This window comes from Schistocerca serialis, chromosome 1 (assembly GCF_023864345.2).
Source record: "Schistocerca serialis cubense isolate TAMUIC-IGC-003099 chromosome 1, iqSchSeri2.2, whole genome shotgun sequence".
NCBI classification, from domain to species: domain Eukaryota; kingdom Metazoa; phylum Arthropoda; class Insecta; order Orthoptera; family Acrididae; genus Schistocerca; species Schistocerca serialis.
This window is the reverse complement of record NC_064638.1, coordinates 233,806,478-234,094,835: the sequence shown is the minus strand read 5'-3', so window position 1 is coordinate 234,094,835 and position 288,358 is coordinate 233,806,478.

The window sequence follows — 288,358 nt, the reverse complement described above, 5'->3', positions numbered from 1 at the left end:
CCCTGCAGTGTACGGTTTTAATTTCTGTATTTGGTTCGAGTACATTTTAGAAGTATCCACAAATGTCAGGAATCATTAAACTGGAATGTTCTGTAGCTGTATATATACTGTATGTGACCTGGCTGGAGGCAGTGCCCTCGTATGTGCAAGCTATGAATAAACCTTCGTTCAGTGACGTTAGTGTTCGTGATTCATCTAATTACACCTTTTTGTAGTGGCACCATCGTTTAGAATAGGGAAAGTTAGTTTTGTGCAATATTTTTAGCACAAGTTACATCCAAGTGCAGGCCTAATTGCAGTGACTTACGCATAACAACAGTTGCGAAGCAGAGTAGAGGCCACAGGGCCGTCAAATTGCTGAAAGAGTATACATAACGGTTTTGCATGTCGATACTCACCACTGGACAACCTAGCATGTTATCAGTATGTGATGCGAAGCAGCATGTATGGCAAAACAGAGGTGCACAGATGCACATAAATAGGTGCAGGTTTCTAATGAGATTCATTCATCTCTCCTGGATGGTGGAGCTTGTCACACCACCAGCTACACGCAGCAGCAGATGGGGCGCCTGCGTTCCAGTCTACAGCAGGTCGCTCGTTCCACCCTCTCAGGCCAACATCGGATCCGTAGCCAACCGGCGGTGGTCCACTCCACAGCTCGCTACCGCGGGTAGGAGTCCTGGCTCCCAACACATGCCGAATTCCGGGCGCTTGTACTCGCCGCTATCTTAGTCACGCTGGCGAGAAGCACGCAGCTGGCCCCGTTCAGCTCACAATGAGCGGTGCTGAGTCAGCAGGGACGCTGAGTCGACTGCCGGCATCCTGACGACGACGCAACTCCGCTGGCGTACAAGGCCGACGCAGCAGGCCGTGCATAGGTCGCTGAGGCAGCCATTTCGCAGCAAGCCGTTTCGCAGACAGCCAGTTGGTGTCCTCAGCTTTGCAGGACCAAGTGACGCAGATCAAGAGGAATGGGCCACTGTAGTTGAAAACAATAAATCACTTGGAAAGCTCGGCCGAGTCTTAATACAGTGCCTTCTTCTTAGCTTCGGAAGAGGCGAGGGAGCCATGGAGAGATAGTTATGTAGGACCCCTTCCGAGTTTGAAATGTGGAAACCGTTACATCTGTGTTTGCGTGGATGCATTCACGCGTTTTTGCTGGCTGATGCCTACCCACAACGTAACCTCGCAAGCCTCCATACGGTGCATACAGAAAATGTTTGGGGTGTTTGGACCCTGTCGTGTGTTGGTTTCTCACAATGCAACGTCCCTTAAAAAAATGTGTGTGAAATCTGATGGGACTTAACTGCTAAGGTCATCAGCCCCTAAGCTTACAAACTACTTAACCTAAATTATCCTAAGGAAAAACACACATAGCCATGCCCGAGGTAGGACTCAAACCTCCGCCGGGACCAGCCGCCCAGTCCATGACTGCAGCGCCTGAGCCTGCTCAGCTAATCCCTCACGGGGCAACGACCCTTAAGTCCACTGCTTTCGAAGCCGGAGTAGCTCACATTACCACCACACCAAATTATCCGAACTCGTCTATGACAGAACGGGAAAACTGGAACTTGAGCGGTTCTAGGCGCTCAGTCCGGAACCGCGCGACTGCTACGGTCGCAGGTTCGAATCCTGCCTCGGGCATGGATGTGTGTGTTTTTCCTTAGGATAATTTAGGTTAGTTAGGTTTAAGTAGTTCTAAGTTCTAGGGGACTGATGTCCACAGATGTTAAGTCCCATAGTGCTCAGAGCCATTTGAACCATTTGGAAGTTGAGGGTAGCTCTGGTCGCATTCCACCATAATGATGATGCTCGCTGGGATAGTTAATTTCATGGTCAGGCTATGCCTTCAATACTGCTATCCATGAGCCCCATGAGACCACCCCCGTGAGATTAATGTTTGCCTTTAAATCTAATTCGTCCCTTGCGAATTTGTGGTCACTTCATTGCTTGCCTTACCAGTCCACTTGATTTTCTTTACTCTTCTCTAGCGCTACATCTCAAATCCTTTGTATCTCTTCCATTTCAGTATTCCCAGAGTCCAAGATTCACTACCTTACAATGCTGTGCTCAATACATGCTTTCTCTTTATATTAAAGCCTTTGTTTAATATTAGCAGACTTCTGAGCAGGAGTGCCTTCTTTGCCCTTGCTGGTCTGCTTTTTATGTCCTCCTTGCTTCGACCGTCATTTTTCTTCAAAGGTATCACAACTCCGTAACTTTATCTACTTTGCGCTCATCAGTTTTGATGCTAAGCTTCCTGCTATTCTCATTTCTGCTGCTTAGTGTTACTGTGTCCTTGTGCAGTTTACTCTAAATGTTTAATCTGTACTCATTAGACTAGGGGTGTGCAAATGCGCTTATCGAGAAGAAGGCGCCCGTGCACTCCCGCAGCACTCGCCGCGGGCGATGCCAGCCAGCAGTTCTCTCTCCATCTTCCTGCCGACGTCGTTCCTGTATTTCCAACGCGCACGCTGGAAGATGGGCCTGTGTACTTCATGTTGTTAGTGTTGTGTCTGTATTGAATAGTTTTTTGAGTTTGTGGTAGGCAAGAATGAGTGCGAAGAAAATGGCTGAGGAGGAGCTAAGACCCTAAAAATGAAAATCGATAAAATCCCTATCTACATCTATACTCCGCCAGCCACCTTACGGTGTGTGGCGGAGGGTACTTATTGTACCACTATCTGATCCCCCCTTCCCCGTTCCATTCACGAATTGTGCGTGGGAAGAACGACTGCTTGTAAGTCTCCGTATTTGCTCTAATTTCTCGGATCTTTTCGTTGTGATCATTAGGCGAGATATATGTGGGCGGTAGTAATATGTTGCCCATCTCTTCCCGGAATGTGCTCTCTCGTAATTTCGATAATAAACCTCTCCGTATTGCGTAACGCCTTTCTTGAAGTGTCCGCCACTGGAGCTTGTTCAGCATCTCCGTAACGCTCTCGCGCTGACTAAATGTCCCCATGACGAATCGCGCTGCTTTTCGCTGGATCATGTCTATCTCTTCTATTAATCCAACCTGGTAAGGGTCCCATACTGATGAGCAATACTCAAGAATCGGACGAACAAGCTGCAGTGTTAAGAAGATTACATTTTTCCGAGTGTCTCCTAGGTAATGCTTTTATATAGATGGGGAGAAAGTACAAAGTGAAGAAGCATATTCAAAACCTTCGAGAGAAATTGGTGATTGCTTTGGCTGCTGAGTAAGGGAAGGCCAAACTTCTCGAACTAAAAGAGAATATCTGGTACCGCGCGCAGCGCAATTTGAATCCCCGCCAGATATCATGGACGTCGACGAGCCCTAGAAGTCTCTGCACCATCGCGCTGTAAGCTATGGCGGCGCGCGCCTCCTGGCCCACATTTAGAATGAGGGCGCCAACGAGGTTGCAGCGGCCAATAGTGGCGTCCCCGATAAAGTACTTAAGCACTTGCCTGTCGTTCAGCCTGCCATCTCCGGCGGTAATGCGAAAGGATACCGCCCTTCGATTGTGCCTTCCCGGCTCTAATCGAAGCGATAGGTCTATTGCAGGTGCCAGCCACCCTGCAGCAGTCCAGCCAGCAGCCAACAGCCAGAAGCCAGCAGCGGTCCCAGCCAGCAGCCAGCAGCGGTTCCAGCCAGCAGCCAGCAGCCGGCAGCCAGCAGCTGGCAGCGGTTCCAGCCAGCCGCCAGCAGCAGCAGCAGCAGCAGCAGCAGTAGCGTCCCTACCAGCCAGCCAGCCGGATCGCCCCCCCCTGCCAGCAGCAGCAGAGTGGGGCTTCGGCCCCAGTCTCCTTCATCGTTCTCCGTCCCTTTTACTCTGTGTTTCTCGTCACCTTGCCCATCCCTCGTTTGCTTCTTTGTCCTGTCCTGTGTTTTTCCCCTTACCACCATGTCAATCCCCACCACCACTATTACAGCCACCACCACTGCCATCATATACACATCTCCCTCCACCGCCGTCACTATCACATGGTGTGCCCAATCACCCACCCCCCTCAGTCCATCCCTCGACTCCTCACTCTCCCATCTCCCTCACTTTTTGTTGCCCCATCCCCGGCTCCTCCCTGCCGCACCTCCTCTGATCCCTTCCCTCCACACCCTCCCTGTGATCCTTCCATTTCCGTAGCCCCTGATAGGGTAGTGGCCCCTGATACGGTGGCCCCTGATAGGGTGGTGGCCCTTGATAGGGTGGTGGCCTGGAGGGCCATGGCCCACGCTCAACTATCCCCTTCACCCTCTTCATCGTCTTCATGATCGCCATTGCCATCGCCTTCGCCCTCACCATCTCTGGCGCTGGCTCCAGCACCGGGACATGCCACTCCACGCCACCTTCCAGTTGCTCCCATCCCCCACACTTCCTCCGCCGCCGTCAAGCGACCCAGTGCCACTCTTGCCTCTTCTGCATCTAAAAGGGCTCCTCCTCGTCCCCCTTCCCCTGCCCAGGATACCATGGATGTCTCCCCGCCTGTCCCTGCCCTCTGCTCCTCCTCCTCCTCCCCCTCCTCCTACCGCTACCTCCTCTCCCGATCTGATCCCTCCCTTCTTGAGGCCCGGAACCTCACCCTCTTCCTTCGCCAGCATTTTCCCGGTGCTCCCTCTACACTCCTCACCGTGATTCGGTCCTCATCTCCTCCGCCAGCCCGACCCTTCACACAGATCTCCTTTCCCGCATCCCTGTCACCCACTTTGGCCCTAATGCCTCCCTCACCCCTGCTCCGTCCCCACCTCCCTCCCACCAACCTCAACCTCTGCATCGCCTGCCGACCCTCACCGCCGTGATCACTCGGCTTAGTCCGACGATCACGGAGGAGGAGGTGTTGGCAGAGTTCAAGGCGCATCCCCATCTGGAGGTGCGTGCAGTTCACCACATCCATAGCTCAGCCGGCTCCATCTGCCTTATGCGGCTCTTTTCCGAACACACCCCCTCCATAGACTGTCTCCTGAAGGAAGGTGCCCTTCTCTTTCACCAACACTACCACATTGACCCTTCCCGTTCCCCTCCTCAATCCCTCCACTGCCAGAGGTGCCTGCGGTATAATGCACACCCAACATCTGAGTGCTGCGAGGCCCCCACTTGCCCTCACTGTAAGCAAGCCCACTTCTTACGGCAGTGCCCCAACCTCCAGTCTCCTCCCTCCGGCAATACCTGTAACGTCCCTCCTCCTACTTACTCCCAGAAATGTAAGGCCCAACCCCCTCCTACCACTCCTGAACTCACCATTCCCGTCTGTCCTCTGGACGCCGCCACCCCTCCTGGCAATTCCCTTCACCCACCCCCTACCGCTGAGGACATCATCAGATTCCTCACCATTGTCCTCCAAAATGTTCAACCATTCCAGCGCCCCCACACCCTCCAACAGATATCCTTCGCCGCCCGTTCCATTTTCCACATGTATGCCACCTACTCCAACTACCAGGACCATTTCACCTTTTCCCGTCTTGACACCATTGTCTGAATCCCTGTCATGGCACGAAAGCACCGTATCCTTTCCAACAACATCCGCTCCCTTCCCGCCAACAAGAACCTCTTGCTGCACACCCTTTCCACCCACCGTGTGGATCCCTTCCTCTTCAATGAAACCTTCCTCCAACCCCACCACACAGTCCACACTTCACCCTACCTCCTTCATTGCTCCGATAATCCCCTCCCAATTGCGCGTGGCGGAGTTGCCATTGGTCACCACCGCCAGATCCCAGTTCGGCTCCAACCTCTCCTTCCCAACCACACTGAACACCTGATCCTTAGGCTCTTCTTCCCCAACCTTACCGTCACCTGCGCCACCATCTATGTCCGCCCTAACGCCCCTATTCCCTTCGACTTCCTCTCCCACATTGACCATACCTTCTCCTTCTATGTGATCGCCGCCGACCTCAACATCCATAGTCGTTCCGCCACCCAGTTACGGCGGTGGCATCGGTTCCTCTCCTCCCGTCAAGGCGACCTCATCCCCATTCCCCAGACACCCGTCCCGAATCCAACTCCACTCCCGATGTTATCCTTTCCTCCCCTAACCTCCTTGGCCACATAACGGTGGATGTCCTGGAGCCTATTAGTAACGACCATCTCCCTGTGCTCCTCACCGTTTCAGACGGTTGTCGCCTCTGCCACGACCCTCGTAACGACCCTCCCCAAAAGTACGTCCATGATTATTCCGTGCCAACTGGAATGCCCACTGGGATACCCTTTCCACCCAGTTCGATAGCCACCCATTCACCTACCACCACCCTGTTACCCATGCAGCCTCCTTTCTCCCGCAGACCTTCTCCGAGGCTGTGGAGGCCCATGTCCCTACTGTCGCCATCCACCCCCACCATCCTACCTTACCCCCACAGGCCATCCTCCTCCTCCGTGAATCCCGCCGTCCCTATTGTGCCTTCCTCCACACGTGTGGCCTGGACACACTACGACGCCACCGGCAACTCCAGCGACACATTCTAAATTTGCTCACGGCTAAGAAATGCTGGGACTGGCGACAGACATGCACCCGTTTAAATGCTTGTCCAAGTTCTGGTCAACCTTCCGTCGCCTTACCGGAACTAAATCCTCCCCCTACTATCCTCTTCTCCATGATGATCACCCCTTCCCTGACACCCTCAGTAAGGCCAATCACTTTGCTTCCTACCTCTCCGATATCTTTTCCATCCCCGATGATCCCCAGTTCCATTACTCCCACTTCCCGGATGTCCGCGATTTAACTGACACCTCTGTCCCTCCACTCGCACCTGGTTTCCAGTACTTGGACAACACTGCACACATGGAACTCAATGCCCCTATCACTACATGGGATCTCATTGCTACACTCCGCACAAAACGCAACACCGCTCCTCGTCACGATTGTGTCACCTACTGCCACCTTCGTGAAGCTCCTGTCTCTTTCCTCTTCACCCTGACAAGGCTCTACAATGTAGTCCTGTTCACCGGCTACTACCCCGACCTGTGGAAAACCTCCCATACCCTGATGTTCCTTAAACCTGGTAAGCCGCCGTCTGCTGTCTCCACCCACCATCCCATCAGCCTTACCTCAGTCTTCAGCAAGGTCCTGGAATCCATCCACACCCAACGCATCCACCAGCATCTCCGCCAGCACCGCCTCCTTCCCATTACCCACTGTGGCTTTCGGTTATCCTTCTCTTCCGATGACCTTCTCCTTCACCTCACTCATCTGCTTTCTGAGCAGCTTAATTCCCGTCGCTCCGCAATCTTCCTCTCCATGGACCTCAAACGTGCCTATGACCACGTATGGCATTCCAGTCTACTCTTCAACCTCCAAACCTTCGCCCTTCCCATTAACGGCTCCTTTCTCTCCCACCCTCCTTCCTACGTCACCATCCATAACACGGATTCCTACAACTTTTTTCCCTCCGCCGGTGTGCCCCAAGGCTCTGTCCCCCCTTCTGTACCCTTTGTATACGGCGGACATGCCGCCGCCGTCACCCCTCATCCACCTTCTCCAGTTTGCCAATGACACTGCCTTCCTTGCCCTTGCCCCCACCCTGCAGCGCTCTTAACACCTTCTCCAGTCCCATCTTGACCGGTTCACCACTTGGTGCAACCAGTGGTTGCTCAAGGTCAATCCCAGGCTATCATTGTAGGCAAAACCACCCCTTCCTTCCGCCTCCTCGATGTCTATGTAACCATCTATGGCCATCCTATCACGCTCACCCCCACCCTTAAGTACCTTGGCGTCACCCTAGACCGTTGCCTCTCCTGGACCCCCCATCTCTAGACAATTCAAGCCAAGGCACGCTCCTGACTCCGTCTCCTCAAGCTACTTTCCGGCCGTACATAGGGTTGGACCCCTTCACCATACTCCACCCTATAAATCCCTCATCCACCCTATCCTTTGTTATGCCCATCCGTCCTGGATCTCCACCCGCCCCCCTACCTTTTATAAATCCCTTCAGATCCTTGAACGCCATGCTCTCTGCCTTGCCTATCGCATCCGTCTCCCCTCCCCCACATGGATCCTGTATGACCTCATTCCGTTCCCACACCTCCTCCTTTTCCTTGAAAGGATACAGATCCTGTACAACTCCTGTAAACTCGATCCTCCGCACCCGCTTGTCTCACCCATCCTCTCCCACCCCCACCCGCTGCCGCACCTGTATTCCCAGGCGCCCCCCCCGGTCTCCGTCTCTCCACCCTCCTTACCCTCTCCCAAGGTGGCCTCCGCCAGCTCCCCTTCCCTGATTATGTCCTCCTCCCCTCCATCTACTCCTCCTATCAACTTTGATCCTCCCCTCCCACTTCCTGTCTGTTTTCCTTTGGGCACCCTCCCTCCCTTGTCTCTTTTCCCCCTCTTCCTCCACTCCTCTGCCCCCGGGCTTCCCCTCCCCTTTCCTCCCTTCCCCCTATCTCCCCTGCCCGTATCATCTCTGCTCTCCCCGCTCCCTCTCCCCCCCTCCTCCTCTTTTGGCAGGTCCCCGGACTCGTACACGCTCAGTGGACATTCGCGCGCAGGAGATCGTCGCCATCAGTGTCTAGTGTGTGTGACTTCGTTTTGTGTTTTTTGTTCTTTCGCCGTCACGCCACCACTGATCACCTGTGCCGTCGCAGTCGTCCGTATTTTGTGCGCCGTGTCATCGGGTTTTAGTGTTTTTTTCTCGTCCAGCGTGAACGGCTTCATGTTTATTGTTTTTCGTGTGTCCAGTTTTTGCCCGCCATTTTTATTGTCTTATCTGTACCACCTTTATGTCATCTTTATTGTACCACTAGGGGATGAAGAGCAGCGTACTATGCTGCTGACAGCCCACCTTTGCACCTTTGTATAAGGTGCTTAAAATAACAATAAAGAAAAAGCTCAGCCTTTCAGTCTAACCTTGCATACGTCTCAGGACACATGGCCTCGCATTAGACAGAGTATTTACTTTCGTCTTTTGTTTACGAGTGGATGTGGTTGTCTAGTTAGCTTTTGTTGACTCTGTTGTTTCGTACTTGTTGTTGTCGTAAGGTCCTTCGTTGGTCATGTCCGTCCTCTCCCGTTGTGTTGTTGTTCGTGGGCTGCTCCGCGGGTCCCGCCGCGTTTTCCGTCACTTCAACCCCGCGACTGTTCCGGTCGCCGTTACAACAGAAAAGAGAGAAAGAAGTTACTTCATGTAGATACGTGTCGTTTCTTGAATATGTAACTATTATTTATAAAACATTATGTAGTTTTTCCCTCAATGTTATCTCCTCCCCCCAAACGTATTTACAGAAAGTGAACCATATCACTCAGAATGATGGTGCCACGACAGCGAGCTATCACATAGCTTAATATACACTCCTGGAAATGGAAAAAAGAACACATTGACACCGGTGTGTCAGACCCACCATACTTGCTCGGGACACTGCGAGAGGGCTGTACAAGTAATGATCACACGCACGGCACAGCGGACACTCCAGGAACCGCGGTGTTGGCCGTCGAATGGCGCTAGCTGCGCGGCATTTGTGCACCGCCGCCGTCAGTGTCAGCCAGTTTGCCGTGGCATACGAAGCTCCATCGCAGTCTTTAACAGTGGTAGCATGCTGCGACAGTGTGGACGTGAACCGTATGTGCAGCTGACGGACTTTGAGCGAGGGCGTATAGTGGGCATGCGGGAGGCCGGGTGGACGTACCGCCGAATTGCTCAACACGTGGGGCGTGAGGTCTCCACAGTACATCGATGTTGTCGCCAGTGGTCGGCGGAAGGTGCACGTGCCCGTCGACCTGGGACCGGACCGCAGCGACGCACGGATGCACGCCAAGACCGTAGGATCCTACGCAGTGCCGTAGGGGACCGCACCGCCACTTCCCAGCAAATTAGGGACACTGTTGCTCCTGGGGTATCGGCGAGGACCATTCGCAACCGTCTCCATGAAGCTGGGCTACGGTCCCGCACACCGTTAGGCCGTCTTCCGCTCACGCCCCAACATCGTGCAGCCCGCCTCCAGTGGTGTCGCGACAGGCGTGAATGGAGGGACGAATGGAGACGTGTCGTCTTCAGCGATGAGAGTCGCATCTGCCTTGGTGCCAATGATGGTCGTATGCGTGTTTGGCGCCGTGCAGGTGAGCGCCACAATCAGGACTGCATACGACCGAGGCACACAGGGCCAACACCCGGCATCATGGTGTGGGGAGCGATCTCCTACACTGGCCGTACACCACTGGTGATCGTCGAGGGGACACTGAATAGTGCACGGTACATCCAAACCGTCATCGAACCCATCGTTCTACCATTCCTAGACCGGCAAGGGAACTTGCTGTTCCAACAGGACAATGCACGTCCGCATGTATCCCGTGCCACCCAACGTGCTCTAGAAGGTGTAAGTCAACTACCCTGGCCAGCAAGATCTCCGGAACTGTCCCCCATTGAGCATGTTTGGGACTGGATGAAGCGTCGTCTCACGCGGCCTGCACGTACAGCACGAACGCTGGTCCAACTGAGGCGCCAGGTGCAAATGGCATGGCAAGCCGTTCCACAGGACTACATCCAGCACCTCTACGATCGTCTCCATGGGAGAATAGCAGCCTGCATTGCTGCGAAAGGTGGATATACACTGTACTAGTGCCGACATTGTGCATGCTCTGTTGCCTGTGTCTATGTGCCTGTGGTTCTGTCAGTGTGATCATGTGATGTATCTGACCCCAGGAATGTGTCAATAAAGTTTCCCCTTCCTGGGACAATGAATTCACGGTGTTCTTATTTCAATTTCCAGGAGTGTAGATAGAAGAGCTCGTTCTTTAAGAGATGAATAATTTCTTAGTTTTCTTGCCGCTGCAACAATCTCATTTCTAAGGACTCTTCCTACTCTCGAAAGAGTTCCTCGTTGATGGAGAAGAGTTTGTAGACGCATCGAAGAAATGACAAACGACGTACAAATGCGACTGAAAGATTAAACATTCAGCTTTCGTTTTGGCTGAAAGCACGTGTGTAACGGACGTTGCTCAGATTACTGTATTTGCGAGAGGTGCTGGCGCTGAGTGCAACGTCATGTGGTCCCAGTGGAGGTTCGAATCCTCCTTCGGGCATGGGTGTGTGTGTGTGTGTTTATTCTTAGGATAATTTAGGTTAAGTAGTGTGTAAGCTTAGGGACTGATGACCCTAGCAGTTAAGTCCCATAAGATTTCACACACATTTTTTTCAACGCCATGGAGGAACTCCGTGATTTAGTGCCATTACTCGATACAGTTACGGCGGACGACATATTTTCTTGATTAGAAAAACTTATTGACAAATATGATCTTAGTTGTGTGAAACTTTTCGTCGATTGCAATGATTTGTCAATAGGGTGATATCTTTGCCTTAATAAGAAAAATGTGAAAGATGGAGGTATCCATCAGGAATTAACAGTGATACACTGCATCCTGGCACTGCTTCTCTGCTGCCAAACTGTGCCAGAGTAAGTGGCGTGAGGGACGTTGTTGTACAAACCGTTAATGAACTGGGATCGGACGGTTTGGGACATCGATAGTTCAAATCCTTCCTTTCAGAGCTACACTGTAGCTATGGCGATATGTCACTCTGGCTATTTGCTATACTTTTGTTAAGTACGCTGGTTGAGCCTAGATGTTGTTTTTGGGACTTGCATAAAGGACATAGCGTTGCCGATGGACATGACAGGAACACCAATTGAAGAGTTTGATGACACCCTGTTAATAATACATCTTACATTCTTATTTGACCTTAAAAAGTATCTAAATGTCTTGAGTACAACTTCGCATTGGTTGTTCTACCGCCTGCTGCTGTCATCTGAACATGCACCATCCTTTCGCTTTATCGAACGGATTGAGCACGGTACATTAGAACTCACAGGAACTTGGAACACGATGTACGAGCCGGTCGCACAGAAAAAAAATAACAAAATTATGATTTCCATCAAAGACAAACGTAGGAAAACATAACGACTGTCTTACAACCTATTAACTGATGTGCAAAGCCTTGTGTGACGAGATGGCGCTTGAAAAGCAGTACACTAGCGCAAATTCATCTGGTTTTCTTCACTGCGCCATGGCGCCGTTAAGTTAGTAGGCTGTTCTGTCCGACGTCATTAGCTCAAGGGTAGTATCGGCTATCCCTCTTGCGGACCGGTCGCCGCTATTTGTTCCCTAGTAAGAGAATGCGATCTGCGTGCGCATCGTGCCCGCAACGCGATACTAACGCCTATGTGTCCGCTGGTAGCTTCGCATGCAGCTAATGCGTCCAGCCCTGCAGTAGACTGTTCATTTCATTCAACAGACCCCTTTAACTTCTTCACCTTCACTCAGGATACCAATTTCATCAGATAATCTTATCGCTGAAATCCTGTGACCCTGAATTTTAATCCCACTCTTGAACCTACCTTTTACATCATCCATTGCTCCTTGATGTATAGAATGGACGATAGGTCCAGAGAGTGTACCACTCTCTTAGACAATTTTTAATTGGAGTACTTCGTTTCTGTTTTCCAGTGTTATTGTTCTCTCCAGTTTCTTGTACATATGTCCGATTATCCGCCTGTCCCTACAGCTGACTCCGTTTTTCTCAGAATTTCGAAAATTTTGCGCCATTTTGCACCCCGGCTGACTGTAGATTAATTCATCGCACCATATTTTGACAGGTTACCTGCCAGTCGCCTTCAGGTGAGCTATCGAAAACTGATGAAGACCTTTTCCTTTCCTTTACTGCTGTTTCATCCCCCTGCCCTGTGTGGGCAGGGATGGAGTGGCAGCAGCACGCTGACGCCACTCTTCACCTGAGCGAAACTTACAAATATAACAGAGAGAGATTTAGCCACACTGGATGAAGACGTCGAAGAAACACTAGCGGCACTTGTAACACTATGAAAACGCAGGCCGTAGCAGTACAACCCATATGACATGAAAACATTTTAAAAAAATGGCTCTGAGCACTATGCCACTTAACGTCTGAGGTCATCAGTCGCCTAGAGCTTAGAACTAATTAAACCTAACTAACCTAAGGACATCACACACATCCATGCCCGAGGCAAGATTCGAACCTGCGACTGTAGCAGTCGCTCGGCTCCAGACTGTAGCGCCTAGAACCGCACGGCCACTCCGGCCGGCAAACATTTTAAAACTCCTGTGCTTGTAGCACACCGCAAGTTAAAATGGGTAGGACCCGCGAAGGGTGGGGAGGCCAGAAAGAGGGAGAAGAGAAAGTTGATAAGGGTGGAAGAGCAATCCGGGAAGTAGGGCAAAGACAGGGAAGGCAGTAAAGGGAAGGGAAGGAGAGGGGGGGGTAGGAGGAAGGATACAGTAAAGGGAGTACAGAGTTGTAGGAAGGTGGGTAGGTTATAGAGGATTCTCGTGGGGGATGAAAGATGGATATGGAAGGTGAGGTGGAGTGCATAACATTCAAGGATGTGGAGGGATTTGCAGAATTTAGGAGGGGTGGAGATTCAGGCGACATTGATATAACAAAGAATTGGTCAGATCAAAGATTTGTAGATACGAGGATGGTAGGAGGATGGAGCCCTCAAGCCCGACTGGATACAAGTTTCAGAATGTGGAGTCTCTTGTGGGCTTTATATTGGATGGTAATGAGGAATCCAGGTGAAGAGGGAGTCATGGATGATTCCAAGGTATTTCAAGGTGGGAGTAAAATGGATTGGACAGTCATAGACAGTAAGGCAGAAACCAACGACCTGGAAGGAACACGTGTGTAATGTATGATGATTGCCATGGTTTGGGAAGGATTTATCTTAGTAAGAGCCACTGGTTACAACAAAAGGTGAATTGGTCAAGGTGGGTTTGAAGAGAGCCCTCGGACCATTGAAAGGTAGTGTAAGGGCAAAAAGGTGGTATCATCAGCATACTGAGGGGGATGTTTGGGGGGGGGGGAGGGAGGGGGGTTGGTTTGGGAATATCAGCAGTGTACAGGAGATAAAGAAGATGAAAATGAACAGATCTTTGGGGCACACCTGCAGTGGGGAAGAAGATAGAGAAGATGGTGTTATGGATGGTGACTTAGGAAGGACAGTATGAGAGGAAGGACATGATGATATGGACATAACTGACAGGGGGTCGTATGTCTGAAGTTCGAAAAGCAGACTGAAATGCCATACATTGTCATAGGCATTCTGAAGGGTAGGGAAACAAAAATGGCAGCCGAAGGGTGTTAAGTAGGAGAGAGAGAAGATAGGTTAAAGAGCTGGTTGTTGGCCAGAAGCATCTCCAGGTAATAAGAAGGAGGTGGTGCTGATGTAGGTGGTGATGGATATGGCAGAAGTGAACGGATTCGAAAACCTAGCACATGGGACAGTAGGAGGAGGTGACAGAAGGGGGTTTGTTGGGTGTAGGGAATAGCAGGATGCAGGAGGTGTTCCACAGGTCGGGGTGAAAGCCAGTAGAGAGGATGGTGCTATACAGAGGTGGCAAGGGCGGTGAGGAAGGAGAAAAGTCACTCCTTCAGATGGCTGTAGGTGATGCAATCATGACCAGGGGTGCTGTTGCATTTGGTGTAGATGATGAGTTGAACATCAGGTGCTATAATGGGAGTGTTTAATTGTGTCTGCAGCATATGATCCAAGTAATGGAACAAGTGGCAGTACAGTGGTAGCAATAGATTCTTGGATGGCAGGGAGGAACAAGTAGTCGATGTGAGGTTCGTCAGGGGTGGAGACGACGGTGGAGAAGTGGTATGCAAAATGATTAGCCTTACTGAGTTTATGAGGGAAGGGGAAGCTGTCGTGGAGGAGTAGTTAATGTGAGGTGGGGTCGCTGCCAGGAAGACGATGGAATACAGACAAGTACAGAGAGACTGTCGATGAGTGATGTACATGTCCAATAAAAATGTTGGCTTTTCTTTTCTGTAAAAAGAGTACAGATACGTCTCTCTATTTGCTTGAGCTAAAGGATCGTGTCTCTGTCGCGAGTGTGGAGAATGGATAGATGTGCTGGAGGAGGAGGACAAGACCCCTTGCATGGAGTCAATAAACTGGTACCACTGCTGGAGGTCTGTGCTGTCACGACTATAGATTTTGACGTCTGCGGAAATCATATAGATGGATAGGGTGCAATCAGTGGGGGTCAGTAAGTCATGAAGGATGGGAGTAGTGGGACAAAAAGAAATGGTGATGCAGGCAATTATCAGGGTGGAGAGAGAGATGCTGAGGATAAGGTGCTCAGTATGGTTGTTAGGTAGGGGTTGTGGCCAGACAGAATACGCTTGAGATGGCCAACAGTATCTACATCTTACACAATGGGGCAGGGATTGTCAGTACGGTGGTGGACGTATGGAGATGTATCGACAACGTGTTAGGAATGAAGGAACGTTTCATTGAGGATGAAGGCGTTGAAACGTCACCATAGAAAAATTATACATGACTGTGCTTAAACTGACACACAATATTTTTTTTAGCGCAACGGAATCTGACTTTCAGTAATCCCTACAAGAGAATTGCCCTGACTAAATTAACCTATACGTTTCACAAATCACTTACCTCACAAAAATCTTCGTTACTCGAACTACTGCAATACAGCGAGCGCCACTACTGCTAGCTGAATAAAAGATTCAAACTACGGAAGGCACTAACTACTGATAGGCATAGTTAGTAAATGAAAGATTTTAATAGAGAACATACAATGTATTTACCTTAATAGTCATAATATATATAGCAGTTCATGACATCCATTCTTACAAATGTACTGTTTCTGATGGACACACCTCCAGATTATCCATTCTCAAAAGTCCGCCATCTCACTTCCCCACATCCACCACTGCTGACGGCTCGCCTCTAACTGCGCAACGCTACATGCTGTTAACATCCAGCTGCCCAACACTACAATGGCAGACAACAATGCAAACTAGCCACAGACTGCACACAGCACAGCCAGTGATTTTCATACAGAGCACTACGTGGCGTTACCAATAAGAAGACCTAAACAGTCTACTTACATAGCCCCCATGCTCCCTACAAAAAATTTTACAAATTGTTTTGGGCACTGGCCAATACCTATTTGTTAAAAATTTTTTCACAATTACAATAACAAAGAAATTATATGCACACACTTATTGATACAATGTTGGTCAAAAGCTAAAATTTTCTCACAGCCCATAAAGACAGTCCTGATCGTTTATCACAGTAAAATTGCAGTGTGTTTCTCAAAGTCTGAGCATATAATGAAAATGCACACAGAAGTTGTGGATTTCCATGCAGTCTTGAAAAAGTAGTGTTGTCCTTCCAACGGAAAGACAGTGCTGACTCTTGACATGCAGACAGGAAATGGGCCACAACAGAGCAAACCCACCGCAGAGTCTGCCGAAGTTTTGAAGAATATTGGTAGGTAGGTCATCACAGAGCAGACCAACTGTAGTCCTGGTAGAGATTACGGTACTGGTGGGCCATCAGAGATGCAGACCCACTGTAGTCCTTGTAGAGACGGCCAGCAGCCATCTGTTGCGACTGGCAGGTGCACAATCACCATCGAAGAGTCTTGCTGACAATATAGCAAGTCCATAAACCACTACTTGTGCACTCACAAAGTTTTTGGAATTGTCCTTAGAAGCAGCAATGCTGTTAACCAGTCCCTTGCTGAATTATTAACACATGTGCAAACACTAACAGTCCTCTTTTTTTTCACATATTGTGCATATACTATGACCAACAGAAATGTGTGCAGTGAAATGAATCCTTACAAGTTACTTAATTTGATGAACTGGTGTCAATTACAATTTTATAACATGAGAATACAGTTACAGAGATATAGAAAACATCATTAAAAACATAATAATACAGATAACATTTGTAGTACAAAAGAATAGAAATAAACACGTACGTCAGTGTTACAGGAATTATGACATGAATAAATACATAAAAGATCAGAATAACTTTTGAAAAATCAACTTCACACGTGAGCATTAAAACAAAACAGAATAAATACTGTCTAAGCATCTTTACAATGAAAATAACATATTATTAGAAAAATTCCACAACATAACTCATATCAGGTAAACACATAAAGACAGGAAAAACACAAATATACAAGAGTACACAAACACATAGCAGAATAACACAGGAGGAAGGGGCAGGGTTTGTTTTGAGTGTAACATTTGGTACTGCAGTCCAACCTAAAACTTCATTCCATAGACCTTTCGTCTTATTTCAACATTTGTTTCCACCAAAAAAATCCTATGCAAGCATGCTTTCTGGATTTATGTGTTCACATAGTTCTTATCTCATTATTTATTTTTCATTATCTTACCTCATCATTTATTTCCAAGAAAATCCTACCTAAACCTGTTGTCCCTAAAACCTACTTTTTTGTTCATATCCTCTTTCAAAATACTTTTTTGGCCAAACCATTTTCTAATAGCTTCTCAATGCATTTCTTCCAATTCAGCACAACTCGTTCTCTTATATAGCCTACCCCATCTTAAGCTAACTTAAATCTACTGAGCTCAGATGCTAAACTAAGAGACGAGGCAATGCAGCAGCACAAAACAATTAACACAAACAGCAATGACAAAAAATTGGAAATTGACAAAGCAAGCAGCAGTAAATGTAACAACTTAATTCGAAACATGACAAACCCACAAGCAGAAAAAATAGTACACTAAAAACAACAATGCAGATAAGGGAAATTCATATTCACATCTTAATGTCTATCTAATTAAAGTGGTGCACCACAACTTATTCTACGAGAAATATTACCAAGTAGTTGAAAAGAAAATTATGTATGCAAGTCCTGTGAAGGGGAAATGTCTTTTTGTGCTACTTCGTTTTTTTTTTTTTTTTTTGAAGTAGATCATAAAATTATTATTTACTGGATCTGTAGGCATAAAATATCTATATTAGTATATCTATTAAATTTTTTTTAACCAATGGTGCAGTGCAGCTAGGAACTAGATATTAAACGAAATGAGCAAATATATACAAAGCAATGCGTGAAACGTCATTCACTACGCAAATGGCGCTTCCAAAGGCAGTAAAAAATCTCTCAACTAGAAAGACAATAGATGTAAAAATATTTCTCATCATTTCATTAGGCAATTTAGTAATTATCATAAATTAAGAGCTCCACAGTGTAAGTATACGTTTTCAAGTTTGAACGTGTCGTATTTGCGATGCTTTCTACAAAGAAATGTCAATAGCGAGGATAATGGCCTCTTTCTTCTCCACCTAATAGCTTTTTCTCAAGGCGGCTGGTACACCCGGCCGCTCACAACGCAATACGTCACGGTCACTTATCTTTCTTACCGAAATATTTACGACACCAGTTTGCACTACAATGACAGTCTCATATAAAAAATTTCACAGGTCGAGAATTTGCGTTGCAAATGTGTAGAAACAAAATCCTATGAATATAACAGTGTGCAAAAAATTTTCGCCTTCATTGTGATACATTCACGCATTTACACACATTTCATAACTCTTAAAGTACGATTCTCAGCTTATTGATCATAAACATTTCTCAACAGCATAATACACATTGTCATCATAATAATTTCATAAAAACACAGCAAATCATTAAAAACGTCGTAGCTTTCTGCAATAATTTAAAAACCTAAGAAAAATTCTCTGCTCATTTGAATAGTGTCATCTACATCAAACGTACTTTAAAATCATGATCCCATACCAAATACATCATTCAAAGCTCTCATAGTATCACAATGGTTCCGAAAAAATATGAACAGTTCACAAAGTACAGACAAAATACAGTTTCATAAGTATGAAGTTATCCAACTGTGTAATTATGTAAACATCTGTCACTGATGTAGTAAAATAAATGTCTGTCTCTCCAGTTAAATGATCAGATAGCTGTGCAATTTATGTGTTAGAGAAATATGGTACCGATGTGTAAAGTTGTATAAGCAAATACCATATTAGCTTTGGCTCCTTGTTCTTGCCAAACACATGGTACACAAAGTAAGCGTGTACCCCCCTGAGGATTAATGGAATTATACCCTCAGGTGTTACAGATTACAGCAATGGAATCAAATGTATCACGGAAAACCTTTGTATCTTTGTAATTCAAAAATATTTAAAACTAAATGTTTTAAGTACAAAATTAATCACTCAAATACGTGTACTGTAGCGCTAAACCGTGCGTCTTGTTGTAAGATAATCTCTGAAATCAATGTACTTACCTCATTATAAACGAAAGTGAACTGCTCTGCGTATAGATATCGTAGTTATTACGTACCTTACCGCGATCAAGGAAGTACTATAATGTAACGTATTGTTATGCTATCAAAAAGGCTGTCTCATTGTAGCTATACCACAAAAGTTACTACCAAAACACGTTTTACTTTCCAGAAGAATTCAGAAAAACTGTGCAGACATAAAACAGAAACACCTCAAAAGCAACATTGTAAATGGTGAATCATTAGTAGCGTCGTGATAAAATCGTGTAGCTGTGACATAAACTAACCACTGTGTCATCTGGTATCTCACAGAAAGTACTTTAAATCCAGAATGTATTTTCAAGTAAACCAAAATGTTGCATTAAAATTTCATTAGCAGTGCCAATATATGTTCTAAATATGTAAGCCTGATAGTCATTACGTAATTGTGCAACTAATAAGCAAGAATGTACGCACACAATAACACTGTGTCATCTGTTCACTATAACAATGCATTCGTAATTACTGTCTAAGTATGTTCCCTAGGTTCTAGACTGAATAGTTAACTTTAAAACATAGTTGCATGTTTACAGTTTCTAAGTCTGACGAAGCGTACTAGTAACGTGAAGTGAAAAATTTTATAGCAAAGACTAAGTTAAAAAGCAGATTATCTCTCAATAAGCGGTTTTACATGTGAAGTGTGGTGCAATCCTTTACCCTTCATAGTACTCAGAGTTTGAAATTGAATGCAATTATCATGCGGTATACGTCAGTAAAGAATACTGGAATTTTTCTCAAGGTTAGCATCTATGTTATTTTTCTCTGAACCAGCCGGCGCACGTGGCTGCCTGCGGTGCGAGTCATTGTCTGTCTCTTTGTTGGTGCGCGTCGTTATTGGGATTAGGAAACCTAACTTCTACAAATTCACTTTGTCGAGAGGCCCCTGCCCTGTTTGAATCCCGCCAGTTCTGATGCAATTCAGGTGTGTCGTTACGGTCATATTGTCTGTCGTCATGTCTGTAGATTCCATAGTTTCATTCTTGTCGGTCACGTGGTGGAGAATTTCTCCCAGAATCGTAACTGCGCGCTGGACTGTTGTGTCTGAAGTTATTCTGTCTCCCTTGATAATAATTATTTTGGTTTCCATATTGTCTGTTTCTCTGATTGTCTCTGTGATAGTCATTACTGCGGACAGTTGACCTTTCCCTGTAATTATTACTACTCTGCCAACGGTTGTCATATGGTTGGTGTCTATTTTGGTAACGATTTACGTTGTAAGAATAGCCTTGTCGTGTCCATTTATTATTTCTGTCATCGCGGAATTGTGACGGATGTGACCTGTAATTGTTGTGTTCCTGTTTTCGCGTTCCGCGATTGTCAGTGTCAATTTACAATTCTTGTAAGAGTCCCTGAAAGGCTTCAATGCCATCTTTGCAACGTCCTGCCAAAATAATATGTCGTAAATATTTAGGTAATTTGATTAAGCAAATGCTAATGAGTTCTGAGTGGCTGTATGGGTTTGACAGGTACTGATTCTTGTGCAACATGTCTTCAAAATATTTCACAATACTGGAAAATTCAGATTGTTCGAAATGTTTCATCATTATGATGCTATGTTTTACTCGGTCTTGTGTAGCTTGAGACCAACATGCTGAGAGGAAGGCATGATAAAATTTTCCTTCACTGCGACAATCGTGAATGACCGATCGCATTCCTTCAGCTGGTTCATTGTCTAAGTAGCCACACATAAATTCTAATCTGTACTCTGATGATCAGTTGGGATGAAAACAATGAGAGAATTGATGGAGCCACGCTTTGGATGAATGTCATTGCCGGAATTCTTAAATGTTTTGAATTTACATGTAGTAATGAACAGCTTATAGTCAAAATCATCATGTCGGCGAGTGGCATATCGGTCATTGTTACGTCGTGTTGGCGGTTCCATCTCAAAATTCGGTGCACCTTGCCAATTTCTTTCATAATTTCCGAAATGCCCTGTGTTATTATTTTGAGGCTTTTCCGTATTTCTAAGTCCCTCTTCCCATGCTGGAGCGCGAGTGTCCTCTGAAATATGTAATTTTTGTGTTACTTGTGCCAACTGATCTTGTACTTCCCGGATTTCTCTTTTGTGTTGCGTATTAATTTGATTCTGAATTTGTTTGAATATCTTAATTTCTTCATACTCTTCTGTTTCAGTGATGGCTACAGGTCTTGTGTCATTCAGATCATCATCTACCTTTGCAGATAAGTTAGTGAACTGATCCGAAAGTTCGGCTACTTTCTCCGATAGTGTACTTATTTCCTCAGTGTGTTTTTCTGAACCAAATTTCTGAGTGTCCATTTGTGTTGAAATCGTATCTACTGTGTCCTTTAAGTTTTCCTGAGTTTTTGCAAGTTGCGTAACCGAATCGGTAGATGCACATGAGTCAATTTTAGCTTGCAAGGTCTCATGATTTTCATGAACAATACTTTGCAGTTCTTTTATTGCTAATTCGCGATTCTGTAATGTATTTTCATGCCGCGAAAAAATAGGTTGGAAATGCTCACAAATTTGTGTTTTTACGTCATTACAGACTTTTTGACATTTCGATTCGATTTTATGTAACTCATTAGTTAAATCTTCACGTGTTTGTTCAAGGGTATGTTCCACTGAGTCTAACTTTTGAAGCTTTTGTTCCATTGTGTCTAACTTTTGAAGCTTGTACTGTGTTTATCTCTGATTTTGTTCCATTGTGTCTAACTTTTGCTGTGTTTGTCTCTGATTTTGTTTCATTTGTTGCATTAATTGCAATAATAATGTATTAGTGTCTGGAATAAGTCCCTCTATGCTTTTCGGCAGTGCATTTGCACCGGCAACATTCACATTTTGACAAGCAGAAAATGTGTCTTGACTTATTTGAGAAAGTGGTGAGGACGCAAAACCTGAATCTACAGTATTTGCTAGATTGTGTCCTGTCATTTCGGATTCCTGAGACGAGCTGTTGTCGACCGATCGATCGGTAATGCTTCCCTGTTCACTAATTGTTTCACTGTCTACACAATTATTTGCAGCCCGCTACATTTCCCTACGCACAATTACCAAATTACTACTTTGAACATTAGTTAATTCATTACTCGGCGGCGCTAACACACTGTTTTCGTCTTCACTGTCATTTCTCAGTTTACTTTGGAGCCTAGTATTATATTTTTCACACGCCATTATTGTCACAATATTTCACACGACAACACAGAAAACCACAATTTGAAGAGCAAAATAAGAAAACACATTACCATAGCACTGAAAATAATATTTCGTTAATTGCAAGCGCAGCTGCGAAATTCTTGGTGCAAATCTACATGCATGCCGCAATTGTTTTACTGTACAAGAATGAAAAACTACAAGTACAAAGGAAATTCTCTCTTCTATTACGCGCTAGCAGTAAACAAAGGCTGCACTAATTACACAAACTACAAGAAAAAATCAGAAGATTCCAGTGAGGTATCCTCGGCTAAGGGGCGACATATGAAACGTCCCCTTAGAAAAATTATACATGACTGTGCTTAAACTGACACACAATATTTTTTTTAGCGCAACGGAATCTGACTTTCAGTAATCCATACAAGAGAATAGCCCTGACTAAATTAACCTATACGTTTCACAAATCACTTACCTCACAAAAATCTTCGTTACTCGAACTACTGCAGTACAGCGAGCGCCACTACTGCCAGCTAAATAAAAGATTCAAACTACAGAAGGCACTAACTACTGATAGGCATAGGTAGCAAATGAACGATTTTAATAGAGAACAAACAATGTATTTACCTTAATAGTCATAATATATATAGCAGTTCATGACATCCATTCTTACAAATGTACTGTTTCTGATGGACACACCTCCAGATTATCCATTCTCAAAAATCCGCCATCTCACTTCCCCACATCCACCACTGCTGACTGCTCGCCTCCAACTGCGCAACGCTACGTGCTGTTAACATCCAGCTGCCCAACACTACAATGGCAGACAACAATGAAAACCAGCCACAGACTTCACACAGCACAGGCAATGATTTTCATACAGAGCACTACGTGGTGATACCAATAAGAAAACCTAAACAGCCTTCTTACAGCGTCTGTGCAGTGATGGGAAGTGGTATGCATGAAGAGGGGTTTATTTGAAGGGAAGGAGCGGATGTATTGGTGATGGATGCTGTACTGCTGTTGCAACATGAAGGACGATGGAGGAGACGGAGGGAGGAGACAAGATTAGAGAGTGTCAAGCAAATGAAGACGACATGTGCTTCATTGTGGGAGTAAGAAGCGAAAGTCTTAAGATGGAATGGACAGCAAGGGAAGTCTGCTGGAAGGGGTGGATGTTCTGCATGGAAACACTGAGGAAACGGATGATTTCTTCAATAGTAGGGGGTGGGCAGAAAGAATTCTTGGGATGGACTGGCTGATCTATAGGACAGATGGGGTCTGTAAATTTGGGTTTGCTGGAAGTGGGTTTGGATTTACCTTCTTTAGGAAAAGGTCAGGTGAATTTCGCTGCAGGTGTTACAGGAAGGAAGGGGGGTGAGGTTGGGACATTGTTAAAGGATGTGTGCTGCATTGCAGTGAGGGCAGATGGGTGCATTTTTGCAGGCAGAGGTGAAATGGTTATTGCAGTCAAGATACTTCTGGAAATGGGAGGATTGGGGAAGAAAATAGGATAGGTCAACTTTATGGTGGCAGTTGTAGGCGAGGGGACCCAGAAGGTCAGTGAAGGAGGCAGACTCAGTAAGAACTCTCATAAGGAAGGTGGCACTTGAGTCGTTGTAGATGGTGTTGGTGGAGCGTTTAATATGGAATGGCAATGGAATACATTAACAGACAATCTCTTGGCAGAAATAACACAACCCTTTAACCAACATGTTCGATGAAAACTTAACAGAGTAGTTGGACATACACGAGTAAGCATACTTCTGTATTATGATAGCGATATTTGTGTAGTAGAATATGAATTATTAAAACAAAACTGTATGTTGCATATGTTTCCAAGACTTCCAGTAACAGTAGTTAAAATCACAGGGATAACAGCAACCACAAGTAAAACAAATTGTCAACAATTGTTGATTATGTTTGGATTTGTTCATATACATTTTACTACCCAATGTTTGTGATCACAGGGTTAAATATGCCAATTGTTCTCGGAGCAGACTGGCTTACAGAGCACAGAGTCAAATTCGATTTTCAAACGAGCACAGTACAGTTTCCATATGGACAAGACGAAAACATAGTCACATTACAGTTTGATCCACTGACTAATCTACAGGCGAATCTTACGTTAGTATTAGAAACTAAGATAGTCAATGATGATGACAGAAAATAACATTATTACAGCCTACTGACAAATCAAGAGGACATAGTTAACAATGTATGTAGATCAGTGAATCTCAACACAAATGAGAAAGAGCGGTTAGCTTCTTTATTAAGTAGCCACATGGATGTTTCTGAATGAGACCAGGAATTATAACAGACTTCACTCGTACCTTACAGATTAAGGCACACAGTCCACTCTTTATAAGAGCATATCCAATATCAGTTTCTATGAAAATGTTAGTTCAAAAGGAAAATGACATGATGGTTTGTCGGAATATAATTGAATTAGATTAGATTAGATTTACTTTCATTCCAATTGATCCGTAGTGAGGAGGTCCTCCGGGATGTGGAACATGTTAGAAAAACAACAATACATGACAAATATTTACAACTAAAACAAATAAGCTAATGTACCATTCCACAGGTCCCAAGTGGAATGATCGTCATTTTTTAATGAACACTATATGAAAGTCATTTTACAAATACTAATGAACTGAATTTAAAATAAAAAAGTTTTTTATTTATTTATTAGGTAATAAACATGTAATACAACTACTATAATACTTATTTGCAATGAACACATTACTGCACTGAAATTGCGCAGAAGGTATATTGTACTTAAATATATACACACAAAACAGTTGGTTTTACTGAGAAATTCATCAATGGAGTAGAAGGAGTTGGCCACCAAAAAATCCTTTAGGCTTCTCGTAAACTGAGTTTCATTGGTTGTTAAACTTTTTATGGCTGCTTGCAAGTTATTGAAAATTTGTATTCCTGAATAATGGACACCTTTTTGTACAAGACTAAGTGACTTTAAATCCTTGTGAAGATTATTCTTATTTCTAGTATTGATTCAATGAATTGAGCTGTTGGTTTGAAAAAGTGATATATTTTTAATGAAAAATTTCATTAAGGAATAAATATATTGGGAAGCAGTACTTAGTATCCCTAGTTCCCTAAACAGGCTTCTGCAGGATGTTCTTGAGTTCACACCACATATAACTCTTACTGCACGTTTTTGTGCCCAGAAAACTTTAGCTAAGCTTGATGAATTACCCCACAAAATAATCCCATATGACATTATGGAATGAAAGTAATCATAGTATGCCAGCTTTTTCATTTTTATATCCCCTATGTCTGACAAAATTCGCATTGCAAACAGAGATTTGTTAAGACACTTCAGCAGTTCTGTGGTGTGCTTCTCCCAGTTGAATTTATTATCAAGCTGTAATCCCAAGAATTTAACACTGTCCACTTCTTCTATCTTCTTGTCATCGTATGTTAGATATATACTCTTGGGACACCCCTTACAAGTTCTGAACTGCATGTAGTGTGTTTTTCCAAAGTTTAGTGACAAAGAATTGGCTAGGAACCAGTTATTAATGTCCACAAATATTTTATTAGCTGATCTTTCTAAGACTACACTTGAATTGCTTTTTATTGCAATGTTTGTATCATCGGCAAACTAAACGAACTTGGCATCTGGTAATGTTACTGGTGAAAGGTCATTAATATACACAATAAAAAGTAAGGGCCCCAAAATGGAACTTTAGTTCCCAGTTGGATGATGCCTGATAGCTTGATACATGTCTCTTTCCTAATAACACCCTTTGTTTCCTGCCAGAGATATAAGATTTGAACCATTTTGCAGCATTTCCTGTTACACTATAATACTCTAATTCACTTAAAAGGATATTGTGATTTACACAGTCAAATGCCTTTGACAGATCACAAAATATACCAGTAGCCTGCAATTTTTTGTCTAATGAATCAAGCACATTTTCACTGTAAGTGTAGATAGCCTTCTCAATATCAGAACCTTTTAAAAATCCAAACTGTGACTTTGACAATATGTTATTTGAGATAAGATGGTTATAAAGCTGACTGTACATTACTTTTTCGAAAATTTTTGAGAATGCTGGCAACAGTGAAATTGGATGGAAATGTGATGCCATTTCTTTATCTCCCATCTTAAACAGTGGCTTAACTTCAGCAGATTTCATCCATTCAGGAAATATTCCACTGATAAATGACTGGTTACACAGATAGCTTAATATGTTACTTAGCTGAGAATCAAATTCTTTCATTAACTTTGTTGATATTTCATCATACCCACTAGATGTTTTTGATTTTAAAGATTTTATGATGGACATTATTTCTGTTGGGGTAGTGAGGGTCAAATTCATATAATGGAAGTTGCTTGAAATTTCTGGTCTGAGGTATTCCATAGCAGCATCTACTGAACCTGACAACCCCATCTTTTCGGTAACGGTTATAAAAGGTTTATTAAAAAGTTCTGCAGCACTATACACATCTGTCACCAATGTATCATTTACTCTTAATGCTATTTGTTCCTCTTCATGTCTGGTTCTACCCGTCACCTCCTTCACTATATCCCATATTGTCTTTATTTTGATATTTGATAGGACTATCTTTTCCTTGTAATATATTTGCTTTGACATCCGTATTACAGTCTTTAATATTTTGCAGTATTTCTTGTAATGTGCTATAGCATTAACATCAGAACTGCTCGGATTGACAGATACAGTTTTCTTTTTGTTTTACAAGATACCCCTATTCCTCGAGTAATCCATGGCTTTTTTGTAGACATTGCTCTAACCTTGGTAAGTTTTGAGGGAAAACAGTTTTCGAATAAGGTAAGCACTTCATTAGCAAAAGTGTTATATTTTTCATTCATGCCATGAGCACTGTAAACATCAGTCCAGTGAATGTCTCTGAGGAGTGTCCTAAAATAATCAATTTTTGGCTTATTGATTACCCTCTTGAGCTCAGATTTAACAGATTTTATATCCTGTTCAGTATTAACATTTAACAGAAGGAACTGCATGTCATGGTCTGAGAGGCCATTGACTATTGGTTTTGTAATATAATTTTGTTCATTGGACTTTTCTATAAAGATATTATCAATGGCTGTTTGTGAGCAAGAGACTATCCTAGTGGGGAACTTTACAGTGGGAATGACGTTGAATGATAGTGTTACTAACTCAAATCAGTTCTTATTGGGAGAGTCTTTAAGGAAATCTACATTGAAATCACCAGCAACCACTATTACTTTGTTGTTGGTTGTTAAATGTGCCAGTACAGCTTCAAGGTGGTTTACAAACAGATTAAAGTTACCTGCGGGTGCTCGATATACACTTAATATTATGAAGGATTTTTTATGAAATTCTAATTCTGTTGCACATGCTTCCATATGCTGTTCTAGGCAAAATGTATGAATGTCTATGTTCTTAAATTTATGAAAGTTCCTAATGAATGTGGCAACTCCTCCTTTCTCCATTTCTGATCTACAAAAGTGAGATGCTAACCTAAACCCTGTAACACTTAAAAGTTCTATACCAGTGGTCACATGATGTTCAGAGAGGCAGATTATGTCAGCTGGGTTTGAAGACTCTAATTCTTCTATGCAGATAGTTAATTCATTAATTTTGTTTCTCAGTCCTTGAATATTTTGATGCAATAAAGATAGCTGACATTTCATATTGACTGAGTTAAAATTTGGTAGAGTTATAATAGCTGCTGTCTGTTGAAAATTCTTAACCAATAGCTGTTTATGCTGATGTAATAAGCTGGAATTATGTTTTTTGATTTCTTTCTCAACTTAAGGTTTGTCTCAGTTCTAACCTCTCTTAAAATTTGCTTTCTTTCTGTCTTCCCTACCCTAAAAAAGGGTCTTTTCTGAACCCTATAACCACTGGTATTTTACCACTCATGACAGTGCCTCCCTCCTTTAACTTTCCTACTATTTCCCCATCCAATTTACCCTTCCCCTTCCTGTTGACATTTGCTGTATAAACACCTTAGTTGAAGTTCAAAAACCCGATAGAATTGTGAGAGAAGTATTAGATGCAGGAGGTGTTTATAAAGAAATTGAATGTGACAGAGACAGACCACCTCTAATAGAAGAAACCTTAACCGAATTTACAGAGTAAGATACATCAGTACAATAGATGTCACTAGTGGATATTGACAAATACAACTTCATAAAGCCTATAGAAAGTGCACAGCTTTTCTATTTGAAGGATAATCATATCAATTTCATGTAATACCCCTTGGACTGAACGTTTCAGAGTCAATGTTTGCAAGAGCCTTAGGCGAAGCCATTGACAGCAACTTAAGAGATAAGAATTTAATGCACATTGATGAGATTGTAGTTACATCTACCACATGGATTGAACACTTACAGATGCTAAATGGATTTTTCAATAGACTAAGATAACAATGATGTATGATTAAACTATCAAAAGCACAATTTGGTAGGAATGAGATGAAATTTTTGAGACATGTAGTGAGTACAAAAGGAATCAAACTCTACCCAAGTAGGCCAGATCCTATGAAACGTCGTCCAGAATCTACAAATAGAAGACAACTAATGTCACATTTAGGAATGGTGGGAATTTATGGAAAATTTCTTCACAATCAATTCTGAAAGTATCACAATTATTGAAATTATTAAAAGTAAACACATCTTGGAGTTGGGATGAGCATTGTTCAGAGGAGTTTAACAATATAGATGAAAGTGTAGGGAATTTACCTACACTATTACGCCCTGACTTCATATTACCGTTCTGCCTATCATCAGATTCATCTGATTGCAGCCTGGGATGCTTCATATTTCAGGACCAAATTGTGAAGCAGCCAGTGGACCATACACCAACAGATTTTGCCAATAAAATGTTCATGAACCAGGAAAGTAATTATACTATCAAAGAAAGTTTAAATACTTGTTGGTGGGCAATGAAACTACAATACATAGTGACTGTAATATAATAATCTTTCCACTAACAAGTAGACTTTTATGCCGTAGACTCTTTTTGCAGAAATTTACATTTTCCATAAGGCATGTAAAAGGAACAGACAACTCAATATTGCACTGAAGAGCCAAAGAAACTGGTACACCTGCCTAATATTGTGTAGGGCCCCCGCGAACACGCAGAAGTGGCAAAACACGAATTGGCATGAGGTCGACTAATGTCTGCAGTAGTGCTGGACGGATGTGACTCCATGAAACTTGCAGGGCTGTCCATAAATCCGCAAGAGTACGAAGGGTTGGAGATCTCTATTGAACAGCATATTGCAAAGCATCCCAGATATGCTCAATAATGTTCATGTCTGGGGAGTTTGGTGACCAGCGGAAGTGTTTAAAATCAGAAGAGTGTTCCTCGAGTCACTTTGTAGAAGTTGTATCAACTCTGTAGGCGTGTGGTCTCGCATTTCCCTGATGGAATTGCCAGAGTCCGTCGGAATGCACAATGGACATGAATGGATGCAGGTGATTAGAAAGGATGCTTACGTACATGTCACCTGTCAGAGTCGTATCGAGAGGTATTAGGGGATCCATATCACTCCAACTGCACACGCCCCATACCATTACAGAGCCTTCACCAGCTTGAACAATCCCCTGCTGAAATGCAGGATCCATGGATTCATGAGGTTGTCTTCGCACCTGTAAACCTCCATCCGCTCGATACAATTTGAAACGAGACACATCCGACCAGGCAACATATTTCCAGTCATCAACAGTCCAATGTCGGTGTTGACGGGTCTAGGCGAGGCCCAAAGCTTTGTGTTGTGCAGTCATCAAGGTTACACGAGTGGGTCTCCAGCTCCGAAAGCCCATATCGATGATGTTTCGTTCAATGGTTCGATTTGCTAACACTTGTTGATGGCTCAAGATTGAAATCTGCAGCAATTTTTGGAAGGGCTCCATTTCTGTTTAGAACGATTATCTTCAGTGGTCGTTGGTCCCGTTCTTGCAATACCGTTTTCCGGCCGCATCGATGTCGGAGATATGATGTTTAACCGGATTCCTGATATTCACGGTAGTCGTTCGGGAAAATTGATAGATAACGAAGGAATTTTGCTTCATAACAACAACAAAAGGGATAAAAGGTTACTATGAATGCCTGAAGAGAGCATAGAATTGCTTACATTGTATGTGCACTTAGATTATGCACACTTTATACCACTTACATTTATCATGCATGTGAAGAAATACTGCTACTTTAAAAATATGAATCGACAGGAAAGGAAATATTACGCTTCTCTGAGATACGCCGGAAGTAAAACTAAATACTTCACGAGTAAATTTCTGTAACTCATTATTAAAGCAAAAGTTTGGGAGTTAGTGCCATAGGATTTCTCTGGCCCAATGCATAGAGATCATGGAGGAATGGGATACATCCAGATCATTTTAGAACGTTGGTTAAAGTTTGTACAGTTGTTCCGTCTACGAAAAGCTGCAACCAATAGCAAAATAAAATTACGAGATCATTATTTTAAAAAAGTCAGTAAACCTAAGAACCTGTTAACAGGCGATGGGAGCCAGTTTACGTCGAAGAACTTAAAAAGTGTTTTTGACATGGGAGAATGTAAATCATATTTTGATTGCGCGCTAATATCCGCAAAGTTGTACATGAACTGGGGCACTTGTTTCGAACTTTCTGTACGGCTAAACTCTTGAAGTTAACAGAATTATTAAATGAATTGGAATTAGTGTTAAATGAATCGCCACACATGGTCACTAAGAATATTAAAGATGACTAGGGAAGCTGAAATATGGAAAAAGAGATGGGAAAAATGCACCCCTACATTGCACAACGTGGGAGATGTAATCTTGGCTAAAAGTCACAAGAAAAGTGACTGGTGTGGAAAGACAATGAGCAAGTTTTACCTACTGTATAAGGAACCATTCATGACAACCAGGGTTGCACATACAATGGCAGTAATACTAGCCAACCCAACAGCTGGCGACGGAAAGGGCATTTATAGTATGTAGGATTTTCGACCATTCATAAAAAATGGAAGCGTTATTAATTAACAATTCATTTCTTTCATAATTTATGGTGTAACAAGCTTATTAGGCAGTTTCTAACAGATTACATAATTCAAAATGGCATATAGTTAGTGCTCAGTAGGGTTTGTATGATGATGGTAATACATCGTTTATAACGGTAGGGTACAGGTAAGGCTAATATGTGCTAATACTATACTATAAAGTGATATATGTTGTTTTATGTGTCTTAAATTAGGGGCAGCAATAGGAAGGTAATTACGTTATTAGTGGTGATGTTGACAATGTTAGGATTGAACTCGACTTGAGCAGTGAACTCAGCAAGAAATGAAAGTTCTCTATAGGAGTTTCCACACTGATAAAGATATTGATATTGCTGCATGTATTTAGTGAGCTAAGTAGCTGTTCCAAGGTGAGGAGTCTGTTCTTGAGTATGAGGGTGTTACATATGCTTCTGGTACACCAAGCTTGTGTATTATAATGAAAGAGATGCTGAATATCTAAAATAGTATTAATACTGGTAGCATTATGATTGAGCAGAAATTAAACCTTTTCTCATTTCCTCCACTTGTAACCATTTTACGAATCGCTAAATGTTGCTTCTGACCCTGAGAAGTTTTATAAGGAATGGATTATGAGCAATTAACATAAACGTGACATAAATGGTTTGACAAGTTATTTTGTTTTGTTTATGACATTTTACATCGTTTTGGGTCTGATTATAATGGATTTTACAGTGAAAACTAAGCTTCATAACGACACCGAAAAAGGTGGTCTACGAATCTTTGCATGCAAATACAAACAGGATTTCTTGCGTTGTAATATTTCTTCAGTGCATTTTTTAACGAGAATTATACCACTGCTGTACTATATAGCGGAAGTATTTTAGCTGATACGTTGACTAATCAGCTTAGGTTGCAAAGGTAAAAACGTTTCAGACCGCAACTACAGCGGCCTGTTACTTTTACAAAGCGTAAAAATGTAAAATAAATAAATAAAAGGTTGACTTATCGTCTGCGAAGATAAACTGAAAAAACGGTCGAAGTCCCTCGCATTCTGCATTTAAAAATGGAGTTCCACTGATGTGTAAGAAGTTAGTAACCTATTGTTTTAAAATATTGTAAGACTAATTATCTTTTGTGTACACTTGTTTTTCGGTTTTCCTTCCTTTCTTGCCTGTTCGCTTATAAGGGGCGGCATATGTAAGGGTACAAACTCTTCGCTTATTAGGGTACAAAGTCTCCCTTACATATGTTAATTTTATATCCATGTTGTGTAGGTTTAAAAAAATGAATAAGCAGAACGAGTTGAGAATCAGGATGTTTCTGGTTAAGGAGATAATTATCTTTATTTCGTTTTTAGAATTGTTTCTTTTTCTTAGCCTGAAGTTGCTGTATTCTTGTCTGAGATGTTCCATTCGAGCTACGTGAGACGCCAAGAGCCGTCGGTCTGCCAGTAATATCATCGGTAATAGCAGCAAAGACAGTGCAGGCTGAGCGTAGCTCCCAAAGAATACCGAAGACCGGAAGTTAGAGCTGAAAGAAGGTCAATGTGAAATTCAATTCTTTCTGCTTGTCTGTCTTAATGAAGAAATAATAAATGTTCATTCTGTATTTGATGAATGGTGCTACTCCTTTAGTAAGAAATGCAATACACAATAAAAACGGATTTCGTCGAGAGTCAGTCGACATTTGTTCCACTTAAGATTCAAGATGGTCTAAGTTCCTTGCACTCTGAACTTAAAAAGTAAGTTCAACGGAACTCTTAATGTTGTCACCCTTGATTTTAATTTCACCGAAGGTTTTTTTTTTACTTTCCTATACGCTGAATCTGTCCTTCCGACAATCATTTCTTTTTCTATTTTTTCACGTTTTTCATACAGCAATTTCCTCTTAGCTTCCCTACACTTCCTGTTTATTTCGTTATTAATTGACGTGTATTTCTGAAATTCACTGGACATTTTTGTACTTCCTTCTCTCGTCGATCTGCTTAAGTACTTCATGTCTTATCCTTGGTTTCTTCGCAGTGTCCCTCCCTGTACCTAAGGTTTCTTTCTAAATACTTTGATTGCCCTCTTTAGAGATGTCTATTTCTTTTCAACTGTACTGCCTACTGAGCTATTCATCATCACAGACTCTATATCCTTACCGAACTCCAAAAGTATCTCTTCATTTCTTAATAATTCCATATTCTAGTTCTTTGTGCATTTATTTTTCCTGAGTAGTCTCTTAAACTACAGCCTATTCTTCATCACTACTAAATTGTGCTCTGAACCTATATCTGCTCCTAGGTATTCCTAATAATCCAGCATCTAATTTCGGGAATTCTCTGCCTGACGATGATGTTATCTGACGGAAATATTCCTGTACGCGGCCGTTTACAAATATACCTCTTCCTCCTGTCATTCTTGAGCTGAGTATTCGCTATTACTAACTGAGATTTACCGCAGCACTAAATTAGCCTTTCTCTTCTCTCGTTTATACTATCAAGGCCATATTGTCCCCTAACCCTTTCTTCTCCTCTGTCCCCTACAACCGCATTCCAATTCCCCAAGACTATTAGATTTTCATCTGCTTTTACTTACTGAGTTACTCGTTCAATATCCTCGTATACATTCTCTATTTCTTCACCTTCTGCTTCCGCCGTCGGCGTGTACCTGGAATATCGTTGACGGTATTGGTTTGCTGTCGATTCTGATGAGAACATCACTAAACTGTTCATATAACACACTCTCTTTCCTACTTTCCAGTTCATAACGAATCCTGGCCCCATTATATCATTTTCTGCTGCTGTCGATATTATCCTATACTCATCAGATCAGAAATCCTTGTCTTCTTCCATTTCACTTCAATGATCCCTTTCCAGATTTTCTAGTTTTTCTAGCACGTTCAGGCGTCTGACACTTCGCGCGCCGACTAGTAGAACATTATCCTTTCATTGGTTATTCATCATTACCCCATGGTTACCTCCCCCTTGGCAGTCCCTCATGGAGATCCGAAAGGGGGCTATTCCGGATTCTTTTGCCCATGGAGAGGTTATCGTGACACTTTTTCAGTTAACAACCATATGTCCTGTGGATATACATTACGTGTGCTGCAAGCCGGTGTGGCCGAGTGGTTCTAGGCGCTTCAGTCTGGAACCGCGCGATCGCTACGGTCGCAGGTTCTAAGGCTGCCTGGGGCATGGATGTGTGCGATATCCTTAGGTTATTTAGGTTTAAGTAGTTCTAAGTTCTGGGGGACTGATGACCTCCGCTGTTAAGTTCCGTACTGCTCAGAGCCATTTGAATCATTTGAACGTATGCTTGATGCAGGGCTATTGCCTTCTGTATTCTCATGACGCGGGTCATTGTTGATTCTCCCCCCTTTGTGGGCATTTATTCACCCCAAGAGAATGTGCTGAACCTCTATTGGCTTCGCCCTCTTTCGCAAGGCTGTTGGCAGAATGAGGTTGACGCCTTTTTCCGGAAGTCTTCGGCCGTAAATACTGATGAGATTTGTGATGTTTAAAGCTTTCCCGGCGTACTGATTGTTTCATAAAAACACGGGAGAACTGCCGGATATCAGTAACGTCGACCCACGATATTTCGGCGCAGTGTCTTCGGGCCATCTTCAGGTGAGTGCCACTGTAGCAGTACTGGCAAGTACGCGCTGAGCTCCGCTATTTAAAGCCGTACTGAGGTGACATTGCGCATGCGCTGCTCAGCGTGCGCGTTCATAACGGCTCCGTGCGCTGCGGCTAGCAAAAAGTATTTCTGAAGAATGGCTTTTCACCTAGGCAAGTGAACAGAGTGATGAAGACGATAAACGACGGAACAAGGAAGAGGAAGAGGTCTTCAGGTCGACTGTATATCTACCATTTATTAGGAATATTTCTACACAGATAGGCAAAATATTGAGAAAGTATCAAGTGAGAGTCATCTTTCGCCCTCCTTCCAAAATTTCATCACTGGTGGGATCCGTTAAAGACGACTTGGGCCTCAGTAAATCAGGTGTTTACAAAATTCAGTGTGAATGCGGCAAATCATATATAAGGCAAACAACACGAACTGTGCAGGAACGCAGTGTGGAACACCAACGGCATACTCGCCCTCTCCAACCCACCAAGTCCACAATCACCAAACATTGTATTTCCACAGACCATTCCCTGAATTACAACGACACAAAAATTTGGGCCCATACATCACACTTTTGGAGCTCGATTATCAATGAATATGTGGAAATAAGATTGTCTGACAACGAGACTCTCATCAATCGAGATAACGGTTATCAGCTAAACTCTGCTTGGAATCCTGTTATAGAGAAACTTCGTAGTCGACGCAGTTATCTGCTTAAAGATGGAAACCGATACGCCAGGCTTTCACAGTGGAGGGCGCGAGGCGCAGCGCACAGAGCCGTTATGAACGCGCACGCTGAGCAGCGCATGCGCAATGTCACCTCAAAAGGCTTTAAATAGCGGAGCTCAGCGCGTACTCGCACGCCACCTACTCCAACAACAAGGCCCATTTCACCTTCTCCCATCTTGACACCCTCGTCTAACTCCCTGTCATGGCGCGACAGCAACGTATCCTTTTCAACAATATCCGATCCCTTCCCGCCAACAAGAACCTTTTCCTGCACACCCTTACCACCCACCGCGTGGATGCCTTCCTCCTCAATGAAACCTTCCTCCAACCCCACCACACCATTCCACACCTCACCCTATCTCCTCCACCGCTCCGATAATCCCTCCCAATTGCGCGTGGCGGAGTTGGCATTGATCACCACCGCCAGATCCCCGTTCGGCTCCAACCTCTCCTTCCCGACCCCACCGAACACCTGATCCTTAGTCTCTTCTTCCCTGGCCTTACCGTTACCTGCACCACCATCTATGTCCGCTATAACGTCCCTATTCCCTTCGACTTCCTCTCCCACATCGACCGTACCTTCTCCTCCTACGTGATCGCCGCCGACCTCAACATCCATAGTCGTTCCGCCGCCCAGTTACGGCGGTGGCATCGGTTCCTCTCCTCCCTTCAAGGCGACCTCACCCCCATCCCCCAGCACACCCGTCCCGAATCCAACTCCACTCCTGATGTTATCCTGTCCTCCCCCAACCTCCTTGGCCACATAAAGGTGGATGTCCTGGAGCCTATTGGTAGCGACCATCTCCCTGTCCTCCTCACCATTTCAGACGGTCGTCGCCACCACCCCGACCCTCGTAATGACCCTCCCCCTGAGTACGTCCATGACTATTCCTGTGCCGACTGGAATGCCTACCGGGCTACCCTTTCCACCCAGGTCGATAGCCACCCCTTCACCTACCACCACCCTGACGATGTCACCCATGCCACATCCTTTCTCCAGCAGACCCTGTCTGAGGCCGTGGAGGACCACGTTCCTACTGTCGCCGTCCACCCCACCATCCTACCTTACCCCCACAGGCCGTCCTCCTCCTCCGTGAATCCCGTTGTCTCTACCGTGCCTTCCTCCGCACGCGTGATCCGGACACACTACGACGCCACTGGCAACTCCAGCGACACATTCGTAATTTGCTCACGGCTAAGAAACGCCGGGACTGGCGACAGACATACACCTGTTTAACTGCTACCCTACCTATCAACTAGTCCAAGTTCTGGTCAGCCTTCCGTCGCCTTACTGGAACTAAACTCTTCCCCTACTATCCTCTTCTCCATGATGATCACCCTTTCCCTGACACCGTTAGTAAGGCCAATCACTTTGCCTCCTATCTCTCCGATGTATTTTCCATCCCCGATGATCCCCAGTTTGATTACTCCCTCTTCCCGCATATCCGCGATCGAACTGACACCTCTGTCCCTCCCCTCGCTCCTGGTTTTCAGTATTTGGACAACATTGCACACATGGAACTCAATGCCCCTATCACTATTCAGGATCTCATTGCTACACTCCGCACAAAACGCAACACTGCTCCTGGTCACGATCGTGTCACCTACCGTCACCTTCGTGAAGCTCCTGTCTCTTTCCTCTCCACCCTGGCCAGGCTCTACAATGTAGTCCTGTCCACCGGTTACTACCCCACCTGTGGAAAACCTCCCGTATCCTCATGTTCCTTAAGCCTGGCAAACCGCCATCCACCGTCACCTCCTACCGTCCCATCAGCCTTACCTCGGTCTTCAGCAAGGTCCTGGAATCTATCCTCACCCGACGCATCCACCAGCATCTCCGCCAGCACCGCCTCCTTCCCGTTACCCAGTGTGGCTTTCGGCTGTCCTTCTCTTCCGACGACCTTCTCCTTCACCTCCCTCATCTCCTTTCCGAACAGCTTAATTTTCGTCGCTCCGCAATCTTCCTCTCCCTGGACCTCCTCTTCAAGCTCCAAACCTTCGCCCTTCCCATTAACTACGTCCGTCTGATCGGCTCCTTTCTCTCCCGCCGTCGTTCCTATGTCACCATCCATAACACAGATTCCTACACCTTTTCCCTCTGCCGGTGTGCCCCAAGGCTCCGTCCTCTCCCCCCTTCTGTGCCTTTTGTACACGACGGACATGCCGCCGCCATCACCCCCCGTCCACCTTCTCCAGTTCGCCGATGACACCACCTTCCTTGCCCTTGCCCCCACCCTACAGTGCTCCCAACACCTTCTCCAATCCCATCTTGACCGGTTCACTGCTTGGTGCAACCAGTGATTGCTCAAGGTCAATCACTCTAAAACCCAGGCGATCATTGTAGGCAAAACCACCCCTTCCTTCCGCCTCCTTGATTTCTACATCACCATCTATGGCCGTCCTATCACCCTCACTCCCACCCTTAAGTACCTTGGCGTCACCCTCGACCGTCGCCTCTCCTGGACTCCCCACCTCCGGACAATCCAAGCCAAGGCACGCTCCCAACTCAGTCTCCTCAAGCTCCTCTCCAACCGTACATGGGGTCTGGACCCCTCCACCATCCTCCACACCTATAAATCCCTCATTCGCCCTATCCTTTGTTATGCCCATCCGGCTTGGATCTCCGCCCCCCCTCCACCTTTTATAAATCCCTCCAAATCCTTGGACACCATGCTCTCCGCCTCGCCTATCGCATCCGTCTCCCCTCCCCTACACGGATCCTGTACGATCTCATCCCCTTCCCCCACCTCCTCCTTTTCCTTGAAAGTATGCAGATCCTGTACACCTCCCGTAAACTCGATCCTCCTCACCCGCTCATCTCCCCGATCCTCTCTCACCCCCGCCCGCTGCCGCGCCTGTATTCCCACGTCCCACCCGGTCTCCATCTCTCCACCCTCCTTACCCTCTCCCAAGGTGGCTTCCGCCAGCTCCCCCTCCCTGATGATGTCCTCCTCCCCTCCATCTACCCCTCCTATCAACTTTGACCCTGCCCCACCCCCCACTTCCGGTGTCCTTTCCTTTAGGCACCCTCCCTCCCTTCTCTTCCCTTCCCTTCTCTTTCCTTTTCCCCCCTCCCTTCACCCCTCTTCGCCCGGGCTTCCCCTCCCCCTTCCTCCCTCCCCCCCCTATCTCCCCTGCCCGTGGCATCTCTGCTCTCCCCTCTCGCTCTCCCACTCCCCTTCCTCCTCCTCCTCTCTTGGCAGGTCCCCAGACTCGCACACGCATAGTGAACATTCGCGCGCCGGAGGTCATCGCCATTAGTGTCTCGTGTGTGTGCCTTCGTTTGTGTTGAGTGTTTGTTCGCCGAAACGCCGCTACTGTTCACGTGTACCATCGCCCTCATCCCTGTTTTGCGCGCCGTGTCGACTAGTGTCAGTGACGTTTTCTCGTCTGGCGTGAACGGCTCCGTGTTTTTTGTTTTTTGGTGTCCACATTGTTTTGCCCGCCATTTTTGATTGTATTCTCTGTGTCCCCTCTATTTATTACTTATTGTAAATCTCAAGGCTGTTCTCCCGTGTTTTTATGGAACACTGATGAGTTTTATTTCAAATTAATGTGGTGGTGGAATAACAGGTCTAATAGGAGGGCTTCGAAAATTTACACTGACGTGTAACGTTCCGCCTCGCCCTGCAAGGCTCCTTCAGCCTTTTGCAGTGGTTACAGGAAGCGTCCAACGTGGACCACACCATTATTTCTTAGGTGTAACTTTCTTAGGTGTAACTAATAAAACTTTTTATTTTAAAAGAAAAGATCACGAAAGTCTTCAGTTTTTCTTGCTTTCGAAGACGGCTACCCGCTTAAACTTTCTCCAATCTGTATAATCATTAAAGATGTGCCTCTACCGTTACATATAAAAGAAAACTGAGATAAATATTATATTTAGATTAAAGTTCAGTCTTGATCACGTAATGTCTGTTTTAATGAGTAACCGGTTTCGGTTTTTTCTATAAAACCATCATCAGACCCATTGGCTCCCTTGGGTTGGTAGAGCTCCACCTACCAACCCAAGGGAGCCAATGGGTCTGATGATGGTTTTATAGAAAAAACCGAAACCGGTTACTCATTAAAACAGACATTACGTGATCAAGACTGAACTTTAATCCAAATATAACAATTAATTGATCACTGTAATCCAAAAATGTTTACCAAAATTGAGATAAATATATACTTTTGACATTGTGTGTGTATTGTATTGTGTATTAAACCGGTGACCTAGAAACGACGGAGAGGCTTCGTCCCGCCATAGGCCCTCAGTGGTTCATAACCTAACAACAGGCCACAGCAGTCTACCCACCGCAAGGCCACCCCACATCGAACCCAGGGTTGTTGTGCGCTTCGGCCCCCAGTTGATTCACCCCCAGCCCCCATCCCCCCTGCGAACGTCTCATACTAGGCTAGTGTAACTCCAAATGCTTCAGTGGCAGAGTAACAATGGTGTATGGAAATGTGGAGACTGTTTGGCAGCTATCGCCGACATAGTGTATCTGAAGCAGAATAAGGGGAACCAGCTCGCATTTCCTGAGGTAGATGGAAAACCGCCATAAAAACCATCCAGAGGCAGGCCGACACACCCGTCGTCGCCACTAATCCGCTGGGTGGATTCGTGCTGAGGACCGGCACACTTTCCTGCTCGGGAAGCAGCGCATTAGACCGCGCGGCTAGGTGGGCGGGCTACTTTTGACATTACTCCACACACTCTCAAAAGCTTATCAGCCAGCATTAATTTCAAAGCATCTGTAATTGATGTTGTTGGAATTTGGGTACAGAGAACGTAATAAACGCTTAAATCAGTTTAGAATTTCTCTGTTGCAAGTCTGATTTATTATCTAGCTGTCAGCGAGCTGTCAAAGAAACACCAGTATGCTCCAGCGCCCCACAGCAAAACGGACAACAGCAGTTCTATTAGTCAGATTATATGTCAGTGTGAAATGCAGTTTGTTGCTGATTAGATTGTGATGAGCCTGCTCAGTGGCCGGTAATTAACTAGTGGAAATGCTACGAGATTGTGATATGAAATGAACTGTCCATTACTAGGCAATGAACAATGCTGAATAACTTTTGTTCTGTGTTACCACTAAAAGGACTAATAAGGCACCTTTCCGGCACAATTAGAGCAGTGTGCACACTTGAAACACCTAGTACTTTATCATAAAAGGATAAGGCCCTTAAGTTTAAAATACGTAAGGGAAAGTTCTTCGAAGGACACACAATAATTACCAAGGTAGAAACATATTTCTTGGTGTTCTGCAACAATTTTTATATATCTGTTCTCAGACACCTTACCATAATTATCCTGGGTTTCCGCCTGTCAGCAAAATGACGTAGGTAATGTATGTGTCCTACATTCACAAATGGAAGTTCCATACAAAATGAGATTGTTAATTTAAGAAATAAATCTAGTGATGTTGAATTGTAGTTACAAAGACAGACTAAATACACCTATAATGACGTTTCCGATTTTACAGTTTGATTTTCTCATTTATGCATAAATGAATATACTAACAAAACTTAATGTAAATGCTGGAAAAAAGAATATCCTATGCTGTAAGACACGAACTACCAGAATGGGATGCGTATCGATGGATGTGATGCATATATACGGAAGACAAACAGTTGATTACAATTTCAGAAAAACATAATGGTTTATCCAAGATACTTTTGGTGTGACGTCACGTGTGCTGGACTGCTGTTGAAATTGCTCGTCAATATTTTATAAGGTTTTGGTCTTCAGTTAGTTATTGTAAAGTTTATTTGTGTTAATATTTGCTGTGAAAGTAACTTATTAGTGTATTTTCATTAATCTTAGTGTTTCTTCCTGTGTTATTGACTCGAGTGGTTTGTTACTGGAGAGTGTGCTTACGTCGTTCGTCCAAGTCTCGCCCTTCAGTTGTGTGTTTACATTTCGTGGCGTTCAGTGGCAGCTGTAGCGGATATAAACTTAAGTACTGATAAAGTTATTTGTGCACTGTTATACAGTTGTTAAATGTAACATTTTCACCGGTTTTTTGTGCTGCTTGTGACGAAATAACGATTTAATACACTTTTGTAAACGTTCTCTCGCTGTGTTTTTAGAGTTGTCTGTCTGTTGAAGTCGTTTAGTAAACTTCGTGCTTTAGTTTTCAACTATAATTTTCTTATTGTTTGTAATGAAATATTTCAATAAAATTTTCATTCACTGTTTTAACTTGGTTGAGTGTTTCTGTGGTCGCTTGTTAATTTTGGTTTTAGCTAATAATTTTGTGAAATTTTGTTGGTATTGGTATTAGCTATGATGTGGTAGTATTAATACAAGTAGTTGCTTTCTTAGTATACAGAGTTTCGAGACCTCTATTGTTAGTTCTATAAACAGCTCTACTGGTGTAACTAAACTTAGGTAATGTAGACATAGTTTTCTTTCAGTACCTGTAAAATATTACCATGACTGAGAATTGCGGGCTTGGTCGTAGGTTTGTGAGTAGTGGGTTATGGTGTGGGATTTGTGCAAAGTATTTTCTGTGAGGGGAGGGGGGGGGGAATGCAGTGAGGAAGCCAGTGGGCATTCTAGCGAGATCCTCTCCTGTGAATTCAGAATCTGTAGTGGAAATAAGTTGATAGAACAGCAGGAGCTTAAAGGGCGAAGAGTGGTGGGAAATGGGAACTGGCAGTTGGCAAGAAGGCAGCTACGAGAAGACGGTTATCAGACAGTTATACTTCATATGCAGTAGATCTGACCAACTGTTAGAGTTGAGTGGAGAGGAGCCTCTTGTAGCTGTAGATTTAGGGAACATGCAGCAGTCCTCAGCAGTTAGGAGGCCTAGGTTAGTTGCAAAGTCTAACAGAAAGAAGAAGTTTCTCCTGCTAGGTAGTTCGCACGTTAGAGGTGTGGGCCAGCAGTTGCAGGAAGTGTTGAGGAGCGAGTACCAGATCACCAGCATTGTGAAGCCTAGTGCAAGGTTGGCTCAGGTGACTGACAGCACAGCGGAGCTATGTAGCAATTTCACGGAGGAAGATCAGGTAGTGATAGTTGGTGGAGCAGGGAACAGTCTTGATACAACCGGGAATATGATGTAGGTAGTGACATGGTAAAGATAACTACTGAAACTGGTACCACTAATGTGCAGTTCGTGCAACTTTCTCAACATCATGACTGGCCTCATCTTAAGGTTGCTGTTAGGCACTTTAACATGGGGCTGGGGAGGGTACTGATGGCAAAGGACATGGGTCCCGTTTCATTGGTGTCAGTAGATCGGGTTACACTAGGCATGACCTGCACCTCAATAGGTATGGGAAGAGGAGGTTGGCAAAGCTTATGGGTAACAGTGTAGTTGGTGGTGATGGGATCACTCATGGAAAAATTTCTGTAGTAGTTGTCGTTGGAGCTGTACCTTTTCCACATTGAAGTCAGCTGATAGGTACCTGTTTAAAGGCAGTAACCATAAGGGCTCACCTTCAGAGGACGTCATGTTTTCAAGTAGACAAATGGAAAGGGTATTAGAGATAAAGTTAGTGAACTGCTTATTGATGTTGACCCTGAAACTATTGGTATATCAGAATACAACTTAAATAATTTGGCAGTTGAGAGGCTTCCTTCACCAAGATACAGATTTGCTGGCTGTTTTTCAAGGAGTTCCTTGTGGGATGGAGGAGTGACTATGTATATAAAAACCAATATTCCATTTGAATCCGTAGGCGTATCATGGCACTGCACAGAACAGACATTTGAATGTTGTGCTGGGGCAGATGAATTTAGTGAAACTTAGAATTATTGTTCTTTATAGGTCCCCTGACTTCAGAACATTTCTGTTCAAGCTAGAGAGGATTCTTGATTCACTTTGTCGGACGTACCAAAAATTAGTTACATGTGGTTACTTCAATATTAATTTTGTATATATTTGTGCAAGGAAAAGAATGTTGGTAAATCTCTGAAATTCATTTGATATGATGTAGACAGTTCTTTTTCAACTAGGGTGCAGGTGAACAGTAGCACAGCCGTAGATAATATTTTTATTCAGTCTTCATTACTAGATGGACTTCCTGATAGTAAAAGGGTGAATAGCCATTCAGACCACAATGCACAAATATTAACATTAAAAGGCTTTTATACTCAAACAAATGTCACTTATAATTGGAAACTATGTAGGAAATTAATCCAACAGCAATAGAGAGATTTTTAGACCCTGGCAAGAAATAATAGTGGCAGAATCATTATAATACCAATAACATGGACGATAAATATAATGCTTTTCTTAACACATTTCTCCTGCTCTTTGAGAGTTGCTTTCCATTAGAACGTTCTATATTGTGTACTAGAAGTAATAGGTAGCTTGGGTGGTGGAGTAGTGGGATAAGAGTATCATTGGGAATTATATAAAAGTGTTAGTTTTCACAATCAAGCTGCAGAAACCCATTACAAACAGTATTGTAAGGTGTTCAAAAATTTTACTAGGAAGGAAAACAGTATGTGGTATGCAAATAGAATAGCTAGTTGACAGGACAAAATTAAAAACATATGGTCAGTTTTGAAGGAAGTGTCTGGTCAGCAGCACAAGGTCGACTATACGAAGTCCTTTCATAGTAAAAATATTTCTATTAATGATAAATCATGTATATGTAGAGTATTTAACAATCATTTTCTGAGTATTGCTGGTGAATTTAATAAAAGTTTTGTTTCTACAGGGAATCATATAACTTTCTTGGGAAATGCCTTTCCAAGATTGATGTGATACAGACAGGGGAGTCAATAATAAAATCACTTACGACTAAGGACTATCATGGTTATGATGGAGTGCGTAGCAGAATATTGAAGTACTGTGCTGGCAATGTTGGCCATGTATTTAGCCTTATTTGTAATTTTTCCTTCAGGAATGGTCAGTTGCCTGAACGATTAAAGCACTCAGTAGTAACGCCGCTTCATAAAAAGGGAGAGAAAGATAATGTAGTTAACTTTAGACCTATTTCTATGCCACCAGTGTTTGCTAAAGGCATTCATAAGGCTATGTATGTAAGGATAATTGATCACTCTATGTCACACGATTTGCTATCAATTGTACAGTTCGACTTCGTTTAACAACTTAAAATGGTATATTCCCTTTTCTATGTATTGTACTGGATGGGTTAAACAAAAGATTTCGAACGCTAGGCATATTTTTTAACTATGGCATTTGACTGTGTTGGTCAGAAAATATTGCTCCAGAAGTTGGACCATTACAGAATATGCAGAGTAGCTCACAACTGGTTAACATTTTAGTAAAACAAGACAGCAAAAGGTGTTTATTCACAGTGTTGAGAATGGCTGTGATACGGTGTTGGAATGGAGTACAGTCAAGTGTGGGGTGCCCCAGGGATCAGTGCTGGGGCTACTAATGTTCCATATTCATGTAAGTGATATGCTGTCTAGTATTAAGAGTATCTCTAAAATATTTGTGTCTGCTTATGACTCTAGCTTGGTAGTAAAGGATTTGTGGGCAGCACTGGCTCGATTTCAAATAGTACAGTGCACAACCTAAGTTCATGGCTTGTAGAAAATAAACTAACGCTAAATCACAGTAAGACTCAATTTTTACAGTTTCTAACACACAATTCAACAAAACCTGACGTAGTAATTTTAAAGAATGGGCATATGATTAGTGGAACTAAACAGTTCAAATTTCGAGGTGTTCAGATAGATAGTAACCTGATGTAGTAATTTTAAAGAATGGGAATATAATTAGTGGAACTGAACAGTTCAAATTTCGAGGTGTTCAGATAGATAGTAACCTGTCGTGGAAAGCCCACGTTCAGGATCTTTTTCAAAGACTTAATGCTGCCATATTTACTGTCCGAACACTACCTGTAGTTACTGATCGTTCGACACGAAAATGTCTACCTTGCTTATTTTCATTCGCTTATGTCATATGGTATTATATTGTGGGTAATTCTTCCCATTCTAAAAGCATATTTTTGGCACAGAAACTGTCGGTTTGAGCAATAAGTGGTGTAACTTCACAAATCTCTTGTCGATCCCTGTTCACGAGTCTGGGTATTTTGACATTGGCCCCTCTCTCTCTCTCTCTCTCTCTCTCTCTCTCTCTCTCTCTCTCTCTTTCTTGTATGTATAATGTATATATAATGTATAATGCCATTTCTTGTAAACAATATTAGCTTATTCCCAAGAATAAGTAGTTTTCACTCAATTAATACTTGGCAGAAATCAAATCTGCATTTGGATCAGACTTTCTTCTCTTGTGCAGAAAGGTATGCAGTATACTGCTGCATACATTTTCAATAATCTACCACTCTAATTAAAAAATCTTAGCAGTAATCCATGCGGTTTCTTATCTAAACTGAAGACTTTCCTCATGGGCCACTCCTATTCTGTCAAGGAATTCCTTGAAAAATCAAGCTGATTCTTGTTGTATTGTTGATTGCGTTTACTTAAACTTATGGACTGACTTTTTTCGGGTTTATAAACATTTTATTTTTATCAGTTATTAGTTTTATGTTGTAATTTCATGTATTGACACGTTCCATGACCTTGGAGATTTTATCCTCAATTCGGTACTACGGAACATGACAAGTACATAAGTATTTAAGGAAGGTCTGTAGAGGCTGAACATGTCTATTATGCGGCGGTCCACCTCTGCCACTTATGAAAAGAGTTATTCGGCTTGGCATTTCCTCACAGACGTGTTGGCTGTCCTTATGAGGGATATCGCTCCAAATTCTATCCAATTTGCGTGTTAGCTCGTCAAAATTCCCAGGGCTCTGCTCATAGTACTCCTAATGTCCTCTTTTTTGGGAGAGATCCGAAGATCTTGTGGGCCAAGGAAGGGTTTGGCACGCACATGGACACACTCTCCCCTAACGAGGGCGGGCATTTTCTTATTGAAATCTAAGCTCGATATAGCTTCACATGAAGGGCAACAAATCGGAACGTAGAATATAGTCGAGGAACAGCTGTGCTTTAAGGGTGCGACGGATGACGAGCAAAGGGCTATCTTCTGTCGGGCCAAAAGGGTGGGAGGGGGGTACATCTACCCTACATGGATACTCTGTAAATCACATTTTAGTGCCTGGCAGAGGGTTCATAGAACCACCTTCACAATTCTCTATTATTCCAATCTCGTATAGCGATCGGAAAGAATGAACACCTATATATTTCCGTACGAGCTCTGATTTCTCTCATTTTATCGTGGTGATCGTTCCTCCCTATATAGGTCGGTGTGAACAAAATATTTTCGCATTCGGAGGAAGAATTTGGTGATTTGAATTTCGTGAGAAGGTTCCGTCGCGACGAAGAACACTTTTCTTTTATTGATGTCCAGCCCATATCCTGTATCATTTCTGTGACACTGTCTCCCATATTTCGCGATAATACAAAGCGTGTTGCCTTTCTTTGAACTTTTTCGATGTACTCCATCAGTCCTGTCTGGTAAGGATCCCACACCACGCAGCAGTATTCTGAAAGAGGACGAACAATCGTAGTGCAGGCCGTCTCCATATTAGATCAGTTATATTTTCTAAGTGTCTTGCCAATGAAACGTAGTCTTTGGTTAGCCGTCCCCAAAACATTTTCTATGTGTTCCTTCCAATTTACGTTGTTCGTAATTGTAATACCTAGGTATTTAGTTGAATTTACGGCTTTTAGATTATACTGATTTATCGTGTAACCGAAGTTTAACGAGTTCCTTTTAGCGCTCATGTGGATGACCTCATACTTTTTGGTATTTAGGGTCAACTGCCACTTTTCGCAACAATCAGATATTTTTTCCAAATCGCTTTGCAGAGTCTTTTGATCTTCTGATGACTTTATTAGACGATAAATGACAGTTTCATCTGCAAATAACCGAAGACGGCTGCTAACATTGTCTTCCAAATCGTTTATATAGATGAGGAACCTCAAAGGGCCTATAACACTACCTTGGAGAACGCCAGAAATCACTTCTGTTTTACTTGATGACATTCCGTCAATTGATGTGAACTATAACCCCTCTGACAGGAAATCACAAATCCAGTCACGTAACTGAGACGATATTCCATAAGCACGCAATCTCACTACGAGCCGCGTGTGTGGTACAGTGTCAAAAGCCTTCCGGAAACCCAGAAATACGGAATAGATCTAAAGTCCCTTGCCAATAGCACTCAACACTTCATGTGAATAAAGAGCTAGTTGTGCTTCACAGGAATGATGTTTTCTCAGCCCTTGTTGACTGTGAGTCAGTAGACCGTTTTCTTCGAGGTAATTCATAATGTTCCAACACAGTATATGTTCCAAAATCCTGCTGCATATCGACGTTATCCATATAGGACTGTAATTTAGTGGATTACTCCTCCTACCTTTCTTGAATATTGGTGTGACCTGTGGAACTTTCCAGTCTTTGGGTACTGATCTTTTGTGTAGCGAACGGTTGTATATGATTAAGTATGGAGCTAATGCATCAGCATACTCAGAATGGAAGCTAACTGGTATACAGTCTGGACCAGAAGACTTGGTTTTATTAAGTGATTTAAGTTGCTTCACTACTCCGAGGATATTTATTTCTACGTTACTCATGTTGGCAGCTGTTCTCGATTCGATTTCTGGAATATTTACCTCGTCTTCTTTTGTGAAAGCATTTCGGAAGCTTGTATTTAGTAACTCTGCTTTGGAAGCGCCGTCGTCGATCGTATGCCCATTTCTATCGCGCAGAGAAGGCATTTATTGTTTCTTGCCACTAACATACTTCACATACGACCAGAAACTCCTTGGATTTTCTGCCAGGTTGCGAGACAAAGTTTCGTTGTGGAAACTGTTATAAGCATCTCGCATTGAAGTCCGCGCTAAATTTGGAGCTTCTATAAAAGACCGCCAATCTTGGGGATTTTGCTTCTGTTTAAATTTGGCATGTTTGTTTCGTTGATTCTGCAACAGTATTCTAACCAGTTTTGTGTACCAAGGAGGATCAGCTCCGTCGTTTGTTAATTTATTTGGTATAAATCTCTCAATTGCTGCCGATACTATTTCTTTGAATTTAAGCCACATCTAGCCTGAACTTATTAATTTGGAATGAGTGGAGATTGTCTCTCAGGAAGGTGTCAAGTGAACTTTTATCTACTTTTTTGAATAGGCATATTTTTCGCTTATTTTTCGAGGATTTGGGGATTACAATATTCAGTCTCGCTACGGCACCCCTGTATTCACTAAACCCTGAATCGGCTTTGATGTTCGTTATTAACTCAGGATTATTTGTTGATAAGAGGCCAAGTGTGTTTTCACAACCGTTTACTATTCGCGTGGGCTCATGAACTAACTGCTCGGAATAATTTTCAGATTATGTGTTTATCACAATTTCGGATGATATTTTATGCGTACCTCCAGAATTAAACATCTATTTTAGCCAACATACCGAGAGTAAATTAACGTCACCACCAACTATTATCGTATGAGTCGGCTACGTGTTTGAAATCAAACTCAAGATATCCTTGAAGCTTTCAGCGACTGTATCATCTGAACTGGGAGGTCGGTAGAAGCATCCTATTATTATTTTATTACGGTTGCCAGCAATGACCTCTTCTCATATTAACTTTCAGAGAGTATCTACTTCAATTTCGCGACATGTTAAACTACTTCAAACAGCAAGAGACACGCCACCGCCTATCCTTCGCGAAAACTTCGGGTGAGCTTATATCCGGCGTTAGCCAGCTTTCAGTGCCTATAACGATTTGAGCATCAGTGCTTTTTACCAGCGCTTGGAGCTCTGGAACTTTCCCAACACAGCTACGACAATTTGCAACTGTTATACCAATGGTTCCCGTACCTACGTTCTTCCTATGTTCAGCCTGCACCCCATGTGACTGAAGCCCTTCTTGTGTTTTCCCGAGACCCTCTAGCCTCAAATACCGCCCACTCCACGCCACACAGCCAATGTTAGCCGTGTAGCCGCCTCCTGCCTATAGTGGACACCTGACCTATTCGGCGGAACCCGAAACCCACAGTTAGGTTCGTCTCCGACTGCTGACCAGGTCGTCTCCAGACAAGTCCTCGCTGGTTATCGGGGCTCTTTTCGAAGGAGGACTCATCACTGAAGACAATTCTACTCCAGTCAGTGAGGTTCCATGCCGAATACGTGCCTGGAGACGTCCTAGTCAGCTGTGGGGCGCCAAACGGTCTGTCACCCTTCATACGACCCGACAACCAGGAGTGTGGTGCGCCATTCCTTTTCATAAGATAACCTATTTGGATCTCATCTACAGCACCATTAGAGCACAGCAGTACGTCGGCGATCTTCTATATCCAGTTTTTTGCCGTTCGTGGCTCGCCATTCTAGGCTTACATGTCAGCCAGTTAAAACCCTCCCACACAATGCGACTGGTTGTGCTTGCTGAACCCTATTTTGGCCAACAAAATCTCCGGATCTCTTCCCAACAGAGGACGTTGGAGCATTAGGGGCAGGGCCTTCCAAGCACCTTGGGATTTTGACGATTTAACACTTCAGTTTTACAATATTTGGCACGATATCCCTCAGGAGGGCATCCAACAACTGTGTCAATCAGTGCAAAGCCGAATAACTGCTTGCTTGAGGGTCAGAATTGGACCAACACGTTACTGACTTGCTCAATTTGTGAAACTCTTTCTCATGAATGAACCATACGATTTACCTGAAACCTTTCTCTGTACATGTACGGCAGATCTACCGATTTCCATCCCATTCGGATAGTTCCTTCATGGTGCATAAACTTGAATTCTGTGCTACGTTTTCGATGATTCTTATCGTATCCTGTACTATCGTGTTTCTATCTTTCTTGGCTGAATGTAGAATGTCATATTCACCCAATATCAACGATTTTATTGTAGAATATATTTAGCAGAAGTTGAACTACTTGTAACTAGCATCCAAATTTTTTAACATTGTGATCGTCAAATTACCAGAAATTAACTGTTCTTGCAATTGATTGAACTCACAACATTTACTGCTGAAGGGCTGATTCGTCTTCAGTAAAATCCCGGATACACTTTTTCTCTTCTCTGTTTCTGCCTTGGTTCTAACTTTCCTCTGAAATCCCGTGTTGGGGCAATACATTTGACGCCACTGTGTCATTCTCTGTAGCACAATCAAGATGTAATTTTGCGAATTTATTATCTGCAGCTTTAAAGCGACGTTAGGTTACACCCATAATATAGGATGGAACCGTCACAAATAATGCAACGTCATACTGGCTCTTAGTGTAGGAAACTAGCGTACGTTAATTTAGGAGGGTATTTTCCTGTGAAAATGCGGTGACTTTCGACGTTGGTGTGTCTTGTTTGGAGCTAGTAAATCAAAAACTGCACACTGGTTGGAGCATCTAGTGCTATAATTTGTGTCAAATAAGCATCGCAACGTGATGTCATTGGCGAGAACCATAATGAGTTCTTCAAAATTTTCATCATAAAAAGTTTTGTAGGAAAATTACAATCTACCGTAGACCAAATCGATGTTATATCTTAAATGTCCATTTGAGAAACCCGTTTCCTTAATTTCATCTCTGCGAGAAGTGCAGACAGAAATGGAATATCAGCTGCCGAGTGGCAGTTGATGTGTGGTACCTTATATCGCTCCTGTCTAGAGCCTGTGTATAAGGAGAATGGCTCGTGTGCACAGTGACAGATGGTATGAAGCGGGTTCAGTCAAGTACGTAGTTGTAATTTTCATTTTCTAGAGGACAGTAGCGAACAGGACTAAACCGAAATAACTATAATGTAGTTACGAATTTGACCACCGGAGTCCAGTAGTGCACAGAGACAGTCAATAAACAGGTCAAGATAATGTTTTTTTTTTAATTTTGTTTTTATTTCTTGAAGGTTTTTTTGTGTGTTTATTTATGTTCGTACACTTTTGTATATGATTTCAGTAGTGTGAGTGATGCATAATGTGGTCTAAAAGAAATATGTAACTCATGGTCTTCTTATGAACGCTGTTTGAACTAGCGTGAGAATGTCTTAAGACAGTGTGACTGCATATGACGGGGAATTTTGTATCATAATATGTTAAGTAAGTTTATGATAAAAGTAAAGCTAATTCGAGTGCAAGGAAAAAAAGTTAATAAGGTAAGGTATAAACAAAATATCAGAAAGTTAAATATTTATTTCAAGAAAAAATTCATTTCGAAACAGTGGTATTTATTGATGAAAAGCGCGGATTATTACGAGAGAATGTTTTTCTATTGGCGTGAAAGAAAACTGACTAATCTACATTAGTTACTTGGAGAGAGTTCAGAAGTTGTAGCATGAGGAGGAGCATGCATATCGTAATGTCAGACCACCAAATAATACAGAACCGCGGGAGAATGAAAAAGTTAACAGAAATGGCGTGTACCGTGGAAATAACAGGAGCAGAGGAGCCGGGAGGTGGCGTTATCCAGAAAATGATTGGCGAAATAATGGGGAGCAGGTTTACAGTTATCGACCGTATTTCCCGATGCGAGAGGATGAGGTTGCGCCAAGTTGACAGCAAACGAGGGTACACGTAAGAAATGGTAGAGAATCATAGAACCCGTCAAACTAAATGCCGTCTGTGAAGGGGCCATCATTTACAAGATGGGACGCAGTAAATTGAAGCCGCAAGCAGTTTCGTGTTAGCAGTAAACAGACAGGGATTATAAGTGAGGAGCAGAACGAAACGTGGTACATAAAAATCTGTACATTTAATGCAGGTTTAGGAGATGTTTTGGAGAGACATAAGAAATGAGTACTGTATTGCAGACTAAATGGGTGATATATTTGCAGAAAATGTGACAGACCCTGATTGCCAGAAAGTCATTAGCAACTAAGTTGAAGCCAGCTTTGAGGTAAGGAGAAAGTACATAAGCTGCAGAATTACGTGAGATAAGTGATGTCGCGTTGAAGAAATACTAGCCTCTGTAAATGAAAACATTAGTGAGGCTAGAAGGGACAGACAGGAAAATGGTGACCAAAATGGGGGTCAGTCAATTAATTGTGGAAAAAGGAAGAGAGAGAGAGAAAAGGAAGAATGGCGGAACTCCAAAAAAATATTGGAGCTGTCATTAGTGAACAGTTATGAGGCTAATTCTGCAAAAATTTGTGTAATATCTCGAAACAGAGAAGATTTGTTGGGGGGGGGGGGGGGGCGGGGGTGAGGGGGTTCTGACCTAGTAGATAGTGTCGGACGTTCCATGCGGCTTTTCGCGGACGATGCTGTAGTATACAGAGAAGTTGCAGCATTTAAAAATTGCAGCGAAATGCAGGAAGATCTGCAGCTGATAGGCACTTGGTGTAGGGAGTGGCAACTGACCCTTAACATAGACAAATGTAATGTATTGCGAATACATAGAAAGAAGGATCCTTTATTGTATGACTGTATGATAGCGGAACAAACTCTGGCAGCAGTTACTTTTGTAAAATATCTGGTAGAGTGCGTACGGAACAATTTGAAGTGGAATGATCATATAAAATTAATTGTTGGTAAGGCGGGTGCCAGGTTAAGATTCATTGGGAGAGTCGTTAGAAAATGTAGTCCATCAACAAAGGAGGTGGCTTACAAAACACTCGTTCGACCTATACTTGAGTATTGTTCATCAGTGTGGGATCCGTACCGGGTCTGGTTGACAGAGGAGGTAGAGATCCATAGAAGAGCGGCGCGTTTCGTCACAGGGTTATTTGGTAAGCGAGATAGCGTTACGGAGATGTTTAGCAAACTCAAGTGGCAGACGCTCCAAGAGAGGCGCTCTGCATCGTAGTGTAGCTTGTCGTCCAGGTTTCGAAAGGGTGCGTTTCTGGATGAGGTATCGAATATATTGCTTCCCCCTACTTATACCTCCCGAGGAGATCACGAATGTAAAATTAGAGAGATTCGAGCGCGCAAGGAGGCTTTCCGGCAGTCGTTCTTCCCGCGAACCATACGCAACTGGAACAGAAAAGGGAGGTAATGACAGTGGCACGTAAAGAGCCCTCCACCACACACCGTTGGGCGGCTTGCGGAGTATAAATGAAGATGTAGATGTAGACACTAACAATCAAAGGAAGGTGTAGAGTCTGCCAGTAATTAGCCTGCAGGTGTGTAACGAGGAAGTACAGTACAATGAGATTTTCACTCGAATGCGGGACCTTCACCTTTCGCGGGCAAGTGCTCTTCCAAGGGAGTGACAGGAAAATGGTGACAAAGACGGGGGTCCATCAATTAATTGTGGAAAAAAGGAAGAGTGAGCCCTTGCCTGCGAAAGGCAAAGGTCCCGAGTTCGAGTCTCGGTCCAGCACACAGTTTTATTCTTCCAGGAAATTTCAAGAAGTACAGTGTTTAGCAGATAGTGGTAGTGATTTATGTGCTATGAGTAAAAGTTGGTTAGAATCGTTACCGAATAGTAACGAACTTTTTATAATGTCAGCAATGTAGGACCATGTATTTTTAGCTGCAGGAGAAGTTTAAAAACCCATTAAAAAGTTCTGTTGTCAATGAAAATAATGGTGTGCAAGTACTCCATAACTCTCTTATCATACCTCATCTGTGTATAAAAATGCTAATCGGTATAGATTTCTTTAAACAGTACAAAGGGAGAGTAAATTTTAATGAAAAAGCGATGTTTCGTCGATGTTATTATCATCGTCGTATGCGTCCAAGTGTTTTTAAGGCATGTAAGAGTATTAATATGGTTCCGAGTACTACTGGTGAGGCCCAGATTTTGTCAGGGGCTCATAGGTGGATGGGATATGTTGCAAGGTTTTCTTTGAGGAGTAAAGTTCAGGTTGTAGGTAATGGATGGATTACTATTGCTCTCGTTCGTTCTTCCGATGCCAAGAAATCGTCTTTGGATTCTTTTCCTACACGTGATGTAATTTCGTGGAAGACATTTAATATTATTCAACAGTCGAACAAGGATCTCGGAGGGTCCTATCTGAGCAGTGATGAGCCTATGGTTTTTCGAGAGCTACAATAAGTATTGGGATAATGCAAGGGTGGACCCTGAGGAAACGTAGATTGTACAAGAAAAAATAGAACAAAAAGTAAAAGAGGACCCAGACTTTAAGGAGCATCAAAGGGACAAATTAAAAGAGGTGTTGCTAGATCACAAGAGTGTTTTCTCTGATCAACTTGGCTTTTATAGACCACCCGGGTAAGGATCTGTAGTTGTAGAGCGCTTGAGACAGAACTCGGAGAATATCATTATTAATTTTCCTGATGATACCGTTGTAATAGAGGTGACTTCAACTTGACAGGTATAGGTTGCAAGTGTTATGCCATCAAAACTAGTGCCGGAGACAGGAAATCGTGTGGCATTGTTCTGGATGTCTTGTGAGAAAATTACCTTGAGTTGATAGCTATAGAACCTATTCGTGACGGTAACGTCTTAGACCTCCTGGCAACAAACAGCCTGAACTTATCATATCAGTTAACGTAGAGGAAAATATCAGTGATCATAAGCCTTTGACAGCATATATAACGCCGGGTCCTACAAGGAATGTTAAGAAAGGTAGGAGGATATATTTGCTCAGCAAAGGTGACAGGATACAAATTTCAGAATATCTCAGCAGACAGCATCAAATACTCGATGATGACGACGAGGATATGGAGAACAAATGGATAAAATTCAAAGGCATCTTTCAATATGCCCTAGACATGTACGTTCGCAGTGAAAGATCCACCATAGTTTAATAGCCGTGTTAGAAAAGTGTTGAGCAAACAGAGAGTACTTCTCATCTCAGATTCAAAAGAAGTAAAAACCTAGCTCACAAACGAAAGCTGAACAAAGTGATAATGAGAATAAGGAGAGAAATGAGAGAAGCGTTCAATGATTTTGAAAGTAAAACGTCGTCAACTAATCTGAGTAAAAATCCTAAGAGATTTTGGTCGTATGTAAAATCAGTAAGTGGGTCAAAATCATCTCCTGATTCTCTCAGCGACCACACCGGCACCGAAACGGAAGATAACAGAGAGAAGGCCGAAATACTGAATTCGGTCTTCCGAAGTTGTTTCAACGCGGAAGATCGTAACACTGTCCCTCCTTTCAATCGTCGGACGAACATCGGAAAGGCACATACTGAGATAACCGATCACGGAATTGAAAAGCAGCTACAGTCGCTTATTAATGGAAAGGGTACAGAACCCAATGAGATGCCTATAATATTCTATAAAGATTTTTCGAAAGAACATGCTCCCCCTGTAACAGTAATTTATCGTACAACGCATCAGCAACGAAAGGTAACTAACGGCTGGAAAAACGAGGAGGTCGTTCCTGTTTTTAAGAAAGTTCGAAACACAGATCCACACAACTATATACCTACATCGTTGACGTCAATGTGTTGTGGAATTATGGAACATGTTTTATGCTCAAGAATTACGACATTTTTGGAAAATGAACATCTCCTCTATAAAAATCGACATGGATTCCGAGAAACAAAGATCTTGCGAAACTCAGCTCGCTCTATTCCTCCATGAAATCCACAGCGCCCTGAACAACGGTGCTCAGGTTGATGCCGTGTTCCTTGATTTCAGTAGGGCATTTGACACCGCCCCAAATTGCCGTTTAATGGGAAAAGTACAAACTTACGGAGTATCAGGGCAGACCTGAGAATAGATTAAAGGCTTTCTTGCAGACAGAATTGCACACGTCGCTCTTAACAGAGCTAAATCGACAGATGTAAAGTTAATATCCGGAGTACGACATGCCTCGTGATGACTGGGTGTTGTGTGCTGTCATTAGGTTAGTTAGATTTAAGTAGTTCTAAGTTCTAGGGGACTGATGACCATAGCTGTTAAGTCCCATAGTGCTCAGAGCCATTTAGCCAACCGGAGTACGACAGGGAAGTGTGACAGAACCGTTGCGGTTATATATATATATATATATATATATATATATATATATATATATATATGTATATATATGTATATATATATGTATATATGATCAAGTAGAAAGCGTCGGATGGTCTTTAAGGCTATTCGCAGATGCAGATGATACAGTTGTCTACACCAAGGTAGTGACGCCAGAATACAGTAAGAATCTGCAGAACGACCTGCCGAGAATTGATGAATGGTGCAGACTTCGGCAGTTGACCCTAACGTAAATAAATGTAACATATTGCCCATACTTAGGAAAAGAAATCCACTATTGTACAGCTACACTGTTGATGACAAACACCTGGAGACAGCGTCTGCCGTAAAATATTTGGGCGCTCTGGATAGTATAAAACAGAAAGTGGGAAAAGGAGACACCAAAAAACGCAGACACCACACTCAGATTCATCGGAAGAATCTTAAGGAAACGTAACTCATCCACGAAAGAAGTGGCTTATAAGGAGCTTGTTCACCCGAGTCTTGAGTCCTATCTGGGATCCCTGTCAGTTAGGACTGATAGAGAAGATCCAACGAAGAGCGGCGCGTTTCGTCACGGGATCGTTTAGGTTCAGGAATCACAACAGGAGGAGGTCTTCTTGGAAAAGACCGGGTGATACGGGAAGAATCCAGTTAGGTTACATAATGATCAGACAGAGATTCCGAAATCAGATACTGGACTGTAAGGCGTACCCAGGAGGAGATATAGACTCAGATCCCAATATAGAAGTGATGAAGGGTAAGCTGAATTTTAAGATATTTGTCAGGAGGAATGAATACGGAAAGAAGTGGGATATAGAAGTACTACGGAATGACGAGATACGGTTGAAGTTCTCTAAGGCTATAGATTCAGCGGTAAGGAATAATACAGTAGGCAGCACAGTTGAAGATGAATGGACCTGTCTAAAGAGGTCCATCATAGAAGTTGGGAAGGAAAACATTGGTACAAAGAACGTAACTGCGAATCAACCATGAGTAACAGAAGAAATACTTCAATTGATAGATGAAAGCAGGAAGAACAAAAATGTTTCGCGAAACTCGGGAATACAGGAATAAATGTCGCTGAGAATTGAAATAAATAGAAAGTGGATTGAAGCAAAGACGAAATGGAAACAGGAAAAATGTGAAGACATCGAAAAAGATATGATTGTCGGAAGGAGAGACTCAGCATACAGGAAACTCAAAACAACCTCCAGTTACATTAAAATCAAGGGGGATAACATTAAGAGTGCGACGGTTATTCCACTGAAAAATGCAGAGGAGAGAGCGGATAGGTGTAATGAATACATTGAAAGCCTCTATTAGGTCGAAGATTTGTCTGCTGTGAAAGAAGACGAAACAGGAGTCGATTCAGAAGAGATAGGGGATCCAGTATTAGAATCAGAATTTAAGAGAGAGCTTCGGAGGAGGTCGAATAATGCAAAAGGGATAGATAAAACTCCATCCGAATTTCTAAAATCATTGGGGGAAGTGGCAACAAAACGACTATTCAGTTTGTGTATAGAATGTATGAGTCTGGAGACATACCGGAAAAGCTTCATCTACACAATTTCGACGACGGAAAGAGCTGACAAGAGCGAGAATTATTGCACAATCACCTCAACAACTCACGAATAGAAAAGAAGGGTGCGGTAGGTTAAGATCAGTTTGGCTTCAGGAAAGGTAAAGGCATGAGAGGCAATTCTGACATTCCGGTTGGAATCAGGAGCAAGACTAAAGAAAAATCAAGACACGTTCATACGATCTGTCGACCTGGAAAATGTCTTAGACAATGTAAAGTGGAGCAAGATGTTCGAAATTCTGAAAATAGTAGGGGTAAGTTACAGGGATAGATGGGTCGTATACAATATGTACAACAGCCAAGAGGGAATAATAAGAGTGGACGACGAAGAACGAAGTGCTCGTATTAAAAAAGGTGTAAGAAAAGGATTTAGTCTTTCGCCCCTATTGTTCAATCAGGAAGGGAGCAATAATGGAAATAAAATAAAGGTTCAGGAGTGTACTTGAAATTCAAGGTGAAAGGGTATCAATGCTACGATTCGCTGATGATATTGCTGTCCTGAGTGAAAGTGAAGAAGAATTACACCATTTGGTGAACGGAATGAAAAGTCGAATGAGTACACAGTATGGAATGAGAGTAAACTGTAGAAAGACGAAGTTATTGAGAAGCAGTAGAAATGAGAACAGAGAGAAACTTAACATCAGGATTGATGGTAGTGAGGTAGATGAAGTTAAGGAATTCTGCTACCTAAGCAGTAAAATAACAAATGACGGACAGAGCAAGGAGGACGTTAAATCAAACCAGTATTGGGGGAAAAAAAAGAAGGTTCAAATGGCTCTAAGCACTATGGGTCTTAACAGCTGAGGTCTTCAGTCCCCTAGACTTAGATCTACTTAAACCTAACTAACCTAAGAACATCACACACATCCATGCCCGAGGCAGGATTCGAACCTGCGACCGTAGCAGCAGCGTGGTTTCGGACTGAAGCGCCTAGAACCGCTTGGCCACACCGGGCGGCAATGGCACAAAGGGCACTTCTGGACGAGAGAAGTCTACTAATATCAAATATAGGCCTAAATCTCAGGAAGAAGTTTCTGAGAATGTATGTCTGGAGTAAATGATTGTATGTTGTGAAACATATACTGTGGGAAAACCGTAGCAGAAAAGAATCGAAGCATTAGGGATGTGGTGCTACAAACGAATGTTGCAAATTTGGTGGACTATTAAGGTGAGGATTGAAATTGAGGAGGTTCTGCTCAGAATCTTAGAGGAAATGACTATATGGGAAATACTGATAAGGAGAAGAGACAGGATGACAGTATATCTGTTAAGACATGACGGAATGACTTCCATGGTACTAGAGGGAGCTGTAGAGAGCAAAAACAATCGTTTTCTGAACACTGCTGGCGAATTAAACAAAAATTTAGTTTCTACAGGGAACCATATAACTCTCTTGGAAAATTCCTTTCAAGATTGATGACTGAAATACTCCTCTGTGATACTGACAAACGGGGAGCCAATAATTAAATCTCTGAAGACTACGGACACTCATGGATACGATGGAGTGTCTAGCAGACTATTAAAATCTTGTGCTGCACACTTTTTCCTTTAAGAATGGTCCACTTCCTGAACGACTGAAGTGCTCAGTAGTAAAGCTGCTTTATAAAAGGGGAGACAGAGATAATGACAATTTTATGCCATCAGTGATTGCTAAAGTTATCGAAAAGGCTGTGTAAGTAAGGATAATTGATTATTTTATTTGCTATCAAATGTACAGTTCGATTTTAGAAGTTGTTTAACAACAGAAAATGCAATATTCTCTTCTCTCTATGAGGGACTGGATGTATTAAACAAAATGTTTCATAAGCTCCGTATGTTTTGTAGATTTAACTAAGGCAATTCATTTTGTTGATCACAAAATATTGCTCCTGATTTTGGACATCATGGAATAGAGGAAGTAGCTCACAATTGGTTCACCTCTTACTTAAACAAGAGACAGCAAAAGGTCACATTATTCACAATGTTGAGAATGGCTGTGGTGTGAGATATGACTGGAGCATGGTGAAATGGGTGGTGCCCAGGGATCAGTGCTGGGGCAACTTCTGTTCCTTATTTATATAAATGAGATGACTTTTAGTATTACAGGTAATTCTCAAATATCTGTTTGCTGATGACATTAGCTTGGTAGTAAGGATGTTATGTGCAACATTGGCTCTGTTTCAAATAGTGCAGTTCATGACATACATTCATGGCTCGTTGAAAATAAACTAACGCTGAATCACAGAATATTTTACAGTTTCTAACATACAATTCAACAAAACTCGACGTTTTATTTTCACGGAATGGGCATATGATTAGTGAACTGAACAGTTCGGATTTCTGTGTAGATAGTAGTCTGTCGTGGAGAGCCAATGTTCAGGATCTTGTTCAAGGACTTAATGCTGCCATTACTATTCTAACGGTATCTGAAGTAAGTGATCGTTCGACACGAAAATTAGTCTACTTTGCTTATTTTCATTCTCTTATGTCATATGCTATTATACTGTGGGGTAGAGTTACCCATTCTCAAAGGATGTTTTTGGCTCAGAATCGCGAAGTTCGGACAATAAGTGGTGCGAGTCTCGAACCTCTTATCGACTCTGTTCACTAGTCTGTGTATATACTCCATTTTCGTTTCTTGTTAACAATATTATTATACATCTGGTTTTAAACTGTAGTTTGATCCGAATACATGGCTACAGTTGCAGCAGTACACCGGTAATGAGATATCGTCGAGAATGTTAACATTCTCTTATTGCCTTAGTAAGTCCAAGGCAGAAATTAGCTGTTATAATTATCTATTTTATGTTCAACGTAACAGCAACACCATTCAGTCATGTTTTGCTCATGATCAGGCGTTTATGCCCATAGTTGGTAGTCACTTAACGATAAATTGTCTTTGCATAGGAGTCTTCTGTTCACTGTTCGCCGCTGTAACGGGGGTTTAGGGAAGCGGTGCCAGTGCGTTACCAGAAAACGATTGCGGTGCGTTCTGTTGGCATGGAGCTGCGTCTCGTTGTTTGTTGTGATTGAAACCATGGCCTGTGTAAGTTGCGGATAATGTTTCTTCAGCTGTGTGGTGCGATATCATGTGATACAGTTTTTATAAGGTAGTTGTTCAGTTATATCTTCGGCATTCCACGCTTTAGCTGCATCCATTGCATACTGGATGAGTGATTTATGACACTACACTGCATCACTGCTTCATTTGACACTCATTTGGATGTAATTATTCCAAACAGTCGCGGTCCTTATACTTACCTGGCATTGAAATAATGAATTATAAAGAAAGAGAAGTTTTCCTTACTGCAAATTATTCACTCGTAAAATGACCACCTTGGTGGCTAGTCGAAAAAGTTATTTGTCCTACGCTCTGTTGTTTATTACTCAAGAATTACTCGGACCTCAATATTCCAAAAAATATCTAGTGAATTACGTTCATTCAGAGCCACTCCTGCAAGTCTGTCAACTATCACTGTGTTACCGATTACTTTACAGACGACATTTTATATGTAACTGTTTTTCAGATAATAAATGTAACGAGACCTTAACGGCATACTTTTGTTAGTCATTGTCTTGTGATGGAGCCAAAACATGTCAAATAGTTATGACTCGAAGTGGGAAGTCTGTTGATTCAAATCACTAATAGTAAGTAACTTTATAATAGTGGAAGAATACTGCATCAAACTGGTCACTTAATAATCTTTAACATATGGAACCTGTGTAACGACTCTCATTTCTGTTGCATAAAAAGCACTCCGTCTTCAGGCCACGAGTGGCCTACCGGGACCATCCGACCGCCGTGTCATCCTCAGAGGAGGATGCGGATAGGAGGGGCGAGGGGTCAGCACACTGCTCTCCCGGTGGTTATGATGGTATTCTTGACCGAAGCCTCTCTTATTCGGTCGAGTAGCTCCTCAATTGACATCACGAGGCTGAGTGCACCACGAAAAATGGCAACAGCGCATGGCGGCTGGATGGTCACCCATCCAAGTGGCGACCACGCCCAACAGCGCTTAACTTCCGTGATATCCCGGGAACCGGTGTATCCACTGCGGCAAGGCCGTTGCCAACATTTCTGTTGCATAGCAGAACGGAATCTTCGTAAGTAGTTATCTGCACAATTAATGTATTTACCGCCGGCCGGAGTGGCGGAGCGGTTCTAGGCGCTACAGTCTGGAACCACGCGACCGCTACGGTCGCAGGTTCGAATCCTGCCTCTGGCATGGATGTGTGTGATGTCCTTAGGTTAGTTAGGTTTAAGTAGTTCTAAGTTCTAGGGGACTGATGACGTCAGCAGTTAAGTCACATAGTGCTCAGAGCCATTTGAACAAATGTATTTAACATAAAAATTAATTCTGCACCTGCTTAGTACTAATGGAATAGGTACTTCGCATATTGGGCTAAGCAGATTATATGTGTTTACCTTCAAACTTGAAGGGTTTATGGTTCGATTCTCTGCTTGTTCCTGATGGAAACGTGGGGCGGTATAGTAGCGAATGTGTTCTTGTCATAAAGCAGTGCATAGTTTGTAGAGTAAAGTGATACAGGCGAAGCCTCATAAGAGCCGCTGATCATTAGAAGAGAAGACAACACCACACTACCTTTATTTTTCAGTGCTAGCTTAAGTGCGCTAACATTAATGTCATGCAAAGCCGGTGGACAGCGTGTCAGCGCCCCACTGTCTGAGCATCTATACCATTCTGATTATACTGCTGTCACTGTCATGTATTAGCGATGGTTACAATATAACTGCAACTGTTGCTTTGCCAAGAAACGTGAAAACCGTCTTAGAGATGAGAATTTACATTTTCAGTGTGCCTCGTTTCTTGCGTATGATCTTAAGAAATTGCCGACAGTTTAACACTAACGGGTGCCTTCACTCATAGAATTATGTGTATGGGAATTATCTAAGGGTAACTGCTGGACCACTCGACTGCTTTCTGTAATACTTTATTTTGGGATGAATATGGTTCAGAAATGGACGTTACTTTGATTTTCATTCCATGTTCTGTCGACTTGTTGAATGCCGTGTGAATGATCTGACAAATGCGTTGCCTCATGCGTGAATTCTGTAAAGTGTTGTGGTAACTGTAAGTAAGTGCTGAAAGCACACACTTGCACACACAGGCGTTCACTGCTGTAAGGGGGTGAGGGGACTGTCCATCCTTACACATCTCCATACCACAATGAGTAAGGTAACACATGGTTCATTCAGAAGAAAAACTCGACGTCAGCAAATCCATAAATAAGAATTTGTGAGCCGTAGTTATGCATAAAAGAAAAAGACTCTTGGCTCTTAACATATTTCCGATTGGGACTGACATTCGAATCTTGTATCGTATTATGTTTCACAAACCTAAAATGTTTCCTCACCTCTCACTGAAACAAGAGCTTCGGTGCAACAGAAGTAAATGATATGTATGCGTCTAGAAGAGCAGTAACGTGATCATTGTCCAAAGGTAGTGAGAGTAGCGCAGTGGCCATAGTTCACTGTTGTCCTGCTAACGGTACAGGTTCAAATCCAGTTCGTGTACTTTCCTTCTCAATTTCATCGTACACTATATCTGTCATGCAAAATTAACTCAAAATAGTGGTTTCTGTCATAGTAATTTCATTAATGAAGGAATATGTACCGGAAACGTTCTTCAAATGAGTATTCTATTGTGGTCTATATTTGTTATTCGAAATATTTAGATTACCTTCTCTTGATACATGGGGGGTGCAGACTGTTCAGTTTCGGTTAAAATCTTTTTGATGAAAGAGAAGCAGACACTTGCACTGCAAAAGTTATCCCTCGAACATGTAATCCACTTTGCCAGACCTGCGATATTTCTTTTTTTTTTTTTTTTTTTTTTTTTGCAGGCAGGTTAAAAGTTTCACAAAAAAAAAAAATTCAAAATGCAACCAACGTTCTAAAGGCTAATATGGAAATTCTGTCGAGGGTGGATTCCATAAAAATATATCCATCAGTGCTGCGCCAGTTAAGTGCCCTGCTTTGACAGTAATGACCTAATATGTGTGGTTCACATCGAAAATGTCGCAGTAATAATAAGGTCCGGAATTCAAGTTAACTGTTTCCCAGTATCACTTCTGAAAAATCTGTGTTCCTGGAAGGCAGTAGCTTTCATCAGCTATGCGTGGTACCAATTTGTACTTAAGTTGCCTCTACGACAAATACCGTCAGTAATTCTGTACTAGTGCAGCAAGCCATAGTGAGTAAGAAGATTCTATAATCCATTTCGTAACAAACGAGTTACACATTTGAATGCAGTTTCCCGTAATGATTGTTTTATTAATGACGTTACTACGTCTAAAAGGACTATTTTTGGATAACTTTGCGTAACATATACCATTTAATGATATTCTACACGATTAAATAGGAAAAAAGTACACGGGCAGAATTTGAACCCGATAAACTCGAACTATAGCCGCTGAGCTGCTCTCAGTCGCTTCACTCAGAGATCACGTTACTGGTAAAGACAGTGCGTGAAATACTTCAACTACAAGCCGTTTGATGAAAAGCCACTAGCCAGGTTTTTAGGACTGTTTCCTTCACAACATGTCTAAGACACATCGGAGTCTGTCTTTATTATGTCCGATGGTTTCCTTGTCAGTTCGATACCACATCGTTTGATCTGATTCAGCCAATCTCTCTCAATCTGGTTTCTCGGCTACAATTCTCATCATATAAGCAACACAGTAACATACACTCCTGGAAATTGAAATAAGAACACCGTGAATTCATTGTCCCAGGAAGGGGAAACTTTATTGACACATTCCTGGGGTCAGATACATCACATGATCACACTGACAGAACCACACGCACATAGACACAGGCAACAGAGCATGCACAATGTCGGCACAAGCACAGTGTATATCCACCTTTCGCAGCAATGCAGGCTGCTATTCTCCCATGGAGACGATCGTAGAGATGCTGGATGTAGTCCTGTGGAACGGCTTGCCATGCCATTTCCACCTGGCGCCTCAGTTGGACCAGCGTTCGTGCTGGACGTGCAGACCGCGTGAGACGACGCTTCATCCAGTCCCAAACATGCTCAATGGGGGACAGATCTGGAGATCTTGCTGGCCAGGGTAGTTGACTTACACCTTCTAGAGCACGTTGGGTGGCACGGGATACATGCGGACGTGCATTGTCCTGTTGGAACAGCAAGTTCCCTTGCCGGTCTAGGAATGGTAGAACGATGGGTTCGATGACGGTTTGGATGTACCGTGCACTATTCAGTGTCCCCTCAACGATCACCAGTGGTGTACGGCCAGTGTAGGAGATCGCTTCCCACACCATGATGCCGGGTGTTGGCCCTGTGTGCCTCGGTCGTATGCAGTCCTGATTGTGGCGCTCACCTGCACGGCGCCAAACACGCATACGACCATCATTGGCACCAAGGCAGAAGCGACTCTCATCGCTGAAGACGACACGTCTCCATTCGTCCCTCCATTCACGCCTGTCGCGACACCACTGGAGGCGGGCTGCACGATGTTGGGGCGTGAGCGGAAGACGGCCTAACGGTGTGCGGGACCGTAGCCCAGCTTCATGGAGACGGTTGCGAATGGTCCTCGCCGATACCCCAGGAGCAACAGTGTCCCTAATTTGCTGGGAAGTGGCGGTGCGGTCCCCTACGGCACTGCGTAGGATCCTACGGTCTTGGCGTGCATTCGTGCGTCGCTGCGGTCCGGTCCCAGGTCGACGGGCACGTGCACCTTCCGCCGACCACTGGCGATAACATCGATGTACTGTGGAGACCTCACGCCCCACGTGTTGAGCAATTCGGCGCTACGTCCAACCGGCCTCCCACATGCCCACTATACGCCCTCGCTCAAAGTCCGTCAACTGCACATACGGTTCACGTCCACGCTGTCGCGGCATGCTACCAGTATTAAAGACTGCGATGGAGCTCCGTATGCCACGGCAAACTGGCTGACACTAACGGCGGCGGTGCACAAATGCTGCGCAGCTAGCGCCATTCGACGGCCAACACCGCGGTTCCTGGTGTGTCCGCTGTGCCGTGCGTGTGATCATTGCTTGTACAGCCCTCTCGCAGTGTCCGGAGCAAGTATGGTGGGTCTGACACACCGGTGTCAATGTGTTCTTTTTTCCATTTCCAGGAGTGTATGATCGTAATCGGAATGTTTAACTTTCAATAGACATCTGACCTATGACTGGACTTGAATTCTTAGATACTATAAAAAGCACTCATGCAGTGTGCAAATGACAAGTACGGAACGTTCTTAAAAAATAAGTAAATGAAACAATTAGTTACACATTTATTTACGGGATCAAAGCCCCATCCATAAAAAAGCAGGGCCCTTCAGGAATAGTTTCACGGCCAAGACAGAATAAAACTAATGGTATTCGTTCCTCGGTCACAGGACCTCAAACATATTGAGAACATGAGAACATGAGGGCGGACGTATCGCGGTCATTGCCAGTTGGGTCCAGAAATGCAAGCGACCATCGCGAGAATGTAGAAAACACGTGGTGGGAAGTAAACCATCAAAAAATAGACCCATTGGAGAAATCCTACGCAATAATGATGGATGGGTCGGTTACTAGAAGTAAAACCTTAAGTAAAAGCCATGCAGTAGCTGTTCTCATTGACAGTCAAGCGTTGCTTTGTAGCATCTTATCGTCATAAAAGTCCATCTTCCCGTTTTCTTCACATAGTTCTTGTACTGCAAGGAAACAAAAATTTTTCTTAGTTGACGGCAATTGACGAATGAATTGGTGCCTATGTTATCGAGCAGACACTGGATGTCTCGTAATGAGGGTAGGCGGAAGTAAAGCAGTGAGGAGGGGTCGTGAGTCGTGCTTGAGTAGCTCAGTCAGTCTCCGTAACAGAAGACACTTAGGTAAGGGATCTTCGACGAAATTGAATGGGTGTCTTTCAACGTCCGCCCCAAGCGAATGCAAGGAACAAAATGGATCTAAAAAAAAGTAGATTGAGCATTTACACGCGAGAGGCAAAGGTGCAGAGTTCGAGTCTCGGTCTGTGTGATTGTGTGTGTGCGTGATTAGAAGACGAGCAACAAAATATAGCATTAAGTCTCACATTGGCCTGTTTTAATGCGTCGGAAAGCTACAAAATATTTCCCAATCCACGTTATGCACATTAAGTTAATTAAATTCATGGGGCATCTATTACGTATGTAATATATTTAGCAGAACTATTTGAATCAATAGAAGTCACAAGCTTTACACCTCTTTCAGACACATCACAAGACAATGTCAAACGAAAGGATCCCGTTAAAGTCCCATTTCATGTATTGTCTGAAAAACAGTGATATATAAAATACCGGCTGAAATGTATTTGATAACTCAGTGATAGTCGACGGAGTTTCAGGGCTGGAGCTGAATTATCGTACTTCATTAGAATCTTTTTGAAACACCGGTGCCTGAATAATTTGCGGGTAAAAATCAACAGAGCTTTCGAAAATTAACGTTTTCGCCTGGCCTACAAAGTGATCACTTTATATTAAATTACGTCTCTCGTGATGTACTGTACAGAAAACGATCTTTTTTCTTAATTCATTGTCACTGTGCTGGTTAAGTTTAAGGACTGCGACTGTCTGGAATAATTATGTCCAAATCGGTGCCAAATTAAGCAGTTCAGTGGTGTAATGTCATAAACCACTCATCCAGTATGCCATGGATTCAGATGAAACGTGGGATCCCAAAACTGTAAGTGAACAACTGACTTATAAAAACTGTATCACACAATATACCACGACAACAACTGAAGCAACATTAACCCGCAACGCGCACACGCCCAGCTCCACAACAACAGAAGGTATCGCTGGCAATCGATTTCTGACCACTCACTGACACTGCTTGCCCTCAGATACTCTGACAGCCACTACAGCGACGAACAGTGAGCAAAATAGTTCTATGCTTAGGCAGTTTATCTTTAAGTAACAAACTTGAGTATACGTAAACGCCTGAGACGAGCAAAACGTGATTAAAACAGGATTCTATTACATTAAACGTAAAACAAAATATTACACTACTCGCCATTAAAATTGCTACACCAAGAAGAAATGCAGATCATAAATGGGTATTCATTGGACAAATATATTGTACTAGAACTGACATGTGATTACATTGTCACGCAATTTGGGTGCATAGATCCTGAGAAATCAGTACCCAGAACAACCACCTCTGGCCGTAATAACGGCCTTGATACGCCTGGGCATTGAGTCAAACAGAGCTTGGATGGTGTGTACAGGTACAGCTGTCCATGCAGCTTCAACACGATACCACAGTTCATCAAAAGTAGTGACTGGCATAATGTGACAAGCCAGGTTCTCGGCCACCATTGACCAGACGTTTTCAATTGGTGAGAGATCTGGAGAATGTGCTGGTCAGGGCAGCAGTCGAACTTTTTCTGTACCCAGAAAGGCCCGTACAGGACCTGCAACATGCGGTCGTGCATTATCCTGCTGAAATGTAGGATTTAGCAGGGATCGAATGGAGGGTAGAGCCACGGGTCGTAACACACCTGAAATGTGACGTCCACTGTTCAAATTGCCGTCAATGCGAACAAGAGGTGACCGAGACGTGTAAACAATGGCACCCTATACCATCACGCCGGGTGATACGCCAGTATGGCGATGACGAATACACGCTTCCAATGTGCGTTCACCGCGATGTCGCCAAACACGGATGCCACCATCATGATGCTGTAAACAGAACCTGGATTCATCCGAAAAAAATGACGTTCTGCCATTCGTCCACCCAGGTTCGTCGTGGAGTACACCATCGCAGGCGCTCCTGTCTGTGATGCAGCGTCAAGGGTAACCGCAGCTATGCTCTCCGAGCTGATGGTCCATGCTGCTGCAAATGTCGTCGAACTGTTCGTGCAGATAGTTGTTGTCCTGCAAACTTCCCCATCTGTCGACTCAGGGATCGAGACGTGGCTGCACGATCCGTTACAGCCATGCGGATAAGATGCCTGTCATCTCGACTGCTAGTGATAAGAGGCCGTTGGGATCCAGCACAGCGGTCCATGTTACCATCCTGAACCCACCGATTCCATAGTCTGCTAACAGTCATTGGATCTCGACCAACGCGAGCAGCATTATTGCGATACCATAAACCGCAATCGCGCTAAGCTACAATCCGACCTTTATCCAAGTCGGAAACGTGATGGTACGCATCTCTCCTCCTTACACGAGGCATCACAACAACGTTTCATCAGGCAACGCCCGTCAACTGCTGTTTGCGTATGAGAAATTTGTTGGAAGCTTTCCTCATGTCAGCACGTTGTAGGTTTCGCCACCGGCGCTAACCTTGTGTGAATTCTCTGAAAAGCTAATCATTAGCATATCACAGCATCTTCCTCCAGCCGGTTAAATTTCGTGTCTGTAACACGTCATCTTCGTGGTGTAGCAATATTAATGGTCAGTAGTGTATAACAGCTAATTTGTTCCTTAGCCTGTATTAAAGCAATGAGAGAATGTTCACATTCTTGACATCATCTTACTAGCTATATACTGCTGCGACTTTAGCCAATATTCAGATCCCGCTACGAACGTATGTTTAAAGCAAGATACTGCCCCTCTTCTTCTGTTGTAATTGAATACGACACAACGAAATCAACTACAGGAATCCTATGAAACTCCAGACTTCGTAACTGCCAGTTGACAGAGCTCGGCACACTTTACCAGTTACTACTACAGTATAGTTTAACAGTCATAAACGCTTTTATGCCAGTTTCACTGCTGTTTTAGTGATGGAGATGGAAGAACGCAGACACTGGATGATCACCACAATAAAACCTTACGTACTGATCTTAAGAATAATAGCAGAACAAGCTGACAACAAAAGCCCTTAAAGTAGGTATGAATCTGCATACAAAGTCAGATTTTAAGAAACGTAGGCTATGATGTTGTGGTTGGGCAGGGAGGGACCGTGTGTGTATTGTAGTGTATCAGACTGTAAAACAACTGTTTACCACTTCGAAATCGAGATGACAGTTACTGCAAAAGCAGAAAAAGGAAAAAAAAAGGAGTAAACGACGCTGCCAGAAAGATGCGATCGTATGCGATTCCACTGAGAGTAATTGGCATATTATGGGCCTGTGGGGCATACCAAGGTGTGTCAGGCCCGTGTGCAGGCCTGCAACCGCCGTTAAATGGCGATGCCACAGACATAAATACTGAACCAGGTCCATTCGAGGAACAGTGTCAGGTCGCATCTGATGAAAGTTACGAGCTATGTTACCGAAATATCGTGTAAGTACGTCGCTGATATCCGACAGAACACCCGACAACTCAAGATGTCATTAGATGACAGGGAAAGCGTGAAGAGTTACAACAGTGGTTATACTTTAATCATTATGAGTAGATACTTGTCATTCCATCTGTACCTATAAGTATAATAACAGTTCGTTTGAAGATGACTTATTCCAGGTATTACTGTAGGCATTTGGTGCTCCCTATTCCTTGTCCTATTGGCAACTACTTCTTCTTTCAGGTTAGCAGTAGTTTGAATAGAACTAACATTGCACTGGTGTCAGTTTTTGTATAGCTTTTTGTGCCTGCTTTTCAGCAGACTCTCCTTGGGTGATCACCTTGTGCAGTAGAAGCTGAGTTCTTCGTTCACTTGTGTTTCTCTCACTCGAAGACAGACTTCTTAACAAAAACATTTTCAAAGTCTGCAACGATCGAAACATAACGTATCCAGTTTAGCCAATCGAGACGCTCCGAGCATATGTATCGCGTTTGATGGATTAGCTTTTCAGTTTTCAATGTGCTTACGGCAGAAAAACAGAAATAACTTTGGCAGTTACTGATTCATGATATTTAGTCTTTAGTCGGAGCATCTGAGTATTGTTAGTGACTACGCTGTAGTTCAGACACATGAATAAAATCCATTTCATTTTAGTTTTGGTATTGTGGCCTCATTAGCTCTGTCTTTCAGACACAACAAGTGCTAACTTCAGCATCAGGCGTCGCATCGTTTGGTGAAACGAATTCTACCTGCTAATTCTGTCTGCTCGTAGTAAAACTGAAACTTGGTAACAACGTAGAATAGGTTTGACTAAGGTGTGATTGCAAACGTACTTCGTGGATGACAGTTATCTTGTCAAATGGCTCTGAGCACTATGGGACTCAACTGCTGTGGTCATAAGTCCCCTAGAACTTAGAACTACTTAAACCTAACTAACCTAAGGACATAACACACATCCATGCCCGAGGCAGGATTCGAACCTGCGACCGTAGCGGTCGTTCGGTTCCAGACTGTAGCGCCTTTAACCGCTCGGCCACTCCGGCCGGCAGTTATCTTGTCAAATTCACCTGGTATTTGCTTGCAAGTTTTGTTATAAAATCTGAGTTATTTTCTATAAAGGTGTGTCATCGGTATACAAAAAAAAATTGGTTCAAAAAGCTCTGAGCACTATGCGATTTAACTTCTGAGGTCATCAGTCGCCTAGAACTTAGAACTAATTAAACCTAATTAACCTAAGGACATCACACACATCCATGCCCGAGGCAGAATTCGAACCTGCGACCGTAGCGGTCGCTCGGCTCCAGACTGTAGCGCCTAGAACCGCACGGCCACTCCGGCCGTCCATCGGTATATCACTTTAAGCTTTTGAGTCGACGGAGATAATTCCACGCGGAAACTGCAACTATTTACGCCTTTTCGTTGCCGTTTATCTGTTATAGTGATCATTGGGACAATAAGGACGAGACACAAACAGCAGTTCTTCAGTACACTGAGGTATCGTGTTTGCTTCTGAAGTGTGGGCTGCTTTTGACCACAGTTCCAGTCTCGCAGATGGCCAGATTTCTTTGCCGTTTCGTGAGAGACCTATACGCACCCACAAGTAAAATCAGTAAATATATTATTTCATACGGTGTATGAGGGTGTGTACTTTGCATACCAGTGTCACTCCCTATTTGTTCTGTTACAGTCACGTTTGTTCCCAAGAAATGTGAATGTTCGTGAGCCTACGTGTGGGCTCAAATCACTTTGATTTTATTTTGATGGTCTTTCAACGAGATATACTTAGGACGCAATATACTAGCTCATTCTTCTGTGAATGTACACGCTCAAATCCTAAATGGTGATGCAGTGATGTAGTGATTGCGATGCAGGACGCCTCTCATGGAACGTCTGCCACTGGAGTCGCTTGAGCAACTCTGTGACGTTTTCAAACATAGCAAATCATTCGGATATATAAATGAAAATATTCACATGTTTCTCGTGATCACATTAGTTTAACGACATGTATCACTAGGATTGACCCCATAATTTTTAAACAAAGTATATTGTAGTAGTTTTGGTTTATTGATTTGTGTATAATAAATGTAATTTCTAATAAAGACCAGTGTTACCTTTTTTAAGCATGACATTGTTCTGAAAATTTGCTCGTCATTTCGATGTACTATTTAGATTTAGGTTATTTCCCGTGTATATTCTAACAAGGGAACCTCCCCATCGCACCCCCCTCAGATTTAGTTATAAGTTGGCACAGTGGATAGGCCTTGAAAAACTGAACACAGATCAATTGAGAAAACAGGAAGAAGTTGTGTGGAACTGTGAAAAAATAAGCAAAATATAGAAACTGAGTAGTTAATGGGTAGATAAGCAACATCAAGGACGCAGGGATCCCAGGAGCGCCGTGGTCTCGTGGTAACCTGAGCAGCTGCGAAACGAAAGGTCCTTGGTTCAAATCTTCCGTCGAGTGAAAATTTTAATTTTTTATTTTCAGTTTATGTGACAAACTCTTATGTTTAAATCAATTTTTTGGATGTGATTATCACATCCACAAGAAAACCTAAATCGGGCAAGGTAGAAGAATCTTTTTACCCATTCGCCAAGTGTACAAGTTAGGTGGGTCGACAACATATTCCTGTCATGTGACGCACATGCCGTTACCAGTGTCGTATAGAATATATCAGATGTGTTTTCCTGTGGAGGAATCGGTTGACCTATGACCTTGCGATAAAATGTTTTCGGTTCCGATTGGAGAGGCACGTCCTTTCGTCTACTAATCGCACGGTTTTGCGATGCGGTCGCAAAACACAGACACTAAACTTATTACAGTGAACAGAGACGTCAATGAACGAGCGGACAGATAATAACTGTGCTAAAATAAAGAAAGTAAAATTTTCACTCGTGGGAAGACTTGAACCAAGGACCTCTCCTTCTGCAGCTGCTCACACTTCCACGGGACCACGGCACTTCTGAGCTCACGTTTTCCTTGATGTTGCCTATGTACCCCATGGACTACTCCGTTTGTATATTTTGCTTATTTTTTCACAGTTCCACACAACTTCTTCCTGTTTTCTCAATTGATTTGTGTTCAGTTTATCAAGGCCTATCCACTGTGCCAAGTTATAACTAAATCTGAGGGGGGTGCGATGGGGAGGTTCCCTTGTAAGTACAAGTAAACATCATTTTAATTCTTCCATTTTTATGAAACAGATCATGATGGTTGTCGTTTAACTCACATCCACACGTCGGTCTCACGCACTGCTTCCCGAGGGGGAAGGCGTGTTGGTCCCCGGCACAAATCCGACCGCCGGATTAGTGTCGAGGTCCGGTGTGCCGGCCAGCCTGTGGATCGTTTTTATGGCGGTATTTCATCTACCTCGGGGAATACGGGCTGGTTCCCCTTATTCCGCCTCAGATAATGTCGGCGATTGCTGCGCAAACACTGTCTTCACATTCGCGTACACCATAATTACTCTACCACGCAAACATTGGGGTTACACTCATTTGGAATGAAACGTTCCAGGGAATGGGGGTCCGCTGGGGGCCGAACCGCACAATAATCCTGGGTTCGGTGTGGGGCGCAGGTGTGGACTGCTGTAGGCTTGTTATAGGGTTGTGTGCCTCTAAGGGCTACGGCGGGGAGGAAGCCTCTCCATGGTTCTAGGTCCCCAGTTCAATACATACTTCCATACAACCTAACATTGGGCGACGAATGCGAACGCGAACATGGTATTGCTATAGCTATAATTATAAGTGGTGTTACTGTGTTCAAAGATGGTTAGTTTCTTATATTACGTGCTTGGTACTGTTTCCAAAAAAATGAAATAAAGCAAGTCTATAGTCAGGCAATTACGACGAGAAAATCGAATCATAAATACGAGCATTCGGATTTAAATTACAAACATGATACAGATTGCACCATAATTTTGATGTCCTTGTTTGAAAACCACGTTCTTTGTAAGTTGTTGTCTATATTTAACATACTGCGAGCCTCGTTATTTCTTCTCTCCCTAATATGCCATAAATATTTCTATCCTACAAACTGTACCGAAGTTATGGATTTTAATTATGTATAAAACTGCCTATAATTTTCTGATTTGGACTATATCATAACGTAGATGCAAATTGTCTTTAATAATGTATTAACAATTATATGGATTTACATATCTATATTTCATGCTATGTACAAGATGATAATCCAATCAACTGCCGCAGTGTCACCTAGAGAATACGTTCTGTTTACACCACTTATCTGGCACTAGCGAGCTATAGGTGAACATGAACATTTGTAATCAGCATAGTAGTTATGTTACTGTTTGTACACAGTAATTTTATATTTTACATACCGATTTGTAGTGATCTTCATTATACTGGGAAGTGCAATGTGCAACCACTTGCACCACTGATGGACAGTATTTTGTAAATTTTAAAGTGTAAAATATGTCGTAGTTTTCCATAGATCGTGTTACAAAATAATTTATCGAGTTATATCATGATGGTAAGTTTCTTTTTTCAATCAATTGCTGTTCATTTTCTTGGAGACCATGTGGTAGCAGAAAAGCTCTCTCAAAGCCGGTCATCCCGTGAAAAGGTGTTTTACAGATTGTGAATTCTTCTTCACTTACGATCCACATTATGGTAAAACGAAAGTTTTGTAAGCTACTTCGTATGTTGTGGACTACATTTTATGATAATACCTCCGATGGATCTCAGCATGGCACCTGTCTTACTCACGGTTAATTTAACGTGCTCGTTCGACTACAAATCACTCCGTTCACGTTCTCCTAGATATTTCATGAAAGTAGCTGCTTCCAATCATTACGCTGGAACAGTGTTATCATATACTAACGGATATTTCTATGTCCTCACAGGGAGTTACATTTCCTAATGGTGAGGGTCAATTGCAAATTGCTGAAACAAGTGTATTCATAAATTTCGCCACAGTTTTCTAGTGTCACGTCTTCACTGTATACAATAGCTTCAGCCTCGAAACGTCTCGTGGAACGTACTAGTAGGCTATTTACTTTCATTTAGCGTCATAGTAAAAATGGATCCGATCGCAATTTACGCACACAATTTAAGTACTTATTGGAATTATTTGTATTCATATTATCAGAGACAAAACGGCCACAACATACAATCAAGTTTACTTTTACCTTCATTACAAGGTGGCCGTTTATACCGATTTCCTATGATCATAAGATTTCTGAGTGACACATTGCCAATAATAATAATAATAATAATAACAGTAACGATAAACGTAAAGTAACCAAGTCATGAGGCTGGTGCAAAACGGTTTGTCACAAATTTCATATATCTTCAATAGCTCTAAATAAGTGGTCCTATTGTGCTTCATATCAAAGGAAATGATACCAAAAAGAAGTCAGAAAGAATCGACTGTCATTTTCATGCAGGTCAACCGTTGTCTGACAACAATATTCGGTTCAGTAAATGAAAACCCACAGTATCATTTCTGTACATGATTACATCACTGCCTGTGATTGCTGCTTCAGGATCATCATACTGAAAATAATACAAACAGTTAAATATTTGTAAAGCGGGTCTCTCATATACACACCACGTCATCCAAAAATTACGTAGCACATAAGACAATACCAAAAATACACAAATATATTGCAGTCTTTCAGCTGACAACACAACACAAGTAACTGTAACGATTCTTTCCTATTACAGCGTTTTCCCATAGAGACACCGATTTCACCTTCACAGTGAGCGAAGCAGATGACGCACACAAACGTGGCATTGCGATAGAATTCACAAATATAACTTTAATATCTGTCATATGTTTGAAATATCTAGTTTTTGTATTGTTTCATACTACGTAGGTAATTTCACCACTAAATCAGTTACTACATCACAGGCAAATCATGATTATGACCATCAGCTGAAACCACAGAACCACAGGACATAATAAAAAAGAAAGTTCCAGCGCAAATGTTTCTACGTGATTAATAAAACTCTCATTAACAGGAACTATAGCGGCCACGAACTCTAGCTCTACAGTGTAGCAGTTTGCGACTGTAAAAAGTATGAATGGAGTAAAATCTCATTCGTTATTATATTTCGGCAAGTAAATGCGCTACTTCCGGCAAACACTTTCAGAAACCTCATATGTTCGAAAGACTCTGCAGCTCTCAAAGAGAGAGTTGTAATCAACTGTGTAATTCCATCGATCACCTTACTGAGTGTAGGATATCAAGAAATCTGTACAGAAAGCAACGCAGCACATCCGCTTCAGCAGCGGCAGACCGAGTCGTGGCCCTGTGCCTTAGCACGACATGCGTCTCTCATCGTATCTCATGGATTGAAATATTAGACAATGGTCTGAACTGTTCCTCTCTTACCTAACTCCAATAACTGATTATATTTATAGGGGTATCTCTGTTTGAATCGTTTTCTTAGTAGCGTGTTTCACACCTGATCACCCCAACAGCTTTAGCGACGGATCATTATAATTACTTCTCGAGACACGTTTTACATTGGATAACAGTCCTCGTCTTGGTAACTGACTTCCGGCCACTGCTGACACAAATTTTTCACAGCTATATATGTATGTATATATGTATTTATTAACCCGGGGAACTAGAAAGGGCGGAGAGGCTTCGTCCCGCCATAGCCCTCAGTGCTTCACAACCCCAACACAGGCCACAGCAGTCGACCCACCCCACCGCCGCCCCACACCGAACCCAGGGTTATTGTGCGGTTCGACCCCCAGTGGACACACTCCAGGAACGTCTCGTACCAGACGAGTGTAACTCCAGATGTTTGCTTGATAGAATGATTATGGTTTACACGTACTTGGAAACTGTGTGTCACAGTTAAGCACCCCTCCCTAGGTTTTATCTCAGAGCTACACACGAGTAAGGAATTCACCTGACCTGAGGGATCCACAAGCAGCCTCACGTCGGTGCAATGTTCTACAAACAATTCTGACGCAATTTGTGGGGTTTAGCGCTGATGCCCCGTTGTGCTGAGAGTTCATATTAGATAGGAGGCTTCTGTAATGTTAGCCCATTTGAGGTGACATCAGACGTGCCTTCTTTGCATGTCAGAATGATCTTCAAAGCTTCACTATAAAATTACAAAAGTCCATAAAAATTAGAAAATACATTAAAGAGAGATTAAAGTTTAACATCTCGTCCACAGCGAAATGTAGACGGAGCACAAATACGATTACGGAAGGATGTGAAAGGAAATGACCATGCCCTTTCCATAGAACCATCCTTGGCAGATATGCATTTGAACTGGTGTCCTTCCGAATTAACGTCTAGTGTCAAATTATTCATGTAGTTCTGTATTAGCAAGTTGTAATGCATTTCCGCATGAGTGTCAGTTTTTTCTCTTTTATATATGGGCATCATTGTTATGATGTCATGTAGTAGTTCATTTTCCTGTCCACTTACTTCTTCATACAATCTGGCATTATATCTGCTCCTTCTAGTGGCATCTTATGGTACGGTCTTATAAATAAAACAAAGATTAGAAAGTAAACATTTATTGTCTATAATACAAAATAAAATCACCTACAATCTTAATCTTACAATTGCCATTACCTACTTCGGCACAAATAAACACGTACTTGTCAGAATTAAGCCACTCCTTTCTTCTAGCTGAGATGTTAAACGCATTGTCTGGAACCATGGTACCATAGAGAACATTCGCTAGTAGATTGAGAAAAGTGCGTACGAAATGTCATTCACATCTGTGGGGTCCTGCCCACTCGTCGCTTATAGGGTGCCTAAGAGGATGCTAGATTCTCGGAATGCTATACAATAATTCAAGCAAATCACATTAACAGTTTTTATCACAATAAAGAATATAGACAATACTTAACTTTGAAACTGCAACGGTGCCGCAAGCGAGGGGAGACTTCACAATAATTAGTGCCCTTCGCTACAGTCAAGCTCCAAGTAAGCAATGGATATGCGTAACACGTCACTGCTACCGTAATGCCGCTCTGCAACTGTGCTGGTCTGCGAGTCCCGGTCTGGTACTGTCCGAAAACTGTCGGGCCGAGGCTGGCAGGAGCGGCGTTTATATTCTCTTCAGCTAGAGGGCGCTTCTCTCATGGTGCGGTCCTTGACAGCGGGCTATTGGCTGACGACTCACCGCCTTCTTTACTCTTGCGATCTTCTTCTTCGTGCCGGCGCCTGTCGATACGCCGGAACAACGCAGAACGCAAAGTAATTTCGCCATGTCAGAAGTATATTGTATTGGCTTGGTTCAAATGGCTCTGAGCACTATCAGACTTAACATCTATGGTCATCAGTCCCCTTGAACATAGAACTACTTAAACCCAACTAACCTAAGGACATCACACAACTCCCAGTCATCACGAGGCAGAGAAAACCCCTGACCCCGCCGGGAATCGAACCCGGGAACCCGGGCGCGGGAACCGAGAACGCTACCGCACGACCAAGAGCTGTGGACACGCCTGGAGGAACTGCGGCTACTGCAACCATTACGAAATACATGTAATATGTTTGCAGTTACGAATTCACGTCTGTGGGGTCCTGCCCACTCGTCGCTTATAGGGTGCCGATAAGGGATAAGGGGATAAGGGAATGAGGACAGTGAAAATCTGTACGACTGAGGCTCGAACCGCTTTACCCTAGCGGCCGCTTAACTGACGTGGAATTTTGGTTCTGGCCGTGTGTTGTGCACAGATAATCAATGCGCTTAATACAACCGCTCGCGTAAAGTGGGAAATCAGGGTTCGAGTCCCAGTCTGACACAGATTTTCATTGTCGTTATTCCTTTATATACCAATTGTTTGTTCGTAGTCACAACTGCGAATGCATTTCATATATTTATTCCGCGAGTCTTCTGTACAGAAGTTATCTCCGTGGCGTGTCTTGTCATTCAGGCAGCGGTTGCTACCTCAGCCTAATTATCAGCTGCTTGTTCACGTCAGTACACGTGCACGCAAGGCAGTGGTACTTGCCTCAGCAGAAGGCCGTAGCTGGCCCGGCGGCTGTGCTGATGTAAGGTAGAGACGCCTATGGCAGCCACCGGGTTTAGACCACACAGTGTCTGAGAAAGGCAGGTCTTGCGCACCGACGACAAGCGCTGAACCCAGCACTCTTGCAGAATCCTGAAGTGCTGAATGAAGAAACGCTAGAGGAGGTCGCCTCTTGGTGACCTCAGCTCGACCATGTTACGAGCAGCAGGCTGTAGACCAGCGACCAGCTTCGCTAACGCTAGGTGAAGTTGAAGCTGCTTGGTCCCGCTGTGTCAGCTGTAGTCGGAAGTTCCAGAACTAGTAGAAAAACGAATAAAAGCGCTGTTAGACGTTGAGATGCGGGTACTTGCAAGCGCTCTTCCCAGCTATGTCGTTACAGATGACCGCTTCAGGCCAGTGTTGTGCCACTCTCTCTCCGTCCGAACAGGCCTTGAAACGCCTAACCGTACCAACCGACCACTGAATGATTCCTCACCGACAGGCGTTATTGGATGCTGGTATGGAGGGTAATGTGGTCAGCACACCGCTGTCCCAGACGTTGTCAGTTTTTGTGAACGGAGCCGTTACTTCTCAGTCAAGTAGCTCCTCAACTGGCCGCACAAGGTTTGAGTGCACCCTATTAGCAAACACGGATTCACAGACACAAATGGATACCTATACAAGTCCCAGCAACTTCGGTCGTCTGACGGGAATCGGTGTTATTTCTGAAGCAAGGCCTTAATGTTGTGCCAAGGCATGTGAAAATTCATTCCCCCACTCCTGTGGTATTGCAGCATGCTGTGCCAACAGTATTCCAGCACACAGCGGCAGGATTTCGTAGGCACCTCCATTGATTACTTCACATCGGGTTACGAAGTCAGAATTATGGTTGTTGGCACGACAACATATCGTGCCATACATGACTACACTCCATACAAATACTTTCAGAAAAGACTTTCTGACACTTAAATCCATACTCGATGTTGACAAATTTCTCTTCTTCGGAGATGTTTCCTTGCAATAGCCAATCTACATTTTATATCCTCTCTACTTCGAACAACATCCGTTATTTTGCTCTCCAAATAACATAACTCATCTACCACTCTAAGTGTCTCAAATGTTCAAATATGTGTGAATTTCTAAGGCACCAAACTGCGGAGGCCATCGGTCCCAAAGTTACACACTACTTAAACTAACTTATGCTAAGAACAACACACACCTACCCATGCCCGAGAGAGGACTCGAACCTCCGGCGGGAGGGGCCGCGCAGTCCGTCGCATGGCGCCTCAGACCGCTCGGCCACATGCGCAGCTTAAGTGTCTCATTTCCTAATCTAATCCACCCCAGTATCACCTGACTTCATTCGACTACATTCCATTATCCTCGTTTTGCTTTTGTTGATGTTCATCTTACATCCTCATGTAAAGACACTATCCACTCCGTTCAGTTGCTCTTCCGGGTCATTGGCTGTCTCTGACAGAATTACAATGTCATCGGAAAACCTCAAAGTTTTTATTTCTTCTCCACGAATTTTAATTCCTGCTCCAAATTTTTCTGTTGTTTCCTTTGAAACGTACCCTTTTTTTTACAATTCTACATGACTGTGCTTAAACTGACACACAATATTTTGTTAGCGCAACGCAATCTGACTTTCAAAATTCCCTACAAAAGAATGGCCCTGACTAACATTAAACTATACCTTTCACAAATCACTTACCTCACAAAAATCTTCGCTGCTCAAGCTACTGCAATACAGCGAGCGCCACTACTGCCAGCTAAATAAAAGATTCAAACTACTGAAGGCACTAACTACTGATAGGGATAGTTAGCAAATGAAAGATATTAATAGAGAACAAACAATGTATTTACCTTGATATCATCATATATAAATATAGCAGTTCATGACAAATTTCAAAACTCCGCCATCTCTCTCCCCACATCCACCACTGCTGGCGGCTCACCTCCAACTGCGCAATGCTACGCGCTGTTCACATCCAGCTGCCGCTGCCCAACACTACAATGGCAGTATTACAACAATGCAAAGCAGCCACAGACTGCACACAGCACAGCCAGTGATTTTCATACAGAGGTGGCGTTACCAATAAAAAACCTAAACAGCCTACTTACATAAGAACCTAAACAGCCTACTTACATAAAGAAAACATAAACAGCCTACTTACACAGCCCCCATGCTCCCCACAAAAAATTTTACAAATTTTGTTGGCCACTGGCCAATACAGATTTGACAAAAATTTTTCACAATTACAGTAACAAAGATATAAAATGCACACACTTATTAATATTATGTTGGTCAAAAGATCAAAATTTCTCACAGTCCATAAAGACAGTCCACATTGTTCATCACAGTAAAAATGCAGAGTTTTTCTCAAAGTCCGAGCAGTAAAAGAAAATGCACATAGAAGTAGTGGATTTCCATGCAGTCTTGAAGAAGTAGTGTTGACCTTCCAACGGAAAGACAGTCTGACTCTCGACATGCAGACAGGTAATGGGCCACAACAGAGCAAACCCACAGCAGAGTCATTCGAAGTTTGGAAGAATATTGGTAGGTAGGTCATCACAGAGCAGACCCACTGTAGTCCTGGTAGAGAGTATGGTATTGGTGGGCCACCAGAGGTGCAGACCCACTGCAGTCCTTGTAGAAATAATGGCATGGTGGGTCATCATAGATGCAGACCCACTGTAGTCCTTGTAGAGATAATGGTAATGGTGGGCCATCAAAGATGCAGACCCACTGTAGTCCTTGTAGAAATGTCCAGCAGCCATCTGTTGCGATTGTGCAGGTGCACATTCACCATTGAAGAGTCTTGCGGAGAATATAGCAAGTCCATAAACCACCACTTGTGCACTCACAAAGTTTTTGGAATTGTCCTTAGATCCAGCAATGCTGTTATCCAGTCCCTTGCTGAATCATTAACACACGTGCAAACACTATCAGTCCCTACTTCTCACATATTGTCCATATACTATGACCAACAGAAACGTGTGCAGTGAAATGTAACTTAATTTGAAGAACTGGTAACAATTACAATTTTATAACATGAGAATACAATAACAAAGGTACACAATACATCATTAAAAACATAACAATAGATATAACATTTGTAGTAATAGGGGCTTTACAAAAGAATAGAAATAGACATATACGTCAGTGTTACAGGAATTATGACATGTGTACATACATAGAAGATCAGAATAATTATTGAAACATCAACTTCACACATGAGCATTTAAACAGAATGAATAATGTCTAACATCTTTACAAAGTAAATAACATATTATTAATGCCAATTATATTTGAGGATAACAGTATTCCTCATCATAGTGAATGTAGCTTAATATTAAAAGAAGAAAAAATTCTATGAAACTACACAGAGACAGGAAGAAAACAAATACACAAGGGTACACAAACACGTAATGGGATAACACCAATAGGAAAGGACAGGGTTCGTTTTCAGTGTAACATTTGGTACTGCAGTCCATCCCAAAACTTCATTCTATAGATCTTTCGTCTTATTTCAACCTTTGCTTCCACCAAAAAAATCTTATCCAAGCATGCTTTCTGTATTCTGTTCATATTTCTTTCAAAATAATTATTTCTGATTGTACAATACTCATTTGGGCCCAAATCCTTTTTATATAACTTCGCAATGCATTCTTTACCTATTCTCCATAGTCAGTTTCTCATATAGTCTACCCCCTCTTAAGCTAACTTAAATCTACTGAGCTCAGATGCTAAACTAAGGGACGAGGCAATGCAGCAGCACGTAAAACAATTATTATAAACAGCAATGAAAAACTGGAAAATTGCAAAGCAAGCTACAGTATAAATTAGCAAAAGTCAAATTCAATAACACTATGCCTGGCAAACAGCAGCAACTTATACCTAAACATGACATAGCGCAAGCAGAAAAAATATTACACTAAAATGGCCATGTCTAATACCTATGTCACATCTTAACATTAGAGTGATGCATCACAATTTATTCTACAAAAGAAATTACCAAGTACTTGAAAAGAAAATTATGAATGCAGTTCCTGTGAAGGTAAATGTCGCTTTGTGCTCCCTCATTTTTTTGAAAAAAATTATAATATACTCGATCTGTAGACAGAAAATATTTATATTAGTACATCTATAAAATTTTATTTTAATCAATGCTGCAGTGCAGCTAGAAACTTGATATTAAACAAAATGTGTAAATAAATACATAAAGCAAGCCATATGGCATTTTTCTTAACTAGCAAGGTAATAGCTGTGAAATGTTTCTCATCGTTTCATTAGGCATTTCAGTAAATATCATAAATTACGAGCTCCACAGTATGATTTCAACAAGGAGATGTCAGTAGCACGGACAATGGCCTTCCCTTTCTTTTTTTTCTACCTGTGCTTCTGACGAGGTACTCACACTAATAGCTTGTTCTCCAGGCGTCTGACACACCTGGGTGCCCACGACGCATTATGTGCAGGTGGTCACTTAACTTTCGTACGGAAATATTTACGACAGCAGTCTCCGCTACAGTGACAGTCATATATACAAAATTTCACAGGTCGAGAATTTACTTTGCAAATGTGTAGAAACAAAATCCTATGAATATAACAGTGTCCAAAAAATGTTCAGTGGCATTGTGATACATTCACACATGATTCACACATGTCATAACTCTTAAAGTACGATTCTTGGTTTCCAACATCCTTTTTCACAAGTCAAGAGTCCCTACCCACTATTCATTACTCCTTACCTTATTACACATATACGTATCCATCGACACTCGTCAATATTTCGTCATTATAAATATGAAGCATAATCAAATAACTCATATAGCCTCAGCCTATTAATCATAAACATACCTCAGCAGCATAATACACATCGTCGTCGTAAAAATAACATCATAACACCTCAGTCAAATCTCAAAATCGTCGTAACTTCCTCCAATAATTTCAAAACCTAAAAAAAATTCTCTGCTCATTTCAATAGTGTCATCTACCTCAAACGTACTTTAAAATCATGCTCCCTTACCAAATACATCATTCAAAGCTCTCATAGTATCACAATGGTTCCGAAAAATATGAACAGTTTACAAAGTACAGACAAAATACAGTTTCATAAGTGTGAAGTTACCCAACTGTGTATTGCGTAAACATGTGACACTGATGTAGTAAAAAAAATGTTTATCTCTCAGTTAAATGATCAGATAGCTGTGTAATTTGTGTGTTAGAGAAATATGGTACCGATGTGTAAAGTTGCATAAGCAAATACCATATTAGCTAGGGTTCCTTGTGGTTGCCACACACATGGTACACAAAGTAAGTGTGTACCCCCCTGAGGATTAACGTAATTATACCCTCAGGTGTTACAGATTACAGCAATGGAATGAAATATATCACGGAAAACTTTCTTTGTAATTCAAAAATCTTGAAAAATAAATGGCTTAAGTACAAAATCTCTCAAATGCGTGTCCTGTAGCGCTAAATGTGCGTCTTGCTGTAAGATAATTCTGTGGAAGTGTCATAGTTATCGTCCTCCGAAACCTAAGTTCTGCAGAAGCCAATGTACTTACCTCATGATAAACAAAAGTGAAATGCTTTGCGTATAGATATCTTAGTTATTACACTTATTGGCGTGATGAAGAAAGTACTGTACAGTAACGTATGGTTGTGCCACGAAAAAGGCTGTCTCATTGTTGCTATACCAAAAAAGTTACTACTAAAACATGTTTTACTTTCCAGAATAATACAGAAAAACTGTGCAGATATAAAACAGAAACACCGCAAAATCAACATTGTAAATTGTCACTCATTAGTAGCGTCGTGATAAAATCGTGTAGCTGTCACATAAACTAACTATTGTCTCATCTGGTATCTCACAGAAAGTACTTTAAATCCGGAATGTATTTTCAAGTAAACCAAAATGTTGCATTAAAATCTCATTAGCAGTACTGGTAAATGTTCTAAGTATGTGAGCCTTATAGTCGTCACGTAATCGTGCAACTAACAAGCAAGAATGTACAAATACAACACTGTGTCGTCTGTTCACTACAACAATACATTCGTAATTTCTGTTTAAAAATGTTCCCTAGGTTCTAGACTGGATATTTAACTTCAAACATAGTTGTATGTTAACAGTTTCTTAAGCATACTAGTAACGTGAAGTGAAACGTTTTATGGCAAAGACAAAGTTAAAAGGCAGATTATCTGTCAATAAATGGTTTTACATGAGAAATGTGGTGTAAACCTTTACTCTTCCTAGTACGCAGACTTTCAACTTCAAAGCAATTATCATGTTGTTTACATCGGTAAAGAATGCCAAATCTTTTCTCAAGGCTAGCGTCTTTGTTATTTTTCCCTGAGCCAGCGGCCGCACGCAGCTGCCTGCTGTGCGAGTCATTGTCTGTCTCTTTGTTGGCGCGCGTCGTTATTGGGATTAGGAGACCTAACTTCTACAAATTCACCGTGACGAGAGGGCCCTGCTCTGTTTGAATCCCGCCAGTTCTGATGCAATTCAGGTCTGTCGTTACGATCATATCGTCTGTCGTCATGTCGGTAGATTCCATAGTTTCTTTCTTGTCGGTCACATGGTGGAGAATTTCTCCTTGAATCGTAACTGCGCGCTGATCCGTTGCGTCTAAAGTTATTCTGTCTCCCTTGATAGTATTTATTTTGGTTCCCATATTGTCTGTCTCTCTTATTGTCTCTGTGATAGTCATTACCACGGAGAGGTGATCTTTCCCTGTAGTTATTACTACTCTGCCAACGGTTGTCATACGGGTGGTGTCTGTTTTGGTCACGATTTGTGTTGTGAGAATAGCCTTGTCGTGTCAAGTTATTACTTCTTTCATCGCGGAATTGCGACGGATGTGACATGTAATTGTTGTGTTCCTGGTTTCGCGTTCCGCGATTGTCAGTGTCAATTTCTATTTCTTGTAAAAGTCCCTGAAATGCTTCAATGTCGTCTTTGCAACGTCCTGCCAAAATAATATGTCGTAAATGTTCAGGTAATTTGATTAAGCAAATGCGGATGAGTTCTGAGGGGCTGTATGGGTTTGACAGGTACTGATTCTTGTGCAACATGTCTTCAAAATATTTCACAAGACTGGAGAATTCAGATTGTTCGAAATGTTTCATCATTATGATACCATGTTTTACGCGGTCTTGTGTGGCTTGAGACCAATACGCTGAGAGGAAGGCATGGTAAAATTCTCCTTCACTGTGGCAATCGTGAATGACCGATCGCATTCTTACAGCTGGTTCATTCTCTAAGTAGCCACACATAAATTCTAATCTGTGCTCTAATGACCAGTTGGGAGGAAAACAATGCGAGAATTGATGGAGCCATGCTTGTGGATGAATGTCGTTGCCATAATTCTTAAATGTTTTGAATTTACGTGTAGTAATGAACAGCTTATAGTCAAAATCGTCATGTCGGCGAGTCGCATATCGGTCATTGTTAGGTCGTGTCGGCCGTTCCATCTCACAATTCGGTGCACATTGCCAATTTCTTTCATAACTTCCGAAGTGTCCTGTGTTATTATTTTGTGGCTGTTCCGTATTTCTGTGTCCCTCTTCCCGTACTGGGGCGCGAGTATCCTCTGAAATACGTAATTCTTGTACTACTTGTGCCAACTGATCTTGCACTTCCCGGATTTCTCTTTTGTTCTGTGTATTGATTTGATTTTGATTTTGTTTGAATTTTCTAATTTCTACATACTCTTCAGTGTCAGTGAAGGCTACAGGTGTTGTGTTATTCAGATCATCATCTACCTTTGTAGATAAGTTAGTGAACTGATCTGAAAGTTCTGCTACTTTATCCGATAGTGAAATTATTTCCTCTGTATGTTTTTCTGAACCAAGTTTCAGAGTATCTACTGTGTCCTTTAAGTTTTCCTGAGCTTTTGCAAGTTGCGTAACCGAATCGGTAGATGCAACTGAGTCAATTTTAGCTTGCAAGGTGTTGTGATTTTCATGAACAATAGTTTGCAGTTCTTTTATGGCTGCTTCATGATTCTGTAATGCATTTTCATGACGCGAAAAAATAGGTTGGAAATGCTCACAAATTTGTGTTTTTACGTCATTACAGACTTTTTGACATTTCGATTCAATGTGATGTAACTCAGTAGTTAAATCCTCACGTGTTTGTTCAAGAGTTTGCTCCAATGAGTCTAACTTTTGAAGATTCTGTTCCATTGTGTCTAACTTTTTAAGATTCTGCTGTGTTTGTCTCTGATTTTGTTCCATTGTGTGTAACTGTTGCTGTGTTTGTTTCTGATTTTGTTCAAGCGTTGTGTCTAACTTTTGTAGCCTTTGTCCCATTTGTTGCATTAACTGTAATAACAATGCACTGGTGTCTGAAACATGTTCCTCAGTGCTTTTCGGCAGTGAATTTGCACCGGCAACATTCACATTTTGACAAGCGGAAAACGTGTCTTGACTCATTTGAGAAAACGGTGAGGACGCAAAACCTGAATCTACAGTGTTTGCAAAATTGTGTCCTATCATTTCGGATTCCTGAGGCGAGCTGTTGCCGACCGATCGATCGATAATGCTTCCCTCTTCACTAATTGTTTCACTGTCCACGCCATTGTTTGCCGCCCGCTCCATTTCCCTATGCACAATTATCAAATTACTACTTTGAACATCAGTTGCTACGCGCTGTTCACATCCAGCTGCCGCTGCCCAACACTACAATGGCAGTATTACAACAATGCAAAGCAGCCACAGACTGCACACAGCACAGCCAGTGATTTTCATACAGAGGTGGCGTTACCAATAAAAAACCTAAACAGCCTACTTACATAAGAACCTAAACAGCCTACTTACATAAAGAAAACATAAACAGCCTACTTACACCTTTACTGCTTGCTCAATATACAGCTTGAATAACATCTCTAAGTCTATAAATGTTAGAAACGTAGGTTTGCGTTTCCTTAATATAAGTCGTAGGGTTAGTATTGCCCCACGTGTTCCACATTTCTACGGAATCCAAACTGATCTTTCCCGAGTTCAGCTTCTACCAGTTTTTCCATTCGTCTGTAAAGAATTCGTGTTAGTATTTTGCAACCATGACTTATTAAACTGATAGTTCGGTAATTTTCACACCTGTCGACACCTGCTTTCTTTGGGATTGCAATTATTATATTCTTCTTGAAGTCTGAGGGTATTTCGCCTGTCTCATTCAACTTACTAACCAGATGTGAGAGTTTTGTCATTGCTGGCTCTCCAAAGGCTATCAGTAGCGCTAATGGAATGTTGTCTATTCCCGAGGCATTTTATAACTTAGGCATTTCGGTGTTCCGTCATATTCTTTATCATATTCTATACGCAGTATCACGTCTCCAATTTCATCTTCATCTACGTCCTCCTCCTTTCCATAATATTGCCCTCAAGTACAGTCGTGGACAAAACGAGCGAGACCCCTCGCCTTTTCGTTATGCAGGTCCGCACAGCTTTAAAGTCTGCTGCACAGCATAACAGGCAAGGCGACGAAGTGCTACCAACATACTATGCAAAGGCGTGACATTGAAAAACTATCCGGGCTTTGTCAGACTGTTTTCAATCATGTGTAAGATTATATTAATGGTGACTAGTGTATTAAACACAACACGTAAATATAAGATATAAATGAAAGAAGAAACGCTAATTAGTATGAACTGTACTAATAAAAATGAATTTCAGCTTATCGAGACAGCATAACTGTTTCAGTGAGACAAAGTACCCCAGATCGTTATGAATTAGCAAAATATTATGCGCATTCGGCCGCGAAACGGTCTGTGTCAACGTTCAGATCAGTCACACTGGATTACCATTGCTGACGTACCCTGAAAGTGTGCAAATTTAGCAATGCGTGAAGATTCATAACGAAATTCAGTTAAAAATCATTCAGCGCCGCATTCAATTCAATTACTGGCGTCATATTGTGGACTGCGTGGTTGCTTGCGCCGTCAGTTCGAATCCTTCCCCGTCCAAGGATATGTGTTAGGTTAGGTAGGTTTAAGCAGTTCTAGTACTAGGGGAATGATGACCTAAGCAGTTAGATCGCATAGTTCTTAGAGCCATTTTTTGACCTTTCGCGTAAATTTTCTTTCATATACGGCCGTATGTTTAGATTGCGTTGACATAGCTCACTTTTTTACACCACCAAGGGACCGCATACCGCAGAAAGTGCGATACATTTCCGTTTATTATGTCTGCCCGTACTCGAGGTAAATGGGTTTTAATGGTTGGGTAGACAGATAGACGGTCAGGAAAGTGAGACTAGCAGGGTTCCGTTTTTACCGATTTAGGTTACGAAATCCTAACAACGAAAATAAAACCGAAGATGAGGGCCGCATAAATAATTCCCCCTACTCTTTATTCGAAATGTTCTAGTTGCAGTCGATACATCAGCATATTAATCGTAGCTACCCTTTCGATCCAAATCACGTTTACAAGAATGCACATAAAATCCATTTGCCTATACACGTGGTAATTCAGATCCCAGTATTAATGTCACCGCGTTCTAGAAGTGCGAGCATTTCCATTGCTAGCTAGCTTAAGAAACACTTCGGCTAACGAACGTTTTCTGGCTGTGGCGAGTTATGCTATCTCGATAAGCTGAAATTCATTTTTCATACTAATTAGCGTTTCTTATTTTATTTATATCTTATGTTTACGTGTTGTGTTTAACACAGTAATCAGCATTAATATAGTCTTACACACGATTGAAAACAGTCTGAGAAAGTTCGAATAGTTTTTCAATTTCACGCCTGTGCATAGTATGTTGGTAGCACTTCATCGCCTTGCCTGTTATGCTGCGTAGCAGACTTTAAAGCTGTGCGGATCTGCATAACGGAAAGGCGAGGGGTCTCGCTCGTTTTGTCCACGACTGTACATTGCCCTTGTGCAGACCCTGTATATACTCTTTCCATATTTCTGCTGTCCCGTATTTGCTTAGGTCTGGTTTTCCATCTGAGCTCTTGATATTCATATACGTGGTTCTCTTTTCTCTAATGGTCTCTTTAATTTTCCTGCAGGCAGTATGTATCTTACATCTAGTGGTACATGCCTGCACCTCCTTCCTTTTGTCCTCTAGCCATCTCCGCTTAGCCACATTGCACTTCTGGTTGATCTCATTTTTAAGACGTTTGTATTTCTTTTCGCTTGCTTCATTTACTGCATTTTTATATTTTCTCCTTTCATCTATTCAATATCTTTCCTGTTACCCAGGGATTTCTATCACCCCTCGTCTTTATACCTACTTCACCCTCTGCGGCCTGCACAGTTAAATCTCTCAAAGGTACCCATTCATCTTCAATTGTATTTCTTTCCCCAGTTCTTGTCAGTCGTTCCCCAATGCTCTCTCTGAAACTCTCTATAACCTCTGGTTCTTTCAGTTTACCCTAGTCCCATCTCTTTAAATTCCTACCGTTTTGCAGTTTCTTCAGTTTTACTCTGCAGTTCATAACCAATAAATTGTGGTCAGAGTTCACAATTGGCCTTGGAAATGTCTTACAATTTAAAACCTGGTCTCTGAATCTCTGTCTTGCCATTATATAATCTATCTGAAATCTTCCAGTGTCACCAGGCCTCTTCCATGTATACAACATTCTATCATGATTCTTAAACCAAGCATTAGCTATGATTAAGTCACACCCTAAGCAAAATCCGAGCAGGCGGCTTCCTCTTTCATTCCTTGCCCCCAGTCCATATTCACCTACTACTTTTCCTTCTCTTCCTTCCACTACTATCGAATTCCAGTCCCAAAGACTATTAAAGTTTCATCTCCCTGAACTATTGGAATAATTTCTTTAATCGCATCACATATTTCTTCAATCTCTTCATCATTTATGGAGCTAGTTGGCATATAAACTTGTGCTACTGTGGTATCCGTGGGCTTCGTGTCTATCTTGGCTACAGCAACGTGTTCATTATGCTGTTTGTAGTAGCTTATCCATGCTCTGTTGTTTTTTATTCATTATTAAACTTACTCCTGCATTGGCCCTATCTGTATTCATAATCCTGTATTCACCTGAACAGAAGTCTTGTTCCTCCTGCCACCGAACATCACTAATTCCTACTATATCTAGTTTTAACCTATCCATTTCCCTTTTTAAATTTTCTAACCTACTTGCCCGATTAATGTATATGACATTTCACGCTCCGATCTGTAGAACGCCAGTTTTCTTTCTCCTGAGTAGTCTTCGCCTGGAGATCCAAATGGGGCACTATTTTACCTCTGGAATATTTTACCCAAGAGGAAGCCATCATCATTCAACCATACAGTAAAGCCCCATGCCCTCACGAAAATTTACAGCTGTAGCTTCCCCCTGGTTTCAGCTGTTCTCAGTACCAGCGCAGAAGACAGCTTTGGTTAATGTTACAAGGCCAGATCAGTGAATCATCCAGACTGTTGCCCCTGTAACTACTGAAAAGGCTGCTGCCCCTCTTCAGGAACCACACGTTTGTCTGGCCTCTCAACAGATACCCCTCTGTTGTGCTTGCACCTACGGTACGCCTGTGTCACTGAGGCACGCAAGCCTCTCCATCAATGGCGAGATCCATAGCTCATGGGGGCAGACGCCCTGTACTAAGTGATACGAATACTAGACGCGTTATTGCTGATATGAGTTAAAGGTCCCAAAAGAGCTAAACTTAAGGCATGATACCTATAGGCTTGCTCTTAAAGTAAAGGATATTTTAGAAAAAGAAAAAAATTGTATATAATCATGAGATAGCACTTGTTAAAGCAGTCAAGACAAACTTACTATGTATCAGTCGATAATAACGAATGCGGATGAAGGCAATACTCTCGGTTTAATCACTGTAGGTGACTATATCTGGAAAGTCACAACATTTCTCCCAGAAAATAATATCAATGGAGTAAATAAGGATCCACTTCAAAAATTCCAAGCAAAGATTAGGAAACTAATTAATGAAAATGAAGAATTATTTTCCCCAAAAGAAAAGCAACAACTAAAAATAATGAATCCACAGATGACAAAACTTAGGGCCCAGATAAAGCTTCATAAGAAAGGTTGGCCCATTCGTCCAATAGTGAACTACATTGGTTGTCGCTCATACAATCTCAATAGATAACTCAATGAAATTTTAAAAGGGTTCTATATTTTTGAACAGAATATCTCCATTAAAAACAGTTACTAATTGGCAGCTAGTATATATAATGTTCCAATCTCTTCAGATGCACTCTTTGTTTCGCTTTACGTAGTAAATCTCTACACAGATATTCCGATAGCTGAAACTATTAATATCACCAGAGAAAATTTTGTAAATCACAAGCTGCTTAATCCTGATGAAATCTCCGAAAACATTGACCTTCGAGAGGCATCCTTGAATTTTAATTACTTTTCTTTCAATGACTTAATATTTTTACAAATGAAGCTCTAGCTATGGGGAACTACTTGGCTGGAACCATTGCCGGCATCTTTGTCAATCACATTAAATTTTATTTTTTAGAGGTAAACCACATATACATAGAATAATATGCTTCCAAATCTTGTTTTTACTATTGAACATGAACAACAACAAAACCATTAACTTTCCGAATATAACAATTTCCAATAATGAAAGGCAACATACTTTTGCCATATACAGAAAACCTACCGCAACTGATGCAATTATACATGCTAAGTCATGTCAGCCAAACAAATATAAAAGAGCTTTTATCTGTTCCACGTTCATTCTATTGAATGAATAAGCTACCTCTCGCGTCAGATCAAAAACCAAGGGAAATTTCTGTTCTCAAACAAATTGCAGTAGCTAATGTTTATGACACTAAAATGGTTGACACTCTTTTTCAGAAGATAAAGTTGGAACCATCGCAAGCAACTAGAAAAAAGTATTTCTCGCAAATGATCTACTAGGGAACTGCATCTGATAGGATTAACAGGTTATTTAAAAATACTGACATGACGCTCGCTTTCTCTACCACAAATGTACTTGCTGATTAGCGTAAACACAGTACTGGAAATTCCAAATATCGATTCTAAAGATTTGAAGTATATAAATTAACATGCAAGGGTTGTCATAAGATTTGTATTGGACAGACTGGTAGGAGTTTCCAAACAAGCTTCAAAGATCATATGGAGGTTTCAGCCCGCAGAAATTCTTCATTTGGACAGCTGACGAGTACTAACCATTCAGAATGTGATATAGAACACGATATGCAAATCCTACATATTGTTCAAAAAGGCTTTCTGTTAGATACCTTGGAAGAACTTGAGATTTTTGTCCGCCAAAGAAACTATCCATCCCTTCTCCTTAACGAACACATAGATTTTCAGGATAAATCATATTCTGAACTTTTTCAGAAAATAATTTGAACCCAAGGATGCTGCCTTCCCTCTTTTAATTTGCGACTCATGCCATATCTCCTGTCTGATCTTTTTTTTGTTTTTAATGAATATTTATCATTATACCTTATTTTATACATGTATCCCAACTTGTTATAAACAAGTTTCTTATTTCACATAACATTCATTTTAGAGTGTACTTTTGGGCCATCTGAGTTAAAATGTACTGACTCATATCTATGTGTTAGATGTTTTATATTTCGATTCCTGTAAATTAATAGAATAAGATTAATATATTCTAACGCTATTAGCCCTTTACACGATGTCATGTAGGTACTGAAGTTCTTATAAGCCCACTCCATTATAACGTCCACGCACGTTGCTACTCTGTCACTATAGCACCTTGACAGCTACTATCGTGGGTAGTGTATCACCATATCTAGTATCAATAATGACGCTGGAAAATACTAAGTAACCTTTCTACAGCGTTTATTTGAGTCTTCGGCACAAACGTCTTTGATTATACCGATCTGAATCAATATCTTGGCCATTGTCGGCGTATTTCTTTGGTTTGTCGACTGCCACTTCGGCTGTTACGTTATCATGACAACGGCGTCCTTTTTCAGTACACACTTCTATAATATCTTGGCGGTCGTCTCAACTTCCACGTTGACTAGGCAACGGCGTCATTTAATTTCCTACCAGAGGCCAATGCCTACTATATATACACGGCGTGTATATATTTTAATGGTTGTCGCTTTAAATATATTATTACCTCTCATTAGCTATTTATGTAATATCTATGTATATATAATTACCACTCTCTTGTTTATTCGTTTTATCGACAATAGATTGTAAGAATGATGTGTTTGTTTTTCACACCAGTGTCAATAGATTACACTGATTCTTCTGTTCTTTTGTAAGTTTTTTTTATTTTAACATAAATGATAACTTACCTTTTGCTTGATAATGTTTTAACGTCTTATGTACCCGTATGTGGGCTACGCGAACTTACTGTGTAAATTGCATACAGCTCTTGTGAAGCGTTTATCATTGGCTGGTGATGACTTAAGCCATGTCGGCGCGCGAACTGCACACTTTTTAACCCGATGCTCCACAGCCATCAGCCAGTGTACGATAGCGGTATAGCGAAAAATCTGAGGAGCCGCCAGCACCTGCCATAGGGGTAAACGCTATAACCTTTCTGTTTTTAAGCCATATACAATAGTGCTGTCTGCAATTTTTACTGCAGTTTTTCAGAATATCTTATATTAATACCATATGTAATAGCACAATTTTTAACTTTGCTGTTCGTACCCTTGCAGGGCGAAAAAATTCTGAAGATGGCTTGTAGATAAGCCGAAACTGGTTAATGAAGAAATATTTTTGCGATCTCGACTGTTCATTTTTAAATAAATGCAGTAATGAAGAGGTAGTATCTCCTTTCCGCACTCCCCTTTTGCCACTAACTGATGGCATGACAGCGACGAAAATACGGTGTGTAGGCGGGACGTCCGACCTTGTGTAACAGATGGTGCCAGGTGCACGACGCTCCTGAAATTCGCCCCTTACAAACTGCGATAGGAATACCAAGTAGCCGCACGGCGGCTAGGAATTTTTCCAAGTCCGCGCTCCTGTTGCAAGTGCCTACCAAATGCAAACTTTAGTTTTCTGAATGTGGCCCGCATCCATTAAGTCGATCCATACACTCACGTACTAGTTCTCCCTAGTTATAAGCGGCTAACTATCAAAACGAGTCAGAAGTAAAACATTAAGTAAACCGTTAACACATTTATTCCACTATAAGACAAAACAATCAATGCCTTTATCGAAACATGTTAACCGCTACCTAGGGAACCATTATTTTATCCATGGGTACATCTCTTCATCCAAATCAAACCGACAACCAAGAATGTCTTACTTCAGGGCCTCAAAAATACGGGAATCGTATGGGGAGAGAGCGAAATTGTATGTGGGATGGGTAAGAGCTCTTCAGTGTAACTTCTGCTGCAGACTCACATGTTGCCAAGTTTTTTTCGACTACCCAGCAGAAATTTTGCTGTGAAGACTTTACACATCCTCCAAACAGTCCCGATCCCACCCAATGCGATTTCCATAATTTTGGAGTCCTGAAGAAACATACTTTGTGCACAACTGGGTTCAATTATGGTTCCGTAGACTACAACAAACATTTTTCCGTGCCGGCCGCGGTGGCCGTGCGGTTCTGGCGCTGCAGTCCGGAACCGCGGGACTGCTACGGTCGCAGGTTCGAATCCTGCCTCGGGCATGGGTGTGTGTGATGTCCTTAGGTTAGTTAGGTTTAAGTAGTTCTAAGTTCTAGGGGACTTATGACCTAAGATGTTGAGTCCCATAGTGCTCAGAGCCATTTGAACCATTTTTCCGTGGGGGTAATGACCGTCTTATCTCACAGTGTGGTGAATGTGTTAACTGTTACGGCGATTACTTTTTTTTACTTACACTTTTTCCTAATACAGTTTATCGACATTTATTATAGTCCGTATCTGCCTGTTCCACCATCAAAGATTCTGCACTGTCATCAGTACATCATTATCGCTATACTGTAACAAAAACTTCCTTTTTTAGAAGCAACCCTTGTTAGTAAAAAAAAAAAAGCCTCTGACTGAGGTCTAATTACATCTCTGTTCGTTCCTAAGGTTCCAGGGCCAATGTACAATGAATTATTCATACTTCCAAGTAACAAGCAGATGTACAGAAGCTATCACCTTTGCCTTTCAAGGCTTTCATTGAATCTTCGCCAATGTATCCTCCAACACATACACGCTGTAACGTTACTTTTTCCACAGAGTCACGGCTACGTTTCGTCGTTTCGACCAAATCTATTGTTCAGTACTTCCCTAACACCACGATTTCGTATACACACATTTCTCAAAATTTCAAAAGAACGAATTTTGCTGCAGGCATAAAAGGATCGCATAGGTTAATTATTCCCTGAAGGCGCCGAAACTGATTAATTCTGGTTGTAGCGAAATACATCGTCAACAATATGAGTGAAGTCTCACAAACGTATTCCACACTGAAACGCTCGCGCGGGTAACCTCAGTTCCACTGATGCTAATGAAAGCTAAAAGTTGTATAATAAGCAATGGAACACTTTTGCATGTTGCTAAACATAACAGGAGCGAATCAGTGTTGTCTAATGGCTATCTAGACCCTACTGATCTCAGTAGAAACCTATGAATCAAAAAGATAAACGGGCAGCTCGAAAAAAACTCGTTGTCAACGGAACGTGAAACATTAACTTTCCTTCCTGTTCGAAAAAAAAAAAAATAGCAATAGACCGCCTGTTGCCAGCATGCAAAGGTCAACTTTACCTGTTCTGCCACTTGAAGTTTGATCTGTAATCGAGTTGTGAATAGATATCGAAGCAATCAGGTGGATGAAAAAGTAACAAGATATGAAAGAAGCGTTCGGAAGAATGTGTGGTATAGTACCAGAAAGTGTTATTCTCATCCTTTGATATGTAACAGGCAATACCAAGCATCCGAGACGAGAATGAGGTGACCAGACTCAAAGATCAGTGAGTACATTGTTATGGAGTCGTCTTCAATAGAATGATATCGAACAACATAATTGCACTTTCCACCGACAAATACAGGTTTCCGCAAAAAACGATTTCCACTTTAATTCAGTAATTGCCAGTGAATCTCTCTTCGCAGAAGAGCTTCTGTGAAGTTTGGAAGGAAGGAGACGAGGTACCGATTGAACTGAAGCTGTGAGGACGAGTCATGAGTCGTGCTTGGCTAGCTCAGATGGTAGAGCACTTGCCCCGGAAAGGCAAAGGTCCCGAGTTCGAGCCTCGGTCTGGTACAAAGTTTTCATCTGCCACGAAATTTCGTAGCAGCGCACACTCCGCTGCAGAGTGAAAATCTCATTCTGGTATCCCTCTTCTTTGCGCACAGTTTCTTCCTGACTAGTGCCCGTAGACTACATGAAACGTGGGTGCGGTAACTCAGAAGATGAGAAAACCAGAGGCTTCATCAAACTACTGAATGCAAAAATGATCACCATAAGATCTAATTTATTACATGTGCCTGTAGACTTGAGATTAAACACAAGGGACACGAAAACAGGGAACCGTTTGGTAAAGAGTGGGTAATGGGTCTGAGGTAGATACGTTGGAGTCAGCACAACATTTGGAGAAACAACTGTTCACAGAATTCGCTCAGTGATTGCCGAATCTTAGACAGAGAGGAAAGAAAAAGCTACTAAAGGAATCATGTATGAGGCATCAATTATCTAGATTGAGCACATGTTGAACTCGCGATGGCTAATAAACGTACTTGAATAGAAATGTGAAATCTTCAACGTCAGTTTGTCGTCCTTGCATGCCTCCTAAGTCTCAGTTTTCACCATGCCCAGCAGTATTGGTGCCCGTGAATGGCTTGTAGTGGCTGCAACATTTGGTCTCCAACGAAGGCTGTTCTCTCTCTGAGCAGCCGGCCGCGGTGACCGGGCGATTCTAGACGCTTCAGTCCGGAACCGAGATGCTGCTTCGGTCGCAGGTTTGAATCCTGCGTCGGGCATGGATGTGGTGATGTCCTTAGGTTAGTTAGGTTTAAGTAGTTCTAGGTTCTGGGGGACTGATGACAACAGATGTTAAGTCCCATAGTGCTCAGAGCCATTTCAACCATCTTTCTCTCTGAGTCCACAATAGAAAGATGTCTCCCAAGTGGATCATCCCCTGACGATTTTCAGATGGAATAGAAAGATGTCTCGCAAGTGGATTGTCCCCTGACGATTTTCAGATGGAAGTAATTTTACAGAGCGCTCCCAGCAAAAACTTAATTTTTACTCTTGCTTTTTGAGAGAGAGCGTTGTGCCTTTTTCTGGTCACCAATAACCGTGATTCTCTCAAGTGGTGACCCAACATGTATGTTCTAATGAGCCAACACTCTCCCTTCCACCCTCATTTTCAATACAATCAATGAGCTGTGACGGTATTCAGTGCTGGAACTTAGTAATAGGCAACCTCTTACTCCCACTAGCTGACCTTCTTCAAGTTTGAGCCTATATTACGTTTTCCATGTAGGCACAAGCGCATTGTATTCTTCCAACTCCAGCAATAATTTATATTGTCCAACGTTAGCTGTTCTTACTGTTCTTAAGCATAAAATAAACAGATAGTCTCTTCTCTCACGTTTCTGATTCTTGCATTATCCCATAGCTACCAGTTTTCAGAATATGGGCTTCTTGCAGGGCACCAGTGGACACACAGGATGTCTCTCCTAAGAGCCGTGAACCGCCTTTTCTCTGGTGATACGCAGATATTTGTGTTTCTGCTATGTGTAGCGTAGTACGTCTCAAATGCTCTTCATCACGTTTATCAGGCGTCTCCCAGTGTCGACGGAAATCATCGATTTGTTTCCCGTTACAAACAAAATGAGGCCGGCCGGAGTGGCCGTGCGGTTCTAGGCGCTACAGTCTGGAACCGAGCGACCGCTACGGTCGCAGGTTCGAATCCTGCCTCGGGCATGGATGTGTGTGATGTCCTTAGGTTAGTTAGGTTTAATTAGTTCTAAGTTCTAGGCAACTGATGACCTCAGAAGTTAAGTCGCATAGTGTTCAGAGCGATTTGAGCCAAACAAAATGATTTTTAAAGCGGGATTTGACGTTACCATTCGATAGAGTGCCCAGGTTAGTCTAATTCTATATTCGTGTTAAGAGGGACCGTAAAATACTAAGAATAAGCAGTGCTGTAGCAGCGGCAACTCTACCCTGGAGCGCACTAAGCCGCGCGGGATTAACTGAGCGTTCTAAGGCGCTGCAGTCATGGACTGTGCGGCTGGTCCCGGCGGAGTTTCGATTCCTCCCTCGGGCATGGTTGTGTGTTTTTGCCCTTAGGATAATTTAGGTTAAGTAGTGTGTAAGTTTAGGGACTTACGTACTGCAGCTGTTAAGTTGTTAAGCTGTTAAGATTTCACACACATTTGAACATTTTTGATCGCACTGACTGCACCGCCATGCTGTAGCAGCGCTGCTCATTCGCTGCTGGACTACTGGCTGATCTTCGTGATATACTGTTCCTGTTAATAAATACCGATAACACGAATACCGAAATGGATTAATCTGGGACAGCTCTATGGAATGGTTACTTAAAATTTCCCTTTAAAACAACAGTAGCAGTTACTTGAAACATGAGTAGTATTTGTTTGGACTAACACCAGCTACACAGTGAAAAACGACATTGCATATACGTGTCTAAACACCTGAGAAAATATACCTGACAATTATTTGTGTGAGCTGAAGACGTTTCTGTATTTGAACAAAACTGGAGATTATAGCCGAAATTTGCGCAACAGTTGACTATAATGAACGGCATTATAACAGTTCAGTTGTCGCCGCTACCCGAAAGAGTTCGAAGCTTCCATCCCAGACATAAATATTTCAATTTTTATAAGACTAGCTCCAATCGGGTTCGCGAGTGCTAAGAATTTAGGTAACCAAATCCGACTTTGGAATGCAGTTGATCGGATACTTAATGCGCCAGTGACTTAAAACAGAACCGCCCGAATTCCCGACCTAATTTGCAAGTCCTCGGAGCCCCCATTAAGCGCTCGCGCCGTGTCGCAGCAGGGCGCCTTAATAAGGCCGATGTTAATAAAGGATGAGGTTGCGCATAATGCCATAACGGCGACAGTGTCTGAACGGGCGTTTGCGGCTAACAACGCCGCCCGATCCGCGGACCGCATGAATCATTCATGGCCCGAGCCGCGCAGCCCTCGCGTTGGATCAGCCGGCGTCGCAGGCCGCAGCCGCAGCCGTCTTTCCGCTCTCCCTTGCGACGACCTCCTTCCTCCATCAGCCCTCGCCGCAGAAGATAGTAGTGTTAGCAGGCTGAGCGCTATTTGTAGCAAAAGTAAACTGAAGCAAAAGGGCACACGTTTATTTTGCCCCTTTCTCCTCGTTTGGTTTTTCTTCATTTCCAGTGAAACGTTTTTGTGCGAGTTGGAGCTCCGAGAAGAAATCTCCATGACGATTGATTTTGATAATGCCTCTGTGGTAAACGATCATGTGAGGAGAGAAATTAAAGACATAAACAAAATTACTAAAATGTAAACTTTCACGGCCGGAAATATCATGTCCATTATAATTATCCGAGCTGTTATGTCGTGGTCGGTTGATGAATTCTGAGGTGGTTCCCAACGTTTCGTCTCCGACTGCGGGAGACATCTTCAAGGGGGTCCGTAGCTTGATGGAAGGTCCAACACACACACTGGCTCGCTACTGACATTCCGTGTCCGCGCGCCCCCGCGCCGCGGCGTGACGTCACGTGTTTTGAAAACGTCAGTGCAATTGGCCGCTGTCCGTCGTGAGGCACCCACGCAGAAATCATACTGACGTACAGGCTACTGCAAAATCTACGGTTTTCCTGCCGTTTGTTAAAAATGTAACGGAAAGAGTAGGGAGGATCTTGACGAGGCGGAATACTACCGTAATTTACAAGCCCACGAGGAAGATACAGGAATACCTTAAGCCTGCCAAGGACGCTCGCAAACCACTGGAAAAAGCTGGAGTGTATAGGATCCCATGCAGCTGTGGTGATGTTTATGTGGGTACCACTAAAATAACTGTTTCTAAACGTTTGGAAGAGCACAAGGGAAATTGTAGAAGAGGAGAAACGGAACGATCAGCTGTTGCGGAGCATGCTTTATAGCCAGGGAACCACAATATTCGTTTCGAGGAGACGCAAGTACTAGCGGCCAAAAGCGGATATTACGAAAGGCTCTACAGGGAGGCAATCGAAATCGCTAAACACCCTAATAATTTCAACCGTAAGGAGGAGGGTGTGAAATTAAACGGTATATGGATGCCGGTGTTAAAGAAGATGTGTACCACTCGCCCACTACTGGCAACGGCGATCGACGGCGAAGGACAGCGGCCAATTGCACTGACGTTTTCAAAACACGTGACGTCACGCTGCGGCGCAGGGGCGCGCGGACACGGAATTTAGCGGCAGTCAGTAGCGAGCCAGTGTGTGTGTGTTGGACCTTCCATCAAGCTACGGACCCCCTTGAAGATGTCTCCCGCAGTCGGAGACGAAACGTTGGGAATCACCTCAGAATTCGTCAACCGACCACGGCATAACAGCCCGGATAATTATAATGGACATGATAAACAAAGTTGGTATGCGTTTTTCTACGTCTGAAAGACTACTCAAAATTTCTCGCAAAAGAGTGATGCTAGCAGCTCCACTATGAGCACGCAAATTAGTTTCGCTTTAAATACACACTGTAAAGGTTGTGAGCGTTAGTTGCGTTTGTGATTGGACGTGGTGAGTTGGTGTTAATTAAGAATGCCTTGAGGTGACAAAGAAGACATTATAAACACCTGCCGCGCGTGATTAGGCGAGCGGTCTAAGGCGCTGTAGTCATGGACTGTGCGGCTGGTCCTGGCGGAGGTTCGAGTCCTCCCTCGGGCATGGGTGTGTATGTTTGTCCTTAGGATAATTTAGGTTATGTAGTGTGTAAGCTTAGGGACTGATGACCTTAGCAGTTAAGATTTCACACACATTTGAACATTTCTTATAAACACGTGACTGAGTTTGAATGACGTCATGTAACAGCTGCATGTTCCTTCTGTGATTCTGCAGAAATACTTACCATGAGGTAAGACCATCATGTTCGGCGTATCTGTATCTCAAGCAGAAATCTGAGCACAATTTGGCACCACAGTGACACAACGAACTGTTAAAAATCGATTACTTCAGTGGTAGCTTCAAACCAAGCGCCCTGTTGCGTACATTCCACTGACCACAAACAATTACCATTTCCGACTTTACTGGTGCCAAGCCAGATGTCATGGGAGGGCCGGGTGGAGCTCTGTCATGTTTGCTGATGAAAGATGGTTCGGCCTCGATGCCGTGATGGCCGTGTGTTGGTTAGAAAGAGGCCAGTTGACGGCCTGTAACCAACCTGCCTAGATGATAGGCACACTGGATATATACTTTGATTTATAAACGGGGGATTGATTTCGTGTGAGAGCAGGAGCACTCTCCTGGTTGTCTCACGCACCCTGACTGCCAATATCTGCGTTAATCTGGTGACTCGATTTATTGTCCTCCCATTCATGCACAGCGTTCTAGGGGGAGTTTTCTAACAGTATAACGCTCGCCCACACACCGCTGTTGTAACGCAACACGCTCTAAAGAGCATTGACTTGTTGTATAGGCCCACTTGATCCCCATGTAAGTCTCCAGTTGAGTACAAACAGCATTAACCGTCCCGGCGTTGACCAACCAAGTTCAACAGGCAAGAAATTCCATCCCACAAACTGTCAAACAGCATCTGTACAACGCAATGCATGATCCTTTGGATACTTCCACTCAACATTCGTGGCGATTACACCAGTTATTAATTTGCTAGCGTTTCACATTTTCTATGGTTTATCTTGAGCTTACATTAAGCTGTGCTCCTGTGATGTTAATCACTTAAATATCTTACGTACACAAAAGTATTCTAAAAATGTCATTACTTTACATTAATAATTTTTTGGTGTTTCGACTTTTTTCCGGCAATGTATATACGAACAGTTCTGTTAAATACCAAAGACTGTCATTAGATTTGCCAGCTTGGATGGTGCATGACTTTCTCAGTTTCAGAAACAGAAGTAAAGTTGATGTAATATAAAAATGAAATGATCGTTTGGCATTTATTTTCCGGGATATCCCCTTCCGGGTTCATTTACTGGCGTCACTAACTTCCTGCCTTACAAGTAAGGCAGCAGTAGTGCGTATCGATAAGTGCACTGTAGTACCATCTCTGGAGCGGCCGATAGTATTTCCAGGTCGTCGTGTGTCTGGCAGTTAGGAAGAGATCGGACCTGCAGCGGTTTGAGTTGGAGACGGACCAGGAGGGCGGTCGGGACGCAGCAGCAGCGCAGTCGGGCGTGGAGCCCCAGTGAGGTCCGCACAGCCAGTACCAGCGGTGACCACCGTTGGTTGGTCGTTCGGTCGACGTCGTCCGTCCGAAGGAAGTAAGTGAGTTGGAGATGCACTAGCAGGGCAGTCACGACGGAGCAGCAGTCGCGGACGGACCAGCAGCCAGTCGGTCGGTTGGCGTTGGGCAGCAAGCAAGCCCCCATCGCATGCAGTCGGGCTGGAGCAGCTGGCGGCGTTCACCCGCGTTTGGAGTGTGAGGTGCTGCCTGCGAGTGCTACGAAGTTCGTCGCCCACCGATCTTGGACATGAAAGTTGACTCCTCACCAAACCTACTATCGAGCCTCAACTGTTTGCATTTCTTCGTTTGATCCTGCTAGTCGCCTTGGACATTCCGGCGAGCAACAACGTGTATGTAAGTTGGCTAAGATTCCACCCTTCTTCATGTGAAATTTAACTTAATTTATTCCCTGTTATTGAAGTTGAGCAGCGGTATCTTCTGCCTTGTGGCCGTTGACGTCCCGGTTACCTGCCCTGGTCGTTGACGTAATATTCGCCGGTGTACTTTCCTCGTCGTGTTGTTGTTGTCCAGCGCAGCGTGTAGTTACACAGCTGAGATGTTATTGGTCGTTGTGGTGCCAACATTATGTGTATCGTTGTGGTCGTTTTGCTCGTTGCGTCGAGCGGAACTGATTGCTTCATTGGTGCGTTGGCTGTCTGTCGGTTGGGATGCCTTCAGATTAAGAAGTCATTGGACAGACTGCTTGTCTTACCTAAACAGGCGTTAGTGTTACAGTACCAGGCCGACCCTTGGAAACTTCTGAGCGCCGTTCCTTGTGTGCTAAATAGAAGTTTCCCTGTTTGGGTTTTAGTTCTTTGGTTCATGTGCGGCCTTCAGCTGAGTTTTAATATTTTTTAAATTAATGTTCTTGTTTTCCTCTTTGCATGAAAATTTTAAGGTAAGGCCATACGCCTTTTAAATTGGAAACACCTTTTCTAGGCCTTAAGCTGTGAAACATATTTGGTTGATATGCGATTTCAGCCGAGTTTCAATGATTCTTAAATTATTGTTCTTGTCTTGCCCTTTTGCATTAAATATGTTAACATAAGGCATTCTGGCTTTTAAATTGGAACTCTGTTTATTGCTTAATAGGCGGGCTCCCGTCACGTTCCATTAAAATTAAATTGCTAAGGCCTTCAGCCTCTTTAGTTTGAAGAGACAATATCTGGGCGAAACCTTCGGAAGGACCATGTAATTCAATTTCTTGCTTAAGCCTTGTATCTTGGATTTTGAGTGTGGGCTTCAGCCAATCTAAAGTTAATCAAAGGAGGTCGATTAAAGGTTTGAGTGTTTTGTACCCTTGTTGTAATATTGTTGAGTGAAACTGACAGCAACGTATTCTGGCCCCTTTCCACAGCCTAATCCGCTCTGTCCTGCTAGCCCTGGCCTTTCAAAAATTTTTAAATATTGCTTTTCTTTTATATAGCTTTCCCACATTATTTTTGCCTGAAAAAGGCAACGTATCTGTAACGTTGTACGAAAGGTGACGCAATATGGTCTCTGACAAAAACAGATCGTGCACTTAGTTTCACCTGTTACAGTATGACGTTTCTTAGATTTATCGAAGCTGTGAAACAATCAACAAAAATTACTTTGACGTATTGATTCTTTTAAGCATATTACTTCTTCTGGATATTGTACTTTACAGCTAATGACAGACATACTTCATCATTGAAAGCCTCGTTAAAAGACTGAAACCTGAAGCATCTTGTACATTAAATCTGGAGTAAAGCGTTGGAGGAATGTAATATTAGCAACTGATCAACGTATTGTAGACGAGATGTCTTTAACTAAAACAAACATTATTCTGTTTCTTTCCTTGTGTTGCTTCTGCTATTTCATTTTTTTTTTTTTTTCATCAGTCTACTGACTGGTTTGATGCGGCCCGCCACGAATTCCTTTCTTGTGCTAACCTCTTCATCTCAGAGTAGCACTTGCAACCTACGTCCTCAGTTATTTGCTTGACGTATTCCAATCTCTGTCTTCCTCTACAGTTTTTGCCCTCTACAGATCCTTCTAGTACCATGGAAGTCATTCCCTCATGTCTTAGCAGATATCCTATCATCCTGTCCCTTCTCCTTATCAGTGTTTTCCACATATTCCTTTCCTCTCCGATTCTGCGTAGAACTTCCTCATTCCTTACCTTATCAGTCCACCTAATTTTCAACATTCGTCTGTAGCACCACATCTCAAATGCTTCGATTCTCTTCTGTTCCGGTTTTCCCACAGTCCATGTTTCACTACCATACAATGCTGTACTCCAGACGTACATCCTCAGAAATTTCTTCCTCAAATTAAGGCCGGTATTTGATATTAGTAGACTTCTCTTGGCCAGAAATGCCTTTTTTGTCATAGCGAGTCTGCTTTTGATGTCCTCCTTGCTCCGTCCGTCATTGGTTATTTTACTGCCTAGGTAGCAGAATTCCTTAACTTCATTGACTTCGTGACCATCAATCCTGATGTTAAGTTCCTCGCTGTCCTCATTTCTACTACTTCTCATTACTTTCGTCTTTCCCCGATTTACTCTCAAACCATACTGTGTACTCATTAGACTGTTCATTCCGTTCAGCAGATCATTTAATTCTTCTTCACTTTCCCTCAGGATAGCAATGTCATCAGCGAATCGTATCATTGATATCCTTTCACCTTGTATTTTAATTCCGCTCCTGAACCTTTCTTTTATTTCCATCATTGCTTCCTCGATGTACAGATTGAAGAGTAGGGGCGAAAGGCTACAGCCTTGTCTTACACCCTTCTTAATACGAGCACTTCGTTCTTGATCGTCCACTCTTATTGTTCCCTCTTGGTTGTTGTACATATTGTATAAGACCCATCACCCCCTATAGCTTACCCCTACTTTTTTCAGAATCTCGAACAGCTTGCACCATTTTATATTGTCGAACGCTTTTTCCAGGTCGACAAATCCTATGAAAGTGTCTTGATTTTTCTTTAGCCTTGCTTCCATTATTAGCCGTAACGTCAGAATTGCCTCTCTCGTCCCTTTACTTTTCCTAAAGCCAAACTGATCGTCACCTAGCGCATTCTCAATTTTCTTTTCCATTCTTCTGTATATTATTCTTGTAAGCAGCTTCGATGCATGACCTATTAAGCTGATTGTTCGATAATTGTCATACTTGTCAGCTCTTGCCGTCTTCGGAATTGTGTGGATGATGCTTTTCCGGAAGTCAGATGGTATGTCGCCAGACTCATATATTCTACACACCAACGTGAATAGTCGTTTTGTGGCCACTTCCCCCAATGATTTTAGAAATTATGATGGAATGTTATCTATCTCTTCTGCCTTATTTGACCGCAAGTCCTCCAAAGCTCTTTTAAATTCCGATTCTAATACTGGATCCCCTATCTCTTCTAAATCGACTCCTTTCAATGTATTCTTTCCACCTATCTGCTCTCTCCTCTGCATTTAACAGTGGCTTTCCCGTTGCACTCTTAATGTTGCCACCGTTGCTTTTAATGTCACCAAAGGTTGTTTTGACTTTCCTGTATGCTGAGTCTGTTCTTCCGACAATCATATCTCCTTCGATGTCTTCACATTTTTCCTGCAGCCATTTCGTCTTAGCTTCCGTGCACTTCCTATTTATTTCATTCCTCAGCGACTTGTATTTCTGTATTCCTGATTTTCCCGGAACATGTTTGTACTTCCTCCTTTCATCAATCAACTGAAGTATTTCTTCTGTTACCCATGGTTTCTTCGCAGCTACCTTCTTTGTACCTATGTTTTCCTTCCCAACTTCTGTGATGGCCCTTTTTAGAGATGTCCATTCCTCTTCAACTGTACTGCCTACTGCGCTATTCCTTATTGCTGTATCTATAGCGTTAGAGAACTTCAAACGTATCTCGTCATTCCTTAGTACTTCCGTATCCCACTTCTTTGCGTATTGATTCTTCCTGACTAATGTCTTGAACTTCAGCCTACTCTTCATCACTACTATATTGTGATCTGAGTCTATATCTGCTCCTGGGTACGCCTTACAATCCAGTATCTGATTTCGGAATCTCTGTCTGACCATGATGTAATCTAATTGAAATCTTCCCGTATCTCCCGGCCTTTTCCAGGTATACCTCCTCCTCTTGTGATTCTTGAACAGGGTATTCGCTATTACTAGCTGAAACTTGTTACAGAACTCAATTAGTCTTTCTCCTCTCTCATTCCTTGTCCCAAGCCCATATTCTCCTGTAACCTTTTCTTCTACTCCTTCCTCTACAACTGCATACCAGTCGCCCATAATTATTAGATTTTCGTTCCCTTTTACATACTGCATTACCTTTTCAATATCCTCATATACTTTCTCTATTTGTTCATCTTCAGCTTGCGACGTCGGCATGTATACCTGAACTATCGTTGTCGGTGTTGGTCTGCTGTCGATTCTGATTAGAACAACCCGGTCACTGAACTGTTCACAGTAACACACCCTCTGCCCTACCTTCCTATTCATAACGAATCCTACACCTGTTATACCATTTTCTGCTGCTGTTGATAATACCCGATACTCATCTGACCAGAAATCCTTGTCTTCCTTCCACTACACTTCACTGACCCCTACTATATCTAGATTGAGCCTTTGCATTTCCCTTTTCAGATTTTCTAGTTTCCCTACCACGTTCAAGCTTCTGATATTTCCCGTCCCGACTCGTAGAACGTTATTCTTTCGTTGATTATTCAATCTTTTTCTCATGGTAACCTCCCCCTTGGCAGTCCCCTACCGGAGATCCGAATGGGGGACTATTCAGGAATCTTTTGCCAATGGAGAGATCATCATGACACTTCTTCAATTGCAGGCCACATGTTCTGTAATACACGTTACGTTTCTTTATTGCAGTGGTTTCCATTGCCTTCTGTTTCCTCATGTCGTTGATCATTGCTGATTCTTCCGCCTTTAGGGGCAATTTCCCACCCCTAAGACAAGAGAGTGCCCTGAACCTCTATCCGCTCCTCCGCCCTCTTTGACAAGGCCTTTGACAGAATGAGGCTGACTTCTTATGCCGGAAGTCTTCGGCCGCCAATGCTGATTATTTATCAAAATTTCGGCAGTGGCGGGGATCGAACCCGGGACCGAAGATGTTTTGATTATGAATCGGAGACGCTACCCCCCCCCCTTTTTTTTTGTTGTCTCATGTTGTTCGTTTTCGTTCGTTGTATCTGCTCGGTGCGGACGTCGCAAGACACCCGTTTCAGTTCGTAGTTGATCCATTATCTCAGTTATTTTATTACAGAGGGCAACTAACCCTCTGAACGAACACGCTGAGTTACCGTGCCGGCCGCCTAGACCACAGTGCACACAGAAAAGCTGTTCACAGAATCTAGTGTCTACATTTCTTCTGTGCTTTAATGTCCTTCCTCTGTCTTAAGGGTCACTGAAAATATAGCTATGGGCAGCATTCATGCGCACCACATTTCATCGGGAATAAATCGTTGGAGGAATATAATACTAACAACTGATTAAAAAACAGCAAGCGAGATGGCATTAACTAAACATATTATTCTGTTTCTTTCCTTGTGATGCTCCTGCTATTTCTAATACCCACAGAACAGCTATTCACCCTGTCTGTTTCTTTCCTTGTGTTGCTCCTGCTGTTTCATATATACATAGAACAGCTGTTCACAGATTCTACAGTTTACATTTTTTTGTGCTGTGATGTCCTTCCTCTGTCTTCAGAGTCACCGCAAATGTAACTACGGGACAGCATTAGTGCATACCACATTTGCGTGCATCATGTAACGAAAGTTACGTAACTTTACCCTGTGTATTTTGGGTTTTTAACTGTGATTAGGGTGACAGGCAGATCTTGTTCATTGATCACATTGTACCTGTGTTGTATTATATTTTTTACTAATGAAATAGAGCTTTTGATTCGTAAATGTTTCCTAGCTTTTAACTGCGAAGTCATTAATGGAAGTTAATGAAATACTCCAGGCTGCCGAACAGACACTACAGCTTTCCAGAAAATTTAACACTGAATGTTCTTAGTTGTATTTTCGTCTCAGTGAGAAACTTTGTCTCTTCTTTAGGCTGCCGTCTCGAATGCAACAGCCGCAGAAGTGACTAATTATTGACCATGTCGCCTTACGAAAGAAACTCTTACTTCGATGCTATGAACTGTACTGTTTGTCAAACAATTAGAGAGGTACTGTAATTCAGGTTATTTATATTAACCCCAAATTCAACGTTATTGAAAAAGCTGTTACAACAGTGAGAGGGATAATAATATCCGCGCCATCTTTTCATCAAGACATACCACATACTCATCTCTTTTTTCTAATTTAAAAAAGTGACAGTCACATCTCTCCCATCTAACAGCGTCAGTACTAGACAGTATCACTCCACTTTTTTTTTTGTACACCCGTGGTGTAGGGCTAGTATATATGATTCATAATCAAAATGTCCTCAGTCCCGTGTTCGAAACCCACCACCGCTTAAATTTGATTACTGATCAGCCTAGGCGGCCGAAGACTTCCGGCATAACTAGTCAACCTAATTCTGCTAGCGGCCTAGTCATAGAGGGTGGACGAGTGGACGAAGGTTCAGGACACTCTTTTGCCCTTGGGATGGGAAGCTGCCCCTAAAGGCGGAAGAATCAGTATTGATCAACGGCGTGAGGTTGGACAAGGCAACGGAACCACTGCATTAAAGACACATAACGTGTATTTACAGGACATGGGACCTGTAATTGAAACCGTGTTATGATGATCTCTCCACTAGCAAAATATTCTGGAATAATTCCCCATTCCGATCTCTGCGAGGTGGACTGCCCATGGGGAGGTGACCATGAGAAATAGATTGAATAATCAACGAAAGGATAACGTGCTACTAGACGGTACGTGGTATGTTAGAAGCTTGAAATCCGCAGGGAAGCTAAAAAATCCGAAAAGGGAAGTGCAAAGGCCTAATATAGATATTGCAGGGATCACTGAAATGAAATGAAATGAAAAGAAGACAAAGATCGCTCGTCAGATGAGTTTAGGGTAATACTCCTATCAACAGCCCCAGAAAGTGATATAACGGACGTAGGATTTGTTATGCACAGACAGTACGTGCAGTTCACTAATAGTTATTTTTATCACAATCGACAGCATATCAACACCGACAGCGATATTCGGTTATACATGCCGATGTCGCAAGCTGAAGATGAAGAGATAGGGGAACTATATGAGGATATTGAAAGGGTAACACAATACGCAATGGGAGATGAAAGTCTAACAGTCCTGGGGGACTGGAATGCAGTTGTACGGGAAGGAGCAGAAGTAAAGTTACAGGAGAGTATGGACATAACACAGGGAATGAGAGAGGAGAAAGACTAATTAAGTTTTGTAACAAATTTCAGCCAGTAATAGCGAAAACTATGTTCATACTTGGAGAAGGTATAGAGATACGGGAAGGCATCAGTTAGATGACATCACGGTCAGACAGGGATTCCGAAATTCTGAAGGCGTACCCAGGAGAAGATATAGACTCAGATCAGAACGTAGTAGTGATGAAGAGTAGGCTGAAGCTTAATACATTAGTCAGGAAGAATCAATATGCAAAGAAGTGGAATACAGAAGTAATAAGAAATGACGAGATACTCTTGAAGTTATCTAAGGCTATAGAGATAGCAATAATGAATAGTTCAGTAGGGAGTGCAGTTGAAGAGGAACGGACATATCTAAAAATGGCCATCACAGACGCTGGAAAGAAAAACATAGGTACAAAGAAGGTAACTGCAAAGAAACTATGGGTAACAGGAGAAGTAATTCAGCTGATCGATGAAAGAATGAAGTACAATAACGTTCAGGGAAATTTAGAAACACAGGAATTCAAGTTACTGAGGAATGAAATAAGTAGAAAGTGCAGGAAAGCTAAGATAAAATGGCTTCATGAATAATGTGAAGCAGTCGAAAAGAAATGACAGTCGTAAGGACTAACTCAGCATATATAAATACAAAATAACGTGTGATGAAATTAAAAGCAAGTGTGGTGACGCTAAGAGTCAAACCAGAATTCCGTTGTTAAATGCTGAGGAGAGAGTGGATAGGTAGAAAAAATACATTGAAGGCCTGTATGAGGGGAAGATTTGTCTGACGTGATAGAAGAAGAAACAGGAGTCGATTTAGAAGACACAGCGGATCCAGTTTCACGATCTTTGGAGGACGTAACATCAAATAAGGCAGAATGGAGAGATACCATTCCACCAGAATTTCTAAAATCATAAGAGAAAGTGGCAACATGTCGACTATTTACGTATAACAGCTCGTGCATCAGAGTTTCTGACAAGAATAATATAGTAAAGAGTGGAAAAGAAAATTGAGGATGTTTTAGATGATTAGGTGGGCTTTACGAAAGGTGAAGAGGCCATATTGACGTTATGGCTGATAATGGAAGCAGGACTAAAGAGAAGCCAAGACACATTCATAGGGTTCTTAGACCTGCAAAAATGTGCGACAGTGTAACATGGAGCTAGATGCTTAAAATTGTGAGAGAATTTGGTATAAGCTTTAGCTAAAATCAGGTAAAATATACAAGAGCCGGTAGGGAATAATAAGAGTGCATTACTAGGTACGAAATGCTAGGATTTAAAAAGATGTAAGATGGGGATGTAGTCTCTTGCCCCTACTATTCAATCTGCACATCGAAGAAGCAATGTTGGAAATAAAAGAATGATTCAGGAGGGGATTTAAATTCGTGGCAAAAGGGTATCAATGATACCATTCGCTAATGATATTGATATCCCGAATGAAAGTGAAGAAGAATTACATGATCTGCTGACTGGAATGAACAGTTTGATGTGTACAGAATATGGACTGAGTGTAAATCGAAGTAATTCCAAAGTAATGAGACGTAGTAGTAATGAGAACATCGAGAAACTTAACATCAGGATTGCGGTCTATGGGCACGAAGTAGATGAAGTTACGGAATTCTGTTCCCTAGGCAGCAAAATAACCAATGCTAGGCGGAGAAGAGACAGCACAAGCAGTTAACACTGGTAAAAAGGGCATTCGTGGCCAATCGAAGTCTGCCAGTATCAAACACAGACCTTAATTTGAGGAAGAAGTTTCTAAGAACGTACGATTGGAGCACAGCATTGTATGGTAGTGAAACATGGATTGTGGGTAAACTCGAAACAGAAGAGAAACGAATCCCCTGAGATGTGACGCCACAGAAGAATGTTGAAAATTAGGTGGACTGATAAAGTAAGGAATGAGAAGGTTCTGCCAGAACCGGACAGGAAAAGAAAATGTGAAAAACTGACAAGTAGAAGGGACAGGATGATAGGACACCTATTAAGACATTAACGACTGACTTCCATGTCATTAGAGAGAGCTGTAGAGTGCAAAATCTATAGAGGAAGACAGAGATTGGAATACATCCAGCAAATAATTGAGAACGTATGTTGCAAGTGCTACTCTGAGATGAATAAATTGGCACTGGAGAGCATGCGGTCGGGTTCACACCAGTTAGAAGAATTATGACCCAAAAAAAATTTCTTTGGAAAGAACTGGCAAGTGCCATTACGTACCTTGCTCCACAATGTCTGCTATATTCAGAACCTTATTTTAGTAGTGAAATAGCACTAGCCAACACGCTGTAGAACACCTTGCGTCGTGATCACTGCGACGGTACCGTGACCGAGCTTCTTCAGATTTTAGAATTTTTATCAGTCATTTATTTATATCTTACAACATTTTACTTTTACAGACTGATTTGAAAATGATCGTTATTGATTTAAACCAAAAATAAAGTAAAATCAAATAGAACATACGTGTGATCAAAGGCTGACACAAATTTCATAGTTTTATCCCCGCTCATGAGATATCTAAGGAAATTACGTAATTCCCTAGAAGAGAGATATATCTAGTCACTTCCACAACGGAAGATGAAATAAGAACACTTCGAAACTAGCTTTTCCAATTCGAATTCTTCTCTCAAAATATAGACGTTAACTCGTAGAATGTCAAGCGGAATCGACTTATACAGTCGTTTGTTGAGTAAGATTTAGGTTTTCAAATAAATGTAAAGTATTCAGCAGAAAATATTGGATAATTTAGCGGTGTTTTACTTCATTTCTTCGAATTGCTTATTTGATTGTTTAATTTTGTAGTACTGTCGTCGCCAGAAGAAAAAACAACTATAAAATGTCAACGAACAGAAACAAGGGAGCACTCAAATGGTCTTCGGGAGAGATATGTAATAATCTGAGGGTAGAATTATTTGAGATCAGAGCAAGAAAGGCCTAACGTATCATAAACAAAACACGACAGTGAAAATATTAATCTGGCCATCTGATGGATAATTTTTACAGGTTTTGGTGCGAAAGAAAGTTTCGTCTCCTGTGTCAGAATTCGCGCTATTATCCGCAGAGATGCAACAAAAAGTGACGAACAAGGGAGCATTAAGCTGTCATTCACAGAGAGATATATGGCAGTTGCACCCGAGTTTGAGATCGTTGTGTCCAGTTACTAGGGTAGTGGTATGCAGGAATGAACACTTACAATAAAAATGTCAGTTTAAATGTTGAATTCGTAAAGCTTCAAGTACTCATATTAGGCCAGTGGCTCGAAATGAATGATACTGACAGATAATTTCTGTGGGTACCAAATGAGATTAGTTGGAAGTGGTGTTCTTCGTAAAAGCCAGGTCAATGCTTCCATGAACACAATCATTCCTTGCAGAGTTCTAAACACACCTGCGTGACATATTTGCTTCATTGACAATATTTTGTTCAGATAGACAACCACAGCTGGCGGGTAGTATTGTTACATGTTGGCACACCTTTTCCTACAAATAAAAAATAAATAAAAAATGATATGAAACATTACGCAATATTTAGGTCAACTTAGCACTGAGTATTCATTCTGCCATTTTTTGTCTTCGTAATCGAAGGAAACTAAAAGTATTATCATGGCCTTTGAGTGCCTCATGACCGATTCGTTTGTTGGAGAACTGGCGGTACACACCGCATGGACAGTTCCTTGATTTCTAGGTAGTATGGGAAAATTCACGGTTAACACACAGTAATAACACTTAAAAAGAGGGTTACTCTTTAATCTGTTCCAGAAACCCAGAACAAAATTTCTTTGACCTTGTTCTTTCATTGACTCTGGCGAATTCTTCGTTTCACCGTGCTGTATTGCTGCAGGACTTAGATTGTGTGAACAGTACTTCACTGCAGATGATAGACACAGAAACATTTTCTGCGTACACCTTCCCTCCATAAACTTCTGAGACATTATATTCCTCTCGTAGAAGCGTCGTCAGCGCATTAAATACAACTGCAGTTTGAACCAACAACCGTAAATAGCGTATGTGCCTTCGGCCACTCAATTGTGAGCAGGTACTGGACGTGCGGCCGTATGTCAGCGTTGATACCTGATTCGCAGTAAACGCGAGAACGTCTCTGCCGCGACTTAATTGAAACGAAAAATGCGGGCAATTCTTTTCTGTAAATAGTCATCACTAGTGATGAGACTTTGTGTCATTAATATTACCCCATCACAAAACGACAAAAGGCAGGAATTTACATGAAGGGTCAACTCCCTGCAGACAGTACAGACTTCCAAGGCACTGTTACGTGCGTTTTGTACGTCCCAAAGAAGGACTTTTCTGACGGTTTCACTTGGTTCTATGAACAGTCTATTCGTTTAACTTTAGTAAGGCCGACTGTGAAACAGATCTGAAGCACTGACACCATCGTCTGAACGGAATCCTTTTTTAAATGTCTCGAAACGTATTGATATGACGGGGTAAATCGTAATACCATAGTGTAATTCGTGTGGATCACTCTGAACTTGCTAACAATTTTATTAAGTGTTACAGATTGTATTCTATGACGCATACTGAACTTCTCGAACTTCGAGCACCAGTTCTCTCATTTTTATTTATTTATTTATTTATTTTATTTTTCATTTTTTTGTGAACTTCAATTTCCCCTTGATACAAGGCTCCAGAAATTTAAGCTACATTGTCTGATGGCTAGTAAATACTGCAAGTGTTCAGGTGTTTGTTTATTGCTGTAGGTTGCAGAATTGCCAATAATTATATCGAGGATAAAGTATACACAATAGTTAAACGTTTTTAACATTTAGGCCACTGTAATCACACTTGTCTCATACGATTGTACGCCTGAAGTATCAATCTTATAAACCAAATAAGCCTAACATCATAAGCCTCAATTTCTGGTTGCAATAGAACTGTTGAAATTCGATAACAGTTTACCTACAAAATTTTCGTATGCGTGTTGACGCTTGTCATGTGTCACTTAGGCTGGATATAATCTCTCTGAGCTGTACAGCAAAGCAGGAAGCTAACACCGTAGTTCGAACAGAAACAGTATCCACAGTGACGTAGACACGAAGTGCCGCCTATTTGCAGTGGATTGTTCCAGTATCAACACAAGTTTCGATGCCACAGAGACTAGACATATTTCCTTCAAAGAAAAACAGCGGTCATCTTATGAATAAAATTATTGTATTCTATTTTTCAGTTTCTCATGGAGTAATTTCACAACTGATTTCAATTTCTTAGCAAACCATAATTAGATCATGTTTTTAAGAAAAGTAAGGTACTAAGAAATTAAATTACAAAACCAAATTTATTTGTATACGTTATGCACTTCATTGGCTTACATAGCAACTGATTAAAGCACACTGAAAGGAGTCATGATAGACGTTTACGATGCAAAAATATGAATGCCTCGGTGACTGCCACTGAGTGTTGGAAACTATCGAGTTCAAAATATAATATTAAAATATTCACAATATACACTGAAGAACCAAAGAAACTGATGCATCTCCATAATTTCGTGTAGGGCTGCCGCAAGCACACAAAAGTGCCGCAACATAACGTGACCTGGACTCGACTGATGTCTGAAGTAGTGCTGGTGGGCATCCCAGATATGCTCAATAATGTTCTTATCTGGCATGTTTGGCGGCCATCGAAAGTGCTTAAGCTCTAAATAGTGTTCCTGGAGCCACTGTGTAGCAATTCTGGATGTGTGGAGTGTCGCATTGTCCTACTGCAATTCCCCAAGTTCGTCGGAATTCACAATGGACGTGAATGGATGCAGGTGAACACACAGGACACGTACGTGTTATCTGTCAGAGTCGTATATAGACGTATCAGGGGTCCCATATCACTCGAATCACACACATCCCGTACCATTACAGAGCCTCCACGATCTTGAGCAGTCGTCTGCAGACATGCAAGGTCCTTGGATGCATGAGGTTGTCTCCACACCCATACATGTCCATCCATCCGATATAATTTGAAACGAGACTCGTCCGATGAGGCAACATGTCTCCGCCATCAACAGTCAAATGGAAGTGTTGGCGGGCCCAAGTGAGGCGTAAAGCTATGTTTCGTGCAGTCATCAAGGGTAGACGAATGGACCTTCTGCTCCGAAAGCCCATATCTATCATATTTCATCGAATGGTTCAAATGCTGACACTTGTTGATGGCCCAACTTTGAAACCTGCAGCAATTTTCGGAAGGGTTGCACTTCTGTCAAGATGGATGATTCTCTGGATGATTCTTGCAGGATCTTTTTCGGCCGCAACGATGTCGGAGATGTAATGTTTTTACCTGATTCCTGACATTCACGGTACAGTCGTGAAATGGTTGTACGGGAAAATCCCCATTTCGTTGCTATTACGGAGATGCTGTGTCGCATCTTTCGTGTTCCGACTAGAACACCACGTTCAAACTCACTTAAATGTCGATTACCTGCCAATGTAGCAGCAGTAACCGATCTAACAACTGCGCCAGACACTTTTTGCCTTATTTAGGCGCAGCCTACCGCAGCGCCGTATTCTGTCTGTCTACATATCTGTGAATACTCGTGCCTATACTAGTTTTTTTGGCGCTTCAGTGTAAAACATATTATGAGATACATCATTTTCAAAGCGAAATCCTTTAATAAAGTAAAAAGAAACTTTGAAGAAAATTGGTTTTGTGAACTGTGTTCTGTATTCATGCCACGTTACTGGCATTAAAATATTAGCGCCTAACAATGTGAATACTTTGTAAATGGTGTACAAAAATTCACGCAAGATTAGTATTTTGCGCCATTTGTGTGTTAGAGTATTGCCAATGCAAAAGAAGACAGCTCCAGACAATTAAAAATGTAACGCTACGCATAAGAGCAAGACATTTTGATGTTTGTGCTTAATTCTTTATAAATAATGGACATTTATCGGCTATATTTAACTGTTTTCGTACAACATATGGCTGGAATAATGATTTACCTTCATTAGCTGTTAAGACATAACTTGAAAAATCTAGGAAGACTTGACCCATGAGTGATCTTAACCGCTGAGCCCGTCCTTCGGCAAGTCGTTCGAAGCAAAATAACTACTCAGTTCGTGAGAGTGTTGCTGAGAGTCCACGGGCATCAGTTTTTCACCATGATCAAGATCTGGGGATTTCGAGGACATGCTTGCAGTGTATCTTTCTTGTCACAGACTGACTCAAGAACTGCAGTCAAATGACCACGTACAGTGAATAGAGTTCAATGAGTGGATTGTGGAACAATAACAAGTGGAAGGTGATTTTTCGAACAAAATCATCTGCAGTGGTTAGGATCTTTTCATATCTTTGTCAACCGAGAAAATTGAAACATTTACTCTTCAGAAGACCCACGAGCGATCGTTGAGAAACGAAGAAATTATCAATGTGTCACTCTTTGGAGCACATTTTAGGCAGAAGACGACCTAACCTGTTGCACTTTTGACAACTGCTATTCCAGTGCGTATAGTTATGTAAGACGTGGTAGAAAGCGTTAGTGATAAAAACTGTGATAGCTGAGGATGGAAAGTATGATACGAGGAGCTAAGGTGTGTTTTAGCTCTTTAGTCAAACCACAAAACTTACCGTTCTCCAGATTCAATTGTTTTTAATACTGTCACTTTCATTTAGAGAAGATTCATGACAGTTTCACATGTATGTGATAATTTCAAAATCATTTTGGAGCTGTTCATACTGTTATATGTAAAATTAATCCAAACTAATTTTGAAACACATATTCACAACATGAGATACAGTGAATGAGAACAGAAAAATTCTTCAGTACTCAAAACGAGCGCACAGTAATACAATCCCATAACAACGTTATTTTCTGTCTTCTTGTATAGCATAATATTATATTAAATTTTACGATTGAGAACAGCACAATTGCCGAAATTTCCATAGGAAAATAAAAACGGTAACAGCTAAAAATGAGTCAGACGTCATATGAAAACTCGATCTACAGTTCCTTTATTTACATGCAAGTTCCTTAACTACTCCACCACAGAAATGCTAGGATACTAGGGTCTATAACTCTACATAGCTCTAGGATATGGTTGCAAAATACTACGATTTCGTTGTTATAACTGCGGTCCACTTGGTGTCTATACATCACACAAAGTAAAATGTACTTAAGAAAATATATAAGGTCACCCATATTTCAATATCTCATTATATATAGTGAATCTTCATTACGGCTGTAACTTGGTAATCGCATCCTGAAACGTAATCAGGATTTATTTATTTATTCATAAAACGAGCCCACATTAAACAGCACAATTCTAGCACATTGGATCACCAATCACAGCTATCAATTATACATTTTCACCAATCACCAGAAATTTTATCTCCACCAAGTTGTATCTCAGTCCTAGGTAATTCCATTGATGAATTAAAGTCACCCAACCCATTTGACATAATCTGCCTCTCTGAACACCATGTGACCACTGGTATAGGAACTAGGCCTAAGCACAATGAGAAACTCAGACAGGAGAGTACTGCAAATGTTAGAATAAGGAAAGGTTCTCATAAAAGTATAATTAAAAATAATGTAAGTATATTTCATTAAAATATTGGGAGTTTAAAGAATAAAGTAGATGAGCTTCTGGTTTGTTTAGAAGATTTAGAAGCTGAGAATGAAATAGATATACTATGCCTGTCTGAGCATCACATTGTTACTGATATGGATAAGGTAAATGTAAGTGGTTATAAGCTCTCTGCACATGTAATGAGAGAAAATATGGAGAAAGGAGGAGTTGCCATATATATCAAAAGTTATCATTGTGCAAAAAGTATAGAAACAAAAAAGTTTTGTGTAGAGAAACATATAGAAGCATGTGCCTGTGAGCTTAAATTAAATAAAGGCACATTTATAATTGTAACTGTATATAGGTCCCCATCAGGAAATTTTCATCTATTTCTGAAAAATTTGGACTCCTTGTTGTGCTATCTGTCAGACAGGGGGAAGCAAATTATTATTTGTGGGGACTTCAATGTAGATTCTCTGAAAGAGGGTAATAGGAAAAATGACCTTGAAGTATTACTCGGTTCTTTCAATGTGACACCCCTTATTGATTTTCCTACTCGGGTGGTAAAGGATAGCAGCTCACTGATAGATAACTTCTTTATAGACCAAGATAAGTTTAACCAGATAAATGCTCAGCCTGTTGAGAATGGTCTTTCTGATCATGGTGCACAGCTAGTTACAATATATGACATAACTCCATTCAGCAATACTAAACAGTCCTCCAAAGTAGTACGTTCAGTCAACGATTTAACAATTGCAAATTTCAGGGAAAGCCTACAGCAGTTAGACTGGGATGAGGTGTACCGTGAACCTGATGCCAATTTAAAATATAATTTATTTCATGACATTTTTGTAAATGCATTTGAAAACTGCTTCCCCAAGAAAATAGTTAAATATACTCGTAAGAAACCTTGTAACAAACCATGGCTTAATAAGGGTATAAAAATATCTTGTAACCGGAAAAGGGAAATGTATCTGACAGCAAGAAAGAGTAGTGACCCAGAAACTATCAAAAATTATAAAAACTACTGTGTTATATTAAGAAAAGTTATTAAAAAATCCAGGAGTATGTGTATCATGTCTGAAATCAGCAACTCTGATAATAAAATTAAAACAATTTGGAATATTATTAAAAGAGAAACAGGTCAACCAAGAGCAGAGGAAGACAGTATTACCATCAAATTGAATGAAAACTTTATGAACAAAAAGTCAGAAGTTGAAAATATTTTTAATAATCATTTTCTAAATGTTGTGGATATAGTAGGATCCAGGTGTTCATTAAAAGATGCTAGGCTGTTAATGGAAGAGGCCATACCTATGCAATTTGATACAATTGAAATCTCACCCACTTCTCCCTCTGAAATTAGGAAAATAATAAACTTGCTTAAAAGCAAAAACTCACATGGAATTGATGGCATTTCCAGCAAAATACTAAAAGCTTGTTCTCAACAGATAAGTAAGATTCTCAGCCACCTGTGTAATAGCTCTCTGGAACAGGACATTTTCCCTGATAGACTGAAATATGCTATTGTTATACCTTTGCATAAAAAGGGGGATAGATCTGATGTCAACAATTACCGTCCAATCTCCCTTCTAACAGCTTTATCCAAAATTTTTGAGAAAGTAATGTATTCAAGAGTAGCTTCACATATCTGTAAAAATGAAGTACTAACAAAATGTCAGTTTGGTTTCCAAAAAGGTTTTTCAACAGAAAATGCCATATATGCTTTCACCAGTCAAATTTTGAATGATCTGAATAACCGAACACCTCCCATTGGGATTTTTTGTGATCTCTCAAAGGCTTTTGATTGTGTAAATCATGAAATTCTGCTAGACAAGCTCAAGTATTGTGGCATGAGTGGGACAGTGCACAAATGGTTTAATTCGTACCTAACTGGAAGAGTGCAGAAAGTTGAAATAAGTAGTTCTCGTAACATGCAAAGATCAGCACATTCCTCAAACTGGGGAACTATCAAGAATGGGGTTCCACAAGGGTCAGTCTTGGGTCCTTTGTTGTTCTTATTATATGTTAATGAGTTGCCATTCTATATTCATGAAGAGGCAAAGTTAGTTCTCTTTGCTGATGATACAAGTATAGTAATCACACCTGAGAAACAAGAATTAACTGATGAAATTGTCAATACTGTCTTTCAGAAAATTACTAAGTGGTTCCTTGTAAACGGACTCTCACTGAATTTTGATAAGACACAGTACATACAGTTCCGTACAGTGAATGGTGTGACGCCATTAATAAATATAGACCTTAATCAGAAGCATATAGCTAAGGTAGAATATACCAAATTTTTAGGTATGTCCATTGATGAAAGATTAAATTGGAAGAAACACATTGATGATCTGCTGAAACGTTTGAGTTCAGCTACTTATGCAATAAGGGTCATTGCAAATTTTGGTGATAAACATCTTAGTAAATTAGCTTACTACGCCTATTTTCACTCATTGCTTTCATATGGCATCATATTTTGGGGTAATTCATCACTGAGGAATAAAGTATTTATTGCACAGAAGCGTGTAATCAGAATAATAGCTGGAGTCCACCCAAGATCATCCTGCAGACATTTATTTAAGGATCTAGGGATATTCACAGTAGCTTCTCAGTATATATACTCTCTTATGAAATTTGTTATTAACAACCAAACCCAATTCAAAAGTAATAGCAGTGTGCATAACTACAATACTAGGAGAAAGGACGATCTTCACTATTCAAGATTAAATCTAACTTTGGCACAGAAAGGGGTGAATTATACTGGCACTAAAGTCTTTGGTCACTTACCAAATAGTATCAAAAGTCTGACAGATAACGAACAAGTATTTAAGAAGAAATTAAAAGAATTTCTGAATGACAACTCCTTCTACTCCATAGAGGAATTTTTAGATATAAATTAAGAAAAAAAATATTAAAAAAAATAAAAAAATAAAAATAAAAAAAAACACAAAAAAAAATAAAATTGTTATATTAACTTCAGTATGTTGTTAAATTAACCTAATTATGTCATGTATTGGAAAATTCGACTCGTTCCACATCATTACGAAATATCGTATTCATGATCCATGGAACTAATATTAATCTAATCTAATCTAATCTAACTGGATTTGGCATTATAGTGTACGTTTTAAATACTATCAAGGCTGATATTAAAATACAAAATATGACTAATAGCAGATACAACCATTAAAACAAGGCATCATGCATTATTCAAAAGCATAAGTTTAAAGGAATTCATGAACTGTGATTATATTTTCATATTGATACCCGACATTGTGAGTCACATTGCAGTATTAAGCATTTTTACATCTACACAACAAATGTCAATGGTATACACCTGAAACGCTTGGTTACATAAAAAAAGTACTGTTTCCAAGAGAACTGACAGACCACACGCCAGACACAAGCTTTTGAAGTCGAAGGCATTGTTTAGCATTAGAGAGCTCCAAGTCCCTGAGGGGTAGGAGTGTTTGGATAGTGCGTCACTGGAGAATGCTAATGTACTGACTCTGTTTTCCCTCATTACGAAAAGATAAGGGGAGTGTGCAAGCGCGGGAACGTCGACACCTGCCACTTGGCAGTGGGGAGGAGTCGGTGGGTGCGGTCGGCATCTTACGCCGCGTGGACCACCTGAATGAAGCGTCCGTAGCTTCAAGGTAATCGATAACAAGAAATCTTGCGGAGGGAATTTACATTTGCATAGAATTAACTGATCATGCGGTTACTTTATCTCCTCTTCTGTTACGCAGGAGGAGGAAGGAAAGCAGTGTATTACTCTCTAATAATATGGATCACCAGTGACAACCAATGACTATATTAAAATACTACGATTTCTGTTGTTATAACCGCTGTCCACTTGGTATCTGTACGTCACACAACGTAATATGTACTTAAGAAAATACATAAGGACACCCATATTTAAACATCTCGTAATATACAGTGATCCTTCATTATTGCTGTAACTTGGTGATCACATCCTGAAATATAGACAGGAATTATTCATATAAATACGTAGGCTTCCGTCCGTGGTGTTAGTTTTATTCAACCCCTTTCGGTATACTGCTGTATCATTTTCTAAAATGTTTGGTTGATGTACAAGATCGCTGCGATTTTGTTTTACATGTTGGTATTCAGGTTGCTAAAGGTTTATTTATTTATTGTAATTTTTTATTTGTAGTTCACTCTTCTTGCCTGAGTTTACATGTTGTGATTTTGTCATTTAGAGATAATAAGTGATGCTGTGGACTCCAGAAAATGCAATGTAAAGTGGAGTAGTCGGAATATTTCCGACATGTTTTTCTGTTGGGGTTCAGTCGGAGAGTTACAGTAGTGGAGGCAGTCAGAAATATTTGTTCTGCTGATGAGATAATGTCATTGTACAGAACTCGGAAAGAAAATGGTTTCCTCGTTTTAAGGAGGATCATGTTTCCATTAGTGACGCTGTACGCTCAGGAAGACATATGGAGTTCACTGAAGATCATTTAAACGCATTAATTTACATTCATCCACGTCATTGTGCTCCAGACCTGGCAAATGTGATGAACTGTGATCATCGCACCATCGTGCAACATTTGCTTGCAACGGGGATTGCCTAACAACGGATGCCGCCTGCTCTAACTCACAATCACAAATGCCAATGGGTCGTACAGGTGCACCTCTGCTTGGTAGACATAGACTGACTCGTGAACAACACTGACCATTTCTATCCTGTATCGTTATCAGTTACGAGAAATGGTGTCTTAATGCTAACTTAAGGAAAAGGAAGACATGGTTGAGCACAAACAAAGTAGCAACTCCCCGTTCAAAGATCTGCGCGCATCCACCAAAGATAATGTGGTGGTCAGTCCAGTCTGTTAGAAGGGGCCATAAAGTACAGTTCGCAATACGAACCTCTCGATTAAGATCTGAATATCCCGCTGTGTAGAATGCCCTTATACACTCGTAGCTCTGCGGGTAAAGCAGAGAAGAACAGAAGTTTAATTAACTTTGTGAATACAATTTTCCAGTTTACTTTATATTCAAGAACTAATTAGTGTTTCCAGCGTAGACTTTGATACATATTACTTAGTAGGTGTTTATTCGTAAAGTATATATTCAACAGTTTGAAGCTTTGTCTGAGACTTGATTCGTGTGATAAACAAAAATGCATCGGGCATCCTGATTAGAAATTTCTCGTGTCATTCTATAGCGTTGTGAGCCTTCGCCATCTCACTACCTTCTCACATCGTCATCTCAAGGACAACGGATTCGTGACCTGAGTGCTACATCTATGCTGGGACAAAGACAACTTTAGGAGGTAACAGCTTGGTGCATCACCACAGAATCTGTGTTATGCTTTGATGCAGCAGAATACACGTAGACCTCTTCCATATCCTGCATTTCCAATCGCAATTGGAACAGTTCCATGTTATATGCGGTAACATAAAGCAGGAATAGAATGAAGTATTGTGCTACCCTGAGTGCTACATCTATGCTGGGACAAAGACAACTTTAGGAGGTAACAGCTTGGTGAATCACCACAGAATCTGTGTTATGCTTTGATGCAGCAGAATACACGTAGACCTCTTCCATATCCTGCATTTCCAATCGCAATTGGAACAGTTCCATGTTATATGCGGTAACATAAAGCAGGAATAGAATGAAGTATTGTGCTACCCTGAGTGCTACATCTATGCTGGGACAAAGACAACTTTAGGAGGTAACAGCTTGGTGAATCACCACAGAATCTGTGTTATGCTTTGATGCAGCAGAATACACGTAGACCTCTTCCATATCCTGCATTTCCAATCGCAATTGGAACAGTTCCATGTTATATGCGGTAACATAAAGCAGGAATAGAATGAAGTATTGTGGAATGGGGTTTTTGCTATGTACACTGACAGCTGTAATCACATTCGTCTGTTACTTCAATTAAGATCATTTCTACGGTCCCAAATATTCTTCTTCCCTTTTTTTTTTTTTACTGCTTTGTCTGTGGCTTTATACAGGGTGTTCGGAATTTCCCGTTAAAAATTTCTAGGACTTGTACTGAGGAGTGGGTACATAATATCTTGAATTGGAAGGCATGTTCCGTGCTACAGTCATTTGGAAACATGTATGATTGGTAGCTTTTCAACAGTGTAGTCATTAGTCATTATGAGGGTGATCACGTCGGATCGGGTGATGTTATGTGACGTCTATTATGTCTGAACTGGTTCGAGCCTCATTCGCATGTCTATGAATGTTAGAGCAACATGGTTAAGTATATCTCTGCAGAATACACCGACATGATCCTTCTGTATGACGCAACTGATCGTAATGCAACAACGTCAGACTTTATCCCATACCCTCTTCGCCACAATTAGCTCTTTCTACCAGCCTCATTTTTTATATGTCTGCATTCCCTTCTGCCTTCCTTATTTACTGTATTTTCAGATCTTCTCCGTTCTTCAGTGAGATCCAGTACGTCGTTCGTTATCCAAGGGACTCTACTGAGCTTTGTCTTGTTTGTCCGTTTAATACATTGTTGCCTTCACTGTTTCATCTCTTAACGCTACCCATTCGTTTTATATTATGTTTCTTATCCGTGGTTTAGGCATCCCTGGCCTAATGCTCACTCTGAAACTCTCAACAACATCTGTTTTTTTTTTTTCAATTTACCCTGATCCTCTCTCCTTAATTCCCTCCGTTTCTGCATTTTTTCCTTTTGTATGCAATTAATAACCAACAAATTAGGTCAGAGTTTACACCTGCCCTGCAAATATTATCTATTATCAACCGCAACGTCAGAATTGTTCCTTTGGTACCTGTACTTTTGCAAAAGCTACATTGATTGTGAGCTAGTTATTTTGTTCTCCATTTTTCTGTTTATTATTCTGGTCCGCAACTTGAATTCATGAGCTGTTAAGCTGGTTTTGCAACAATTCTTTCACTTGTCAGCTTTTGCAGTCTTCGGAATTGTGTGGATGATATTTTTCCGAATGTCAGAATCACACATTCTACACATCAACGTGCGGCTTCCCAAATGATTTTAGAAATTCTGGTGGAATATTGTCTATTCCTTCTGCCTTATATGATCTTAGGTTCACCAAAGCTCTTTTAAATTCCGATTCTAATACTGGATCCGCTATCCCATCTAACTCGATTCCTGTTTCCTCTTCTATCACATCATACAAATCTTCCCCTCATAGTGGCTTTCAGTGCATTCTTTCCACCTATACGCTCTCTCCTCTGAATTTAGCAGTGGATTTGCCGTTGCACTCTTAATGTTACAACCCTCGCTTTTACTTTCATCGGAGGTTGTTTCGACTTTCTTGTATGCTGAATCAGTCCATCAGACAATAATTTCTTTTCCGATTTCTTCACATTTTTCCTGGAGCCATTTTGTCTCAACTTGCCTGCACTTCCTATTTATGTCATTCCTTAGCAACTTGTATTTCTGTATTGCTGAGTTTCCCGCAACGTTTTTGGACTTCCTCCTTTCATCGATCAAATGAAGTATATCTTCTGTTACCCATGGTTTCTTCGCAGTTACCTTCTTTGTACCTATATTAACTTTCCAACGTCTGAGATGGTCCTTTATGGGCATGTCCATCCCTCTTCAACTGTACCGCCTACTGAGCTATTTGTTATTGCTGTATCTGTAGCTTTACTACTATATTGTTTTGTGAGTCTGTATCTACCCTGGGTACGCCTTAGAATCCAGTATCTGATTTCGGAATCTCTGTCAGACCATGATGTGACTTAGTGGATGATATTTTTTCGTTTTCCATGTATGCGGCAAAAATCATCAATAGATCCCTCTTGAGAAGCAAAACACTTTGTATACGTTGGTTATGGAGGCACCTATCATAGGAGCACCAACACAATATGCCGTCGTTGGAATCGACGTAGCTCTGACGCACTACATTCATAAAGACACAGAACACTGTTCTGAGCACGACTTCAAACGCGCTGAACATACTGCGCAGGTGCCGGATGTGGTCAAAGCTGCAGGGTATGCCAACATCTTCATTTACGTTAAAGCATGCATTTCTCGCAGTTTTCTCATATTTTTTCCAACAGTTTTGTCCAACCTCTATATTTCATAGCAGGTCATATTTTGAGTAGTGGCTAAACATGTGAAAATTTTTCGTACATCACCAACAAGTTTAATATTTATACATACAAGATCGCCTTTGATCCATATACATGGTCCTTATTGGTCGTTAATCTTACGATGACTCACGATCCTTAATACCATTGGTGTTGTAGATGAAAAGTAGGATATACCCATATCTCTGCTACATACCTCTCCAGTCTGAAAGGTACGATAGTCAATGACAGCCCTATTATTAAAAGTGTCAAGTCCTGGAATTGTTTTAACTTCATTACCATTACAACGCACAACTGCAACGGTTAGGCAATCATCAACACATTGGACAGCATCAATTTTAGTAAAGCTGAAACTGAGTATGCATCTACAAAATACAGACGGGCCCTGCAATATAACTTGTGTACCTACACCACTAGCTGTGGTTGTCTCCAAATCGTCGATAGCCTTGTAAACGGTCATACGAGAACATCTCCTGTGTCTCCTAGAACGGGGCATCTTCTACGTGAGTGGTTTAATACTCTTGCGTGAGCGACTGCACCAAGACTGACGCCTTCTTACCAAATTCATTACTTATACTTTTACTTTATTGTATGCAAATTTATTCGATTTCCAGTTACAAGACAGTTTCACGTTCTTCAAATTCCTGAACTCAGCTAGAGGTAGCGATCATTTTTCTATAGCCGTGCTCTAGTGCTCCACCAGGAGCTATAAATGTTTCGAGCTTAGAAAGGAAGAAATTCAGACATCTGAGGATTCAGACTGGTCCTGTATTTTAGCCGGCCACCAAAAGCTGAACTTCATTGGTAAGAAAGAGTATATGAAGTAAATTGGTAGTGCAAAGGTTTCATTGACGTTGGTCACGTTTGGGCATAGAATAGACATAAAGACTCGGTTTGTGACATGTATATGAAATTACCACACACTAATTTCATGTACCACACAATACGTATACACAGAAGTAAGGAGTGTATTAAACTTCAAAATAATTTGGCGTAAATTACGTTAGTGTGTCTTGTTGATTCCACTATTTTGAAAGCAAATTTAATTAATAATATGCCGGGTGTTGATAGGTGTCGCTGCATTGCTTTGTTGGTATTCATATAGGAAATAGTTTTTATTAGTCTCGAAAATAAAGTAACTGCCTCGAAATGTAACCGGGTTTAACGAAACAGTAGGTGCAGCTTCATTTTTGCATTACGTGGTGAATCACTTGCAGTAGTTTCAAAGACCACCAGCTACCAGATATTTACTTGTCATGTGATGGGCTCTAACAGTACATTTGTAAACTACTGAACTTAAAGGCAAGCCTACCATACTCACCAATGCAGCAGTTTATTCAGAAGATCCTACTGGAGGACAACAGTAGCAGAGAAGGGAAGAAAATTATTTTAAGTATGAATATTCCATAGAACCCCAATGGTGTTCGGCGGAGCATTTTGTTGTTTCTTTTGTAACGACAAGAGTCGAAACTGTAGATCATGTCATCCAGTATAAATACACGACCAATGATCCTGGGAAGGAAATGCTGGTAGGAACTTCTTCGGGAGTTTAGGAAGTCAGTACAACAGGACTGCAGGCGTGTAAGTGCACTACCCATTTCTTACATAAAAAGTTGTCGTTAGCTGACTGAAGTAACTGGAGTGTCTAAAACGAGGGGATAGGCTCATCATCGATGAAGAATGCTTCGAACAGAAGCAGAAGGATGACTAAGGAACCAAAAGGGAAGAGAGAGGAAAGGAAACGAGATTTTATAGAGTAGAAAAAAGTCCTTGTTCTCCAGAAGGGAAATTTATCATTGATTTTTAGATAACTGATTCCCCAAAATTATGCTTTTTACGAAGATTCTGGTGTGATTTTGATGATGAGTGAATGCAAGGTGATAACTGTACACAATGGTGTGACGACTGTACTGGCTACAACGAACGTGATAACTTCAGAAGAATGTCAAGCTGTACTCTTATCTCACCGAATGGCCGTCCGAATCCGTCTGTGTGGGTGTGAGTGCGCAGATAACTCTTTTGTATTTTCCCACTTATTGTGCCTGTTTTCAGGAAAAAAATGCATTTATTGTTACTCAGTTAAATATGTAGGAGCCTCAATGAGTGATTTGTACATAGATAGATTACAATAAAAGATCAAGTAGATCTCCACATGTTTCCCTTAGGTGCGTTCTCTTACTCGAAACTCCTTTATGGCATGTACTTTGAACTGATACGTTCCACTAACAATTAGTTTCCACTGAAACGTAATTGTCCTCAAAGAGCCGAGTAGGACGATGCTGAAGTGGTTGCGTTAGTGGTAGCCCGGAGAATAGGGCAGAGATAATCAGTGGATCACACGCAGTACCGTCCCGCAAATAGAGGCCTCACTTTGAAGTGGTCGGGTGCAGAACCGTGTAGCCACATCAAACAGACGCAGCTGGTGACAGAAGGAATCAGACTACTGCTAAGACCTGCGAGTGTGCGCTCAGGTTCTCTCCCCCCTCGCTCTTCTCTGACCTCTCCCCCAGTCAGGCGCCAATGGAATTCAGTCTGCAGGGACCAAATTACTGCTCTAATCCAATTCTATGTGCTTTTACAACTTTTAATACTCGCACGTGAAACGAGCCCACAAGTGTACAGGTGATGAAGCCATATTAATAGTTTTTAACGCCCTTAATTATTTTTGCTGTTTCAATCAGAAGCAATGTCGTACTGTGACTGACATTAGCGTTACTACAGAAAAGAATAGTTATTCTATCTTTCGCAATTTCTGTGTCTGAGATTGGTTACGTACAGCAGGTGTTCTTGTTGGGAGCATTTTGTAGTTTAAGCGAGATTGATCTATTTTATACCGTTGGTAAGAGCTCAGCTTAAGCTATTTAACTAAGGTTCGAAATTTCGCAACAAATTCTTTGGCAGCTTTTTCGTCACCTGACAGCTTCTCGCTTCAAAGTAATTATACAGAGAATCCCATGTCGTTTTTTTTCACCTATGTAGCCAACCTTCAGTCGCTGTAGGCTTTTCAGTTTCATGGTTTTTGTCTAATTTTTCAACGATAATCAGTGCTTTTTCTTTTATGATTACGGTTCTTATGTTTCTCTCGTACTCAAACTAATTTCAATTTTAGGCTTCTTCAATATTCTCTGTGTGTTTGGTCCTTTGTCACGTTCAATCGTCATTGTATGACTTTTAAGGGTTTTTTTTATTTTGCTCCAGTCCTTTAACAATTGTTATGCCGACCCATACCTCATTGAAATGTTTTGAAGGACTCGCCTTTATCTAACCCCTCAAGAAATTTCCATTTCTCCGTTAAAGATATCATTTGCGTTTAACTGATAATATAATTTTCTTTTACACACTTCAATAAGTAAGAAAAATACTGTCACTAATCTGAAAAACAGGTGTATATAATGGCACTTACTGATCTAGTCAGGAACAAGTTATTTCATACTGTAACTGGTCTAGCCACCACAACAACCAGCGTTCAGCTGCCTACTGATCCTTATTACAGACGATGAATCCTGGTAAGTCCAAACCCGGCCGCAGCGACAGCTCGAGTACATAAACATATACCAGAAATGAGGTGAACGGACTAAGCGGCGAGTCGGCTATTTGAGATACGAATAGTGAGTTTCTGCGGTACCGCTACTTCAGAAGGTAATATGGAAATAAAAATATTCTACACATGTTCTGTTTTCATTGATGAAGAGTTTCAACCGTTTTGATGTTGCTGGACCTTACAAATTATTAAATAAAAACGATAAACTGGCTTGTAACACATGAAACTTGGTTACTGTACATATGAACACATTGACTGCAATCGACATGAGTGAATTAACAAACAATAAAGAAACAGTTCTCCATCCAGTATATAATTTTATATGGTTTCTTTGTCACCTTCTATTAAATGGTGATGAACATTTTATCTACAAGTTTACAGTGTGTGCTGGCCAACGTTCCACGAATCAGGGTCCAAAACCTAGTCGGACAAATAGCTTGTTATCTTGTATATTCGCAACACATTCCGCTCGTTGTTGTTGTGGTCTTCAGTCCTAAGACTGGTTTGATGCAGCTCTCCATGCTACTCTATCCTGTCCAAGCTTCTTCATCTCCCAGTACTTACTGCAATTTACATCCTTCTGAATCTGCTTGATGTATTCATCTCTTGGTCTCCCTCTACGATTTTTACCCTCCACGCTGCCCTCCAATACTAAATTGGTGATCCCATGCTGCCTCAGAACATGTCCTACCAACCGATCCCTTCTTCTAGTCAAGTTGGCATTCCGCTCAAGAGAGCTAAATTCCTAAGTCAATATTTCTGTGCTGACACTGGGATTTCAATAAGCTGCAACACAAAAATGTTACTCCTACTAGAAATTTAAATCTGAAAGAGATGAATTGGCACCTCAGTCAGATGAGATGTAAAATAACACCTTAACAAAATTTTGCTTGATTTAAGGTGACTCTTCAAACGCCCTCGAAAATAAACCTTAGCTATTAAATGGACGAAATTCAGTTTCTTTTATCTTGAATATCTTACGACTACGAGAATTAAGCGATGCCCGTGGTGATAATTGAAACTACAACGCTTTGTGGCAACAATTTACTCCCTGTTACGTGAAAGAAAAACGAAATGTTTGTAAATCATTCTGACAACTGTCACCCTAGTGTTCTTTGGAGGTATTACTCCCGCTCGTGTTCAGCGACTCCAAATCTTGGAATATATAAGTCGCTAAAGCGAGAATGGACTGCAGCCACTAGCGTTGTGCACGGTGAGCAGGTTCTGTACTGTGGAGACGAGAGTCTAAAATGATAAAATTTTATCGTAATATTTTTATCATTACCGGACATATATTGGCTGAAAAACGGCTTCATCCGACAGATTCATCGGCCATTGATAGTTACAGTGGATGTAATTCGGATGCGCTTTGCATAACACGAAGAACAAAAATTTATCACAAAGAAAATGAAACCGAAATACAAACGAGCAATTCGATTTCCATTCTGTCGTTACTGTTCCGCCTTTTCTGCCCGTCAAATACGGAGTAGTAATTACGTACTTTATTGAAGTAGTTCATTTGTTGAGATTACTACAATTCCACATGTTTCTATTGGGATAACCGATCCTATTGACTATGCTACAGCAAAATAGTTCTATCTCTGAAATCCTTAGAGCTTCTACAAATGCTGCATTAAGTATTACCATGTGACGCTCTGCCGTCCTATCGTTATTTACCACTGTTTTTAAGACTAGTAAATGTCAATGCTATGATGAAAGTAGACAAAAGAAGCTAGAATCTAATGCATAGACATCACAAATGATTCTCGTTTGAAAAGCAACAATTGTATCGATCACCAGAACTATTGCATTTACCGTTTATCTCCTCCACTTTCTCGGACCGATGCCTTATTGTAATATTGATAATACTGACAGCCATTGTTCCTCACTCGCTGCTTAAACAATGTTCATCATGTAGATATGAATAGTTTCATCTTTTCCAACAAGTAAACGGCCTTATAAAAACGAAGGAGACTCACAGAATCAAAAAGAAAATAACTACAGGTAAGGGGCAATAGCAAAACAAACACTGTGTTGCCCTAATGCTACTAGACGACTTCAAATGAAACTGAAAATCTCATTAAAAACGTCGGAAACTTATTTGTTGTCAAAAAAAGGACGTTTCGTCTATTCATCCTAGTTATCAGTGGTCTATAATACGAATTGAATTATTTAACTAAATGTTGTTGTTGTCTTCAGTCCTGAGACTGGTTTGATGCAGCTCTCCATGCTACTCTATCCCGTGCAAGCTTCTTCATCTCCCAGTACTTACTGCAACCTACATCCTTATGAATCTGCTTAGTTTATTGATCTCTTGGTATCCCTCTACGATTTTTACCCTCCACGCTGCCCTCCAATGCTAAATTTGTGATCCCTTGATGCCTTAGAACATGTCCTACCAGCCCGTCCCTTCTTCTTGTCAAGTTGTGCCACAAACTCCTCTTCTCCCCAATTCTATTCAATACCTCCTCATTAGTTATGTGATCTACCCATCTACTCTTCAGCATTCTCCTGTAGCACCACATTTCGAAAGCTTCTATTCTCTTCTTGTCCAAACTATTTATCGTCCATGTTTCACTTCCATACTGGCTACACTCCATACAAATACTTTCAGAAACGACTTCCTGACACTTAAATCTATAATCAATGTTAACAAATTTCTCTTCTTCAGAATCGCTTTCCTTGCCATTGCCAGTCTACATTTTATATCCTCTCTACTTCGACCATCATCAGTTATTTTGCTCTCCATATAGCAAAACTCCTTTACTACTTTAAATGTCTCATTTCCTAATCCAATTCCCTCAGCATCACCCGATTTAATTCGACTACATTCCATTATCCTCGTTTTGCTTTTGTTGATGTTCATCTTATATCGTCCTTTCAAGACACTTTCCATTCCGTTCAACTGCTCTTCCAAGTCCTTTGCTGTCTCTGACAGAATTAAAATGTCATCGGTCAACCTCAACGTTTTTATTTCTTCTCCATGGACTTTAATACCTACTCCGAATTTTTCTTTTGTTTCCTTTACTGCTTGCTCAATATACAGATTGAATAACATCGGGGACAAGCTACAACCCTGTCTCACTCCCTTCCCAACCGCTGCTTCCCTTTCATGCCTCTCAACTCTTATAACTGCCGTATGGTTTCTGTACAAATTGTAAATAGCCTTTCGCTCCCTGTATTTTACCCCTGTCACCTTCAGAATTTGAAAGAGAGTATTCCAGTCAACATTGTCAAAAGCTTTCTCTAAGTCTACAAATGATAGAAATGTAGGTTTGCCTTTCTTTAATCTATTTTCTAAGATAAGTCGTAGGGTCAGTATTGCCTCACGTGTTCCAACATTTCTGCGGAATCCAAACTGATCTTCGCCGAGGTCGGCTTCTACCAGTTTTTCCATTCGTCTGTAAAGAATACGCGTTAGTATTATGCAGCTGTGACTTATTACACTGATGTCAGGACTGGCTCTCCCAATGCAGTCAGTAGTTACAATGGAATGTTGTCTACTCCCAGGGCCTTGTTTCGACTCGGGTCTTTCATTGCTCTGTTAAACTCTTCACGCAGTATCGTATCCCCCAATTCATCTTCATCTACATCCTCTTCCATTTCCATAATATTGTCTTCAAGTACATCGCCCTTGTATAGACTCTCTATATACCCCTTCTACGTTTCTGCTTTCCCTTCTTTGCTTAGAACTGGGTTTCCATCTGAGCTCTTGATATTCATACATGTGGCTCTCTTTTCTCCAAAGGTCTCTCTAATTTTTCTGTAGGCAGTATCTATCTTACCCTTAGTGAGATAAGCCTCTACATCCTTACATTTGTCCTCTAGCCATCCCTGCTTAGCCATTTTGCACTTCCTGTCGATCTCATTTTTGAGACGTATGTATTCCCTTTTGCTTTCTTCATTTACTAAGTTTTTATATTTTCTCCCTTCACCAATTAAATTCAATATTTCTTCTGTTACCCAAGGATTTCTACTAGCCCTCGTCTTTTAACCTACTTGATCCTCTGCTGCCTTCACTACTTCATCCCTCAGAGCTACCCATTCTTCTCCTACTGTATTTCTTTCCCCCATTCCTGTCAATTGTTCCCTTATGCTCTCCCTGATATTCTGTACAACCTCTGGTTTAGTCAATTTATCCAGGTCCCATCTCCTTAAATTCCCACCTTTATGCAGTTTCTTCAGTTTTAATCTACAGTTCATAACCAATCGATTGTGATCAGAGTCCACATCTGCCCCTGGAAATGTCTTACAATTTAAAACCTGGTTCCTAAATCTCTGTCTTACCATTATATAATCTATCTGATACCTTCTAGTATCTCCAGGATTCATCCACGTATACAACCTTCTTTTATGATTCTTCAACCAAGTGTTAGCTGTGATTAAGTTGTGCTCTGTGCAAAATTCTACCAGACGGCTTCCTCTTTCATTTCTCTCCTCCAATCCATATTCACCGACTATGTTTCCTTCTCTCCCTTTTCCTACTCTCGAATTCCAGTCACTCATGACTATTAAATTTTCGTTTCCCTTCACTACCTGAATAATTTCTTTTATCTCATCATACATTTCATCAATTTCTTCATCATCTGCAGAGTTAGTTGGCATATAAACTTGTACTACTGTAGTACGCGTCGGCTTCGTGTCAATCTTGGCCACAATAATGCGTTCACTATGCTGTTCGTAGTAGCTTACCCGCACTCCTATTTTTTTATTCATTATTAAACCTACTACAGCATTACCCCTATTTGATTTTGTATTTATAACCCTGTATTCACCTGACCAAAAGTCTTGTTCCTCCTGCCACCGAACTTTACTAATTCCCTCTATATCTAACTTCAACCTATCCATTTCCCTTTTTAAATTTTCTAACCTACCTGCCCGATTAAGGGATCTAACATACCACGCTCCGATCCGTAGAACGCCAGTTTTCTTTCTCCTGATGACGACGTCCTCCTGAGTAGTCCCCGCCCGGTGATCCGAATAGGGGACGATTTCACCTCCGGAATATTTTACCCAAGAGGACGCCATCATCATTTAACCATACAGCAAAGCTGGATGCCCTCGGGAAAAATTACGCCTGTAGTTTCCCCTTGCTTTCAGCCGTTCGCAGTACCAGCACAGTGTTGCAAGGTCAAATCAGTCAATCATCCAGACTGTTGCCCCTGCAACTACTGAAGAGGCTGCTGCCCCTCTTCAGGAACTATACGTTTGTCTGGCCTCTCAACAGATACCCCTCCTTTGTGGTTGCACCTACGGTGCGGCCATCTGTATCGCTAAGGCACGCAAGCCTCCCCACCAACGGCAAGGTCCATTGTTCATGGGGGTAAGTTTAACTAAATACTTCTCTTAAAAGATCTGTAGTGTTTCCTAAGAGCAAAATTAAATTACCTAACGGTTGATAGGCGCCGACCTCAGTCACATTTCATACAGTCACTACTAAGAAGTAGCTTATTCTGAATAAATCTGGCAGACTAGTCTTCTGCTACTTTTTGTTTCTATACATGTATTCTGCGAGAAATATTGCCTATCGATACATTTTCATTGATTATTATTTCTGAGTTTCACGCAAGCAATATTTTTCACGCTTTTTCCACAATAGCCATCATGAATAATTTGCACAGTGTCAGGATACACGGGTAATTAAGAAGCTCACATCTACTAGTAATCATCAAGACAGGTTTTTTACTTTGGTTCACGAAGTCTTGGGAGTTTTCGTGGAACCTTGTTAAAACATGCCATGTGGCCTAGAACAACAGACATCTCGCCTTTCCTTTTTTGATGTTTGAGACTGTTCAAGCAAGAAAACTTGCGAAATCATAGAAATTTTCCAACGAGCTCATGTCAAACTTCTGTCCAGTAAATTGATGTGGTTTCCGACCAACGACCTCCTGCGCTTGTCTAGCATCCTACAGATTGCGCAATCCTTTAGCCCCTCTTTATCATTTTTGTGTCTGATCCACCACCCCCTCTGTGTAAAGATGCATCAGGCAGCGGTGGCTAACGAGGGAATCTGCAAGATTTTGGAAAACACGGTTCCCGATAATGGCGTGTTGAGTCAATCGTGGCCTTCTGAATAACCTTAGTGTGAGGTCCTATTTTGGGCAAGATCTGGTAAACATTTCGCTTTCCGATATAGGTAATCACTGCGGTCACTTAAATTACTTACCAAGTGAAATGGACGCTGTGAATAATTATTTAAGTCTGTTGATTCCTTTTTGCGAACAAATCATTTCCTTCATAAATTCAAGAATAGCGTGTTTTAAATCACAAAATTGTTTCATGCATTTCGTTTACCTTATGCAGTTGCAAATGCGACTTGAGGATTCTCATCCCTCTCTCCGGTCATTCTCATTCATTTTAAAGGGTTGTGACGATAGATTGCTACATTGACTCTGTCTTTTGTGTTACCACAGGACATGTGAACGTTCTCCGTACCACAGACCGATAGCGATGGACAAGCAGCACTGACTTCACGATTCTGTCGATCTCAGACAGTTGTGTCGCACCGCAACGGTAAATGAAATGTCACTCAGTAGCGGGTACTTCCGAGAAGGACAGTGCAAATCAGAGTGACAGACTGGGCCTTGGCCCGCACCCTCTGCACGCGTGAAATTTGGCACGCCGTGGCAGTCCCTAATCCAGTGCCTACAGAATAACAGGTAAACAAGAGAAAAGACTAGAACAATGAAAGTAAACTGCAAAACAAACCATATGCACTGGCGTGCAAAACTTAAGGGCGAAAGTAATTTTTGAATTATGTGTCACTGTCAAGTAACGTATCTCGATAAAACTTGATCCAACGTAGAAAGAACTGCTACTTAGTTTTCCAAAACAGTGTAGTTCTAAGAAGATTAAATGTGCTACCAGGAAATGCTACCGGGTCTCGGAAGGAAAAAATATATGTTTAAATAATTTTCTTGATTTACGTCGTGACGCGACAGCTAAGTCTCGCCGGCGACGCCTGGTGAGCCAGCGGCAGCTCCGTGCCGGTCAGAAAATCCGTCGGCGCGTGCGTCCTGAAAGACAGGTGCGTGCCCAACTACCTTCTCTTCCGCCGAAGCTGCAATGTCAGCTAACCGAAAACTTTCATCTCTACACCGCGGCCTATTTAGCTCGGCGCAGCGCCTCTCGAAGGCAGAACCATCGCAAGCTATGAAGGAGTATCACCGGGAGTTGGCTGTTTCGGTAACCGCTTCACCGCGAGGATCCCCGACCGAATTCTGTTCGGCTCCCTAAAGAGTGGTGATTGCTGACGGTCCCGTACCTCGTCGAGGCTGCAGTAACTGTATTTTAGATTTAGAAATACTTTTTCACTTATTGACTAAAACTTGAACGTTATCTTAGGCTTCGGACTATTTCGCTGCTTCCTCACCAGGACTCATTTTTACATTACAAAGGGGCTAATCCAGCTGACTCGCGGAACGAAAATTACAAGCAACCCTTTAGGAGAGTGTTCTTTCAGTTAAGTTTAAGTCAGGAAGAAACATTCTGTTGTATAATTTATATCTGCAATTTCCCATTTAACTTAAGCAAAGTTTTTTGTTTCATAGTTATTCTACGTTCAAGACACTGTGTCGGTTGACAAACTGAATAAATGTGTTAAGCGCTGCCTCATCATCCGTGTTGGTTGCCTCTGGAGTATCAGATATAGCACTATAAAAAGCTAATGATTCCCGGCTGGAATAGGTGAAGCACGGTTTGTAAAACAAACATTCACTGACAGAAGACGTACTTTTCTTGGCTACATGATAAAAACAATTGGATATCATGTCATTAAAGTGTCTGACGTCAGCTTGTAAGCAGTCGAAGTTCCGTTGCTTAATCTGCTCAGGGGTTTAAATATTCAGACACAAAATTGGCTATATAATTTGATACGTGGTACTTACTGGAATTAAGGCAAATATGGAAGGGAGGATCCACCAATATAACTTTATTTTCACACAACCTGTTTATTTCACACTATATAACCATAAAATTTTCATTAACAACATGAACAAATTTGCCAAATTCTTTTGACCTTAAAGTTTAATTTGAATAAGCTTTTGCAAAAGAAATGTGACGTGCTGAATTGCAAAACAGCAAACAATGTGACAATCATTACAAGACGTCCGGACCTACCGCCCGCCCATTAAGGGTGAAACAGCGGAGTTTACTACCGCGCTGGACGCAGTCTCTCTTGTTAATTGCCCTTCTGCAACACATGAAAACTATATAAGCACCATTGATGACAAGAGTGATTCACTTAAAAACAGAACTTTTAATTTGAAAGAAGAGTGATTCGATTACTCATAACAGAACACCGAACTTTTATTTGAAAGGTGTATGTCGATAGATTCGGTATTAAGATGCGCACCTGTGATAGAGGTTAAACAGATCAGGAAACAATATGACAAGGTTTACCTCAAGGCAACCAAACTCTTAATTTCAATCGGCAACCAAGCTGCGACAGGACCCCAACCTGTCCCTTTTGACAATCTTATTTTGACTAAAGACCTGGTGACAGTTGGCTGTTAATACACACATGAAAAAAATTTTGCATCGCAACGGTTCCCAGAACTCCTGAAGATAGACGTTGACTGTGGATGTTGTATCACAGACACAGTCCCTCTGACTCTTCAGAGATGTCACTAAACTCGCCCAAAGATGTAAACAACCATGCAAGAGCTGCGCCTATTTAGACCGAGGGGGTTCGACAGCCGATCAGTTCGTCATTCCACCAGGAAGGAGGTACACGGCTCGTGTTGTCTGTAGTTAAACAGTGCCTAGACAATCAATACCGCGGTTCGATCGCGACCGCATTGTTACTTTGTGCCAGGGAGGGCTCTCAACAAGGAAAGTGTCCAGGCGCCTCAGAGTGCACCAGAGCAATGTTATTCGGACATAGAGGAGATACAGAGAGACAGGAACTGTCGATGACATGCCTCGCTCAAGCCGCCCGAGAGCTACTACTGCATGGATGACCGCTACCTACGGATAATGGCTCGGAGGAACCTTGACAGCAACGCCACCATGTTCAATAATGCTTTTCGGGCAGCCACGGGATGTCGTGTTACGACTCAAACTGTGCACAATGCTCTGTACGATGCGCAACTTCACTCCCGACGTCCATAGCAAGGTCCATCATTGCAACCACAACAGCATGCAGCGGGGTACAGATGTGCCCAACAACATGCCGAATGGACCGCTCAGGACTGGCATCACGTTCTCTTCACCGATGAGTGTCGCATATTCCTTCAACCAGACAATCGTTGGTGACGTGTTTGGAGGCAACCCGGTCAGGCTGAACGCCTTAGACACACTGTCCATCGAGTGCCGTACATCGAATTTGCTACATCCGGTTATAATAGTTGTTTCATGTTATTTGTAGCGATCGATGTGTTAAGTATATAAAGTTTGTAGAAATAATCGAGACCTTCCAGTTTTAAGCTTAGTTTGTTAACACAGACTAAGTTTCCGCATCTTCCCAACACCGACTCTTCGTTATACTAGCATTTATTTGCTGTAGTAAGTCGTATTCGTTTCTAATCCGTTGAAATTCCTAAAGGGTTTCCTTGTGGTAAAAATTGCGCTATGTGAAAGGTAAAGCTGAGCCACTGAGAACCGCAAGGATCCAAAGCACAGAAGCCAAATTTTGAGAAAAATAGATATTTGTGAAAGTCAGATTTATAGACAGACTGCCAGTCTCAAGCATCTGTACTTATTTATTTTATTTTTGACCAGAGCTCAACGTCCTATTATTCCCATAAAAATAATTTATCCACTTTCAGTTATGAAATGTAAATTAATACTCCAGATTATGTTTATTATAAACGGTAATTCACAAAATTTCCGTGAATAGCCTAGGGACACTAGAGCTTTTCTACGGTTGTAAAGTTTGTAATTAATGTGAAACTAAATAAGAACACAAAGAACACATCCATGATCCACCTGAAAGCCCACTCCCTCTCTGCCCCCCCCCCCCCCCCCCCCCACGCGCACACACACAATAATGACTTATTCCAACACTTCGTGGTATTCGTTATTGTCATTTTCGTTAAGCACATACTGTGGGTTCAGGTAGTGAAGTATTACTGGTATGTTCTTGGTGTAGACACTAACGTATACTGTGGTCTCTGTATAATAATTGAGCACTGCAGACTAACAAAATGATACTTTGTGTTTTGGGCATATTTGGAAATGAATATCCCAGAAATGCTTGTATATAGTGTGGGGCTACAGATATAGATAAATCTGGTCCAACATAAGATCTACAGACGTCAGGCGCATCCACACGTACTAAAATCTCAAAATGAACGACAGTGTGACTTAGGCAGTTCTGGTTCTCAGCGCAATTCATCTTCTTCAGTAACGAATATTGTTGAATTCATATAATTAGTACTATTCTATCATGGTCAGTGCAAAATGGAAATCTCCTCATTTAAGAACAGATACCTTTCTATAGCTACGCCACTTCCATTGCCACATACTTCTCTGAGAAAGATCATTAATGAAGAGAGAGAGAGACAGAAAACGAAATACAACGCTGACAACAGAGCCACAGAAACAACTGTGGACCACAACAGCAGATTTTGGTACGACATTTACCAACCTCAAATCAGCTGAGTGGCCAAGAGTTACGAAAGCGTTGCAATGATCGAAGATATGTTGTGTATGAAGCCCGAACGTTACGGCTCGCTGCGGGTTATGGTGTGATATCTAAGAGTCCGCTACGGTCGGACGTGCAGTGAACACGGCAGAATTTCGCAAGTTAACCGATTTTGACGGAATGATAATCGGGGACCTAACAATGTTAGGTGAAACCTAGTTTCAGTTCTATAGACCGATGGTCGCGTGAGAGTGGCACCCTATGAGGCCATGGATCCTCGGTCTCAACAAGGCAGTGTCACGGCACTATGTGCGGTAGTTGAGATCTGGACTATGTTTCCACCGTAATATTTACATCTCATTGTCCAGCTGCAGTGTCTAATGACACTTGCACGTTATGTGAACATTCTTGCTGACGACCTGCATCCCTACTTGCTACTGATTATTCTGAGATGCCAACAAGATTAGGCACACAGTTGGCTTAATGAATCCTCTAGCGAATCCACCGCCGTTGGTTGGCCTCAAGATCAAACGAACAACCCACACGTGCACTTACACATTGCAGTTGCTGTCTATGTACGGCCGAAGAACCCAGCACTAACCTCACAAACATAGTTTTTAGTGCCACTACAAGTGCGTGGATCACTATCCTTCCAGAACGACTCTAAAACCATGTAGGGTTCAAGCGTCGATACATTACTGCTGTTTTGAGAACTCGTGGAGAGACTCGTTACCGACATCATATCCACAGACTACCCCTGACTCATGGCCACCCAGCGTGATGACTGTATGAGCCTTCTTTAAGGTTGCAAAGTTTCTGGTATTGTCCTTGATATAGAGCTAGTAGCCACTAGGCGGTAGTTTGCATGATGTGGGAAGTTCTTGCACGGCACCGCACAAGAAGTGGTAGCCACTTCTGGGCCGAGGCGAAATTCCCGCTAGCATAATCCCCGGCTCTCTGCGCTACGAGACCTGACGCCTGCCTAGTGAGCTAACGAAGGGCAGTTTGCAGGGCCGACGGCTCATGTCCCTACACAACGAGGCAACTTTCTATACGTTTCCTGGCTCTGTATCAGCGTTCGTTATGTACGAGGGCAGTTCAATAAGTAATGCAACACATTTTTTTTCTCGGCCAAGTTTGGTTGAAAAAACCGGAAATTTCTTGTGAAATATTTTCAAACATTCCCGCTTCGTCTCGTATAGTTTCATTGACTTCCGACAGGTGGCAGCGCTGTACGGAGCTGTTAAAATGGCGTCTGTAACGGATGTGCGTTGCAAACAACGGGCAGTGATCGAGTTTCTTTTGGCGGAAAACCAGGGCATCTCAGATATTCATAGGCGCTTGCAGAATGTCTACGGTGATCTGGCAGTGGACAAAAGCACGGTGAGTCGTTGGGCAAAGCGTGTGTCATCATCGCCGCAAGGTCAAGCAAGACTGTCTGATCTCCCGCGTGCGGGCCGGCCGTGCACAGCTGTGACTCCTGCAATGGCGGAGCGTGCGAACACACTCGTTCGAGATGATCGACGGATCAACATCAAACAACTCAGTGCTCAACTTGACATCTCTGTTGGTAGTGCTGTCACAATTGTTCACCAGTTGGGATATTCAAAGATTTGTTCCCGCTGGGTCCCTCGTTGTCTAACCGAACACCATAAAGAGCAAAGGAGAACCATCTGTGCGGAATTGCTTGCTCGTCATGTGGCTGAGGGTGACAATTTCTTGTCAAAGATTGTTACAAGCGATGAAACATGGGTTCATCACTTCGAACCTGAAACAAAACGGCAATCAATGGAGTGGCGCCACACCCACTCCCCTACCAAGAAAAAGTTTAAAGCCATACCCATACCGGAAAAGTCATGGTTACAGTCTTCTGGGACGCTGAAGGGGTTATTCTGTTCCATGTCCTTCCCCATGGTCAAACAATCAACTCTGAAGTGTATTGTGCTACTCTTCAGAAATTGAAGAAACGACTTCAGCGTGTTCGTAGGCACAAAAATCTGAACGAACTTCTCCTTCTTCATGACAACGCAAGACCTCACACAAGTCTTCGCACCCGAGAGGAGCTCACAAAACTTCAGTGGACTGTTCTTCCTCATGCACCCTACAGCCCCGATCTCGCACCGTCGGATTTCCATATGTTTGGCCCAATGAAGGACGCAATCCGTGGGAGGCACTACGCGGATGATGAAGAAGTTATTGATGCAGTACGACGTTGAGTCCGCCATCGACCAGTGGAATGGTACCGTGCAGGCATACAGGCCCTCATTTCAAGGTGGCGTAAGGCCGTAGCATTGAATTGAGATTACGTTGAAAAATAGTGTTGTGTAGCTAAAAGATTGGGGAATAACCTGGTGTATTTCAATGCTGAATAAAACAACCCCCGTTTCAGAAAAAAAATGTGTTGCATTACTTATTGAACTGCCCTCGTACCTATGATTCATCATACGAATGAGTGTGGCGTTGATAAGGAACTATGCGCATTTCCTTCTTACGAACTATACGTCCGTATAAGAAAGCGATCAGTAATATTCCAGATCTACTTTATTTATTGACTGCACAGCAGCAAGGAGAGCTTCACCTACCAACCCAAGGGAGCCAATGGGTCTGATGATGGTTTTATAGAAAAGAAAACGAAAAAGGTTACTCATTAAAACAGACATAACGTGATCAAGACTGAACTTTAATCTAAATATACTTTATTTGTAATTTTAGTGTATACTGTTTCGGGATCCCAGGATGATCTTCTATTTGAAAATATCACAGAACCTAAATATTAGCAAGTGAACCGCGATTGGTCTGCTCTGAAGATGTCCAAAAAATGACAAAACCAGGTTCAAGGTGAATGAATGGACATCGGAGGGAAATATATGTGCTGGAAGTACAAAAGTGCCAAGGGTAACAGATAATATCTTGCTGGATCAGCTTGTAAATGAGAGAGAAAGGAAAGTGCGTTGTTATAAATGAACATGGGGAGGGTTAAGTACCAAGTACGAATTCGTCTGCCGGAATTGATGCCAGTACAGAAACACATCTTCCAAACAATGACCTATAATCTGTGCACAACGGAATAAAATGCAAATCATGTGGTGGCCAGACTCACAGACTTTATTAATTCACATCTCTCTCTCTCTCTCTCTAATTACCAAACAAATTAAATTATTTCCCCCTAAGCATGATATATTAAAAATGATATCAAGGTAGTAGCCTAGGTATTGCACTGTAGACGAAGCTAAGGATCACGAAAATGTTTATTTTCGATCAAAGACAAGTTGAATAGTTACAAGTACATTGAGAGATAAACGCAACTTACACTCAGTAAAATTAATTAGGCTTGGCGAAATGGAGGAATGATTTCCGTGGCTTTCCCCTTGATGAAATGAATGGATAACGAAATCTAACAAATTATTCCGAAAGTGAAAACGGGTCAAACTCACTTGCAAGAACAGCAGCTCTCGGTCTTAAAGACGGATCAACTTTACGCATGAACCAACTTTTGTGTGAAATTGCTCGGCATAAACTGCGAGGACCTCACCTACACCAAACACAAGTTGCGATACAGCTGATACAATGCACAGTGCTTTGTCTCAAAAGCAATCGAACGAACCCCTGGCTGCTCTGGAACCCTCCCAAGTAAGCTCCCGTAGCCGGCGTCTGCTGGCCAAAGTCTCTTTCTTCTACGACACCCACGGCGGACGTCGATACTCTCCGGCTCCCACGACCATATTGTCTTTACCGCACGCCGCCCACGGGTGAAGTGTTTACCCTACGTTAGCTCCGAAAAATTTCGATATTGCACCATGCGGGGTAGTCAGAAAAATGTGTTAGAACACGGATACGAGAATTGTTCCGCATCTCTGCACCATTGGCGCGCGTTCTACAATCCCCCTTTACACAATTTTGACGCATCGCTTCAAACATGACATAGCGCGTACCCAATCGTATGCCGTCCCGTCTATGGGGCACTGCCGAGAGTCGAAGCTATCCTAAAAAATCTCCTAGACGATCGTTCCCACAGCGGACTGCACAGTTCCCCATACCACTCTAACCTGCATTCACTTCTCTTTTAAGAGAGTTTTTTCTTGTGAGCTGTCAGCCAGCTAAGAGGATGGGATTTGGCGTCTGTAAGCACACTTTATATGGTCGGAGATTACTGTGCAGATTTTACGGACATTTGCTTTATACATAATTCTTTATTTCTGAACAACTTTTAATAAATTTTAGTAAGAAGAACAGAGCAATTATCTGAAATAATAAAGTTAAAATCAACCGAATATTGAATATAAAACACTTTCAAGGAACATATACACTGAAGAGCCAAACAAACTGGTACACCTGCCTAATACCGTGTAGGGCCCCCACGAGCACTCAAAAGTGTCGCAACACGACGTGGCATGGATTTGACTAATGTCTGAAGCAGTGCTAGAGGTAACTGACACAATGAAGAGCTGTCATATATCCGTAATAGTACGAGGGGGTGAAGATCTCTTCTGAACAGCACGTTGCAATACGTGCCAGATATGCTCAATAATATTCATGTTTTGAGAGATTGGTGGCCAGCGGAAGTGTTTAAACTCCGAATTGTGTTGCTGGAGCTACTCTGTTGCAATTCTGGATTTGTGGAGTGCAGCATTGCCCTGCTGGAATTGCCCAAGTCCGTGGGAATCCGCAGTGGAGATGAATGGATGCAGGTGATCAGACAGGATGCTTACATACGTGTCACCTGTCAGAGTCGTATGTATCTACAGGAATCAGGGATCCCATAACACTCCAAATGCACGTGTCCCACATCATTACGAATTCTCCACCGGCTTGCACAGCCCCAGGCGACATGCAGGGCCCATGGGTTTGTTCCCATACCCGTACACGTCCATCCGCTCGATACAATTTGAAACGAGTCTCGTCTGACCAGGCAACACGTTATTATCAACAGTACAATGTCAGTGCTGACGGGCCCAGGCGAGGCATAAAGCTTAGTGTCGTGCAGTCATCAAGGGTACACGAGTGGGCCTTCGATTCCGAATGTCCATATTGATGATGCTTCGTTCAGTGGTTTGCACACTGATACTTTTTGATGGCCCAGCACTGAAATCCGCAGCAATTTGCGTAAGTGTTTCACTTCTGTCACACTGAACAATTCTCTTCAGTCGTCGTTGGTTCCGCTCTTGCAGGATCTTTTCCAGCCACAGTGATGTCTGAGATTTGATGTTTTACGGGATTCCTGATATTCACCGTGCACTCGTGAAATGGTCGTACTTCCCACTTTATCGCTGCCTAGAAGATGCTGTGGCCTACCTCTCGTGTGCCGACTTCACAAGACGTTCCAACTCGCTTTAATCTTGATAACCTGCATTTGTAGCAACAGTTAACCGATTTAACAACTGCGCCAGACACTTGTTGTCCTGTACAGGCGTTGCCGACTGCAGCGCCGTATTCTGCTTGTTTACATTTATATGTATTTGAATACGCATGCCCATTCCAGTTTCTTTGGTGTTTCAGTGTAATCCTATGTTAGTGGCTCTGGCTCTGAGCACTATGGGACTTAACATCTTTGGTCATCAGTCCCCTAGAACTTAGAACTACTTAAACCTAACTAACCTAAGGACATCACACACATCCATGCCTGAGGCAGGATTCGAACCTGCGACCGTAGGGGTCGCGCGGCTCCGGACTGAGCGCCTAGAACCGCGAGACCACCGCGGCCGGCTCCTATGTTAGTGTATTATTAAGTTAGTACCTTTATTTTTTCGACTGCTGCTTCGTCGATCATTGGTACTGCTCCTTGCCAAATGTACGTGATTCTGTGAGCCATGTATACATTGTGAAGTGATCTTTGTGAATATACATTATAGAAAAAATTTCATGGCTTTTTCGTGTTCCGAGTAAATGGAAAATGTAATCTTCGAAGAAAGGTCTCTGCTCAACCACGTGCTTATTTAGAAAAAGGAATTCATAGAATAAAATGCCAAACTCAATGGACTATGCCGAACGATAAAGAGTTTTAAATCCGAAAGTTATTTTCTTTCTTCTGAATGATGTTTTGCAACGAAAAACCAGAGACGTAACAAACATTCTATAGTTGAGTCGCAGCGACTGCAAGGGATTGATATCTCTGATCGCTAACATAAACATTTCTAAATAATTACGAAACAACCCTTTCCAACCTATTCAGCGTGAAATGAAAGAAGTTTTCCAGTCTAGACTTTAAATAGGAAGTGATTTACTGCAAATTTATGACTTTAACTAACTAGCTAGTTCTGTCAATACAACTTTATTAACATACGTAGATTAGTGCAGTTAACAGAAAGGCAAACGACACAGTTTTCTCAGTCAGATTATAAACCAAAGCTGCATACGGAAGAAAGCATTAGTTCTTTAAGAAACTGAGACACTTTCGGCTACAATAATTGAGTTAAATTGCGTCCCTCAGATCCCAGTGAGTTCGGGCGGAAGAAATAAACACTGCGTTTATTTAACAAACTAGGGAGTGGTTTCACGTCGGCATTTTACTTCAGGAATGTTTACCGTGTGCTCAGACCATGAAATTTCGCTGACGGAGCTCTTCCGACGTCTCAGGCTCTGTTTGATAAAATCCTCCCATCACAACAGAGTAGCTCGATATTGTACTGGCCGTCACAGAGGCGCCATGATAACTCAGACCTCCTGCGGTGCCAGACGCAACGCCTGCTCACACACCTCCGTCCAGCGTGATCGGTGTTGCTTTTACAATATGCGACTAACGACGTTCTGGTACCTGGCTGCAAGAGCGCCGCCGACCCCACTAAAGGTAATAAATTTTGTTCTCTCCATGGTGAGGCAAAGTGCTTCTGTTCGTCCCACGGCAGTTACCAGAAAGATACATTACGCTCAGCAAAATGCCTTCATCCATCAACCACATCTAGAAATGTACCATTGCTCAATAACGTCTGGGATACGCACCCAAACGTGCAGAAGAATTAATTACCGCATTAACTCAAGCTGACAAACCGATTATGACCTTGAAGTGAAACGAAAGCAACTCTAAACAACATGCTATCTATCAAAATCTCTACTTGAGATAAATTAATACGCAGGGAGTGTCACAAACAGTTCAGGAAGTGTGGCATGTACAAGCAATAGTTTCAGTGTGTCCTTCGTCCCACTACGGAACATCTGGATCAAGTGGAATGGTAACGTTGCTAATACTAAGAAAACCTGATTTAACTAAACCACTTTCATGCAGCAAGCATTACAGTGAAACGCACGCACACACACACCCACACCCGCACCCACACACACACACACACACACACACACACACACACACACACACACACACACACGTCAATACAGGAAAACACTGAAGCTACAAAGAAACTGATAAAGGGGTGCGAATTGAAATACAGATATATGTAAACGGGCACAATACAACTCTGCGGTCGGCAACGCCTATGTAAGTGTCTGGCGCAGTTGTTAGATCGGTTACTGCTGCTACAATGGCAGGTTATCAAGATATAAGTGAGTTTGAACATCGTATTATAGTCGCCGCACGAACGATGGGACACAGCATCTCCGAGGTAGCGGTGAAGTGGGGATTTTCTCGTACTACCAAATCACGAGTGTACCATGAATGTCAGGAATCCGGTAAAATATCAAATCTCTGACGTTGCTGCGGCCGGAATAAGGTCCTGCAAGAAGGACGACTGAAGGGAATCGCTCAAAGTGACTGAACTGAAACCCTTACGCAAATTGCTGCAGATTTCAGAACTGGGCCGTCTACAAGTGTGAGCGTGCGAGCCATTCAACGAAACACCATCGATATGGGCTTTCAGAGCCGCGGGCTCACTCGTGTATCTTTGATGACTGCACGACACAAAGCCTTTCGTCTCGCCTGGACCCGTCAACACGGATATTACACTGTTGATGACTGTAAACATGTTGCCTTGTCGGACGAGTCAACTTTTAAATTGTTTCGAACCGACGAACGTATAAGGGTATGGAGACAACCTGATGAATCCATGGACCGTGCATGTGCAGCGGGGGGCCGTTCAAGCGTGTGGAGGCTCTGTAATGGAGTAGGGTGTATGTAGTTGAAGTTGGGCAATTCTAGTAGGACAATGCGACACCCCATACTTCTGCTGGCCAGCAAACGTTGCTACCTTGCAACGTGCTGTTCAGGAGAGATCTCCACACCTCCTACTATTACGGATTTCTGGACATACCTGCAGTATTCTTTATGTCATTTCCCTTCAGCACTACTTCAGACATTAGTCGGGTACATGCCACGTCGTATAGCACCACTTCTGAGTGCTCGAGGGGGTACTATACGATATTAGGCAGGTGCACCAGTTTCTTTGGCTCTTGAGTGTAAATAGAATTGTGATGGGTGGTGTTCATAGAAAATTGCAGCTCATGGTCAGCAAAGAGTTCATATCCAGCAGAAAGGAAGTACCGAGTTAAATGAAACAATTTCGTATTCACATTCACGAGACTAATGAGGACAAATTACTTATACTTCTGTATTTGAGTAAATTTGTCTGTCTCGCTGAGTTCACATATGCACAAATTAACAAATAAATGAAGCATTCAATCCCGTAACTTTATAAGTGTCAATGATTTGAAACTGCCTGCATTTAACAGGATTCATACACAACAGACTTTAAATCAATTACATCTATGTGACATCTTACTGACTGAAGTGATACAAATCACTGGTAAATTTGGTATTAAATTTACATATAACACTAAAGAACATTTGCTAATGAAAAATATTATGCTGCGTGACATAATATGCAGTATTCCAAAACATTTCTATGATCACCTGTACTGTGGCAATGACAACAAGTGTGAAGGAATTATATTCAAATAAATCATGTGTTCCTATGAGCACGAGAAAGATGTTAGTGTAACCTGTGTCAGTTGAGTCAGTGCATGTGCTGTCGTGTCAAGAATTATTTAAACTAACTAATCTATCAACAGAGTTATGTCGAGCATCACAGTGTGCTACCACAGAGACTCAATTTCAAAAATACTACTGGACACAGAAAAAAGTAACAAATTCATTACAACAATGAAATTATATAAATTTCACAAAAACAGTTCGAATGGTAACTTCATAGTCCTGCTGAAAGAGAAATTAGGTTAGAAAATGTGTGTCAGATCACTACCGTGAGAGCACTTTCCTAACAAACATTGACTTTACAACTTCACACGATCTCACTGCATTTGCAACATTTCTGGACCTGTTTTGATTGGCTTTGTGGGTCTGAAGTTGCTGCATAGCACAGTTGTGGCGTCCTAGGAGCATGGGTGAGGACCTTCTGTCACAAGTGCCTCTGGGCAGCGAGAGTGTTGTGTGCAGTGCGCAGCTAATATCCTCCTAGGACGTGGTGCGGTGGTGTCAGTCAGGATGGTCTTCATAGTGTCGACCTGGGGCTATAGCTCTATTATGCGGCCTACAAGACAAATAGTTTGGAACAGGTATTGTAGCTACTGATGTACACCATATGGGCGGTTAGTAGACGGTTGTTATTGTGGCTCAGTGCAGGAGCATGTCAATAGAGTAGCACAACTGGCGAGTCGTTGCTGTCTTACATCCATGTAGATGTGTTGGTGTCCCGATCGGATCTGTTTGTGTGGGTGATAGTAAGTGACAGCTCTCATGACGAGAAAATAGCGGCCCACTTGAGGTAAGAATCACAGTCGAGCATCATTTAACAGAGAAATATGCAACTATCAACCAAGGACTGATCAAGGCAAGGCATTGTGGCACTACAGACACCAGATGAAGTCCCTGTTCATGAGAACTGTGTTAGCTGACCTTCGGCCCTAAAGTGGTCTCCTTCGGCTCGTGCTGTGAGCACGTGCTTGATCCCGGGGACTCTCGCTTCCCGCTACGGTCTGTTGTCGTCTTGCACGTAAGGTGAGGCGCATGGTGGACAAGCACCACTTTCAGCGACAGCTGCTCCGCCGCCGCCTGCTCAGAATTGGAGCATCGCTAGGTAGCCCATCAGTTTGCCTTGGCACAGTTGAATGCGTGGTTTGTAGCTGTCGGTCCAGGCCACTGCCCCCCCACCTCCTCCGCCCCACCCCCCTCCACCTGCCCTTGGCTGGTTTGGTGCCGTAGTTGAAAGTGCTCGTATCGAAAAATCTGCACACATCTCAAAACGGATGTTTTACAACCATGGATTTACAATATTCTTTCAGTATTGCTGCCTCATAGAACAGTAATGTTTTACAAAAGTAATATGTTGATAAATTCAAAAAGAATCTTCTACTACTTTTCCGCACCACATTATTACATAAATAAACAGTAAAATTCTTCCTTAAATCGTCTTAGAGCTCTGTTGATGTTGATGGAGCCAGGTGTGGTGTCGTGTGTATCTGTTACACTAGACCTCATTAGTCTTACATCTCGTTCTAATTACTTCCTCATCAGATGGATTTCGGGCGACAAGACGTACTGTCTCCATACTGGCGGTCTATCAGTACTTTACAATTCTGATTACCTTTCACCATCTTACAAAACTTTTTAATAGTTAATCATGGTAATGCAATGGACAAATTAAAATAACTACAGAGATCTCAGGCCTCACTCGTTCGGTCTGCAGTTGGGACGAAACTACCTATGAAAATAATTTTTTTGAATTGAAGCACAGTTTTAGCAACAGCTCCCGCTGCTACTGAAAGAAAACTACCGCAGTGTTCTAGCAGTAGTGACACCAGAAGATCCTGATGAAGATCCCAGCAGATGGATCGAAACGTCGATCATTTTAGAAGAAATATGACGCGATCTAATAACCCAGAAAATTTTGACTTCAAAGATTCTACTTGATCTTCATAAATTTCCCTCTGAGAAAACTGTGTGGTTATTTTTAAATCTGCTGCTTGATCAACTGCCTCCTTCGATGTACCTAATCATCATGTGATTATGACATGTACTCTGAGTGCAATGCATATGAGTCTTCTGATATAATAGCAAATCAAACCGCTTCTTCCAGGTCCGATGACGTGGGGCTACAACAACTAGAACATGCCACACAATCGTATCACGACGTCGGGGCTACTCCAGCGAAAACAGGATACACTACTGACACAGTGTGGCCCAGACTCACTCAAACGCATCGTATCATACGCCTCTTTGCATGGGCACTATACACTAACTGACATCATCCAATACTGCCAACGAAGTATAGGTTTGACCCTGGCGAAATAGATGACCAGGACTTTAAAATCACCCACTCTCAGTTCTTCCAAAAAAATGGTTCAAATGGCTCTGAGCACTATGGGTCTTAACATCTGTGGTCATCAGTCCCCTAGAACTTAGAACTATTTAAACCTAACTAACCTAAGGACGTCACACACATCCATGCCCGAGGCAGGATTCGAACCTGCTACCGTAGCGGTCACGCGGTTCCAGACTGAAGCACCTAGACCGCACGGCCACACCGGCAGGCTCAGTTCTTCCTAACTGAAAAAAGCTCTACAGTGATATCAATCGAAATAATGACGTACCGTATACAGTAATCTCATTAGCAAATTTCATTGGTCTGCTTTCGAATATCAGGACAATATTCACAGAATTACCATATGCTCTATTAGGTGACAAATCTACTGTTAGTACCTAAGGGACACATTATTAGACGGCCAAATTTTATTACCTGTGTACTATTCATATTTAGAACTATATACACTTAACGATTACAAATCTTAATACTCATTATTTTGTATAGGATTCGTGACAAATATGGTGAACGCCCATTGACTTCTTATTCTGAATGGATTCTAGTTCAAAGGCATGAATCGAAGAAAAACTTATAGTATATGTGTTTTCGCTTGTTTCATACTATGAAGGATTTCACCAAAACTTTTTGTCCCAGACAGAAATTTCCAGCGATCCCCCATTTGTCACGCCTATCCTTGCGCTTCCTCGCAGCTTCTTAAATTCTGTTTAGAGCCTGCTCAGTTACCTTCCAGTGTTGTTCTCTCGTTCCCTGAGGGAAATCAAGAACCTTTCTAGTCAAGTTCTTCGGCTGCTGGTTTCGCATTACAGTCTGAGTAGCCTGCATTGTGACAATTAGTGGGGCGTGTTAGTTACATCCTGAAAATCATGGAAAAAGGCGACCCAAGACGGGTGTTGATTTGAGCAAAAAATTTGACAGAAATTTCCAAGATCCTTCATCACACATTCCGCGACATTTTCCGGGAGGGCGGGGGCCATGCCGAGATGATTTACATATTTATATATCGGCAGGATTTTGCGACTTTGCAGTATGGGTTTCTATCTGCCTCAACGAAATTCAGGTCCGTCGCTTAAATGGACACATGGACCACCTGTAGGAGAAGATCAAGCCGGCCGAAGTGGCCGTGCGGTTAAAGGCGCTGCAGTCTGGAACCGCAAGACCGCTACGGTCGCAGGTTCGAATCCTGCCTCGGGCATGGATGTTTGTGATGTCCTTAGGTTAGTTAGGTTTAACTAGTTCTAAGTTCTAGGGGACTAATGACCTCAGCAGTTGAGTCCCATAGTGCTCAGAGCCATTTGAACCATTTGAGAAGATCATTGCACAATGCTCTTGAAACTATCGAGCCCATCACCTTTTCAGTAGCGTGAGCGTGGTGAACTTCGACGTGAGTTTTGCCACCACCACAGCATAGCAGAAGACACTCCTTTACATAATGGCAATGAGCGTTTGGCGTCATTGGCCGGGAGGCCCCTTACGGAGCAGATCGACGGCCTTGGTGCAGGTCTCACTACATTCGACGCCACATTGTGCGACCTGCGCGCCGGATGGGGATGAAATGATGATGAAAACAACACGACACCCAGTCTCTGAGTGGAGAAAATCCCCGACCCCGCCGGGAATCGAACCCGGGCCCGTAGGACGGCAATCCGTCATGCGGACCACTCAGGTATCGGGGCGGACACTCTTTGTACGTAGAGGCGGCCCCATTAGAACCGTCACCGCTTCTTTTTGTAATTTCTCTGGAGCGATCGAGTATGATGGGGCACGCGTGGATAGTGTGGTGTAAAATTCTTGTGGCACTACTTGCAGGTGAACAACACTCACCTTATTTTTCGCTCCATGTGAGTGAGATTCCACGACATGCTTAACTTGATATAACACTTCCTAGCGCCAAAAGGCGCGTAGGAGAAATGTGTGTGCCAGATAACTTTATTTATAAGTTCCTCAGTGATACACTAACACCATAGCAAATCGTCTGTGTTACGTCGGAGAAAGGATTCAGTTTCTTAGGAGATAGGATTATGCTCTGGCGTAACCACAAACGCCGGAACGAAGACGTGAAACGAAAGACCAGAGAATGCAGTGAAGAATCGGCGGTCAATGGTGCGCGATATCGGACCGCGCCGCACCAGGGTCACCCAAAGCAGCTACATACAAACGCAGGTCCTGCCAGCATCGGCCGCACATTATCGGCCCGAGTCTTGAACGAGATTAGTGCTATGCTGTCAGATCAGTATCGAGTGGTTCCTTGGACTCAGTGTACAGCAAGAACTGTTATGTTTTCGCGTCCCCTCGCGCTAGCGACATTTGCTGTAAAGAAAAGGTTAGGAATTGCCAGTCTGCTTTCTGGAAATAAAACTACTAATTTTGTTTGTTTGAAATTGTTGTACAGCATACTGAGAACGCTACATCGCATAGACACCCTATTGGCAACGAATAGGCAATACCACACAGACATCTAATAGCAGTTTGGGTGTGGTCTCTCGTGAAGGGTGGGGTCACGATCCTGTTCTCCAGCAACATCTTTCATGGTCACTGTGATATAGGTCTCAAATGCGACATTACGGATGCGGAACAAGGTAAAGTGGTTGTCTTCTGTTTCTTCACTTACCTGTTCCTCCAGTCGTAAGGGTGATTTGGAGCCAGCATCCTGTATTACTCTCTATTTTCCAGGTACATATGTGATGGTGAAACTGTTCTCCTGGAGACAGAGTGCCCATCTTATCCACAACTTGTCCCTAAGTTTTGCCGTGAGAAGCAACTCGAGTACTTTTTGGAGAGTGAAGATACGTGTTCTTCTCTCAAACAGAAAGAAACCTAAACTTTTTGAAACCAAGGGCTCAGTGACTGAGTGATTCTTTTCACAATTCGACAACACTCAGCTACTGAATCCAATTGTCTTATACACCATGTTTCCATCCTCTTCGTATGGTTGAAACCTTGTAACCCTTATTCAAGATTAGGCACTGTTCATCGCCATACAGAAATCTTGTCACAGTTTGCGGTGTGAGAGTTTGGGGATAACGATTAATGCGGACTTCAGCTACTGGAATTCCCTTTCAACACTTTCATCCCAGAGTATATAGTTTTCCCAGTCAGCTGCACAGTCGTAGTGATGTAAAAATATGGATATTTTTAAATCTTTTGTAAAAATTTACGATTCCAGGGAATCCTCTAAGTTGAAAACTTATCAATAGCTTCGAGTTTATCTTGACTGGGGTATATCCCCTCTACCAAAATGTTGTGTACAAGAAATTTGACTCCAGAACAACCAAAAGGTGATTTACTAATATTGTGACGCCTTGTTCCTTAAGTTTCTAGAACTTGACTGAGAATTCTATTGTGGTCACTCCATGCGGCTTCCCCAGTCAGTAGGCTGTCCCCACATGCTGTCAAGAGTCGTTCGATTGTCACTTAGGACGTCACTTAGGACGTTGTAACTATATACTCGTAGAATCTTCCAAATGTTATAAAGGCAGTACATTTTTGGCAAAAGGGTGGAGAGTGATTTGGCAGAAACTGAAATTCAAAGCAGTTGACGAAAATACTGGCAATGGAATTCTGTACCAGGTCGTCCAGTTTGTCTGGTCTATCCATCTCTGTCTAAATAACAGTCTTTATTTGACGGAAATCCAGTACCAGACAAATAGAACCATCAGCGTTTAGACCATACGGAGTGGGCCCTTACGGGCTGATGTTGCCAGTTTTGTAATGCCATCATCCAACATTCTGCCAATTTCTAGGAATACTTTGTGCCAGTACTAATGTGGAATTGTATGCGGTTGAACGAAGAATCTTTTGTTTGGCTTTACTCTGAATGAGTAAAAAAAGTTTGACGAGAACAACTCTGCATTATCTCTTAGAATGCCACACAGATCTTGCTGTTGCCAGTCCAGGATGTACTGAACATCTTGCATTTTCTCTACTGTATCTTCCAAAACGTCCCCCTGCTGCTTTTTCTTTTCCAGGTCGCGTATTTCCCGCCTTTTCGGTCCTAAAAAATTAACCTCAAACTTTCCGTGTGTACGAATGACATGAGCTTCGAGTGCTTTGTGTTTTATTCCATCCATTTGTAGAGTAACTATTACTCATCTTCCTCTTCCAGTGTATAAGATAGCTAGCTGTTCGTTTAAAAAACCAGTGCCGAAAATTAAGTCTATTTCCCAATTTTGGGACGATTAGGAGGTTCGATTCCATAGTATGTTCTTGGCATGTATATTGAAGACGTGACTGTAGGTGCATTTTCGTATGTTTTCCAATAAGTGCACCTTTGATGCGAGTCTCATTCGTTAATAGAACTGGCCAACTTTGATTTTCTGTGCCGTTATTATGAGCTATTTCGGAAATCGCAGTGATGTGGCAACCACTATCCAATTTGACAGTTGAACGTCTCCAATCGTCACTATTAAGATCGGCTCCTGATCCTCGCCTGTGGTCAAGACCTCTTCGTGTAATAACGTCTGACCTGGATCCTCGAACCTCAACATATTACTTGACTCTTACCGGATGGCACTGCAGAGGAATTATGAGCCAGATGTGCATTAAAGGCTGTACTTCAATAATTTCGATAAGCTTTCGGTGCGCGTCCGGTTTGTGGCTGTTTCTTTTGAAACGTCTTCGATTGTTGTTTCCCGCAAACTGATTCCAGTACATCCTCCTACCACCAGGCGGACCGTCTCCATATTACTAGTCGTTATCGCCACATCTGATCCCTAATACATGCTGGTAGTGAAATGGTAGTTTCATCTAACAGGAACGTATGAATTCACTTGCACAGTCGGTTGCATCGAGAAACTGGTCTTTCTTAATGAGTAATTCAAATACTTTTAAATGGCTCTAGAAACCCGATGATTCCAAGTCTAAGGTCTCTACAAAATGTTATCTCTAACTTTATCGTTTCCTTTGCCTCTTTATACCAATAATCGGTGACGAAAGCGTTTCTAAATTCCTGGTATATACTAAAATCTGTTCTGACTGACCACGTCTTCTCTGCGATCAAACGTACTGTGTGCCCGCAAATAAATTCTAATTTGTAATCTACTGGCCAATATGGCGACAAAGACCGGTCGAATTGAGCTATCCAAGACTTGGTATGTAATGAGCTCCACGTGTCTTGGTATGTCTGAAAATTCTGGACCCACTATAAATGTATGTGGTCAAAACCCAAGTGTTGGATCCCATTTATAAGTTCTCGATATTTGGACAAATACACTTCTTCTCAATGAGTAACCACATTTTGTGACATGCTGTCACTACAGTTATCACTATTCCCTCCATAAATATGAGAATTACATCTCATCAGTGAGATGCGATTATGCATAGGCGCAACCTCCGTGTTGTTAGTGATTACAGGTGCCACACCTATCCGCACAGAACTCACATCTGCTGACATATAAGCCAGTGTGTCAGCCATATGCGGAATCTCCACCACGTCTGAATATACGCCTCTCGTTTGTGCTTCGTCTTCCATACGTTCTGACCGCACTTACTCTGTCTGTTGGCGTCTGCCACAATGGATTTCAACTTCGTCGATGTTCCTGTGTTGATGTGGTAGCTTTGAAAATCTCAGAGTACTTAGCACTAATGCACATCTGCTCTCCCTTTATTTGTCACGTTTTCCCATTCGGGTTCCAAAACCTCTATACTTCCTGAAATCCGTGATTTTCTTTTTAATCTCTGTTTCATGTACGATCTTATTTCCATGCTCATGGAGAGTTAGGTAAGATTATTTTCGTTTGTGTCACAGCACACCTGGCTACTTTAGCCTGTCTCTCGTTACATGTGGCTTCGTTCTTGCGTCTGCTGCTTCTAGTCTAGCTAATCTTGCGTTTTTCTATCGAGTCTGATGAAATCTTCTTTGTTTTGATGATTTCATCCGTAACCTTATCATTCGGTCATCGAATCTTCAAATTAATTCTTTTTCTTTTCACGCTTAGCAACATTTCTTCAGTTCTTTTTCAGGCTTGTCATTTATTTTTTCCTCTTTCTTCTTCCTTCTTTCTTGGTCTTTTCCTCACGGCCAACAATAACTGCAAAACTGTATCTATACATTTGTTACTACATGTGCAACTCGTGCCCCAGCATGAAAACTTCACGCACTGCATCTTTGCTGTGGTGAAACTGATCTATCAGTGTCTTTGTCGGAAAAATTTCTGATCAGAACTACAACATCATTATGCTTCGGACCTACAATTACATAATCGATACTGACATCCATCTCTCCCACCGGAACTTCTCCCTCTGTATCAGACGTACTTGTCACATCACCGCATCTGCTTGATCTTTCTGATCGGAAATTAATTTTTATCATCAGTCCCGTTTTAAACGCGGTTCGCTCCTGGTTAACCTACATTCAAATACATGCTATAACTAAAATTGTACAGTAATCACGTGCCAATCCACATAACACTTCACTAACACAACATAAAATATCAGTAACCCATCCAAAATGACCAATGCTGTCACCAACTCTGTGAACATATCAAACACGGACCAAACAACTAAAGGCAAAAAAAAAATTACACACTCTAAGAAATGCACCAACACTAAAAATAAATTCTGACGTCGTCTCAATAGATTCTAACGCTCTGAATCCTACCCAAGAGTCGCCAATTTACGAGAAGTGCGGTGTTTGAAATGGGACTTGGAGGATACCTACTGCAAATGTCTATCCCAGAATTTACGTCGACACAGAAAAAAACCCTCCAAACAATGACTTACGTGCACAATGGAATTAAACGCAAACCGTAACATGGCCAGGTTCACTGACTGGAGTATTTCACATCTCTCTCCAATTATTAACTTAATGTGTGTGTGAAAGCTTATGGGACTTAACTGCTAAGGTCATCAGTTCCTAAGCTTACACACTACTTAACCTAAATTATCCTAAGGACAAACTCACACACATGCCCGAGGGAGGACTCGAACCTCCGCCGGAACCAGCAGCACAGTCCATGACTGCAGCGCCCTAGACCGCTCCGCTAATCCCGCGCGTCTATTAACTTAATCAAATTATATCCCCCGATAACAAGACATTTCGAAAACTGTGACTTCAAAATACTATCTACTTCAGTCATAGACCGTACTAAGGTTAACGAAGATGTTTATTCCAATCAAAGACAAGTTTGATAATTTGCTTAAGAAACTTAACGAAGATGCATCGAGTAAAATTATTTAGAGTTGGCAAATCGGAGGAATGATTTTCGTAGCTTACCCCTTGATGAAATGAACGGATAAAGAAATGTAACACATTAATGCTATACTGAAAATGGTAGGACCTCACTGGTTGATGACCGCTCAAATCGATGTTAAAAGGGTCAACTTAACCCGTGAACAAGCTCCTGTGAGACATTACTCTGCCTAAGGTTAGAGGATCTCATTTGCTTTCAACACAAGTTGCAATATAGCTGATAGAACGCAGTGCGTTATCTCAAAAGTAATCTCTAATGGACCGGTGGCTCATCCAGAACCCATACAAGCAGGCCTCACTAGCCGGCGTCTTTACTCGATGGCTCCGCTGGCAGAAGCCTCGTTTCTCTACGACGCCCACTGCGGAAGTCGTTACTTTCTTGCTTCCACGGCCATATTTTCTTTACTAGACTCCGCCAACAGGCGAAGTGTTTACGTTCGATCTGTTAAATTTCGATATTTCTCCACGTCGAACACTCACAAAAATATGTTAGAACACCAATGCAAGCGACGATCCGCATCTCTGCTACAATCGCTCGCATTCTATCATCCGAAATCGTGAGCTGTCGCCGAGCTAAGGGGACAGGGATTTCTCCCCGCGTGTGTCTACGTCCCTGGCACAGTTTGACAAAATATGACCATCACAACAGAATAGATTCGTATTGCACGGCCGTTCGAAATGCCCCATGTTAATGCTGACGTCATACTTTGCCACACGCAGTGCCTGGTCGCACCCCTGCGTCCAGCGAGCCCCTGTGCGACCGAAGACACAGGGAGGCTGCAGGTGCGCCGCCGCCCCCACCAGGTGTCACAAATAATCTTCTCTCCCTGCTAAGGCATAATACCTCTGTTCATCGCTTGACTATTCCCAGCTAGCGATATTATGCTCAGCAAAATACTTTCATCCACCAATCGAATCCAGAAACCAATTATTGTTAACAACATTTAAGATATCCACCTAATAGTGCACCACAATTAATTGCCGAATGAACTTGTCCCATAAAAGCGTCTGATAGCCCGTTTATTATTTTAAATAGAAACGAAAGAGAGACTAAATGATGAACTACATTTCATGGTCATATTGCACTGGGCTGGCAAGCTTACGAAAGATCAGTTTTTAAGTATAAAATGTTGATCCCGCAGAAGAGAAAAGTTCTGGACTAGTGTATACTTCCAGAAATAACTTAAGGATGTGAGACATGAACATTAAATGAGTTAATTGTCATAAAAATTAAAGCAACTCAAAGATAAATAAATGAGTCAGTGGTGGTGTACATAAAGAAAGACAAGAAGAAAGCAGTAATTATCAGACACACAATAAAGGTCATTGACATAATGAAAGATTATATACCTGGTTAAGCTATTCGATGAAAAACCGGCACACGGTCAGAATAAATACCATGTTGGAGTCCGATTCACCAAAAAACGTTTAGGGGAAGCCCGCCATAGAGATGAGACAGACCCCCCACTAAAGGCGGCTGAATTCAGTAGGCAACGAGATGCTCAATATAGACAGAATTGGATGTCTTGGTGAACAGACCTTAATAAAGATTGACAGTCGTCCGAAATTAATTCGAAATAAATTCGTTGAATAGCAATTGATTGGCATCAACTCCCTTTGATGTAGACCCCAATTAGACATTGTATAAAATGCAGACATTGTGACTTATAGACGTCGGGTCAGCCGGAAGGTGTGCATAATTAGCGGGAAATCCGGGTTCGAGCCGAGGTCCGGCGCAAATTTTCGTACTACGCTAATGGGTAACAAATCTATACCAACACAGCTGATGCTAAGATATTAGCACTCAGCGAATTTATTTCGAATTAGGAGTGAAAGAGCACGTTGTAATCCTCTGTTGTACGCTGACTAAAAGAGGTCACATTATCAAATAGTTGAATTGCCTGAGGGTGGTTGAAAAGACTGAGCACAAATTGAAGGAAGTCATAGAGGAGCCTAAAGAAAATTTTGCAGTAGGATGTTAGCTGCAGGCAACCATACTTACAAACAAAAGAGTGTTTTGGACGTAACCTTGAATTTGTCTATGACGTTTTGAACCATCAAATGCCATTCTACAAAGTAAATCAGCCACTAGCCTTTTCTTTAAATCACGACATGGTATTTTTATTGTGACACGAAGGCAGACATGACAAGAAATTAAAGAGTAAATATAAATTAAATTTCAGGATTGTTGTGTTTTTCTTGTGGCCGTTTAGTGTGCCATTCGGAAGTTTATTCCACTATCCACAATCACGACACGGTTACCCCCATACCGTAGTTACCAAGGACTAAGGCCTAAACATCTAGGTGGAGCGCAGTTTATATGGCTGTAACAACATCAGAAAAATTGTAATGTTTAATGTATTTTTACTGCGTAATTTTTTGTTACACATACAAAAGACATATTGCTGAACCTGTCTCAAACAGATCTTACATTAAATAATCAACTTACTGGCTGTATTTTTACAGTTAATGAAGCATTAAACATCTGTTTGCCTTTGAAACTATTCGTCTAACGTTACAGACGTACTTTATAAACCACAAAGTTTGGAGTGAAAGTGTTAGGCGACTCACGAGTTTCCGCTAATGTTGTATATCATTTCATTATGTCCTCTGTAAGCGAAAAAAAACTCTGAGAGAATTTCTAATGATACAGTGTTATTTGTTTTATGGTCGCCTCCAGACAGAGTATTTGAATGATTGCACTTTGAGTGTCAGATATCATTATTGTTGCATTCTTTATTCTGTGCTTGCATGTACGCACATATGTTGATGTAACATTTTATTCCGATACCGTTTAATGCGGTTGTCATGGGTGTGAAAGCCGTTACAGAGCGGTCGGCGTTTATATCATTTTCTCGCACATCACGTGTAAATATCTTCTCGACAGCAAGGTGTTCGACACTCTCTGACTCTGCCTGGAGAGGTTATTTGCAGAGGAATCGGCAGGTACTTCCTAGGAGCATGTGGCACATGGCAACCAACAATACCACTTGGCACATATGTTCCGGCGTAGAACCCTCTTGCAGCTACCTACAAAGCATTGCTGTTCCTGGCAACATTTTGGTTGGACATGATTAAGACACTTATCTTGTGCTTTCGAGATAGGCGTATTCAACGAATACCTATTCACAATACGGTGAGATCGCAGTAAATGACATGTATTCGGGTTGCATTTATGAGGTTGGAACTTATGCGCGCTTTAGGATATGCAGAATGCGTAGTACTCCTTTCCGCGTTGCATTTCTATTTGGACATACTGGTGGGAACGATTTGCCTTTGTTCTCTCTTTCGATCTCATCAGAACACATTATGTTCGGTGTTTACTTCTACTTTAACCATCCATAAATTCAAGTGACTTGCAAAGTGGTCCTGCATCTTACATACACATCTACATGTACGCCAAGACTGCAATTATCAGCCGGCCGGTGTGGCCGTGCGGTTAAAGGCGCTTTAGTCTGGAACCGCGTGACCGCTACGGTCGCAGGTTCGAATCCTGCCTCGGGCATGGATGTGTGTGATGTCCTTAGGTTAGTTAGGTTTAATTAGTTCTAAGTTCTAGGGGACTGATGACCTCAGAAGTTAAGTCGCATAGTGCTCAGAGCCAGCCATTGCAATTATCAATTAAGTTCCTGGCAGAGGGTTTATCGAACCACATTCAAGCTATTTCTCTACATTTCCACACTCGAACAACTCTCAGCAAAATCCAACAATAACATCTTTCCGTGTAAGCTCTGATTTCACTTATTTTATATGTGGCCGAGCTATTCTAGGCGCTTCAGTCCGGAACCACGCTGCTGCTACGGTTGCAGGTTCGAATCCTGCCTCGTGCATGGATGTGTGTGATGTCCTCAGATTAGTTAGGTTTAAGCAGTTCTAAGTTCTAAGGGACTGATGACCTCAGATGTTAAGTCCCATAGTGCTCAGAGCCATATGAACTTATTTTTTAAAGATGACCATTTCTCCCTATATAGGTGACTACGAATAAAATATTTTCGCATTCAGAGAAGAAAGTTGGTGAGTGAAATTTCATGAGAAAATCCTACCACAATGAAAAGCACCTTTGTTATCCTGAATGACATCACAAATCGCGTATCATATCCATGGCACTCTCTCCCTCTCATTTCGCAATAATACGTAACGAGCTGCCTTTCTTTGAACTTTTTCGATATCCTCCATCGATTGTATCTGATGCGAAACCCATACCTCGGAGCAGTACTCCGTAACAGGATGGGTAAGCGCAATGTAGGCAGTCCCTTTAGTACACCTGCTGCATATTCTACGTTTTCTGCCCAAAAAATTCAGTCTTTGATTCGTTCCTCACAAGAACGTTGTCCATGTCCTCGTTCCCATTTAAGTTATTCGTAACTGTAATCCGGAAGCATTTAGTTGAATTCACAGGCCTTACATTGTTGATCGAAATTTAGTCGATTCCTTTTGGTATTCATGTGGATGAATTCACACTTTTCATTATTTAGAGTCAATTGTCACTTTTCGCGCCAGGCGAAATTATTTTGCAGTTTGTAATTGGTTTAGATCATCTGATTACGTTAAAGTATGGTAAGTGACAGCATCATCTAAGATCCCTGACATCCACTCACTCGCAAGAACGCGTGTCAGAAGCTTCTAACATTATTTTGAATTTCCTTTCTGCTATAATATCGGGTAGGGATGTTAAACAGCATGATGTGATAATTAGTATTTACCAATAACAAATAATTTTACGAACGTTGTCTTTTTTAAAAACTATATTACATTTTCATTTGTTTGATGGTTACGAATTCATTATGTGGCACCTTTTTTTCTGTTTAGCTGTTTCACCACGTGTTCCAAATACCTTTATATCGATGCTTAGGATATGCTTCATACAAACAGGTCCCGTCCACATACTTTACTTTCAATTCAATGTAATGTGGGATACGTACGCAGTGCTTGCAATTATGTTCTGTAAGAATTTTACATCTCCACAGCTGAGCCCACGTAATGGAGTACCTCAAGACACGCGGCGATAAAGACGACATCATCGATACTTATTTCTTCCACCGCACCAGCTCATAGATTCACATGTTCTTAAGCAGCTTTGGTCACAAAAAACATACGTATTTGTTCTGAACTCTTGAAGCAGCATAGTACAGTGTTTTCACACAATGTTCTAACTTGGGTCTCGTTTGTATTACTTCCGAGCAGTCCTCGTCCCATTTCGCTGCACCTGTGAAAGTTTTTCCACAGCCGGAACATCGCCAGTCAGACTGTTGCTACTGGATCATATTGAGCTTATGTGGCATGTATCAGGACAGAAACCACGTTAAATTTCAAATATGTGTCGGGTGTTAACTAATTCTAATGGTGTACACACTCACGTAGCTATAGGCCCTGTAGCTTATGAACATGCCTTGAGACTGCGCTGTTGACTGCATATACTAAGTTGTGTCATACAGCGGGAATGACAAACTTCACATATTACGTGAACTTCTTATATGATAATGACTTTCAGTTAACAAACCCAGGATTGAATTTGACAAGTATCTCGTACACATCTCCTGTTCCAGTAATATCCTGGAGAACTAGCGAGAAACTCCGAACAATTTTACATAATGAAAGAGTAAGAGTACAACCAATCAAATATTCTTCGCATGAATTTGAAATGTATTGTTATTGAATAATAAAGACAACAGAATAATGAGCTGTTACAAGAGACAGGTGACAATAAACTCTTTGAAAATACTTCCTTACAGGAAAATATTTTCTAAGAAAAGTGTAATAGTAGAGGAAAACAAAAACGGTAGGACGATAAAGGATGTTCAGTGTAGTAAACGCGGGAAGTTAAAAGCTTGGGCAACGGATGTAAACGAAAAATATCGAAACACTTAAATGTTTAACCATTTAAATTATAATTTGTTAGCTACCGAGAATGTCACCTGTCTCACTACTATCTTCGCCACGTTGCACTTTTGCAATACATCAATAAATATTTTTATCCATATTCTTTAAAAACGGGATGAAATGCTTTCTGGTGTTTGAACTCAGTCTGACGAGCGCATTAAATTAATTCCGCTCTAGTAATATGGCAAATTAAAATTTATGACTACGTCATGTGGCTCTGATAACACTGACAGTAATATTCACGTGGAACCAAACGTCGGATTTTAATAAATATATAGGTCGCCGTAGGACACAGAGAAAATTGAACTACTATTAATGCATACACACGGCATGAGAAACCTGTTACAAATAACTAACTTATTAAAGGAATCTGGTAAAATAAATCATCATTATTTTCTTATATATAATTTCACGAGAGAAATGTCCGACCGGACAACCTCGTTACATACTGAAAATGACCAGTTGACACCATATTGACACCCAGCAAATATAATTTAATCTCCAGTGAGGAAAGGAACAATAATTCCATTTTATCCGCGCGTTCCACTTCGAAAGATCGGCGATATGAAAGGAAGATATCCCTGTGGAAAATGTCAGACAATGAATGTAAATTAAAACGTTTAATTGAATGTTGGTTTACAATTGCGCTGAGGGATTAACGTGAGCGGATAGGCAGTATGCCGATAAGAGAAACGAGTGGAAATTTTCATTAATGTTAATATTCTGGGATACGAATTAATGAAACCTTGCTACTGGGAATTACGCTATCAATTGAATGAAAATCATGTATATTTCACTCTGACCGTTCCTGAATCCTCTGCCACGCATTTAAGTGAAAATAATAGAATAGACATGTGGCTATCATGCAAATATTGTTAAAGCAGCGCCTAAAAGGAGTTCCGTCCGCAAAGACAGGTTTAGAAGAAACAACATCCGTTGAGATGATTGCAGTGCATGAGATGTTAAAGAGAAACAACTGATTATAATAAGAATTTCAACATTCGGGGAGTTTTGAGTATTCGAAATTAAGAGCACCAACACAATTAGGAATGTCGTCACGTTAAAAGCTTGGAATTTCAACAGTGTTACACTTAGCACTATCTATTAACTGCATTGCCACTAATGTCACTGCTTTTGTTATTAGTCGTACAATAACATTCGAAACTAGCATTCTTACTCTCATGAAATATCAAATTTCCTTATTGTAGAGTGTGTCCTCTATCAATTTTGCTGTTATGAAACGGTCGTATGTAACACAGAAAGAATTAATGGCATCTCATGTCAGTTCAAGGACCCACAACTACTGACTACGTTCTTCAGTTACCTACAGAATAACATTAAGTGTCGGAACGGATGTGGACATACCTTTCGGCGGGTATCTTTACACTCCATGATCCAATAAAGCAAAGATCTGCCCGTAATTCATGTTATGATATTTCGTGATTATGACCCTCCGACAAATCCTGATAACCTCCGCTAGGTGTGACCTGTGCGACACAGCACAGGAGGGGCTGAGCTGAACAACGCGCTTGGCAAATCATGTCACATTGAATTTCCCCAGAGTGGGCTGATGCAGAATTTTTTCCTTAAGGGTTGATGGGGAATCTTGTTTACGTGGCCTCTTTGCTGTAGGAGGAAGAACTGGTTTCACAAGTTGCGGATATAACAAGTTTCAGCAAAGCAAACCAGTTCTCAGTCTGAAGGTTGGTTTGAACTTATAATTACTTACAATGTATGGTCCTGTTAAAAATGTGTTGACCTTGCCTTCCAGAAACCGCTCATGTGAGCACAGAACAGGGAGTTTACAGCGCAGAACAGGGAGTTCATAGGCAGCACACCGCGCCTGGTGCACGCGGCGCTCTGGGACCACAGCACAGCTACAGCGCCAGAGGATGGGCTTATCACATTCCGAAACCGGTCGTGTGAAAATAAAGTAATTTACAACTGAAGCGGTATTTTCAACCTCTGCGACAGAATATTGTATTGGAGACTTCTGCGGAATGGCGTCCTTACAGGTGGGAGTGACGGAGGCCACTACAAAATTGCAATTGCAAAGAAGTGTTGCTAGTTTTTCATTGTGACGAACAAGGGTAGTTAGTTTTACAGATATGATATATGGCGTGGAAATTGTTAAATAAAGCCATTTTCCGTTGGTATGATATCGTTTCAGGAAACTGCAACCATCAACTATCTCCTCCCAATGCCAAAATATTTTTCTTTTCGACTATATCATAAGAAAAGGTATATCAGAGCTCACAGGAAAACGTTTAGGCTTTATGTATCCCCACTTGCTATTCGAGACCTATTCGAGACTATGGAACGTTGGATCGATGCTGGAGGCGTGCTCGGCGGACTAAGGCGGTCAAGGCCGCACGCATAAAGCGAGAAATCCGGCTTCCATTCCTGGTATGGCACCAATTTCAATTCTAGAGTATTCAAGTGGATGGACAACTTACTGCGAAAAGAACATGGTGGTAGTCATATTCAGTATTTCAATAACAGTTAACTGCATAAGAGTCTTTAATATTAACACGACAGCTGAAAACGAGAGTCAGCCGTGTTTCCCCTGTACGAATATCTTTTATATTCACACTCCACAAGCAACATATGACGTGTGGAGGAGGGTACTTTGTACCAGACGTGTGGCGGAGGGTACCTTGTACCACCATTGGTCACTTCCTTTCCTGTTCCACTGGCAAATGGAGCGAGGGAGAAACTGTTATGTATATACCTCAGTACGAGCCACACTATCTCATATCTTCATGGTCCTGACGAGAAATGTATTCTGACGGCAGTACACTTGTTCTTCAGTCTTCTTCAAATGTCGGTTCTCTAAACTTTCTCAATCATGAGCTACCAAAGCACGTCTCTCGCCCTCCACAAATTCCCATTAGAAACCCCGAAGCATCTCCACAACACTTGAGTGTCATTCGAACCTACCGGTGACAAACTTAGCAAAGTTCCTTCGCTCTGGTTCTTGCATCCTATACGCCTCTCTTTTACGAATGAACCACACTTCCTTAAAACTCTCCTAATAAACCGAAATCGACCATTCCCCTTCCCAACTACCGTCCTTAAACGTTCGATCCATTTCATATCGGTTTCCAACTTTTCACCTAGATGATTAACGAACGTGACTTTGCTGAGCAGCACAAAACTGATGCCTTATTTGAACATGACGAGAATGTTTTTCCTGCTCAGCTGCATTAACTTACGCTTTTCCACATTTAGATCCAGCTGCCACTCACTCCACCACTTAAAAATTCTATCTAAGTCACTGTGTATCTTCCTATAGTTACTTAACGACGACCTCACATCATCAGTTAACAGCCGCCGAATTCTGCTCACGCTGTTCGTCGAGTCAATTATGTATGGAGAGAGTAACACTGTCGCTTGCTTGTGACATCCAAACACCGCCTTTGTCTCTGGTTCATACTCGTCATTGAGGACCACGTACTATATGTATACCGTGTTTCAAAGAAATACTTCCGATTTTAGAGCACTGTGTCTTTTACCTGATTGGAGACAGAAACGTGTGATAAATTTTAACATACGTAGAAACCTTGTGACACAATTGCTCTATATTACCTACGACGGTATCATCCGACTTCTTTGTCTGCTTTTACGGAATGTGATTTGTGTATAAACATGCTCTTTGATGTCAAATTCACTTAATTGTTTTATTCACTACTTACTGTAATTTATATAATTATAATTAATCTATGGATGTAATGTCAAAAACAATGTGCTGTAAGGGAATGGAAAAGTTTAAAATTTACTTTTAATACTGTTTCATGTATAGGGTTTCTAGATTTGTAATCACGTAAAACATGGAGGGTAGTATCCGTGCAAAGAGACTGACTTGGAGGGAACAGAAAATGTGGATCTGGCGGTCGAACTGCAAAGCTCTTTTGTGGCATGAGTCTGTCGGTGACTAGCAGGGGAAGTGTGCGCATCTTGTGAACTGAAAGAGGTGCGAAGAACTGCAACATTATATTTTATAGCCTCGGATGCAGAAGTAATTTCGCTTATTATTCGTGGCATATTTTGATTAGCTCTTTAGTACGAAAATCCGACCCTAAGACGAGAATTTTCAGAGCTTGTTAGACAACAAGAGCCATGAATACTATTCTCGCCTTTTTTTAATAACACTGGCGATAGACACTGCAACAACTTTATCTCAAATTATCAGTTGAGTATCAGTTGACTACTGTATAGTTGCATGGAACACTTTTCTTTTTCAATAATAAATTTACGTTCGGTAAACTTTGTGTTAAGTCATTAAGCACGATCTCTGTCAAATAAGTGTGCTTGCACAGGAGTAACATTATCGGTGTACTGCTATTTTGGTAATAGTCGATAGTGTTACATATGACCTTAATTTACGAGAGTATATTCTTTACGTGCACTCACATATAACATTGGGGTACGTATCACAGTCACGTTCAGGATGTAAGTTTGCATCTGTCTTTCGCAACTGTTTAATATGCTTTCCACTGGATGCAAGGCAAACCCCTTGCAAGCATATATGCAATTACTGCAGTCACTGTTATTTCTGTACGGTTTCGCAATTTAGGCACAATTTAGGGCACAGTGACAAATCTTAAATTAAGCAAAATTACATCCAGTCAGGCAAACTTGGAGGCCACTCGTGTTATGCAACATCCGTATATCCTTTAGGTCCAATCCACCACTGAGCCAGCTAATTAATCTTAAATAATGATACATTGCGACATAGCTCCGCCATGTCAAAAAATTACATTTTAAACAGGGTCTAGTGATTATAAAAAAGCAGGATGTCAAATTCGTCCAGCTTAATCCATGCCGGTGACACACGCTCAAACCTGCTTCATAAAGCCAAATACTCTGCACAAGCGCGCCGAAGGGAGTCGCTTGTTTGCAAAGTAACGTGTGGTAGTAAAATATAAAATTTCAGGGTCGGATATGCCACAGTTAATAAAATGTTCCGGGCTATTATACGGTGGTGTAGCGGAAATATGAAAATTCAAAGAAACTACACTCCCTCTCGAAAACTGTCATCCGCAGATGGTGTCGAAAGTTGGGTTTTGATATGAAATCCATTCGACCACGGCAAAGTAGTCCATAACGTTTTATTAAATGTGAGAGAACATTGAGCCTTGGGAGACGATAGCTCAATGGTAGATATTTCCGCATCGCGTCGCATGTTATCTCTCTGCCAGGCGGCGAACTTTCTACAGTGCGAGGCGCTGAGCGTGCTGGCCCCCAAACTGGAGTTGCAACTGAAAGGGTAAGTGTTACACACTTTCTTCTGATCCCGATTTGGCACGGTTTATACGCTGTGGCTGAAGATGATTTTGCTTCGGTGCTTCTTCAAGACGTCTGGTACAACTCAGTGAGAATGCTGTACGAGCGTAGACCACAGCAGCGCGATTCATTCATGTCCCGTTTAATGTTCTTGTGTTTCAAATGCACTACAAAACAATTTTTATTCAGAGTAGCTTTTCGTTCCACGTACCGCGTGGAGTGACCGCGCGGTTACAGCACCATGTCAAGGATTGCGCAGACCCTAACGTCGGAGGTTCGAGTCCTCCCTCGGGCACTGGTGTGTGTGTTGTTCTTAGCATAAGTTAGTTCAAGTTAATCTAATTAGTGTGTAATTTCAGGGACCAATGACCTCAGCAGTTTGGTCCCTTAGAAATTTACAAACGCATTTTTTCGTGGCACGTATATGTCGATTTGCAATGGGACTTCATTGTTCCTTGGTGACGCATTTGAATTCAAGTACACACATCCGAAACGAAAATATAAATTGCTTGTAATATCTCTTTCGATCCGTCTCTGTCTTTCTAAAAAGGTGCAAGAAGCAATTTGTTACTCTCCTTATGAATTCCATCAACTGATACATGCTCAGAAACTTATGCTTCACTTGTATGGACGATTTACATTATCCACATGAGACTGCGATTTATGTACTATTATTTCGAACACTTTAACACTGATTTATCACATTTTCGAACGCATACTTATTGCCACGTGTATATACTCATTCATACTGGTAAGAGGTGGCCTCATCGCACCCTGCCCCATTTTCCATTGTGGTTTGTTTTGAAAGTACGGCGTCTTTAAACTTTTCATTGCGCTGCCTGTTACCTTTCGTAATATTTCTCACCTGTCAGGTATGGACGCCACGCTGCAGTTTTTGCGATGCAGGGGACAGAACAGAGGTTAGGACTCCGTCAAGGACGGGGATAGAAACCGGCAGTGCCCTTTCAGAGGAACCCTCAAGGCATTTACCGGAAACGATTTAGCGAAATCACAGAAACCTTAAATCTGTGTCACCGAACGTGGATTTTAAAACCCTTCCTCCTGAATGCGAGTTCAATGAGCCGGGGCGAGGTGGTGCCAGTGTTATTTTGTAATTGTCAAATTCCTTAAAAGGTCTAATGTCAATAAACCGTCTTAACCATAAATTGTGACCATCAACCATGATTCCATCCCGCTTCATGTTTTGTTCAAGATGGCTCTGAGCACTATGGGACTCAACTGCTGAGGTCATTAGTCCCCTAGAACTTAGAACTAGTTAAACCTAACCAACCTAAGGACATCACACACATCCATGCCCGAGGCAGGATTCGAACCTGCGACCGTAGCGGTCTCGCGGTTCCAGACTGCAGCGCCAGAACCGCGCGGCCACTTCGGCCGGCTCACGTTTTGTGGTATCTAAGATATGGTGGGCAAGTGTGGTACGAAAAAGGATACACGTACCACTTGGTGGCAGAGACAGAAGGGGGGGGGGGGAGGATTTGCTTTTCATATCCTCTCCTTTGGCTGGTAGTGCTTGCTTGGTAAGTTGTAAAATTGTCATTACTGTGTTTTGAAACTTGTCTGCCTGTGTCATGAAGTTACATAACATAAGTCTCCGAGCTTACTCCGGCATAAATTATTTACGGAAAGAACAGTTGATGTATGAACTACGTGTGCGCGGGCTGCCGGTAGCCGGAAATGTGATTTGGTGGCCAGACTTCGTGCAGCGGTCGACACCGCGTTAGCCCTTCCGACAGACATCGTTAGCGAGGTTTTGCGATTTCTTGTCGAATATCGAAACAGCTTTAAGTGATGTAGGTCGGACAATTGAATATCTGGCGTCTACTCAGCCGATACATAAACAAAATGTTCGCTTGTAGGCGCATCTAGCCCATTAATGTAATTGTTTATCGGATATCGCTGCAATCGATCTCAATGATGCAATGGGTGCTCTCCGTCATAAGTTGCTTGGTGTTGCCGGAGGTTTGCAGTCCCGCACCGTAGCGCCTGCTTTTAAGTGGAGGAGGTTTAAGTACTAATTCTGAGCCTGAAAATGTGAGCGAAGTCACACGCGTTAAGTGTAACGAAGAATATTTGAGTTTATTTCCCAAGTTACCTTATCCAATTGTGTATGTCTTGAAAGATATATCTGTCTTGTATATCGAAAATTTGAGCCTTCCTATGGTTGTTAGTCCGTCTCCAGATTCATTCTGATGCGTTGCATGTTCCGCAGTCTTTCGTATTAGTATTATTATATGCGATGGCTAAGGGTGTGTTTAGTAGCATGATAGCCGAGGAATTGGAACAGGGGACCTTAGTTCAGCTCCGTCAGCGAGCATGCGCGTCGAATTAGAGCGGGAATGTTATTGGAAGATCCAAGCGTGTAACGGAACCTTATCGAATTATTTTGAGAGGGTTCGCACGGCCGTAGGGGCGTTGGATATGCGTGTGTCCGACCTTGATTGTATGCAACATATGTTGGAAGGCATGCGGGTACAGCATCGCGCCAGGTTGAACCTTGTACAGTGCCCTTGCTCTATGGAACAGTTTCAACATTTGGTTGATTCATTCATGCGATTTCTTGGGAGGATGAACAGGAAAGAGTAATATGAGGCACCAACGTGTAGTAACTCTATTAATACTAGTTCTAATTCAGTAGTTTAGTGTTGTTACCGTTGCCATGCGGTTGATCATTTAGTACGGGATTGTCCGGTACCTGGGAGCCTTCGTTCAAATAGCTGCCGCCAGAGGATGGGAAAAGAGGGGGAGTCTACTAACTGGCCAGTGAATTGTAAAGCCATTCAGGCTTGAAACGTCCCCTTTGAAATATTATACAAGACTGTGCTTAAACTGACACACAAAATTTTTAGCGCAACGCAATCTGACTTTCAAAAATCCCTACAAAAGAATGGCCCTGACTAACATTAACCAATACCTTTCACAAATCACTTACCTCACCAAAAATCTTCGTTACTCGAACTACTGCAATACAGCGAGCGCCACTACTGCCAGCTAAATAAAAGATTCAAAGTACTGAAGGCACTAACTACCAATAGGCATAGTTAGCCAATGAAAGACTTTAGTAGACAACAAACAATGTATTTACCTTAATAGTGTTGAAAAATCATAATATACATAGCAGTTCATGACATCCAGTCTTACAAATTTCAAAACTCCGCCATTTCTCTCCCCCCATTCCACCACTGCTGGCGGCTCACCTCCAACTGCGCCACGCTACGCGCTGTTAACATCCAGTTGCCCAACACTACAATGGCAGACAACAATGCAAACTAGCTACAGACTGCACACAGCACAGCCAGTGATTTTCATACAGAGCGCTACGTGGCTTTACCAATAAAAAAACCTAAGCAGCCTACTTAAATAGCCCACATGCTCCCCACAAAACAGTTTACAAATTGTTTTGGGCAGTGGCCAATACAGATTTGAAAAAATTTTTCGTAATTACAATAACAAAGAAATCAAATGCACACACTTATTGATACAATGTTGGTCAAAAGTTAAAATTTTCTCACAGTCCATAAAGACAGTCCTGATCGTTTATCACAGTAAAAAAGCAGTGTTTTTCTCAAAGTCTGTGTAGTAAAAGAAAATGCATACGGAAGCAGTGGATTTCCACGCAGTCTTGAAGAAGTAGTGTTGTCCTTCCAACGGAAAAACAGTGCTGACTCTTGACGTGCAGACAGGTAATAGGCCACAACAGAGCAAACCCATAGCAGAGTCAGTCGAAGAGCAAACCCACTGTAGTCCTGATAGAGGTTATGGTATTGGTGTGCCACCAGAGGTGCAGACCCACTGCAGTCCTTTAGAAATAATGATATTGGTGAGTCATCAAAGGTGTAGATCCACTGTAGTCCTTGTGGAGATGGCCAGCAGCTATCTGCTGCGACTGTGCAGGTGCACAATCACCATCGAAGAGTCTTGCGGACAATATAGCAAAGTTTCGGGAATTGTCCTTACAAACAGCAACGCTGTTATCCAGTCCCTTGCTGAATTATTAACACACGTGCAAACACTATCAGTCCCTACTTCTCACATATTGTCCATATACTATGACCAACAGAAACGTGTGCAGTGAAATGTAACTTACAAGTTACTTAATTTGATGAACTGGTGTCAATTACAATTTTATAACATAAGAATACAATAACAAAGGTACAAAAGACATCATTAAAGAACATAACAATATAGATAACATTTGTAGTAAAACAGCCTTCAAAAAGGATAGAAATAAACATGTACATCAGTGTTACAAGAATTATGACATAAGTGAATATATAAAATAATGAGAATAGTTTTCGAAATATTAATTTCACACATGAGCGTTAAATAATGTCTAAACATCTTTACAAAGAAAATAACATAGTATTTGAAAAATTCGACAACTTAAATCTTATTAGCTCAACACATAAAGACAGGAGAAAGAAAAATACACAAGGATACATAAACACATAGCGGAATAATACAAAAGGAAAGACAGGGTTAGTTTTCAGGGTATCATTTGGTACTGCAGTCCAACCCAAAACTTCGTTCTGTAGATCTTTCCTCTTATTTCAACATGTGTTTCCACCAAAAAAATTCTATCCAAGCATGCATTCTGTATTTATGCGAGGGCGGTTCAGAAAGTAACCTCCGATTGGTCACAGTGCGGGTTGTGGGGGGAGTAGCGACGCCATCTGTGCGTTCACGCACTCAGCAGGTCAGTCGGCATCAAGCCGTGGTCGAGTGAACGTCGTACCTGCGCTAGTTTAGTTTTTGTGGCAGTTTGAAATGTGTGCTGCAATAGAAAACCCCGCCAAATGTGAAGTGCGTGCTGTCATAAGGTTTTTTACAGCCAAAGGATATTCTGCAGCAGCAATTCATTGTGAGCATTGTGCCGTGTACGGACCAAGAGTTATGAGTGAAGGAGTTGTCCGTGAATGGATACGTTTATTTAAAAGTGGACGAGAAAACGTTCATGATGAAGAGAGGAGTGGTAGACCATCATTGGTGACTGACGAACTCGTTCAGACAGTTGATGCAAAAGTTCGTGAAAATCGACGTTTCTCAATGTTGGAGTTGTCTACTGGTTTTCCACAGATTTCGAAGACTCTCTTGTACGAGATAGTGACAGCAAGATTGGGTTACCGTAAGTTCTGTGCACGATGGGTGCCCAAAATTCTTACCGACCACCACAAAACTCAAAGAATGGCCTCTGCATTAGACTTTCTGTCACATTATGAGGACGAAGGAGAACCATTGTTAAACAGAATCGTGACCGGTGACGAAACCTGGATTATGTACGTGAACCCTGAGACAAAAGAACAATCAAAGATGTGGGCACATTCAAATTCGCCTACCAAACCAAGAAAAGCCTCGCAAGATTTTTCTGCCAGAAAACTGATGGCAACGGTGTTTTGGGATGCCAAAGCGGTGTTGTTGGTTGAATTCATGGAACGTGATACGACCATTGATCAAGACGTGTACTGTGAAACAATAAAAATGTTACGACAGGCTATACAGAACAAACGCCGTGGTATGCTGACTTCCGGTATCGTTTTCTTTTGCACGATAACGCCCGTCCTCACTCTGCTCGCAGAACAACGGCCCTTCCTGAGTCCTTCAAGTGGGACGTTATCAACCATCCACCTTACAGCCCTGACCTGGCGCCAAGTGATTATCACCTCTTCATGCATTTGAAGAAATGGCTCGGGTCACAGCAGTTTGATGACGACGAAGAGCTCAAAGATGCGGTCACAGGCTGGCTCCAGGCACAAGCGGGTGATTTTTATGCAGAAGGAATTTCAAAGCTTGTGAAGAGATACGATAAGTGCCTCAATCGCTATGGAGACTATGTAGAAAAATAGTGCAAAGATGTAGTTGTAGTTGTAAGATGTATATATTAAAATATTTTTATTTAACTTGGTGTATTTTTTAAATCAACCGGAGGTTACTTTCTGAACGGCCCTCATATGTTCACACATTTCTTACCTCATTATTTATTGTCCATTATCTTACGTTATCATTTATTTCCAAGAAAATCCTACCTAAACTTGTTGTCCCTAAACCCTACTTTTTTGGTTCATATCCTCTTTCAAAATACTGTTTTTGGCCAATCCATTTTCTTATAGCTTCTCAAAGCATTTCTTCCAATTCATCACAACTTGTTCTCTTATATGGCCTACCCCATCTTAAGTTAACTTAAATCTACTGAGCTCAGATGCTAAACTAAGGGACGAGGCAATGCAGCAGCACAAAACAATTAACACAAACAGCAATGACAAAAAATGCAAATTGTTAAAGCAAGCAGCAATATTAGAACAAATATAAGGCATTGAGCAGCAAACATGGAAAATAAATCAGTAGTAAAATTGGATTAACAGAGTAATGTAAAGTGAAATTTAGTAGCACTATGCCTGGCAAACAGCAACAGCAAATGCAATAACTTATATCTAAACATGACATAGCTCAAGTAGAAAAAATATTAGAGTAAAAATGGTCATGTTTAATACCTATGTCACATCTTAACACTAGAGTGATGCCTCACAAAAACTTACTCTGCAAGAAAGTTACCAAGTCAAAAAAAAAATTATTTATGCAATTCCTGTGAAGGGAAATGTTTATTTGTGCTCTCTTTTCTGGGAAATTACATCATAAACGTATTCTTTTCTGGGTCTGTAGACAGAAAATAGTGGTATTAGTACATCTATCAAATTTTATAATAACCAATGCTGCAGTGCAGCTAGAAACTAGATATTAAAGAAAATGAGCAAATATGTACAAAGAAGGCATGAAACATCATTCATTAGCCATATGGAATTTCATAAGGTAGTAAAAAAATCTCTGAACTAGAAAGAGAGTAGTCATAATCAGGTGTATAGACATAAAAATATTTCTCGTCATTTCATTAGGCATTTCAGTAAATATCATAAATTAAGAGCTCCACAGTAAAAATAGTCGGAATTAGTGAAGTTCGGTGGCAGGAGGAACATGACTTTTGGTCAGGTGATTACAGGGTTATAAATACAAAATGAAATAGGGGTAATGCAGGAGTAGGTTTAATAATGAATAAAAAAATAGAAGAGCGGGTTAGCTACTACAAACAGCATAGTGAACGCATTATTGTTGCCAAGATAGACACAAAGCCCATTCCTACTACAGTAGTACAAGTTTATATGCCAACTAGCTCTGCAGATGATGAAGAAATAGATGAAATGTATGATGAGATAAAAGAAATTATTCAGGTAGTGAAGGGAGACGAAAATTTAATAGCCATGGGTGACTGGAATTCGTCAGTAGGAAAAGAGAGAGAAGGAAACATAGTAGGTGAATATGGATTGGGGGAAGAAATGAAAGAGGAAGCCACCTTGTAGAATTTTGCACAGAGCATAACTTAATCATAGCTAACACTTGGCTCAAGAATCATAAAAAAAGGTTGTATACCTGGAAGAATCCTGGAGATACTAAAAAGTATCAGATAGATTATATTATGGTAAGACAGAGATTTAGGAACCAGGTTTTAAATTGTAAGACATTTCCAGGGGCAGATGTGGATTCTGACCACAATCTATTAGTTATGAACTGCAGATTGAAACTGAAGAAACTGCAAAAAGGTGGGAATTTAAGGAGATGGGACCTGGATAAACTGAAAGAACCAGAGGTTGTAGAGAGTTTGAGGGAGAGCATAAGGGAACAATTGACAGGAATGGGGGAAAGAAATACAGTAGAAGAAGAATGGGTGGCTCTGAGGAATGAAGTAGTGAAGGCAGCAGACGATCAAGTAGGTAAAAAGACGAGGGCTAATAGAAATCCTTGGGTAACAGAAGAAATATTGAATTTAATTGATAAAAGGAGAAAATATAAAAATGCAGTAAATGAGGCAGGCAAAAAAGAATACAAACGTCTCAAAAATGATATCGACAGGAAGTGCAAAATGGCGAAGCAGGGATGGCTAGAGGACAAATGTAAGGATGTAGAGGCTTGTCTCACTAGGGGTAAGATAGATACTGCCTACAGGAAAATCAAAGAGACCTTTGGAGAGAAGAGAACCACTTGTATGAATATCAAGAGCTCAGATGGAAACCCAGTTCTAAGCAAAGAAGGGAAGCCAGATAGGTGGAAGGGGTATATAGAGGGTTTATACAAGAGCGATGTACTTGAGGACAATACTATGGAAATGGAAGAGGATGTAGATGAAGACGAAATGGGAGATAAGGTACTGCGTGAAGAGTTTGACAGAGCACTGAAAGACCTGAGTCGAAACAAGGCCCCGGGAGTAGACAACATTCCATTAGAACTACTGATGGCCTTGGGAGAGCCATTCATGACAAAACGCTATCATCTGGTGAGCAAGATGTATGAGACAGGCGAAATACCCTCAGACTTCAAGAAGACTATAATAATTCCAATCCCAAAGAAAGCAGGTGTTGACAGATGTGAAAATTACCGAACTATCACTTTAATAAGTCACAGCTGCAAAATACTAACGCGAATTCTTTACAGACGAATGGAAAAACTGGTAGAAGCGGACCTTGGGGAAGATCAATTTGGATTCCGTAGAAATGTTGGAACACGTGAGGCAATACTAACCTTACGACTTATCTTAGAAGAAAGATTAAGAAAAGGCAAACCTACGTTTCTAGCATTTGTAGACTTAGAGAAAGCTTTTGACAATGTTAACTGGAATACTCTCTTTCAAATTCTGAAGGTGGCAGGGGTAAAATACAGGGAGCGAAAGGCTATTTACAATTTGTACAGAGACCAGATGGCAGTTATAAGAGTCGAGGGGCATGAAAGGGAAGCAGTGGTGGGGAAAGGAGTGAGACATGGTTGTAGCCTCTCCCCGATGTTATTCAATCTGTATATTGAGCAAGCAGTAAAGGAAACAAAAGAAAAATTCGGAGTAGGTATTAAAATTCATGGAGAAGAAGTAAAAACTTTGAGGTTTGCCGATGACATTGTAATTCTGTCAGAGACTGCAAAGGACTTGGAAGAGCAGTTGAACGGAATGGACAGTGTCTTGAAAGGAGGATATAAGATGAACATCAACAAAAGCAAAACGAGGATAATGGAATGTAGTCAAATTAAATCAGGTGATGCTGAGGGAATTAGATTAGGAAATGAGACACTTAAAGTAGTAAAGGAGTTTTGCTATTTAGGGAGCAAAATAACTGATGATGGTCGAAGTAGAGGGGATATAAAATGTAGACTGGCAATGGGAAGGAAAGCGTTTCTGAAGAAGAGAAATTTGTTAACATCGAGTATAGATTTCAGTGTCAGGAAGTCGTTTCTGAAAGTATTTGTATGGAGTGTAGCCATGTATGGAAGTGAAACATGGACGATAAATAGTTTGGACAAGAAAAGAATAGAAGCTTTCTAAATGTGGTGCTACAGAATAATGCTGAAGATAAGGTGGGTAGATCACATAACTAATGAGGAGGTATTGAATAGAATTGGGGAGAAGAGAAGTTTGTGGCACAACTTGACTAGAAGAAGGGATCGGTTGGTAGGACATGTTTTGAGGCATCAAGGGATCACAAATTTAGCATTGAAGGGCAGCGTGGAGGGTAAAAATCGTAGAGGGAGACCAAGAGATGAATACACTAAGCAGATTCAGAAGGATGTAGGTTGCAGTAGGTACTGGGAGATGAAGAAGCTTGCACAGGATACAGTAGCATGGAGAGCTGCATCAAACCAGTCTCAGGACTGAAGACCACAACAACAACAAGAGCTCCACAGTGTTATCATATGTTTTCAAGTTTGAGCGTGTCGTATTTGCGATGCTTTCAACAAAGGAATGTCAATAGCGAGGTTAATGTCCCCCCTTTTTTTTTTTCACCTGTGCCTCTGAAAGGCACACACTAATGGCTTTTTACCAGGCAACTGTCGCGCAGCTGGGTGCCCACGACTCATTACGTGAAGGTGGTCACTTAACTTTCTTACTGAAATATTTACATCAGTCTGCATTACAGTGACAGTCTCATATAAAAAATTTCACAGGTCGAGATTTTGTGTTGCAAATGTGTAGAAACAAAATCCTATGAATATAACAGTGTTCAAAAAGTTTTCGTCGGCATTGTGATACATTTGCGCATTTTCACACATTTCATAAGTCTTAAAGTACGATTCTTGGTTTCCGACATCCGTTTCCACAAATCAGAGTCCCTAACCACTACTCATTATTCATATATGTATTTGTCGACACTTCTTCAATATTTCATCAAAATAAATACATAGCATAATCAAATTCCCCATTTATGGTAGCATTATCTTATTGATCATAAACATACCTCAACAGCATAATACACATTGTCGTCGTGAAAATAACATCATGACACCTCAGTCAAATCTCGAAAACGTCGTAGCTTTCTGCAATAATGTCAAAACCTAAAAAAAAAAAAATTCTCTGCTCATTTCAATAGTGTCATCTACCTCAAACGTACTTTAAAATCATGTTCCCTTACCAAATACATCATTCAAAGCACTCATAGTATCACAATGGTTCCGAAAAAATATGAACAGTTCACTAAGTACAGACAAAATACAATTTCATAAGTGTGAAGTTACCCAACTGTGTAACTGCGTAAACATGTGTCACTGATGTAGTAAAAAAATGTTTATCTCTCAGTTAAATGATCAGATAGCTGTGTAATTTGTGTGTTAGAGAAATATGGTACAGATGTGTAAAGTTGTATAAGCAAATACCATATTAGCTAGGGCTCCTTGTGCTTGCCAAACACATGGTACACAAAGTAAACGTGTACCCCCCTGAGGATTAATGAATAATAACCTCAGGTGTTACAGATTGCAGTAATGGAATGAAATGTATCACAGAAAACCTTTGTATCATTGTACTTCAAATATTTTTAAAAATAAATGTTTTAAGTACAAAATTAATCACTCAAATACGTGTACTGTAGCGCTAAACTGTGCGTCTTGTTGTAAGACAATCTCTGTGGTAGTGTCGTAGTTATCGTCCTCTGAAAGCTAAGTTCCGCAAAAGTCAATGTACTTACCTCATGATAAACTAAAGTGAAATGCTTTGCGTATAGATATCTTAGTTATTACGCTTATTGACGTGATGAAGAAAGTACTGTGCTGTAACGTATTGTTGTGCTATGGAAAAGGCTGTCTCATTGTAGCTACACCACAAAAGTTACTACTAAAACATGTTTTACTTTCCAGAATAATTCAGAAAAACTGTGCAGATATGAAACAGAAACACCACAAAAGCAACATTGTAAATTGTCACTCATTAGTAGCGTCGTGATACAATCGTGTAGCTGTCACATAAACTAACCACTGTGTCATCTGGTATCTCACAGAAAGTACTTTAAATCCAGAATGTATTTTCAAGTAAACCAAAATGTTGCATTAAAATCTCATTAGCAGTACCAGTATATGTTCTAAGTATGTAAGCCTTATAGTCGTTACGTAATCGTGCAACTAACAAGCAAGAATGTACACACAATATAACACTGTGACGTCTGTTCACTATAACAATGCATTCGTAATTTCTGTTTAAATAAGTTCTCTTGGTTCTAGACTGGATAGTTAACTTCAAAATATAGTTGCGTGTTAACAGTTTCTAAGATTGAAAAAGAGTACTAGTAACGTGAAGTGAAAAATTTTACAGCAAAGTCTGAGTTAAAAAGCAGATTATCTCTCAATAAATGGTTTTACATGTGAAATGTGGTGTAAACCTTTACTCCTCCTAGTATGCAGAGTTTCTACTTCAACGCAATTATCATGTGGTATACGTCGAATTCTGTAAGGTCCATTGTAAACTAGAAAGACTTTGTGACTCAAGCGTTTCTTCTTATGTGACAATGAATGAGCTTTAATGAGAACTTTCTGACCAATATATAATTTCTTTGCATTTGCTTTACCGTGTAGATTTCTCCTTTTGTCTGCTGCAGATTTTATATTTTTAATAGCCAAATCAATTATGTCTTTCTGTCGAAGTTTCCCTGTATTCGGGAAAGGTACAAGCTCTCTGATTCTGTTCGGTGGTTCTTCATTCTTCAGTACAAGAGTAGGTGGTAAAGCAGTGGAGTCATGAGGCATTCCATTTGGCACGTTTTGAAATAAGTGTAAATATCTGTTCCAATGCTGATGCTTTCTGTGACAATAAAGTCTGCAAAGCTTATTGATTTCTTTCATAATCCGTTTGGAGAGGTTACAGTGTGATGAGTACAATGAAATAAAAACAGGTTTGATTTTATGATTCCGAAGCATGCGTGACCAAACAGCAGATCTGAATTGCGGTCCGTTATCTGAAATGACTTTACTAACGTGTCCAACTTTATGTAAGAAATTTTTAACAAAGGCGTTGGATACAGACCGTCCAGTGGCTTTACGTAACGGTGTGAAAGAAACAAATTTTGAAGTAAGTTCAACAGCGACTGGAACGTACGAAAATCCATTAGATGTTCTGACAAGAGGTCCCAAGAGATCAACAGCAGTAAATTCTTTTAATTTAGAAGGAATAATAGGAAACAATGGAGCACGATGTGAGGTAGAAGATGGTTTCGCCTTTTGACAAAGTTTACAAATAGACAAGACTCTTCGAATTCTCTTTTCCATATTGTTAAAATAACAAGTCGTTCGAAGAATATGATAACATTTTCAGGGACCAAAATGTGCGTAACTGAAATGAATGTACCAAATGAGCTTATTAACAAAATCGTCTAGAATGCAAAGTACCCATAGCTTGTCATCAACAGCGTTTGAAGAGTATGTTTTTTCTAACCAGATAATAATGCCGAATCTGAGTGTGTGTCTTTTCATGCCATTTACCTTTGATGTCTTTCCAAATCGGATCTTTATCTTGTTCATGAGCAATATCCTTTAAAGAGGTGGTGATGAAGTTTTCAAAGGCGACTTTTTGAATGTAAAGAATACTGAAATTTTTCTCGAGGTTGCCTTCTGTGTTACTTTTCTCAAGCCCAGCCGGTGCGCGTGACAGTGCGTCCGCAACAATATTCTCCTTGCCGGAAATGTAGAGTATTGTGAAGTGGAATTCTTGCAGAAACAATGCCCAACGTTTTAACCTGTCATGATTTACTTTTGAAGACATGAGAAATTGTAACGCACGATGATCAGTGTATACTTTTACATGCTTACCAGAAAGAAAGAAACGGAATTTGTTAAATGCCCAAACGATAGCTAAAGCTTCTGATTCAGTAACAGAATAATTTTTTCAGATTTTGTTAGCACTCGGCTAGCAAAAGCAATGGTTTTCTGAACAGTAGTGTCATTTTCTATGGCTTCTTGAAATAAATGGGCACTATGACCGACTTTAGAAGAATCCGTGCTAAGGCAGAAATCTTGTGACAGATCTGGATGAGCTAGTATTGACGCGTTAAGTAACGCTTCTTTCAAAGAATTGAATTCCAACTGTGCTTGTTCGTCCCAGTTCCAAATAGTATTTTTTCTAGTGAGAGAACAAAGTTTTGGTGTAACAAGAATTTGCATATTCAGAAAACGACGGTAAAAATTTACGAGTCCTAGAAAACTGCGGACTTGTTTTTTTGTGGATGGAACTGGAATGGCTCTGATTGCTTCTAACTTCTCAGGATCCAGCTGAATGCCTTCAAAAGAAATAATATGTCCCAGAATCCTCACCTTTGACCTACCGAATTCAGACCTTTCCTAGTTAACTGTAATTCCAGATTCTGCAAAAAATATGTAACACGCTGTTGACGATGCGATTGTGTTGTTCCCATGAGGCTTCTGCTATCAGAATATCGTCTACATATAAGGTGATGTGACGTTTTAAGAATTTATGGAATTTAGCCCGCGAATGAATGCTGCCGAAGAAATGTTCAAACCAAAAGGAAGTTTCCGAAACTGATAACAAACGCCGAAACAAAGGAAAGCTGTGTATTTTCTACATTCTGGATGAAGTTCGATGTGATAAAAGCTGGATCTGAGATCAATGGAAGACAACACTTTTACACCATTAAAATTTTGAAGAAGTTCTTCCAAAGTTTGCGGCCTGTCTGTTTCAGGAATAATGATAGTATTGATTTGTCTCGAATCTAAGACAAGCCTGATCGATCCATTTTTCTTCTCAACAACATGTAATGGATGGTATGAGCTTACTGCAGGCTCAATAATGCCCTCGTCAAGCATAGATTGTATTTCTATTCTAACACGGTCTCTATAATGTGCTGGAATTACGTATGGCCTAACACAAAATTTAGTATGCTCACGAACACGAAATTGGTATTGAAATCCCTTGATTCTTCCTGTTTTGTCAGTAAAAACTGTGGAATGTGCTTGCAAAATCTCAAAAAGGTCCTGCCTATCGGTCTCATTACAATTCTTAATTGTTTGAATTTTATTCTGTATTAACTCATTAGATTCAAATATGCCGTCGATATCATCCCCGTCAGTACTTACAGAGTGATTGTTAGTGTCTAGTTCCGTAGAAAATTCCGAACTGTTGTCTAACAGAAGGTAAAGCCGATTAATTTCCTCGTCATTGTTTGAGAGTCAATCTTCAAATTTCAAATCTATTGACTTACCTTCTTTCTCTAAACTTATTTCAGCATCGTGAAAGTTTAAGTTTACTTTGAGATCCGTTCAAAAAGTCTACTCCCAATATAATTTCCGTCGACAATAATGGAACAATAAGAAAGATCATAGAGAAGCTGTGGCTTTGACAAAGGAATTCTAAGTTGGTCTGTTGGCGTACATCTACACTTTTTCCAAAGATTGCACATTGTAATTTAATCTTACGTAACGGAAGTGTGGGACAATCGTTCGATTTGTAGCATTTGCTAAAAGCTGTTTCACTAATTACTGAAATGGGACTGCCAGAGTCAAGTACTGCCGTAAATTTTACGTCATTTACTGTAATATGAATCACAGGATATGCAATTTTGTTATGTTTTACGTCGTTTTCCTAGTGTAAGATGTCCCTAATGTCTTCCATTTTTACGTAATTACTAGCTACGGCAGCTGCATCTTCAGTTTCAGAAGTACGTTTTGTGGCTGCCAGCGGTATGAGTCATTGCCTATTGTGTCTTTGTTGGCGCGCGTCGTTATTGGGATTTGGACCCCTAACTTCTACAAATTCACCTTGTCGAGAGGGCCCTGCTCTGTTTCAATCCCGCCAGTTCTGATGCAATTCAGGTCTGTCGTTACGATAATATCGTCTGTGGTCATGTCGGTAGATTCCATAGTTTCTTTCTTGTCGGTCACGTGGTGGAGAATTTCTCCCTGAATCGTAACTGCGCGCTGGACCGTTGGATCTGAAGTTATTCTGTCTCCCTTGATAATAATTGTTTTGGTTCCCATATTGTCTGTTTCCCTGATTGTCTCTGTGATAGTCATTACCGCGGAGAGGTGATCTTTCCCTGTAATTATTACTACTCTGCCAACGGTTGTCATATGGGTGATGTCTGGTTTGGTCACGATTTACGTTGTAAAAATAGCCTTGTCGTGTATTATTTCTGTCATCACGGAATTGTGACAGATGTGACCTGTAATTGTTGTGCTCCTGTTTTCGCGTTCTGCGATTGTCAGTGTCAATTTCCAGTTCTTGTAACACTCCCTGAAAAGCTTCAATGTCGTCTTTGCAACGTCCTGCCAAAATAATATGTCGTAAATGTTCAGGCAGTTTGATTAAGCAAATGCGGATGAGTTCTGAGGGGCTGTATGGCTTTGAAAGATACTGATTCTTATACAACATGTCTTCAAAATATTTCATAAAACTGGAAAATTCAGATTCTTCGAAACGTTTCATCATTATGATGCTATGTTTTACTCGGTCTTGTGTAGTTTGAGAGCATATGCTGAGAGGAAGGCATGATAAAATTCTCCTTCATTGTGACAATCGTGAATGACCGATCGCATTCTTACAGCTGGTTCATTCTCTAAATAGTCACACATATATTCTAATATGTGCTCTAATGACCAGTTGGGAGGAAAACAATGAGAGAATTGATGGAGCCACGCTTGTGGATGAATGTCGTTGCAAGAATTCTTAAATGTTTTAAATTTACGTGTAGTAATGAACAGCTTATAGTCAAACTCATCATGTCGGCGAGTCGCATATCGGTCATTGTTACGTCGTTTCGGCGGTTCCATTTCAAAATTCGGTGCACTTTGCCAATTTCTTTCATAATTTCCGAAATGCCCTGTGTTATTATTTTGTGGTTGTTCCGTATTTCTATGTCACTCTTCACGTACTGGAGCGTGAGTGGCCTCCGAAATACGTAGTTCTTGTATTACTTGTGCCAACTGATCTTGTACATCCGGGATTTCTCTTTTGTACTGCGTATTGATTCGATTTTGATTTTGTTTGAATTTTCTAATTTGTTCATACTCTTCAGTGTCCGTGAAGGCTGGTCTTGTGTCATTCACATCATCATCTACCGTTGTAGGTAAGTTAATGAACTGATCTGAAAGTTCGGCTACTTTATCCGATAGTGAAATTATTTCCTCTGTGTGTTTTTCTGAACCAAGTTTCAGAGTGTCCATTTGTGTTGAAATCGTATCTACTGTGTCCTTTAAGTTTTCCTGAGTTTTTGCGAGTTGCGTAACCGAATCGGTAGATGCAACTGAGTCAATTTTAGCTTGCAAGGTGTCGTGATTTTCATAAACAATAGTTTGCAGTTCTTTTGTGTCTGCTTCGTGATTCTGTGATGCATTTTCATGACGCGAAAAAATAGGTTGGAAATGCTGACAAATTTGTGTTTTTACGTCATTACAGACTTTTTGACATTTCGATTCGATTTTATGTAACTCAGTAGTTAAATCTTCACGTGTTTGTTCAAGCGTGGTGTCTAACTTCCGAAGATTTTGTTCCAGTGTGTCTAACTGTTGCAGTGTTTGTCTCTGGTGTTGTTCTATTGTGCCTAACTTTTGAAGATTTTGTTCCCCTGTGTCTAACTTTTGAAGATTGTGTCCCATTTGTTTCTGATTTTGTTCAAGCGTTATGTCTAACTTTTGTAGCCTTTGTCCCATTTCTTGCATTAACTGTAATAACAGTGCACTGGTGTCTGAAACATGTTCCTCAGTGCTATTCGGCAGTGCATTCGAACCGACAATATTCGCATTTTGAGAAGCAGAAAATGTGTCTCGATTTATTTGTGAAAACGGTGAGGACGCAAAACCTGAATCTACAGTATTTGCAAGATTGTGTCCTGTCATTTCGGAATTCTGAGGCGAGCTGTTGCCGACCGATCGATCGATAATCCTTCCCTGTTCACTAATTGTTTCACTGCCTACACCATTATTTGCAGCCCGCTCTGTTTCCCTATGCACAATTACCAAATTACTAGTTTGAACATTAATTAATTCATTACATGGTGGCGCTAACATATTGCTTTCGTCTTCACTGTCATTTCTCAGTTTACTTTGGAGCCTAGTATTACGTTTTCACACGCCATTATTGTCACAAGATTTCACACGACAACACAGAAAAACACAATTTGAAGAGCAAAAATAAGAGAACACATTAACATAGCACTGAAAATAATATCTAGTTAATTGCAGGCGTAGCTGCGAAATACTTGGTGCAAATTTACATGCATGCCACACAACAATGAAAGACTGCAACTACAAAGGAGTTTCTCTCTACAATTACGCGCTAGCAATAAACAATAGCTACACTAATTACACAAACTACAAGAAAACAATCAGAAGCTTCCAGTGACGTATCCTTGGCTAAGGGTCTACATATGAAAAGTGCCCTTTGAAATATTATAAAATACTGTGCTTAAACTGACACACAATATTTTTAGCGCAACGCAATCTGACTTTCAAAAATCCCTACAAAAGAATGGCCCTGACTAACATTAACCTATACCTTTCACAAATCACTTATCTCACCAAAGATCTTCGTTACTCGAACTACTGCAATACAACGAGCACCACTACTGCCAGCTAAATAAAAGATTCAAAGTATTGAAGGCACTAACTACTGATAGGTGTAGTTAGCAAATGAAAGATTTTAATAGAGAACAAACAATGCATTTACCTTAATAGTGTTGAAAAATCATAATATACATAGCAGTTCATGACATCCAGTCTTACAAATTTCAAAACTCCGCCATTTCTCTCCCCACATCCACCAATGCTGGCGGCTCACCTCCAACTACGCCACGCTACGCGCTGTTAACATCCAGCTGCCCAACACTACAATGGCAGACAGCAATGCAAACTAGCCACAGACTGCACACAGCACAGCCAGTGATTTTCATACAGAGCGCTACGTGGCGTTACCAATAAAAAAACCTAAACAGCCTACTTACAAGGCGACGCATGTTCCAGCGCTCCCTTTTGTCTGTGGTAGGGTAGGACAGGAACCAGTGTGTGCATTGCTAGATTCGGGTAGTTCCGTACCCTTAGTCGATTATGACTGCTACATAGAACATAGACATTTGTGCAGGTTTTCGTCTCTGCAGTCTCCGGGTCAGAGATGTCGGGTCACCGATGGCCGAGAGTTACCTCTAGTAGGGGAGGTGCGGGGGTGGTTGCACGTCGATAAATTCTCATCGCCTCATAGAGTTTTCAAAGTATTTGAGGGTCCCTTGTTGGTCAGGTGTGATATCATCCAGCATGCCGGTTTGGTATTCGATTACGCCGGGAGTGTCTTTTATTTCCAGTTTGCGCCTCACCACCGTCTCTTTGTGTTCGTGCCAACAGTCTTGTGCAGAGAATGTGAGCTTTGTGTGCAATGTGCGGGTTGAAACAGGTTGTCTTACGGCGTATCAAGTGCAGGATCTCAACCACGTCTGGGAGAGCTGTCCTGAGATCTTATCGGATAAGTTGGGGGGAGACAGAAATTCATCCAATTAACTGATACCGTGCCCGTCCGTCAGGCCCCTTATATGCTGTTTCCACCAAAGATGAAGATTTTGAGAGCCAAAGAAGATAAGATGCTTCAAGAGGGGGTGATTAGACCATAAACTTCGCCCTATACTTCGCCTGCATTTCTACTGCCCAAAGACCAGGCTAGCGATTTTCGTATGGCAGTTGATTACCGGAGGCTTAACAAAAAGGTGGTGATGGAATCAGTTTCCTTGCCAGATCTGCACAATTGCTTGTCCTGGTTTGCAGGTGCTAATGTGTTCACCATCTGAGATCACAGTCAGGCATATTACCAGATCCCCCTTTCCGAGTCATCCAAGCCTATGACAGCGTTTTGCACAGACTGGACTTTATTTGAGTTCCCCCGGGTCCCTTTTGTGTTGGCCACTGGCGCGGCTGTGTTGTCCCGTTTGTTGGATGCGGTCTTAGGGGACTTGAAGTTCGTCTGTGTCTACAAATATTTAGATGACGTAGTTACCTTCAGTCACACCTTGTTCACATGGAGCGGGTTTTTCTAAGATTGAGTTCGGCTGGCCTCATCGTTAAACCATCTAAGATCACCTTGTGTAAACAATAGATTTCTGTCTTAGCGAATTTCTTCCGTAAATTCATTGCCATTTTCGCCCATCTTGCAGTTCCCCTTAATGATCTTCGGAAGAAGAATTGCGATTTCGCATGGGGAGAAAATCAGCAGTGAGCCTTCGCACAGATTAAGACTGCAATTACTAATCCCCCGTTGTTAGTTGTACTTTAGTGAAGAACGTTAAGTGTGGCCATCTTGATATAATAACTGGCTTTAAGGAGTTCATGAAGTGGCTATGTGAAGTAATTGATAATTGTTATGCTTAAGGTTCCTATAAATACCTGGCACATTATGTTTTTTATAAATCTTAAGGGACTGTTTACTTGAGTATTGAGTACGTTGAGTTTCTAACTGTATTTGCAAAGCTTTATCTAGTGGCTCGTCCACAATTTGTAATTCTCAAATTCCTTAAAAGGCGTAATGTCAATAAATTGTCTTGATTATAAATTGTGACTACCTACCATGATTCCATCCCGCTTCCCCTTTTATGGTATCTAAGATATGATGGGTAAGTGTGGTACGAAAAGGGATCCAATGTCCTAACCATTTCTCCACCTCGCTCGTTAAGCGCATAAAATCAGGGCGATGCTTGTACGAAATTTCGTTTGAACTTGCAGTTCAGTGGGAGGCTTTCTAGGTACGTGAGTTCTATCAGTCCGTGCCTTGGGAAACAGAAGGATCCGTAGATCTTTTCTCTGGAAACGGCGTAAAAGACACATAGATCTGAAGAGTCTCTCTCATGCTCGACCATGGTTTGAAATACAAACGTTGCCACAAAGCGCGCCACAAAGTTAGGTACGTGCCAAATTCTGTTTTATTCTCCTCTCACATAAACAACCAGCGTCTTTAAATTGCTGCTACCACTGTAGATTGTGACGAAATGTCTAAGGTTGCCCACATGTTCCTATGGGTATTTTGTTACGCATCCTACATACAGTCCCGACTCTCCTTATTCGATTTCCATGTTTTTGGAGCACTGGAGAAAGATATCGGTGGCTGTTAGTTTGCTTAGAATAAGGAGGTACAAGCCTGTATACAGTCACTTTTCCGCAGGCAACCTCAAATATTTTGCCCGGAAAGTATTGGCCGTCTTGTCTCACAGTGGCATGAATGTAGCAACTGTTATGGCATTACTTTTGAAATAATAAAGTTTCGTGACGTAGCTGTAATGGGTATAAATGCATTACCCAATTCTTTTTTTTATAGATAATGTAGATGTTTCTTTTCTCTTAAACACCATATTACGTAGTTATACTGACACATTTTGAGGAGAATCAGTCAGTAGTGTGTATGACATTGCAGTTGACAGCAGAAGTGCTAAACCCGCCCCCACCACACTTGCAGTCAACTGCCATTTGCTATATAAAGCAAATGTGCTAAAGTGATCAGTCAGGGAAATGACTCAGCTTCAGTTTAGAGATGTCTCTAACGAGAAGGAAGCGAAGGTCCACTGTAGTCACATGGTTAATTTTTGAACTACGTAAGCAACATTTCGTTATAGAATGGACCTTGTTCTTCTTAATGATGGGTGCTCTGGCCATGGCAAATAAAAGTTTGTGGTTCAGTTGCTGATCAGTGAAATGCACATCTTGAAGGTCTGTAATAGGATCATATATTTGTTTCAAGAGTCAGGGAAAAATTCATTATAGACTGTATCTACATCTACATCTACATCTACATCCATACTCCGCAAGCCACCTGACGGTGTGTGGCGGAGGGTACCTTGAGTACCTCTATCGGTTCTGCCTTCTATTCCAGTCTCGTATTGTTCGTGGAAAGAAAGATTGTCGGTATGCCTCTGTGTGGGCTCTAATCTCTGTGATTTTATCATCACGGTCTTTTCGCGAAATATACGTAGGAGGGAGCAATATACTGCTTGACTCCTCGGTGAAGATACGTTCTCGAAACTTCAGCAAAAGCCCGTATCGAGCTACTGAGCGTCTCTCCTGCAGAGTCTTCCACTGGAGTTTATCTATCATCTCCGTAACGCTTTCTCCATTACTAAACGATCCTGTAACGAAGCGCACTGCTCTCCGTCGGATCTTCTCTATCTCTTCTATCAACCTTATCTGGTACGGAACCCACACTGGTGAGCAATATTCAAGCAGTGAGCGAACAAGTGTACTGTAACCTACTTCCTTTGTTTTCAGATTGCATTTCTTTAGGATTCTTCCAATGAATCTCGGCCTGGCATCTGCTTTACCGACGATCAACTATATATGATCATTCCATTTTAAATCATCCGTAATGCCTACTCCCAGATAATTTATGGAATTAACTTCTTTCAGTTGCTGACCTGCTATATTGTAGCTAAATGATAAGGGATCTTTCTTTCTGTGTATTCGCAGCACATTACACTTGTCTACATTGAGATTCAATTGCCATTCCTTGCACCATGCGTCAATTCGCTGCTGATCCTCCTGCATTTCAGTACAATTTTCCACTGTTACAACCTCTCGATATACCACAGCATCATCCGCAAAAAGCCTCAGTGAACATCCGATGCTATTAACAAGGTCATTTATGTATATTGTGAATAGCGACGGTCCTACGACACTCCCCTGCGGCACACCTGAAATCACTCTTACTTCAGAAGACTTCTCTCCATTGAGAATGACATGCTGCGTTCTGTTATCTAGGAACTCTTCAATCCACACTGTACACTTCCAAAAGACCATTAATGAAACACGTGTTGCTATTTATACAATGGAAAGTTTGTTTCATTTTTTTCCCGAAAAAAAAAATCACAATATAGAACTTGTTTGGTTCTTGTCATAGGCCCCTCAATTATACTGATCTTCTGCTTTTTACGGTGAACGTTTAGCCTTCGCTTCATGTTAACTGATACTGGAATACCGTCACTGAAGAGCACAATGTGTGTTTCCTCACATAAAAGAACAATACAGGGGACATAAAAATATAGATTATCATAGCGGTTGTGTTCCTAGTGCTGCACAGGATCTCGGGAGCGTGAATGCTGCAGCTGTGGCGCCGGGTGAGGCTGCCGCAGGGTTGTTGTGTGGCTGACAGTGCGTTACGGAGGGAGGGATTGGGGGAGGAGTGCTATAGACGGCCCACAAACAGCCTGCGGCACACCGCCCGGTGGCGGCGGCACGCTGCTGTTTGCTTAGGATAAATAGGTGGCGTATAATTAACACCCACCCACTCCACGGACGTCCGCTGCCGGTCCGCATCTGCCTTTCAGTGGGCACAGGCTCTGCAGATGCCTTACACCGCAAAGTGCCACCAGCCTCCTGCATACAGATTCTTGTAGGATGATGTTGTTTCGGTCACCAATCCTATGGTTGATCTGATGCAGATCTTCTGTCCTGTCACGTCTCAGCTGGTCTCTTCCTATCTACGTCGCTGCTAGGTCTCACATCATACCCCATACATACCCAGACACAAGTGTTACCAGCCGTTCTGATTGATTAGTTAAGTTCTTCATTAGGGATATTTTACCGATTGCCAACTCAAGGCCTTCATCATTCTCTACTCTTTTAATCCCGTTGTCTTGAGCAGTCGCTTGTAACCGTAAATTGCCGGCACCCCTGTGTCACTCCCATATAAATCTGTGTTCCATACGTTACATTCCAGCATTCCATTTCTGGTTTCAGTTTTAAATTTTGGGGTTTTACCAGCTATTTCTATATGTAGAAAGACTTTTCACGTGAAAAATCCCTGCTGCTTATTTGCTATTGTGTTTTCTTTCTTTGTTCAACCCATTTGGGAGATAGAAAACGACGTCTTCCTTTTCAAGGGTCTCTCGCCCAGAGTTGAACGTATACGCATCGAACATGACCATCTCGTTAGCACACCATATACACAATTACTGTATGTGTAAGGGGCGGAATTTGTTGTGGGACGTCGTGGGTATTCCCGTTTCGGCCCTTATAGTTTTGTGAAATTCCGATAGATGGCGGCGCTATTCGTAGCATTTAAAACGGCGTCTGTAACGCAGAAGTGTTCCAGGCAGAGATCTGTCACTGAATTTTTTTTTTTCATTGAAAACCAGAGCATCGAAAGTATTCATAGGCACTTGCAGAATGTTAACGTAGACTTGGCATCAAACAAAAGAGTGGTGAGTCGTTTGGCGAACCGTCTGTCATCATCGCTACGATGTCATACAAATCCGTCTTATCACCCGCGTGCGGTCGGCCTTTCACATCTGGGACTGCTGCAGTGTTGGAACGTGCGGACACACCCATTCGAGTTCATCGACGGATCGCAATGAAACACCTCGCTGCACTACTGGACGTTTATGTTGGTAGTGCTGACACATTCGTCCACCTGTTGATGTACTCGAAGTTGTATGCCAGCTGGTTTCTCGCTGCGTAGCAGATGACCATAAAAAACCACGAAGAACCAGCCGTTATGAGGCTGATCGTAAGAGTCTTTTGTGCAACATAGTCACAGGCGATGAAACGTGGGTTTACCACTTCGCATCGGAAACATATCCGCCATCCATGTAGTGGCTCCACACCAGGTCTCCTCCGAAGAAAAATGACAAAGCCACGCCATCAACGGGCAATGTCACGCCGACGGTCTTCCTGGACTCTGGAGGGGCTGTTCTGTTTGTCCCCCTTCATGGTGCGACGATCGGCCGTTAAGTGTGTTGTTCCACCTTCAGAAATTCAGCGTGTTCATTGCCACAAAAAGGCAAACGAACTTCTCCATCTCCATGAAAACGCAAGGCCTCACACGAGTCTGCGCACGTGTGAGATTCTTCAGCCCGAATGTCACACGTTCCGACTTCCATTTCTTTGGCCCAATGAAACATGCACTCCGCGGGAGGCAGTGCGTGGATGGTGGGGAGGTTATTGATGGAGCAAGACGTTGGCTCCGACGTCGACCAGTAAAGTAGTACATTGCGGGCATACAGGCCCTTCCAGGAAGGTGGTAGGAGATTATGTTGAGAAACAGGGTTTTGTAGCCAAAAGAATGAGAAATAATGTTGTCTTTGGAATTCCAAAAAATACCAGTCTGCTTTCAGGAAATAATGTGTCTCATCACATATTAAATGCCCTTCTCACATGTACGGTAGTACCTACTTAAACGAAGTCAGTTATCATGTTGAAATTCGTGCGGTAGGCCACTTTTTCTCTGACTTGATGAGGCATGCGAAAATGTTCAACAGAAGTACATGTAATACAGATTGTTCATGTGACATAACGATGCGTACACTGGCCCGGCACATTAAATTTCAAAAATATCAGACACCAGGGAGTTCCTGGAATTCGCACGAGCTGCAGATCCCGCCGTTCATAACACATTTATCTCCATCAAGAGATCAGAAAGGGAAATAATTTGCGTCTCATTAGTTTTACCCAGGAAGAAGTCGTCCTACCATATATAACACAGTAATGTATGTACTACGAAAGATGAGATGTCTTCCGTACCGCATTACTGGAGACATTGAAGTCATCTGACACTGCCGTGCGAATCTTCTCAAACTGTGACTTCTGGATGATCTATTATCATCCTCGTAGGGAAGCTTCTCGGTGCACACCCGTAACAGGTCTGTAGATATGGTCAGCTGATCCAGTATAGCGTATGTAGAGAAGTCCAGGTCCTTGAACAACCCTGTCATCTCATACACCATTTTTGTCTCAAAAGTAACTACGGCAAGAGCCCTTTATCAGCTACTACAGGCTGGACCTGTTAGATAAATAGTTTCCAAGAAGGTAATGTCCTCACCACTCCTCTTTTATAATTCATCGTGACAGGTAGAACTTGGCCTCCCAAGTAATATCAGGTTGCAGAGTACTTCAAGAACACGCTCACGGATTTTGGGCAATCATAGGATGCAAATAGAGCATCAGTTTCTCGTGAGAAATGTATTGTTTTTAAAAATTCACTTATGCACTATGGACGTGTAACGCTCGTGAAGTTTTGACAGCCGACAACACATGTATGCAAAGTGATGTCATTAAAACTATGTTCGAATAAACATGCAATAGATGCAGAAACAGTTACCCTTGAGCCTTACTAAATATTTCGTACCTTCGTATCGATGACGATTCAACTCTGTCGATACTGACAGAACTGCGCCACATGTCATAAAAAGCAAAATTTATTCACTGATATAAGTTGGAGCAATGTGTATCAAAGTTATGACTACCCTACAACAAAATTATCAAGTGATGCTAATTCAGACGAACGCGGTGGCATTGAAAAAATGCCTGGCTAGAACTAGATACGACGCCAAAATTCTGGCTGATATCGTTCCTGAATACTGAAATGTGCCGAGGCTCTGTTGTGGTGGTGTTAGAGGATACTGCGAACTGTATGTGAGACCACATCCAGCAATTCCTAAGAATGTTATGCTGAAATTGGCAGCTGATCCCCGACAGCACATATAAAGAGCCGGGCAGTGTGACCGAGCGGTTCTAGGCGCTGCAGTCTGGAACCGCGCGACCGCTACCGTCGCAGATTCGAATCCTGCCTCGGGCATGGTTGTGTGTGATGTACTTGGGTTAGTTAGGTTTAAGTAGTTCTAAGTTCTAGGGGACTGATGACCTCAGATGTTAAGTCCCATAGTGCTCAGAGCCATTTGAACCATTTTTGAACGTATAAAGAACCACAGGTGTGTGTGTGTGTGTGTGTGTGTGTGTGTGTGTGTGTTTGTGTGTGTGTTTATGTGTAAGGCGGCACATATTAATGAAGAAACCATTGGTCTATATATATACTAGGTAGAAACTTGGCAGTACAAATGTCTGTACAGTCTGAAGGTGTAACATTTGCAGGTTGAGCTTCTACAGTACTCAAGAAATGGTTCTGTGTGGGTAATACGCACACAATTCTGGTTCAAGGTGCATTCCTAAACCTATTACTCAGAATGTGATGTTCTGAACTCATATCATTCATCCTCAACCTATTGCGCTACTTGGCAAAAGAGAATCAAGTCCTGTAAAAAGGCGTCCAAGGTACCAAAAAATAAATAAGTAAAATAAATTCACCGCCTGCATCTTAGAACGAACTTGCGCAGTTTGGGAGGAGCTGCACTCTATACATACGATGAGTGTGAGTATTATGGAATACATTAAAATTACGAGTATAGACTATACTGAGATAAATACAAAATATTGTGTTCCCATGACCAGTAAAAATGACGGTCTCAGTACTTGAATCAGGGTAGGTTTGTGAATAACAGGGTATTATTTATATATATACCGGGTGATCAAAAAGTCAGTATAAATTTGAAAACTGAATAAATCATGGAGTAATGTAGATAGATAGGTACAAATTGACGCACATTCTTGGAATGACATGCGGTTTTATTAGAAAGAAAAAAATACAAATGTTCAAAAAATGTCCGACAGATGCCGCTTCATCTGATCAGAATAGCAATAATTAGCATAACAAAGTACGACAAGGCAACAATAGCTGTAGTCGAGGAATAATGTTGTGAACAGCACTGTAAAGCATGTCCGGAGTTATGGTGAGGCATTGGCGTCGGATGTTGTCTTTCAGCATCCCTAGAGATGTCGGTCGATCACGATACACTTGCGACTTCAGGTAACCCTAAAGCCAATAATCGCACGGACTGAGGTCTGGGAACCTGGGAGGCCAAGCATGACGAAAGTGGCGGCTGAGCACACGATCATCACCAAACGACGCGCGCAAGAGATCTTTCACGCGTCTAACAATATGGGGTGGAGCGCCATCCTGCATAAACATCGTACGTTCCAGCAGGTGTTTATCAGCCAGGCTGGGGATGATGCGATTCTGTAACATATCAGCGTACGTCTCACCCGTCACCGTAGCAGTTACAAAACCAGAATAACGCATTTCCACGAAGAAAAAAGGCCCGATAACGGTAGATGTGGTAAATCCAACCCATACTGTAAGTTTTTCGTCGTGCAATGGAGGTGCTACGACAGTTCTATGATTTTCGGTAGCCCAAATTCTGTGGTTGTGGGCGTCGACAGGGCCCCGGAGCGTGAAATGAGCTTCGTCGGTCCACAACATCTTCCTCCATCTTTTAAAACGCCCACACCGCAAATGCCCTCCGCTTCACTAAATCGCCAGGTAACAGTTCATCATGCCGATGGATTTTGTACGAATAGCATCGGAGGGTACGCCTAAGTGCCAACCAAACAGTAGTGTATGGAATGCCGGTGCGACGTGCGACTGCACGAGTGCTGACTTCCCCGTGTATAGACGAACCCGCTACAGTCTCCATTTCTTCCTGAACTGCCTCAGCAGCATTACGCCTTGTGCTCGGTCGGCCACTACTGTGTCTATCGTCTAAACAACCCGTGGCTTCGAACTTCGAAATCATTCTCGCCACAGCTGCATTTGTCAACGGACCTTTACCCGTTCAAATCCCCTTCCTATGGCGATAGGATCGTAACGCTGAACTAGCACATGCCCCATTCTGATAATACAGCTTCACTAAAAGCGCCTTTTCAGGTAACGTCAACATGCTGCGACTGCTGGCGCATCTGATTCTCTCTCTCTTTTTTTTTCCTTTATTGTGATTTTAAACACCTTATGCAAAGGCGGGCTGGCAGCAGCACAATACGCCGCTCTTCAGCCTCGAGTTTGACAACAAGTAGTACATAAAGATGGCACAGAGAAGACAGTCAAAACGGTGGGCAAAAAATGTAGGCACTAAAAACCGAAAAAACATGGAGCCGTTCACGCTGGACGAGACAACACTAACACTAGGCGACACGGTGCACAGAACAGGGATGATGGCGACGACACGTGAACGGTGGTGGCGTGACGGCGAACAACACTACACACAAACGAAGGCACACACACGAAATACTGACGGCGACGATCTCCGGCGCGCGAATGTTCACTGAGCGTGTACGGGGACCTGCCAAGAGTGGAGGAGGAGGAGGAGGAGGAGGGGAATGGGAGATGGGAGAGCAGAGATGCCATGGGCAGAGGAGAGTGGTGGAGGGAGGAAGGGGGAGGGGAAGCCCGGGGGAAGAGGAGAGGAAGAAGGGGGGGAAGGAAAGAGAAGGGATGGGTGCCTAAAGGAAAGGACACAGGAAGGGGGGAGGATCAAAATTGATAGGAGGGGTAGATGGAGGGGAGGAGGACACCATCAGGGAGAGGAGCTGGCGGAAACCACCTTGGGAGAGGGTAAGGAGGGTGGAGAGATGGAGACCGGGCGGGACGTAGGAATACAGGCGCGGCAGTGGGCGGGGGTGGGAGAGGATCGGGGAGACTAGCGGGTAAGGACGATCAAGTGTACGGGAGGTGTACAGGATCTGTGTCCTTTCAAGGAAAAGGAGGAGGTGGGGGAAGGGGATGAGATCGTACAGGATCCGCGTGGGGGAGGGGAGACGGATGCAATAGGCGAGGAGGAGAGCATGACAGTCAAGGATTTGGAGGGATTTGTAAAAGGTAGGGGGGGCAGAGATCCAAGCCGGATGGGCATAACAAAGGATAGGACAGATGAGGGATTTTAGGTGTGGAGGAAGGTGGAGGGGTCCAGACCCCACGTACGGCCAGAGAGGAGCTTGAGGAGACTGAGTCGGGAGTGTGCCTTGGCTTGGATTGTCCGGAGGTGGGGAGTCCAGGAGAGGCGACGGTCGAGGGTGACGCCAAGGTACTTAAGGGTGGGGGTGAGGGCGATAGGACGGCCATAGATGGTGAGATAGACATCAAGGAGGAGGAAGGAAGGGGTGGTTTTGCCTACAATGATCGCCTGGGTTTTGGAGGGATTGACCTTGAGCAACCACTGGTTGCACCAAGCGGTGAACCGGTCAAGATGGAATTGGAGAAGGTGTTGGGAGTGTTGCAGGGTGGGGACAAGGGCAAGGAAGGCGGTGTCATCGGCAAACTGGAGAAGGTGGACGGGAGGCGACGGCGGCGGCATGTCTGCCATGTACAGAAGGTACAGAAGGGGGGAGAGGATGGAGCCTTGGGGCACACCGGCGGAGGGGAAAAAGGTGAAGGAATCTATGTTATGGATGGTGACATAGGAAGGACGGCGGGAGAGAAAGGAGCCGATCAGACGGATGTAGATAATGGGAAGGGCGAGGGTTTGGAGCTTGAAGAGGAGACCAGAGTGCCAGACGCGGTCATAAGCACGTTGGAGGTCCAGGGAGAGGAAGATAGCGGAGCGACGGGAGTTATGCTGGTCTGAAAGGAGACGAGTGAGGTGAAGGAGAATGTCGTCGGAAGAGAAGGACGGCCGAAAGCCACACTGGGTAACAGGAAGGAGGCGGTGCTGGCGGAGATGCTGGTGGATGCGGCGGGTGAGGATAGATTCCAGGACCTTGCTGAAGACCGAGGTAAGACTGATGGGACGGTAGGAGGAGATGGCGGACGGCGGTTTGACAGGTTTAAGGAACATGAGGATATGGGAGGTTTTCCACAGGTCAGGGTAGTAACCGGTGGACAGGACTACATTGTAGAGCCTGGCCAGGGTGGAGAGGAAAGAGACAGGAGCTTCGCGAAGGTGACGGTAGGTGACATGATCATGACCAGGAGCGGTGTTGCGTTTTGTGCAGAGTGTAGCAAGGAGATCCTGTGTAGTGACAGGAGCATTGAGTTCCGTGTGTGCAATGTTGTCCAAGCACTGGAAACCAGGAGCGAGGGGAGGGACAAAGGTGTCAGTTTGATCGCGGATATCCGGGCAGAGGGAGTAATCGAACCGGGGATCATCGGGGATGGAAAATACATCGGAGAGGTGGGAGGCAAAGTGATTGGCCTTACTAAGGGTGTCAGGGAAGGGGTGATCATCATGGAGAAGAGGATAGTAGGGGAAGGGTTTAGTTCCGGTAAGGCTGACCAGAAGGCTGACGAAAGGCTGACCAGAACTTGGACGAGTTGATAGGGAGGGTAGCATTTAAATGGGTGCATTTCTGTCGCCAGTCCCGGCGTTCCTTAGCCGCGAGCAAATTTCGAATGTGTCGCTATAGTTGCCAGTGGCGTCGTAGTGTGTCCAGGTCACGTGTGCGGAGGAAGGCACGGTAGAGATGGCAGGATTCACGGAGGAGGAGGACGGCCTGCGGGGGTAAGGTAGGACGGTGGGGGTGGATGGCGACAGTAGGGACGTGGGCCTCCACGGCCTCAGACAAGGTCTGCTGGAGAAAGGAAGCGGCATGTGTGACATCGCGGGGTGGTGGTAAGTGAATGGGTGGCTATCGACCTGGGTGGAGAGGGCATCTCGGTAGGCAGTCCAGTTGGCATGGGAATAGTCATGGACGTACTTTGGGGGAGGGTCACTACGAGGGTCGGGGCGGGGGCGACGACCGTCTGAAATGGTGAGGAGGACAGGGAGATGGTCGCTACCAATAGGCTCCAGGACATCCACCTTTATGTGGCCAAGGAGGTTGGGGGAGGAGAGGATAACATCGGGAGTGGAGTTGGATTCGGGATGGGTGTGCTGGGGGATGGGGATGAGGTCGCCTTGAAGGGAGGAGAGGAACCGATGGCACCGCCGTAACTGGGCAGTGGAACGACTATGGATGTTGAGGTCAGCAGCGATCACGTAGGAGGAGAAGGTATGGTCGATGTGGGAGAGGAAGTCGAAGGGAATAGGGGCGTTGGGGTGGACATAGATGGTGGCGCAGGTAATGATAAGGCAGGGGAAGAAGAGACTAAGGATCAGGTGTTCGGTGGGGTCGGGAAGGAGAGGTTAGAGCCGAACGGGGATCTGGCGGTGGTGACCAATGGCAACTCCGCCACGCCCAATTGGGAGGGGATTATCGGAGTTGTGGAGGAAATAGGGATAAGTGTGGATGGTGTGGTGGGGTTGGAGGAAGGTTTCATTAAGGAGGAAGGCATCCACGCGGTGGGTGGCAAGGGTGTGCAGGAAGAGGTTCTTGTTGGCGGGAAGGGAGCAGATATTGTTGAAAAGGATACGTTGCTGTTGCGCCATGACAGGTATTTAGACGAGGGTGTCAAGGCGGGAGAAGGTGAAATGGGCCTGGTTGTTGGAGTAGGTGGCGTACATTTTGAGTTGGAAAGTGGAACGGGCGGCGAGGTATACCTGTTGGAGGGTGTGGGGGCACTGAAAGGGATGGACATTCTGGAGGACGATGGTGAGGAACAGGACAGGGACGGTGAGTTCAGGAGTGGTTGGAGGGTGTCGGGCTTTACACTTTTGGGAGTAGGTGGGATGGGGGAGATTGCAAGTATTGCAGGAAGGAGGGGATTGGAGGTTAGGGCACTGCCTGAGGAAGTGCGCTTGCCTACAATGCGGGCAGGTGGGGGCCTCGTGGCACTCAGCTGTGGGGTGCACGTTATAGCGCAGACACCTCTGGCGGCGCAGGGATTGAGGAGGGGAACCGGAGGGGTCGACCTTGTAGCGCTGGTTGAAGAGGAGGGCACCCTCCTTCAGGAGACGGTTAATGGAGGGGGTGTCCTCGGAGAAAACCCGCATAAGGCGGGTGCGGCCGGCCGAGTTGAAAGTGCGGCGGACCGCCCGCACCTCTAGCGTGGGATGCGCCTTGAGCTCCGCCAACACCTCCTCCTCCGTGATCGACGGACTGAGCCGAGTGATCTGATTCTCTCTCTCATTACAGCTCCTGTTATACACGATTTTCATGTGCAGTCACTGACGATTTACTGTCCAGCGCCATCTGTCGGACATTTTGTGAACTTTCTTTTATTTTGTTCTAATAATAACCCATGTCATTCCAAGCATGTGTGTCAATTTTTACGTCTCTACCTACATTATTCCGTGGTTTATTAAGTTTTCAAATTTATACTGACTTTTTGATCACCCGGTATAATTTATTGTCCGCTGCTTAGCTGAGTCAGTGGGAGGGGGGGGGGGGGGGGTTGAAGGCAGTCGCAGCGCTCCACGAGCGGACCGGTCCGTTGTTTACCTGCGCGGGTAGTGGTGGTACTGCAGTGTCAACGGGTCACCGCGAACGACGATCTCACTATGTTACAGAAAGGCCACGAAGAAATTAAGGTTCAACGCCCAGTGTGCTCGACCTAAGGCATACGAAGTAGATCGATTACTGCACGTCGAGCCACATGTATCTTTAGATCGTCTCCAGCACAGTTTACCTGGAATTTGTCGATGAAGCAGCAAGCGAACGGCTTTTTTGTCGTTCAGTAGACTGATATCGTTTCCACTACTCGGATTCCAATGTGCGTGTAGTGACTGTCGTCCATGCAGGCTGCGACGCTTGGAACATACGAATCTTCGAGCTGTCGTTTGGAGTTCCGGCCACGCTTCTCGTGGACGCGCTGCGGCCTCACGGGGAAGTACTGAGTGACGTGTAAGAAAAATGGCACATGCTAGAGACGTATCCTGTTCTGAACGGAGTGCGTCAGGTGCGAATCGAACTGCACAAACACATCCCGACGTACGTGACCGTTGGTGGCTCTCGAGCGCTCTTTACTTACGATGGTCAACCATCGACTTGTTCGGGTGCGGACAGGAAAGTCATGTTCGCTCTGTATGCCTGCAGAGACGCTTCGTGCAGTCACGACGCCTACATCGCAGCCGACAATGCTGCGTATTACATACGTTGAGGCATCGAGGAACGTAACGGAACAAGACGTTGAACCATTTCAGTTACCAACTACACAGGCCCGGTTTTCATGCCCACGACGCCACGGCCTGCATCGGAACCGTCAACGTGATCGACAGGAGGGACCACGTTTGCAATCCAGGCTTGTGAGGCAGAAGAGCGCCAGAAGATAAATTCAAGCTCGGACACAGAGATGAATGAGGTGTCTACTGTTCGCCGTGATCCACAATACGCGGAAACGCGTTCCCCAAACGACGAAACAAGAGGAGGCTGTCCGCAGGTAATGCTTCACGAGGTGGTGACATGTTGCAGGAGGAAAACAGCATGTCAGATTTAAAAGAACGGAAATTCCTCAAATTTGGCAAAGCTTTGCAGAAGTTCGATATATAGTGCGTACTTTAATGCGAGATGCTTTTAATAATTTTCACAACGAAACTATGTCTAGGAATCCGGTAGAAAACACAAAGAGATTCTGGTCATACATAAAGCACACTAGTGGCAAGACACAATCAATATTTTCACTGCGTTGTAACAACGGTGAAGTCACTGATGACGATGTCACTAAAGCAGAGTTATTAAACACGGTTTTCCGAAACTCCTTCACCAAAGCATATGAAGTAAGTATTCCCGAATTCCAATCAAGAACAACTACCAAGATGAGAAACATAGAAGTAAATGTCCTCGGTGTAGCAAAGCAGCTTAAATCACTTACTAAAGGCAATGTCTCCGGTCCAGATTGTATACCAGAGTATGCTGATTCAATAGCTCCATATTCAGAAATTATGTACGACGGCTCGCTCGTACAAAGATCCGTACCTAAAGACTGGCTTGGGAGTGTGAGTTGTCCTTAGCGTAAGTTAGATTAACTTACCTTACGTAGTGTGTAAGCTTAGGGAGCGATGACCTCAGCAGTTTGCTCCCGTAGGAACTTACCACAAATTTCCAAAATTATCCGAAGAAGATCTATTCATCCTGAACTTTCAAAACTCCTCTAACAACTCCATCATGTATCAAATTAAATCTTATACACTCTTGACACATTCGTCTCAGTTGATAAAACAGTTTATGCCCACTCGTGAGGATATGAAACGCATTCTGTTACAATATGGCACACAGAAATCAGGTAACACTGCGTTGGAAGTTAAAATGGGTCTTCATAAATAAGAAACCGGACTGGAAGAAAATGCAAGTTTCAGCGAAATTTAATTTGATCGGATAACAAATTTGACAGTGTGCACGTCTGTCTGTCAAACAAAAATCAGACACTTTGCAGACTTAGCGTTGGCATACCATATCAATTTTTCCTTCCACCAGGCATTTTGAATAAAAACGACATTTTCCTACTATTTATCCTCACGTATCGTTTTCTTCCACATTTGTGTAATGTAAAATCAAAGGATTATGTGAACAAATATAAAAGATCACAGGGCATTACTGAGACGATAGAGATGTTACGTCTTTCCCATCCAAATATTTCGTAGGATATCGTACACAAGAAATTAAACAGTCTATGTACAACGTATAAGCGGGAGCTCAACAGGACAATATTGTCACTCGATTACTATGTTTATTGATCCCCATCTTTCCATAATATTCGTAATTTAATTGCCAGAGATCTGAAAGCTATGGATAATCGTTGAGAGTGGAATAACTTTCCGCGTAACTGCGTCTTTTTTTCAGTGTGAGTGGACAGTAATTCTACAAATTATTCGACAGTTGGTTGTTCATTCGGAGAAAGCTGCTGTAGTTAGCAAGTTCTCAGCGTAAATACACTACTGGCCATTAAAATTGTTACACCAAGAAGAAATGCAGGTGATAGACGGGTATTCATTGGAAAAATATATTATACTAGAACCGACATGTGATTACATTTTCACGCAATTTGGGTGTATAGATCCTGTGAAATCAGTACCCAGAACAACCACCTCTGGCCGTAATATCGGCCGTGATACGCCTGGGCATTGAGTCAAACAGAGCTTGGACGGCGTGTACAGGTACAGCTGCCCATGCAGCTTCAACATGATACCACAGTTCATCAAGTGTAGTGACTGGCGTATTGTGACGAGCCAGTTGCTCGGCCACCATTGACCAGACGTTTTCAATTGGTGAGAGATCTGGAGGATGTGTTGGCCAGGGCAGCAGTCGAACATTTTCTGTATCCAGAAAGGCCCGTATAAAACCTGCAACATGCGGTCGTGCATTATCCTGCTGAAATGTAGGGTTTCGAAGCGATCGAATAATGGGTGGAGCCACGGGTCGTAATACATCTGAAATGTAACGTCCACTGTTCAAAGTGCCGTCAATGCGAACAAGAGGTGAACGAGATGTATAACCAATGGCAACCCATACCATCACGCCTGGTGATACTCCAGTGTGGCGATGACGAATACACGCTTCCAATGTGCGTTCACCGCGATGTCGCCAAACACGGATGCGACCATCATGATACTGTATACAGAACCTGGATTTATCCGAATAAATGACGTTTTGCCATTCGTACACCCATGTTCGCCGTTGAGTACACCATCTCAGACACTCCTGTCTGTGATGCAGCGTCAAGGGGAACCGCAGCCATGGTTTCCGATCTGATAGTCCATGCTGCTGCAAACGTCGTCGAACTGTTCGTGCACATGGTTTCGTCTTTCAAACGTCCCCATCTGTTGGCTCAGGGATCGAGACGTGGCTGCACGATCCGTTATAGCCATGCGGATAAGATGCCTGTCATCTCGACTGCTAGTGATGCGTGGCCGTTAGGATCCAGCACGGCGTTCCGTATTACCCTCCTGAACCCACCGATTCCATATTCTGCTAACAGTCATTGGATCTCGACCAACGCGAGCAGAAATGTCGCAATACAATATACCGCAATCGCGATAGGCTACAATCCGACCTTTATCAAAGTCGAAAACGGTATGGTACGCATTTCTCCTTCTCATACGAGGCATCACATAAACGTTTCACCAGGCAACGCCGGTCAACTGCTTGTTATCTTTCCGTTCTTTACAGTTCTAATTTCAAAGAAAGACAATCTTTGTCTGCATTGGCAGCCATTCCGATAAATCTCACAATAATTCACGTCGCTAAAAGCACAGTCTGAGAGCTGCTTCAAAGGTGAGGCTAGGTTTGACATGCTTGTTTCGCAAACCTGTGGAAAGGGAGTCGCGAATTTCTCAGATAAGTTTGATCGTTTATGACATTCAGACATCTGGTCGTCGGCAGCCCTCACCTTTTTTTATTTTATTGGTTGCTGGTCGAGGTTTTCTGACTTTACACTGAAAAGTGGGAAAGGAACATATAGTTCTGAACATAGGTGTTGCCATTTATTGAAATAAGTTCTACGCTTACGTGGTGAAAAGGAGGTGTCTGGTCCCACACACGCATCATTCAATAACAATTGTTTTCTCCATGCCAAAGTACTCGTAGGAAACTGTAATATACACATTAATACAAAGGGTTTGGAATCATTACGTGGGGGTGACGTACGCCGCTGGTGGTCATGAAAGGCGCCATAACGTCTGTACGATGCGTGAATGTTATCCTCTGACCGATAGTGCAACCATATGCAGCATATTGGCGAGGCTTTCGTCTTCATGGACGACAATTCGCGCCCCCATCGTCCACATCTTGTGAATGACTTCCTTCAGGATAACGACATCGCTCAACTAGAGTGGCCAGCATGTTCTCCAGACACGAACCCAATAGAAAACGCCTGGGATAGATTGAAAAGGGCTGTTTATGGACGACGTGACCCAACAGCCACTCTGAGCGATCTGCGCCGAATCGCCGTTGAGAAGTGGGACAATCTGGACCGACAGTGTCTTGATGAACTTGTGGATAGTACGCCCCGCGAATAGAGGCATGCATCAATGGAAGATGACGTACTGCTGGGTGTCAGAGGTACCGGGGTGCACAGTAATCTGGACCACCACCTCTGAAAGTCTCGCTTTATGGTGGTATAACATGCAATGTGTGGTTTTCATGAGCAAGGGCTGAAATGATGTTTATGTTGGTCTATATTTCAATTTTCTGTACAGGTTTCGGAACTATATTCTGTACAGGTTCCGGAACTCTCGGAACCGAGGCGATGCAAAACTTTTTTGATGTGTGCATTTACATTGTACGAAATATGATATAACTTATACCCAATTACGTTAATACTGATAGAAGCTGAAAGCAGTCATTGGTCCTACACAGCAAATAATTGTTCCTAGGTGGTCATTATTGCTCGTAACTGTCGAAAAAAATTGCCTAGGCTCGTAATTTTCTGCGATACTGTCCATCTGTCGTAAGTTTCCACGTGGAGGGTGTGTCTTAGACAAAATTTACGAACACGATTCAAGGCTTTTAATTTCCGCTATTACATTTGAACGTTGAACGTTGATGGTGTTGAGACAGCAACCAGCCACAAAATTATTTTAAGTTCCTTTATCCAAAACGTACCATTACCGGCTTCGAATCATTATAATTTATGATCAGACAGCTTTCATGGTTTATTGATTAGTTGTCCTAAAATATATATAATACATAATTATATGCACACCTTACAGCTGCTGTGGCGTCCCTATAACTATGTTTTATTTATATTTTAGGACAACTAAGCAATAAGAAATGCACCACATGTTCTAATGAAAGCATGAAAGCCCTCTGACTATGAATTATAATGATTGGAAACCGGTTATGGTACCTTTAGTATCAAGGAGGTTAAAATAAATTTGTGGCTGATTGCTGTCTCAACACCATCAACATTTGTTTTCAAATAACAGACACGGTCTGCAACCATGTCATCATATGACAAAATAATATTTGAATGTATTCTACACTGTTCAGAAATGTGGTATGGTCAGGAATTTTCACTACTTATTGCTCTCCACGTACGATGTAGGATTGCTTTCAAATGGACGATTTACTTTACTTCGGTAGGACAAAGCTTCGAACCAGTTCCCTCACACTCGGCTTCAGTGACATTTATTTCATTTGGACACTAATTGGCAAATTTCCTATTAAATCATGCAATTGTTTGGTGAACAATGACGTGGTTAAATGTACTCAGACGTGTGATTGGATTCCAACGTTCCAATTAACGGTTTGATTATTATAAAATAAATGTGCTTGTTTTGATGAAACATTCAGTAATTTTTCTGCGCAAACATCGAATAGCACAGCGCCAATATTAGCATATAATTATTCGTTAGACTTGCAGCAGACTCGCCTGACTAAACGCAAGCGTTTGTGTACATTCTGTTCCGTTTACACTTCGTATAAAGAGCAAGTAATGGTATTCGGAAACCTTTAAAAAATTCATGACGGGTACTAGTTGCTAAGAAGAGCCAAAGTATTGCATTATACAGATTAATGACAGGCCTCCAAACATTAACGCCATTTCCTTTGTTGCAATAGTTGGAAAATTGTTACTGAAAGGCACTAAGAGTCGTCTAGTAATTGACCGTTGCTCTGTTTGAAATGACATAATATAGCCTACCACAAAAGAAACGATTTCACTAAGAAAGTATTTATCACATATTCCCGGTGTACTGTCAGTTGCTCAGAGTTCAGTGGAATCAGAAAAGAAAACGGTTTGCCTTTGTCTATAGCTACACTTTTATTTTGTTAAGGCCTGTCGATTTCAGTACCACCAAGTCATCAGCCCATCCGCTGACCAAAAACACTAAATTAAAAGCAAACAGTTCAAATAGTCTTTGGGAAACATTTATAGAATTCTTTCCCATATATTAGCTTAAGTATGATTCGAAATGCATTACTCCTGTCGCATAGTCTGAAACGTCCCCTTAGAAAAATTGTACATGACTGTGCTTATAAATCCCTTACATTATTTGATTTTCAAACAGCTGAGCAAAACTGAACGTACTCAGACATTTCGCTCTTTACCTATTCTGATCAACACTAAACTGACACACAATATTTTTTAGCGCAACGCAATCTGACTTTCAATAATCCCTACAAAAGAATGGCCCTGACTAACATTAACCTATACCTTTCACAAATCACTTACCTCACAAAAATCTTCGTTACTCGAACTACTGCAATACAGCGAGCGCCACTACTGCCAGCTAAATAAAAGATTCAAACTACTGAAGGCACTAACTACTGATAGGCATAGTTAGCAAATTAAAGAATCTGATAGAAAACAAACAATGTATCTACCTTAATAGAGTTCAAAAGTCATAATATATATAGCAGTTCATGACATCCATTCTTACAAATGTACTGTTTCTGATGGACACACGTCCAGAACATCCGCTCTCAAAAATCCGCCATCTCACTTCCCCACATCCACCACTGCTGGCGACTCACCTCCAACTGTGCAACGCTACGCGCTGTTAACAGCCAACAGCCCAACACTACAATGGCAGACAACAGTGCAAGATAGCCACAGACTGCACATAGCACAGCCAGTGATTTTCATACAGGGCGCTACGTGGCGTTACCAATTTTTTTTTTTGGTCATCAGTCTACTGACTGGTTTGATGCGGCCCGCCACAAATTCCTTTCCTGTGCTAACCTCTTCATCTCAGAGTAGCACTTGCACCCTACGTCCTCAATTATTTGCTTGACGTATTCCAATCTCTGTCTTCCTCTACAGTTTTTGCCCTCTACAGCTCCCTCTAGTACCATGGAAGTCATTCCCTCATGTCTTAGCAGATGTCCTATCATCCTGTCCCTTTTCCTTATCAATGTTTTCCACATATTCCTTTCCTCTCCGATTCTGCGTAGAACCTCCTCATTCCTTACCTTATCAGTACACCTAATTTTCAACATTCGTCTATAGCACCACATCTCAAATGCTTCGATTCTCTTCTGTTCCGGTTTACCCACAGTCCATGTTTCACTACCACACAATGCTGTACTCCAGACGTACATCCTCAGAAATTTCTTCCTCAAATTAAGGCGGGTATTTGATATTAGTAGACTTCTCTTGGCCAGAAATGCCTTTTTTGCCATAGCGAGTCTGCTTTTGATGTCCTCCTTGCTCCGTCCGTCATTGGTTATTTTAATGCCTAGGTATCAGAATTCCTTAACTCCATTGCCTTCGTGACCATCAGTCCTGATGTTAAGTTTCTTGCTGTTCTCATTTCTACTACTTCTCATTATCTTCGTCTTTCTCCGATTTACCAATAAGAAAACATAAACAGCCTACTTACATAGCCCCAATGCTCCCCACAAAAAATTTTACAAATTGTTTTGGGCACTGACCAATACATATTTGTTAAAATTTTTTCACAATTACAATAACAAAGAAATCAAATGCACACACTTATTGATACAATTTTGGTCAAAAGCTAAAATTTTCTCACAGTTCATAAAGACAGTCCTGGTCGTTCATCACAGTAAAATTGCATTGTTTTTCTCAAAGTCTGAGCAGTAAAAGAAAATGCACAAGGAAGTAGTGGATTTCCATGCAGTCTTGAAGTAGTGCTGTCCTCCCAACGTAAAGACAGTGCTGACTCTTGACATGCAGACAGGTAATGGGCCACAACAGAGTAAACCCACCGCAGAGTCAGTCGAAGTTTTGAAGAATATTGGTAAGTAGGTCATCACAGAGTAGACCCACTGTAGTCCTGGTAGAGACTACGGTATTGGTGGGCCACCAGAGGTGCAGACCCAGTGCAGTCCTTCTAGAAATAATGGTATTGGTGGGCCATCAAAGATGCAGACCCACTGTAGTCCATGTAGAGACGGCCAACAGCCATCTGTTGCGACTGTGCAGGTGCACAATCACCATCGAAGCGTCTTGCAGAGAATATAGCAAGTCCATAAACCACCACTTGTGCACGGACAAAGTTTTTGGAATTGTCCTTAGAAGTCTTGCAGACAATATAGCAAGTCCATAAACCACCACTTGTGCACTCACAAAGTTTTTGAAATTGTCCTTAGAACCAGCAATGCTGTTAATCAGTCCCTTGCTGAATTATTAACACATGTCCAAACACTAAGAGTCCTTTTTTTCACATATTGTGCATATACTATGAGCAACAGAAATATGTGAAGTGAAATGAATGCTTACAAGTTACTTAATTTGATGAACTGGTGTCAATTACAATTTTATAACATGAGAATACAATTACAAAGATACAGAAAACATCATTAAAATATAATAGTACGGATAACATTTGTAGTAATAAAGGCGCTACAAAAGAATAGAAATAAACATACACATCAGTGTTACAGGAATTATGACATAAGTAAATATGTAAAATAATGAGAATAGTTTTCGAAACATTAATTTCACTCATGAGCATTGAAACAGAACAGAATTAATAATGTCTATAAACATCTTTACAAAGAAAATAACATATTATTAATGAAAATTATATTTTAGGATAACAATATTCCTCATCATAGTGAATGTAGCTTAGTACTAGAAAAATTCTACAACATAAATCTTATTAGCTAAACACATAAAGGCAGGAAAAACACAAATACTCAAGAGTACACAAACACATAGCAGAATAACACAGGAGGAAAGGACAGGGTTTGTTTTCAGTGTAACATTTGGTACTGTAGTCCATCCCAAAACTTCATTCCATAGATCTTTCCTCTTATTTTAACATTTGTTTCCACCAAAAAAATCCTATCCAAGCATGCTTTCTGTATTTATATGTTCAGATATTTCTTACCTCATTATTTATTTTCCATTATCTTACCTCATCATTTATTTCCAAGAAAATCCAACCTAAACCTAATGTCCCTAAATCCTACTTTTTTGTTCATATCCTCTTTCAAAATACTTTTTTGGCCAAACCATTTTCTTATAGCTTCTCAATGCATTTCTTCCAATTCATCGCAACTCGTTCTCTTATATAGCCTACCCCATCTTCAGCTAACTAAAATCTACTGAGCTCAGATGCTAAACTAAGGGACGAGGCAATGCAGCAGCACAAAACAAGTAACATAAACAGCAATGACAAAAAATGCAAATTGGCAAAGCAAGCAGCATTATAGAAATTAGCAGAGCAAATGCAACATTACAAATAATATGAGCCAATGTGCAGCAACAAGAAAAATAAATCAGTAGTAAAACTGGCTTAACAGAGTAATACAAATTGAAATTCAGTAGCAGTATGCCTGGCAAACAGCAGCAGCAAATACTATAACTTATATCTAAACATGACAAAGCTCTAGCAGAAAAAGTAGTTGACTAAAGACAAAATTGCAGATAAGGGAAATGTCTAGTCCCATCATAATGTCTATGTAATTAAATGGTGCACCACAACTTATTCTTCAAAAGAAATTACCGAGTATGTGAAAAGAAAATTGTGTATGCAGTTACTGTTATTAGTCCCTTCTTATTGTTCTTTCCTATCCAAGTGCTCCTTTTTCGAAGAATGTGGATCATAAAATTATTATTAGCAGATCTGTTGACAGAAAGTGTTCACATTAGCAAATGCATTTAATTTTATTTTATAAAACCAATGCTGCAACACAGCTGGAAACCAGGTATCGAATGAAATAAGCAACTATGTACAAAGTAAAGCATAAAAATATCATTCAACAGTAATGTGGCATTTCATAAGTTAGTAGAAATTCTCTCAACTCTCGTACAAAGACACTAGTCTTAATCAGGCGTGCAGATGTAAGTATCTTTCCAAGTAATGAGCGTGTCGTATTTGCGATGCTTTCTACCAAGAAATGTCAATAGCGAGGATAATGGCCACTTTCTTTCCTCCACCTGTGCCTCTGAAAGGCACACACTAACACCTCAGCCAAATCTCAAAATCGTCGTAGCTTTCTGCAATAATTTCAAAACCTAAAAAAAATTCTATGTTCATTTCAATAGCGTCATCTACCTGAAACGTAGTTTAAAAATCATGATCCCATACCAAATACATCACTCAAAGCTCTCATAGTATCACAATGGTTCCGAAAAATATATGAGCAGTTCACACAATACAGACAAAATACAATTTCATATGTGTGAAGTTATCCAACTGTGTAATTAGGTAAACATGTGTCACTGACGTAGTAAAAAAAAATGTTTGTCTCTCTCAGTTAAATGATCTGATAGCTGTGTAATTTATGTGTTAGAGAAATACGGTACCGACATGTAAAGTTGTATAAGCAAATACCATATTAACTATGGCTCCTAGCGCTCACTACACGCTTAGCACACAAAGTAGGCGTGTACCCCCTGAGGATTAATGTAATTATACCCTCAGGTGTTACAGACTACAGCAATGGAATGAAATGTATCACGGAAAACTTTCTTTGTAATTCAAAAATCTTTAAAAATAAATGTTTTATACCGGTAAGGAATGCTAAAATTTTACTCAGTGGTTAGCGTCTACATTATTTTTCTCTGAGCCAGCCGGCGCACGTGGCTGCCTGCGGTACGAGTCATTGTCTGTCTCTTTGTTGGCGCGCATCGTTATTGGGATTAGGAGACCTAACTCCTACAAATTCACCTTGCCAAAAGGGCCAGCTCTGTTTGAATCCTGCCAGTTCTGACACAATTCAGGTCTGTCGTTACGATTATATCGTCTGCCGTCATGTCGGTAATTTCTGTAATTAATTTCTTGTCGGTCACATGGTGCAGAACTTCTCCCTGAGTCGTAACTGCGTGGAGGACCGTTGTGTCCGAAGTTATTCTGTCTCCCTTGATAATAATTGTTGTGGTTCCCACATTGTCTGTTTCTATGGTTGTCTCTGTCACATTCATTAATATGGAAATGCGATATTTCTCTGTAATTATTACTCTGCCAACGGTTGTCATACGGGTGGTGTCTGTTTTGGTCACGATTTACGTTGTAAGAATAGCCTTGTCGTGTCGAGTTATTATTTCTGTCATCGCGGAATTGTGACAGATGTGACCTGTAATTGTTGTGCTCCTGTTTTAGCGTTCCGCGATTGTTAGCGTCAATTTCCAATTCTTGTAACAGTCCCTGAAAAGCTTCAATGTCGTCTTTGCAACGTCCTGCCAAAATAATATGTCGTAAATGTTCAGACAATTTGATTAAGCAAATGCGGATGAGTTCTGAGGGGCTGTAAGGGTTTGACAGGTACTGATTCTTGTGCAACATCTTTTCAAAATAATTCACAAGAATGGAAAATTCAGATTGTTCGAAATGTTTCATCATTGTGATGCTATGTTTTACTCGGTCTTGTGTGGCTTGAGACCAATATGCTGAGAGGAAGGCATGGTAAAATTCACTGTGACATCCGTGAATGACCGATTGCATTCTTACAGCTGGTTCGTTCTCTAAGTAGCCACACATAAATTCTAATCTGTGCTCCAATGACCATTTGGGAGGAAAACAATGAGAGAATTGATGAAGCAACGCTTGTAGATGAATGTCGTTGCCGGAATTCTTAAATGTTTTGAATTTACGTGTAGTAACAAACAGCTTATAGTCAAAATCATCATGTCGGTGTGTCCGATGTCGGTCATTGTTACGTCGTTTCGGCGGTTCCATCTCAAAATTCGGTGTACCTTGCCAATTTCTTTCATAATTTCCGAAGTGTCCTGTGTTATTATTTTGTGGCTGTTCCGTATTTCTATGTCACTCTTACCGTATTGGAGGGCGAGTGTCCTCTGAAATATGTAATTCTTTTATTACCTGTGTAGCTGATCTTGTACTTCCCGGATTTCTCTTTGGTGTTGCGTATTAATTTGATTCTGATTTTGTTTGAATTTCCTAATCTGTTCGTACTCTTCTGTGTCATTAAAGGCTACAAGTCTTGTGTCATTCAGATCATCATCCACCTTTGTAGATAAGTTAGTGAACTGATCCGAAAGTTTGGCTACTTTGTCCGATAGTGAACTTATTTCCTCAGTGCGTTTTTCTGAACCAAGTTTCATAGTGTCCATTTGTGTTGAAATCGTATCTACTGTGTCCTTTAAGTTTTCCTGAGTTTTTGCAAGTTGCGTAACCGAATCGGTACATGCAATTTAGTCAATCTTAGCTTGCAAGGTCTCATGATTTTCACGAACAATAGTTTGCAGTTCTTTTATGGTTGCTTCGTGATTCTGTTATTTATTTTCATGCCGCGAAAAAATAGGTTGGAAATGCTGACAAATTTGTGTTTTTACGTCATTACAGACTTTTTGAAATTTCGATTCGATTTTATGTAACTCAGTAGTTAAATCTTCACGTGTTTGTTCAAGCGTGGTGTCTAACTTCCGAAGATTTTGTTCCATTGTGTCTAACTTTTGAAGATTTTGTTCCATTGTGTCTAACTTTTGAAGATTTTGTTCCATTGTGCCTAACTTTCGAAGATTTTGTTCCATTGTGTCTAAAATTTGAAGCATGTGCCGTGTTTGTCCCATTTGTTCTATTAATTGTAATAACAATGCACTGGTGTCTGAAACATGTTCCTCGGTGCTTTTCGGCAGTGAATTTGCACCGGCAACATTCACATTTTGACAAGCAGAAAATGTGTCTTGACTTATTTGACAAAACGGTGAGGACGCAAAACCTAAATCTACAGTATTTGCAAGATTGTGTCCTGTCATTTCGGATTCCTGAGGCGAGATATTGCCGACCTATCGATCGATAATGCTTCCCTATTCACTAACTGTTTCACTGCCTATACCATTATTTGCAGCCCGCTCCATTTCCCTATGCACAATTACCAAATTACCACTTTGAATGTCTGTTTATTCATTACACAGTGGTGCTGATAAGCTACGCTCGTCGTCACTATTATTTCTCAGGTTACTTTGGAGCCTAGTGTTACGTTTTTCACACACCATTATTGTCACAATATTTCACACGATAACACAGAAAAGCACAATTTGAAGAGCAATGCCGGCCGAAGTGGCCGTGCGGTTAAAGGCGCTGCAGTCTGGAACCGCAAGACCGCTACGGTCGCAGGTTCAAATCCTGCCTCGGGCATGGATGTTTGTGATGTCCTTAAGTTAGTTAGGTTTAACTAGTTCTAAGTTCTAGGGGACTAATGACCTCAGCAGTTGAGTCCCATAGTGCTCAGAGCCATTTGAACCATTTTTTTGAAGAGCAAAATAAGAAAACACGTTAACATAGCACTGAAAATAATATCTAGTTAATCTAACTACAAAGGAAATTCTCTCTATGATTGCGTGCCAGCAATAACCAATAGCTACACTAATTACACAAACTACAAGAAAAAAATCAGAAGATTCCAGCGAGGTATCCTCGGCTAAGGGTCGACATATGAAACGTCCCCTTAGAAAAATTATACATGACTGTGCTTATAAATCTCTTACATTATTTGATTTTGAAACAGCTGAGCAAAACTGAACGTACTCAGAGATTTCGCTCTTTACCTATTCCGATCAACACTAAACTGACACACAATATTTTTTAGCGCAACAGCACACAGTACAGCCAGTGATTTTCATACAGAGCGCTACGTGGCGTTACCAATAAGAAAACATAAACAGCCTACTTATAAGTCGTCAAAATCGTTAATCAAAGGAGGTTAAGACCTTATAAAAATAAGTGAGGCTTAATGCATTGCTTTAAATAGAAGGAAATCGCTGTGAGTGGGACAAGAGAGACCACCCCGTCCCTTTTTACAGTTTTTACAAACAGTCAAAGTGTAAAAGAGATACAAAAAGCAAAACATCGCATAAAATATTAAATGTAGAGAGCTAAACAGAAAAAAGTCATAAACGATACAATCCACATCGTAACAAGTTGTCAAGGGAAGAAAAGCGTACCTAAATTGCTATGAACTCATCGACTTTTGTTCGTGAGTTCTGAGAGATTTCATCAAAATCGAGCAACTCAGTTGCAGTTAGACACAAGTTCCCCAACTCAGTAGAAAAAAACAGCGTATTCGATGAATGACACGTACGCATCGAGACTGCTGCGGCAGATTTGTTCGTATCCTACCTGTTGTCTCTGTTAGCAAGTAACGTTTTTCTTGAACGCTGTGGCAATATAATGTTCTCGTGTTAACCCATTTTACTGTCTCAACACGAGGCATATCATGCCAAAACACACCTGAGACATATGGTTTCTGAATTTCAGTGGCTTTTCTGTTATCTTTCAAAGCTAAGCGGATTTAATTCACTCAGTCTTGCCACAGAAAGGTTTGGAGTTCACTTCATAAATGTAATGAAACACACCTACATAAACACAACTAAAATAACACAAATTAAATACGTAATACAAGGTAAGAAATTTCTATTACTGTTCAAATAGTTCAAATGGCTCTGAGCACTATGGGACTCAACTGCTGTGGTCATCAGTGCCCTAGAACTTAGAACTACTTAAACCTAACCAACCTAAGGACATCGCATACATCCATGCCCTAGGCAGAATTCGAACCTGCTACCGTAGTGATCTCACGGTTCCAGACTTTAGCACCTAGAACCGCACAGCCACTCCGGCCGGCACACTTAATGACATGTCTGCTAATATGCTGGAAACAATGAGCGAAGAACGCCACAATATGCTGCTGTTAGACACATACGGCAATGAGGTGCTCACTATGATGGAGAAGGCCTCTCAGTCTGTCCCGTATTGAAAAGTAGAAATAACCTATCTGATGTTGCACTGAGGAAATGAATGGAATTTATAGAAGTGCTTGTTGTGAGCGGATACAAGGAGAGTTGGCTGCTGCCCGTAAACAGCTGGCAGCTGCGTTGTCTACCGTCGACAAGCTTCTAGATAATGTTCGAAGTTGCGGTGACGTCGGGGCGCCAGTCACGAGACCTGGGACACCATTGGTGCCACTGGAACCCCCTGGTGATTCGGACGCCGCCGCGGCTTCCGATACGCAACATGTGACCGGTCGGTCCTCACTCTAGAGTGGGTGACAGACAGTCGTGGGTCCGCGTGTCACTGGGCGGAAGGAGAAAGAGCGAGTAGGCCATCCGACTAGCACGGCCTGCTCTCTGCGTCTGAGGAACAGGTACGAGGTGCTTTCCAATGCTGATGCTGATGATACCTCTGAGTCAGCACGGAATGCCTCTCCTATTGGGCCAGCGGTCGAATTTCCTGCCCAGTCCGGACAAGTACAGAGGGTGGGTATATTTGGAGAGTGATGGAGCCCCTAACGGAGATGGCAGGCAAGGCCGAAAATAATCCCATGGTGCATTCGGTAAGTTTGCCGGGAGGTCTCATCATTGATGTGGCGGAGGCCCTGCGGACTGGGTGCAACCGACTACAAGTAGTGGCACATAATGGCACGAACGACGGCTGCCGATTGGGTTCTGAGGCCATCCTCGGCGCCTTTCGACGGCCGGCTGTTTTGGTGAAGGCAACTAGCAACGCACTCGGGGTGCAGGCTAAGCTGTCTATATATAGCATAGTACCCAGGGTTGATCGCGGTCCTCTGGTTTGGAGCAGAGTGGAAGGTCTAAACCAGACCCTCAGACGGCTCTGCGACGGTATCGGATGCGAATTTCTCGACCTCCGGTATCGGGTACAGAATTGTAGGTTTCCCCTTAATAGGTCATTCGTGCACTGCACGCAGGAAGCGGCTACTAGGGTAGCGGAGTACGTGTGACGTGCACATGGGGCTTTTTTAGGTTAGAGCACGGTAATCGGGTGCCTTTATAGATCACCTGGGTCAGGATCTGTAGTCGTAGAGCGCTTCAGACAGAACTTGAAGAATATCATTACTAATTTCCCTGATCATGCCGTTGTAACAGATGTTGACTTCAGCATGCCAGTTATAGATTGCGAGTGTTATGCCATCAAACCTGGTTGCAGAGACAGGGAATCGTGTGGCATTGTTGTAAATGTCCTGTCCGAAAATAACGTAGAGCAGATAGTTAGAGAACCAACTCGTGAGGGTAACGTCTTAGACCTCCTGGCAACAAACAGACCTTAACCTATCGAACCAGTTAACGTAGAGGAAGGTATCAGTGATCACAAGACTGTGACAGCCTATGAGGACGGGTCCTACAAGGAATGTTAAGAAAGGTGAGAAGATATATTTGCTCAGCAATGGTGACAGGATACAAATTTATAAATATCTCAGCAGTCAGCATCAAATATTCGGTCATGAGGACGAAGATGTGGAGAACAAATGGAAAAAATTCAAGGGCATCGTTCAATATGCCCTATGTAAGTATTTACCGAGTAGCATTTTATAAGGATGTGAAAGATCCACCATGGTTTAATAGCCGTCCTAGAAAAGCGTTACTTAAACAAAGAGCACTCCATCTCAGATTGAAGAGAAGTAAAAACCTAGCTGACAAACAAAAGTTGAACGAAGCGAAAATCAGTGTAAGGAGAGAAATGAGAGAAGCGTTCAATGATTTTGTAAGTAAGACGTTGTCAACCGACCTGAGAAAAAACTCTAAAAGATTTTGGTTGTATGTTAAATCGGTAAGTGGGTAAAAATCATGTGTTCATTCTCTCAGCAACGACACCGGCAGAGAAACGGAATTTAACAGAGAGACGGCCGAAATACTGAATTCCGTCTTTGAAGTTGTTTCTCCGCCGAAGATCATAACACTGTCCCTCCTTTCAATCGTCGTGCGCACGACGAAATGGCAGATATTGAGATAACCGAACGCAGAATTGAAAGGCACTTACAATCGCTTGGTAGTGGAAAACATTGAGGGCCAGATGAGATACCTCTAAGATTCTATAAAGATTGTGCGAAAGAACTTGCTCCCCTTCTAGAAACGTTTTATCGTAGATCGCTTCAGTAACGAAAGGTACCTAACGACTGGAAAAAGGAGGAGGTCATTCCCGTTTTTAAGAAAAGCCGTAAGACAGATCCACACAACTATAAACCTATATCTTCGATGTCAATCTGTTGTAGAATTATGGAACGTGTTTTATGCTCAAGAAAATGTTTCTGAGAATGAACATCTCCTGTAAAAAAATCAAAAGGATTCCGCAAACTGAAATCCATCGAAACTCAGTTCGCTCTGTTCCTCCATGAGAACCACAGTGCAGTGGACAACGGCGCTCAGGCGGATGCCGTGTTCCTTGATTTCAGTAACGCATTTGACACCGTCCCGCATTGCCGTTTAATGAAAAACATACGAGTTTACGAAGTAGCGGAGCAAACTTGCGAATCGATTCAAGACTTTCTTGTAGGTAGAAATCAAAACGTCGCTGTTGACGAAAATAAATCGACAGATATCCTGTGTACCACAGAGAACGGTGACAGGACCGTTGCTGTCTACAATGTATATAAATGATATAGTAAAAAGCGTAAATGATGCAGTAGCCTCTACCAAAGTATCAGCGCCGGAATATAGTAAGAATTTGCATAACGACCTGCAGAGAGTTGTTGAATGGTGCAGACTGTGGCAGTTGACCCTGAACGTAAATCAGTGTAACATATTGCATATACATAGGAAAAGAAATCCACTACTGCACAGCTTCACTACTGATGAAAAACAGCAGGAGACAGCGACTGCCGTAAAATATGTAGACGTAACTATCAAGAGAGACTGTAAGTGGAATGACCATATAAAACAGATAGTGTGAAAAGCGGACACCACGCATATTCATCGGAAGACAGTTAAGGATATGTTACACATCCACGAAAGATGTGGCTTATAAGGCGTTTGTTCGCCCGATTCTTGAGTACTGCTCATCTATCTGGGACTGATAGAGGAGATAGAGAAGATCCAACAAAGAGCGCAGCGTTTCGTCACGGGATTGTTTAGTTGGCGAGATAGCGTTGCAGAGATGCTAAACAAATTCCATTGGCAGATGTTGCCAAAGAGGCGTTGTGCATCACGAAGAGATTTACTATTGAAATTTCGGGACAGCACTTTTGAGGAGGAGTCCGACAACATATTACTTCCCCCCACATACACCTCGATTATTGACCACGAGAAGAAAATTCGAGAAATTAGATCCAACACAGAGGCTTACCGACAATCATTCTTCCCACGCACTATTCGAAAGTGGAACAGGGTTAGAGGGATGACAGTGTGGTACCGAATGACCCCTCCGCCACACGAGATTACGTCGCTAGCGACATACGATGTATATGTAGATGTAGATGAACACCAGCTGCTTACCCTTGTAATATGAGCTGAGAGAAGATGAAGTGGGGCTAATATTGAGGGCGACAGGATATCAAAGATGAAATTCATTAATGGCATGGTTAATCTTTCTGAAAGTGGAGCAGAATTACAGGACACTGTCAATAAAGTGAACAATCTATTGAGTACAGTATATGGCTTCAGAGTAAGCCAACATATTTAGAATCAATAGACTTTACACGAGCAACAAACGATGAGTGGAAAAAGCCAGAAAGGCCCCTCGCCAAAATGCAGTGTACCATTATCAAACATACTCCTTTATTTGACAAGGTTTTAGTTCCAGTTCTTGCAGTTATTGGGGGCGGGGTCGATTGGGGTAAATTTGATACAGTTGGAGACAATTTTTTTAACAATTTTGCTGTAACTTGTAGATATATGTGGTTTGAAGTGTTATGCAGTCTCCACTGTGCAGCACATAAATTGTTCAATTTCGCCATCATAATCTCGCTTCATGTAGAACACCCGGAGTCCGAACTTCATTCTAAATTTTTCAAGATACGCTTCATATAATGAAACTCCCCTAAATCTTCAGTAAATAAGATCGACGATTGTTGAAAGTACTCCTGAACGTAGCTATAGTTGAAAATATTACAGAGTTCTACAGCCGAGCGGCGTTGAGGAATTTCTTCAAGTTCATACGTGTTTTAGATAGGACCTGCTGTCACTGTTGTAAACAGCGAAAGACCTCCTACGCAAGCGCCGTTATAACTGCGTGCGGTATGAAGTTCAAATCCTGTTGCAATGCTTTGTGAGGCACGCAGTTTAATGTTAGAGTCATAAGTTCGTCTGATCTGAATGCATCCAGGAATTCATTGGACATTAGCAATGCAACCACAGTTTACATGAACTGAATAATTGTCTGATCCCAGAATGAGATTTTCACTCTGCAGCGGAGTGTGCACTGATATGAAACTTCCTGGCAGATTAAAACTGTGTGCCCGACCGAGACTCGAACTCGGGACCTTTGCCTTTCGCGGGCAAGTGCTCTACCATCTGAGCTACCGAAGCACGACTCACGCCCGGTACTCACAGCTTTACTTCTGCCAGTACCTCGTCTCCTACCTTCCAAACTTTACAGAAGCTCTCCTGCGAACCTTGCAGAACTAGCACTCCTGAAAGAAAGGATATTGCGGACACATGGCTTAGCCACAGCCTGGGGGATGTTTCCAGAATGAGATTTTCACTCTGCAGCGGAGTGTGCGCTGATATGAAACTTCCTGGCAGATTAAAACAGTGTTCCCAACAGAGACTCGAACTCGGGACCTTTGCCTTTCGCGGGCATAATGGTGGACATTAATATGTCTAACTCATCCAAAAGTGTACCATTGAGTTCACTGGTGAGGCCAGTACTTCTCAGGAATATTCTTGTTCACAAACCTTTGCCTCACAGATGCGGCTTTATGAAAGAGTGAATTGTGATGCAGATGCGAACAATACTCATCTCCGAACTGTTCCTCTGCTGCACTCACTACACAATCGTTTAAAATGTGTTCATATCATACCGCATTTAGCGTTTTCTTATTTGCAGTAAGGGGACCACACCCTAACCACGAGAATGATCCCCCTGTCTTAACACTACCTACTCTGTTCTTTATCGTTGCCACTACACATGATGCTAAATAACGTTCTCGAGCCATTAGGGAAACCCAAGGTCTTCCATCAGATTCATCACTTCAAATCACCTGTTTCCAGTCATCAAGTGTCCATTGACGCGGTTCTTCATCCTATCTCATGCGGCAATTAGCACTGACTACCGAAATATGTTGATTATGACGAGCTCTACCATTGTACCTCAAACCTTTAACTTCTCTAGACCCTGTCATTGCGCAGTGTGGACAGCTAGTATTACTTTAAATCATTCTTTCCACTAATTTCATCTACCTTTCACCTCCACTCTTGGTAAAGCTCTATAGTACATGTCCATGGAACATGATGTCTGCCTGGTCTTGCCTTTGCTGTGGATGTTCCTTCATATTGACAAATTATAATCTTATTACCAACAATAGACTTGCACGACTTTAGAAGGGTTTAAATATCCCTGACGAATCTGTTGCTCAGGTGGCATGGTATGACTAGTCCACTCTGAACACGGAGTCACTGAGTTCTCCTGGCAGATCCATTCTGCTGTAATGACTTCCTAAAGGGCAACACAATAATCACTGCCTCTCATAACAACAGGGATAGGAAGCCTGTTGTTAAAGGTGGGGGAAAAGGTTGGGTGGTGAGGAGGACTGGAGTGTGGTGGTATAAGGTTGGAGGACTGATACTAACAATGGGGTAGAAGTGACAGTTGGGATAGATGATCGGATGGAGAAGAAGGCAGTTGAAATGTGGTTGGGAAACTGGGTAGTGAAAGAAATTTGAATAGGTTGAAACATGGTTCTGGATAAATGGGGGAGGAGAGAAAGATACCTTATGAGCTGGAGTGGGTGGGATGGTCACAGAGCTGGTAAATGCTGAGACAGATTTCATGATATGGGAGTGCAAAATGGTGGAAGTTACCTTGGCAGAGTATGTGGAATGTGTGCAGCACAAGGATCAGTGGAATGTGATGGTATACGTGTGACTAAGGAGAGGTAGGAATTTGTTGAGTTGGAAAAGGATCTTTGCGGGAAGAAGTAAATGGATGTGGAAATTGTGGCAGAGTACACAGTGTTCCAGGATCTGGAAGTTAGATAGCATGAAGATCTATTTGGCATTCACGCAGCAGAGGATTGGTGGGATCAACGCTCTGTACATGCGCAGTACAGTGGATGGGTGCAATCATCAAGTTCAGCCCGTTAGCAGCTTTAGTCTGTCACAGGCTTTCTGTTGGACAAGTAACTGGTGATGTCTCTTCGTTAGTTGCCAGTCGATTAGCTGGGTTGTACAGGCATAAATGGTATAGTAGAAGTCATGGAGACAGAAGGTGTGGGTGGTGCTTCTTGTAATTATTGCCTGGGTTTTGGAAGGGTTGATCTTGAAAAGCCACTGGTTTCACCAGCAGGTAATCTGACTGAAGTGGATTTGCAGTGATCATTAATATTTCGGGATTGTAGGACACAGACTAACGAAAGTGGTGTCACTAGCATAGTGAAGGAGGTGTAATGGTAAAGGTGGTTTGGGCATTTCAGCAGTTCAGAGAAGGTAAATAACATGAAAGAGAACATAAGCTTGATGCATGCAAGCAGCAGGCTGGAAGATGTGGGAATTGGCTCTGATAATGGTGACGATAATGAACGATTTGAGAGGAAGGAAGCAATAAGGCAGAGGTGGACTTACTGGTGTTCAACTAGCTGGGTAGGAGGGGGGGGGGGGGGCAGGGTCCAGTTAGGCGATGAGGTGCAGGAGCTCGTCATTAGTAGAGAAGATAGGCCAGAAGTCACCCTTGTTAATGCGAAGGAGGTGGTGTTTGTCCACATGTTGAGGGACATGTTGGCAGAAGATGGATTCAAAGACCTTTCTGGACAGTGAGATGACACATATGGGGCAGTAGGAGAAGCTGTCAGCAGGTGTTTAGTGCAATTTGAGGAAAAGTAAGTCTTTGGAGATTTTCAACAGTTCAGGGTACTATCCTGTGACGATGATTTGGTGTATAGGGTTGCAAGGGTGACTAGAAAGGAAACAGTGCATTCTTTGAGGTGTCCATAAGAAATGCGATCTTGACCAAGGGATGTGTTGCGTTTCTTGCGAAGTGCTTGTCTTAAATCAAGTGCTATGATTGGAGTAATTTGTTTGTGGCATGTTGTTCAAGTACTGGAAGCCTGGAGCCAGAGGTGGGACAGCAGTGTTTGTGCATTCCATAGGAAGTAGGGAACAGGGAGTAATGAAACTGAGGCCCATCAGGGATGAAGGTGTCAGATATTATGCGGAGTAGTCAGGTTTGCTTAGGATGTGAGATAAGAGATGATTGTTATGAAGGACTAAGTAGTGATGGATGGAATAACTGCCAGTGAGTCGATGGAATGCTTTACAGTACTAGAAAGAGTTAATGGGAGTGCAGCGTCGAGTCTTGTGCAAATATGGCGCTAGTCCCAAAGTGTTTCAGCATTTAGTAAATGGTTGATGTGTCTCTTCATTTCCCAGGGGCGAACAAGTGTGCCCTCGTCACGTATCCTTAGGAAAGAACGATGTCAGCTACAGAATTCTCAAAGAAGGAGTAGGGGTTGTAGGGGGAGTGTGGGGTGCTAGGTATAAATGGCCACAGTAGGGATGTGGGTGGATATTGCTTCCTAGAATGTTGGCTGCAGGAAGGTTCTGGCGGTGGATATTGTCAGGTTGCCAGAATAGGCGTTCGAGGTGGTATTGGAATCATCACAGATACCTTGTGGATGGTGATTGGGGCCGGGTGCATGGGTATGAGATGTGTGTAGGAGATAGTGAGACGAGCAGGTAGGTGATCACTTCCAGTTGGATTGAGTTCTGCATTGAGACGTTCATAGATAGTAGGATGACATATGGGGTGGTGTTGCTTTCAGGATAGGTGTGCTGTGGGTTGGGGAAAATGTCTTCTTGGAGGGAGACTGTGAACTGATGCAGATGCTGGAGTTTCAGTAGGGGAAATCACTGTTAATAATAGAGGTGGATTCATGTAAATGTAAAATACATCAAGTAACATGCAACCAACAACGGAGTAAGTGTTTAACTGAAGTGACAATGTGTGGTGTAACGATCAGAAAGTGATAAATGCATATAATGGAAAGAATGACAGTTCTACAAGAGTGGCTGGCTGTACACATTTCCTGTGAGATAATGAATGCAGATATCACCAGTGAAACAGTAGTGCACCGCCTGGCGACTGAGTGCTGAACAAAGACATCTAATCAGTTCATAAGCAGTTTCAGGCAGACAGGCAGCCACTCACACCGTAACCCGCCATAAACCAACGGCCTACAGGGGCCAAGAGATGAATGGTGGTCACTTTCTACATTGGTTAGTACTGTATTTCTTTTCATCTGCTGTGTTTATTTCTACCCTGGAATTCTGTTTTCCACGCCATTTTTATTTTCCTCTCCCTGTACTATCATTACAGGATCCATATACACCCTCAACCCAATGTAACATGATTTAAGTCTTGTACCACAGATACTCCTTCTGCTGTAAATATAATGCATGTTGTTGTCGTGGTCTTCAGTCCTGAGACTGGTATGATGCAGCTCTCCATGCTACTCTATCCTGTGCAAGCTTCTTCATCCCCCAGTACTTACTGCAACCTACATCCTTCTGAATCTGCTTAGTGTATTCATCTCTTGGTCTCCCTATACGATTTATACCCTCCACGTTGCCCTCCAATGCTAAATTTGTGATACCTTGTTGCCCCAGAACATGTCCTACCAACCGACCCTTCTTCTTGTTAAGTTGTGCCAGAAACTCCTCTTCTCCCCAATTCTATTCAATACCTCCTCATTAGTTATGTGATCTACCCATCTAATCTTCAGCATTCTTCTGTAGCAACACATGTCAAAAGCTTCTATTCTTTTCTCGTCCAAACCATTTATCGTCCATATTTCACTTCCATACATGGCTACACACCATACAAATACTTTCAGAAACGACTTCCTGACACTTAAAACTATACTCGATGTTAACAAATTTCTCTTCTTCAGAAACGCTTTCCTTTCCATTGCCAGTCTGCATTTTATATCCTCTCTACTTCAACCATCATCAGTTATTTTGCTCCCCAAATAGCAAAACTCATTTACTACTTCAAGCGTCTCGTTTCCTCAGCAACACCCGATTTAATTCGACTACATTCCATTATCCTCGTTTTGCTTTTGTTGATGTTCATCTTATATCCTCCTTTCAAGACACTCCCCATTCCGTTCAACTGCTCTTCCAAGTCCTTTGCTGTCCCTGAAAGGATTACAATGTCATCTACGAACCTCAAAGTTTTTATTTCTTCTCCATGGCTTTTAATACCTACTCCGAATTTTTCTTGTGTTTCCTTTACTGCTTGCTCAATATACAGATTGAATAACATCAGGTAGAGGCTACAACCCTGTCTAACTTCCTTCCCAACCGCTGCTTCCCTTCCATGCCCCTTGACTCTTATAACTGCCATCTGGTTTCTGTACCAAATTGTAAATAGCTTTTCGCTCCCGGTATTTTACCCCTGCCACCTTTAGAGTTTGAAAGAGAGTATTATAGTCAACATTGTCAAAAGCGTTCTCTAAGTCTACAAATGCTAGAAACGTACGTTTGCCTTTCCTTAATCTATTTTCTATGATACGTCGAAGGGTCAGTATTGCCTCACGTGTTCCAACATTTCTATGGAATCCATCTTCCCCGAGGTCGGCTTCTACCAGTTTTTCCATTTGTCTGTAAAGAATTCGCGTTAATATTTTGCAGCTGTGACTTATTAAACTGATTTTTGGTAACTTTCACATCTGTCAACACCTGCTTTCTTTGGGATTGGAATTATTATATTCTTCTTGGAGTCTGAGGGTATTTCGCCTGTCTCACATATCCTGCTCACCAGATGGTAGAGTTTTGTCAAGAATGGCTCTCCCAAGGCCGTCAGTAGTTCCAGTGGAATGTTGTCTACTCCCGGGGCCTAGTTTCGACTCGGGTCTTTCAGTGCTCTGTCAACCTCTTCACGCAGTATCGTATCTCCCATTTCATCTTCATCTACATCCTCTTCCATTTCCATAATATTGTCCTCAAGTACATCGCCCTTGTATAGACCCTCTTTATACCCCTTCACCGAGCGAGGTGGCACAGTGGTTAGATACTGGACTCGCATTCGGGAGGACGACGGTTCAATGCCGCGTCCGGCCATCCTGATTTAGGTTTTCCGTGATTTCCCTAAATCGCGCCAGGCAAATGCCAGGATGGTTCCTTTCAAAGGGCACGGCCGACTTCCTTCCCCATCCTTCCCTAATCTGGTGAGACTGATGACCTCGCTGTCTGGTCTCCTTCCCCCAGCAAACCAACCAACCTATACTCCTTCCACCTTTCTTCTTTCCCTTCTTTGATTAGAACTGGGTTTCCATCCGAGCCCTTCACCTGACCAAAAGTCTTGTTCCTCCTGCCACCGAACTTCACTAATTCCCACTATATCTAACTTTAACCTATCCATTTCCCTTTTTAGATTTTCTAACCTACCTACCCGATTAAGGGACCTGACATTCCACGTTCCGATCCGTAGAAAGCCAGTTTTCTTCATCCTGATAACGACGTCCTCTTGAGTACTCGCCACCCGGAGATCCGAATGGGGGACTATTTTACCTCCGGAATATTTTACCCAAGAGGACGCCATCATCATGTAACCATACAGCAAAGCTGCATGTCCTCGGGAAAAATTACGGCTGTAGTTTCCCCTTGCTTTCAGCCATTCGCGGTACCAGCGGAGCAAGTACAATTTGGGTAGTGTTACAAGGCCAGATCAGTCAGTCATCCAGACTGTTGCCCTTTCAAGTACTGAAAAGGCTGCTGCCCCTCTTCAGGAACCACACGTTTGTCTGGCCTCTCAACAGATACACATCCGTTGTGGTTGCTCCTACGGTATGGGTATCTGTATCGCTGAGACACGCAAGCGTCCCCACCAACGGCAAGGCCCATGGTTCATGGGGATGATATAATATATACATAAAGCGAATTCTGTGGTGTCACCGCCAGACACCACATTTGCTAGGTGTTAGCTTTAAATCGGCCGCGGTCCATTAGTACATGTCGGACCCGCGTGTCGCCACTGTGTGATCGCAGACTGAGCGCCACCACAAGGCAGGTCTCGAGATACGGACTAGCACTCGCCCCAGTTGTACGGACGACGTAGCTAGCGATGCACACTGATGAAGCCTCGCTCATTTGCAGAAAAGATAGTTAGAATAGCCTTCAGCTAAGTCAATGGCTACGACCTAGCAAGGCGCCATTAGTAACATTGCATGTATCTAAAGAGTCTTACTTGTATCGCCACATTCTCCAGATGTACCAAAAGGATGGATTAAAGTTAAGTATTACAGAAGCTACGTACTTTTCTTTATAGCAATCATTACATATCCTGTTTCAGACCTCACGCACCCTCTTTGACTTAGCGCGTGCCTGTCGGCTTCCTCTCATTGTGTCTAGGCTGTCTTGTCTAGACACAACAAATTCTATTATTGATTATATATCATTGCAATGGTGTAGTGTGACTTCACACAGACAACATTCAAAAACAGAATCAAACATGGATATAACAGAGAAACAACCTACATTTAAGAAAACATGTAACAAAATGCCTCTATTTTACAGTGAAACAGAAAATCCTCCCCCCCCCCCCCCCCCCGTTCCAAAAAGTTAATAAATTGCCTCCCGAAACTGCACTAAATGCCCTCAAAACTAATGTTATCCAGTATGGTAGAGCAGATGACTGATGTTAGCACAGAATACTTGTTGAGCAATCTGAGATGATTGTCCTGCAGGTATGCATGGTTCTAAGTTTAGAGCTTAAGATATTGATCCAAGGTGAAGACCTGTTACATCATCAATCGTCAAAATGCAAGCAGTAGATCCTAGGTGGTGGACGTGGGAATGTAAGTGCAAGCTGCAACTCTGTCAGTCCTAAATTTATGTTCCAGTTTCCATGGTTCTGCATTTGCCTAGCTTCACCACTCATCCCACTTTTCATGCAAGCGTACTAGCCATCAGTGCTTGTGCTCTGTACACACTAGTGAAAGGATGATAATTACTTCCGGACAGATATAACTAACTCTCACAGTTAGACGTCAGTGCTAACGCGTTCCTCGTTCTCTCAACATTTAGTCTTATTCTTATTATTATTAACATTATTCTCTACATATGCTTTTGTATGAGTTTTCGATGGTTCTCTTTTATTTCTCTCTCAGTTGAACAGCTCTCTGACGGGGAAATCGAGTCATTACGCAGAACTGTTTCCAGACAGACTTTCCACTATATATAATTTCTGCAGTGTCCCGAGTCACTAGAATTGGTAAGTGCATCTATTCTGTTGTTATTCTCTACGAAGGACAAGGCGAATTAGAGTAACAGTACACATGTTCGTGAGAAGCCCTCCCTTTATTGTAGGCATGTCATCAGAGCGGGATTTTTGAAAGCCCTCGATTTTATGACCAAATATGTCAGAATTCGACACAAATTACTTTAGCGTTCCATGTTCAAGAGTCGGTAGTCTGAATTTACTGCTGAACAACATCGTGACTCTGTGTGTGTGTGTGTGTGTGTGTGTGTGTGTGTGTGTGTGTGTGTGTGTGTGTGTGTGTTTGTGATTTTTTGGGGGGGGGGGGGGTTGGCGATGTTAACGTGTTAACGTAATCTAAAGAAGTTGTGCCAAATTTTATTCGACCTTTTTCATACTCCATTTGAAGGCTATTATTTACACTAAAACAGTACGGTGAAAATATCGGTTCTTTATCTTCAGTACTTTCGGAGATACCAAATTTTAACTAAAATAATGATAATATTTTTGATACTGCAAAACAGAGCTATGGATTGTAATGTATTCAGTTATAATCTAATTTGAAATAACAACCAAAATCACTAGAAATTTTTTTGCTTCCATTACAATAACTCGGTGACATAAGAATGTCTACTTCAAAAACTATTATCGCATTATGTTTCGTAATGTGAATGTTATGGAGGGAGTGTATGGGGGAGATACGTAAAATGAGGATGTTTTATTTTATTAAAATACTTTGTGAAATGTATCCGTGGGAAGCTCTTGTGCAGTCAGGAATCATGTAACTTATGTTCACAAATGGTTTTGTACAAAAGCAGTGAAAAAATTTCATGCCCCTGTACAAAATCACCCAGAAAAATGTTATGCGTTAAATCAATAAGAAATTCATTTCAATCGTACTTTCTGTTAAGACACAACTGTATTAATGACATTAGGTGCTAGTGAGCATTCATTTGAGTCAGTGGGGAGAGTTGAAAATTTGAACTAGACAGGGGTTCTTAACCGTGTCTCCTGCTTCCTGGGCAGATGCGTTGACCACTGTACCACCCAGATACTGTGTTCATCATAACAGCACGGACTACCCTATCAAGCCTCCCGTCAGACCCAAAGTCTCAACTCACCCACACACTGCTGACGTAGCGCCCCTTGCCCATTATCCTCATTACTCGTGGTATTTCGCCGATTCCCGTAAAAAGTCGAGTGTGCTGTGCACCTGCACTGAAGTGATTAACAGCTCATTCTCACATTAATTATATATGTATTGTCTGTTCTTTCAGACATTTCCGAAAGAACAGACACATTTTGATCCCGCAGCCATTACGAATCAACACACAAAGGAAATAATGACATTAGCTGCTAGTGGGCATTGATTTAAATCAATGAAAATTTGTAATTCCCGAGGAACCGAAACGGTATGTTGCTTTCTAGGCAGACGCATTGACCGCTGCACCATCCAGACACGGTGTTCATTGCAACTGCACGCACCACCCTAGCAAGCATCTCGACAGACTCTAATTTTCAACTTATTCACACACTACTGATGTAGTGCCGCTTGCCCATTATGCACATTACTGCTGGCATTTCACCGATTCCACTATGAGTTCGAACGTCGTATGTATCTGTACTGAAGTGAACAATCGGTCGTCCTCACCTCAACTATAAATATGTGCTTTATTTTATTTAAGTTAAATTATTTTCGTGAATTCAGAGTTTCTTTTATAGTGTGTCATCTTTAATTCTACTGGAAGACCCTGCTAAACCCGCAGGACAGGACAGGTAGTTGGAATTGTGGAAAGGGGTCAAAGTGAGCGGCTGTCGGTTACACTCTAACACATATAACTATATTTATTTGACCAAACATTACAGTACAATTTCTTGAACTTAGTTATCGACTAAATACGCCACACTATCTTATGCCTTAAGGGCACCACCACATTAATTTAAAGAAAAACGGCTAAAAGCCATTAACTTAAAATTCAAACGCCGAAAAGAATTTTAGAAAGCAGAAGGCCTCACTTTAAGTAAATTCTGTAATTTGGATGAAGGCCCAAAATCTAACACTTCAAAAGCAACAACCTTAATTTAATGACGGCTGAATGCCGATGATTTAAGGCTCAACTTAAAATTAAATAAAAAAAACACGAGGCAGAAGGCTTTATCTTCAATTAGGCTGAAGGCCCCAAACAGTCTGACACTCGAAAGACAAAGATCCTTAATTTTAAAACAGTTGAAGGCCCATGACTTAAAACACAACTAAAATAATCTTGAGTAGGCAGAAGACCCAAGGCCTTATCTTTAAACAATATATAAATCAGGATGAAGGCCCTAACAATCTAACACCTGACAAGCAAGTACTTAAATTTTAAAGCGGCTGAAGGCCCATGACTTAAAACACCACTAAAAACAACTTTAATTCAAAACCATCGGCTATGTGCCATACAAATACACACAACAAGAAAATAAGAAAGGGCAATGCAGCTAACGGCGCTCAGAACTTTCGGGGGTTGTCCAGCACTTGAACTACTAACGTTCACTTAGGTGAGACAGGCAGTCGGCCCAACCATTCTCGATCCGACGACAACCCAACCTACAGACAGTCGACGGACCCAATGACAAGGTTGCTAGCGTTCCACTCGACCAGCACACAACCGGGAGTTCAATTCAAACGTAAAAGTCATGGATGGCCGCCCACATTCGAGCATACATTAAGCTGTCGAACTACACACCATGCTGGACAGCGACAACACGGTGAGGAAAGAACACTGCCTAAATTTACGTCAGCGGCCCGGGGCAGGTAACCGGAACGATAACGGCCACAAGGCAGAAAATTCCGCTGGTGCACTTCAATTGCAAATAACCAAATACAGTTGGGCTCCACCGGACAGTGGTAAACCTGGGCCAACTCGAACACACACGTTATTGCTCGTGGGAATTTCCCAACAGCCAATGACGAGAACCAAATGGCACAATGTGAACAGTCTTGACTTGCTGGTAACTTAAATCCAAACTCAACTGTCGTGTCCAGGGCCGGTGAGCCATAGACCTCGTAGCAATGGGAACAACCACACACACTCCGACACTGCGTAGAGACCACCAGTGGGCCGGGACAAACTACGCCCTACAGAGATTTCCTCGCTGCTCCACGCCAGCTGACTGCCTGCCACACATCAGCACGGAGACAGCACTAAAATAACTGAGCTGTCGACATCACGAGCTACACATAGTTTCACGAACACTTGCGCGAAGGACTAGACAATACTAACGGCAGCGACTGTGCAATAACAAGAACGATTCGGCACATGCAGGCAACCCCTAAGCGATCGCCGGCAAATATACACGTCGTCCGTCAAGACGACCGACCGACGACCAGTCAAGCGACTCATGGCTGTACGGACCTCACTGCAGCCGCGCCCCACCTGTACGTCTGCCACTGGACTCGAATTCGGGAGGACGACGGTTCAATCCCGTCTCCAGCCATCCTGATTTAGGTTTTCCGTGATTTCCCTAAATCTTTTCAGGCAAATGCCGGGATGGTTCCTTTGAAAGGCCGATTTCCTTCCCCATCCTTCCCTAACCCGAGTTTGCGCTCCGTCTCTAATGACCTCGTTGTCGAAGGGACGTTAAACAACACTAACCTAACCTAACCTAACCTGTACGTCTGCCACGTCCTAAGTCAAACACTGCCAGGTCCGAACTGCCCTGCTAGCGCCTCTCAACTTACTGGCAGACCCGAACTAACCCCGAACACACGACAACCGGGAAGTAATAGAAATCAGCAAAGAAAATACGCCAGGGCTTATATCGATAAGCGCCGCTGTTGCCGCTCACATGCAGGCAATGTGGGAACTCAGTGAAACAAGTAACTGATATGAACATAACGAGGTGGTAATACAGTAAGAACAGAATGTCAAATGAGATGTGACATGAACACGACCCACGCACGGCTCAGCGAGTATTTGAGGGTTGGAGTCGTTCAGACTGGTTGCTTAAATTATCAGCGAGTAGGAATTAAGCATTCACCGCGCTTTGTGCAACTGTTCTGTGTCACTAGGAGTCACTCAGGAAGCCTCTTACTATACAGAGCACTGTAAAATTGCACCACACACGATAAACAAAATTTTATGCTTCATCAGATGTGTTATCGTAATTGCCAAGCGAATATAGTATTAATGGTTTTAATGAAAATTTGGAAATTTGAAGTAACATACGTTGAAAGTTACTTGGGTGTGAGCTTCGTGGTCATACTTCAAACTCCGTGTGGCGTATTTCGTGAACATCTCCTGAAATTATGATGAGCACTTCTTTTAAGAATATCACTAAAAGTAACTCGTGTACAGTTGTGACTTAATGACAGTATAGGTCGTGAAAATTATTTGAACTGGACTGGTAAACTTCTTGCTGCTTCCATAAAAAATGTATGGTGAAACTAATTAATTTGCACCTACAATAATTTTCACACCTAATAAAGACACGACAGCCATTTAACACTTGCTTTGGAGACAATAAAGTGTCATTAATTGAACTCTAACCTTCTCACGCCCGATATTTTAACTAAATTACAAGTACTTCTTCCAAGATCGAGTTATGCGGTCTGTTTTTGGCAGGTCTTTAGTTAGTGTTTCTTCAGTGTTGTTTTTCATCAACTGTGCCAATATCTACCAACGCTTAGAGAAGGGGACGTACCTTAAGAAGCCTATCAAGGTAGGTGAACTGCAATGTCAGAGGTGTGAACAACTATCCCGCCTCACCACATATTGTGCACTTAGCGTCCAATAAACATTAGGTTCAAATAAGTATGAACTTCAAAAGAAGCAGTGTAAAAACGCAGAAAGGAGAGGCCTATACGTGTGGAGATAGGTTTTTAACTGGAATAGTGGAGAAAAGCTCGGTGCAGACAGTGTGCACTAGGAACACTATTAGCCATGTGTCAAGAGTCTTCTGAAGTAGACAGAGCCTGAACAGACAGAGTATTATTAAAAAAAATAGGGGAAATTTCTTTTTAAATGAATAGAGTGGGTTCTAATATAAATGTACTGGATACTGGTATGAATAGCAGTATGAATAATAAAACAAATGAATTGGGTTTTGAAACGAACGCTAAATTGAGTGGGTTGGTTTCTGAAAGCAAACCATAATTTTTTAAGCACTCAGAAGAATTTGATGCTAAATTAAATCATTTTAAAGATGAAATTCCTTGGGAAATAGATCATAAAATTTCCAGTTTAACTTATTGTATGAAAAATTATCTCTCATAACTTAATGATAGCTTGAAAGGACAAATTTGTCAAGCGAAAACTGACTATAATGATCCTCAGTGCAAAGTGCGTTATGAGGACAAATTTGTCAAGTAAAAATTGACTGTAATGATGTTGTAACAGTGAAATGTGAGTTAACAAACCTTACAAAGGAAATTGCTGAAAATAGCTAACAGTTTGGTGAACAATTGATCACTGACTTAAATAAAGTACAAATAAAGGTAAATAATTTTCAAAACATTGTAATGATTAACTTCCAATTTTGGAAAATAGAATTACGGAGGTAAAAGGCAAATATTAAATATCTCGGATGTCAGTGAGCGTAAGAGTGACTAATTTAGAAACTTACCTGACACAGTTTAGTTCAGGTGTAAGTGGTGACTTGCATGAGCATGTCTCTAGACTAAAAAGATAGAACAGAGAGTAGCTAACACTAGTGGTCACGTAATATATAGTGGTGCTGCAGAATCATCTAAAATGGCATGAGTAACCTACAGACAATTTTAGAGCCTTTTGCATCTCAAGGAATTCTGGTGTGAATTTGAAGATTTGTTGCCTAGATTATGGAATGACAAGCAGAAGGTAGGATTTGTTGTGTTAGATGCGTTGGGAGAAGCTCGCATGTGGGGGAACTTAGCAGTAGACAAATGTGACAGCATAGAAAAATTTTAACTCTCCGTTTTTGAGATTATTGGGGTGAGCAAAAACACATGGAATTACTGTTTTTGGTTGGGAGTAAAGTATAACCCCAAGAAGTATATATTAAGAGGTTTGTACAGAACTGGCTAACACTTTGAATTACACGATTACCAAATTAGAAAGTGAGCAGATTATTATAGGGATGGATAATAAGCTGCCTTTGTACTGAAGGAATAAAATTATTTCTGCACCTAAGACTGACATCAGTAGGTGCAGTCACAATCTAGAGAGAGTAGAGTATCACCTGAACGAATAAGAAAAGGCAAATAGAGATTATAGGCCTCCTGTAAGACAAAACGAGGAAAGGATCGAATGACACGTAAGCCGAAAAGGAGTGCAAAGAGCAAACAACTATGGTGGAAGGTATAGAGCACGAGGAGGTTCTGCTGGAGGCAGATATTTTTAACAGAGAAAGAAATTACAATTAACAACATCAGCTGTCAGCTGAGTGAGCGGACCAATAGAACGTAATGCCAGAGTTAATAATGACAGAGTGGGCGATGAGGAAAACTAATAGCCGCCTGAAAATTTGCTAGTGTTTACAGACAGTCAAAACGTACGTTAAACCAATTAGCAAAACCCTTTGTAAGCAGACGAGATAAAAACACACTGCAGTAATTGTACAGCCTGGACAGCTATAAATTAACATAAATAAATTGAGAACTCCTCATTGTCGTATAGCACATTTCTGCGAAAGAAAAGATAAAAATTTGGATTCTACAAACTACGCCACAACGATACAGACGCTAGATAATGAATATTCAGTGCAGAATCGGAATGTAAACGAGCACTGCCATGCTAATGAGAATCCTAAAGAGAATTGTGGAAAAAGTCCTGTAAATGGGGAAACAGATGCAGAATAGAAATACAAATAGACAGGCAGGAGAGGCTCTACGCAAATGAAAGTCTGATAGTGACAATGAAATAACTGAAGTTGAGGAAACAGGAAGTAATTTTAGATATTCTGACACCATGGGACACATGGTTGCATAATCCGAAAAACACAGAGAGGGAGAGAGAAGGGAGGAAGGGGGGAGGGAGAGAGAGAGAGAGAGAGAGAGAGAGAGAGAGAGAGAGAGAGAGAAAGAGAGAGTACGTGGAAAAATAGTTAGACTTGTCACTTGCGGACTGATTGTTCGATCCTGTAGCAGTAAAGCAGGGAAATCATGTATGTGTTATATGTATGTGTTATATCACAGATAATATAGGTTTTGATCAGGCTGAAGTAGCGCAAGATCTGGAAGATCAACCTAATTGCGTAACAAAATGACAGACTGTAATTAGCGCTAAGATTTCGAATGAGCATATTACTTGTTTCCAGGATGATGGTCCAGTTTTCTGAGCAGTGTTACGGAATTTTGAGGATAATTTCCCTGATAACAGAGAAATGCTTATAGAGCGATTTTATGGTGGAAAACGTACGATAACCACACGAAGAATACGAAGAAGTTATCTTACCTATCAAGATGGAAGATGTGGAACTATACCACACATTTTCTATAGAACAGGAACATTTGTTAGGAAAGGACTTCTTCCAGAAGTAAAAAGGAAGACTAGATTTTGAAAATGATAAACTGGTTACTGTGGAATATGGGAGAACCATTACTATACCTTTAATTGGAGAGGCAGTGTGTGATGAAGAAGAAATTTGTGATGCACCAATGAATTACTACGCAAGAGGAGAAAATATTGTTGCACATAATGAGTATGAAGACAGTAGTAATTCACTGGGATCAGGGGACATCTAATCTTTGAGACAGGTGTTTGTCAAATACCAGGCGTCCTGAGCTGTTGAAAATATTCTTTCGTTTTCGTTTCGTATTGTCACCCCACCCCTTTTTCATTTAGAACTTTTGCTATCACCTGTAATTCTTCCCCAACTTGCGTAAATAGTGTACATAGCGTTCCTAGGAGATAATAATCAAGGGAAAAGCTTTTTGTATATATAGCAAAAGTGAAAATTGTGGAAGTTTTGTAGGATCACCTGATGTGTAAAAAAAAGGTGAAGTAATGGTCTACTGCCAGTTAATGTGTAAGTTATGAAGCAGTTGCAGTGATGTGATTTTCTGTGGTCGATGTCAATAGAATCTGTACACTGATAAAGGTAAACTGGTATTTTCTATTAGGTTGTTTTCAGGTGAAGAAGTTTTCGTAAATACTTTCAGCCTTTTTCATTGCTTGTGGTATTATATGTTATATGACGTAATGAAAACAGAAATAATGATTTTAAGTCGTAAAGTCAAGAAAGTGTTTACTAGCCTTCAAAGAACAGTTCAAAAAATGGAAATATAATAGCTTAAACATAAATAAGAAATTGCTTTCAGTAGTAACTTTCTAAGGAGAAAATTAGAGCCTCAAGAGCCTTTTAATAATTACTTTTAGAAACTGAGTCAATTAGAAATAGGATCCATTGATGTATATTTTCCTTTTTGTACAGACTGTTAGTTAACGTTCTATTGAAGAATATTTTTACTGAAAAACACTTTTGTTGATCAGCATTATTACTAGATATGAAACTACTTGGTTGTGTTTGTGAACCAGTACTTAGTAGGAAAAAAAATTAGGTATGGAATTAGAAGGAAAGTGTTTATTACTTAGCGTGAGGCAGGCGCAATATTACGACTTTTGTTGCAAATGATAATATGCGGTGAACGTAACATTACGTGCACCAGTTACGGTGGATAATTTTCCGTAGTGTCAAATGTATATTTACGGCTCGCGCAAACTTCTGTCAAGACTGCAGGCCTCGTACCTTTTGGTAGATGGTAGTAATTTCAAGAGGCAAAATTCGTCGCTTTTGTAACCTTTGTTAAAGTCTCTTATTCCATAGGTGTTAGCTGAATTTCAAATTCTCGGTTTCGTACAGTGAAGAGGAGAAAAGTCTGGAGGAAATGATTTACAAAGTTCTAGACGATTTCGCAGGTGATGGGAGTGAAATACTTGATGGCGATTCAGTTCATAAATCTGTTCTTTCACTTTAGCAGACTGTGTTGTTATGAAAGGTTATCCTGCAGGTGAATTAGAAATCAGTCAGAGACCATGATTCTAGCGATCGTATCGCTGGTCTATGTGTTTCGTTAGGTTTCAATTTGTATCAATCTACACGCCATTATGAGTGCTTAAGTTTTCTTTGCTTCTGTGTTTGGCGTATTTTTTTACATTAAAATGGAGTGTAAGGAAATTTAAACATAAACATCACTTTTTTTGTACAGAAGTATGCATTTGAGTACCCGAATGACGTTTCACTCTTTTCAGTGGTAATTGCCATTAAAATGAAGTTTCGTCTATGGAATCAAATTTGACACTAGCAATGTGTACTTACAGTAGAAAATCCAATAAACTTGAAGAGTTTTGAAATTTCATTACCGTAAATCTACCCACAAGTTACAACTTCGAAAAAAACACAACTTTACACATAGTTTTAAACTGCAAGCTGGTAGAATTCCAATCTTTCCGGAGATTGAGATTTCGTTGCACAAGCCTAATCATAAGCGATAGGCTGCAAATAAATTTTATTTATAATTATATGTAAGGAGAAAGAACATATTTGGGAGAAACTAATGGTTCGAGCGACCAGCTAGTGTCATTAAAACTGACTGTGGTAAAGAAACCGAAACCGCACATTTTCACAGCTGAGAATTTTCTTTCCAGCAGTCAGTTATTTTGGTCTTAAAAATGTTAAAATTTTGAAGTAAATTGGTACAGTGCAATTTGAGATATCTGATGACAATGCATTAAACAACGTTCGTCTTTCTATGACAATATAGATTTTATTTCTATTTCTGTACACTATCAATATTTAAAACATATGTAGCTGGTACGCGACATTGGTGTCAGGTTGCTTGAACCTAGAAAGACTAGACAATATAAGGAACTGACATAATTCATATCAAGTTCTTTTATTAACACTCCTCAGGAAAAGGAAATACCTCTTAGGTCAAAAGGGTCTTGGCATAAGACAAAGGCATCGAATTAAATGAAACAATGTGAGAAGAGTTACTAACAACTGATGAAACAAATCTCTTTAAGTACAGTTCTCAGGTCCAGTAAGTGTAACAGGATAAGAAAACAATTCTCAAAACAATAAACATCTTTAGAATGTGTTTGATTAAAAGTCAACAAATAATTAAGTTTTACCTAAGAGGAGTTCATTAAAAGGAAAATAAAACAATTCAGGCTGCTTGATGTGATACCATCAAGCATCAGGTAATGTGGTCCGGACGAGCGACCCCGAACTTACTCAGGGCAAGCCCGATACACTGATCACCACAATCCTTTTCTAGACTATTCTACACTATTCTCGTGTGCTAGGTAATGACTGATCTGTTTCTCAACATGAAGGCATCGTTGGTGTATACCCGCTGCCCGAGCTGCTTACAAATCAACTAGAACGTCGTCGGGAGACAGCTGTTCTGTCTCTTAGGAAACTGATGGATTTCATACATCTTATTTATGTCGGAAATCTATGTACCATCAATCGCACTTCCTGTGTCACTCGTGCTTATTATTATTAGTAGTATGAGTTTTAACAAATTTGGGTAATTCCTCACTAAGAAACAGATCAAGGAAAAGAGTTGGTATAATAAGTTACCACCCGCGCCCTGCTGCGTGGAAATTTATATGAAGAAGCAGTAACTTCTTACCAAGGAATAAGTACCATGATCACTAGCCAAAGGAGATGGAACAGTTTTATTGCTGTTTACACCATGGCTCTAGTAGCATTCCCTTTGTGTACAGAAGTTTCGGTCTGATGTTAGGTAGTTTTGCTCATGTGTAGGATAGCATAGCAGTTTCGTGTTAGCACCGTCTCTTGAGTACATCCTCCTTGAAGGAGATACATGTGGCATCAGTCCACTCTACGGCAGTACACTCTAAGGGACAGTTTATGCCTGATAAATGCATTGATTCTTCTGATTAATACTTGTACTGCCTTTGTTGAAGTATGCATTGAGAACACCAACGTTGTCCGCAGGGGAAGGGTAAGAGTTAAAGCATAATGTAGACAAAGTATAATTTTTAAACTTTTCTTGGCCTTAAGTGTCCAAGTACCCTCAACTAACCCCTGTTCTCCTCATTTCATGGTACTTTGTCCCTAATTTTGTGCATCCATAGTAATTTTACGTAATTATACAACTCTTACGTTAAATTACATATTTCGTGGTATTTGCGTCAGTTTTACGTATTGACCATTAATTTTTCGGAATTATCCCATATCGATACTGTCTTTCCCACTGTATCTGTACACTGGTATGCTGTTGATTACTATATATTGACCGAGCGTGGTGGCGCAGTGGTTAACACACTGGACTCGCATTCGGGAGGACGACGGTTCAATCCCGTCTCCGACCATCCTGATTTAGGTTTTCCGTGATTTCCCTAAATCGTTTCAGGCGAATGCCGAGATGATTCCTTTGAAAGGGCACGGCCGATTTCCTTCCCAATCCTTCCCTAACCCGAGCTTGCGCTCCGTCTCTAATGACCTCGTTGTCGACGGGACGTTAAACACTAACCACCACCACCACCACCACTGTATATTGATTGACTGACACCACTTGTTTGAGATGAAGAGAGGCTTGTTGAAACACTGGACATCTGCTATTTGTCACTGTGGAGCATGGGATTAAATGTAGGGGTCTCCACCTTCAGAGAATAGTTTGGCAGCATTCCTCAATGGTGCAGTCTCATCCTATTTGCGTATGTTCCGCTGCCCTCTACATTTTTTTCTTCGCCATTAAAATAACAGTAACTCTTTATTTCTACTGCCCCATGTCTGTTTTGAAGAACACCTTCTGGTGGTTATCAACACTGAACCAGTAGTCATGTATATCACTGCGAAATTAGGAAGTAATGCTCTTCGAAATGGAACACCTAGACAAGTGCTACCCCATCACTGTGAGAGATGAGATTGACTGAATAGAACATCACATTCAAATAACTGTTTGCAAAGACTCTGCAATGCCACAAACCCTTCTGGTTTTTATATACTCAGTGTCTTCCACATTTTTGTCGATGAGAAACATCGCCATTGTGTTTTATTTCTACCATTCTAAGTGTTGTTAGAGTAGCATAGTTTACAGCATCCGATGTTCAGCTTTCTGTGAGAGGCAGTGGATCCAAACTGTTAATGTCGATTTAGCAGCTGACACAAACCTCGAAGTCATGGTAAAAAAACTAAGTGCATGACACTGTACAAAGATGTATTCATACACTGCTTCGATGTGTTACAGCTGAAGAACGATATATTAAACTTCTTACAAATGACCAACTCAGGACCCCCCCCCCCCTTGTTATTGATAGTCTTTCGGATGTAGTCTTCCCCCATTAGACGTGACAAAACGTTAAACAGATCTGTTCAAGAGACTTCAACGCTGGCTACGTGCTCCAAAAGAGCAATAAGTGTATATGGAATATGCTCGATGTCATGCAGGCGGTATTTGTTTTTGATATGTCGGAAGCTACAGGCATGGTAAAATCTTACAGGAGGTTCTATTACAAGGAGCAGTGTCACTGGTTAACGTTTGGATGCAGACAGTTCATAGTTTATTACTTACTCTGGCTGTTACAAAATAAATGAGGAATGCTGCTGAGCATACTAAATGACCGTATAGATGCTGATCTGTATCGATATTTTATACATCTGAAAGAACTGTAACGCCCTCACACATGAAAATTTGTTATTTGAACATAAGCACGCAGATAGTACTTGTTTCCGGTGTGTTGGAGGAAGTCTATAGGGTTCTTTAATAGGTCTGATTAGGAGGTTCTATTAGAAGACATACTCTCACGATTTCTTTCATGAATGGCATGCGAGGGGTGCTATCAAGCAATGAAATTTTGTCCACCAAACTCAAAGAAATCACTCCAAACTCTGCAGTTTGGGCATCTTTAATCGGAGGCAGTGCAGTTGCTCTATTCATTCAATGTTGGAAAATAATGGATAGTGCGGGGAAAGAAGGGTGCGAATTGTATCTTACATCGAAAGTAAAAACTATAGCGAATTTACTCATAAAACTAAAAGAAAACGGATGGCGCCTATGTTTCGTGGAAACAGGACATTTCTTATCATTTCAATTGTGTTTTCGTTTTTTAAATCCATTGTTGCTTACAGTACGTGAGTTGACGTTAAATACAAGTGTTCTCAATCGCAGAATGGCATGTAGTTGTGGGTGAGAGTTGGGCCCAGTGTGTGTGATCTCCAGAGTTGACAGTGGTCCAGTCTGTAAGTGGTGTGGGGGGACAGTTTAGTGTGGCTACATCTTAGATGACACAGTTGCACTTTGGGTGACCGACATTTACCTCTTATTTTTGAAGGGGCATTACAGTCTGTTGTGTATGTTTGTGTCATTAGCACAGAGCAGCCGGCTGGACCATGCAGCCTTGTGCATGTGGGGACGCGTTGGATTTAAGACTGTCTCACCAGATATGGCGGGAAGTTGTCGTCAACATACGTCGCACACAGAAACAGTAGTAACTGGCCATTTGAGAAAAGCTGTACACTGATCTATGGTGTGAAGAGGGAGGCAGAAGGAGAGATGAAGTGCGGTACGAGTGGCTCTAATTTTGGTACTTAGTGAACGCACATCGATGAGAACATATATGCAGTCGCCGCTGTTCTCTCCTACTGCAGTCTTTTGGGACGACAATTTTCCCCTAACCATAGTACATTTGTTGCATTATGAACTGTTGATGATTAGTGTTGGCCTTTTTCATGATAACTTCGATGTGTGATTAGAACAGTGAAGTATTTTCCATCAGTTGCGATAGTCAGTGGAACACAGTTTCCGCCACAAATTAAAGGTAGTACCTTCCACTCCAGTCTTTTTCCTGTCAGCTTTTAGGTGAAGGTTGGAGTTTGAGTGCGTCTGCCATTAGTTCCGTTTGATATTATGAAATTTTTCCTAGCAGGATAACATCATTTGTATAGCATCGTCAGTTTTTCAGCTGAATTGTGATTTTAAGCGCTCCTAGTGTACAGCTATGTATATAGTTATGTAACTACGACAGATCCTTACTTCAGTTTCCCAACCGAAATAAATAAAGTACATCTACCTAACTTCCTCTCATGCATCTTTGCAGTTTCCATGTGTTTGGAGGGAGGGGGTGGATGCTCTTGGGAATTACATCCAGAATGACCAGGGATTGAGTTCTGGAAAGGACACTCCCACGTAGGGGGTGGGGTGGGACATTGGCACAGCCCTGTGCAACAAATTCAAGCAAAAATTTGGAAATTCCCTCCAATAGAGTAGATGGGCTATGTAGAGGGTTGAGGAGGGGGAGGCGGCAGTGAGCCACATGATAAGTGGGGAAATCACATGATGTTATCGGGGGGATGGGATACACTAAAGAGACTGCCGTACACTTTTTGAATACTGCTGCGTGGTGTGGCGTATTTACTAGATACAATCAGCGGAATACGACGAGAAAATTTAAACGATCACGTTTTGTATTTGTGAGAAATAGGAGAGAGTCTTTCATGAACATGATACAGGATTTGGGGTGGGCATCATTAAAAGAAATTTCAATCATCAACTTTCTCCTCCGAATTCGAAAATATTGTGATGACGCCGAGCTACGTAGGTAGGAACACTATCATAATAAAATAATGAAAATCAGAGCTCGCACTGAAAAATATTTCGTATTCTCTATGCGCAGGTCGACAGTGGAGTAACAGACAATTATGTGAAGGTGGTACAGCGTGCCCTTTAGCAGGCTCTTAAGTGTGATTTGGTGAGCAGCCATGTAAATGTAGAAATTGAGATATAAAATATCTTGATGTCCCTAAAATGTTCCTCTTTACTTTCGGAGTACTGCTGGAGCAACTCCATCCTGGGTCATGGGGTAGCTTTCTAATACACACATCAAAAAAAGGTTTGCATCACCTCGGTTCGGAGAGTTTAGGAACCTGTGCAGAAAATAGGAAAAGAGACTAACATAAACATCATTTCCGCCCTTTTTATTACTCAAGAAAACCGTAAATTGCATGGTGCACCACAATACTGCGTGACCTTCAAAGGTGGTGGTCCTGATTGCTTTACTCACCGGTACATCTAATACCCAGTAGCACGTCCTCTTGCATTGATGCATGCCTCTATTCATCGTGGCTTACTGTCCACAAGTTCATCAAGGCACTGTTGGTCAAGATTGTCCCACTCCTAAGTTGGGATACGGCGTATATCCCTCAAAATAGCTGGTGGGTCACGTCGTCCATAAACACCCCTTTCCAAACTCTCCCAGGCATGTTCGATAGGGTTCATGAATATGTCGTTACCCTGAAGGGAGTCATTCACAAGATGTGTACGTTGTGAGCACGAATTTTCGTCTCTGAAGATGAATGTCTCCCCAATATGCTGCGGATATGGTTGCACTATCGGTAGGAGGATGACATTCACGCATCGTACAGCCGTTACGGCGCTTTCCATGACCACCAGCGGCGTACGTCGGCCCCACATAATGCCGTCCAAAACAGCAGGGAACCTCCACCTTGCTGCACTTGCTGGACAGTGTATCTAAGGCGTTCAGCCTGATCGGGTTGCCTCCAAATAAGTCTCCGATGATTGTCTGGTTGAAGGCTTATGTGACACTCATTGGTGAAGAGAATGTGATGACAATCCTGAGCGGTACATTCGCCATCTTGTTGGGAATATCTGTATCGCGCCGCATGGTGTCGTGGTTTCAATGATGGACCTCGCCATGGACGTCGAAAGTGAAGTTGCGCATGATGCAGCCTATGCGCACAATTTGAGTCGTACCACGACGCCTTTGGCGGCACGACTGCGCAAACTGCATTATACAACACGGAGACGTTGCTGTCAGGGTTCTCCTAGCCATAATCCGTAGGTAGCGGTCATCCACTGCAGTGTAGTCCTTGGGCGGCCTGAGCGAGGCATGTCATCGACAGATCTTGTCTCTCTGTATCTCCTCCATGTCCGAACAACATCGCTTTGGTTCACTCCGAGACACCTGGACACTCCCCTTGCTAAGAGCCCTTCCTGGCACAAAGTAACAATGCGGATACGATCGAACCGCGGTATTAACAATTTAGGCATAGTTGAACTACAGACAACACGAGCCGTATAATTGTTAGGCTTCCGCGGCTAGAGTCTGCCGACATAAAAGTTATCTGGGTTTGGTACCGCGTCAAAATGTAAAAACTACTGCTGCTACAGAAATGCCAACGTTTCGGCCACGATTGCAGCGGCCTCCTGTGTCTAATGGTGCATTCTAGCTATGCAGTGTCCTTTATATTTTGATGTTGTGTTCACCGCGCATGCCGTTACGTCATAATTTTAAAAAGAAAAGGTAATTAGTTTATTGGTCACTCAAGGAAGAAGGAGAGGGAACTTTATTTTAATTGGTTATTGCGGTGGAGGGAGAACGTGATCTCTGTTGTCCATTGGCTCCCGTGTTATGTACCATGATTGGTGGCCACCGTCGAATGAGAAGTTTGCTGCTGTTTACCAACTGCTGGACGTCGGCCGCGCGGCGACAGTTACTCGCTGGTAGTGCTCGTGCCTCGTGTTGACAGTGCGGTATGTTGGTCTCTGATTGCTGGCAGCCAAGATGGGACAAGCCTGAGTCCATCCTCCCTGTTCATGTTGTTAGGGTGTTTAAGTATTTCGATGGCATCTCTGATTTTGCGTTTCGTCATAATTGGCTGCTTGGCCAACACACAGGCTTCGCTGAATGTTATTTCTTTTCCGCAGTCATGGTGATGTTCTGCCACTGCGGATTTGTTGTGCTGCCCTAGACGAATATAACGCCCGTGCTCCCGAATGCGCGTTAGTAGTTACGTTTAATCCTCACAAGGTATCAGCTCTCGAAAAACATATTGTATGCCTTGAGTGTTTTTTGATCCCAACGTGATTAAGCAACTTTAAGGCGACAACATTTGAAATATGTCCACAAAAGTATTTATAATTTATCGATAAACATATGCACGATCTTGATATTACAACTCCATAATTTCTTAATATAATTAAGTTACATATAAGTTGTAATTATTTACTACATTTGTTTGAAATGTGAAAACATATTTTGTTTAGTTAAAAAAATTATTTTTAACATAAAATATTGATAACCCACACACTATGTAATAATACTGTAATCTATTAATGGTATGTGTAATATGATTTCAATGGAGTTTTATTACACTTTACTCGCTCTCTGTGTCATATGACGAACAATCAGACAAACTTGTGACGCCCATTACCCATTACATTGTTGATTCACTTTCTTGTCCTTTGAACTTTGGCAGAAATTACACTTTTTTTTTTTTTTTTTGATTGAGATTTAGAACATCAGCACATCGGCTTCCTGGTTACCGTGTTGTTTCTCCTTTGGACGATCCTTGAAGCCTGAAGATATTATTGCTGAACGAATGCGTTGTGTTCTGCACTGGGGTGACAGAATTCGTCGTTCAACGTGAGGTTTGACTAGTTCTTTTACTGGTTCTGAGAGGAATTCTCTTCTTGGTTTTTTATTTCTCATATCATGTAATAATTTACAATACAAATCGGAATCATTGAGACAGCTAAATCAAGTATATTAAAAAATACAGCAAGTGACCTTTTTCTAGTTCCACGTTTCACTGAATGACCTCTAGCCATCTTATCATTTGTATCAACTCCTGACTTTGTTAAGTTGTAGAACATTGTTATTTCAGGTTCTTGTGCTCATGCTCAGTTGCATCAAATGTTTCTTTTGGTATCTCTTTTCATTTGGCCTGAAGCGTTCGCACAAGTGTCAATTTATTAGCAAGAAGTTATTGTGCGAAATCGAAACTTGTAACGAGTGAACTGTTTCTGTGGTGGCAATAGAAGATGTAATAGAGTACGGTGACAATAACCGCTTAATTATTCTGCCGCAGTTTCCTTTCGTGAAGCAAGGAGGACTAGGGAGTCGGCCGCTGTGGCCGAGAGGTTCTAGGCGCTTCAGTCCAGAACCGTGGTGCTGCTACGGTCGCAGGTTCGAATCCTACCTCGGGCATGGATGTGTGTGTGTCTTTAGGTTAGTTAGGTTTAAGTAGTTCTAAGTCTAGGGATTGATGACCTAAGATGTTACGTCCCGTAGCACTTATAGCCATCTGAACCATTTGAAGGACTAGGAGAAAAAGAAAGAAACTCTTTAACGGCTGCTCCGGTTTGTGAAACGGACAGAGAATCTCCATGCGACATTGAAAATTCGAACGAACGATTCACTTTCACCGTTAGACGGATGGTAAAACAAAGCAGTAGTTACATGGTTATGCCGTTTTCGGCGCAAAACTGTTGGGTGAAAAGGAACAGTAATTATATGGTGTATGCCGTTGTTGGAGCAAAAATGTGTGACTGTGTTTGTCTACAAGCAATTGCCAACTGCCGATCATTGTTTCCAAACAATTCCTCTAATACAGGATGGAGAAAAATTGTGTCACGAAATTTTAACCCTGGACAGCTGGTGCCAGTAGGAACCAAAATTACTAACGTTATGTAGGTCGTCAACACACTATTTTTAAACCACGGAAACTAGGCGCCACGTGCTCCGATTGGCCGTGGGATTGATATCTGCCAGTTTTCGGTTCTTCCTTCGCGCCTCCCCTTCAGTCAACTTTCAACAACTCACTTGACCAGCTTTAGAAGGGTTGGAAATTCCCTTGTGGATTAATTACTTAAGTGATATCCAATTACTAATTTACGTTCAGAGGCTTCCAGAGAGACCATTTTTGCTATAAGTTCTTCTTTATTGACAACGTATTATTCCCCGGTTCCTCTTACATAGACAGGTCCGCCTGTCGTGATGCCTTGTGCCCAATTTCACATTAAATAGGAATTTAGGTGTACTTTTGATTCTATTTTATACGTAAGTAGATCCCGAACAGACGAATACCAGAAAGTATTTAAAATGTGCTGTTAACTAAGAATGCTAAAAATAAAATGTTTAGATACTACGAAAAGAAAAGGCAATAAACGAATATGGGAGGAAAGGATTCTAATGAGGAGCTTTCCAGAATAAGCATTATCGGGACATCATCCACGAACAGCTAGCTTGATTATAGAAGGAGCAGTAGAAAGGAAAAGTAGTAGACTCCAACCAAGACTAGAGTATCCAAAGAATATGACTAAAGATGTTGGGTGTAGCAGATACGTAGAGATGCAAATATTAGAAAAAAAAGTAGCAAAAGTGGAGGGCAATATCAAAACAGACGAAAGACTGGTGTCTTCTTTAAGTCAAGTCCACTACAACAGGCGTTTACAGTGCTATGCCAATTTGCTCTGGGTACTAGCATAATTCATAAGCGCGTATCACAGATTTCGTTCGGCTTTGAGTGCTACTTGTGCTCATAGATACTACACGGTAAGTCACTGTTTGGTGTATTACGGTGACAGGTGAATTGACAGCGCCAAGGGTCGAAGCTGCGGCGTCATCAGGCATTATAGTAATTATCGCATTCTCACACGTTGCTCTGATTAGCCCTGGTTGCCCTCAGCTGCCACCTAATATATTTACTAGGAGTGATTATGGCAAACTGGCCACGGTAATTACCGTGCTGCCTCCTCGCCTGTCAACGGCTGACGTTGTCCGTTGGGTCCATTAAAAATTCTGAGGGGCTAATTAAAGCCCTGGGACAGCCACTGGATGTTGTGGCATCCAGTTAATGAGTTCCTCCTACCACAGACTTAGGAGGCTGGCTCACCCCACGCCAGGAGCTTGCTGGTGTGCCCATCTTCACAGCTGACAACAAAGTACCGGCTTGGGGTGTAGTGGAAATCTAGTAGAAGTGGTCATTTATTCAAAGATTTTTCAGGCTGTACATATAGATGACGTTACCACTCAACATGATTTCGTGAAAACCGAACCATGTAAGCCTTCGCTGAATCCAACTCCCTAGCTTCGAAAGAATTTCCTGCGTGCACAACCACTTTAACGTCATCTGTGTAGTAAAATGAATGCTCTGTGGACCAAACAGGTACACACACACACACACACACACACACACACACACACACACACACACACACACACTAAATAAAAACGAAACACAGTGACATATTTAAAACAGTATAGCAGAAAATCCCGCAACCCTGCAAAACACTGAAACTCGTAATCTAATAATTTAAGATCTAGGGTGGACAACTGAAAAATGTTATGATTCGATGTCTGCTGAAATAGAGGGCATAACATAGCTACATTTACTGCTGTGTCATAATATAAAAGCTTTCCATTTATATATGATGTAGTAAAAAGTGTACGCCAGAGACTCCACAAACTGTTCGCTTCTCCCGGAGGAACAACGAGTCATGCGGGAGGTATCGCCCTAGATAGAGGTGTGTGAGTATGACTTTGATCTGCCTAGGAGGATCACCAAGGATGGATAGCTGGTTTCATGCTTCAGTTCACTGTCTCTCACCTTCATTTACTCTTTCTGTCATTAGCCCACATCCTTCTCGCTCAACAGTGAATTTATAGACAAAACTGACTCGGTGCACTGTTTATCGCTCTCGCCCGTACAACCTTCCAAGCTACTGTGTGTGTTCGTTTCCGTTTCGACCAGTAAGCCCAGTATCTTGTAAAACAGTCTCCTGTTGACGCTGTTGCAGCAGGAGAAGAGCGTCCTGAAAATCCTACGAAATTTTTACTCCTGAGCACAAATGTCGAAGTGTCTGTACAACACTGAGTCGGAGTAGATAATATACATGTTCCCTTAGTCCCGTCTCATCTATTCCTGAATGTTTACATTCACGTATAACTTAGCATGGTGCATTGTAAACGTATTTGGAAGGCGGCAATGGGAAATACGCTCTAGGAAAGCTATTGAGCAGTCAAGACATACTATTTGTCTAGACTGCATTTAATCTTAAAAATGTGGTTTTCATCTGAAATGTTTTCAATCAATTTTGTAATGTTTCTTTTCTAAATACAGTCAAATTTAAGACAAATCTAAGTCACTGAAGAAGCCAAGATGGTGACTTCGTCGCTCCGTAGCATAAGACATATTTATTCGGAACAACAAGTTATAAACAGTGTTTCATTACATAAATGCCGTTGTTTCTCTCACGTAAGTAGCGAAACTTCACTCTGTGGATGGGTGAGCGATAGCATGATATGTAGGTGCCATGGGAACGGATCGCATATACCGTGCATTCAAAACGAAGTCAGGGCCGAAAAAGCAGACGGACTGGAACTGCTCACCATATCTGGTAGCCAAAACATTAAAATATTCGTCTCTGTAAACGAGAAAGTTCCCAAGCACCTCAAATATGCCACCCGCAAAAATATCTCATGTGTGTGGGGCCATAATATGTCACCGATTCCTATCATTTACAGTGATGGCCCTTATTTTACGTTTTGAAAAATAAGAGAAGTACGAGAATGTTCTGTCGGAAACATATAGCCAATGTTTTGCATCCACTGCTACAGATATCTAATAATCATTTATAGCTGGTGTGTACTTTCTGCAAGGCTGCAAGATGAACTAAAAACTGAACCGGTGACGCAATATAATAAATTTTATCTATCATTCTCTTTCTGTTTATGCTTCATGAGTAAGCATATATATATATATATATATATATATATATATATATATATATATATATGCTTACTCATGAAGCATAAACAGTGTAATACGTTATATAGGGAATGGGAAGGACAGAGAAACTCAATAAAAATACTGTAGTTATAGATTTATTGTGTACTGTATTAAATTGCAAAGAAAGATTGACAGTGTACATTCACACGCCCCTTTTTATATACGATATTATACACGTAGTGTGACGCACTACTTTTGTTTTGGTTGATCTTGAAGGAAAGACTGGGCCTCAAGCGACTGAACATCACTGGTAACGACTCTACGTATATGCCATTATGAATTCAATCACAATGTTTGAAACGTCCCCTTTGAATAATTATTACTGATTAAACGGATACACGATATTTTTAGCGCAACGCAATCTGACTTTCAAAAATCCCTACAAAAGAATGGCCCTGACTAACATTAACCTATACGTTTCACAAATCACTTACCTCACAAAAATCTTGGTTACTCGAACTACTGCAATACAGTGAGCACCACTACTGCCAGCTAAATAAAAGATTCAAACTACGGAAGGCACTAACTACTGATAGGGATAGTTAGCAAATGAAAGATATTAATAGAGAACAAACAATGTATTTACCTTAATATCATCATATATATAGCAGTTCATGACAAATTACAAAACTCCGCCATCTCTCTCCCCACATCCACCACTGCTGGCGGCTCACCTGCAACTGCGCAACGCTATGCGCTGTTTCCATCCAGCTGCCGCTGCCCAACAATACAATGGCAGACAACAATGCAAACTAGACACAGACTGCACACAGCACAGCCAGTGATTTTTATACAGAGGTGGCGTTACCAATAAAAAAACCTAAACAGCCTACTATACAGAGGTGGCGTTAGCAATAAAAAAACCTAAACAGCCTACTTACATGTTCTTGCTACATTGAAGCTGAATTTATAACGAAAATGGTTAAGCAGCAAATGATCATTAATGTGAACCTATTAAGGAAGCAGTTTTAGAACCCTATCTTCTTTTCTTTCCTTAGAAAAATGTATAAAGAAGTGAAGTAAAACAGAATTTTCTAACCTCTTAAATACTCATAAGTTAAACAGATGTTTTGTAACACTTTAAAGTATTAAAAGTTAAAACGAAATTTGACAGTGTTTTAAAATATCAATGACGCGATCAAATAAATTCATCACAAAATTTGAATCAAACATGACAATTTGAATCACAACAGCAAAATTTGAGGTGAATGTTAGAAATAAGGAAATCCTCGGTATTAGAGGTACTAGCCCGATGTCACCAGAAAATTTCGGGACCCCTTACAACACCTGAAATCTGGAGCAACTGTCTACTCCCGGTTCGATAGCACACGGTAAAATTTCCTTTAAAGCAAGTGCATCTTAATATAAAAGGCCAACTGATATGCAGGAAATACGAAGCACATATTAATTACAAGTGTCATACTTGTTCTAGATTATACAGTAGTAAATAAAATATTAGTACGTTCTCTGTTACAGGAGACTATGCGCTTAGGACAAGAAATGAGAGAGGAGAGAGAATAATTGGGTTCTGTATTAAATTTCAGCTAGTGACACCACATACTCCGTTCAAGAGTCGCAAGAGGAGGGTGCATACTCGGAAAAGGCAGGGTGATGCCGAAAGATTTCATCACGGTCAGACAGAGATTCCGAAATCAAATACTGGATTGTAAAGCGTACGCAGGAGCAGACATACACTCAGCTTTCAATGTAGTAATGATGAAGAATAGGCTGAAGCTTACAGGATTAGTCAGGGAGAATCAGTACGCAAAGAAAAGAAATACTGAAGTACTAACGAACGACGAGGTACGCTTGAAGTTCTCTAAGGCTGTCAGTACAGCAATAAGGAATAGCGCAGTAGGCCATACAGTTGAAGGGGAATGGATATCTCTAAAACGCGCAGTCACAGAAGTTGAAAAGGAAAACATAGGCAGAAAGAAGATAACTGCGAAGAAACCGAGGGCAACAGAAGAAATACTTCAGTTGATCGATGAAAGAAGAAAATACAGAAATGTTCTCGGAAATTAACGAATACAGAAATACAAGTCGCTGAGGAATGAAATAAATAGGAAGTTCAGGGAAGCTAAGACGAAATGGCTACAGAAAAAATGTAAATAAATCAATAATGGAGCGACTGTCAGAAGTATTGATTCAGCATATAGGAAAGCCAAAATAACTTTAGGTGAAATTAAAAGCAAGTCTGGTAACATGAAGAGAGCAACGGGAATTGCCCTGTTAAATGTAGAAGAGAGAGCTTATAAGTGGAAAGAGAACATTGAAAGCCTCTACAAGGAGGAAGATTTGTCTGATGTGATAGAAGGAGGAGTTGGTTTAGAAGAGATAGAGGATCCAGATTTGAATCAGAATTCAAGAGGGCTTTGGCGGACTTAAGACGAAATAAGAGAGAAGGGATCGGTAACAAGACATTACAATTTCTAAAATCATTCTGGGATGAGGCAACAAACCAACCATTCATGTTGTTGTGTAGAATCTATGAGTCTGGCGACATACCATTTGACTTTCAGAAAAATATCATCCACACATTTCTGAAGATTACAAGAGCGGGCAAGAGCGAGAATTATCGCTCAATCAGTTTAGCAGCTCACGAATAAAGGTTACTTACAGAATGATGTACAGAAGAGAGATTACTGAGGATATCCTAGATGACGATCAATTTTGCTTTAGGAAAGGTAAGGGCGCCTGAGAGCCTTTGCGGGTTATAATGGAAGCACGGCTAAACAAAAATTAAGACACGTTCATAGGATTTGTTGACCTGGTAAAAGCATTCGGCAGTGTGAAATGGTACAAGATGTTCGAAATTCTGAGAACAAAAGGCTTAAGCCATAGAGAGAGAGACGGGTAATACACAATATGTACATGAGCCATCAGGGAATGATAAGAGTGGATGGCCAAGAACGAAGCGCTCGGATCAAAAAGCACTTAAGACAGGAATCGATTGTTTCGCCCCTATTGTTCAATCTGTGTATCGAAGAAGCAATAATGGAAATAAAAGAAAGTTTTAAGAGTGGAGTTAAAATTCAATGCGAAAAGATACCAATGATACGATTTGCTGATAGCACTGCTATCCTGAGTGAATGAGAAGAAGAATCACATGATCTCCTGAATAGAATGAACAGTCTCATGATTACACGTAATAGATTCAGAGTAAATTGTAGAAAGACGAAAATAGTGAGAAGTAACAGAAATGAGAACAGTGAGAAACTTAACATCAGGATTTGTGGTCAGGGTGTAGATGAAGTTATGGAAGTCTGCTACCTAGGCAGCAAAGTAAGCAAGAAGGACTTCGAAAACAGAGTAGCAAATACAAAGAGAGCTTTCCTGGACAAGAGAAGTCTACTAGTATGATACATAGACATTAATATGAGAACAAATTTCTGAGAATGTGGGTTTGGAGCACAGCTTTGTATGGTAATGGCCAAGAGATGTCTACTAGTATCAAACATAAACCTTAATTTCTGAGAATGTGGGTTTGGAGCACAGCTTTGTATGGTAATGGCCAAGAGATGTCTACTAGTATCAAACATAGACCTTAATTTGCAGAAGAAATTCCTGAGAATATATGTTTAGAGTACAGAACTGTATGGTAGTGAAATATGGACTGTGAGAAAAGCGGAACAGAACAGAATCGAAGCATCTGAGATGTGGTGCCACAGACGATTGTTGAAAATCAGGTCGACTGCTAAGGTAATGAATGAGGATGATCTGGGCAGAATCGGAGACGAAAGGAATATGTGGAAAACACTGGCAAGGAGAAGGGATAAGATGATAGGACATCTGTGAAGACATCAGGGAAGACTTTCATGGTACTTGAGGGAGCAGTAGAAGGCGAAAGCTGTAGAGGAAGACAGAGATTGGAATACATCCAGCAGATAATTGTAGACATAGGTTACAAGTGCAACTCTGAAATGAAGAGGTTGGCACAGGAGAGAAATTCGTGGAGGGGCCGCATCAAACTTTTCAGAAACCGCATGACTCACAAAAACAAAACAAAACAAAAAACAAAAAAAGGTACTGGGTCGGAAATGGAAGAGGAATCATGGAAATATTCTTCCTTTATAATAAGTGGTCACAGATACGAACTCAAGATGCTGCCGTATGGCGTTTTTATAGCCGCTTTGGCCACTGTTCCTGGGTTTTACTTGCCTGATCAAGTAACGGTTTTTGAAGACGATTTGCCTCTTGCAACGAATAAGTGGCGAGGTTACCTTGGAATATTGCGTATGGTTCTGCTGCTTTCTCAGAAAGGAAGGAAAGACTCCTAGAGTTTAATGTCCCATGGACATCATTAGAGATGGAGCATAAGCTCAGATTGCGAAAGAATTAGACAGAAAACTGCCCGTGCCCCACGCAAAGGAAGTATCCGCATGCAGTGATTAACAGAAATCATTGCACACCTAAATCTTCATGTCCGGACGGAAACTTGGAAGTCGTCCTCTCGAATTCGAGTCCAGTACGCCAACTACTGTGCGACCTCATTAGGTAAAGTTCTCAGGAGTTGCTGGGACATATTGTTTCACTGGCGGATGTACAACCTGGCCAAAGTAACCAAAGTAGACTTACCGGTTGTCAAGACTCGGAGTTTTATAGACGGTTTTTGGAAATCAGATACTCAACAGCTCAGCTCCGTCTATTTGGTTTAAGAAAAATGCGCACTGACCTTGGTCTAAATACTGTCGTAATCAGCGTGACTGCATAATATAAGCTTTATGTCGGGCAAACAGTTTATTGGTGTGTATTTTACAGATTTGTTCCTTCTACATATGAAGGCGAATATGGCATCCCTTAAATATAAGATTCGGTTTTTCCTCTCTTAGGATCAAAAAACTCTTTGAGGGGTGTCAGTATCGGTTCAATCTTGCATTCGTTAGGAAAAAAAAACTTCCAATGCAGACCACTTTATCAGCTTACTCTACATTCCTTTCCTTTACATTCTTTTGGCATAACAACGTAGACGCCTGCCTTCTTCGTTCTATTCTTTGTATAACTAACTATGATGTTTCCATTAAAGCAATATGGCCGATTTCTTTCGCTGTTATGATCTTCTTCCTGCAAGCCTCTTCTCCTTCTGTAATAATCTCGTCGTCGACGGAACGTTAAACCCTAATCATTATTTGGTAAGATTCCGTCCAAACAACCGGTTCCAGTAAATTAGCTTATGAAACATGAGAACAGCTTGGTTTCATGGATATGAGGCGAAAACTTAAAATATGCTAGGCGATTGCTTGTGTTAGGAGAAAACACGAGCCCTGCAAAAAAATTTCATTTGTTACATTCTTAACGTGAGACTCTTCTGAGACGTTTAACCCTTGTGGAAAATCATGAGGAGCTGTGCTATGTAGCCCCATTCGAAGAAACAGTTTTTAATTTCGTAATAATCACGTTTCGATAGCGGATTAATACAATATACGTAATTACATTTCGATGTTACTAATGACGGATCTATTGCTTAATTAATTAAATTGCCGGTAAAATTAATTGCTTAATATATTCATTAAATATCAATTTTCGTCAAAACTCGCTGGTTTATTGCCTGTGTACAGGAAAATAGAATGGTCAGTTGGATAGTATTTCAAGTCCGAAGGTCAATTAAACTAAAAAACCACAGGATGATGAACGGTTGCGAGGAAGCTTTGTCACATTTTTATCCACATGAATTGACTTCCATCACCATAGGCGCAGCCTTGGGGATATTAATCCAGTATTAGTTAGGATGCTTCGCGATAGCACGCTCGCGGCTATTCGGACGTTATTATTACCCGATTGTGCCGCTTGCTCCGCTAGCAGCCGGTACGACGATTTCATTAGTTTTCGTGGCATGGTAAGTATTGTTTCACTGTCCCCCTCTTTGTTCTCGTATCCGTAACTCCTCATGGAGAACCATCTTCGTTCTTGTTGTTTACCTCCAACGGCTCATCTCGTTTCTCCAAATACCACTCTCGAGGGTCTGGATGACTTATCATATATGTTTGGTAGTATTTACTTGTTTTTATTTTTTCCATAGCAAAACAGCTGCTCGCGAATTAATGGTGAGTTACGCGTCTACTTTGTTCCAGTTGTGTAGCAAGACTACCTGGCATTTTCTCTGTTTCAGAAGAACAATATGCTGTGTTTTTCCTTGAACTGCTTTCTGTTCTCTGTCTGTATGCCCCCTCCCCAATTATTTCTTTGTATGATTTATTCTGGTGTTCGAAGCACTTGCGGTATGATAACAGGTATGTTATATACGCGGTCATCGGAAAATAAAGACTGGCAGATGTCAGTTCTTTAATCTGCTAACAGGAAAATGGTAACAGTCAGGACGGGTGATTTTTTCAATCGTTCTTCTAAAAACAATATCTAGAGCATTTATAATTTCATATCCGTTACATTCTAAATCCTACATAGGTGGACGGTTTGTATTGACATAGATTCATGTTTACTGATTTCATCCACATCCATCCACACCTTTTATTTGTGCGTGTATAAGTCAGTTCGACTTGATTAGTGTGCGCAGGGTTTTTGATACCAATACCTTATAAAAAAAAGTCTGTTGGCACAATGCAGCAAGGAACATTGCGTTTGATTTGTTAAGCTTCCTCATTAGTAGGGAGGGTTCTAAACATCTATTTACAGCAGCAAAATTAATGGAAAACATTCCTTTTTTTTTGATTTCTTGATATATGCTAATAATTTAGTATGACGAGACAAATATTTAATGCTGAAGATAACCGTATCATTTAGGTAACATGTTGCGGAAAATCTTGAGTCACGTCCTTGACTATGGGTCTCTGCCTGCCTGGAGTCAGTCTGATATTGAGCGACTGTTTGAGCCTGGGGAACAGAAGGAGCCGGGAGCAGGAAATGAGAGTTGGGTTTGCCGTCGCCCACGACGCAGGATATTGAGAGGTGGGCTTCGGGAAACTGCGAAACAGCTGCAGCGATCAGGCGCCGGCGGATGAAGCCGCAGGCCGCCGTCTTCTTCCCCCCTCCTAGGTTGACCTGTATCTTGCTGTGACGTCGCACAGAAGCATCTGAACAACATCAAGGTCACTTTTGGTGCTGCATATTGTCTTCTTTCAATACATCGCTCTTTATTCAATATTATCGATATTCATTAACAAATCTCGTTGCCAACAAACTTCGAGTCGAAGGCGATCTGTGGTCAATGTAACGTGGTAGGATAATATCACCGACTCCCCCTGCACGAAAATCTTGTAAATTATTATCTTTGTGTTTAATCTCTCGAGAAACCAGACGTGAACAAACACCTAAAAAATTTTACACTGAAAATTATTTTCCGATGGTTTCATTATAGTCATCTTCACCATCTGACTACTCTCTTCCATCGAATATAATTCGTAGATTCAGCTTATTGTGTCGAAATTATTTATACGCAATCGTCTATTGCATACAACAGAGTAAAAGAAATGTGAGAGCAGTGTACCGAATTTCAATATAATAACTAAACTAGCACAAAGACCTTTAGGCTGACCACCTTTTTTACTTATACAAGCAAGTAATGATTAACAACAATTTATAGCAGCAGCTCATTCCGTTTATAAGATGCTGTTGATTTAAAATGCAAACTAAATTTCTCCAAAATACTACTTGATGCTTGAAGCACGTCTGTAAGCAGTAACAACAATTTCTAATAGCAGTTCATTCCGTTTGTAAGATTCTGTTGATACGAAAAGCAAATTCATTTTCTGTGAAAAATACTGCTTAATGCTTCAAACACGTCTGAAATGCTTTACATATTCTTAAGATTTCTTCAAGACATCATGACGATACGTTCGAAGTGTCACACAATGTCTAAATGGGCGAAAGCTGGGAGCACTAACCACTGAATTTTCTGAGGAGAATGTTGATGTCTAATGTTCCGATTTGCCTATAATTAGAAGACTTATAAAATTCTTGCATCTCCAACACGAACTGCCCCAAACAAATCCTTATAAACTGGATGACTGGTATGCCAAAATCAAATCATACTGTATATAACTGCAGTATCGACTATGTCCATGTACATTTTGGTTAAAACTGAACATTCCCGACTAGAGTATGCCCGTATGAGAAACGAATGATTGTAGGACAACGAAAATTAGTTAATACATTTGTGAGGATTTACCATAGAGAGAGAAGTAACGAATTAACCAGTGAAAGAAACACTCTTCAATTTCCTCATGGAAGTGTATTTGTGAATTACGTACCATGTCTAGGTTCCAAGCTACAGAAGATAGTTAATGTGTCGACCATCTGCAACCACAACAGCCAGAAACTACGCTAGAGATTGCTCTACTCCTGCCTACCTCCCTCGTTAACCTCATCTTCGGACTCCACAGACTGTCAGTGTCCCACTGATAAACCCTGTCCCTCCGGTAATCCCACAACCACAAATCACACTTGTGTAAGTCTGGTGGTCACACAGTGTGGAACGACCAGTCAGTCATTTGGTTTCCTCCCGTTACGGAGTAACCGAGTGACTTCACGTGCAATCTGAGGTGGAGCTCCAACGTGCACCAACAGACGTTAGTCAAAAGCATCTCTCTTCCTGGAAACATTGAAACAGGGATCGCTTGTTGTCAAAGCAAACCTATGTAGCGTGTGCTGCTCGCGCTGCATGTTCTTATCCCTAGGGGCCCGAGTTACTCAAAGAAAATTTGGCCAATCATGATCTGTGCAGTGAAACCACCCTACACACAGACCCCCAAAATGTGATACTTGTGAGTGTTTACCGCCCCAGTCAGCGTGAAGTGTGCTTCGTCATTTTAAAAAATGTTCCACGGCCAAATGTCGTTAAAATCAACCCTTGCAATTAGCGTAAGAGCAAAGTCTGCGTCAGGTGGTGAAAGTTGGTGAGTAATGTGAAGTTTGTACGGATTCCATTTGACACTTCTTTGCAGCACGTTTTGAACGGTAACACAGCTCGTGCACTGCTTGAAGATATCACACTGCGTCCAGCGTTCTCAGTCGTGGCAAAAGTAACTTCTTCAACAATTTGTGGCAGATTTGGCTGTCGACTTCTCCCAGGAACAATTACCAAATCGCCATGCTCCTTAATCCCGGTGCACAAGGAGGACCTCAACGTAAACCTCACTGAGTCGATACTCGCGAAGTGTACCAGCACTATTGCTGTTGTTTCGATAAAAGAAATTTACGATCAATGCCCTGCTCACTTTGTCCAGACCCTTGATGACTATCTGCAACTATATTGCAGACTGATGCTGTGTTTCCACCCTATGTCATCCTAGCAGTGCCAGCGCGTAATGGCATGTCTTGACACTAATACTGCCAACGAAACAATCCCTGAGCACGTAGTCTGACAGCGTTCCCATAAAGATGGGTAGCCATACGGTAAATGGTTCTCCGTCTACACTGGCTCGAGTACCGAAAGTTTAATTGAAACCACAATGTACATTAAATACAGACACTTGTGAAAATTTTACCACAGAGAGGTGCAGTGTATTTCACAGCTTGTTTTGGGAGTGGCGGAACTCAAATGTCTACCTCGTGAATGCTATCACCGATCCTCCGCTCTTTAACTGCAATCCACGGTTTTCAGAAGTTTTTGCTGAATGTAGACGGAAACATTTACGTTGCTTTGTGGTCGTTTCGTCTCAGACTGATTCTAGGCAACGGTGACTGTAGCTGTTGAGGTGTGCGTCTCCTCGAATTGTGCGGAAAATAATCACAGCACAATTAAGAATAATAACAAGAAGCGTAATACGAAGCTGAGACTTCTGGAGCAATGGTCGGAGGACAATTTGCAACTGAAAAGAAAAGGTAACTGGAAAAAAATGAGAAATAATCGAGATGGGACGATAAGTGGAAATATTAGTAAAATTAAAGAGCCAAGTGCAGTGTTTCGCTATGTAAAATAGAGTGACGGGATAAAAGTGGTAGTATACCTTCCAAAATATTGTCGGAACTCCTTTTTTCCGGCACAGTTCAGCAACACGACGTGGCATGGACTCAACGAGTCGTTGCAAATCCTTTGCAGAAATACGAGTATGGAACCAAGTGAGACTTCTTTATACAGATTTTTACTTAAAATGCTGAGTGAAATTGACTATACTGTCTCTTTGCTATTTTATCATCTCAACACTGACCCACAATATCGTAGCGCAACGTAATCTGACTGCTCAAAAATAATAACCTTGTTGTTGTTGTTGATGTAGTGGTCTTCAGTCCTGAGACTGGTTTGATGCAGCTCTCCATGCAATAACTGATTTCAAATAATTAATACAAAACAATGGCCATGAACTAGAAGAAATCCTGACAATAACTCATACATTTCATAAGTCACTCACCTCACAAAAAATCTTCGTTACACGAACTACAGCAATGCCACAAGCACCAATACTGCCAGCTAAATAAAAGATTCTAACTACTGAAGGCTCTGACAATGCATAGGCACGTTGTTAGCAAAAGGAAAGGCTTTGTTTCAGAGGAAACAATGTAATAAAAGTTATGACTCAAATTTGGTCAATTAGTATTTTCAGTGGTTAAAATGTATCTAATTTGTAAAGAATTAAAACTATAGTGAAGCTACATGATCATTGTTTTATTACGCTACGCGCTACATGCTCAGCCGAAATTTAGATCCACACGCCAACAATGAAGTGGATTTTAAGCTTTATGGCACTTAGCTAGGTCAGCAAGGTGTCGTTACCACTACACTTTGTAACCACTCAAAAATGATTTTCATGAATCTCAAGTATGATGCTATACACTGTAAAAGTCGAAAAAATTATTAACCGATGTGGTAGTCATGTGCAGTGTCTCTGTAATCTCGGATGTTTCTCCAGATTCTGTGAAACTCATTGCAGGCTATATTGGTCTTAAATCCCACCACAATAGAAAATCTTTGGGTTTACTTGCAGAAAAAATGTGAAGTTCGAGAGTCTAATACAGACCGAATATCTTTTGGGGGCTTTACTATTCAATGCCAGCAAGGAAAAATAAAATGTTGTACTTTGAAAGAGTGTTTGCTGTGTTTCATGGAAACGGAATGTGCAAAGTAACAAAAAATGTCATAATACTCAGGCACGGCGGGGCTATTTGTTTTTACACAAACAACCAGTTGCTCGGAATTGTTCATGCCATCGTGTAGCGCTCTGTGCTGTAGGTAGAGCCACACCATAACTAGCACGAAGGTCATGCTGAACAGTTATTACTTACCCGTACGGCGCAAAACGTAGAACACAAAACGTTTCCTTTTATCCCGACACCATTTGTACTAGAACTGAAGTGGGCGCATATTGCTGTTACATAGCGGGAAACATGCAAAACTCGAGAGTTTGCGCATTCCAGCAGTACGTTGTTTCCGCACATATCTCAAATCCGTAATACACTCCTGGAAATTGAAATAAGAACACCGTGAATTCATTGTCCCAGGAAGGGGAAACTGTATTGACACATTCCTGGGGTCAGATACATCACATGATCACACTGACAGAACCACAGGCACATAGACACAGGCAACAGAGCATGCACAATGTCGGCACTAGTACAGTGTATATCCATCTTTCGCAGCAATGCAGGCTGCTATTCTCCCATGGAGACGATCGTAGAGATGCTGGATGTAGTCCTGTGGAACGACTTGCCATGCCTTTTCCACCTGGCGCCTCAGTTGGACCAGCGTTCGTGCTGGACGTGCAGACCGCGTGAGACGACGCTTCATCCAGTCCCAAACATGCTCAATGGGGGACAGATCCGGAGATCTTGCTGGCCAGGGTAGTTGACTTACACCTTCTAGAGCACGTTGGGTGGCACAGGATACAGGCGGACGTGCATTGTCCTGTTGGAACAGCAAGTTCCCTAGCCGGTCTAGGAATGGTAGAACGATAGGTTCGATGACGGTTTGGATGTACCGTGCACTATTCATTGTCCCCTCGACGATCACCAGTGGTGTACGGCCAGTGTAGGAGATCGCTCCCCACACCATGATGCCGGGTGTTGGCCCTGTGTGCCTCGGTCGTATGCAGTCCTGATTGTGGCGCTCACCTGCACGGCGCCAAACACGCATACGACCATCATTGGCACCAAGGCAGAAGCGACTCTCATCGCTGAAGACGACACGTCTCCATTCGTCCCTCCATTCACGCCACTGCAGGCGGGCTGCACGATGTTGGGGCGTGAGCGGAAGACGGCCTAACGGTGTGCGGGACCGTAGCCCAGCTTCATGGAGACGGTTGCGAATGGTCCTCGCCGATACCCCAGGAGCAACAGTGTCCCTAATTTGCTGGGAAGTGGTGGTGCGGTCCCCTACGGCACTGCGTAGGATCCTACGGTCTTGGCGTGCATCCGTGCGTCGCTGCGGTCCGGTCCCTGGTCGACGGGCACGTGCACCTTACGCCGACCACTGGCGACAACATCGATGTACTGTGGAGACCTCACGCCCCACGTGTTGAGCAATTCGGCGGTACGTCCACCCGGCCTCCCGCATGCCCACTATACGCCCTCGCTCAAAGTCCGTCAACTGCACATACGGTTCACGTCCACGCTGTCGCGGCATGCTACCAGTGTTAAAGACTGCGATGGAGCTCCGTATGCCACGGCAAACTGGCTGACACTGACGGCGGCGGTGCACAAATGCTGCGCAGCTAGCGCCATTCGACGGCCAACACCGCGGTTCCTGGTGTGTCCGCTGTGCCGTGCGTGTGATCATTGCTTGTACAGCCCTCTCGCAGTGTCCGGAGCAAGTATGGTGGGTCTGACACACCGGCGTCAATGTGTTCTTTTTTCCATTTCCAGGAGTGTAGTTACGATTTTTTTAAATCGAATGATTCTTTTTGATACACCCTGTAGAACTGTGCTCTATTCTGAAACAAATGTCTCGTTGGGTGCACGACACAGTTACTGGTTTTTATGTAAAAGCAAGAACACTGATAGGGGTTATGTATCTGAATCAAGGAGCTAAGTTTCAAACCATGAACAATTATTCCACAAGGAGGAAGAAGCTGTGGACTGCATCTTCTTCTCGTACCTGGCAACAGAAATTTGGAACAGGTTGCATTAACATCTGCTTCTTCTGCAAATGAGTGACTTATTTTTTATCTGAACTATAGTTTATTTAATAGTAAGGTGCAATAGCTCGGTCAAGTCACTTCATTTGATTTTTCCTGCTTCCTATCGAACTTAACCGGAAGTAATTCACACAGTGTTTATGGTGTAGTGCCTTTGCCGTTTACCAACATCGCTGCGTTGCGCTAATCTGTGACGTCAGGGTCCAGCCAAAAACAAGCGTTATTGTTGGAATAGCCCCCTGATGTGGGCGACGCTTTGTTAAGCTGTGAATGGGTTGGAGTGGGTGAAGGCATGCAGGAGGGGGGAGGGCTCGCAAGTTTACGAACATGCCCCTCGGCCCTTTCCTGTCTAACATACACTCATTAGATTGCACCTCCGTCCGACGACTCTTCCACCTCTTGAGTCAAAATGTGAAATAAGTAAGGTAAACAGTGAATTCTAATTTATATACTTTTATTTATCAGTACATGAAAGATCTATTCGATCCTGCTTCACTGCACATATCAGATACTGCGCATATCCAAGGCCCTTTTTAAAGAGAACTGTAAACATTATTCCATACATATCCGAAGAACGTGGTAGGATAAATCAAAGACCCACTTATCAACTTAGAAACTAAGAATATTCTTTAGTCCCTTGATAGAAAATGTGATAATAACATGATGCAGGTAACAGCCCGCACAGAGGCACAGAAGCATGTGTTCCTCACGCACTCCAACCGCACGTTCCCGGTATTTCTATTACTCTCTGTCACCATCCCAAGACTCAGACTGTAGGCATCACATTTCTGTTGATAGTGTTTCAAAATCGATAACCATTTCTATCTCATTGTAGAAGGTACTTTTTCAAAATATTTTTAGCTGTGTGTTCTGTTTGATACGTCAGGATAGCTCTAAATACAGATCTGTATTATCTCTGCTGTAAACTGTAATGTCACGTCAAGTGTCACTGACAAATTTAAGTGCTTCATTTAAAAATCTTTGCCGGCCGCTGTGACGGAGCTGTTCTAGGCGCTTCAGTCCGAAACCGCGCTGCTACTACGGTCTCAGGTTTGAATCCTGCCTCGGGCATGGATGTGTGTGATATCCTTAGGTTAGTTAGGTTTAAGTAGTTCTAAGTCTTGGGGACTGATGACCTCAGATGTTAAGTCCCATAGTGCTTAGAGCCATTTGAACCATTTTTTAAATATCTTAGTCATGGGCTGTAGGTATGAAATATAGATTTATTACTGCCTACGCATCGATGCACGCTTCATTCCTGAAAACGAGATATTTAATTGCGAATGCATATTGGCCATCACTCGATAAGAAATGTCTAGCTCCAATAACGATCACGAGTTTCATCGAAGTGCTTCTTCATTGCTTTCTCTTGTTTCAAATGGTTCAAATGGCTCTGAGCACTATGGGACCTAACATCTCAGGTAATCAGTCCCCTAGAACTTAGAACTACTTAAACCTAACTAACCTAAGGACATCCCACACATCCATGCCCGAGGCAGGATTCGAACCTGCGACCGTAGCAGCCGCATGGTTCCGGACTGAAGCGCCTAGAACCACTCGGCCACACATTTGTTTGCTTAACTGTTTACACTCAGCGTCAAAGTTTTCACAGAGGTTGAAAGTTTCGTAACATAGTTTGTCATGTGATCCACTGATGCCAGATATTTCTGTTAGCAACTTAACGCTATGGCGCAGTAAAGTATTGGTCTAGCATACGCGAGGAGAATGATTTGAATCCCAATCAGACCACATAAACTGAGGTTTCGCGTCATCCGTCCCTGCCACTACACTCACAAATCAGTTGAGGCAAATACTGGGATAGTCCCTTTGAGGAGAATATGGCCCATTTCCTTACCTATCCCTCACATACCAGAGCTTGCACTTGTTTCGTAATGACATCGTCTTCGATAGGAAATTATACACTATTTATTCTTCGTCTTATTCTGACAGCAGCGTTCCTAAGAGGTGATATGCTGTTCCAATGTGCATACCATCAGAATTCAGGACTTTAGGTAATATACTGATTCTTCCTTGTGATTTACATTTAATCGTAAAACGGTCTGATTATGTTTTTAAAACCTATTACTACATATCATTTGCTAATTTTCTTCTCTTATGAATTTATTTTATCAGTGTCTTTCTTTAAGTGTATAGATGGCTTCTTATTCCCAGTCAAACGCGTTGGATTTGATGTTTGTTTCGTTATCTTCAGAATACTCATATAACAACTTTTTTAATGCTTCCGCCTTAGGTGCCAAAAAATTCGCAGATATTCTCAACCGTTTTCATATACAGGACTGTTCCTTCATTACCCTCTTAAATGTTGCAGCGACTTAGAACTGACTCAAAATTACAATTTTATTCCTTTCTTCACAACAGTGTATGCACCACACATGATGGATGCTCCGTCATAAACATGGCTGAAATACTATCTCACTGGTAGGACTTTTCTGTTTATTCAGTTAACAGATTTTCGTATATGAATACAAATTGACCTTTGACCTGGGTAAAGGAGAAAACTGATTCACTTATCTTTATATAGTAAAGGTGTCCAAAATTGGCTTTCGTTATTTTAAAATACCCAGTGACTGCTTTGTATTGATCGATGTTACTAATTCATCCACTATTCCTTCTCATTTTAATTTGTTCTCATTTTCCCTCTTTTCTTTCTCACATTTTTTCTCAGGCACTCTATCCTAAGAGTTCTGCCCGGGTTCTCCCATCCTATTAGCACCAAGATATTACCACAGGAAAGGGTTCTGAATTGTGTAGCGATTGTTTGTCGCATATCTTCTTAGAGTAAATAAAATATCTAACAATATAAGTATCTCCAATAGCCCACACCGTTGCCTAGCATCAGTTCGATCTGAAAACACTGATAGGCAACATGAATGTTTCCGTGCTCGTTCAGCAAACGCTTAAGAAAACCATAAAATACAGTTACATCGCAGACAGCAAACGAAAGCGTTCAGAGGTAAGTCATTAACAAACGTCTCCGTTCTGCAAGTTGTGGCACCGAAAACAAAGCAATGAAATTGTTTGCGTCTCTATGAGAACTTGGAACAAAAACTCTCAGAGACATACATCTGAAATGTTTATAGAGATTTTTACACTGCAGTCATTTGTATGAAAATGGTAATTGGGTTTTTCAAGCCTAATTGTATATCATTGTTCCTGCTTCCTTATAAGCAAATGATTTAGGATATCTTGCGCCTTAGTGCGAGTCCAGGTTTTATGCCCAGTCCTTGCTTTGAGCATCCATACTTTCTTGGCTTCTTAGCTTCCTGGTACTCAATCAGTAGGGGCGGCTGGAATTCGAAATGCTAATACGTTGATTCTTCCCTTTGTCAACCTCGGCTATGAAATGATACCGTGATATCATTCTCGTCGTCGTTCAATACTTTGTTTCATTTCGCTGATAACTGATTTTTACAGAGAGTACTGTTTGTATATGGCATCTTACGCCAGTGTCTACCTCGTACAATATTACTTCTCAACAGAAGAAATTAATGTTTTAAGCTGGTAATATTAAACTCATTGTTATTGAACTTGTGTGTGTAGTGTCTCTCTTTGTTTTTTTTGTGAAGGACAATATCCCGAGCGGCGTCGACTACTCCCACAGCGTACGTAATTCCGTACACTTAGACAAGTTACTCTCGTGGTGTAGAAACAGCTGATAACGCCGATGGTTGCCTGCAAAATTCTTGAGATGTAAGAGAAAAAAAATTCTAAAGGATCTTCTCGAATTGGAACAATGCCATTCGCTTATGGTCATTCGATGATTATCTGCGAGTGAAACGAGTTTGTTTTAGCACACAAAACTGTCTCTTTGCTTTTGACCGTATTACTGAAGCAGGTTCTACAGCAGACATCTAGCACTAAATTTTCGAAGTCCTACACAAGCTTGTACTACGTAATAATTCATCACAGAATACTTTGATGAAAAATAAACGCGCGCAATTGCCTTTGAAATGCAACAGACTAGTATTGCCGTTACTAGACTCCAAATTAACGTTACATATCGCTTGTGAATCTCAAAAAACAGAAATTATGCAATATGGCGGCTGACAATGACTATTTCGTTGCACACGTTTCATACACGTCCTCTGGTTATCCTGTCTCGTAACAAAGTCCCGTCACATTCCGATTTACTTACTTACCTTCGGTCGCCCTGGAGAAACGCTAAGTAAAGGAATAAATATTTCGCATGCGCAGACGAAACGTGCCATCTTGCGATATACACTCCTGGAAATTGAAATAAGAACACCGTGAATTCATTGTCCCAGGAAGGGGAAACTTTATTGACACATTCCTGGGGTCAGATACATCACATGATCACACTGACAGAACCACAGGCACATAGACACAGGCAACAGAGCATGCACAATGTCGGCACTAGTACAGTGTATATCCACCTTTCGCAGCAATGCAGGCTGCTATTCTCCCATGGAGACGATCGTAGAGATGCTGGATGTAGTCCTGTGGAACGGCTTGCCATGCCATTTCCACCTGGCGCCTCAGTTGGACCAGCGTTCGTGCTGGACGTGCAGACCGCGTGAGACGACGCTTCATCCAGTCCTAAACATGCTCAATGGGGGACAGATCCGGAGATCTTACTGGCCAGGGTAGTTGACTTACTCCTTCTAGAGCACGTTGGGTGGCACGGGATACATGCGGACGTGCATTGTCCTGTTGGAACAGCAAGTTCCCTTGCCGGTCTAGGAATGGTAGAACGATGGGTTCGATGACGGTTTGGATGTACCATGCACTATTCAGTGTCCCCTCGACGATCACCAGTGGTGTACGGACAGTGTAGGAGATCGCTCCCCACATCATGATGCCGGGTGTTGGCCCTGTGTGCCTCGGTCGTATGCAGTCCTGATTGTGGCGCTCACCTGCACGGCGCCAAACACGCATACGACCATCATTGGCACCAAGGCAGAAGCGACTCTCATCGCTGAATACGACACGTCTCCATTCGTCCCTCCATTCACGCCTGTCGCGACACCACTGGAGGCGGGCTGCACGATGTTGGGGCGTGAGTGGAAGACGGCCCATCGGTGTGCGGGACCGTAGCCCAGCTTCATGGAGATGGTTGCGAATGGTCCTCGCCGATACCCCAGGAGCAACAGTGTCCCTAATTTGCTGGGAAGTGGCGGTGCGGTCCCCTACGGCACTGCGTAGGATCCTACGGTCTTGGCGTGCATCCGTGCGTCGCTGCGGTCCGGTCCCAGGTCGACGGGCACGTGCACCTTCCGCCGACCACTGGCGACAACATCGATGTACTGTGGAGACCTCACGCCCCACGTGTTGGGCAATTCGGCGGTACGTCCACCCGGCCTCCTGCATGCCCACTATACGCCCTCGCTCAATGTCCGTCAACTGCACATACGGTTCACGTCCACGCTGTTGCGGCATGCTACCAGTGTTAAAGACTGCGATGGAGCTCCGTATGCCACGGTAAACTGGCTGACACTGACGGCGGCGGTGCACAAATGCTGCGCAGCTAGCGCCATTCGACGGCCAACACCGCGGTTCCTGGTGTGTCCGCTGTGCCGTGCGTGAGATCATTGCTTGTACAGCCCTCTCGCAGTGTCCGGAGCAAGTATGGTGGGTCTGACACACCGGTGTCAATGTGTTCTTTTTTCCATTTCCAGGAGTGTATATTACCTTTAAGCCAAAACCCATTGGAAGGTCGTTAAACTGATCAGCTGATAGATTCACGATTCACACCAGTTAGAGCGGGCCAGGGTCATTAAAGGACCCACGATTCCCACCAGCTAGCACGGGCCAAGGGACATTAAAGGACCGCAGTAGAAGCGAAACCTTGTCCACGACATTTCGGAACCCACCCAGCACGATCTGCATGCATCCATCCGTACTCCATGCTGGGCTTTGCCTACCAAACACTGCCAACAATAGGCGATTGGTAGCACCATGGCTCCTCTTTATTTCCTATCTCCCCATCTGGGCAAAGCCTCCAAGGGAAAACTGGGAGTGAGGTCAGCCAACGCGGCTTCCACATCGCACTTTGGTACTCTTGACTGGAATTTCCAAATTTAAATTACAATCCTCTTGTTCAGTTTTTCACAATTAGTTTTTGCAGAAAAGCTGGGTGACGTCGGTCGATCTCGCAGGGAAGCTGGGCTCTGCATGGCCGGCTGGTGTCGAATGATGACTCTCTCTCCCACTACTGCTACCGGGATGCCTAGTCGATGTATCGGGATCCGGTTGTCTCTCACAGTAGAGCAGGGGGCCACTGTTTCGCATCGGGATCAGGAATGGGATGTGGTGGACATGAAATAGAATGACCAGTCTGAGACTTCTTACCCCTTAGTCTGAATATCTTCTTGGCCCTGAAGTTGTTACTACACTCCTGGAAATTGAAATAAGAACACCGTGAATTCATTGTCCCAGGAAGGGGAAACTTTATTGACACATTCCTGGGGTCAGATACATCACATGATCACACTGACAGAACCACAGGCACATAGACACAGGCAACAGAGCATGCACAATGTCGGCACTAGTACAGTGTGTATCCACCTTTCGCAGCAATGCAGGCTGCTATTCTCCCATGGAGACGATCGTAGAGATGCTGGATGTAGTCCTGTGGAACGGCTTGCCATGCCATTTCCACCTGGCGCCTCAGTTGGACCAGCGTTCGTGCTGGACGTGCAGACCGCGTGAGACGACGCTTCATCCAGTCCCAAACATGCTCAATGGGGGACAGATCCGGAGATCTTGCTGGCCAAGGTAGTTGACTTACACCTTCTAGAGCACGTTGGGTGGCACGGGATACATGCGGACGGGCATTGTCCTGTTGGAACAGCAAGTTCCCTTGCCGGTCTAGGAATGGTAGAACGATGGGTTCGATGACGGTTTGGATGTACCGTGCACTATTCAGTGTCCCCTCGACGATCACCAGTGGTGTACGGCCAGTGTAGGAGATCGCTCCCCACACCATGATGCCGGGTGTTGGCCCTGTGTGCCTCGGTCGTATGCAGTCCTGATTGTGGCGCTCACCTGCACGGCGCCAAACACGCATACGACCATCATTTGCACCAAGGCAGTAGCGACTCTCATCGCTGAAGACGACACGTCTCTATTCGTCCCTCCATTCACGCCTGTCGCGACACCACTGGAGGCGGGCTGCACGATGTTGGGGCGTGAGCGGAAGACTGCTTAACGGTGTGCGGGACCGTAGCCCAACTTCATGGAGACGGTTGCGAATGGTCCTCGCCGATACCCCAGGAGCAACAGTGTCCCTAATTTGCTGGGAAGTGGCGGTGCGGTCTCCTACGGCACTGCGTAGGATCCTACGGTCTGGGCGTGCATCCGTGCGTCGCTGCAGTCCGGTCCCAGGTCGACGGGCACGTGAACCTTCCGCCGACCACTGGCGACAACATCGATGTACTGTGGAGACCTCACGCCCCACGTGTTGAGCAATTCGGCGGTACGTCCACCCGGCCTCCCGCATGCCCACTATACGCCCTCGCTCAAAGTCCGTCAACTGCACATACGGTTCACGTCCACGCTGTCGCGGCATGCTACCAGTGTTAAAGACTGCGATGGAGCTCCGTATGCCACGGCAAACTGGCTGACACTGACGGCGGCGGTGCACAAATGCTGCGCAGCTAGCGCCATTCGACGGCCAACACCGCGGTTCCTGGTGTGTCCGCTGTGCCGTGCGTGTGATCATTGCTTGTACAGCCCTCTCGGAGTGTCCGGAGCAAGTATGGTGGGTCTGACACACCGGTGTCAATGTGTTCTTTTTTCCATTTCCAGGAGTGTAGATAGGCAAGCTAACATGTTCCTGCACTGGCATGATAGATTCGTATCGAGTTTTTCTTTGTTAGTTTTTCATCATTCTTTCACATTTATAACACTTTAGTGAAGCGTCACTAGTTTTATATCATATTTCCATCCAATTATATCATGTATCAATCTCCACACGATATGAATTCTCATAATGTCCCTAATTATGGTGCATTGGTTGTACCCTATCAACAGTCAAGGGTTGTCCGCGGGCACTCACAATTACGCTACACTTAAATTTCGATAAATTCATACGTAATTTAATCAGTCATATGTTCCCTTATTTACATGTCACATTACTTTGCTTGCTTAACTGGAAGTCAATTTTGCTCAAGTAATACAAACATTTAACCACTAATACATGGTAATTTCTTTCTAGCATCCGAATCTAACACAGCACAGCCACTGTTAGTGTATCTTTTTCATGACACTGAAAATTTGGTTATATAGCAAAGGTCCACCTAATTATAGTAAAGCCAACCATAATAAGACATGCACACCCCTGCCTTTTTTGTCTAGTATCCCCACAAACATTATACTGCCTTAGCACACTTGTCAGACAAGTGCTTGAAGTTCAGTGTCCAGACCTACTTGGGCTCTTTTCCCGTCAAAGAATTTGCTTCCAGTAAGTACTGACACCATCACTCATGAACTACATTACTCTTTCTACTTAATCGAGAACATGAATGCACAAAAAATTAAAATTCATTCTGGAAATAAACACGAAAGTTAATCATATACACTTAAAAGTATACAATCAGCATCAGTACTCCTTCTGTGGTTCTGCTGAAAACAAACATGAATACACTTACATATCTAACTAAACCTACCTACACCTAAAAACTCAAGGATATAAAAATCTCCTTATTATATATGATCTTTACTAAAGGCTGGACTAATTCTAATTTACGCTTATCATCATGCTGATGATAGAATCCCTTCACCTTCCCCATCAGTGTGTACGCCAATAGATACGCCACAGCATGTGGAATCTTATTATTTCAAACGGTCCAAAAATAATTGCCATTTCTTTTTCCTCTTCTTCAATAATGATACCTGTGGATGAGTGCGCAACAACACTGTATTCCCTACAGCAAAATTTTGTACTTTCTTCAACTTATTGTCATATTTTAACTTTCTGTTTGTGGCCTTTTCGGACATGTTCACTAAAGCCAACTTGAGTTTTTCTTTCCAAGTGGGCTTATCCTATGGTGCCTTTTGTAGACTGTTCACAAACTCATTCCTTTCTTCCTATTGTAACAAAAATTCCTCTGGTGTGAAACCTGCTGAGGTATGCGGTAAATTCTTTAAAATGTCTTCGAACTCTTGCACATATTCTATCCACCGTGTTTAAGTATTCGGATAATATGTCCTCATAAATCGATTTAGGTCGGGAAAAACCCCCTCAGTCGTGCTCGCTTGTGGATTACAACTTTTATTTTCTCGGCTAACTCTCTTGGTTCTGTAAATAAATTACTCACGGTGGTGGTCAGATTCGTTACTTTAGCCACTATAATTGTGTGTTCCACAGCTATGGTTTCTACATTTGCAAAAATAGTCGCCTGAGCAAATGACATATTCGTTTGCTCAGGAAACAGTTTCGTCTGTGTAGCAGACATGTTGGACTGTTCCGAAGCTAAATTCTCAACTGTTGTTGACATATTGGCTTGCGTAGCAGACAGGTGAGACAGTTCTGCAGCTAAACTAGCTGTGGTATTCATCAAAAGTTTCATTTGATTTAAGAGCTCAGCCATAGGATCTTTGGATTCCCCTTTTGCAGTATCTACTGTTTCCTCTGGGTTTTTTTCATCACCACTGGGCTGCATGTTCGCTTCCTGTTCCCTCTGCATTTTAAACAGTGATGTGGTTTTAACCATAAAAATTCAGTTGTTCACTATTCTTATAATTACTTTACTGTGGACACAATTCAGCTTTACCCCACAAAAATACACATCAGATTTTATACCCCAGAATATCTCTTCACAATTGTAACCACATCAACAAAAAAACTCGTACCACTCTGCATATACTAAAACAGATACAATAACTAAATCAACAAATATTTCTAACCCAGTCGTTATCTATTAAAAACCAGACTAAGGTGTGCAATGAATTAGCATGTCATTCTTGTGCTTGCCTTTACTGCAGAGTAGAACCGCATGAAGTTCATATGTGATGGACCCGCGTTGTTGTAGGGCTTTGATGTTGGATGTAGCTCACGTAGAATGATTCCACGAATCATACATGAAATTGTACAAAGCATAACATTAGTATATATACGTAACATAAAATACACATTTATCACAAAATCACAATATATACACTAAATACATATAACTGAATGATCATGTATTAATTTGCTTTTGGTCATGAAATAGTTGACAGTATCTATGTTTCACTCCTTGTAGGTCCTGCCACGTTTTAGCTATTTTTATAATATTACAGCTCAAAGAAAGAAATTAATGTTTTAACCTGGTAATATCAAACTCGTTACTGAACTAGTCAGTGTAGTGTCTCTGTTTGTATGTCTGTGAACGACAATATCCACAGCGGCGTCGACTACCCCCACAGCGAACATAATTTCGTCAGCGTACACAAGTTACTCTCGTGGTGCAGAAGCAGCTGCCGACTCCGACGGTTGCCTGTAAAATTCTTGAAATATAACAGACACAAACCTTCTATAGGATCTTCTCGATTTGGTACACTGCCATTCGAATTTTGTCATTCGATGATTGTCTGCGAGTGAAATGAGTTCGTCGTAGCAGAAAAAACTTTCTCTATGCTTTTGACCGTGTTACTGAAGCAGGTTCTACAGCAAACATCTAGCACCAAATGTTCGAAGTGCTATACAAGCTTGTAATACAAAACAGTTCATCACATAATCTTTTGATCAAAAATAAATACTCACAGTTACCTTTGAAATGCAACAGACTGTATTCGCACCATTACTAGACTCCACATTAACAGTACGTATCGCTTGTGAATCTCAAAAAACACAAATTACACACTATGGCGTGTAACAGTCAGGGCTCCTACGTGCTAGTACGGGCCAAGGGACATTATGCCCCTACTATACCGCAAGCATTAAACTTTAACTCTAAACGTTCTCTCGGAGCAGTGACTGACGAAACCATGTGTTTCAATAAAATTCGAAGAGGGTCGATTGAATCGATCAGCTGATCGATCCACGACTCCTACGCGCTAGTACGGGCCAAGGGGTTTTATATCCCTACTATACTGCAAGCATTACTCTTCCACTCTAAAGGGACTGTCGGAGCAGTGGCTGACGAAACGCTGTGTTTCAATAAAATTTAAAAGACTGTGTACGTCTTCCTACTAATTTTCGCTTGTATCCAGTGGCTACAAATTTTTCACGTTTTCCGTGTTGTTTGCAGAAAGATCAATAAATTTAAATGATTTCAGATTCACTTACAAATAACATTTATTTGATACTTAATTCTTAGTGTTACATCCACTTTCGTTTGCTACCACATAAATGCACCGAGCAAATTGTCTCCTGTTATCTAAAGGTAACTAACTGATTCACATGTACATACGTCATAGTCATTTACAGAACTAGTTCTGACTACTTTACGGTAGGGAAAGACATCACTTAACTGACTGATTTCACAAATTTTTTCCAGTTATCTTTTGTATTTTGATTTCTTTTCTTTTTCTATTTAGTTTCTTAGAGATCCGTGGGCTCATCAACTTCATTTGCCCCAGGCCAGTTACATACTTGCTTACACCCCTGCATACATGTACATTAAATAAATTTATTTGCTATCCTACCTGGTGTTAGAATTTTAATGGCCGTATTTTTTGTATCTTTTGTCTTTCTCTTTTGTTCCTGGATACTTCAGAATCCACGTACATTAATTTAATTAAGCTATAATTTGTGTAATTATCTAACTGAGTTACATTGACAGAGAACGACATCTATCTGTTCCCAGTGTAGACTGAACTGGAACAAAAACTCCTAAGCACAACTGTCTTTAATTTTACATGCAGTTATTGTCATCATTCTTAACCCTGACAACAAAGCTAGCTGTCTGTGATACATATTCGAGCATCAAATCTGCGTAGTTTCATGGACACATTTACAGCGGCTGACTGCATTCAGCCACTGGCAACAACAAACCTTTCTGAATATGCAGACAGTTGTCTGTTCTGCATCGAGCCATGCCTAAAAAGTAAAATATTTTGTTTCAGGCTTTATGTAAACCAAATCAACTGGTACCTGGGTAGCGTCCATTGGCAGATGTAATGACACAGTGGAATACCTCATGTCGGAATTCACGTTTCTTACTATAGCCTACACTTTGACCCACGGATGCAACACGCATTTCTCTTATTTAACTGCGTCGTTGCGCTTAATTAATCATGCATATGCACAAGGTGACCAAATCTTTACATTAAAATTGAATCACATGGTAGAAGATTCTGCACTGAATACTCTGAGAACAGGAATTAATGGTTGCAAATGAATATTCTTTTTTTTTTTTATTTGCATACGCAGTTTTCATGACATAAGGACGTTTTAAGTTCTTATCAGCTGTTGAAAGCTACAGTACAATGCAATGCATGGGTTTCAATGTAAGGCTGCTTGTCTATTATTCTGCATACTGTATTCTTCGTGGAATGCATTTCACGGGAAAATTGAAGGGTGTCATCCAGACGAAATCTATCCATGCGCACCAACACCAGGTCCTTAATCTGCTGTGCGAACAATTCTTTATATGACTGTATGTGGTGTTAATGACCTTGTCTTTTTATTAATTCCTAATCAACATTTGTAAACTTGTTCCAGTTAGCATGATGCTGTCACGAAACTCTCCTACATACAGTCTTTTGCTTTTCAAATACTACATCCTACGCAATACATTAAACCAGGAACACTCCATCTTGGACAAACGGTTTTGAAGTGTACACCGTGGTAAACACCACTGCGGACCCGTCACATACGATTACGTAATGATCATCTTCAGGTTGAAGCACTTCTGGGCGTGTTTGCTTACTAATAGATTTATTTTTGTTAAGGATTTGCCTAGAGAAAAACACAATTTTATCTTTCCTTTTATTTCCAAGACTTGTTTCACTGATGTTTCAGCATCATCAGTGAGCTTTTATTTTCTTTCTCTGAAAAAGGAAAAATGGAAAATGGAAAAAGAAAAATGGAAAAAGGAGAAATTTGCACACATACAAATTTGAGCCTTCAAAATAGTATTTACACATATGAAAACAAGTGTGTGTGTGTGTGTGTGTGCGTGTGTGTGTGTGTTTAGTATGTTTGTTTGTGGGTGGGTAGGTTTGTTTATGAGCTGGTGTTGTCTTATAGTTGTCTGAGGGCGCAGAACAAAGTTCCATTGCACAGAGCTGCGTATTCATTCATTAGAAGTGTCCTCCAGCTACGGCTTTTTGTTGTTCATAGTGTTGTTCAGTTATTAGTCTTTTTTTTTGGGCGGGGGAGGGGGGCTCTTGCTGTATTTGAGAGTTATGAAGTCGGTGTTAATGTCTGCCGGTTGTTCTTCATGTCCATAAAGTTTTGAGAAAATGTAGAATGATAGCTGTTACTTTTTAAACATCCTCAGCGCCCTGTGTAACTGGTGTTATACTTTCAGGTTCTCTGTCCTATGTAATTGATATGCCGTTGGAGCCCCTGAAATATTCACTTCTGTCCATCGTTTCCTCAATTCAAAATACACTGCGCAACGAGATTAAGCGATCACTTTTACTAAACCCCGTAACTGTCCTATGCGACATGGAAGTTTCAAATTTGCCTCAGAAGTGCCTACAATCTGCCATGCGATGTCACGCTCGGACTCCGCGACGTTTCATGCTGCAAGGTGTCGAGACACGCGAAAGAAAGTCCAGATGTCAGAGGTTTACGTGAGGTGTAAGGTTGGTTATTGATGTACAATTGGTTCAAAATGTCACCCAAATTCTGTCCAGAGACGTCATGGAAGTGTCACTGGACGCAGAGGTCGTCATACCCTTTACGCAACTTCACCCCTCCTCTTGACGCCTCTGCAGTGAAGGGCAGAACTGCGAGACCCAACGATGAAATATAGTGGTTTCCTCTTGTGTGGCCGAAGGAAACATTTCAAGCACACCGCCGGTCAGAAATGGCACGAAAAAGCCTCAGGGGACGGCGTAAAAGGCGTCAATTAAATCACCTTTTAGGCTTGGACGTGGATGCCCACACATTTCGAGATCGGAATCGACAGTTTGCGGTTCGATGAGCAACAGGAACAGTTGTTTGACAACCTTTGACATTGATGATACCCTCGGGAGTTTCAGACCTGTTCTACGGACATTGTGGTGCTACATGCATAGAGAACTTGGTCGCATTCCTTTGGGGTGCAGAGCGACCGCAATTTTTGATCTAGCTATACGCTAGGTTGGAATAACTAGGGAGCGTTCAAAAGGATTCTCTTGGGCCCTCCTGTGGAGTGATAGTGAGAAAGAATGGATGGTTGGAATGGGGGAATCGCATGCGCAAGTGAAACTGCATGGGGTACCTCTAACTCCGCTAGCTCCACAACAAATTTGGTGGCACCCACGCACCTTCTTGGGCACAGCCAGTCATTGAATCCCAGGTGCCAGCATGACAGACATCTCTTTCGACATCCCTCACATTTCGTATGATGCAAGTAAGCATAACACCAAAGCTGAGATGTGTCGAAACGGGTGTGCGTGACAGTGGCGCCTATGAGTTAATGACTAGCTGTCGGTAAACGGAAACATTTTTAAAAGTCCCAACAAAGGTCCACGAGTAGCACCGATGGCGTTGCCAAACTGGGCTGTCTCTGAAGTTTGGTGATTAATTCACGTGTGTCTCGATGTCGCATCCCGCTTGGTCGCACCACGGGGGGTCGCGAAACAGGAGGGCTGAGAAAGTACGAACATCCTTTGCTCGTTCGGATCACATTCCAGTTTCGTTGAATGGACTCCAAAGGGGTGTTATGTTCTTCAATAGTACCTGTAAGTTCATCTTCATACAGGATGGTAGTGGGACTTCGGTTATTGACGATAAAACATCAAATCAAAAACATCTCCAGCCGTCTAAATTGCCAATTTTATTTAGTTTTGTGACCAGTTTCGGCGTTTTGCTACCCATCTTCGGCCACCCGATCAATCTACACGTCTGTCAGGAGCCTCAAGATCCGCGGCGAAACGCAAAAATTAAAAATAAAATAAAACTGGGAATATAGACGGCTGAAAGTGTTTTTGCTTTCATATTTCATGTTCAGTGGCGTTGCAGCCCCAGAATGTCCTTAGAGAACAGTTCAGTACTCCGGGTGGTTGTCAGCAGTTTGACAAAGCTGGTCAAGAAGGACGTACTGTTGTTCGTCTCACTGCGAACTTTGTTTCTGTGGCGAAATATTGGGAATCAATGCCCCAAGAGAAGAGGTGGTTTCCTCGAAGCACTTTATCTCACCCCGTGAGGTGTTCTCATGTCGATTCGGAGCAGTGGCGTCTCTGAAATGTTCTCCTCGGTCACCCACAAGAAAAACGTGTGATTTGAACGCTGGGAGTCGCGGTTCCATCGCAGAGAGAGGTAAAACAGTGGGTAAGAGGGGGTGTGACGACCATTTTCTCGAGTGACATTTTCGCGCCGGCGTTGGCAGTATTTTTGTGAAATATGATGCCAACGTGACACCGTTAACTCAACTCACACTTCAAATGATCTTTTCAGCTCTGATCTACATTTCGCAGGTGTCGACACCCTGCTGTTGGAAGCATCGCCGAGTTCGAGGGTGACGTTGTTGACACCTTTGATCCAAATTTCCGACTTCTGCATCGCACTGGGCTACAGTTACTGGATTCCGAAAAAGTGACCATTCAATTGTGCTGCGGAGGTTAGTCTATGATCCTTAACGTAATTTTTACTTGTTCCACTTTCATTATCGGTAATGGCAAACGCTGTTTATGACTCAAAAAAATTTGTTTTAGTTTTGTCCCTAATGGCAACTGTTAAATAAATCTTACTCGGGTAAATGTGACCCAGAAAGGAATCTTTTATCGTTTTTGTCTGATGTTTATATATCTTGTGAGATTTATTGCTATTGTGTCCTGGATTTAATTCCGTGTAATAACAAATTTACTGTTAGCGACTGCCTTCTTTTGCATTATTTCTCACACGAAATCCTGCTGCCAGAGACGTCTGTCGGTGGCTCGATTGCTATTGTGTTGCAATGTAGCTAGTGAACAGTCATAATGGCGAACAATTCATTACCTGATGCTGAAACAGAAGTGATCTTAAACGTTTCTGGCATTGGGGAGTCAGTTTCTGAATGTGTAATACTGCAGTTCAGAAATTTATGATTGCCATGATCAACAATCTGTCATAAATACACAAGTTATTTTAATTGTTTTCATGGCATAATACAATGGCATAATAGTTAAGTCTACATCTAAAAGAGGGGCGTATTTCTGCAGTCATCATCATCATGAACAAATCTGGAAATGCAAGACATTCGACAACCATAATAATTCGTGTAACAAGTTCATCAGCAATTGAAAATGAAATTAGTGTCATGAATAACAATCAAAGTAAGCGAGTTTACCAGTAGCAATGGATATATATTGACATGGTTCCGTTTCAAGCATACCTCGAGTTGTCGATTCTTGCTGGTGTATATCCATCATATGGCGAGTGAACAAACAGCCAGTGGAGAAGGAAACCATACGGAATATTGTTCAGATGACCATGATGTTCGGAGAACTTAGTAAAGTACATGTTAGGTGATCTGTTAACAAATCGTCTGGAAAAGAACAGTAAGGAACTGACATACTAGCTGGAGTTGATAGTCCTTGAAAAAAATGGGTAAGAACGACTCGTAAATTATGTAGCATGTCCCTGGACGAAAGGTCGATTTTCTACAAGACTGGGCAGCCTGCCCTGAATCACGACGGAACCGCCCTCTCGCTGGAGGAAGTTCATGGCCATCGTCAGCTGTGCTGCTGTCACAGCTACAGCCAGAGGTGTTGGTGACATTGCAGTGACACCACACTTGTGGTCTCGGTCTTTGTGCAGTCAGCAATGCCAGACGTCGTCTTTTGTTTCATATGAGAGGCAACTGGACGCTGGACGCCTCCACCAAGCAATTTCCTGATTTATTATGGCCGAGGACCGGAATAAAGAAATTTACTAAACGAGCCTGCTGTCGTCATGATGTTGATGTCTCATTTCATTTTCCACAGGTAACAATCCAAGGTTCATTTAACAATATATATATATATATATATATATATATATATATATATATATATATATATATATATATATATATAGGGTGATAGATTTTATGCTCTAATGATATATGTAACAATGCAGTAACTTATTTAGACTGTTGCATTAAGGTACAGTGATGTAGTAGTAAGGAATTTGTTGGTCGAGCGCTTACGACACTAGTTAGCTCATGTAGCAGGTGTTAGCCTCTGTAATGTAGATACTTGCAGGAACTGATGACATGCGCCGGCCTTAGTGGCCGAGCGGTTCTACAGTTTGGAACCGCGGGACCGCTACGGTCGCAGGTTCGAATCCTGCCTCGGACATGGATGTGTGTGATGTCCTTAGGTTAGATAGGTTTAAGTAATTCTAAGTTCTAGGGGACTGATGACCTCAGAAGTTAAGTCCCATAGTGCTCAGAGCCATTTGAACCATTTGATCACATGCTTGACTATTGCCTGTTGAGAGTTACCGAAGAAAGTGGCACTACATTTGACTGCAGAACAGTGTAGCAGAGCGCGTATTGACTGGTGGACGAGACTTCAGGCAGTGACTGAAGCACGCAATGGAGTGGGGAGATTTCAGTAGCCGACTTTGTCTCTCCAGCGATTGAAGTCAACAAACCCAATCTACTGGTAGTAGCAAATGCAGGCAGTAGTGGGCTGCAGTTACGGAGCACAGCAATTTACGGCGCAAGGAAGGGAAACTGGCAGTCGCTGAGTGGTGAAATATATGCATGTGTGCGGTTCCCTTATTAGGTAATACTGTTTGCGCTGGCCGGATCTTTCCATGTTCATAGAAGTTCACGCATTTATATGAAAGTAATTACTAGTTCAATAAACATTCCTTTCTCAGTGCATGCAACTATTTAAAATATATGTTGGTCATTGTCCTTGAAATATGAAGCATTCCCAACATTATAATACAAGGTAAAGTTGCCTTTAAGTAAAGAGACTGAAACATTTTCTTTCATTCAGAACATTGTCTTCATTCAAGTAGTTACCTAAGATAAACTTTTTGGTTTAAATTAATAAATACATATTTACTGAAAATCCTGGCAAATGTGTTTCTTCACTAATTGTTATACTTCTGAAATAATATGAATCGACGCAAAACAAGAGACATCTGTACTATTTCTAGTATTTCGTCATTATACTGAACAAAGCTTCTCATGAAATACCTTATTGTAAGATTTTAGGTAATAGGATTGGATGAATGTGGCGTGTATGAATGAAAACATTGTTAATGATGAATGACCTTAATTCTAAGGACACCAATGACCTTGACTGTTTTCACTTTGACGATATTTCGTCTTTAAATCTGCGGAAACATTGGCGCTATGTATTCTCGTTCCAGAAAATTGTGGGAATTCTTCTCAGTGATTGAGGTGGATTTTTCTCCATTTCCAAAAATCCTTGTTTCATGCTGATTTTGAAAAATGAAATTGTAGATGTAAGGATACAGATATTAATCCTGTACCTGACTGACCGAGTCAACCCTAGCGCGTGTTCGCTCCCTTGTGGTAGCATCAATGACGTGGGAGCCCCATTATAGCGGCAGGGCGAAGTTTCAGTGCCTGCACGTGTATAGGAGTAAATATGACTCAGTCCAAGTTCAACAGCTACGCGGAGTGAGTATGAGTCAGAACGAGTGCAATAGCCACGCGCAACGGATCGCGTGCTTGAGGGGTTTGCAATATCTCTGACAAATTTAGTACATAATTTGGAGAAATTATTTGTCCCATTTCTTACGAAATGATAATTCGGTGGCGGCCGTAAAAATACTAAACAATGGTGGGTGGGAAACTTTCACCAAGAAGGGTTTAGTGAGTGAGTATGGCTGTAGAACATGTGAGAATAGATTCGTAGAACCACCTTACTAGTGGTTTAAGTTAATACTTCGAGTGTTTATTACATCAATGTCATTTAACATGATCATTTTAACGATAATATTTTGTCGAGAACTATGAACATATTTAGCAGATAGGTAGAGTGTTCGGGTGCCTATAGGTGCAAAGACGGGAACTTTCACAGTCACCCATGTGTACGTTGGACCTACGTTCGCCCTCCTGTGCCCCCTTAATCGACAAGTCCGTTGTCTACGAACTTCAGACAGCCAAATTTCTGCAAATACTTTCATTGAAAAGGAGGAGCTGCTTAATCTACCTTCATGCGAAAGTCGTTGTGTGAGTACTGATTTGCATGAACCTACATTTCTCACTACGTTTCCCTGGAACAAAAACTGCTCTTTCCTCAAATCGCTTTTACCTGTTTTGCCACTCTTGTATAAATAAGTGATACCATTATTTTGTAATTATTATGACTCTGATAGTTTTGTCGTATATTACACCTGCCAGCACCTTCCTGCTTTGACATATGAGTTTCCCGTTTCCAAAACCTGCTAATTCCATTTTTTCCCATATTCAATTTTTTAGATGTTGAAAGAGCGCGCTTTGAGATGCACGATTTAGAACATAACACAAGTTCCACTAGCTGCTATTTCTACTATAAAAGTAACTTCCAAGTTTGTCTGAACTTACAGACTTACTTATATCCATGATGGCTGCAGTTCTAATAGACCTTAAGGACCGACAACAACACAGGACCTAAAACCGTTATATTCAGTGCTTATTTAATGCTCTGAAAAAGATACATTTCCCAAACCCGTTATTTCACTACACTTGTCGAATCATATTTAGAATACAATTTGAACATTCATTAATTTCTCTTGAGAGGCAAAGGCGACTATATTTCGTTTAGCTTTCTGCATTTTATATTTTTCATATTGATGTAGCTATCAGCCTTGATTTTGGCGCTAATATACATTTCTTAGAAAAGCTGGTTGGCCGGATCGAAAAGGAAGTACATTGAAATAGCACTGTCTTGAACTCCAGTGATTATTATGACATTATCGTTAACTCTGGGACAATCTCCAAACTTGGATCTGATGCTCACTCGAAGACATGTGTTAAAGATGCCATGAAACTTACCTCTGCATGGCACTTTCAGTTCAAATCTTAAAAAATGATATTAATTAAAATAATGATCAGAGCCCCATTAATATTCAAGGGGAACAAAGCTACAACGCTGATATCGAACTACGTTCAAGTATCTGCATGAGGGTACTAGCAGCCGCGCGGAGTGGCCGCGCGGTCTTATGCGCCCTGGCACGGAGTCCCGCCGGAGGTTCGAGTCCTCCCTCGGGCATGGGTGTGTGTGTTGTTCTTAGCATAAGTTAGTTTAAGTAGTGTGTAAGTCTAGGGACCGATGACCTCAGCGGTTTGGTCCCTTAGGAATTCACACACATCTGAACATTTGAAGGGTACTAAAACCATCAGAGATGCGTAAAGGCGTTATGGTAAAACGAAAATAAAATCAAAGAAGCAACAGTTCTTTTACAGAACCAATGAGCACCACAAAGAATGGACTTATTTTACGAATATCTTTAACAAGCGGTTTGGAGCTGAACTAGATGAAGAATCTGATGTCGGTGAGCTATCTGATAAGTCTGAAGAGCAGATCAGTGTTTGACGTAAAAAGCAGTTGGCTCACAATGAGGTGCTACTTTAATATAAAGTTGATGGCAATTGCTCAAAAAATTAATTAGCAGGTATGTACTATATTATTCTTTCAACTGCTCACTAATAATTTTGTAACAAAACTAAAAACCATTTTAAAACCAAACCATTTCCATATACCGTTATGTCCAGATTACAGTTCCAAACGTCAGTTGTCTTGAAAATAAAATATTTATTTTAAATGAGATGATGTTGGAAGTATAAATATAAATTTATGGGTAGTATAAATATAGCCCAGGATATAACAGAAAATTGTAATAAACAAGAATAACAATAAAAAAGAAATAACAAGTAGGTTAACGTATTTTGTCGTTTCTGAAAATTTTTGTTTCAGGCAGATAACGTACTTTCGAAACGATCGACTCATTTGAACTATTAAGCAATGTTAGATGTCTGAAGATATTTCAGCTGCCTCATAGACGTATCTTGTTCCTGATACTTTTTGATGGCCAGCTCTTCCACGGACCTCAGTAGTTCTGAAGGTATGTTGTCTACGACAGATACTTTTATTCGACTCTGGTCTGTCAATGCTCTGTCAAATTCTTCCCTCAGTATCATATTTCCCGTCTCATCTTCATTTACCTCATCTTCCATAACATTAGCTGCAAATGCGTTTCCCTTATGTAATCTTTCTATACATTTCTCCCAAATTTTAGCTTTCCCTTCTTTGATTAGAACCGGCCTGTCTTCTGAGCTCTCGATATTCGCACAGGCGTTTCTCTTTTCTCGAAACGTAGTTTTTAATTTTTTATGTACAGCATCTTTCATAGCTGCTTCTACAGGCTTGTTAATATCGTGTAGCCATTCCTGCTTTGCCATATTACGATTTCTGTTAATCTCATGGCTTAGATGTCTGTATTATCTTTCGCTTGCTTCTTTTGCTACATTTTTATACTCCTTCTCTCTACAGTTGCATTCAGTGCCTCATGTGTTATCCAACCGTAAGGATTTCTACTGGACCTGGCTCTTCTATCTATTTGGGATTCTGCCGCTTTAACTATTCCATCGTTCAAAGATATCAATACTGCTTCTATTGCATTCTTTCCCCTGTTTCAGTGAATCTTGTAGTTATACGCACTATGTAAGCCCCCTCTCGCCTGATGTTCCAGTCCTCCCTCGGGCATGGGTGTGTGTGTCTGGTGTTGTTTGCATAAGTTATTTTAAGTAGTGTGTTGGTCTAGGGAACCGATGATCTAAGCAGTTCGGTCCCCTAGGAATTCACACACATTTCACTCTGTAAGTCTCAGCCACCCTTGGCCGGCCGCGGTGGCCTAGCGGTTCTAGGCGCTGAGACCGGAACCGTGCAACTGCTATGGTCGCAGGTTCGAATCCTGCCTCGGGCATGGATGTGTGTGATGTGTGTGATGTCCTTAGGTTAGTTAGGTTTAAGTAGTTCTAAGTTCTAGGGGACTGATGACCTCAGAAGTTAAGTCCCACAGTGCTCAGAGCCATTTGAACCATTTTTGAAGCTACCCTTGGCTCCTATAATTTATCCACGTCACATCTCCTCAATTTCACAACTTTTCGCAATATCTTTAGTTTCTGTCTACATTTTATAACCTATAAATTATAGTCATGCACATCCGCCTCACAGTTTACAGTCTGGTTTCGTCATCTCTGTTTTACTAGAATATAGTCAGTATGAAACATTCCCGATTCTCCAGGTCTGTTTGAAACGCTCTGCTTAAATCCGCAGGACAGAACAGGTAGTTAGAATTGGGGAAAGCGGTCAAAATGGGGCTGTCAGTTACACTCAGACACATGTAACTTTATTTAGTTGTTCAAAAAATACAGCAAAATGTTTTGAACTAAGCTATCGGCTGAATAGGCCACACTATCTTATGCCTTAAGTGAACAACCATTTAAATTTAAATATGGCTGAAAGCCATTAACTTAAAATTCAGACTCAAAACAGAATATTTAGTAGGCAGAAGGCCTCACTTACGTAAGGTCTATAACTTGGCTGAAGGCTCAACAAATCCAACACTTGTAAAGGAAACAAGCTTAATTTAAAGACGGTTGAAAACCCAAGATTTAAGGCTGCAGGTAAAATTAATTTAAAAAGACACAAGGCAGTAGGCCTTACCTTCAATTAGGCTGAAGGCCACACACAGCCCGATACTTGAAAGGCAAGAATTTTAATTTAAAATTGGCTGAAGGCCGAAGCCTTAAAACAACTAAAATAATTTTTTTTGGCAGAAGGCCCAAAGCTTTACCTTTAAACAATATTTTACACAGGCTGAAGGCCCAAACAGTCTAAGATTTAACAGTAAGGAATTTAAATTTTAAAGTGGCTGAAGGCCCATTATTGAAAAACACAACTACAATAAATTTTCAAAAGGCAGAAGGCTCAAAGCGTTATCGCAAAAATATTTCAAAGGAGGCTGAAGGTCCGCACAATGCAAGACTTGACAAGTAAGGAGCTTTCAGTTCTGAAGCAGCTGAAGGCCCACTATTTAAAACCCAACTAAAAGCATACAAATTCAAACCATCGGCTAAGCCATTAAAATACACAATCAAACACCAATAAGAAAAGGCAGTACAGCCAGTGGCGCTCAGAAGTTTCGAGGGGTCGGTCTGCACTTGAAATATTA